At 48.1% G+C, this 274,701-nt stretch overlaps 19 protein-coding genes, 1 long non-coding RNA gene, 7 other non-coding genes and 1 pseudogene across 60 annotated transcripts; 8 read left to right on the top strand and 20 right to left on the bottom strand.

Moving 5' to 3' along the window:
* Positions 1-3,736: 3,736 nt before the first annotated feature.
* Positions 3,737-29,094, bottom strand: PRR12 (proline rich 12). The gene is given in 15 exon segments (XM_032485506.1): positions 3,737-4,719; positions 4,923-5,018; positions 5,127-5,273; positions 6,486-6,583; positions 6,687-6,812; positions 11,007-11,482; positions 11,737-11,870; positions 12,112-12,228; positions 18,941-19,335; positions 21,237-21,903; positions 22,355-23,818; positions 23,820-25,672; positions 25,757-25,918; positions 26,896-27,008; positions 28,526-29,094. Coding segments are annotated over 15 exon segments (6,081 nt in total). The 5' UTR covers positions 28,612-29,094; the 3' UTR covers positions 3,737-4,572.
* Positions 29,095-29,241: 147 nt separating this feature from the next.
* PRRG2 (proline rich and Gla domain 2) lies at positions 29,242-35,434 on the bottom strand. Of its 6 annotated transcripts, none has more exons than XM_032485518.1 (8): positions 35,366-35,434; positions 34,571-34,649; positions 33,817-33,911; positions 33,450-33,622; positions 33,233-33,272; positions 31,165-31,300; positions 30,173-30,319; positions 29,242-29,879 (listed from the first exon to the last, which is right to left on the bottom strand). In XM_032485518.1, the coding sequence occupies exons 3-8, from the start codon at positions 33,899-33,901 to the stop codon at positions 29,861-29,863; spliced, it is 600 nt and encodes a 199-aa protein (XP_032341409.1). In that variant the 5' UTR covers positions 33,902-33,911; positions 34,571-34,649; positions 35,366-35,434; the 3' UTR covers positions 29,242-29,860. The 6 variants fall into 6 exon arrangements, with proteins under 6 accessions (XP_032341409.1, XP_032341406.1, XP_032341408.1 ...); XM_032485515.1 differs by having other exon boundaries at positions 33,450-33,625; XM_032485517.1 differs by having other exon boundaries at positions 33,817-33,951; positions 35,366-35,433.
* NOSIP (nitric oxide synthase interacting protein) lies at positions 35,406-47,181 on the top strand. Of its 2 annotated transcripts, none has more exons than XM_032485510.1 (9): positions 35,406-35,543; positions 42,998-43,068; positions 43,670-43,775; positions 44,180-44,261; positions 45,245-45,404; positions 45,490-45,611; positions 45,766-45,953; positions 46,085-46,193; positions 46,374-47,181. In XM_032485510.1, the coding sequence occupies exons 2-9, from the start codon at positions 42,999-43,001 to the stop codon at positions 46,443-46,445; spliced, it is 909 nt and encodes a 302-aa protein (XP_032341401.1). In that variant the 5' UTR covers positions 35,406-35,543; position 42,998; the 3' UTR covers positions 46,446-47,181. The 2 variants fall into 2 exon arrangements, with proteins under 2 accessions (XP_032341401.1, XP_032341402.1); XM_032485511.1 differs by having other exon boundaries at positions 45,493-45,611.
* A 3,075-nt stretch (positions 47,182-50,256) lies between these two features.
* Positions 50,257-56,072, bottom strand: LOC116665655. Its single transcript, XR_004322258.1, has 2 exons — positions 55,466-56,072; positions 50,257-51,674 (listed from the first exon to the last, which is right to left on the bottom strand). It is a non-coding gene; the product is annotated as an uncharacterized LOC116665655 (long non-coding RNA).
* On the bottom strand, positions 51,971-52,077 carry LOC116666181. Its single transcript, XR_004323025.1, has one exon. It is a non-coding gene; the product is annotated as a U6 spliceosomal RNA (small nuclear RNA).
* A 2,276-nt stretch (positions 56,073-58,348) lies between the features above and the next one.
* RCN3 (reticulocalbin 3) lies at positions 58,349-67,332 on the bottom strand. Its single transcript, XM_006173794.3, is given in 8 exon segments — positions 58,349-58,882; positions 59,129-59,328; positions 60,840-60,900; positions 63,181-63,353; positions 64,466-64,668; positions 66,517-66,601; positions 66,604-66,763; positions 67,176-67,332. Coding segments are annotated over 8 exon segments (1,137 nt in total). The 5' UTR covers positions 67,323-67,332; the 3' UTR covers positions 58,349-58,774.
* A 396-nt stretch (positions 67,333-67,728) lies between these two features.
* FCGRT (Fc fragment of IgG receptor and transporter) lies at positions 67,729-75,442 on the bottom strand. 3 transcript variants are annotated; one of them, XM_014560948.2, is made up of 7 exons: positions 75,081-75,442; positions 74,688-74,774; positions 74,125-74,379; positions 73,727-74,002; positions 69,239-69,508; positions 68,449-68,562; positions 67,729-68,211 (listed from the first exon to the last, which is right to left on the bottom strand). In XM_014560948.2, exons 2-7 carry the CDS (start codon positions 74,758-74,760, stop codon positions 68,132-68,134), a joined length of 1,068 nt encoding a protein of 355 aa, XP_014416434.1. In that variant the 5' UTR covers positions 74,761-74,774; positions 75,081-75,442; the 3' UTR covers positions 67,729-68,131. The 3 variants fall into 3 exon arrangements, with proteins under 3 accessions (XP_014416434.1, XP_006173857.2, XP_032341410.1); XM_006173795.3 differs by having other exon boundaries at positions 75,161-75,438; XM_032485519.1 differs by lacking the exon at positions 75,081-75,442 and having other exon boundaries at positions 74,688-74,975.
* A 7,932-nt stretch (positions 75,443-83,374) lies between these two features.
* LOC116665947 lies at positions 83,375-84,273 on the bottom strand (annotated as a pseudogene).
* Positions 84,274-85,281: 1,008 nt separating this feature from the next.
* RPS11 (ribosomal protein S11) lies at positions 85,282-87,745 on the bottom strand. The gene is made up of 5 exons (XM_006173796.2): positions 87,474-87,745; positions 86,607-86,738; positions 86,339-86,414; positions 85,914-86,043; positions 85,282-85,461 (listed from the first exon to the last, which is right to left on the bottom strand). Exons 1-5 carry the CDS (start codon positions 87,486-87,488, stop codon positions 85,338-85,340), a joined length of 477 nt encoding a protein of 158 aa, XP_006173858.1. The 5' UTR covers positions 87,489-87,745; the 3' UTR covers positions 85,282-85,337.
* On the bottom strand, positions 86,155-86,245 carry LOC116666128. Its single transcript, XR_004322977.1, has one exon. It is a non-coding gene; the product is annotated as a small nucleolar RNA SNORD35 (small nucleolar RNA).
* A 3,624-nt stretch (positions 87,746-91,369) lies between the features above and the next one.
* RPL13A (ribosomal protein L13a) lies at positions 91,370-95,690 on the bottom strand. 2 transcript variants are annotated; one of them, XM_006173797.3, is made up of 8 exons: positions 95,605-95,690; positions 93,805-93,877; positions 93,382-93,447; positions 93,103-93,204; positions 92,824-92,909; positions 92,587-92,646; positions 92,153-92,275; positions 91,370-91,961 (listed from the first exon to the last, which is right to left on the bottom strand). In XM_006173797.3, the coding sequence occupies exons 1-8, from the start codon at positions 95,617-95,619 to the stop codon at positions 91,875-91,877; spliced, it is 612 nt and encodes a 203-aa protein (XP_006173859.1). In that variant the 5' UTR covers positions 95,620-95,690; the 3' UTR covers positions 91,370-91,874. The 2 variants fall into 2 exon arrangements, with proteins under 2 accessions (XP_006173859.1, XP_032341424.1); XM_032485533.1 differs by lacking the exon at positions 95,605-95,690 and adding an exon at positions 95,478-95,502.
* Positions 92,421-92,508, bottom strand: LOC116666127. Its single transcript, XR_004322976.1, has one exon. It is a non-coding gene; the product is annotated as a small nucleolar RNA SNORD35 (small nucleolar RNA).
* Positions 92,715-92,785, bottom strand: LOC116666196. Its single transcript, XR_004323037.1, has one exon. It is a non-coding gene; the product is annotated as a small nucleolar RNA SNORD34 (small nucleolar RNA).
* LOC116666194 lies at positions 92,980-93,064 on the bottom strand. Its single transcript, XR_004323035.1, has one exon. It is a non-coding gene; the product is annotated as a small nucleolar RNA Z195/SNORD33/SNORD32 family (small nucleolar RNA).
* LOC116666195 lies at positions 93,678-93,761 on the bottom strand. Its single transcript, XR_004323036.1, has one exon. It is a non-coding gene; the product is annotated as a small nucleolar RNA Z195/SNORD33/SNORD32 family (small nucleolar RNA).
* Positions 95,691-96,635: 945 nt separating the features above from the next.
* FLT3LG (fms related receptor tyrosine kinase 3 ligand) lies at positions 96,636-105,443 on the bottom strand. Of its 9 annotated transcripts, none has more exons than XM_032485527.1 (8): positions 105,316-105,439; positions 104,928-104,994; positions 104,104-104,214; positions 103,816-103,869; positions 103,454-103,597; positions 102,834-102,918; positions 98,884-99,071; positions 96,636-96,865 (listed from the first exon to the last, which is right to left on the bottom strand). In XM_032485527.1, the coding sequence occupies exons 2-8, from the start codon at positions 104,958-104,960 to the stop codon at positions 96,653-96,655; spliced, it is 828 nt and encodes a 275-aa protein (XP_032341418.1). In that variant the 5' UTR covers positions 104,961-104,994; positions 105,316-105,439; the 3' UTR covers positions 96,636-96,652. The 9 variants fall into 9 exon arrangements, with proteins under 9 accessions (XP_032341418.1, XP_032341414.1, XP_032341420.1 ...); XM_032485523.1 differs by having other exon boundaries at positions 102,834-102,972; XM_032485529.1 differs by having other exon boundaries at positions 98,884-99,068; positions 105,316-105,437.
* Positions 105,444-112,409: 6,966 nt separating this feature from the next.
* Positions 112,410-124,777, bottom strand: ALDH16A1 (aldehyde dehydrogenase 16 family member A1). The gene is made up of 17 exons (XM_006173800.3): positions 124,560-124,777; positions 120,971-121,073; positions 120,415-120,541; positions 119,679-119,857; positions 119,515-119,592; positions 119,163-119,344; positions 118,925-119,077; positions 118,292-118,477; positions 118,045-118,140; positions 117,700-117,836; positions 117,424-117,529; positions 117,207-117,337; positions 116,675-116,842; positions 116,180-116,381; positions 114,019-114,204; positions 113,553-113,675; positions 112,410-113,001 (listed from the first exon to the last, which is right to left on the bottom strand). Exons 1-17 carry the CDS (start codon positions 124,647-124,649, stop codon positions 112,840-112,842), a joined length of 2,409 nt encoding a protein of 802 aa, XP_006173862.2. The 5' UTR covers positions 124,650-124,777; the 3' UTR covers positions 112,410-112,839.
* A 64-nt stretch (positions 124,778-124,841) lies between these two features.
* Positions 124,842-129,736, top strand: PIH1D1 (PIH1 domain containing 1). The gene is given in 11 exon segments (XM_032485522.1): positions 124,842-125,140; positions 125,586-125,692; positions 126,227-126,293; positions 126,678-126,857; positions 127,959-128,020; positions 128,115-128,196; positions 128,531-128,607; positions 128,609-128,661; positions 128,899-128,974; positions 129,342-129,485; positions 129,620-129,736. Coding segments are annotated over 11 exon segments (1,047 nt in total). The 5' UTR covers positions 124,842-124,983; the 3' UTR covers positions 129,662-129,736.
* Positions 129,737-132,354: 2,618 nt separating this feature from the next.
* Positions 132,355-143,094, top strand: SLC17A7 (solute carrier family 17 member 7). The gene is made up of 12 exons (XM_032485542.1): positions 132,355-132,642; positions 136,777-137,029; positions 138,008-138,126; positions 138,416-138,530; positions 138,609-138,696; positions 138,948-139,034; positions 139,126-139,268; positions 139,903-140,052; positions 140,232-140,364; positions 141,030-141,140; positions 141,309-141,436; positions 141,686-143,094. The coding sequence occupies exons 1-12, from the start codon at positions 132,581-132,583 to the stop codon at positions 141,977-141,979; spliced, it is 1,683 nt and encodes a 560-aa protein (XP_032341433.1). The 5' UTR covers positions 132,355-132,580; the 3' UTR covers positions 141,980-143,094.
* On the top strand, positions 140,322-149,391 carry PTH2 (parathyroid hormone 2). Of its 2 annotated transcripts, none has more exons than XM_032485552.1 (3): positions 140,322-140,364; positions 148,108-148,241; positions 148,724-149,391. In XM_032485552.1, exons 2-3 carry the CDS (start codon positions 148,111-148,113, stop codon positions 148,896-148,898), a joined length of 306 nt encoding a protein of 101 aa, XP_032341443.1. In that variant the 5' UTR covers positions 140,322-140,364; positions 148,108-148,110; the 3' UTR covers positions 148,899-149,391. The 2 variants fall into 2 exon arrangements, with proteins under 2 accessions (XP_032341443.1, XP_032341442.1); XM_032485551.1 differs by lacking the exon at positions 140,322-140,364 and adding an exon at positions 147,900-148,003.
* On the bottom strand, positions 143,268-152,823 carry GFY (golgi associated olfactory signaling regulator). Of its 2 annotated transcripts, none has more exons than XM_006173802.3 (4): positions 152,729-152,823; positions 144,508-145,702; positions 144,060-144,233; positions 143,268-143,625 (listed from the first exon to the last, which is right to left on the bottom strand). In XM_006173802.3, exons 2-4 carry the CDS (start codon positions 145,685-145,687, stop codon positions 143,426-143,428), a joined length of 1,554 nt encoding a protein of 517 aa, XP_006173864.2. In that variant the 5' UTR covers positions 145,688-145,702; positions 152,729-152,823; the 3' UTR covers positions 143,268-143,425. The 2 variants fall into 2 exon arrangements, with proteins under 2 accessions (XP_006173864.2, XP_032341432.1); XM_032485541.1 differs by lacking the exon at positions 152,729-152,823 and adding an exon at positions 146,660-146,911.
* KASH5 (KASH domain containing 5) lies at positions 149,391-174,286 on the bottom strand. Of its 8 annotated transcripts, none has more exons than XM_032485540.1 (21): positions 174,093-174,286; positions 173,348-173,435; positions 171,946-172,083; positions 168,817-168,921; positions 168,163-168,349; positions 167,636-167,700; positions 166,355-166,421; positions 165,924-166,085; positions 165,564-165,681; positions 165,182-165,232; positions 160,533-160,610; positions 160,214-160,270; positions 159,911-159,970; positions 159,177-159,241; positions 158,927-159,014; positions 158,498-158,620; positions 156,379-156,437; positions 154,514-154,559; positions 152,946-153,010; positions 152,729-152,860; positions 149,391-149,864 (listed from the first exon to the last, which is right to left on the bottom strand). In XM_032485540.1, exons 3-21 carry the CDS (start codon positions 171,986-171,988, stop codon positions 149,825-149,827), a joined length of 1,611 nt encoding a protein of 536 aa, XP_032341431.1. In that variant the 5' UTR covers positions 171,989-172,083; positions 173,348-173,435; positions 174,093-174,286; the 3' UTR covers positions 149,391-149,824. The 8 variants fall into 8 exon arrangements, with proteins under 8 accessions (XP_032341431.1, XP_032341427.1, XP_032341429.1 ...); XM_032485536.1 differs by having other exon boundaries at positions 149,391-149,931; XM_032485538.1 differs by lacking the exon at positions 149,391-149,864 and adding an exon at positions 151,668-152,626.
* Positions 174,287-176,963: 2,677 nt separating this feature from the next.
* Positions 176,964-182,299, bottom strand: DKKL1 (dickkopf like acrosomal protein 1). Of its 3 annotated transcripts, none has more exons than XM_006173804.3 (5): positions 182,195-182,299; positions 180,390-180,564; positions 179,781-179,921; positions 179,565-179,657; positions 176,964-177,368 (listed from the first exon to the last, which is right to left on the bottom strand). In XM_006173804.3, exons 2-5 carry the CDS (start codon positions 180,543-180,545, stop codon positions 177,054-177,056), a joined length of 705 nt encoding a protein of 234 aa, XP_006173866.1. In that variant the 5' UTR covers positions 180,546-180,564; positions 182,195-182,299; the 3' UTR covers positions 176,964-177,053. The 3 variants fall into 3 exon arrangements, with proteins under 3 accessions (XP_006173866.1, XP_032341441.1, XP_014416536.1); XM_032485550.1 differs by lacking the exon at positions 182,195-182,299 and adding an exon at positions 180,885-181,042 and having other exon boundaries at positions 179,781-179,867; XM_014561050.2 differs by lacking the exon at positions 182,195-182,299 and adding an exon at positions 180,885-181,042.
* On the top strand, positions 182,300-197,320 carry TEAD2 (TEA domain transcription factor 2). Of its 5 annotated transcripts, none has more exons than XM_032485543.1 (13): positions 182,300-182,399; positions 184,067-184,304; positions 184,672-184,736; positions 185,190-185,252; positions 186,355-186,366; positions 186,593-186,700; positions 186,797-186,855; positions 189,461-189,525; positions 190,695-190,843; positions 192,985-193,158; positions 194,857-195,021; positions 195,846-195,998; positions 196,541-197,320. In XM_032485543.1, the coding sequence occupies exons 2-13, from the start codon at positions 184,073-184,075 to the stop codon at positions 196,652-196,654; spliced, it is 1,359 nt and encodes a 452-aa protein (XP_032341434.1). In that variant the 5' UTR covers positions 182,300-182,399; positions 184,067-184,072; the 3' UTR covers positions 196,655-197,320. The 5 variants fall into 5 exon arrangements, with proteins under 5 accessions (XP_032341434.1, XP_032341439.1, XP_032341438.1 ...); XM_032485548.1 differs by having other exon boundaries at positions 194,857-194,982; XM_032485544.1 differs by having other exon boundaries at positions 182,383-182,443.
* Positions 197,308-203,031, bottom strand: CD37 (CD37 molecule). Its single transcript, XM_032485549.1, has 9 exons — positions 202,494-203,031; positions 202,187-202,261; positions 202,002-202,074; positions 200,973-201,097; positions 200,772-200,846; positions 200,092-200,196; positions 199,173-199,409; positions 198,669-198,752; positions 197,308-197,693 (listed from the first exon to the last, which is right to left on the bottom strand). Exons 1-9 carry the CDS (start codon positions 202,554-202,556, stop codon positions 197,616-197,618), a joined length of 915 nt encoding a protein of 304 aa, XP_032341440.1. The 5' UTR covers positions 202,557-203,031; the 3' UTR covers positions 197,308-197,615.
* Positions 203,032-227,690: 24,659 nt separating this feature from the next.
* SLC6A16 (solute carrier family 6 member 16) lies at positions 227,691-249,838 on the top strand. Its single transcript, XM_032485555.1, has 11 exons — positions 227,691-227,791; positions 228,394-228,884; positions 229,318-229,475; positions 229,661-230,179; positions 230,414-230,524; positions 230,691-230,932; positions 245,888-246,074; positions 246,415-246,616; positions 246,748-246,907; positions 248,705-248,867; positions 249,087-249,838. The coding sequence occupies exons 1-11, from the start codon at positions 227,787-227,789 to the stop codon at positions 249,339-249,341; spliced, it is 2,493 nt and encodes an 830-aa protein (XP_032341446.1). The 5' UTR covers positions 227,691-227,786; the 3' UTR covers positions 249,342-249,838.
* An 8,178-nt stretch (positions 249,839-258,016) lies between these two features.
* On the top strand, positions 258,017-258,123 carry LOC116666166. The gene has a single exon (XR_004323011.1). It is a non-coding gene; the product is annotated as a U6 spliceosomal RNA (small nuclear RNA).
* A 9,885-nt stretch (positions 258,124-268,008) lies between these two features.
* On the top strand, positions 268,009-273,498 carry LOC106729886 (orphan sodium- and chloride-dependent neurotransmitter transporter NTT5-like). 2 transcript variants are annotated; one of them, XM_032485554.1, is made up of 6 exons: positions 268,009-268,365; positions 270,424-270,610; positions 271,008-271,209; positions 271,329-271,488; positions 272,619-272,781; positions 272,999-273,498. In XM_032485554.1, the coding sequence occupies exons 2-6, from the start codon at positions 270,440-270,442 to the stop codon at positions 273,242-273,244; spliced, it is 942 nt and encodes a 313-aa protein (XP_032341445.1). In that variant the 5' UTR covers positions 268,009-268,365; positions 270,424-270,439; the 3' UTR covers positions 273,245-273,498. The 2 variants fall into 2 exon arrangements, with proteins under 2 accessions (XP_032341445.1, XP_032341444.1); XM_032485553.1 differs by lacking the exon at positions 268,009-268,365 and adding an exon at positions 268,372-269,092.
* The last annotated feature ends 1,203 nt before the right edge of the window (positions 273,499-274,701 follow it).

Here is a 274,701-nt window from a genome sequence, read left to right on the forward strand (position 1 = left end):
TACTCCTATGTAGCTTAGTGGATACCCTCACAGGCAAACAGATCACACTCTCATTGCAGAAAGGTCTGTCAGACATTGGTATTCCAGGAGGTTTTGGGATCCTGGAGGCAGGAAGCAACTGCTACAAATCCTGTCCACCTGCCTATTGCCTCTAATGTATATTGAGAAAGGCCTTTTAGCTGCAGAAGGGACAGATGGGCCAAATGGTGTATAAGCAGCAGGTTGGCAAGTTCTCAGTTCTTGAAAGTTCCCTGTTGGGCTGGCCTCTAACCCCTGAATCCAATTTGAGGCCAGTATGGACATACACCCTGCAAACCTCTCTCCTGGGAGGGGCTGAGTGTGGGTCACCTTAAGGCCACTGCAGATAAGATGACAACACACTTCAGTTTGGGAACCCAGGACCCTCAATTCCATACTTTATTTGCTCACCTGGAAGACTGGGGCCAGAACTGGTAACCACCACTCACCATGTCCCAGGCCAACAGGCCTTTTTTTTCTTCTTTTGATGGAGGTACTGGGTATTGAACTCAAGACCTCATGCATGCTAAGCACACGCTCTACCACTGAGCTACACCCTCCCAAACCCTGTGACAGGCCATTTTTGAACTCCAACACCTACTCAACACACCAGGTCAGAAATCTCAACTGAGATATCCCCATGCCCTGGAACTTCGGCCTTCACCTGACACCTGTCACCAGCCAATGATCTGCTCCCCCCACCACTACATCTGCTAAGTCTCAACGAATCTCTGGAACCCATCCCAAAATGCTCCCTTCACACCCACCCTGGAACCCTCTTCCCAGTTCTACAGTAGATTATGGCCCTGGGTGGCCTCTGGCAGCAGACTGCCTGGGTTCAAACCCAGTTCTACCCACTCCCAGTCAAGTGCCTTCAGGCAAGTGATGCTTACTCTTCTCATCTGTAAAGTGGGGGTGACCACAGAGCTACTTCCCAGGGCCAGCTGCCCTCACCGACCTGTTTCCCCCTCTGGGTCTCCCAGGATACACTATACCCCAATCCATAATTTCTGGCCTCCTCCGGGCCATTACCAGGCTTTAGGAGTCATTCTGCCAATGGAGAATGAGAGCAGTGCCTGGGACATACTAAGAGCTCAGTAGCAATGACCGAGGCCCTACTGTTCTGCCCCAGAACCATGAATGTCGCTCTGTATTCCAGATGAGAACAATGATTAGCTAAATATCCCTTTCCGGGTTTCATTATCACAGAATCCTTGGCCTGGGTTCAACCTTCCGCTCTGGGAATAAGCATGGCTCAGATGTATTGTGCTGCAGTGTTCACCCTCCCTCCCCGCAGAACCTCTGCTCAAGGGGGCCCTCCCCGGTGGGATAGGGGGATGTTTCTGTCAGTTCCCAGACAAGATCTGACACCCTCACCGAAGCCCTAGCCAGGGGTGAGCTCTCTACAGGAACCAGGGGGGTCCTGGGCCAAGTTCCCCCTGGGGTCTCCCCGTCAACATGCACTAACAGAACGTCTGAGTCTTTCCTGCATCGTTTGATGGGGCTAAGTTTGTGGCTGGAAAATCCCGTTTCTCAGAAAACCAAGATGCACTCTTAGAAGGTGACCAAAGCTACCGCCTGCCCCTAAAAAAGGCACACGGACAAACCCACATGACAACTGGTAGACCATTTTTGGAAGGTTCCCAGCCACCACCATTGCAAAGCTCATCAGACAACAGTGAAGAGGCCGCGATGGCCTAGTTGGCATCTGCCTAGGTATGTGTGCCTGTGAGTCTCTGGTTCCTGCCCTCCGCTGAGCTTGGCAAACCTTGTCAATAATTCTAAGTCTCTCGGGGTTTTAATGTCCCTCTCTTTATCCGTGTTTGTCGTCCTCTGTCTCTCGTCCCTTCTTGCCATCTCTTGACCCTCCACCAGGTCTCTCAGGGTCTCCTGCTATGTAACAGGTGCCAAGGGCTGAAGAGTGCTTCAAATTATTCTCCTACATCTTGACAAAAGCCCATTGTACAGATGACAAAGCTGAGGACAGAGGCTACTATCCAACTATCCACTATCTGGGTAGTGCTGGGGCTGGGACTCCAATTGGGCAGTTGAATACCAAAGGCCAGCTGCAAGGTTATTCTGTCCCCAGAGGGATGATACTACCCCCATGGGCCACCTTCTGAACACTCCATTCACTTTCAATCCTGGAGCTCTAACCTGGGACAATACTGGAAACTTTGGCCCCAATTTGACATCCTTGTCCAGAACCTTGCCTGTGCCATTCCCTCTCCACAGGCTGCACTGAGGTGCCACAAGCCACAGTTCAAGGACACTAATGACCCATCCTCAACTCCATGATTCTACAAAGCAAATGGTCTATCATTTACTCTACTGTGGTCCTCAAATGCTACTGTCAGTTCTTTGTTCTAGAAAACCAGGGCTCTAGAATCAATAACACTGGTGATGGTCTAGGCAATATCTGAGGTTCTAGAACAGGGGGTTCTTCTTCAGTTTTGCCTATAAGAATCTAGAATGTTCATCTTTAATATCATGTTGATTCTTTATTCACTGACCAGTCATCCTCAGTGCCAACTCCAGAGTTCCAGAATACCAGTGGGCTACTCTGGAGAATGTACCCAGCCTCTAGAATGACAATGGCTTACTCGCTACCTTATAAGCTAGGTTCTAGTAGATTGCCAGTTGACCTCCAATTTTCAACACGCTTGTTCTAGAACACTGTTCCTCCAACTTGAACGTGTATTAGAATCCTCCCAGGATATTAAAAAGTGGGTTCTGACTCAGCATATCTGAGAAACAGCCAAAGAGTCTACAAGCTCTTGGGGGACCCCAAGAAGGTATGAGAATACAGGAATCCACCCTCAACTCTGCAGGCCAACGTCTAAAAGGCCAGTCCACTTGTGACCTTATACATGGTTTCAGGTTCAAGAACAGAGACCAACCTTCAAGCTTACTTCAGGGAGCCCAGAGAAAGCTGGTCAACTCTGACAACTGTCACTGCCTGCCCTCGTTTAAAAAATACATCCAGGGGTGGGGGTACAGCCCAGTGGTAGAGCACATGCTTAGCATGCACGAGGACCTCGGTTCAATACCCAGTACTTCCTCTAAGAATAAATAAATAAGTAAACCTAATCACCTCCTGCCACCAAAAACAAAAACCAAACAAAATCCAAAAATTTTTATACTTTTCCCTTCATAGAGTAGAGCTTGATCTCCCTCTCCCTGGGTGTGCTGGGCATAAAGACCCTTGTCTAATGAGCAATGTGGCAGAAGCAACAGCGCAGTGTCCGAGATCGTGTGGCTTCCTCTTTGCTCTCTCCTTTCAATCATTCACTCTGGGGAAAGCCAGCTGCCAAGTCTTGAAGACACTCAAGCCACCCTACGGCAAAGTCCACATGGCAAGGAACAGAGGTTCCAGCCAACAGCCACACAAGTGAGCCACCTTAGAAGTAGCTTCTGTAACTCCGGTCAAACTCATGGCGACTGCACCCTCACAAGAGAGCCTTGAGCCTATACCATCCCACTAACCTGCTCCCAAACTCCTGGATGGTCAGAAACCCTATGATGATAAATGTTTAAGTCACTGAGTTGTGGGGTGGGTGGGCTAATCGTTACACAGCAAGACCTAAAAGATATAATGATCCCAGACCAACCACCTCCCAGGGCTCCAGAAAAGCCACCTTCTCGTTCTAGACCCTTTGTCTATGCCATCCCCTGAGCCCCCCGCACGCCGCAAGACAGAGGCACTCCAGCCAGCCAGTAAAGTGTTTGCCATTGGGTTTTCGTTTGGCTGGTTGTGTGTACACAGTGTATACAAGTTGAGTTGTACAGAAGCCCAAGAGAGAGCAAGAGACAAGGGGAGGGGGGAGATGGGAGCAGAGGGGTTAGGAGGGGAGAGAAGAGACTGATAAAAAATAGAACCACATCCAGATGACAATGGGGTGAGGGTAGGGGTGGGGAGGGTGGGGGGGCAGACACAGACAAATCGCAGTAGAAAAGGAGTGGGAGGAGCAAAGGGAGGGGACCCTCCCCCCCCGACCTCCCCAGCCCCCCGCCCCAGGTATGTACAATAAATAAGATTAAAAATAATTAACAAGATGCATTTTCCCCCTCCCACCCGACACCAAATGCCCTGGGGAGGGAATGGCCTTTAGCAAAGATCTTGGCCTGTAAGGGGGGCTTGGGGGGGGAGGGGGTCCCCCAGCTCTCTGAAGCCGCCCCGCCCCCCTCAACCATACATAGACTTTTCCTATACATTATGTACAAGGTGGAGGGGGCTGGGGCTATGGCCGTGGAGGGGGGATTGGGGCAAGGGGGAAGGGAAACCGTTACTAAATAGACATTTATACATATATATAAATAATTTCTCTGTACACCGGACAGTGGGAGGAGGGGGGAGGGAGTGGAGAGAGCTTGGGAGAGGGGGGAGTCGAACTCTGAACCCTGCCCTGTTGGGGCAGCATGGACACACCCTGACCAATGACCCCCCCCCACCTTCCCCGGCACCAGGGCCCAGGGGTTAGCTCCTGAGGGCACAGTTCTGTCCCAATTCTCGGTTCGTGGAGGAGGTGGCCCCACCCCCAGGCTGGGCTGGGGTCACCCGCAGCGGCTGTGGGCCTGTGCTTGGGCCAGCAGGTCGCTGAAGGAGTCGAAGAGCTGTTCCAGCCACGGCTGGTTCCGCATGCACTGCTGGACCACCTCCTCCTGGCCCAGGTCCTCAGCGCCGCCCTCGATGGCCAAGGTCTGCAGGGGGTGGAACATGGAGCTGGGGTGGGAGGGGGCTGGGGTCCTAGGGATCAGTGTCCCATGGGGAGGCAGGTAGGGAGCTGGACTCCTGGGTCTGAGGGAAGAAGGGCATGTGAGGTGGGGGCGGGGGGAGGGAACCCCCAAGTCCAGGGAGGAGCCTGAATCCCAGGGTGACACATGCGCACTGCGGGTGGGCTCACCTGGTCCCGGCAGCGCAGGAAAGTGTGGTACTTATAGTGGTGGAGTGAGTGGTAGAGCGTGTAGTATCCCGACTTGTCCAGCTCAACCTTAAACTCCTGGGCAGGTAGAGTGCAGAAGCCTCAGCTCCCCCTGTGCCCAGTGCTAGGCAGCCCCGCTCCCTGCTCTCCCCACGCCGCCCACTGCTTCCGGGGCCCCGGGCCCACCTGGGCTCGGACCACGCTCCTCTTGAGCTTGCTGAGCGTCTTGCGGTTGTATGGTTCCCCCGCTGGCCGCAGCCGCACGGCCCCCTCCTCGGGGGAGCCCTCCCCACTTTGCTCCACTTGCAGCTGGGGGAACGTGTGCAGGGCGTCCTGCGGGAATCCCATGGGGTCAGAGGGGACCTCCCTGGACCTACACACCCCAAAACCACCCCCCAGTTCTCAGATTTCAAGTGGTCAGATGCCTCGGTTTCCCCTAGGGAACTGCAGATCAGGAAAGACACTTGGGAGTCTTGGTGTCCTCCAAGGACAGCGAAAACCTAGGCATACCTGGTGACCCTTAAAATGTGCTTTGTGGCCAGATCCAAGCTTCTCAGAGACACCTAACATCCCAGGATTCAGAGCTCACATCCTACTCAAAATTCTAAGAGCCTGAAATCCAGAATCCCTTGTGCCAGGCTAACCGATCCCAGAAGTATAAAACCAGACTAATAGTCCATCCATTCCATGATTCTCAGACCTGTTCCTCATATTCCACAATGGAATTCTTAACCCTAACATAACATCCGATCCAGACTTCTCAGAGCCAGACTAACAGTCAATTCCACGATACTCACAGTCATCCTAAGATCCCACCCAGAGTTCCAGAGCCACATTAACATTTTACCCCATGTCTTCATAGTCAGATTAACATCTCTCCAAGAATTTTCAGAGCTAGCCTAAAATCCATCCCAGAATTCTCAGACCTAGACTAACATCCATCAAGAACCCGCAGGGCCAGACTAATGTTCCATCCCAAAATTCTGAGCCATCCTAACATTTTAATCCCCCAATTCTCAGCACCACACTAACATCCTCATCAGAATTCTCAGAGCCAGATTAATGTTCTTTCCCAGGATTCTTGGAGTCACCCTAATATTCCACCCCAAAAGGGAAATTATGTAGATGACTTCATATTGGAGCCTGAGATTTGAAGAGCCTGAATTACATGGACAGAGAACCGCTCAACGCTGTGCCCCAGAATGAGGTCTAGGTATAGGCCCTAGTCTACCCTTTGCCCCCAGGCTTGCACTCCATAACCATGCTTTGCCCGGCCTTCCCAGCTCCCCTCCCAGACCTTCATGTCAACCTGGCCACACTATCCCCATTCCCCTCCACCTGGGCCTGCAGGGCTGCTGGGAACCCAGAGATCCCCTCTCGACAGCCCAGTCCTCCACTACTGTCTTGGCCAAGCCTGGCTCTTCCAACGATCACCCACTCCAGGACCTGATGCTCTGGGGACCAGTGCAGTGGTTGACATGCATGTGTCTCCTCTGTGCCTGACCTCGGGGCCCCAGACACCTCCCTTTCCGGCCCCTCAAGCACCTGTAGGGCTGGGCTCAGCGACAGCCGCTTCAGGACTTTCTTCTTGTGCTCATTCAGGAGACCGTCAATCTTCCGCATGGGTGGGAGGTACAGCTCATCTGAAAGACAGGGAGGGGCGTCAAAAGCGCTGCTGCCCCACAAGGCACAAGGGCAGAGGAGGGGTTGGGGGCTTGGGGTCTGGGCCCCTGGGCCTCTGCTCACCATGTGTGTCCTCCAGAGCCTGGATCATATCCGGGTCGAGTGCTGTGCTCACCAACATCTCCACGTAGCTCCGGTACATCTCCCGCATCGCCCGAGTCTTCAACAGACGCCCAGGCACTGCCCGTTCTGGGAAAAAAGTAAAATGAGACATGGACCTATTATTCCAACTTCCTCTGAGGCCGCCTGTATGACAGACAGTGTTCTAAGCCCCAGAGACCTGAAGAGAAATCCGTGCTCTCAGGGAGGTCCAAGTCCGCTGGAGAACACTATTCAACACCAGTACAATACACTGTATTGGTGAATCACAGCTCAGCCTGACAAGACTTGGATGGCTGTTAAAGGTCACCCGGGAACTGAGCCTTGAGTGAACAGAAAGAGGACTCCAGGCTGGCGAACTTTGTGTTCACTAGTTCCGTGCAGCTTCAATAAAGTCTAAAGAAGCAGCAGAAGTTGATTTGCAAACCAGTGAATCAAGTCCGAGAGATCAGATCACGAAAGGCAAGACTGAGGGAGGAGACTGGAGCTGAGACCACACAAGTCAGTGCAGCCCACACCCCCCACCCCAGGCTACGTGGGGCCTCCAAGAAGAGGTGGAAAGGGCAGAGGCTTTTTCTGGCAGGTACTAGGGAGCCACAGGAGAGCCATGAGCTAGGGACAGGCGAGGGTAAGTGGAGAAAGACCACTCTGAGGCCGTATCAGGATGGACTGGAGGGGTGAGACCAGAGGCCGGGGCCAAAGGGCCAGGGCTGTGGTAAAGAGCAGAAGGGACAGGGAGGTCAGAGAGGGAGGGGCAGGGCTGGGGACTTTCCTGCCATGGAGGTGAGGGGTGCGCCTGGAGGCTCTGGCCTGGTGGCCGGGTAGCCAGGGGGGCTGTGCCTGAGCCAGAGAAATTAGGACAGCTCAGTGGGAGCTGGAAGGTGGCTGGGGGAAGAAACAAATCTGAGGCTCATGGAAGTTGTAGGAGATTGCCAAGTAAGAGGCACAGAATGAGCAGCAACAAGGCCAAGCGAGGGACTTGAGGTTCACCCAACAGAAAGCCAAGAAGGAGCATCGTCAGGGGAAAAAGAAACAGGAGGGCTATGTGTGAGAAAACCCCAAAATATCCCTGAGGAAGAAGCATGAGAAATGTCCACTTGATTTATCCACGTGGATGGACCTTGCTGACAGCCATTTCAAGAGGCCAGAGTGACCACTTGGCAGCGGGAGTCAGACCCCATCAAGCCTTGGCCTGAACCCTCCCAGGCCTCTTGTTTTGCTCGTGATAAAATCCTTCCAGTGGGGCCACAAAGCCCCAGGCCCCTGGTCACTCCAAGATCTGGTCCCGTTCCTTCTCTGCCCTCACTTCCTCCAGCTACTGGCCTCTTTCCCGATCCTCAGACACGCCCAGCCCAGAATGTTCTCTCCCCTAGTCACACCACCCAGACCTTGTTGCATTCAGATCTCTGCTCCAGGATCACTTCCAGAAGCCCTACTCAACTCCCTGCTCCCCTGAAAACATCACCCAGTATTCTGCCTGGCTCCTCTTTACTGGATTTATTTTTCTCTACTGCCTTTAATCCCACCCGGCCTTACACTGCTGATTTTTCATATTGTTCCATATCCTATTACATAAGATATTTATCTGATTGACTCCCCCACTTAGACTGTAAGCTCCCATGAGGATACATGTTTTTGTCTATTCTGTTCACTGCTGGGACCCCAGTTTCCACACAGAGTAGGTGCTCAATTAACACCTGAAGAAAGAGGCTGAGGAAACTGGACGAGAGTGAGCTAAGAGGGAAAGGAGCCATCACTGCAGCCTCTTTCTAGAACTTTCACTGTGAATCCAAGAAAGTAGAGAGCATCCACTTCCAGACATAGGGGTTCATGAGTCTTGGACCAGCAAAAGGGTTGGTTCTGAGGCCTCTTGGTCTGGGCAGAACCTTCAGGGCACCCAGACAAGAGTCAGGCTCTTCTTACCCTGGAAAGGGCCCTGGTCAAATGGGGAGAAGGGAGAAAGACCCGGACCCAGAGAAAGATACTGACCCTTGGCAGGGGAACTGCTTCCCTGAGGGTAGAGTTCAGTTTCCCCCCATTTCCCAGCCTCAGAAAATTCAGGGCTGTCCACCTATGTTCAGAATAGCATTAGCCAAAAAGTGGAAACCACCCAAATGTCCATCAATTAGGGCATGGATAAACACAGCAAGGTAGATCCAAGCAATGGGATAGTATTCAGCCATAAAAAGGAAGGAAGTACTACAAACAACTACGAATAATAATAAGAAATAAGCTACAAGGATATACACTGTATAGCACAGGGAACACAGCCAATATTTTATAGTAACTTTAACTGGAATACAATCAATAAAAATACTGAATCACTATGCTATACACCTGAAATTACTGTAATATTGTAAATCAATTATACTTTAATTAAGGAGAAAAAAAGGGGGAGGGTAGAGCTCAGTGGTAGAGCACAGGCTTAGCATGCATGCACGAGGTCAAGGGTTCGATCCCCAGTACCACCTTTAAATTAATAATAATAATAAAAATAAATAAACCTTATTACCCCCCCCAAAAAGGAATGAAGTACTGATATATGCTACAACATGGATGAACCTCAAAAACATTATGTTAAGTGAAGATGCCAGTCCCAAAGGACTGCATGTTATACAATATCCCTTATATGAAATGTCCAGAATAGGCAAATCTATAGAAATACATTTACTGGTTGTTTAGGAATAGGGGAGGGGAGGAAGGAGAGTGATGGCCAAAGGAAGTAGGGTTTCTTTCTGGGGTGATGAAAATGTCTAAAATTAATTGCCAGTTGGATGCACAACTCTGTGACTATATTAAAAGCCAAAGAATGATGGGTTTTAAACAGGTGAGCTACATTGTATGTGAATTAAATGTATAATTTGTTCCAGAAGAGAAGAAAATTGAGGGTCAGAGGCAAGGAAAAAAAGACCTGCAAATCTGGGCCTTTGGTCAAACTTCTCCTTTGCTGTACCTTCCTCTGTCTCAGTTTTAACTGCTTCCATTTGGCCTGACTGAGCACTGACTGCCCAGTTAAAAGACTACACTTCCCAGGCCCCCTTGCAGCTAAGTGTGTCTGTGTGACTAGTTCTGACCAATGGGATATGAGAAGAATGTCGGCCACTCCCAGATCTGGCACTTAATAGGAAGGTCAGCCATATCCCTACCCTGGGGTCCCTTCCTACTGGCAAGACTGCGGCTGTGGGGCTCCTGGACTGCCTCTGACCACGCGGTGAAGGACAGCATGTTGCGGGGCAGCAGAGCAACCAGAGGAAAGGAAACTGGGACCTTGGACAACCTTGAGAAGAGCCTTTTCTACTCCACAAACCTCCCAACTTCAACAGGGCTTTGATGGAAAGAGAACTCCATCTCTGTCATTTGACTAGCTGTATGCTTAGTCTCTGCTGAAACGGCTACTCTTGCACTACACCTGAAAGAGTCTGTGGCCTTGAGCAAGTCCTATCACCTCCCAGAGCCTCCGTTTTCTCATCTTTAAAATGAACGTAATTCCACAGCACCTACCTCACGGGTTTACGTAAAGATAAAATGAGCCAACATGTAAAACACTTAAAACAATGCCTGGCACCTAATAAGTGATCAATGAAAGTTGGCTGTCACATTTACTTTACATACATGTACATGTATTTTTTTTCTTGTGATTGCCATCATAAATAAACCAGACATCATTTTAAGCAATGGAGCTCACATCTGGTGCCCATTACAGGCAAGTTCCCTCCTACATGCTTTATTGTGAATACCCATTTTGCTTTATTATTAATCATTCTACAGGTGAGGTTACTGAGGTACAAAGAGGTGATGCTCCTTCCCTGGAGTCACCAGTGAGTCACAGGAAACACTACCATCTCTGGGCCTCCAGGATAGATGCTGGTCCCTCATCTTCTGCAGCCCTCAGAACCTGCCTGACCAAACAGTACAGCGTTGGAGAACAGAGCCTGGGGCTCCGCTAACTCAGGTGGGACGCCACATTCCAGCTGTGCTGCGCTCTCTTGGTGTCTCAGGCTCCTCACCTGTATTTGAGTATCTCAGATTTGAATAGTATTAGTATCCACTTCCTAAGATTACTGTGAAAAAGCAAGTAAGTTAATGTACAGAAAGAACTTACAAGACAGGTTGTCATACACTAGGTGCCACAGTACTGTTAGCTATTGCTACTGTTTTTAATTTACATATTATTACCGTGACTGTTTGCTCATGTTACCTGGAGCCCTCTGGACAGCCCTCACCCATTATCTCCCTTTCTGAAGGCCAAGGAGCTTCCTCCCATCAGCCATACGATGGCCTTACCGTCCTCGCTGGGTGCCCCTGGGGATGATTCCGAGTCCGAGGAGCTGCCTGGTGGGCCCCCGCCTGTCGTGTTGCCTGCCGCCTCTTTCAGCCACTTCTTCCTCTTCTTGGGGGGCGGCTCGGCCTTCACCTTGGTGGGCCGGGACTTGGGCAGGCGGGAGGTGGCGGGCTGGCCCGCGGCGAGGCTCCGATCGGGCCGAATCTGCCGGCTGCCAGTGCCCCGCTCGCCCCGCAGGGGCCGTTCCCCACGCGTTGCCCGCTCTTTCTCCTTCTCTTTCTGCTTCTCAACAGGCCGTGGAGGGGATGGCTTCTCAGGGGCAGGGGGCTCAGGCACAGCCGTCTCCGGCGTCTGCTCTGGGGGCTTCTCAGTTGTCGTCTTGTCGGGCGTCTCGGGCTTAGGAGGTGGTGCCGGGGCCTTGGGGGGAGGTGCAGAGCTGCCCCCAGCGGAGGTGGGGCCCTTGGCCTGCCCAGATCGTCTGGAAGGGGACATGGAAGGGACTGCAGTCAACAGCCCCTGAAGCCCAAATTCTCCTCCTGGGGTACCCCCACCCCTACCACCTAGCCCACAGCTCCAAGCCCAGAACCAGCTTCCCTCTTGTTGAGTTGGTCTCTATTCTCCTCTCTTTGGGTCTCTGTGCCCCAACCCCACCCTGACTCTTTCCCTCTTGCACATTCCATCCCCACCCCTGTTAGCCCTGTCCACCACCTTGCCGCCTGGCCCCTGCAGTACCTGACAGGCACTGGGGGCCGGTGCCAGGGTTTCCGAGCACAGACCCTCACATAATCCTTCTTGTTGACGTTCTCCAAGAACTTGACATAAAGGCGCTGGTACCGGTTTTTCGCGTCCCCGAAATACCCCAAATACTATGGAAAGAAAGAAGCATGTGAGGACTCCTTTATCCGTCCCAGCCAGGCAGCCCAACACCCTGTTCCCACCCTGCCCTGGGCCACCACAGCAGCTACACGGGGCCTGCTGGGAGGTGGAGACCCCCTACCTGACATATCTCAGACCCAGGGGGAATCAGAGCCATGTGGGAGGGGGATCCTGGCTTCCACACTCCCCCCACCTTCCCCGGAGTGCCTCGAGTCCAGGCTGCAGGCTTACATTACTGGTGGCACAAAACTGCCGCTGCCCATCCTTGATCTCCGGAGTGAATTTCTGCAGCAGTGCCTTCTGGACTCGCCAGATGGGTGGGGGCTCACGCCCAGTCTGCAATGCCAGCTGAGGAGGGGCACAGCAAGGCGGGCAGGGTCAATCCCCAGTCCTGCCCTCCCGCCCCCAATTCCTGGCCCTCTGTCCTCCCTCCACACCCCCTTAGAGAAAAGGCATCGTAGTCAACAAGCATCAACGAACATCCAGCTGACAGATATCTTCTGGCCTCCTGATGCTCTCAGCTCTGGGGATCCAGCTTCCGCCTTGCTATGGCTTCCCCAATACAGAGCTTCCTCGACTCACCATGGGGTTCCACCCCAGTAAATCCATCGTAAGTTGAAAACATCGCAAGTCGAAAATGCACTGAATACACCTCATCTACCGAATATCAGAGCTCAGCCCAGCCTACCTTAAACATGCTCAGAACATGTACATGTGCCTACAGCTAGGCAAAGCCATCTAACACAAAGCCCATTTTATAATAGTGTGGAGTAACTCATGCAGCTTATTGAATACTGTACTGTAAATGAAAAACAGAATGGTTGCCTGGAATAGAAGGGTTGTAAGTGGATCAGCTGTCTACCCTTGTGATTGACGGCCTGGCTGACCAGGAGCTGGTGGCCTGCTGCTGCTCGCTGCCCCTGCCTGGCATCATGAGACAGAATTGTAGTGCGTGTCATTTGCCCAGGAAAAGATCAAAATTTAAAATTCAAAGCATGGTTTCTGAACGGAATGCATATTACTTTCACACCAGTCACAAAGCTGAAAGATCCTAACTTGAACCATCGGGGACTGTCTACACTCTCAATCAGGCCACTCGTTCTTGGGCTACAAGGTTTTAGGTACTAGAGCTTTACAGTGGTATGGTATAAGCCATCCACATTACTCAAAGACATGACAAAACCTAAGCACCTACCATCTTTTGGATACGGTATTGGGCCCCGGTGGTGAATGAGATGAACAAAGCCTTTTGGGGGTCTTCATTATAGAGGTAACAAGGCAGACAAGCAAATAAACAAAACAGCTGGCGGCTTGTGCTAAGAATAGACAGGTGACAGGTTACCGGAGACCACTGATTTCATCAGCCTGTCTATAGCATGGTAGTACACAATGACAGAAACTGCTTCCACATCTCCACTTCCCCCAGCACACTCAGACCCCCACCCTAAGGCTTGTGTGCCCCAGCTGGGCACTGGGAACCAAAGGATGTCAGACCCAGCACCTGATGTTGGGGAGTGAGGGGAGCAGCAGGGGAGCCAGACAGGCAGGAAAAAATAACAGCACAAGTAATAAATGTGCTAATGGCAGCTGCCCCAGAAGCCTAGAAGGAGGACTTTGAACTCAGTGTGAATCCAAGAATGCTTCCTCGAAGAAGTGACACTGAAATGAGTCCTGGAAGGACCATGCCTTCCATGAGGGGGCTGGGTGATGACCAGGGACTGCCAAATAAAGTAGGTGACAACTGTGACTCTAGAAGAAAACTAACAGATGCAGGTAAGTAAAGAATAAGAAATACAGTAAGAAACGTGCACTGGACTTTGTGATAACCCAGAGATGAATTAGGGGCAAGTCCTTGCATCCAAAGAAACCATAGTCAAGTGAGAAACAGGATTCAGATGATGAGTACTCCAGTTGATTAATTATGGCTGCCTTGAATGCTAAGCTTAGCAGGAGTGAGTGCTGGGATCAATTGGTGATGTCTGCCACCGGCAACAGCTGCAGCACTGGTGCCTGAGTGCCAGGTACTCGCTATCCATTATTGGTTTTTGGTCAAATGCTTTTACATACATGATTTTCTATATCCTTCAGATCAGCCAAGGGAACAAAAAGGAGGAGTTACAATAACCTGATGAAAAAGAGGTCCAGCAGGATTCTGGGCTTAAGTCTCATCATACAAGAATGAGGCAGGATGAGCGGGGTGGGAAGAGCTCAGTAGTAGAACGCATGCTTAGTGTTCAATCCCCAGTACATGCATTTAAAAAAAAAAAGAAAAAAAAAGAAGAGTGAGGCAAGATGAGACAGGAATATGGGCATCCCAACCACGTGCTTTCCTCCAGGATACCATGGTTCTCAGCCCTCCCTCCTGGCTCCTCAGCCCATTTCAAAACCTTTTCAAAGATTCAGTTCATTTACACCCTGCTCTGCTCTAAAACCTTCCAGGGCCCCCAGTGCAGATTCCACAGCCTGGCACAGAGCATTTGCCTCAGTTTCCTTTCTTTCCCGCACCCCTGCCCAGCAGGCAATCCAGACCCTCAAAGCTCAGCAGACAAACCCCAGACTTTCTGACCTCAGGTTTCTGCCTACACAAGGCCCCCCACCAGGGATGCCTTTTCCCCTCTCAACGTGGATATAGTGTTCCCTGTTCCAGTTCTCAGGATTTTTTAAAAATTACATCAGAGCACACTCCCATCCCCCAAGCCAGGGGGGAGCACTCCCTCCTGTCTCTTCCCACTTCCGATCTTCCTTCTCTAAGGAGCTGGCTGGTTCTCTAGTTGGACTTAGGGCCCTTGGTTCACCACATCCCGACTGGACTTGGCTTCTTCCCCAAAACCACTCTTCCTCCCAGGATCCCCACCACCCCCTAGTCATCGGGCCCAACCCCTTGGCATCATCATCCTTGCCTGCTCCCCAGCTAGGATCAGCTACTCCCAAAGCCACGTCCTTCCTGCTTCTCCTCATACCAATCATATCACTGGCCACACCCACATCCCCTTACTAGGAGATTGCCCTGCCTTTACCTCTGCTAAATAGAAGCCACAGCTGATTGGAGGAGACCTGACAAGAGGCAGCCAATCAACAGGCATATCACAAACCCCATTTTGACTCCAAATGCTATGCTGGACCAATCAGATTCTCTTCTGGGAATCTGAACTGTGAGAAGCTGAGACAAGAGCAGGAAGTAGCAAGATGTAAGTGAGCTAGAAGCACCCAGCCTGGTGTTAAGGAGAAAGCTGCAGGGTTCATTAACAGGAGAGTCAGCATCACAGAAGTAAGGCAGTGGACAGACTGTCACAGGACGGCACACCTCCCCAGCCACCTCCCTGCTGGTTGGGGCCCTGGCAGCAGCCAGGCAACCCAGAGCAGATTCTCAAACAGGCACCCATTGATCTCACCCCAGGATCATCTGAACCCTGCCCACCTTCCCAGCCTCAGCACTCACTGTCCAGCCCCCTGACCCCTTGCACATCACAAACATAAAGCATGCCTCACCACAGAGGGTTTGCACAGATTCTTCTCGCTGCCTAGGCTGCCCTCCCCACACTTTTCTCCATCCAACAAGCTCTTACATGCTCACAGTTACATGCCCACAGTTTACACCCTGCTAAATCTTCACCATCTCCAGGAACTGGGAGTTAACATTATCACTCCCATTTTACAGGTGAGGAAGCAGAGATGAGGGTGCTGATCCCACAGCTGTCCAATTTAGTAGCCCCTCCCCACATGTGGCTCTTGAGTACTCGAAATGCAGCTCACTTAAATCAATACGTTCCATGAGTACAAAGTAAACAGTGGATTTCAAAGACTCAGTAATCAGGAAAGAACATAAAACATCTCATTAAGGGAGGAGGGTAATGCTCAGTGGTAAAGCGTGTGCTTTGCATGCATGAGGTCCTGGGTTCACGCCCTACTATCTCCGTTAAAAATAATAATAAATGAATGAATGAATAAACCTAATTACTTCTCTCCCCTCAAAAAAAAAAAATCTCATTAGCTTTTTCCACACTGACCATATGGTGAAATGATATTTAGACATGCTGGGTTAAAGAAAATACAGCCCTGTGTTTATGTGTGTATATATCTCACAAAACTTTTAATTTTTAAAAAACATGGGTACGACAAAATTTAAAATAACATGTATGGCTCATATGACATTTCTATGGGACTGCCATTGTTCTAGGGCAAACTATGACCCGTGGCCCATTTTTATAGATCTATGAGCTAAGAATGAATGATTTTTACATTTTTTTTTTCAATAATGGAGGTACCGGGGATTGAACTCAGGACTTCATGCATGCTAAGCATGAGTTCTACCACTGAGCTATTCTCCTTTCTGGTTTCTCCATTAGAAGATTGTGAGAAAGAAAAACAAACAAAAACCAAGAATCCACGGCAGAGACCCTACGTAGCTTGCAAAGCCTACAATATTTACCGTCTGGCCCTTTACAAAAAATGTTTGCCAAGCTCTGCACTAGAGATTTGCCCAAGATCACTGAGATCAACAACAGAGGCCAAGTTTATAGGGCATCTTCTGTGTGCCACCCACAGTCAGGGCACTGGACAAGCCAGAATGCCTGAGTTCTCACATTGTGTGAAGCAGGTACCAATACAACCAGCCCCATTTTCCAGATGAGGAAACTGAGGCTCAGGAAGGGTCAACATCAGTCCAGCTGGGAAGTGGCAGAGATTCAAGCCAGTCAGGTTAACACCAAAGCTGGGCTCTTAATAACACCGCCACCAGCCTGCTCTGACTCCAGGCACATGAACAGGTCCTCATCTGCGTGAATGGCTCAATCCTGGGGCTGTGAGTCCTCAGTTATAACACATACTCGTGTTGTATTTTAAGCATCTGAGTCCTCGCCTGGCCCCCTCCCCTGCCCCATGCCAGCTGGGCGATGGTATCAGATGGCCCTGGCTCCAATCCCGGCTTGGCACCCGCCAGCCAAATGATTCTCTCTCTGAACGTGAACTTCCTCATCTGTAAACTGGGGACAGTCATGGTCTCCACCCCAGTAGCCCTGTTCACTTGGCCCGATGCTGCAATCAGTGTTTGACAGAACAGACACAGAGAACAGCTGACTCTGGTGCTGAGAGAGTGGCTCCCAGTGCCAGTAGAACTAGGTGCGGGTCCAAAACTTATGAAAGTCTGGGAAGCCTACTTTAGTGCTCTGAGCCTCAGTTTCCTTCCCTGTAAAATGGGAATAGTAATCCCTATAAAGAAAGGCGATTACAACTATAAATCTTACAGACAGATGGTGATGATGGTTGCACAACAATGTGAATATACTCAATGCCACTGAATGGTGCCCTTAGAGATGGTTAAAATGATCAACTTCGTGGCATGCATTAGTTACCATGATTAAAGAATAAAAAAGATTACGCTGAATTCTGACTGTGATGTACCCCTGATCCTATCCCGAGTGTTGGTAGCTGTTCCGATCACCGTGTTCATTTGACATCTTTCCTGCCTGTCCCAGGCTGATGGCCAAATACAAGTCTTAAGGTTAAAATGAGAGGATGTATACACGGCACCAGAGGAGTGAGAACATCGTGAGGGAAGCAGGAGGGCTGGCCAGGGAAGGACATCAAGACTCAAGGCATTGGGATTGTTCCGGTCGCTGGCTGAGTAGTGGGGGATGTGAGTATTCACCCCAGCATTTTGCTTTATAATTTTGATGGTTTTGGGGTTTTGATACATACAAACGAAACTTTACAAGAGATACATATCAAAAACCACGTTAAGAAGATGATAAAAGTGTGGGTAAAAAGATATGGTCTGGGATGGGGGGGCAAGGGGAGGGGCAGAATATGCCAGAGCGGAGGGGAAGTGGGACCAATCAGGAGTTTGATGCTGGTTAAAGTTGGGTGATGGATACAACACAGTCCTGGTATCCTACTTTTCCCACAAAAAAACATGAGAAAATAAGAGGAAAAAGCATATTCGGTTCATCTCAACAAACATACTTCACAAGGTAAGGTCATGATAGTCATTATCCTTACAATTAATTAATTTCACAATTTTTTCTATAATTTAGAAGGAAAAACACCCAAGATAAAATTAAATGTGTTAACATACATCCAGGACCAAACATGGTTCCTGCCCCAGAGTCAATACCCAGTCTGGCAGTTACTAACATAAAGAAGGGCCTTAGCCTTAGATGTCACCATCAGGTGACAATGGCTTGCTGACCTACTCTATCTTATGCCCTGTAAGAAGCACTATGCAGGCATCTGATGTCACCTACTCTTGTCAAGCTCTTTTATTAACCCTCTAATCCAATTCTACCTGTCCAATGAACAAAGTACAGCAAAGGTCAGTATACCTTTTCTATAACAGGGCGGACAAGAAATATTTTTCGCTTTGTGGGTCACCTAAGCTCTGCTGAAACCACCCCACTCTGCTATTGTACAGGGAAAGTAGCCACAGAGGATATGCAAATAAATGGGAAGGGCTATGTGCCAATAAAACTTTATTTATAAAAACAGGCAGCAGGATGGATAGGGAGGGGGCGGGGGAGGAATACTCCCCCTGCGTGGAGAGTAACTGCAAGTAGTGAATGGTCTGGTGTAGGTAAGGTGTTTAAGATACAGTCTGACATAAAAGTGTTTCCAAACCACAGGCTATTACATTTACAGGTTACGTGTGTGCATTTTCAGTAAGTATGTCATGTCAATGCCTCCCGTTTCCATCTATAAGGACAAGTCGCCTTTAAAGCATCCCTTAGTTGGTGTTAGAATCTTCGTAAGATCAAGCCCTGATCTTAGTACAACCCTAGCACGCAGAGCAGAGTGCATACAATAAATCTCAACCACCATCATATCTTATGTATAGGTAACACACATACACACCCAGATAACGTCCCAGAGGCCGGTGAGTCCACGCTGGTTCAGCGGGTCACCTCAATCAGCCCCATCAGACTGTCAACTCAGAAGGCCCAGAGGGCCTCTCAGCCAGGACTGTACCTGCAGCCCCCAGCACTGGCCCTGTCACCTAACAGGCGCTAAGTAAACACTCCAGTGGCCATAGCATTGGGCCCTGTCGTCCGATCCGACAAGGACTCACCTTGAGGGAAGGGATGTCCTCAGCGCGGATGACGAACTCGTCGCGCTCCCGGAAGATGCCCTCCCCGCCGCTCTCGCCGGCCTCCTCGTCCGTCTCCCCGCACACGGCCGCGGTCTCCTGCTTCTTGGCCAGGTGCAGGGGCCGGGCGTCTGGGGGCTCGGGGTCCTCGGGGGACGGGGCGGCGGGCTCCTCAGGTTGGGGGGCGGCGGCGGGCGGGAGCGGCGGAGCGGGCGGCGAGGGCAGGGCCGGCGGGGTCGGCGCGGGTGGCGGGGGCGGTGGAGGCGGTGAGATCGGTGCTGGGGCCACCAGCGGGGGTGGCGAGGGCAGGGCTGGCGGCTGTGGCGTCGGGGCTGGGGGCGGTGAGGGCGGGGGCTTCTCCTCCAGTAGCGGGGGCTCTGGGGGCGAGAGGGGCGTCAGGGCTGGATGCCTGGACTCCGAGGCCCCCTGGACCCCACCCCTAAGGCTAGGCTTCAGAGCTTCAACCTGCTGCCCATCAATGTCCCACAAGTCCCCACTCACATCTGCTGTCAGTGAAAGGCCTCCCTGCCCATTCCCCCTGGGTCCCAACACAGCCCTCTTCTGGCCCTGCACCCCAACATACCTCCTGATCAAACTAAGGTCTTTACCTGGCACCCATCTCTCCCACCTTTTATTCCTCTTCTGTTGCCCTTCCTTCTCCTTCAAAGCTCCTGCCTGCCCCTGCTCACCTGTCCCCTCCCTGACCTTCAGTTCCCACCCCCTGTTCCCAGACACCTCCAAGAAAGCCTACAGCCGTTTAACTTCTCTCTCCAATGTCCTAGTGAGCCTTCCTATTCAGACATGCTGCTCTGTTCCTCCCCATCTTTCCCCAGCCTCCCAAAAACCCTTTGTACCTTAGGGTAGTTCTGTCTTCCAATACCACTGTTCAGTGTCCCCACCACAATGGCCAGGAGGCCTCTGCAGTCCCATCAATGCCCCCTCCCATCTCTAGCTCCCTCCTGCCCCCCAGCCTAGTCTCTATGATGCTCCTGGCCCTGCCCCAACATGCCTCCTAGCTCCCAAATACCATTCACCACCTGAGCACCATTTCTCTTGTCCCTGAATGTCCCCCCACCCGTGCTAACAGCCCCTCTGCCCCTTACTGCCTCTCGGCTCCCCAAGAGCCCTTCAGCCACACCAAGGTCCCTCCCTGAGACCCCTTCCCAGCTCCAGTGGTTATTTTGAGCCCCTGAAACCGTCTCCCATCTATAACGCCTATTTGCCTCCTATAATGTCTCTGTTGCCTGAAAGCCCCAGTGTAGCTCTTACCTCCCATTCCTTAACATTCCTTCCACTTTTTAAATCTCTCCCTCTATGACTCCAAGTTCTCTTTTCCTGATAAGAGATCTCCTCCTCCTCCATCCAAGCCCTCCCATGTCCCCAGCCTTCTCTCCATTTTCAACATTGTCAGTGCCCTCTCCTTCCTGGTAACTTCCCATGAAATTCTGTAACACCTCCCGTCTCCTAACATTGCTTCTGCTCCATCCCTGTGTCCTTAGCTGAGTCTCCCTGACCCTTTGTTCCAAGGTGCTCTCTCACCCCAATGCTCTCTCCCATTACAGCAGATCCTGGCAGTCTGCTTAGAACCCTCGAGGGTTTCTCATCTCTTCCCTTATCATCCCTTCAGCCTCTTACTCCATTTCCCGCTTTCTACAACCTCCCAGACCTCTCCACTCCTTAAGACTCCTCTCAGCCCCCAAACCTCCTCATCAACGGCTCCAAATGCCCTTCTCCAAACCCTGACTCTTTCATCCCCCCAATGCCTCTTCCCCCTCCCATCACAGCCCCTTAAATTTTGTCCAAATCTCTCGCAGGACAGAACACCACCCAGACCTGGCTGTACCCCAGCCCTTCCCTATGAACCCTCACAAGATCTGACTAGTCAATGTTAACATTTCTCTTTAAACACCCCTCCCCACATCTCTCTGCCCCTGAAACCCTCTTCTGCCCTTTGTCACACATCTCTAACTCCTAGAGGCCTTCTCAGGTCCCATATCCACCACCAGTTTTAAAAGCTCTCCCAGAACTCTGTCACCTGCCCTGTCCCCCAGTGTTCTCCAATGCCCACCTTAGGGTCCCTGCTATTCCACTTAGCACCTGTGGGCAGATTAGAAAAAGATGCCTCTTTCTCAAAACGTGCTCTCAAGTAGGAAGCTAGCCTCATAAATATGCAAATCTCCATCATCTGCAATGTGACCAGTGCCAAACCTACACAATCAGACCTGGTGACGCGAAGGACAGGGAACCCCTGAGCCCACACCACCTTCTCAGAGCTCACCAGGGGTGCCGTTGCTGCTGGCACTGGGGAGCCCCGGGAGAGGGGGTGGCCCTGGGACTGCAGCCTCGGTGGCCAAGGGGGGCCCATCCGGGGTAGAGGTGTCCTTAGGCCCGGCCAGGGGCGGGTCATCGAGGGCAGAGATGGCTGAGGAGATGCTCTCTTGCAGGTCTCGGTTCTTGGCAACAGAGTCTTCCTCATCCGAGGAGAAGGAGGGCAGCGTCTCGAGGTTCCGTTTCAGCTCCTCATCCAGCCGCTTGCAGGGTGAAGGGCAGCCGAGCCCCAGCCCCTCACTCTCGGCAGCCTCCAGTGCGCCTCCCAGCCCAAAGGCACTGGCAGGCGGCGGGTGTGGCACGGCGGGGGCAGTTGGGGGCTGGGGCTGCAGGCCTCGGGCCGGCACAGAGGGCGGCACACTCTTGGGGGGGCTGAGTGGGGGTGTCAGGCCGGCCTGGTAGAGCGGCGGGTGGCGCTTGCCTGACTTGAGAAAGTCCAGGAAGGAGGCCATGAAGCCGGATTTCATCTCAGGCTGCTTCTCCTCCACCTCCTTGATCTTGGCCTCGATCTTCTCCCGAGTGAGGCTAGAGTCCAGGCTGTTGTGATCAGCTCCTGATATGGCATCGCCTGATGAGGCTCCCAGACCCTCGCCGGCCTTGGGCACAGACAGCTTGATCTAGGTATGGGGGCGGTGGGGAGTCAGGGCCCACGTGTCCGGGGCCCCAAGTCCCCTCCTCCCTTAGGCCCAGGAGTCTGGGGCCCCAGCCCTCACCCGACTTAAGAGCCCTAAGTTCTAATTCTCAGCCTATAGAACCTGAGAATTCAAGCCCACAGACCCCTTGACTCTGATTCCAGAATAACAGGACTGGGGTCTCCTTCTCATTAGTCACTGACCCGCCTCCCTCAAGACCCAGGAACCTAGGACCCCCGACTCATAGTCCTGTAGGATCTATAACTTAAGAACACAAGCTCTAACCCCCGACCTACCTCTAGACCCAAAACTTTCAATTCTCAGATCTCCCTAACAGTGGAACCCTAGGGGTTTTAAGAATATAAACCCCCATCATGCCCCCTAAAGCTCAAATGTGGCCCCAACACTCAGGCATCTGGAACCCAGTCCCCCTCACCTTCAGTGGCTTCAGGGGCTCCAGCCGAGTACCCCCTGCCTCTTCAGCCTTCCTGCCCCGGCCTCGGCCCCGGCCCCGGGGTTTCTTGGCCCCGTCTGTAGGTGTGGAGGCCGAGGCCAGCCCAGCGGTGGTGGGGACCTCCAGAGGGCGAATCCGGGGTCTACCCCGGGGCCGGGGTGGCCCATCCCGCTTGGCCTTGGTGGGCTTGCGGCCACGGCGCCGGGGTCCATCAGGGCCTGGGTTGGGAGGACAGAAGTCGATGTCGCCCAAGGGTGAGAGTGCTGGGCGGGAGCGGCAGCTGGACACCAGGTCGGGCAGGCGCCGGGGGTTGAGGCGGATGTCGGCAGGCACATCAGCCTTGTCCTCGTCCGCCTCGAACTCGTACTCCTGGGCATACAGCTTCTTGGGTGTCTGGAAGGGAGGGTCCCGGCGCCGCAGCAGGTGGAAGGAGGACGTCTTGAGCAGCTTCTTTGGCTTGGTAGAGCAGAAGATGGGTGAGGTCAGGCCTCCCTTGGGCTCTGAGGCAGGTGGTGGCGGTGGTGGAGGGGGCGGTGGGGGCGGTGGGGCCGCCTGGTGTGGCCCACTCTGGATCAGGCCCAGAGGCTCGGCATTGACCGTGGAGGGCAGCTCAGGCGGCTTGTTGGGGTCCAGGCCCAGGCCGGGGGTCTCGGGACCGGCTCCAGACGCCCGACTAGGGCAGTAGGGCCCATAGGGATCATAGGCAGGCGGTCCTGGGGGTGGCCCGGTCCCCGCCTTGGGGTCACCCTCGTCCTCAGGGGGCCCAGCCTTGCCATAGTCGTCTGTAGGCCCTCCGCCAAACATCTCCTCCATGGTGGGAAAGAAGCTGCGCTCCTCATCTTGGAGCAAAGAGTCAGGAAAGCAGATGGAGGTGAGTGGCACAAAACGGGGGGCCTTGGTGCCTTGTGGGCTAGGGCTGCGGTAGGCGCCTGAGGGATCCTTGCCCTCGTTGTTTGGTGGGCCCACACCAGTGTCACCAGGCCCAGGGGGCAGTGGCTCCAGGGCCCCAAGTAATTCCTGCATGGCACCGGGTGGCTCCAGGCTCTCCTCGGGTCGCAGGCGGGGGCTAGGGGCACCTGGCTCCAGGCCATGGCTGCGGAGGTGGGCCTCAAGCTGGAGGGGCATGGGTGGTGGAGGTGGAGGGGGCGGCGGTGGGGGCTGGGGTGCCCCATCACGGGTGGCCGGCTCAAGGAGATGGACACCAACTTTGGGAGCACTGGAAGAGGGGCTGGGAGCGTGGCTGAGGACCGAGGGGAGCAGCTGGGGGGGTGGGGGAGGCAGCACCAGTGGTAGATCAGGGCCCCCGGCCTCCAGGAGGAGGCTGTGGGGGGTAGGCTGGGCAGACTGGGCCGAGGGAGGTGGGGGTGGGGGGCTCTTTTGGAGGAAGGCCCCCAGCTCCTTGGCACCTGCCCCATAGTGGACCACAGAGGTGGCCAGCCCCTCAGGGGGTCTCGCCACCCCGTTCTGGCCCTTTCTTCTTCTCCTTCAGCCTCCCCAGGCCCAGCTCCAGGGCTGCCGTGGCACCCTCGTCAAGGCTGGCGCTGGTTCGGATGACACTCTGCAGATGGTACCTCTGGGGGTCTTCCTTGGCCAGCTCGTAGGGCGTGCCTGGGGGACCCCCAGCCCCGCCACTCCCCCCAAGTCCCTTGGAGGCATCCGCTGCCCCATCTTCGCCCACCAGGCCATCTGCCCCTGAGGTCCTCGGGGGGCTGGGTGCCTGCAGGAGGTGCTGAATGAGGAATTCTTCATCCTCAGTGCGCTCAGCAGGAGGCCCACCAGGGCCAGCCAGCAGCTCAGAGCCGTCCCCCTTGCCCTTGTAGCCACCTGCTCCAGCTGCGTAGCTGCCAGCTCCTGGGGGGGCCAGGAACGGGGCCGAGGCCAGGACGGAGCTCAGGTATTTGCCAGGGGCTCCTGGAGAGCCAACTCCAGGTGGGCGGCCGGTGGCAGGCGGCGACTGCAGCGGGCGGATGATGTGAGAGGGGCTGGCCTCTCCGCCGCCCCCCAGGGAGCTGGGCCCCCAACCACCTCCATGGCCCGAGAGTGCTGGCGAATGGCCAGTACTGTAGCTGAGTGAGGGGCTGGCTGTGGGTAGCCCCTGGGAGTGGGCGGCTGGTCCTGGATACGGCTCACCCTGAACCCCATAGAGCTGCCCCTGCAGCTGGTCTGGGGAATAGCTCTGACATGTGGCTAGGCCAGGAGGCGGGGGGCCATTGGGGGGCTGTTGGGGCCCCCCTGAGTAGCTAGGGCCCTTGCTCAAGTCCTGTGCTTGACCTCCTCCAAAGCTCTGCCCATAGGCCTGGGGCCCTAGAAGCCCTTGGGGCTGACCAGGGGAATAAGCCTGGCCCCCAGCCCCAGCAGCCCCAGAGGCCTTCCCAGGGGCATAGGCAGCTGCAGGCCCACCTAGGCTCTGGCATTTGGGCGTGGCAGTCGAACGGGGTTGTGGGGGCCTATTGGCACCACCTGCAGCTGCCCCATAACCACCTTTGCCTGTCTTATAACCAGGTGACTGAATGATGGGGCGGTAACCTCCACCACCACCCCCTGCCCCACCTCCTCCTGCTGCCTCGGGGCCTGCAGCCCTGCCCGAAGCCCCGGCCGTGGCTCCACTGGGCCCAGCCTTGCTAGGCTCGCCAGCGCCTGGGGAGGGCTCCCCACCACCCAGGGGGCTGCAGGCCAGGTTGGCCCGGTGGCCCATGGAAGGGTAGCTGCCTCCGCAGCTCAGGTAGTGCTGGAGGGCATGGGCTGGTGGCGGGGGTGGAGGGGGCTGGGCACTGGCTGGCCGCTGGTAGTGCTTGATGACGGTGTCCTGGCGGGGCAGGGCCCGCTCGGGTGGCGGTGGGCCCGGGGCAGCACCCGAGAAGTTGTAGAGCTGTGGAGAGGATTGCTCGGCGGCGGCGGCAGCAGCGGAAGAGGAAGCCAGCAGGTTGAACTGAGTTGGGAGGTGGCGGGGAGGTGGGGGTGGGTCTGGGGGGCCAGGGCGGTAAGGGGGAGTTTGGGCTGGGCCAAGACCAGCGGGCCCCAGGACACCACCCCCTGCCAGGCGCTCAAAGCCTAGTGAGGAGGGCACCGTGGGTGCCTGCGAGGGCTTCAGGTGCAGTACGTCATGAGGGGACAGAAGCCCATTAGCTGGGGGACTAAATGGGGGGTCCTGGAGGCTGAGAGATGAGGGCACTGGGAAGGGGCGGCTGCCAAAGGAAGCCGGGTGCTGATAGGCCGACAGGGCAGAGGAGGATGGAAAGGTGCTGGAACCCGGCAGGGCGCCTGAGATGAAGAGCTCCGTGGGGCCTGGCGTGTGCATGGCTGGGGATGAGGGAGGAGACCATAGGTCAGAGCTGACCACAAGCCAGCCCCACCCAGGCCCACCTGGGCTGGCGATGGGCTTACCTGTTTGCCAGGAAGGACTGCGGAACTGGGAGAGGAGAGAGGAGGCAGAGGGGCCAGGCTGGGGGCCCCGGGACTCCAGGGCCGAGATGAGGTTCATGACGGAGGCGTCGGGCCCTGCTGAGCCTGCGTGGTGGAGGCCAGTGTCGAAGAGTCCAGAGAGGCCTGGCAAGGGTCAGGGGGGTAGAGTCAGCTAGGTGGGGGATAGGGCAGGGTTAAAAGGGAAAAAGAGCAGGCCAAAGGCACGCTGGGTCAGGAAAACAGGTTGGAGGGAAGGGTCAGGTTCAGAGAGGAAAAAGTGGGCAGAGATAAGTTAGGGAGAGAGTAGGCAGGATGAGGTTTGATACAATCATAAGAGTAAGGAGTCCAGGAGGGGAAAGGTAGACAAAGTAATAGAAAAATCCAGCAGTAAAAAATGTGGGAGCAAAATGGCAGAGAGTCCTTTTGGTCCATGAGAGGTCAAAGGATTCAGGCAGTTCCAGAAAGGGGAAGGCTTGGGGTGACTGGAGCCACTGGGAGAACCAGAAAACAAGTCAAAAGGGGGTGAGTCAAAGAGAGAGAATGCAGATTAAAAAAAAAATGGAGAGGAATAAAGGGAAGGACCCAACCTAGAGGATCAAGGATCAAATTGGACACCACAGTCTCGTAGTAGATCCATCTAGGAAGGAAGGCAGCAGGATCAAAGGAAGGGAGCCAATAGGAAGCGTTAGAAGCAGGGCCACAGCGGAAGAATAAGGTAGTGTGCAAATCTAAGGGAAAGGGGGAGGGTCGAAGAATCGGAGCCAATCAGGAAGAAAGGGAATCAGGAAGAAAAGAATTCAGAGAACCAAGGAACCAAGAGGATGGGCAAACCCAAAGGGCAGGGATTGGGGTGGGCTGGAGAGCGGAAAAGCCTGGAAGAGAAGGTGGGATCTGAGGGCTGAGAGGACGCGACCAATTGGAGCGAAAGAGGCGGGGCCAGAAACAGGGGCGGACGAATCCAGCGTGAAATTAAGCAGCCCCAGAAAAACCAATCAGAGGAGAAGTAGCAAGGGGCGGGCCAGGACGCAGAGCACAGCCAACTAGGAAGGGATGGAACTTTAAGCAGCCAATCAGCTGCTTCGGAGGGAGGGCCAGCCCGGGGGGCGGGACGGGGGCCGTACCTGCCGGGTGGTGGTTGGTGGCATAGCTTTGCAGTGGGTGGGGGGCCGCGTAGGCCTGGCGGTGTAAGATGTCCGTCTCGGGGTGCGAGGTCCTGGAGCTGCCATAGACCAAGCTGGGGGGAAGGGGGAGATGTTAGGATATCCTCTGAAGCTAGCCCTCAGAGAAGGGAACTAGCAAATCCCCGGGGGAGTTGGGGGGAATCTTCCAGCTGACTGGACTGGGGGTTATCCTAAGGAACTTTGGGCCCTAAAGGAAAGAAGACAAGGGAACCGGAGTGCCCACCTAAAGAGCCATAAAAATGGTCTCCACTCGAGCCCCAGGAAATAGAGCCCAGATAGCCTCACGTTTACAAACACAGGCATGCACAAGGAGACAAACAGGGTCAAGAGTCAGAGAAAGAGCCTTGAGTTGAAAATGTGAACCTCCTTCCACAGCTCCTACCCAGCAGGTGACACAAGGCCCTGGGGCCAACCCTTGAGGGACGCCCCCTCTTCTTCAGACATGTGGGAGCACATAGGCCCTGAACCTCATGGGATGGTGCATACCGAGGCGGGAGCAGGAGGCAGATTGTTACCCAAACGGCAGGGTTGGGGGGCGGGGAGGGTACAGGACTCGGGGAAAGTACCAGGTACAAGTGCGGACTTGAACACCTTCCATCCCCCTGGGTTGAAATGCATGGGCCCATGCAAAGCTAGGTATGTGTGCAAACCAGTATCCAACTCACTCGTGGGGAAAGAAAGATACAGAGCGAGGAGTCCCACATGGAAAATACTAACACACGTGGGGTCATGCCTAGCCATGCTGGGAAACCAGGTGTGTGGGGGGAGGGGGAGGGGGCAGGTGAAGAGTGAGGGCGTGACACAAATAAACAGCAGGAAAGGGGCAGATTCGCAGGTGAACAGCCTGCCAGGTACGCACACACTGGGCCCAGGCTCACACACACACAGCCACACACCCGGGAAACATCCGAATCTTCCTATGCAACGGCCCAAATCCATGGCCCAGACTCAGGAGGTCAAACACTTCATTCCTCGCCATTAACTAGAATTCTGTCTTTGGGGGTGGGGGAGTTCAAGGGGGCGTGTCCCAGATGCCAGGCCCCCCCCTTACACACACAGAACCCCAGTTTAGGAAGGGGGCGGGGCCCTGTGCCCACTCTACGCGCGGAATTTCGTGGGGGGGCCCGAGCAGCGCGGTCTCGCGCAGTCCCGGAACAATAGGACCTGGGGGGGCGCGCCCCCCAGGTCTGCGTTCTAATTCTCTTTTCCTTCCCACCTTTGCAAGAGCAGAGCCCGGGGCGCGGGGGGAGGGGTCAGCAAGCCGGGAATCCAAGGATGGGGGGAAATCCAGGCCTTGCTTCGCCAGTCCCTCCCACCTTCCCAAGGCCTTCCCGTCTGAAATTGTTTTGCACCCCCATTTTCCCGCTGCATCTCTCTCTTTGCATGCCGTAGCTGGCTTTGGCGGAGTTTGCAATTTGCAAACTGGGGCGGCGGCGTTGTTGCAAACCGGGGAAGGCCGCTCCCTTGCAAGCCGGAGGGGAGTTTGCGATGCACGCGTCGCCGGGCGGGCCTGGCCCGGCTGGGCCCCCACCCCTTGGCCCCTTCCTCCAGGCCACCCTCGGCTCCTTACCTAGCTTTCGCTGACCTCTCGTAACTCCATCCCGCCCCGGCGCCGAGCGGGTCCCCGAAGCCGGCGCTGGGGTAGTTCCTGTCCATGAATTGGCCGCGGTGGAAATTGGGGGGAGGGGGAGGGAGGGAGGGAGGGAGGGGGCGCGCGCGCGCTCTCCTCCGCCGCCGCTCCCTCCGCTGTTGCTTTTTTTTTCCCCTTCTCTCTCTCTCTCTCTTTTTCTTTGCTGCCGCCGAAGGCCCGGGAAGGCCCCGGGCGGGGGAGGGAGGGGACAGGGGCGGAGGGGCGGGCAAGGGAGGGGGTGCAGCCGCCGAGCCAAGGAGGGGGGAAGGGGGGTTCCCCCTGGAGGGAAAGAGGGGGGAGGAGGGACCCCGCTGTCTCCGCCTTTGCCCTGGTGCTTGCAAGAGAGAAGGGGGGGCGCGCGCTCAGGAGGGGGCGTCCCGGGCGGCCCCCGGGTGGGTGCGGGCGCTGGGTGCTCGCTCTCTCGCCGCCGCCGCCGCCGCCTCCTCCTCCTCTGCGCTCACGGTGCAGCCATCTTTGCACAAGGCGGCTGGGGGAGGGGGGAGGGGAAGGGGGGCGGGCGGCGGGGTGTCTGGCTGCGCTCCGCTTCCTCCCACAATCCCGTGCAAATGCAAAAAAAAAAAAAGAGGCAGACACTGAGCGCTAGCAGAGCCTGGGGGTGTAGGGCGCAGCATTTGTACAGAAAGCCAGGTCTGCCGTGCGCAGACGCGCCCGAGAGCGCGGTTCAGTTTATTTGATTGGGTTTTTTTTTTGCATCATCTCACTTTTTGGGGTCTTTTTCCAACGGGTTTTTATTTAGGGAAAGAGCTCAACCCAAGTCCCCCAGGTGCAGTGCGAGCCTGCGCCCAACCGAACACGCTTGCAAATGTACCCCACCCTTTCCCTGGATTGCAAAGTGCCCCTGTGCACTCCCGGGGAGCGCACGAAGACGCGCGTGTGCACAGGCAGGGTCATGCGTGTGAGTGGCCCGTGACACTGAGAGCGATGGCTGTCACACCTGCTCACACTTAAGTCTGCACAACCAGCCTGCGCACCAGGGTCCGAGTTTCCAAGCACGCCTACCCCGGGGCGGGGCTGGCTGGTAGCCCCACCGTCAGATGGGGGGGCCTGCGAGGGACGCGGGAACACGTTACCCGGGAACTTGCGTGTACGCGTACGCGGCGGAAACACGTGTGCTAGAGTAGGCCTCTAGCCGGACGACCCCTACTCCCATCACCCCTTAAGCTCGGCTCTGGACTTTTAAGACGCCTGGGGGTTTCCGGAATCCGGTGCGAATCTGGGGCACAGTTCGGAGAACCCCGGCTCCGAAGCAGCTCTTCAGCAGGTCCTCCTGAGGCTGGAAGGGGAGGGGCACAGTGGGGAGTGAAAGACCCGGCTGTTTTTCCCCCCTCAACCAAGACCACTCCGACCCGCCCTGGGCATCCCAGCCAATCCCGGACCCTCTGGGTAGAAGACCCACCCTCCTATAATGCTCCACACACACAGGACACTGAGCCACGCCCCCGCTCTCCAAGCCTCGCCCCGGATAATAAACTTAAAATTCCAAGTCCCGCCCCTAAGCCCACGCCCCTCCTCCGGCCGTGCCCTCCTCTTTGCGCCCCGCCCTCCGGCCGAAGCCCAGCCCCATACCTGGTGTAGGGGGGCGGAGGTGCGTCGTGCACCCCAGAGGCCGCCAGGGCCTGCTCGTAGGTGGGGAGACCTGGGGGTAGGGGTGGAGGTAGGGGCGTCGGCAGGCCCGGCGAGCTCAGGGGACTCAGTGGGCTGATTAGCTCGGCCCTAGGGACAGAAGATGCACTGTTAAAAAGGGAAACCTACAGGATAGTGAGACTTAGGAGGAGGAAGGATTTAGGGAGGCGGAGACTCTGAGAGTGGTAGACACAGGTGGAAGGGAGATGGCCCCGGAAAAAGAGGGTCACCTTCAACCTGACTCCACACAGGAACAGGCAGATGCACAGGGACAGGCAGCCACAGAAATCAACTTCTGAGACAGATTCCTGCACAGACACATGTGCTCCAGATACAGGCAGAGCAATGTTGAAAGAGAGTCCCGCAGAGAGGCAGGCAGACACACAAGAAACAGACACAACACGGAGATACACTTAGTTACAAATTTCCCAGATCCACTCTGATCATCAGCTCTTCCTCAAAAGACCTCCGTTACTTCCAAGACTGATGTTCCAGCCCTCTCTTAGACCCTGCCACTCATGTAGACTCACCTAGACAACTCAGGCACACACAAACACGGCTCCACCTTGTCACCACGGAAACTGACATACCACAGACACCCACAGACACCCACAGACCACAGGTTGTAGCTTCACCAGATACAATATCCAGAATGATAATCACACATAAACTTGGTCCTGTAAAGACAGCAGGTAGCCAATATTGATTGAGTTTCTACCCCGTGCCAGGTACTGAAGATATAGCCTGACAGATGCCACAGATGCCGTAAGTAGACTATCTCATGGATTCCTTCTCCACTGATCCTATCTCCTCTGATCTTTGAGCCACACCCATCTGCCCCCATCCTTGGCCCATCTCCTTAGGTCCATTTTTCCTCCCACCTCTACTCATCCTGCTCTCTAGCACCCAGCCCTTCTTCCCCAAAGCCCTCTTACTCTTGAGGACAGGGCTGCTGGCCCCGGCCCCGCCGGTAATGCAGATACCAAAAGGCTCCCAGACCAGCCAGGACAATCAGTAGGATGCCTGATGTCAGCCCCACAGCCAGGCCTGCTACGTCCACTCGTCCACGCCCTGTAGGGGGGAGGGGGGCGCAAATTCAGGGGCTGCCACCCATCCCAACATCCAGATACCTTCTGCCCCCCAGCCCCTGGCCACCTTCAGGGAAAAGAACTGCCTAAGATGGAAGGCAGAGCTGGGGTTACTTCCTAGCTGTGTGACCTCAGGCAACTCACCTCACTCACTTCTATGAGCCTCCATTTCCTGTTCTGTAAAATGGGAAAAATATCCCCTTCCTGACAGGTTGCAAAAATGCAATGAATTAAATGCAGAAAGGGCTTGGGATAACATCATCAGGGACTAGAAAATACGGCAGCTGAATCACTGTGAGGACAAAGGCCCCTCCTAAGATTGCTGTTGACACATTTAGGGTAGGGAGCTCAGGTAGCCAACTCTCCAGGCCCCCACACTGAGCACTGCTTTCCTTTTCTTTTCTTTTTTTAATGGAGGTATTGGGGATCAAACCAAGTACCTCGTGCATGCCCAGCATGCACTTTACCAACTGAGCTATACCCCAACCCCCTTAGCATTGCTAAATTTAGTGAATAATAATGAGGATACCCTATTTAATGTGAATGTGAACTTTAGATACATAATTAATAAGTTTTTAGTATAAGTAATGTCCCATGGAATAGATGAAATCTACTTCTACTAAAGAATTATTCCTTTGCATTTGAAATTCAAATTTAACTGGAGGGGTAGGGGGAAGTCTTGTATTTCAACTGGCAACACTGACCCCACTGGAATGCAGTCCCTTTTACTAACCAGACCACTGAGAGGCAAGGCCTCCACTCTGAAAAAGGAGCAGAATCTAGAGGAAGGCTTGGGCATTTACCAGAAGGCTAGGAAAAAATTCATTGATCAAGGGAGGAATTTATGGATGTCCCCTCAATAACAGATTGCTGGTGTCTAGAACTCATGTGGACCCTTGGCTAAGGTGCAGCACCCTTAGCAATCCAAGACTTCATGACTGAGGAAGTTGGTGGGGGGCAGGGGTGTCCAGGGAGGACCCTGGCTTCATGAGGCCTTGCTAGGGGAAACTTCCTTTAGCACAGGGTGGGGGGGTGCTTTCCTCAAACAGCAAACCCCAGGCTTTTAGCCCTTTTAGCAAAAAGCTGCACTAAGAAGCCGAACCCTCCCAATCCGGACATGTTTCAGGTGGATTCAAGGAGCCACCAAGCCTTGATAGGCCTGTAGCAAAGCAGTTACCTCCCCTAGCAACCAATGTGAGGACTCCAGCCCAGACTTAGGGCCTGTTGCTAAGGTGCATCCACCCCTAGCAACCAGGCCACAAGGGGGTGGGATGTCTGGTGCCTGAAGGGGGCTCCTCCTGTGGGCAAGAGGCCTTGGGTCCTGAGCCTGGCTAGGTGTGGTTGCTAGGGAAAAGGCCTCCTTAGCAACCAGGCCAGGGCTGGAATAGGGTTGTGGGGGAGGGGGAGCCAACCAGGTAGTGAGAGCAGGCTTCGTTGGTCCAGCCTGGCCAGGCTCTGTTGCTAAGGAGCAGCCCCCCCTTAGCAACAAGGCTGCAGCCAAGATGGGGCCTCAGAACTCAGAGGAGGGGTTGGGGGTGGGCTGATTGAGCAGGTGAGGAGAGACAGGCTTCCATGACTGGCCTGGCCCAGCCCTGTTGCTAGGGAGCAATCCCCCTAGCAACCAAGCTGTAGAAGGTACTGGGGCTCTGGACTCCAAAGGGCAGCTCAGGTGGGCCAGGGTCTCTCCTTCCAACTGTATTTCCCTCTTCCTGGGGACATGGGACCTCCTCCGAATAAGACTGTCGTGGGTTCCTCTAGCCTCAAAGGAGGGGGCTTCTCTGACAACCACCTCCAGGAACTCAGGGAGCATGGAATTAGAAGGGGCAAGTTTGGAGTGGAGGATAGGATGTTGGCTTAGCCTCCGCAGGAAGAAGCTGCCTTAGCTGTACAGAACAAGAGGGCTCCCCCAACTCACCTCCTTTGCCATTGTAGATGTAGTTCTCCCAAAAGCGCTCCTTGAACGGGTAGGAATAGAGAAGGCGGGAAAGGCAGTGTGTCAACTGGGAGCTTCCACACCCCCCCCCAAACCAGCCCACCCTGATCTCCGAGGCATGAGGTCAGAGGGAGTTGTGGGACAGGAACCCCCAGTTCCTGGATAAGACAGAGGGACTCGGGGGACCCCAGACCCTCACCGTCTGAGTATTGTCCTCAAAGTACTCCCGAGCCTCTTCCCAGGAACACTTCTCCTCCTGACACTCCCTTTCCAGGTTCCCTGGAGTGAACAGCTCCAGGTCCCAGTGATTGGCTCGTGGAATCCGGCGAAGGCTGCCTAGGAAGCTCTGAGCTTCTGGAGAGTCCAGGAAGACTTCTGGACCCAAAGGACATAAGGGACAGAAAAATGGAAGGTTCCTAGGACTGGGGACATGGAGGAGCCTGAATTTAAGGGAACAGAGGACTATGGGGTCCTGGGGAAGGAGGAAACTAGAATCAGGGTTTTTCCTGGGCCAGAGGAAGGTGGATGTCAGTGCCTGGACTCCAGCTGTTCCCTTAAACACTCACCTTGGTCTTGCTCCACACTGGCTGAGGTGTCCAGGCAGGTGGTCAATCCCAGGTATAGCAGCAGCACAGAGGGGTGGCCCCTCATATTCTGTACACTAGGAACCAGGTGTGGTTAGATGATCAGCGCCTCAGCTCCTGGAAAATGAGGCAAGGTCTCCCTGACCAGATTCTGTGGTCCATGAATTATAATAGCAGACACTTACAATAGCCTGTATTCTGGGCCAGACATTGTTCAAGTTCATTTATCTCTATCAACTCAGTTTTACTTTTACAGCGGTGCTGGGTTCACCTCATTAGATAGATGAGGAAACTGAGGCACAGAGAGGTAAAAGAACTTGCCCAAGTTCGTACAGTTTGCAAGATTCAGAGGCAGAATTTCAGCAAAAGCAGTGGGCCTCCAGAGACTAGAGCCAGGAGCTTAGCTTTTTCTCCTGCTGTGTCTGCAGCACCTAGCACGGGTTTAGGCACATGGTAGGTGCTCATAAACGTGTCCATTGACCGGGATTCCTTCCTTCCTGGTAATTTCCATGTATACTGGCCTCTCTCTGTGCACATTGCCACATCCACCCAGAGATCAAAGATTACAGGACAGGTAAGAGCAGAGCCCTATCTTCTTGGGTCCAGAAGGAGGAGGAGGGGACAAAGGTCCTGGACTCCTGGGTTTGGGAACCCCAATTTCTGGGTCCCAGAAGAGTGGGGAGCCAGGTCGCCAGGGTCCCCAAGCCAGGCTCTGCCTCCAGGGACATTCACTTACCTGCCCAGATTTGTGAACACTGTCCCCTTCTCCTTAATCTGGGCCTCCTCTGCCAGCTGCGGCCAGCTGTGAAGGGGGGCTAGAGGAGAGGGGAGGGGAGAAGGAGGAGGGATGCCTTACTCCCAGTAGTCGCCAGATCCCGGTTTCTGGCCAGAGGGGCGGGGTTTGCGATTACCTGCCCTGGGCGGGACTCAGGTAAGGGACAAAGTATTTAAAGGGACCTTATGATTAAGGGCCCAAGATCCAGAATCCCATAGGGTGGCCAGGGTCTCCGACACCGTGGGCACTTAGGGAATTTGTTATGTCCCTTCTCCCCTCCTATCCCATTGCCCCCTAGAGAGCTCGCCAGGCCGAGCTAGGAAAATAAACATTTTGGTCCCCAGATATCTAGATATGTCGAAATTGGCGGGAAATTTATGCCTTGGCCCCTGGGGATAGGTGAGTTACGGCGTAGTAAATTCCTGTTTCCTGAGGTAATTTGAACGCCTTTGACTTCCGACTTCTCAACTGCTCCATTTATAAAGTAGGGACAGAGGAGTTGTCCCTTCTCTATTGTCTCTTATTTTGCAGCAGAAAAGTCGAAAAACAGGCTCCCCAATCTCTGGGGGAAGTGGTTAGCTCTTAAACACGGGCTTGGAGAGACGCAAAACCCGGGTACAAGGAAGAAATCGCCCGCCCAGGAAAACGCCTAGTATATACTAAGCGCGCCCCCTAGTCACACCAGTTTCACCGACCGGAACCTTCGAATTGCCACCTACGTTTCCGGAGGGAGGAAGAGAAGAAGGGAGTACTTACCAAGCCAGAAGAGATACCTCGGCAACTAGGGGCAGACCTACTTCCGTCTAGGGGTATATATACTTCCGATCTCTTCCACCAAGCGGAAGTGAGCGGAGCGGAGAGAGAAAACAGCGCTCCTTTCCGGTGTAGGGGCACAGTTGAAGCAGCAACCGAGGAAAGAGGTGTCTTTTGTGAGGTGAGTTCCAGGCGGTGGAAGGATAGTGTTACTGCGATCCCCTTCCCGCGGGCTAGAGTCTTGGGGTCTTGAGGGATACTGGGACAAGATTTTGAATTTCCAACTTCCTGGCAGTCATTAACAGGGCACTCTAGGCTCCCCAAGTCTGAAGCTGAACTACAGGTCCCAGAAATCCCTGGAGGGAGCCAAACCTTCATCCAGCAGTTCTCGGGAGAGCTGTAGTTTCAGTGCAGACAGATGGGCCGGTGGTACCAGGGGACGGAGGGAACTGGGATTCCTGGGAGTCTAAGGAGTGAGAGTTGAGGAAGGAGCACCCCTTTCCTGGCTTCAGTTTCCCACACTGTGAAGGGGAGGGCGGAGAAGGATTGTGTGGTCCCCTGCTGCCACCTCTTTGCACCTTTTTGACAGCCCCTTCCCCCTCGGAGTTGCTGTAGGGTTTAACGTTTTCCTCTATGGAGCTTTGGAGTCAGGCAGTCCTGGGTTCGCATCCTGATGGTGCTGCTGTTCGGTGTGAACCTGGGTCTTCAAGTGTCCTTAAAGCAATTTCAGCTTAATATTTTGCCATGAAAATGTTCAAATTTATATAAAAGCGAGAGAATAATGTAAGAATATCGCCCAAAGTTACCAGTTATTAATATTTTTGCCATATTTGAGTATCTTTTTTTAATTAAATACATGAAGCAAATCTTATCCATCGTGACATTTCATCCGTGCATACTTCACGATACATGTGTAAAAAGCAGGGATATTTTCTTACATGACCACAATACCATGATCACACTGTACAAAAGCAACCATAATATTAGACTATTATCTGTTACTTGGTCAGTAATCAAATTCTGTACCTCAAAAAAATGCCTTTTAAAAACTTTAATTTGATTGAGTTTCATCAGATTGGGTTTCATCAGGATCCATTCAAATCATTATGTCCCCTAAGTTGCTCTTTTTCTCTCTCTCTTTTTTTTTAATTTGAATAGTTGGTTTACAATGTTGTGTTAATTTCTGGAGTACAGCATAGTGATTCAGTTATACGAACATATATACCTTTTCATATTCTTTTTCATTATAGGCTCTTACAAAGTATTGAATAGATATAGCTCCCTGTGCTATTCAGTGGGACCTTGCTGTTTATCTATTTTATATATAGTAGTATCTGCAAATCCGGAACTACCAGTTCACCCTTCCACCCCCTCTTAAGTTGCTCTTAATTTAGAACAGTTTACCCTCCACCCTACCCTGGGTTTTTTTGTTTTGTTTTGTTCTGTTTTGTTTTGTTTTGTTTTTAGTGCAATTGATTTATTGAAGAAGCTAGGTCAGTTATTCTGCTATCATTCCACCATCCATCTAAATTTATCATTTCACTTTCCTGTAATCACCTTTCACTTATTCCTTCACACCAGGGGTCAGCAGGCTAAACCCAAAGCCTGCTGGCCTCCATAAGCTTTATTGGAATATAATCCACATAACATGTAGTTCACCCATTTAAAGTGTACAATTCAGTGGGTTTTAGTATATCCACAGAATTGTGCAGCCATCACCGCTGTCAGTTTTAGAACATTTTCTTCACTCCGCAAAGAAATCCAGTACCCATTGGCTGTCATTCCCCAGTCTCCCTTCCCCCTTCCCCCTAAACCCCGACCTCCGCCACACCCTAGGCAACCACTAATCTACTTTTTAGCTCTATGGATTAACCTAATCTGGACATTTCACATAAAAGGAATTGTTTTTCTGTCTGGTTTCACTTAGCATAATGTTTTCAAGGTTCATCCATTTTGTAGCATGTATTAGTACTTTTTAAAATTTTTTATTGAAGCGTAGTTGATTTACAGTGTTAGTTTCAGGTGTACAGCAAAGTGATTCAGTTATACAGAAACATACAGTTTTTTCTTTTCAGATTCTTTTCCATTATATGCTATTATAAGATTGAATGTAGTTCCTGGTGCCATATAGTAGATTCAGTACTTCTTTTTAAGGCCGAAGAATATGAGATATACGTATTTTGTTTATCCATTCATCAGTCAGTGGACATTTGTGTTCTTTCCACTTTGGGGCTTGCTTGCACTTGTGTACAAGTTTGTGTGTGGGCATGTCTTCATTTCTATTGGAAGTGGAATTGCTCAAATGGTAACTCTGTGTTCAACCTTTTGAGGAATTGCCAGACTTTTCCAAAGTGGGATTTTCCATTCCCGTCCTCTGTGTGAGGGTTCTAGTTTCTCCACACTTGTTATGATCTGACTTTTTTATTATAGTCCTCCAGGGGGTGTGAACTGGGATCTCACTGTGGTTTTGATTGCATTTCCCTCATGATGAATGATGTGGAAGTTTTTTTCATGGGCTTATTGGCCGTTTATATATCCTCTTTGGAGAGCTGTCTATTTTAATCCTTTTTTTTTTTTTAATGGAGGCACTGGGGAACCCGGGACCTCATGCATGCTAAGCACCCGCTCTGCCACTCAGCTATACCCACCCCATCCCACCCTCTATGTCCATTTTTAAACTGGGTTGTCTTTTTATTATTGGGTTGTAGGTTTCTTGAATATTCTAGATACAATTCCTTTGTCCAATGATTTGCAGCCACCACCTGTTTTTGTGCAGCCTGCAAACTAAGAATGGTTTTAACATTTTTAAATAATGGGAAAAAATCAAAAGAAGAATAATATTTTGTGGCCTGTGACACCTATATGTGATTCAGCTATCAGTGTCCATAAATAAAGTTTTATCTGAACACAGCCACACCCATTCCTTTACATACTGTCCGTGGCTGCTTGGTCGTACAAGGGCAGAGTTGAGTAGTTGTAACAGGGGCCATGTGGCCCACAAAGTTGAAAATCTTTACTACCTGGCCCATTCCAGTGGATCCTTGCTCTTCACCTCTGGCTTCCTAGAATCAGAAAATGAAATCTAAAGACTTGATTAAATTAAGATTCAGCCTTTTTTTTTGGCATAGCTACTTAAGAGCTGCTAGCTTCATGTTGCCTTTTGCCTGGCTGTCTCACTTTTAGGGATGGTGAGATTGATCGGGGGCTTCAGGTGGTGTTTTATTTTTTCCCTTCCAGTTTTATTGAGATATAATTGACAGACAGCACTGCATACAGTTTTTCTTTTTGGGGGGGGTAGGTTTTGTTTGTTTGTTTGTTTGTTTTAATGGAGGTACTGGGGATTGAACCCAGGACTTCCGTGCATGCTAAGCACGCATTCTACCACTGAGCTATACCCTCCCTCTCAGCCATTATTAATAGAACATCTCAGACACTCGCTTTTGCTCCTAGGGAGCTCCCTCTTCCCCGATTTCAATGCGTCCTATTTCTGTCTGTGATTTCCTTGAGTGTAATTGGCCCTTTGGGTTCCTTTAACACAGAGGCCTCTGCCCCCCTGAGAGGGCCTTGTGATACACACACCCTTCTATGGAGGGGGCTGGTAGCATCCTTTAGTTCTCAGAGGGCTCTCTGACCCCGCCAGGAGGTTCAGGATTCAAACCAACTGTAGAAAAAGGCAGGAGATAATCAGCTGACCACCAGCTGGATAGTAGAGGATGTTGAGGAACTATTAACATGTTAATGGTATTGTGGGCAGGTTTTTTTAAACAAAGCAGCCACTAGTCCCCAGAGGCTGGGGAGCACTTTGATATGTGGCTAGTGCCACCAAGGGGCTGTCTTTTTTAATGATTTTATTTTAATTAATTTAAATTCAAGCACCAGTACTTGCTTTGGTTACTGGAAAACCTTTAAGTGTGTTTAGAAGACGTGGGGTACAGCTCAGTGGTAGAGCGTGTGCTTAGCATGCACAAGGTGCTGGGTCGAATTCCCAGTACCTCCAGTAAATAAATAAACAAATAAATAAACAAACCTAATTACCCTCCCCCCCAAAAACAAACTGCTTTTTAAAAACAATACCAATATTACCCCTGGAAAAAGATAAACTTAAAAAAAAAGTACATTTGGAACAAGCAGGGCATGTGAACATACCATTGTGCTTGTAAATGTCATAAAACCTAAATACAGGACAAGTTTCTCCAGTGAAAATTTCGTGTCCGAATTGAGATGTGTTGAAAGAGGCGCTGGATTTTGAAAGCTCCGTAGGGGAACAGGCCTGGGTTAGCCTGCCTTCTCGAATGGTGACCTTCCCAGAGGAGATAGCTGTCACATGGTTATGGGGGCAGCTCCAGAGCCTGGCTGCTGGGGTTCAGATCCAGCTCTGCCATTTCCCCCAGCTGGGGGATTCCATGGGCCTGTTTTGTCCTCTCTGAAATGGGGATGATGACAAATAGTAGCTGATGTGACTTTGGATGGGTCCTCTCTGAAATATGAGTGATGGCAGAGCGTAGTAGTTGGGTTTTCTGTTTAGGAATCAGCCTTACCAAGGAGGCTATAGTGCTGTGGTGTGAAAACTCAGCTTTCTGAGAAAACCTGCCAACCCCTGCCCTCCCAAAAACCGTGGCCAGCGGTTCTCCAACTTTTTGCTCTCAGGATCTTAAAAATCTTTGAGGACTTCAAAAGAGTTTGTGGAGAGTTTTCTTTGTCAAGATTTACCTTGTCACAAAAATGAAATGAAATGAAATTGAATAGAATGGAATGAAAATGAAATAAAATAAAATAAAATAAATAAAATAAAAAAGATTTGCCATGTCAGAAATGAAAACCAAAAAGAAAAAAGAAATGAAAACAGACAGTAAAATGTTTTTATTGAGATAGAATTCACATACTACAAAACTCACCCACTTAAAGCCAACAATTCAGCGGGTTCTCATATAATACGATCTCATATAATTTTGCATCCATCACCACTTTCTGACTTCAGGACATTTTCATCACTGTGGAAGGAAACCCAAGACCCCTTAGAAACCACTCCCCATCTTCCCTTCTCCCAGCCCATGGCAGCCACCAATCTGCTTTCTGTCCTTATGGATCTGCCTGTTCTGGACCTTTTATATAAATGGAATCAACAAGATTCCTTTCATTCCTGGCTTCTTTCACTCTGTGTAATAGAACAGCCATTTTTAAAACCCAAGGATGCACAAGCACAAGTCACACAGCCTCTGGAAAACTCTGCTGTCTGCTTGTGAGAGACTAACAGGAACAAAGGCAAATGCGTTTTAATGTTATGGCAATAGTTTTGTGGGCTCCCTGAAAATATCTTAGGGGCCCCCCTGGGTCCCTGGTCCTTCCTTTGAGAACCACTGTTTTTAGCAAACGACTTCACCTCCATGACTCAGTTTGCTCCTCTGTGAAGTGGAGATGGTGAGGGGGCAGACTTCAGAGGGAGGCTGAGGTCCACAGTTGATGAGATGGGAGCTCAGAGAGTTGGCATGGGGTCAGGGCTCAAGCAGCGTCCTTTGGGATCATTCCCACACCCGCCCGGAGAGGTAAAGAAATGCTACCCCTACAGCGGCTCCCCTCCCTCTCAGAGGGAAGATGTCCTGGTCCATGAAGCCAAAGAGCTTGGCCACAGGACAAGCAGCCCAGTGCCAAATACCAGCGCAGAGGGTCAAGGCAGTTGACAACTAAGAATAGAGTGGGGAATTTGTCCCTTAGGAGGTGAACCCGACCTTCATGAGCGGCAGTTGGGGGGGCTGGGGCGGAAGCCAGGGGGCCGAGGCGGAGGAGCTGGTGGCAGGTGAGTGAGGGAGGGGCAGCAGGTGCTGGACACTTGCTTCAAAGCTTGGGGGTGAGGGGAAGTCAGAGGAGGGGCCGTGGGCGGAATTGGGGTGTTTCACCAAGGTTAGCTTCTGCCAGCAGCGCAGTGGCCGCTGCTGGGGTGATGGAAACGTTCCAGAACTCGTTGGGGATGGTAGTTACAAGGGTGTATACGTTTGTCAGAAACACGGTCAAACTGCATCCTTAAGGTCTGTGCATCTGTTCTATGTAAATAAACCTGCAAAACAAAGATTGGCTTCTGGGAGGAAGACGCCAGTAGAGGGAGAGCAAGGTTCGTAGCTCAGAGAGTGTTGCATGTGAAAGGCAAGTTTCTGAAAGCATCCAGAAGGGGGAAATAAAGATGAAGTTGCTTTTTACTTTTTGGGAGCTCTTGGTTGTGTCCCCCTCCCCTGCCTTCTGCATCCTCCTTGCATCCAGAGAGCTGGAGAGAATATTTCCTGAAGGTTCCATATGCCAGGCTGTGAGCATGACCTCATTTAGTCCACACAGCAATCCGATCACGCCAGCTAGACCCCATGGTTTTCCCCACTTCTTATCAAAAGGCTCAGAGAGGAAATCACCAGTCCAGAGTCACAGCGAGTAGGGGGCCAGCCCTGGACTCCAGCCCAGGCAGAAGGTTTTACTGTTTAATTCTGCCCATGCTGATCCAGACACCCCACTCCTTGTTTCATTGATTTATTCTTTTCTATTCCCTCATCAGTCCCCTCCCCTCCGTGGGCACCCATTCTTAGATGCATCGTATTGTGCATGTATAGATTGTTTTATTTGTTACTTTTTCTGCCTAGCATTATGTTTTTAAGACTCACCCCCGATGCTTTGGACACACCTAGTCAGTTGCATCTCACCTCTGGGTAGTTAGTCTCTATGGTGGGCAGTCACTAATCATTTTGCCTGGGCAGGATATTCAGTCGCCTTGGACTCCTCTCCGGTGTAAATAACATGACTGTGAAACACCCTTATACAGGCTCCCTAGTGGGTGTCTGTGAGAATGTCTTCAGGACATTCAGGAGCGCCTGCACTAACTTGGCTGAAGTGCCACCAGCCCATGTTCCCCAAGCATCACCTGAGGGTTCCTCTGACCAACCCCCACTGTGGTCTTATCCTGATTTCCAGGTTTCGTCCTCCAGCCTGATGACAGATGTAAATGATATCTCACTGTAGTTTTCCCAGGAGGAGAGTTTGAGGCATGTCTCCATCCACTTGGTAGTCTGAGCTGCTTCTGTAAATCTAATCTCTTCATGTCCTCTGCTTTTTCTTTTGGGGTTAGCTGGGTTTTTCTTGCTGATTTGCCAAGGTCCTAAATACAGTCACTTCTGCTATAACACTTGTTTTGAAAACTGGGAATTAATTCCAGTCCAATTGATAATCAGTTATGGAGCATTTAAGCATAACGGAAATTGCACCTAAGTTAACCCAGATGCACTCAGTTGAAATGAACATACAGGCACACGGAGCACACTCAGACCAGCCAAACCTCTACTGGGCGTTCCAGTTCCCCACGTGTGTTACCAGCCCCACCCATCCAATCTGGTGCTAGAACTTCCCATCAGATTCCAATTAACCCTCTTTCCACCACCTCACAGTAACTCACAACAAGCAAACTTCAGGTTTTCTTCCGGGTCAAGTGCTTTTTTTTTTTTTTTGGACAATGTAGGCACTTCTTAACCACTTAACATGTGTAAAACTGTCTTCCCCTGCCCCACACCCAACTTTCCCATCAGATCAGATCTGGGGGCCATAAAAGTCCAGTCCTCCCTGCATGGCCACCACAGCCCTGCCACTGTCCCTTCCTTCCCCCAGGATGACGCGACATGGCAAGAACTGCACGGCAGGGGCCGTCTACACCTACCACGAGAAAAAGAAGGACACAGGTACTGGGCTTGAGACAGGATGAGGCAAATAGATCTCAAAGTCATCGTGTCACTTGCACCTCTGTTTGTACTTTCCATGTGTGTCTTTCCCCCGACTAATGGTCCTGACCGTGTAATTAACAGTTCACGTGACTGATGGTCATGACCGTGTAAGTAACAGCCACATGAGCCAGCAGCCCTCAGCCTGCCCTGTGGTGGTTGTTCAGTGCCTTCGTGTTTGAACTCATCTAAGCCTCCTCGTACCCACCGAGGAAGGAATCACTATTGTTGGGGCCCTATTCCAGAGGGAGAAACCTAGGCCCGGAGAGGTATAGGCACTTGAGTTTGGTTACAGAGCCAGAAGGTCCAAGGGGAGTCAGCCATGCACCTCTCCCCCGAGCTGCCTCGTTGACAGGGCCTGTCTGTCCCGTACCTTCTGGGGATGAACACCTTCGTGTAGCTTGTGCAGCCACCACCCCCAACACAGACACACAGCCCAATCTCTCGACCACCTGTTCTCTCGAATTCCTGCACCTCTGAGTCCTCTCTGTGCGTCGCTCCCCGGGTTTGGAGTGGGGTACGTCTCCCATCTCTCCATCCCTCTGCCTGTCTCTGTCCCCAGCGGCCTCAGGCTATGGGACCCAGAACATTCGACTGAGCCGGGATGCCGTCAAGGACTTTGACTGCTGCTGCCTGTCTCTGCAGCCCTGCCATGACCCTGTTGTCACGTGAGCTGGGAACATGGGAGGGTGGGTCAGGGTGCCGAGGACAGTGGAACTGTGTGGAGAGGGCTGTATGCGTGGGTCTGCACAGCCGGGGCACCCTGGGCAAGCCACCTACCCTCACGGAGCCTCAGTGTTCTCTGAGACAGGGTCATTATCCTAGTTTGCTTAAGGGTGTGGGAAAGAATACATTCACAATAGAGGGTAGGGCCGGCCGGTAACAACAGCTCACGTGTGGAGTGCTCTCCATTACCTGCCTCTTCTGGTCCCATAAAGGCTTCAGAGAGATAATGGGTAGAAGGTACTTAGTCCATTGACCAAACATGTGTTTGATACCTGGTCTGTTTTATAGAGATGGTGGTGCGAGTGGAATGTGGTTCCCGGTTTCTCATCCCCTCCTCTCTCTGCAGCCCAGATGGCTACCTATACGAGCGCGAGGCGATCCTGGAGTACATCTTGCACCAGAAGAAGGAGATCGCTCGGCAGATGAAGGTGGTGGAGATGGAGATGGAGAAGGGGGTGTGGGCACGAGCAGGCAGTTTTCACTCTGGGCCTCTCCTCTGTCTGAGTCCCTTCCCCCCAGGCCTTTCCCTGCTCTGTTCTCTCTGCCCACTGCACCATCCCCACCCATGTCTCCTGATTCAGTCCCTCTTACGCTCCAGATTTCAGCCCAGGTCTTGCCTCCTCTGACCTCTCGCTAGTCCAGGGCCCCGAGGGCCTGCCTCTGTCACCTCTTCTTTGGCACTTGTCACATGTGACTCCATATGGTTGTCTGCACATGCCCACTTCCCCCACTAGACAGCAGGCCCCTGGGGCAGGAAGGGGGGCTCTCACCCTCCCATGTTCCCAGCTCACATGACAACAGGGTCATGGCAGTGCATACATCATACAATAAATAAATTATAGATATACTGTATAATTAATGTAATATGGCCCACAGGTAACATTTCTTGAGCACTTACTATGTGCCTGGCCAGGTGCTAAGTGTTTTAAAAAGTCATCCTATGTGATCCAGGGAGCCTCCAGCATAGGTCGCCATTATTAGTCCATTTTACAGATGAAGAAACAGAGGCCAGGAGCGGTCACAGTGCTTATGGAGGATACAGAGCTAATCAGGGACAAAGGGCAGGGAATGAGCCCTGGTGGTCTGTCTCCAGCCATGTAGTTGACCAGTGTGCCACCAAGGAACAAAGAAGCCATCGAGTCCTGAACTCCCAAAGGGGAAATGGCCTAAGTGTCTTACAGTTGGTATAAGGCAACAGGGGCCCAGCATGGATCACTGTACAGCTGATTAAAGATTATCACCCAGGCAGTCACCAGCCTCCACCAAACAGCCTCTGCTGGGAGCTTCCCCCCGGGTAGGCCCGATTTACTGGCCTTTAAAATTAAAGAACCACCCCAGCCCCTACCTGGGGTGCCTCAAACTCATGACCCATGGGAGGATGCGTTGCTCACTTCTCCCTGGCTGCCTGCAGGCTTACGAGAAGCAGCGGGGCGCCCGGCGTGAGGAGAAGAAAGAGCTGCAGCGGGCGGCAGCGCAGGACCAGGTGAGGGGCTTCCTGGAGAAGGAAGCAGCCATCGTGAGCCGGCCCCTCAACCCCTTCACGCCCAAGGCCGCCTCGGGGAACGACTCAGGTAAGGGGGAAGCAGGCAGACTTCAGGGGGGCTGCCCCCGCGGTGTGCTTCCCTGGGTGCTGTGTCCGAACGCCTCTTCCCCCAGCAGATGATGGCCAACCTGGGCCCAGCGCAGGCCCCGCAGGCAAGGACAAGGACAAAGCGCTGCCCAGCTTCTGGATCCCGTCGCTGACCCCTGAGGCCAAGGCCACGAAGCTGGAGAAGCCGGTGAGCCCCCCACCCCAGGGAGCGCCCGTGAGCCCACTTTGCCAGAAAGAGTCAGGTTCCCAAGGGCCCCCCCTCTCCTCCCTCACAGGGACCCTGTCCTCCCTCCACCTGGCTCTAGCCCTGCTTGCTGATCCCGCCCCCTCTCGCTTCCCAGTCCCGCATCGTGACCTGCCCCATGTCCGGGAAGCCGCTGCGCATGTCGGACCTGACGCCTGTGCGCTTCACGCCGCTGGACAGCTCGGTGGACCGCGTGGGGCTCATCACGCGCAGCGAGCGCTACGTCTGCGCCGTGACCCGCGACAGCCTGAGCAACGCCACTCCTTGCGCCGTGCTGCGGCCCTCGTGAGTCACCTGGGGGGGTCGGCTTGGGGACCTGTGGGACAGGGCAGGACCTGAGGTATGGCTCTTCCTCTTCGGGCCGTGGCCTCTGATCCCTGTGCCCTCTGTTCCCTGTGCCCTCGTCCTCACCTCAGTGGGGCCGTGGTCACCCTCGAGTGCGTGGAGAAGCTGATTCGCAAGGACATGGTGGACCCTGTGAATGGGGAGAAGCTCACAGACCGCGACATCATCGTACTGCAGCGGGTGAGCGACGCCCCTCCTCCTGGTTCCCTTACCTTCGGTACCGGCCCTCCCTACCCCGGACCCCGCCCTCCTCTCAGAAGACCCGCCCAGGCCACGCCCCTTCACCACAAACCCCGCCCCCCAGCTAGGGTGTCCCGCAGCCGTGCGCCGCCTCCACCTCCGCCTCTTCTCCCTGTCTAGGGCGGGACGGGCTTCGCAGGCTCCGGAGTGAAGCTGCAGGCCGAGAAGTCCAGGCCGGTGATGCAGGCCTGAGTGTGCCCGAAACCAAATAAACGGGCTTGGATGCAACCGGCTATGTGGCACCTTCATTTATCGCCCCGGAGCCCAGGGACAGCGGGCGAGGAGGCCGGGCCACGCGAGCAGCACCCCAGCGTGACTGCAGTTTGAAAGCGTGGGCTAAGAGTATTTGATGTGGTCTCACGTCAAAAGTCAAATCTGAATCGAATGCAAATGCACAGCCTTAAATGGGTTGAGTGGCCAGAAGTCGGAGTCTGCCCCGCGACCTCTTGAGGGCGCCACCTGAACAGGCTAAATACAGATCCGCTCACATCCATTTGAAGCCCGTGAGAGGTCTGGGAATGAGTCTCCCAGAGCAAAGTGTGATAAGAAACCCAAAGGAAATGAAGTGCAGTGAGCAAGAGGGAGCAGCGGCACCTAGTCTAGAGAAGGGGATCGAGAACACCCCTTCCCCCAACACTTGACTGCTGGGGGGTGAAAAGGAAGAGGAAACCGCAAGTGCAAAGGCCCGGAGGCCGCAGAGTACTTGGTGGGGCGGGGGGGGGTGTTGAAGAGTGGGAGGAGGTCAGAGTCCCTGGGCCTGGTGGACCTGCCTGGAGCTCAGATTTGACTCAGAAGCAGGGGCAGCCCTTAAAGCTCTGTTTTTAGCAACCATTGAATCACAAAAGCAGACCCTGTACAGTGTGGAAAATTAGAGTGTACAGTCAAACAAAGATTAAAAAAATAAAGACTTTAAGTCCTGCCTCCCTGAGCAGGTCTTGTCCTTCCCGGTCTCTCTGCAGGTACACATGTGAATGTTTTCAACCAAAGTGAGATTTCCATGCACATACTGCACTGTTCAGTGAACAGTCTCTACTTTTTCATTTTGGTAAAACGTCATCTGATCTAATGCCCAGGTGAGAGTCACAGGGCCAGGACATGTCCTTGACTGCAGGGCAAACCCCTGTCTGGTGCAGGACTGTGTGGTGCATTGACTGCAGGGAAAGGTTTTAGCAGGAGCATGGGTGGCATTATCCTTACACCCCAGAGAGCCCCCCCCCAAACCCAGCATTTGCTCTCTCAGACACTTCTAGAACCTTCCCTTGGTCCCTAAGAGCCTTCACACCCCACTCTTGGGCTCCCAGTCCCAGGAAACTGACTCAGGTGCTGCTGATATTAAAGGAACCCTTGCCATCTGGGCCTCTCAATGTACAGTCTTCTTGAGTCCCAGTGAGAATCTTGAGAGAAGGATGCTGACACCCATTTCACAGAACAGCTCACTGAGGCTGTGAAGACAACTTGCCCAAAGTCACTGCTCAAGGCCGTAGCTGTATCCGGGTTCATCCAGGTACCCCCCACCCCAGATTCAGTCCTGCCCTTCCCCACATCCTTTGTATCCTTCCTCCCCTAGATTTGCCGCACTGCCCACCTCCACACCAACCTTAGCAAGCTCCCACCCCGTCCCTTTATACCCAGAACGATTCAGATCACCCCTCCTTCCCTAAAGACCCTTAATCTTGGTCCTCTTCTCCCAAGATCCCTCAACCACCCCAAGTCCTTCCAGCCCCTCCACGCAAGGACTCCGATCCTGTTCGTATGTGATAGAGACCACCCCCCACCCCAGATAAAGACTTCGAGGATTTCTAGTCTTGCACCTGTATTTCCACAAGGAGCCAAAACCCCACTCTTAAATTCACAGGCCCCCTGAGACACTCTTTACGGGGAGGGGTGGGGTGGGGGTCGGTCCTTGTGCTCAGAGAGAAGTTTCCTTTAAGATTTCAAAGGTAATGAGAGGAAGCAAAAGTCATACCACAGCTGAAGCTGCACCAGAAGGGAGGGACCGGAAGTGGAAACATATCTTGTCTTTTCTCCACAGAGGTTCCCTAGATACTGGTCTAAAGTTTAAAGCAAGAAATGGACGTGGTGGAGTTTGTCCTGGGTGGGGTGTGCCCACTGGTGGCTTCAGCCTCAATGGACCCACAATTGCAAATTAAGGCAGTTGAAATTATTTGTTGAGATTTTTAAGTGAGGAGACTTATTCTGGAAAGGGGAAACTACACACAGGGAGCAAATCCTTGGTTGTCAGGGAAGGGGGAGGAATTGACTACGAGGGGTGTAACGAGAATTTGGGGAGGGGCAATGGATTGATTCTGTACCTTGACTGTGGTGGGGCTGGGGAGAGGGAATTGGGGAGTGACTAAAGTACTGATTTGCTGTTGGGGTGATGAAAAAGTACTGTATTAGTGGTGATGGATGTACAACCTTGTACATTTAACTAAAAATCACTGGATTATACACTTTAAAGAGCTAACTTTTTAGTAGGTAATTTATAACTCAATTTTTAAAAAATCAAAGATCTGACATTACAGACCCCCGTCTTGGAAGCCTTGAAGATTTCGTCTGCTGATCTGGAGGAGGGGGGTCACCAATAGAAGAACTAAAAGCAGAAACAGTTCAGAAGTTCTTTATGATAAGTGTTGGCGAGGATGTGGAGACACTGGAACTTTTTTACTACACTGGGGAACATGGAAACCGGGGAAGCAATTTGGTTATATCTAGTAATACTAAAGCTATGCCGGCCCCATGTCCGAGCAATCTCACTTCAACATCCACAACCAACAGACAAGCAAACAGGCTCAAACAACAACAACAACAACAACAACAACAACAACAACAACAACAACAACTCTATTTGTAATGGCCCCTCACTGGGAAATGACCCAAAGGTTTATTAACAGCAAGATGGATGACCTGTGGACCATTCCCAGTAGAATACTATACAGCAGTGAAGAGGAAGGACTGCTCTGCCCATCATGTCTGAATGCACACAGTGTGTTTCTACTTCTCTAAATAAATAGGCAAACTATGCTCTTCAAAATCAGGATAGTGGTTATCCTTGTGGAGGTGATGTCTGGGTCCTCTTAGGGACTGATACTGTTCTCTTTCTTGATCTGAGTGCTAGTTACAGATGCATGCATGCTGTCTGAAAATTCATTTCACTGAACACTTGAGTTGTACACTTTTCTACACCTCTGTTATATTCCCATTAAAATGACCTTAAACTCACAACCATAACAAAGAGATGTCCTTGGCAATTTGGCAATGTCTACCAAATTCATAAATTCCACTTCTAGGAATTTATCTGTAGTTAAACTCATGGAAAACTACAGAAATTACAGATATGCTGGCACCTTCTGTGCAACACCGATTGTAAAAGAAAAGACCAGAAACAACCTAAATGTCGATCAGTAGAGAATTGGTTAAATCATCTATTCAGGAGCGTATTACTCAGCTATAAGAAAGAAAAGAGAGAGGGAGGGAAGGAAAAAAAAGGAAATGAAGATTTTCTTTATGGACTAAAAATCGTTTTCAAAATGTATTATTACCATAATAAAAATATTAATAATTAAAAAATTAAAATTGGAGAATTCTGGCTCAAACGTATTATGAGATACAAAACATATAACAGAAGAATCTGAAAAAAAAGTATGTACATGTATAACTGAATCGCTTTGCTTACACCTGAAACTAACATTGTAAATCAACTACATGTCAATAAAAAATAAAATGAAAAAAAGAGAAACAAAGGTAAAAATATCATCTGCTATCATGTCCATTAAAAAGAAAAATAAGTTGTACATATTTGGTTAAATCTGTGTGAATTCTCCCTGATAAAAATCCTGGATGCCTGTGAAGAGCCGACCTTGGTGGAAGGAAGACTTTGTTTTTTAGTATATAACATCATACATATTTAGAATTTTGTATCCTAGGAGTATATTGCCATAAATTTAAAATAAACAAAATGAGCAAAATATTTTTTTAAAAGTCTGGGGAGAGACACTAAGAGTGAGCAACGGCTCGGCAAATTTTTATTATAAATTTTTCTCTACAAATAATTTGTTGCTGTGTGTATTATTTTGATTAAAAGATTTTCAAACACGGCGGCCCTCCAAGTGAGCTACAAACGTGTCCTACTCCTTCCTAAACCAGTTCTCCCCCTCAGCCACTAGGGGGCAGTATGTTACAATGAAAACTTCGCGTCCCACGTGGATTAAAATGCCAACCCTCCCACAGATAACAATTATGAACTCTGAATAAAACAGATAACCATTACCTAAAGGCACTGGAAAGTGCACAAAAGCAGGCAGAACCTGCAGGGGAATCGACACTCAGAAAAAAAGGAAAGCAGTGGTGAGTTTCTCCTTTGGACCACTTTCAGCCTAGGAGCGGATTCTAGTTCATGACCCAAGGGGCAGCTAAAACACCAGGGGAAAAACCACTGTCTTCCTAGCTTAAAGCACCACAGCAACAGGAAAGGGAAACATAAATTCTGGAAAAGAGATCCGGCGGGGGAGGGGGTGTCTCCAAATATTTTATATAAACTCTGCTCAGATACCCAGCTGACCCTGTATCACATCTGCATGAGATACACTCCAGGAAGCCCAGCTAAACCTAAAAAAAAAGTGAACTAAAAATTTGAGCTACAAGTTTCACAAGAGAGACAAAATTTGCAGAGATTACAGTTTGAGTTCAACCATGGTAATAAGTTGCTTAGGAAAAAATAATACACTTCAGAGAAACATAAGACTCCAGATTTTCTGCAATGTGTCCAGGATACCACCTGAAATTACTCAAAATAGAAACAAATAGGAAAATATGACCCATTCTCAAGAGAAAAGGCAATAAGTTAACTGAAACCAACCCTGAAGTGACCCATATGTTAGAAATAAGAAGTTTTAAAAATAGCTATTGTAACCTCACTCAAGAGCCTAAGAGTATGCTTATAACAAATAAAAAGACAAAAACTTTAGTGGAGAAACAAAACAATAATAAAGAATAGAATAGAAATTATAGTACTAATACATAAACTTAGCAAGTTCACAGGATACAAGGTTGATATAGAAAAATAATTGTATTTTATATTCTAGAAGCAAGAAGTTGAAACAAAAAAATGTTAAAGTAGTTATAATTTTCCCCCTCTACTTATTATTTTTAAGAGCAATCTTGTGTCTTCTAAGGGTTCACAAACCCATTGTTCCCCAGGCTTTTCAGGAGTTGGGTCATTTTCTGATGATAGTGATGCTGCTTTAATCCAACTGTGATGAATCCATGGCTTCACCCCAGCTGGCTTGACAAGATGAGTGCATGGTTCTGTCCACGTTGCAATCAGCTGATGTTCAGTTCCTTGTTCTCTCCAGGTTTTTAAGAAGGACTTGGTCTCCAGGTCAGAAAGGATATAAGGCTACTTCAGTTGAATAGGCAGACCTGTTGGAGGCAAACTCAAAACAGAAATTACTGTGGTGTGCAAATTTTTAACATCATTGGCAATTGCAGTTTAATTTAAGCCTGCTTCTGGGGAACCACTCTAATCTGTAGCAGGGCAACTTGCAATTTATCCGAAGTTAGTCTCTTGACATATTTTAGCAGTGCTCCTTTTTTTTTTTCTTTTTGAGGGGAGAGGGAGTTAATCAGGTTTCATTTTTTTTTTTTGGAGGAGGTACTGGGGATTGAACCCAGGACCTCATGCATCCTAAACCCCCTCCTCCTTTTTTTTTTTTTTTTTTGTAATGCAACGCTTCCCAAATTTGCGTGCCATCCTTGCACAGAGGCCGCGCTCATCTTCTCTGTATCATTCCAATTTTACCATATGTGCTGCTGACACGAACACAGCAATTCTTCTTTTTAACATATGATTTATTTTCTTGTTTTTTCCTGTTGACCATGATTGATTGTGGTCTCCAGGTTGAGGATCATTTTCAATTAACTTGCAGTGCTTTAGATCTCTGTTTGGTTTTACTGGAGACAAAAACAGACCCACTGTCACTTTGAAGAGTGTTAGGCAGTCTAAATCGGGGAATAATTTCCTGAAGGAGTGCTTTCACCACTTAGGAGACCTTTTTCTGTCGGGGTGGGATATGCCTCCACCCATCCTGAGAAAGTGTCCAGGAACGCTAGCAGGTATCTGAAATTTCCTGTACCTTGAGGCATTTGAGTAAAGTTTATTTGTCATTGTCAATTTTCCCCCAGGGCTCCTGTGGGGAAATTTGAATAGGGCACCAGGATGTTCCTCTCTTTCTACCACAGGCAAGGATCTCATTGTTTTGTCTCTTATTTATATATTTTTAAATTTATTTATTGTCTCATTGCTTTGTCTTTTATTGTTTTCCTTATGTTTTAACCTGGGGCAATCTTTTTCCCTTCCTCCGTACCAGATGCCAGAAAAGTGGCGTTTCATTTTCATCTTCTTTTTTTTAATACCATTTTTAAATGTATGTATTTATTTTACAATATCATATTTTTAAATTGAAGTATAGTTGATGTACAATACTGTATGTTACAGGTATACGATATAGTGATTCACAAAATTTTTAAAGATTATATTCCATTTGTATTTATTATAAAATATTGGCTCTATTCCCCATGTTGGACAGCACATCCTTGTAGCTTATTTTATGCCTGACAGTTTGTACCTCTTAATCCTCCCCCTCCATCTTGCCCCTCCCTCTTCCCCACTGGTAACCACCAGTTCCTTCTCTACTTCTGTGAGTCTGTTTCTTTTCTGTTATATTCACTAGTTTGTTATGTATGTTTTAGATTCCACATGTAAGTGATATCTTACAGTATTTGTCTTTCTCTGACTTCTTTCTCTTAGCATAACGCCCTCCAAGTCCATCCAAGCTGTACACCACAAACTAATACAACATTTTAAATCAACTGTACTTCAATAAAAAGCAAGCAACCAACCAACCCATTTAAAATATGGGCAGAAGAACTGCACAGACATTTTTCCAAAAGAGGAAATGCAGACGGCCGACAGGAACATGAAAAGTTGCTCAACATCACTAATATCAGGGAAATGCAAATCAGAATCACAATGAGACTCCATTTCACACCTGTCAGAATGGCCACCATCAAAAAGAACACAAATAACAAATGTTGGAAAGGATGTGAAGGAAACCCTTGTACACTGTTGGTGGGGATGTAAATTGGTGCAGCCACCATGGAAAACAATATGGAGGTTTCTCAAAAACCTAAAAATAGAACCACCATATGGCCCAGCAGTTCCACTCCTAGGCGTATATCTGAAAAAAACAGAAACATTAATTCGAAAAGATACGTACATCCCACTATTAACAGCAACATTATTTATAATCACCAAATATGGGAGCATCCTAAGTGCACATCAATAGATGAATGGATAAAGATGCATCTTCTTTCTTTTTTTGATAATTTTTTAAAAATAGAGGTACTAGGGATTGAACCCCGGACCTCGTGGGTGATAAGTGTGGGCTCTACCACTTGAGCTATATCCTCACCCTGCGTGTCCTTTTTCTTCTGTGATTATTCCCTGCTGTTGAACACTTTAAAAGCAACATCTACCAGTGGAGAAGGGTTTATTCCAAATGTGCCATCTATTTTGCAACTGTCTCCTGATACCTGAGTCGCTTTGCCCACCCAAAAGGTCAAATTTACCATACTAGTGTTTTCAGGGGCCTCGGGATCTGCATCAGTATGACGTCTGTAGGCCTGATCAATGCTTTCCAAAAATTCAGAAGTGCTTTTCAAAATTCTTCATGTTTTTGCTGAACTTCTTGGATTTTGCTCAAATGCTTTTGCTCTGGGTCCCCTTTCCAAAGCCCTGCCCAGATGCACTTCCGGAAGTGCTCTCAGAAGGGTGTTCCTCCCTCACTGGGGTCCCAGTTTTGTTCAGCTGTGGGCACAGCCCAAGCGGGCTTCAGGCGTCCCACTTGGGTCCGTGAGATGGAGCTGGTACCCATCTTCCCTGGCCTTCTCAGGGATCTCACATGATCGGGTATCTAGACGATCGTCCTGGTAACGAGGGTTGCCAATTAAACAAGCCTGAGGCGGAGAAAAAGACTATGCAGACATAGAAAACCAGCGGGCGGCCGTGTGCATTTAGGCCCCCTACTGGATAACCAGATAAGAACAGAAAGGAAATTGTTCTGCCCGAGGACTGGGTCTTGGATGGTGGTACCTGACCAGGTCCCTGTGCCCTGGGAAGTAACACAGGATTTTCTCATTGATCCCTATAAGGAGGCGGAGCTAGTCCGACCACAGTGTCAGGAGTCCCAGTATCTGGAACCAGGAAGAGAGGCGATGGACGGGGTGTAGATACGAGCATAACGCCTGCAGCAGCTGGGACGGCCAGCTCGATCTGAAGTCGGAGCAACCTATCCTCACCCTCGTTCCCCTTCTCTTCTTCCTGTATGACAGATTTTACCTTGGGTTTCTAGTACCGTAAGGTGACGACTACCTGACTTTCTCCCACCTGATGTAATCGCACAAATGCCTTTCTGTCTTGGCATCAACCAACTGGGCTGAACTCTGGGGTGGGGCTTTTGGTGATTTTTAGTGAAATCTTTCTTTCTCTCCTGGGACTATCCCTTCCTCCCTTTGACCTCAGTTTATAAATGGAGAAATGATACCAAAACAAAATGAAATGAAAAACCCAAAGAACACACAGAAACCCTTAAAGAAACCCTCACATTTGGTCTCCGGATTTTACATGTCAGAAGAATCATCAACTCAACCCTCACGCAATGTGAATCCTTGGAGCACTGTTGGATCCAAACCAGCAATCCAGGAGACCAAAAACGACATAATTAATACAGCAAGAGTGACAGTACGTGGTGCACGGGGTCCCAAGATAACCCTGCCTAAACCCCTTGTGGTGATCCCAGCAGGTACTTAGGCCACACATTGTTACAATAAAATATCTTCCTCTCAGTCATGGGTTCAGAGCTATAATCAGATTGCTTATCCAAAATGCGCCTCAGAGGACTTTCTTTTAAGAATAGTCGAAACATTCTCCAATCTTTAAAGATAGAAATACAAGACAAAACACAAAGGCCGCACAAAGATGCCAACATCCAAAGAAACAAATGAACCGGTTCACAAATTAGGTCCAGCAATCATTTCCTCTCTCCAACGGATACCCCACTCAAATACAAAACAAATTGGCTGATTTTGGAGGGGAAAAAAGCCCCAAATGGAGGAAAAAAGAGTTTCTGGCTGTACACACCGGAGCAACTTACCCTACTATAGGGAGCTGCTTAACTCCCAGACATCAGTTTCTTGCTTCAACTGCCAAGCGCTGGGGCAGCCAGTGCTGCTTTGGGGAAATCTGAAGGGAAGATCCTCAGAACAAGTGGTCCTGGCAGCTGCTAGGGCCTTACCCAAAAATTCCCCAACAGGGGCCAGCTGGCCGTGAGCCCCAAGCCTCTGGGCTGGCTTTGCAAAATTCATTACCAAGTCCAAGTTCATACTGCTTGTAGCCCAACAGGCCAATAAATCGAGAGATGAGGTGTTGGGGCAAGACATAGCAACTTTATTCAGAAAGCCAGCAGACCAAGAAGACGGTGGACTAGTGCCCTCAAGTAACCACCTTCCCCAAGTTAAAGTCGAAGCTTCTTTTATACTAAAAAGGGAGGTGGGGAAAGTCCTGGTTCCGGCCAGAGTCCAGAGGGGTTGTGTTAATTTCGTCCTTCCTGCAGCCATTCACAGGTGAGCCTGGTCAGGATGATTCCTGTGAGCTAAACAAAGGTGTTTTAGCTTAACACTCATTACCTGGGAGGCAGGGTTCCCAGAGATGGGCCATTATGTATAATTTAAACTTACAGGCAACATCCCTTGAATGATAAACTTGTAATGAAATACACTAGGTTCTTGCCTATGACAAAATGAGAGGAAAGTAGAGAATTCCATTATATAACCCAGCTTTCCTTACTGTTAACATTTTGTATTAGTGTGATACGTTGTTATCATTGGTGAATCAATACGATATTCTTACTAGCTACAGTGCACCCATGTATTTGAGTTCACTCTTGGTGTGGTACATTCTATGTATTTTGACAAATACATAATGACATCTATCCACTAGTACAGTATCAGACAGAATAGTTTCACTGTGCTAAAGACCAGGGGAGTTTTTTTTTTTAATTCAAGTGTAGCTGATTTACAATGTTAGTTTCACGTGTACAGCAAAGTGATTCAGTTATACATACACATATATATATATATATATTTTCTTTCTAGATTGTTTTCCATGATATGTTATTACAAGAAATTGATTATAGTTCCTTGTGCTGTACAGGAAGTCCTTGTTGTTCATCTATTTTTATATATAGTAGTGTGTATCTGCAAATCCCATCCCCCTAATTTATCCCTCTTTGGTAACCATAGTTTGTGTTCTATGTCTGTGAGTCTATATTTGGTTTGGAAATAATAAGATTTATATCATTTTTAAAGATTCCACATGTAAGTGATATCATATGATATTTGTCTTTGTCTGACTTACTTCAGTTAATCTGATCATCTCTAGGTCCATCCGTGTTGCTGCAAATGGTATTATTTCATTCTTTTTTATGGCTCAGTAATATTCCATTATGTGTATATCTATGTGTATATCTATATCTATATCTATCTATATCTGTATCTATATCTACATCTACGTCTATATCTATATCTATACCACATCTTCTTTATCAGGGGGACTTTTGGAAAGCAAACTTTGAATGGAAATCTATAAAAGGGCACACATGATGCATGGACAGCTGGATGAATTTTTATGGACTGAACACCCCTGGGGAAGCAGTACCCAGATCAAGCTTAGCTCCCTAGACACCCCCTTGGACCCACCCAGGGGAAGCACTATCTTGGCTTCTAATCTCTAGGTTACCTTTGTCTGTGCTTGAAATTCCTATACATGGAATCACGTGGTGCATGCTCATTTGCATCTGGTTTCTTTTGCTTGATACAAGGTTTGTGAGATTCCTCCCTGCCGCCAGGAGCCTTGAGATCAATCTTGCCCATTGCTCTGCATCCTCCCTGCGGGTGAAGTCTCCACAATGCATTTACCTGCCCTCCCGTGGCTGAGCACATGGGTTGTTTCCAGTTTGGGGCTATCATAAATAAAGCAACCACGAACCTTATGTTGGTGATCTGATTCTTACATTTCTGTTCAGGGAGCTACCAGGAGTGGAACTGCCAGGACAGAACCATAAGGCATGTCCAACCCTCAAGGTGAATTTAACAAGTGGGTGTCATGGGGCTGCAGAAGGCATACGTGAGGTGTTGCTCTCTCGCCTGAATGCCTGTACTGTCCTGCTGGACTTTGGCCCCTGCGCCGACTCAGCAGCAGGGACTGCCGTGTAACCCAAGGCAACTGGCATCAGGTGGGTGGGGAGGGTACAGCTCAGTGCTGGAGTGAGTGCTCAGCATGCACGAGGTCCTGGGTTCAATCCTTTTTTAAAAAATTAAATAAATAAATAAACCTAATTACCTCTCCCCAAAAAACAAAACAAAAAACTAAGTCAGCTGGCATCCATCTTCTCTCAGGACCCTCCAGGGGCTCCCTGGCTCAGAGAATAAATCCGTCCCCATCTCTCTGGTCTCTGACCCCCTCTTTGAGTTTTTGCCTTTAGCTTGTCCCACCAAAAGATACCAGCATGACCTATCCACAGGTCCTGTATGACCTGATCCTAGTTCACTCTCTGCTTCACCTCTCATCCTCTCCCCCTTGCTCACTCCATCCTAGATACACTGGCCTCCTTGCTGATCCTCACACACACCATGTCCACTCCTGCCTCAAGGCCTTTGCACTTGCTGTTTCCTCTGCTTGGACCACTCCCCGTGGCGTACTTCCTCACTGTGTTTTCCTTTCCTGGCCACTCTATTAACAGGGCGTTGCCATCACTTGCTATCCAGATGGCAGAGCTGTCTGGCTGGCTTGTTTACTGGGTCCAGGCTCCTGGTTTTAATTTTTGTCTCTAGGAATGACCTCAAACCCTGCCAACCCCAGAGCACCCTCATCAAATGCCTTGTCTCCTCCCCACCTAACCCCCAGCGTGTTTGTCTCCCAATCACAGCTCCCAATTCCTCCCCTAGGCCCCTGTCACCCCCTCAGAGAGACACACACATGAGGCCCAGCACTAGATTTTATTGCCTCCTTGGCAGAGAGAAGGCATCCTTTGGGCAAGTGCTGGGGGCCCGGCCAGTTCGAGGCACCCGGGGGAGTGTTTCTCATCTGCGTAGTGTGAGGCTCAGATTTGGAGCTGGGGGGTTAGTGGAGGCTGAGCTTGATGTGGGGGGCCTTGGTCTGAGCTGGGAGACTCTGCCAGTGAGAGATGAGTGGTCCTTCACCCTTCAGGTCTGTGAGACCCTTGGTGGGGCTGCGGTGGCCCAGGGAGAGAAGTTGACCCAGTGGGTCCAAGAGATCCCAGGGTCAGGGGGATGCCGGGGGCTGTGTCCACATCCTGCAGAGCTGGACCGGAGAAGGCCTGGCCCCGGGACCCCTCCATGGGTTAGCCCATGGGGCTACGAGGCTGCAGTGGGCGTGCTGGGGCTCAGAGCTCATCGTGGTGACGTGTCAGGTCCTCGCCGTAGTTGGTGGCCTGGCTGCCCACGAACATGTTCCAATTGCCCAAGATCTCGGCCTTGCTCAGACGCCCATCCTGGAGGGGGAATCAGAAGTCAGCAGGGATGACAAGGGGCCCTGCCTGCGAGACCCCTCTGAACCTAAGTATGGTTCTCAGGTTTCCGTCCCCTTCTCTCCAGATCTCCATTCCTCCTTTTCTCCCTCCCCACCTCGATCTCTCTGTCCCTCTTTCTTCTCCAGCCAAACAGGGACCCCCAAAGCTCCAGACCCAGGACTTGGTCATTTCTGCACACCCAGCTGGCATCATCCCCCATCCGCACACCTTGTCCGTGTCGCTCTCGTGCAGCAAGTGGTTGGCCTCTACCAGTGGCTGGTCCTGGGCGGGGGGCAGCACCCAGTGGCCGACCTCACTCCCATCCAGCCGCCCGTCCTTGTTCAGATCACGGAAGTCCCGGAACTGCTCCCGCTCCGTCTGCACCCAGGCCGGCTCCTCCTCCCCAGGCTCGGCTGAGTACAGATCCGCTGGGGTCGGGGGCACAACATTGTGACATCAGGGACTCACACTTCTTGACCCTGGGACCTCTGGCCACTCACTTCACTTTTGTTTGCCTTGGTTTCCTCTTTTGTTTAAATGGGATTAACAGCGAAACCCGACTTAAAGGTGATCATTAAGCTGCATGTGAAATTGACTTCATTGACTGATCGATCATTGGCTTGATTGAATCATCTATCAATCTGAATGATGCATACGTGGAAGTAGCATGTGCATCCTGTGATGCAGGGCCCGACACACAGTAGGCACTCACATGAAGGAGGAATGAGTGAAGACTTTTCTGGCCAGGTAACAGGAGGTCCTCTAAAACTATACTTTGAACAGCTCACCACACTCAGAACCCCTTTGAAAAACTCTTCTTTGCCCCAGGAGCCCATCAATGGATTTGGAAGACATTACAACCTGACAAGTCCTTTTATACCAGACACAAAGCCAGTATGATTAGGACAGAATTGCCCTCCTCTCCTTAGGGGACAGGCCACGGAGCTGTCACAAGGGTATCATCAAAGATAGAGTCTCTACCCAGCACTGGTACCCAATTACCCTTCAAGTTTCTTTTTTTTTTTTTTTAATGGTCCTAAGTCACCATTTCTTTTCTTTTTCCTTGTTAATAGAGGTACTGGGGATTGAATCCAGGATCTCGTGTGTGTTAAGCATAGGCTCTACCACTAAGCTCTACCCTCCCCTGGAAGTTCTTTCTTACCAAAGAAAGAGAGAGAGAGGGAGACTGAGATTTCTATCTTCCTCAAAGATATAAAAAAATAAATTATGCTTAAATAAAATACCTGCAGGTTTGTCCCACAAAAGCATTCTCTAGAAAAATGTTTTCAAACTTTAAAAACATCCATGCTTAATAGCCTTCCCTTCAACCAAATTCTTTGCCCTCTGAGGGCAGGGCCCAGAGGCAGGACCAAGGGGAAATTGGGGGGTGTTGTGAGGGTTCCCCAACATCCCGAATCACAGGAGATGCATGCAGCATTTACTGTGTAAATGCAGGTCCAAGACAAGTTTACTGACTTCCTACCCGGACCAAACACAGACCCTGAGCCCTGACTTTGTAGAAACGCCAGACCCTCCCAGGAAGGGACAGGTGTGTGATATTCCCTGCTGTATCCTCAACCCCTAACATACAGGAGATGCTCAAGAAGTGTTTCCTGGCCCTGGAACACAGTAGGTGCTTGATAAATGCTTTTTCGATCTGGCACGCAGAAGGGACTCAGTAAATGTCTCCCAGGCCTGGCAGTCACTAGGTGTTTGATAAAGATTTGCTGGGCCCAGCAAATACTCATGCTCAGTAAATGTCTCCCTGGCCAGGCAGGCAGGGGATGCTCAGTGAATGTTTGGTAGACGCATGGACCCCTGCAGCGCCCCTGCCCCAACTTCAGAGGGCCTTTGCTCTAAGGGTTGATATATTTATCGGCTGCCACTCATGCTCGGGAGAGGACAGGCATCCTTGGGGAGGGAATCAGGTCCCACTCACCAATGTATTCCTCCACTTGCACGTAGCCATCTTTGTTCTTGTCCAGATCCTCCAGGGTTTCCTGGGGAGAAAGCGGTATTGGCTCCCGAGGGGGCTGGACCCTGGCGTCAGGCTGTGAGGTTCTCTCTGGGAATCTGGTTCTGGGGTGGCCACGGGCCAGACAGCGGAGAAGTCCCTACAGGGCGTAACTCTCCCTGGGGGTGCATGGACGATCTGGGGACTTCCTGGGGTATCATAAAGATGTGGGCCCTGCCTGCACTTAGTTGGTGGGAGCCAGGGAACCCAAGTGTCCCATGGGTTCACACAAAGAGCCATCCTGCCTCCCTAACATCTTTACCGGGAACATTCTCTAAGCTGGGGGAGGGTATAGCTCAGTGGTAGAGTGCATGCTCAGCATGCATGAGGTCCTGGGTTCAATCCCCAGTACCATTAGGAAAAAAATTCTTGGAGAGAAGATAACTGTTTCCTGAGGTCCTTTTTCAATCCTTACATCTGCCACTAAAATAAATAGTAAATAAACCTAATTATCCCCCCAAAATAAAATAAAATAAAATAAAATAATAAATAACAGGAATTTTGATATATAAGTACTGTAGAGTTACCAGATTTAGCAAATAACACAGGACATTCAATTACACTTGAATTTATAACAACAAATAATGTAAATGACAAATGATTCTTTAGTGTAAGTTACCCCACATGATATTTGGAATTAGCATATCCCATGCAATATTTAGGATTAATGTAAGTATGTCCCAAATATTATGTGGGACATACTTATACTACAGGATGCTGAGTTACATTTGAATTTCAGATAAATATCCCCACAAATATTGTGTGGGACATATATTAAAGAATCGTTTGTTATTATTTGTTATTCATACTGCTGCTACTACTACTACTACTAAGTTATTATTTATCTGTTGTTCATCTGAAAGTCAAATGTTACTGGGCTTCCTGTATCATATCTGTAAACCATTTTAAAACGTTGGAACTTGACTTTGCTGGAGTGTCAGGTGCCTGTATCGTCTTACAGTGAGTGATTTTGAAGGTAAAGGTGGGGAACACAATATGAAAACATACGCATATGCATGACTGGGACACTGCTGTGCACTAGAAATTGACACATTGGCATTGACTGTATTTCAATTAAAAAAAAATTAAAAGTGGGGAACAGAAGGTGTTTGCTCAAGAAGAAGAAAAAAAACACAAGAGAAGAAGTATTGAGTATGTGTCAAAATGGTCCACCAAGAACATCATACTGATACGGAAAACAGAGTTGCCTGCCCTCCAAGGGTTTTTTTGTTGTCGTTGTTAATGGAGGAACTAGGGATTGAACCCAGGACCTCATGCATGCTAAGCACACACTCTACCAGTGAGCTATATCCTCCCTCCGCCTGGTATTTATTGTAAGTAACTTCCCTTAAGTTTCCTCCTTATAGTACAGTTAGGGCTAACATTCATGTTTTGAAATCCTATGTGTGGGGAGCTTATGCTCACAATTCACTGACAGCTGAGCTTAGGTCAGGGCTTGACAAACTTTTTCTGTAAAGTGTCGGATAGTAAATATCTCAGATGTGGTGTTGTACACTTTCTGTCAAAGGGACTCGACTGTGCAGTTCTAGGGTATGTAAACAAGTAGGTGTGGCTGTGTTACAACAGAACTTCACCGGCAAAACCGAGCTGTGGGCTGGATTTGGCAGCAGGTGACAGTTTGCTGATCCCTGGTTTAGACCATGGTTTCCAATCCTGGGTTCAAATCCAGACTATGCTACTTCTTGCCCGCATGACCTCACCTCTCTGTGCTGAGGTGTCCTTATATGTAAATGAAGATGACAACCCACCCCCATCGGGTTGCCATGACAATTAAATAGAGATGATACGGGTAAAGGTGTTAGAAGAGTGCCTGGCACACAGGAAGGGCTTAACTACTCTAGAAATTAAAGTCTAATAAAAAGAAGAAGAAGAAGTTAGGGGCCAGCAGGAATGGCCTCAGAGTGGACACTCCATGCCTGGGATTGGGATTTTCCTGGGGTTCAGCCAGGATGGGGGCTCCCTAAGGCACTTTTGGGGGATGTGGTTTTCTGAAGGCAGAGTGGGTGCCTGGAACCCAAAGTAGAAAGGGGGAGGCCAGACCAGGAGATATAAGACACTGGGGATCTGGGAGGTGGGAATGGGAGGTGTTGCCCACCCCACCACTGATCTGGGGCCCCTGGGGAAAGTGTGGGAGGACCAGATGCCTGGATCCCCCAAGGTAAGCACTGGTGGGGCTAGTCCTGGTATCAGAAGCATGGGTCCGGGGAGGGAGGTGGGAAGGAGGGTTCCTCTGGCCCCTACTCACAGCGATCACGATGTCCCGCATGTGAGGGAACTCCTCAGGGTGCAAGAAGGCCGTCAGTTCTTCCCGAGTGGCCACTGAGTCCCCATCCTGGTCAGCCACTCGGAAACGCCGCTCGTCCCGAGCCAGCATCTTCTTGTAGGTTTCTGCATCCTCCACATCGTGAAATTCTTCACCTAGGGAAGGAGGGATCTTGGTGAGACGTGCTTTAAGACAAAGGGATCATATATATATGCATGCCTGGACATTATGCTGTACACCAGAAATTGACACATTGTACCTCACCATACTTCAGTTAAAAAAAAAAAAAGACAAAGGGATCTGACTCTAGTCAGGGCAGGGAGACCTCCGCTGAATTAGTAATAAATAATAGTAGCTACCTTGTAGTGAATGCTTATTTTGTGCTAAGCTCCTTATCTACAAAAAATCATTTGATTCTCACAAAAATCAGGTAAAGTGGGTTATTCTATTTATTCTCACTCTGTGAAGGAGAAAACTGACTCTCAGAGAGAGGAAATAACTTGCCCAAGGTCATGCAGCCAGGAATGATGGACTTTGAGTTGACACTGACCCACGGGGCCCTGAAGTCAGGCTCTGATGCAGTATACTGACTCAGGTTGCTGGACAGAGAGGAGAGGAAGGGCATTTTCAACAAAGGGAACAGTGTGTGCTGAGTGTAGAGTTTTAAAAAGCATGGGGAATTCAGGGAAATTGCAGATCTATTTAACTGCGGCAGAAAATGAAGAAAAAGGAAGCCAGCCGGGCTGAGGAGCTGAGACTTCTTCCTGGGGACCCTGGGGAGCCATGGGGGTTTATGAGCAAGGGGAAGTCAGAGTGGCTCTGAGTGTGGAAAGATCCCTCTGGGAATATGTGAGGGACAGGCTGGAAGCTGGGATGAGGGTCCAGGAGGGAGAGAACAAGCGATATGGGGGCCGAGGGCTGGGGCGGTGGGAATCCAGAAGGGGAAGGGAATCCAGATTCAGAGGTGGAGTAAAGGGCTTTGGGGTTCTCAGGAAGAGAGGTCAGCAGTCAAGGGTCAGGCTATTAGGGCTTGGGAGGTAGAAGTCCCTGGTCAAGATCTGAAGTTCCCCAGTGGGGATGTCAGAATGAGAAGCCAGAGATCAGGAATTGGGGGCTTCAAGTCCTAGAAGTGGGTAGACCCTGGGCAAGCGATGGAGGTCAAAGGTCAGGAATCTGGTTAACCAGCTTAAGGTTCTCAGGATGAGGGTATCAAAAAGGTCCGGGCCATGGTGTGTGTGGGGAGCAGAGTTCGGGTCTCGCCTCGTACCAGGCTCGTAGTGACCGTAGGTGGCGTTACGCAGCTCCTCCCAACCCACACGCCCGTCGCGGTCGGTGTCGTATGTGTTCCAGGCCGCGCTCACTGAGTCCCTTATGTGCCGCTGCTGCGTGTGCGCGATCCACGCGCGGAGCTCGGTCAGCGACACCCAGCCGTCCCCATCCCCGGCGCGGTCCATGCGGTCCACGATGCGCCTGCGAGCCGGGGCGGGACACCCATCAGTCTGGGGCTCCGCCCACCCTGGTTCCTGCCTTCTTCCAGGCACTCGAGACACCCCCCCCCACACACACACAGGGCTGAAAACACTGTCTACGAATCACGGGCAAACTGGGTGGAGGTGCCTGTCTATCCTGGGACCACGTCCACCTCAGGGCTCCGCCTCCTCAAACCCAGCTCTGCTCCCAGAGGCGACAGTGTCCTTTCTGAGACCCTGCGGGCCTACGTCTGGCTCTTGCGGTCCACGACATGCCCGCTTGGGGTAAGGACCTATGACAATCCAGAGTCCACCCTCCACTTTGGCCTCACCCCTCAACCCTGCACGTGCTCCATCTCTGGCTTGAACGAGTTGGGGCGGGGGCAGGGGGCGGAGAGTCGCATCTCGCCCCTCGCCTGCAGATCCTCTGCTCCAAGACTCACTCTGAACTCCGACTGCCAAGGCCACATATTCCCTGGACCTCTCGCTGTCTCGGGCCCCGCCCCTTTCCACTGGCTGTCAGTTTTCAGACCCTTCGCTCTGGCCCGCCCCCTCCCTGGCTGCGCGTGTCAATTTCTGGCCTCTATTTATGCAGCCCCGCGGTACTCTGAGACTCACCCTTTCCCCCTAGTTTTTCCCAGCAGTTATCAGGCTTTGCCCTACGACCACCAGCCGCAACCCTGCGGGCTCGGTCTCCACCCATTCCTCCTCGCGCACCAGCCTGATTCTGTGCACCTCCGCGTAGCAGGTCAATCTCATGCCCCTTCTCTTGGGCCACACCTGTCGCTCGGCTCCCAGGTCCTTTCCCTCTCCCCTGTCAACGCCCCGCCGCTGCTCTGTGTCCTCGCCCAACTCTAACAGAGCCCTCCTTCCTGTCACTGTCCCAAAGCCCCCCGCGACCCAGTCCCCCAGGTCGAATCCGAGACGGCCTTTGCCCAGGTCGCTCACCCCTCCTTCCTGTGCTAGGCTGTCTCTGCTCTGATCTGTCGGGATCCAGCCACCCTGAGGTTCCAGCTGTGATTAAGAGCTTGGGCTCTAGAGCCAGTTATTTAGGTTCAAAGTCTGCCACCTCTTCTTACTGGCTGTGTGGCTGTGGGCAAGTCACTTAACCTCTCTGTGCCTCAAACTCCCTTTCTGTAAAATGGGAATAAGTAATAGAACCTACCCCACAGCATAGATGTGAAGATTAAATGAGTTAAGCCTCGTAAAGCACTTAGAACAGTGCCAGGCATTGTAATAAATGCTATTACAAATGTGTGACCATATCACTGCCTTTCCTCCCCCATTCCTCCTTCATCCAACCCCATTTGTGCACAATATCCTAGTCAGCAGATCTGACCACCACCGCTATCTCCACTCTGAATCTGGCCACCCTAGTCTCTTGTCTCCCACCTGGACAATTGCTGCCACTTCCTCACCGGGCTCCCTGCTTCTTGCTCCCTATATTCTGTTCCCTGCATGGCAACCAGAGGGATTTTTAAAACCCAAGTCAACTTACATCCTCCTTCTGCTCAGAGCCATCCTGTGGCTCTCATCTCACTCAGAGAAAAGCTTAAATCTTCACCGTGGCCCGAAAGGCCGTGCACAATCTGACCCCTTGGTTCCTTCTCTGCTGTCACCTCCTACCCTATCCCTGAGCTCACTGGGTTCCAGCCACACAAGGGCCTCACTGTTCCTTAAACATATCAGGACTACTCCTACCTCAGGGCTTTGCACTGTACCCCTCTGCTTGGAGTGCTATGCTCCTATATACTCACGTGGCTCAGATATTACCTTCTCACTGAGGCCTCCCCGATCTCCTTTAAAATTACAACCTTGACTCCTCCTCCCTCCTCCATCTCTCTCCTACCCCAGACGGGCTTGGCTTTCCTCTGGGCTGAGTTGGTCGAATTCCTTGGCCACTTCTCGTCCCAGAAAAGCCTCGTGGTCATATTGAAGTTCCCGTGAGCGTCATCATGAGGGGCCTCGCTCAGGGGGGCCGCCTGGTGCACCCTCCCCTGGCCATGAGGGCCGGCGTCAGGAGACGGCTTCCCCTCGGCTCCGCGCCTAAGCAGCAACAGCAGCAGTAGAAGTGACGGTCGCCACATCATCAGTCCCTGAGGAGTGGCGGAGGCTAGGAGTCAGGGGTCACAGAAAACAGGACAGAGACGGGACAGGATGATGGGGTGGGGGAAACACAGTACAGGATACAGAGTTGAGAGCTGGCTGCAAAGTCTGGGGCTCAAGAAGGGAGGGGATGCGGAAAAGTGAGGCGGGGTTCTCAGAGGTAAAACCAGCTGTAGGGATAGAATCTTCTGAGGAAGCCCTAGAGGGGTACCAGAGCCACAAGTGGGTAGGTTCCAGCGGGAGACGTGGCACACTTCCCGCGCATAATTCAAGGCGGAGTCGTGGCTAAAGAGAAATCATGCAGGCTCCCGGGCGTCGCTTTCAGCCTGGACCCCAATCCTCCACCCAAGCGGACCCGAACCATCCCCCCTGGACAGGCCACGCACCCCCGCCTCCCTTTACCCCGTTAGGCAGCTTCACTTCGCTATGTTCCACTCTGCGTTCTGCAAAAAGATGCCCAATTTGGCGGCTCTCCAGCCAGGCCCCGCAGCGTAGAGGCCCCGCCTCCTGCAGCGTAGAGGCCCCGCCCTCCGACCAATGAGCGCTCATGAGGGCCCCATAGGGCGGGGCTGACGAGAGCTGGGAAGGCCTTGGGCGCCCCTCGCCACGTCCACAAAGGAAAACGCGGCCCACGAGGCTCAGCCCCGCCCCTCCCCTGAGGAGGCCTTCCCTGAGCAGGCGGGTTGGGCAACGCGGGAGATACGCAGCCGCGCGAACTACAACTCCCGGCAGGCATCGGGATGCCCTTCCTAACTACCTCCAGTTTGTTCTAGCTCCAAAGCCTCACGGGAGATGTATTTTTCTCTCTTTCCCTTTGTCCGCCTGTTTTAAGAAGGGAACCAAGAGGCCAGAAGAGGCATTTGTTTTCCTCAAGAACAGTTCTTTTCCCCTCCACCAGGGAGTCAGGTCAGACTCCAGCCAAGAATTCGTCAAAATGCCTGGCACAGTGTAAACATTCAGTGAATATTTGTGAAATTTATTAATTAAAAATACATGACTTGGTATATAAAATTGGCAGATTCCACCATGGCAACAAGTTAGCCTGAGGAGAGATTTGAAGCCCAAGGCTTGCACCATTTATTCCCCCTGCATTTCCCTAAAAAGGTAAACTATGAAAACACAATGATTCGGGCCCAAACCCATGTTATACGTGGAGGTGGAAAAAAGCCATACATATCAGGAGGGGAAACTGAGGCAGACCACAGGAGAAATCCAGAGGGAGCACATCGGGTCCTTCTGGAGGCTCAGAAATACCAGGATTCCTGGAGGTCTCACAGCATGAAAAGGACCTGACTACATTAGCTGGTAGCAGCCAGGATGGGGGACGATCAGGCAGTTGCTGGGAACGCATTTATATCCTAAGATTCAGCATCTTTGGAAAGGCCAGGAGTGGGCAGGAGGGCCCCTATATCGTCCCCACGGAAAGCGATCCAAGGGGCTGAGGAAAGAGGAAGAGAGGAGATAATCAGAATCTCTGAAATCCTCTGGGTCTCTGCCCTACTCTGTGGGTTTCTGTCCCGCTCTGAGTCTGTTTCTCCCCTCCAGTTTTCTGTCCCAACCTCTCTCTGAGTCTCTAGCCCTCTCTGTCTAGATTCTCTGTTCCCTCAGGAATGTGTCTCCGTCTCTTTGGGGGGTCTCCCTCCCTCTGAGGCAGTTCCCTCTTCCCGTCCCACACCTGGCAGTCCCTTTCTCCTCCTCCACAGCAGAGCTCCTCCTGCAGCCACTGTCATGAGCAGTAGGAAGCCGATGAAGATTCCAATCACTGGTACCGAGGACTTGGCTGGTGATTCTGCAGCCAGAGAATGTTGGGAGATGTTTAATGGACCCTCCATTGCATCTGAGTCAGGACAGGGGACTGAGGGTTCTCAGTCCCTCCCAAACTCCCAGATCTCAGCACCAAGTTTCAGGCACGGGGTGTGGGTAAAGGAAAGGCCACTGAGATGATGCTCTCAGTCAAGAAAGCCCCCAGCTTGGATGTAAGAACCAGCCACAGCAAGGCGGGGGGGGGGGGGGCGCGTCTCAGTCACTCTGATCAAGGGACCTGTAGCAGCAGGGTGAGTCGTGTTCCAACTTGAAGAGGAGGGGCGGGCACAGAGCGGTAGAAAGTCAGACTCATAGAGGACTGGCAGCAGCAGACAACGGAGGGTCAGACTCCACGAATACTAGCAGCAGCAGGACGGAAGGTGGTCAGACTTAAGGAGGACTTCCCATAGTGGTTAACGGGTGGCCAGACTCAATGAGGTCAGCAGCAGAAGGACGGAAGGCAGTCAGACTTGGGGAGGCCCAGCAACACAGGACAAAAGGCTGTCAGGCTTTGGAAGAACTGGCAGTGGTGGGGCACAAAGCAGTCAGGCTCAAGGAGAACTGGCAGCAGTGGGGTGGAAGGTGGTCAAACTCAGGAAGCTGCAGGAGAGGGAGAAAAGGCAACCAGAAGTAGGGAGTATCTTCTCCCAGCGGGACCTCACCCAGCTCCACAGTGAGGGGCTGGGCCAGCCCCACGTGCTGCACCCAGCAGCGGTACTGGTGCTCGTCACCGCTTTTGACTGTTAGTGATGACCAGGCGTAGAAGGAGCCATCGCCGTTGGGGACAACGTCGCCCTCACCAGAGCCAGCTGCCAGCCCATTCCGTAGGAATCGCAGTTGCAGCTCCGGTGGGTAGAAGGAGAAGGCACTGCAGGTGAGCACGGAAAAGCCCGGGTTGCCTGGTCGGGCCTTCAGGCGCATGGAGGGTGGCTCTGCAACAAACAGGCAGACAGGCCTGAGCCCCAGGCCCACGAACTCCCAGGGCCAGAGATACAGCAGTGAACAAGACAGACAGAAGTCCCTGTCCTCATGGAGCTTATGTTCTAATGAGGGAAGAGAAACAAGTATTAGTGTACATATGAATGTAAGGGAAACAGACTAAGAAAGTGCAGTGAGGGAGAATAAGACAGATCCTACAGTCATTCAAAAGATAGCAAGAGGATATGAAAAATGTCATGCCAGCACATTTGAAATTTAAATGAACTGGACAAATTCCTGAGAAACACAACCTTCCAAAACTGATGGAAGAAGAAATGTTAAATGTTAAAAATGTCTTATAACTATTTAAAAATTTTAATCCCTAATCTAAAGCTTTTCAACAAATAAAATTCCAGGTCCAGATGACATCACTGGTGAACTCTTCAAAACAACTAAGGAAGAAACTCTTACACAAATTCTTCTATGGAACAAAAAAGAGGAAACCATTCACAGCATATTTTACAAGCCAGTGTACCTTAATAACAAAATCTCACAAGGACATAAAAAGAAAGGGAATTTTAGACCACTATCTCTCATGAAAATAGACTCAAAATTCTCTAAAAATATGAGAAGATAGAATCAAGCAACTTATATAAAGGATAACACATTATGATCAAGTGAAGCTTATTCTAGGAATTCTAGATTGGTTTAACATTTGAAAATCAGCTAATATAACTCACCATGTTAGACTAAAAGGGAAAAAGCAAATGGTCATTTGATAAAATTCAGCACCATTCAAAAGAAAACAAAGGGGGAGGGTATAGCTCAGTGGTAGACTGCCTGCTTAGCATGCACCAGCTCCGGGGTTCAATCCCCAGTACCTCTGTTAATAAATAAATAAGTAAGTAAACCTAATTACCTCCCCCCACAAAAAACAAACAAACAAAAAATAAAAAACAAAGCCCAAAAGACTCTCAGAAAACTAGGAGTTGGAGGAAACTTCCTTAATTTGACAATGGGCATTAGCAAGGAACCTATAATTAACATAACATTTAATAGTAAAAAACTAAATGCTTTCCCTGTGAGTCTGAGACTATAAGATGTTCATTCTCACCACTCGGTTCAACACTGGGGATCCTAGCCAGTGCAATAAGATAAGAAAAAGAAATGAGGTATTAAAACTAGAAAAGAAAATAAATAAAACATGTCAAATATGACATAATCCAGAAGAATCTAGGAAGAAGTACCAGGAATAAGTGAATTCAGCAAAGTTTTTAAATATAAGAAAATATATAAAAATCAATAGTATTTTTTACAAATCAATAGTATTTCTATAAACTAGCTACAAACCATTAGAAAATGAAGTTTTTATTTATTTGTTTTGTTTTGGGGGGAGGGATGTACTTAGGTTTATTTATTTACTTACTTTTTTTTAGAGGAGGTACTGGGGATTGAACCCAGGACCTTGTGTATGCTAAGCATGTGCTCTACCACTTTGAGCTATACCCTCCCCTGAAAATGAAATTTTTAGAATTACCGTTTACAGAAGCATCAAAAAATGCCTAATACTTAGGGGAAAAAGTGTAACTAATGAGGTGTAAGACCTCTACACTGAAAACTACAAAGTGTTACTGAGAGAAATTAAAGGACTTCTAAACAAGTAGAGGGATATACTGTATTCATGGGTTAGAAGAGTTAATGTTAAGATGTCAGTTCTCCCCACATTGATCTATAGATACAATTCAATCACTATCAAAATCCCAACAGAATTTTTTTTTTGGCAGAAATAGACAAGCATGAATGTATCTAGAGATGCAAATGACACAGAATAACCAAGGCAATAAAGCTGAAGAACTTAATTGCTAGATGTCAAAACGTTCTCTAAAGCTACACTGATCAAAGGAGTTAGGTATTCATTCAATTTTAGTCCAGTTGAAGCAGATCCATACCTAATTGAGGAAAAAGTTTTCACTGCAGTTCACTGGGGGAAAGGGGATGGTGCTCTTGCAACAAATGATGCTGGGTCAACTGGATATCCATGAGGGACAAATACACCTTGATCCTTACCTCATAACACTACACACAATTAACTGGTCATGGATCATATTGCTAAATATGAAAGTGATTTACCAATCAAGCATCTAAAAGACGACATAGGAGAAAACCTTCATACTTTTGGGAGAGGAAAGATCTTAAAGAGAACACACAAAAGAGCTATAGAATAAATGATTGGTAAATTGATCTTCACTAAAATTAAGAACTTTTGTTCATCAAAAGGTTTCATTAAGAGAGTGAAAAGACAAGCTGCAGACTGGGAGAAGCTATTTCCAATAGAACCAACTGACATGCAAATACCCAGAATATACTAAGAATTCTAACAAGAAAAAAAAAAAGACAAAAGTTCCAATTTAAAAATGGGCAAAAGACTCAAACAGCCACTCCAATAGGGAAGACACTCAACTTGCTGATAATGTGGAAGAGTACTCAGTATTGCTAGTCATCTAATCCTTTATCTGATCTTCATGTGTCATCAGATAGATCAAAAGTGAAATCACAATAAGACATCACTACATACCCAATAGAATGGTTAAAACTAAAGACAGACAATATCAAATTCTGGCAAGCCTGTGGAGCAACTGGAATTCTCATATGCGCTGGTGGAAACATAAAATTGGTTCAATCACTTTGAGAAAATGTTTAGCACTACCTCCTAGAATTAATCCTATGCCTACACTACGATGTGACAACTCCACCCACGGGTATTTAGTCAAAATAAATGAAAATATATATTCATCAAAAGATGTGTACAAGAATGTTCATAGAAGCTTTATTCTTAATAGCTCCAATTGGAAATAAACCATTTATTGACAAACTGTGATGTGAAACATGCAACAGAATACTACTCAGCGATAAAAACAAGTGAACTACAGATACACCCAACATCAGAGATGAGTCTCAAGACACACTCTTGAGTGAAAAAAGCCAGACATGAATGAGCATATGCTCATAGTCATATGAAGTTCAAAATTAGGCAACACTATCATGATAGAAATCAGCGAGGGGACACAAGGAAGTCTCCGGGGTGCTGCCAGTGTTCTAGGTCTTGATCTGGAGGGCAGGTTCATGGGCATATATAAAAATTAATCAAGCTGTGTACTTTAGGTAAGTAAATTACACTTCAAGAAAAGAGAAAAAAAAGAAAGATGCTATAATGAATGAATGGACAAAACAATGGCATGAGAGACAATAATGGGGGTCAGATGGGGGCACAGCCAGGGTGGTCAGTGAGGGCCCTGCTGAAGAACTGACATCCAAGGTCAAATCTCAAGCACGAGAATAACCCAGTCATGGCAGGATCCCAAGGAAGAGAATCAAAAGCAGAGGGAACAGCAGGTGCAAAGGCCCTGAAGAAGGAAAGACCCTGACATATTGGAGGAAAGGGAGAAGGCCACTGTAGTTGAGAGCATTGTGAAATTCCAGTGGCTGCAAGCAGATAGACCATGTGGAGCTAGCAGGCCTTGGATTAGAGTTTGGATTTTAGTCTAAGACTACTGGGAATCTATTGGATGGTTTTAAGCAGCACTGGGAAGGGAGCTCAAGTTTTTTAAACATTCTTCTGACTGCTGGGTAGAGGATGGTCTGTAATGAGGGCTGAGATGGAAGCAGGAATTGCAATGTGGGGGACGCTGAGGACAAAAGAGCGCTAACTGCAGCCCTTGAATTCCCCAGACACGCATGTAATTATAGCTCAGAGTGACCTGTGCTGCCTGTAACAGAGGTTACACGAGGCACTGTGGGCACCCAAAAGCAGCAAGTCTTATGGGCCAGAGTGGAACCTGACACCAGTGGCATCTGGCACCAGGGAAACTGGCAAAGGCGAAGAAATGTGAAGGCTGATGTGAGCGGAAGGAACTCTGGGTGATTCTGTCCAGCTGAGTAAAGCCAATGGAGAAATGGGAGGCTGAGGAGAGGGACAGAGGCCACGCCACGTGGGGCCTCAGTGCTAGGCTGAGGGGCTTTGGCTGTGTCCAGATGGCTCTGGGAGCCACAGGAGGGCTGTGTGCATGAGAGGAACAGGGGCAGCTTAGGCTGGAGAAAGACCCTCTGGGACATGATTGTGGAAGAGGGGGGCAGATGAGGGAAGAGAGGCTGGGGAAGAGGATGAGGACTCAGGCAGAGTGGTGGGGATGGAGAGGTCCCTGGCGATCAGGACTTTTAAGGGGGTTGCTCACCCTTCCACTCCAGATTGCCACGGCCCCTCTCCAGATGCCCCAGCAGCCGGTGGGGGCAGGAGTAGAGCAGGAAGGTCTTCTCCTTGTTGACCGCCTCAGGGTGCTTCATCCACTTGATACCGACGGTCCGGGCCTCAGGCCAGTCCCCATCCCAGATGCCCAGCTTGGGGTCGAACTCCATGAACTCCTCACCGTTCAGGGCATACTTGGCCATGGGCACTGAGACGTTGTCAGGGCCTAACTCGCAGCCCAGCAGGCCCTGCAGGGTGTAGGAATCTGGGGTGCCCACACACAGGTGAGCAGGGCCCAGGAGTCAGGGCTCTAGTCCCCTCCTCTTTGAGACCCAGGATCCAGGTCCCCAGCCCCTCCTCCCTCAGACCCATTAGTCCCACTCTCACCTCTGTCCCCGAAGACTTTGAGAGCTTCGAGGAAGAGTTTCTCCTTGTCCCTCAGATCGGTCGTCTCTTTCTCCCAGTACCAGGACACCTGGCTTTCCCAGACCCAAGCCCCATACGGCTCAGCCTGGGCCCGCAGGTTATTGTAGCTCAGGTACTGCTGTGGGCCCAGCCAGCCTGATACCCAGAAGGCAGGCGTCCCCGAGGCCGGGTTGGACACGGCGGTGAAGTGGTACAGAAGAGAGCGATGGCTCTCCGCTGGAGAGACAGAGGTGAAGAGAGCAGATGGTCGCCCCATCTGGGAGAGAGAAAAGACTCCATCCCAGATAGAGAGACCAGACTCGGAGAGGGGGGACAGCCCCCGAGAGAGGGACAGAGACCCAGACAGAAAGGGACAGGTGCTTCCCAGAAACACCGCCAGAGGGAGGAGATAGAAACCAAGTGAAAGGCGGCAAAGGAGGAAGTGCCCGGAGCTAGCGGAACCTCGGATTTAGCTTCCTTTGCTCTTTTCCCAGCGGGCGGCACCTCCCTGCTGCCCAGCAGCCCCAGCCCCGGAGCCCCCTCACCTGCACGCAGCGTTCCAGGCAAGAGGAGAAGCAGGAGAGCGAGCCCCCAGGGCTGAGACCGGGGGACCCGCATCCTCAGCGGGAGACCTGGGGCGGGAGGGGGCGCGTGATTCCTCAGGACCCCCGCCCCGCCCCTGCCCCACTCCCCCAGGTCCGGTCCTGCTAGGCCACCACGAAGGCTCGGCGGCTGCGCTCGATCGAGGAAAATGACAACAATGTCCTCCTCGTCCATGAACTTTCACCCAGTAAGTCGCTCCGGGTTGGTTAATTAGTTACAGAGCCTGGATAGGCTGGGATTCCTTTCTCCGAGTTCGGCCCCGCCTCCTCCTCCGCCCTCAGACCCGCGAGTCCAGGGAGCACCCCCCCTCCTCCCTCAGACCCTAAAGTCCAGACCCTCGCGCCCTCCTCCCGGAGCCTCGGGAGTCCGGCGCCCGGCTCTCTGCTCCGTCGGTCTGGGACCCAGCTCTACTCACTGCAGCCACGATTCCTTCCCTCCTGCTGCCCCGGCTGGCTCCCGTGACTGGAGACCCCAGTTCCTCTCTCACATCCTGTCCGGAGACGGCTGGCTCCTTGACTCCAGGAACATCCAACCCCGCCCCCCAGCTGCAGGGCACACCCCAGGCCGTGGACCCAGCCTGAGTGTTGGTCTCTGACTCTCTCTGGAAATTTTCTTTCTTTTTTTTTTAAAATCTTTTTCTCTGTTGCTCCCTGATTTTTTTTTTTTTTTTTGAGGGTGTCAGCCACTCAGCGAATTCGTGACAAAGTTGAGAAGCAACAATGTCGAAGTCCCAAATTTGGAGATCAGTGTGGGTCCCCTTTTATCTCATTGTCCCCCCCAACCCCCCACCCCAGCCTTCACTAGCTCCTGCTATAATAGAATTCTCCAGATACTTCCTCCTTCCAACCCCTCCCCCAAGTGTCCCCTTAAAGTGCTACTGCAGGACTTTCATATCTTCTAATATGACCTCAGTAACACACAGTCCCAGTATTCTATTATCATGCTTGGGGTCCCCACCAGTCATCCACCCCTAGCCTACACTCCTGCTATAATGCTTCTATTCATCTGTTTTATTGTGGTAAAATGCACACAACAAAGGAGCTCTTATTTGTGACATTCAGTGCATTCACCTGTGTTATGCAATCATCACCATGTACAAGTAGTAGAGCAGCCTCTGTGGCCTGCGACCCCTCCAGCCCCTGGCAACCACTAATTTACTTTCTGTTTCTATGGACTTACCTATTCTGGACATTTCAGGGAAATAGAATCCTAACAATATTGTGGCATTTTGTGTCTGGCTTCTTTCACTGAGAGTACTGGTTTCAAGATTTATCCACATGATAGCGTGTTTCAGAACTTCATTGGATTTTGGTTTCTGTTTGTTTGTTTGAATGGAGGTGCTGGGGATTGAACCCAGGACCTCGTGCATGCTAAGTGGGCTCTACCACTGAGCTCTACTCCCCCAACCCCCGGCCCAGAACTTCATTCCTTTTTATGGGTGAATAATATTCTATCCTATGGATCTACCACATTTGGTTTATCCATTCATCAGTTGGTGGGCATTTGCGTGTTTTCCACTTTTTGGCTATTGTGAATAATGCTGCTGTGGACATTTGTGTGCAAGGCTTTTGTTTTCCTTTTTGTTTTTTTGAATAGCTGTATTCAGTTCTTTTGGGTATATACCCAGGAGTGGACTTGCTAGATCATATGATGTATTAGTCAGGGTTCTCTGGAGAAACAGAATCAACAGGATGTATATATAGAGAGAGAAAGAGACATTATAAGGAGTTGGCTCATGTGATTGTGGAGACTTGGCTTGTACAAAAATCTGATAGGGGGACAGCTGGCTGGCTGCAGACTCCGGAAAGAGTTTCAGTTCAAGTCTAAAGGCAGGCAGTCTGTCTTGCAATAACCCATAATGAAAAAGAATACATATATATATATGTATTATATACATATATATGTATATAATACATATATATATGTATTATATACATATATATGTATATAACTGTATATTCAGTTATATATATATATATATATATATATATATATATATATATATATATAACTGAATCAGTATGCTGTACACCAGAAATTAACACAGCATTGTAAATCAACTCTACTTCAATTAAAAAAAATAATAGGGGTAGGATATAGCTCAGTGGTACAGAGAGTGCTTAGCATGCTCGAGGTCCTGGGTTCAAACTCCATTACCTCTGTTAAAATAAATAAATAAACAAACCTAATTACTGCCTCCCCAACGTTTTAATTAAATAAATAAAATAAGTAAAGGCAAGCAGTCTGGAGAACCAAGAAGAGCTCATCTTGTAGCTGAAGTCCAAAGGCAGTCTGCTGACAGAATTGCTGGCAGAATTCCCCTTGGCTTGGGGGAGGTCAGTTTTTCGCCTTCAACTGATTGGACGAGGCCCACCCACATTATGGCGGGCAGATCTGCTTTACTCAGAATTCACTGATTTCAGTGTCAATCTCATCCCCAAACATCCTCACAGAAACATCCCAGAGTAATGTTTGATCAAACATCTGGGCACTGTGACTCAGCCAAGCTGACACCTGAATGTAACTATTACAGGCAGTAAATCTATATTCAACTTACTGAGGGACCTCTATTCATTTTCATTCCTCTCCCTGGATCCTGCGAGAACATCCACCAAGATCCACTCTGAGGGTATGCATCTAATGATGCTGAAGGATCCTGCTTTTATGTCCCATGAGTGCTAAAATATCTTGGGGAAACTACCAAGCCCAGCTGTCCCCTCTACGTCCCTTGGGATCCGGCTATGTTTCTGGAGCCCCATTCCGGCAGCCATTGGGCTCTCATTTTTATTTATTTATTTATTTATTTATTTATTTATTTATTTATTTATTTATTTATTTATTTATTTATCTATTGGTCGGGGGAGGTAATTAGGTTTATTTATTTATTCTTAGAGGAGTTACTAGGGATTGAACCCAGGACCTCATGTATGATAAGCATGCGCTCTACCAGCTGAGCTGTACCCTCCCCCAAGCTCTCATTTTAAAGGCCCTCATGACCCAACTGTGATGTTGCTTGGACCCTGACAAAAGTGGCCAATGTCCACAACAATGCCTCCCAGGACTCTGCTATACTTTTCCTTGGGTCCCACTTCTGTCCCACATGAAGATACCCCAGAATTCATTTAGATGCTCTCTGAGCCCTAATATAATGTTCCTATAGTCCCACTTTGAGGCTTGTTGGCCCATTAAGATGGCCTTAGGTTCCAACAGCCACGCCAGCATCCTCTCCACTGCATCTGGGGTCCCATCGCACCCCTCACAGCTCTGCTCTAATAACTTTAATGCCAGTGCCCCTGGAGTCCCACAGGAGCATCACCAGAGGCCCCTACCATGTCCCTGGGTCTCTGATAATCTCAGGCTTCCACGCCCAAGCACCTTTGGTCCCTGATAGTACCCTGAGACCCAGTGATAAGGTCTTCAGGAGCCTACACTAACGTCTCCTGGAAACGGCCACCCCATCCCTGGAGTCCTGCTAAATCAGTCCTGCCTCATAGAACCACTGCCAGGACCACTCCGGGATTGTGACCAAGTGCCCTCAGCCCCAGGCCCTGCTCCCCGCTGCTGAGCCTGCGCTAATCCTTCTGTTTCCATCGTAAAGCCGAGCAAGCAGGGCTCCCCAGGTCCACTCCTGCGTTCTCTCTATTACTGTCCCTCACTGGGTCCTGCCCTATCCAGAATTTCCCCACGAAAGATAGATAGACAGACAGACACAGAGGGATAGGTAGGTAGGCTGGCAGATAGATAGGTAGATAGATAGATAGATAGATAGATAGATAGATAGATAGATAGATAGATAGATAGATAGATAGATAGATACATACATACATACATACATACATACATACATACATACATACATAGGAAGAAAAATAGGCAGATAGCTAGGTAGTCATGCAGACAGACAGACAAATAGATGGATGATAGAAAAGTAGAGATAGACAGAAAAAACAGAAAGACAGTTACACAGATGGACAAATAGGTAGGTAGGTAGATAGGTAGACAGACAGACAGACAGACAATTAGATAAAAACAATTAGACAGACTCCTTAGGACCTCCTATAACATCCCTACCAGGCAAGAAACCTTCAGCATTTCCCAGGAACTTGCTATCAGGCCCCCCACCATCCAGCTAGATTGCTGCTCCCTCCTCCTGAAATTCCACTAAAAGAGGGCCTGAGGTCCTGCTCCATGGCTCTGTGTATCCCCTTTTGATACCCTGGCTTCTACTCTAATGGTTAAAACACTCCTCTAGGATTATTCTCTACTGCCTAGGACCCTAAAACAATGCCCCTAGAGCCCTGATGACAAATCTATGGGTTCCTGCTGCCATGCTCCCAGGATCCAAGGGCACTGGCCCTTGGAGCCTTCCCAGTGGTGCCAGGTCCATCTGTAATGCTCACATCTGGCTCAACTCTCCCTCAGCTCCTGCTTTACCTGTGCCTGGGTATCTCCTCTAGGTGTCCTCTGTCCTGCTATAATGTCCCATTGGCTGTCACTTCAACACTGCTCAGGCCCCTAATCTATGGTCCTGCCAAAAAGTCCTTTGGCTCCTGATAACATGTCTCCAGAACCCTGCAATACTCCCCCTGAACGCTTAGAAGGCCCCCTGGATCCTGCTAAAATGGGTCCAGTCTTCCCTCATATGGCCTTGAGAGTCACCAAAATGACCTTGGGGCATCCTCTCAAAACCCTCTGGGCCCTGACAGGACCGTATTAGAAAGTCTCCAGGACACTAATGAATTCATCTACAAGATAGAAACAGACTCACAGACATAGTAAACAATCTTATGGATACCAGGGGAAAGGGGGTGGGAAGGGATTAAATTTGGGAGTTTGAGATTTGCAAATGTTAACCACTATATATAAGAATAGATTAAAAAAACAAATTTCTTTGGTATAGCACAGGGAACTATATTCAATATCTTGTAATAACCTTTAGTGAAAAAAATATGGAAATGAATATATATATGTATATTCAGGACGGGGACATTGTGCTGTACACCAGAAACTGTCACATTGTAACTGACTGTACTTCAGTAAAAAAAAAAAAGAAAAAAGAAAAAAAAAAGCCTCTAGCTTTATCGTGAGGTCTTTTTTTTTGTAGGGGAGAGGTAATTAGCTATTTTTTTTCCTTACTATTTATTTATTTTGATGGAGGTACTGGGGATTGAACCCAGGACCTTATGCATGCTAGGTATGCACTCTACCCACCCCAACACCATGAAGTCTTTAGAGTCCTGCTGAAACATACCAAGGGTTATTCTGTGGCCCCTAGAGCCATCAAAATGTCCTAGGGAGCTCTGGGAAAATTCCCACTGGCTTTTACCCATGTGTCATGCGTCAGCAGCCGTCCACAATGGACCTAGATCCTTGTGTTAGTGTCTTATGGCTTCTGTAACCAATCACCCAAACTTTGTGGCTTAAAACAACACAAATTCAGTATCTTACGGTTCTGGAGTTCAGACATCTAAATCGGGTCCACAGAGCTGTATTCCTCCTGGAGGCTCCAGGGGAGAATCCATTTCCTGGACTTTTCCAGCTGCTTGGGGCCCCCTACGTTCCGTGGCTTGTGGCCCCTTCCTCCATCTTTGAAGCCAGCATCTTCTCTGCCCTCTGACCTCTCTGTCCATCCTTATAACTCTCTCTGAGTCTGATCCTCCTGCTTTCCTCTTGTAAGGAATCCTTGTGATTACACTGGTCCCACCTGGATAATCCAAGATCCTGTCCCTTTCTCAAGATCCCAAATTTAATCACATCTCAAGTCACATCGTCACCAGATTTGGAAGACGAAGGCATAGACATCTTTGAGGGACCACTCTCCAGCCTACCACGGTCATAAAGGATGCCCTCTCTTGCCCCATTCTGAGCTCCTGTCCCTCCTGTTAGAATGGCCTCAGGGTTTAGCATGAGGCCTCTCAGAGGTCAGCCTGAACATTCCCGGTAATATCCTTCCTTCTTGCTACAAAAGAAAAAAGCCCTCAAAGTCCCTTAATGCCCGCTGGGAATCCTTGCTAAGTGTCCTGGGGTTCTGCTACATCTTCATGGACAATTTACAGCAACTGCAGGCTGTCTCCTATCTTATCCCCAAGGTCCTGTGCTCTAAGGGTCCCTGCTTTTGCCTTCGGGATCCCCTGGGGTCCTACTATCTTGTCCCCAGCAGCCCATCATAAAGCAATAGAAAACCCCAGCAGGACGGTAACTAATCTGCAGGGCCCAATGCCAAATGAAAATGTGGGGCCCCTTGTTCCAATTTTAATTCAAGCAACTTAATTTAATTCCATTTTCATTCAATGGAGCATTAAACCAAGTGCAGGTCCCTTCCAAACAACTGCTCCGGCTGCCTGGAAAACCCTCGCCTGAAGCTGCTTCGGTCCCTGGGGACCGAGGACTACAAATGGCCCCAGGCAGCTCTGCGTTGTCTCCCTGAAGGGCCATCTTCACATCCGCCTCTCCTCTCTGTCCCTGCACTGTAGTGCCCCCTTAGTGCCCCCTACTGACCCCAGAAGGCAATTACACCTGGGTTCAAAACCAAAGCCTAAAAACAAAACAAAAACTCCACAAATCCTGCCTCTTCCAGGTGGGCTTCTCTGAGTCTCCATTTCTTTATCTGAGAAATGGGTAATAATTGTACCTACCTCAGTGGCACAGGGCACATAGCAGGGCATGGGAGTAACCTGTTCCCCTTAATGCACCCCCTCCACGAAGCTGTTGAGGTCCCCAGCATCACACTAAATCGTAAACTCTCAGACACCAGCTCCTGGATCTGTCTTGCTCACTCCTGTCTCCTCAGGGGCTAGCACAAGAAAGCCTTTGCAGAATGAATGAAGCCAATAATGAATGACACTGGACTGGTTTGCTATGCACCTAAAACTTTTCTCGAATGGTCTTAGGGTCCTGCAATTATGTTCTAGCAAAATCTTTTTAGTTGTTTGTTTGCTTTGGGAGAGAGGTAATTAGGTTTACTTATTTATTTTTATTGGAAGTACTTACTGCGCATTGAACCCAGGACCTTGTGCATGCTAAGCACGCGCTCTCCCACTGAGCTCTACCCTCCTCCCCTGTTCTAGCAGAGTCTATACCTACCCTGAAACAATCCGTGGGTCTCTGTTGTAATGTATCATAGAGCTGGCACTTATTATGTTAGACCCCAGGATTTTCCCCTGATGGGCTCAGGGTAGCGCTAAAATACGGCAGCAGGGCTGCTCCAATACACGAAGCTGCTCCAGTCCCATTTCTCCAGACTACTCACAGACCTCAGGGCCAGTTCAATGAATGCAGGTGCCAGCTACGCACATAACACCCCTGGGCTGGCTATATCATCACCTGAATATTGCAACCGCCAACGGGACCTGTTACAAGACCCTGAGGTCCCACCATAATCCATCACTCCTAGGTCCTGTTATAACAGAATACCACAGGGGGCTTCAACAATGCTCACCAGTCTGGCTATAATAGGACATTCCTGTGGCCTGCTATGAGCCATGCAAGGCCATGATTCATTATGATACAACCAATAACTGCCCATTAATAGGTCTGAAACCCGCTGTCATTGTAAACCCAGGACCTATGAAACTGCTAGTTTCCCTGAGAAATTGCATAGCCACTTAGTGGCATGCAATGGAATATTCCAGAAACATGATAAAATATTCTCAAGGTCCTGTGACAAACTACCAGGATTTGCTAGAGTAGAACTAGGATTCCACAACCATGTAACACCTCTGGGGCCACCTGCCAAAGACCCTGTCCTTGGGTCTGCTGGACCTTTCTCTGACAATAGGCTCAAGACTGCAGCATAATCACTTCCCTAACAAGTGTCACTTACAAGGACTAGTTCTACCTCAATAACACGTGTGAGAATATCTCATTCTCCCAATGCGGTGGGGGGCAAGATTTTACAGATTAGGAGACTGAAGCTCTGTGGCTGGGAAGGGGGCTCACGTCCAAGGTCACACAGCTAATGAGCAGCAGGGACAGGAATTCGGGACAGAGCCTGCAGTCTCAGGGCTTACACGGGAGGTTTCTGTGCAAGTTCACTGCTTCCAGTTACTCCAGGCCTTGATACCCAGGGTTCAAGCCCGCCCCATGAGAATGTGGGGACTGAACTTTAGATGAATTTGTTCACTCAACTAAACACTTGTAGAGCACTTACAGCTGGCCTCAGACCCTGGAGATGCAGACACCCCTGCCTTCTTGGAGCTTGTATTCCAGGGGTTAACTGGTAAATCCATCAATATGCAATATACAGGATTTTCACCAGAAATACACGAATATACCATGAACAGGTCTGTTGTAAGACAATAAGGTAGGGAAGGGCGACTGCCAAGGGTGGGAAGTTTTGCCAAGTGGAAACAGGTCGTGAGGATGAGACTAAGGAATGAGGGGAGGGAGGCAGGTGGAAACCTGGGATTAGAGCTTCCCAGTAGAGGGCACAGCCAGTGCGAAGGCTCAGAGAGGGGAGCTAGTCTTGCGGGTGCAGGGACTGAGGGACAGTGGCAGGAGAGCCATGTAGGCAGAGGGGAAGGTCTGAGGCTGGGATCTGGGCTCAGCAATTGTGTCTCTAGCTGTCCCTGGGCTCTGCAATTGTGTCTCTAGCTGTCCCTGGGCTCTGAGGGCAGGGACAGTCTTCATCTCACTCATCAGACCAGAGAACTGGTACAGTCTGGGGGGCTTTCTCCTTGGTTCTTGCAAACTGACCCACCAGGCTTGTCAGGTGTCCCCTGATGCACAGCAGGCGCAGGCTGCACCTGACACTAGGCAGCCTGACAATGGGGTGCCAAGGAGACGCCCAGCAACACACCGCTGGGAGGAAACAGGGGAGCTGGGCTGTTGTTGTTGTAAACACGGTGGCCCCACCCCAAACGGAAACACCTGCGGGTGGGGGCTCTTGGAGCGGCCTTGGGCCTCGGATCCCTCTCTGTGTCTGTTCCCCCTCCTCTCCCTAGCTCTGTCTTCTGTCCTCCATCTCTGTCCCCACCTCCCTGCTCTCTCTGGGTCCCGGTCCCCCTGCTGGGGGTCTCTACCCCTCCAACACCGGGTGGGGCGAGCTCACAGGCTGAAGCTCGGGGCGGTGCCCCCTTCTGACCTGTCCCTGCCCCTTCCTGCCCTCTTTGATGCGGCCCCACTTCCTCTGGCAGGAACCCCCGCCCTCACCGGGTAAAAAGAAGCCGCTGCGGTGGTCCAGAGGCAGCGTCCCTGGAAGCAGCGGCAGCAGCAGCGGCTCCTCTCTCCTCACGGCCCTGTCTCCCAACCCTTGTACCAGTGCTGTGCCTCAGTCCCTGGTACAGGCATGGGGGGCAGGGACCTGGGGACACCAGCAGCACAAGGCCCCAGGGGTGAAGTCAGCGGGGCGACTCCCGCACCTGCCTTCTATCTCTGTGCCTCCACTCCAGCTCTGGGGCGGTGGCTTGGGTGAGTGTCTTAAATCCCAGTCCTTGTCTCCCTCTCCTTGTTTTTCAGTCTGCACCTGCCACCCTCCTGCTCATCAACGCTGTGCTCGTCTCCTAACTCTGCCTGGCACTCCACTTCCATCTGTACCTGCTCCTAGCTGTGGTCTCCATCCCTGTTCAGCGTCCAGCTGAGCGCTGTCCTGAATCTCTCCCTCTCTCTGTATCTGACACTCAAGGTCTCTCTGCTCCTGACAGAACGCATTTCTGCTGTGACCTATAATCAAGCTCTCCCCACATCCCCTGACTCTCAAGGTCGCTGTGTCTGGCCATTAGAAGTCTCTTTCTACAATTTGCAGGACTCTGTCCCATTTCTCCCCACCTCCAATTTCTCTCCACCCCTGAGGCCCCCCACCTGCTCTGTCCCACCTCCAGGGACTTCCTACCCATTTCTGACTGGTGTGCGACCCCACAGAGCTGGGTTCTGGGATGGTCTCACTGTGACCTGCCCTCAAGGCCCATTTTCTGATACTGGAGCTCAGCCACTCACTGGGAGCCCAGGCAGAGATCCTGCCCCTTAGATGAGGTTGTTCATCTGCGAATGGGCCTGGTGCCCACTCAGGAGGAAGCGGTGGTGGGGTTTGCAGGAGGGAAGGTGGGTGCCGTGCCCGACTCCTTCCTTGCTGGGGAAGACAGTCCCAGGTTGAGGTCAAGACTCATGGTTCAGAAACCGGCAGTTATGAGCTCAAGCCCACCCTCCCCCAACCCTCCTGTGGCGGCTACTTCTTCCTCCTCCTCCCCATGGAGGCCAGAAAGGGCCTAGAGCCTAAAGAACCCAGGAACCTCCACCCTCCCTCACTTCCTCCCCAGAGACTTGCGGGGGGGGGGGAGCTCGACACCAGGTAAAGGTTGAGGCCTTATTTACTCTGACACTGAAAGGTGACAGGGACTAAAAGGCCCAGAGATGAACAGCATCTCAACGCAAGGTTTTGTTTACACCCAGAAATGAGAGAGCAGGAGGCAGGATTTGGTCCCTACTCCCATCCTTGGGCCCCAAAAGATGAAGGAGAACCCCATCTTTCATACCAACCCCACTTAATTCCCAGGGACATCCCCACCCTATGGTAATGAGCCAGATACCCAGAGCCTGGCCTGTAACTGGGAAAATAACTTTATTTTGTTTGGTGCAGTGGGCAGAGGAGTCCAGTCTCAGAACTTCTGGAATTGTTTCTTGGTGCCTGCAGCCTTGGTGACCTTGAGCACGTTGAAGCGCACAGTCTTGCTCAGGGGCCGGCACTCGCCCACTGTGACAATGTCGCCGATCTGGACGTCCCTGCAGAGTGGGCCATGACTGTGTCACTGGAGGTGGGGGTGGCTCTGCCCCAAGCAGGCCCTGTCTCCAGGTGGAAGCCTCTCAACTTTGGCTCCACCAAAATCCACCCAAGCTCCTATTTCCAGTTCCCTCTACCCCCTAGTTGTTATTTACTGAGCACAAACTGTGTAAGGCACCAAGCTCAAAGCTCTGCAGAGAACGCTCCAATCCTTCCAAAAACAGAAAATCTCTATGTATTGTCTCCTTTTTGCAGAAAACTGGAGGCTCTCACAGATGGTTATGGTGGCTTGCTTACAGGAAACCTGCCCCTACCTCCACACGGCAGCCAGGGCGGGTCCCCCTTTTAATACCCAGGTCAGGTCTCATGACCTCCAGGCTCTTGTGTGGACCACCTGCTCCCCTCTGTCTGGGAGGGTGGCTGACCTGGGCTCCCGGGGAGTGGCCGTGCTCACCTGAAGCAGGGGGAAAGGTGCACAGACATGTTCTTGTGGCGCTTCTCGAAACGGTTGTATTTTCGGATGTAGTGAAGGTAGTCTCGGCGGATGACGATGGTCCGCTGCATCTTCATCTTGGTCACCACACCTGGGGGGATGGGGCAGATGCTGGGTCAGGCCCCGTGGGAAAGCGAGCCATGAGCAGGGCAGGGCATGCTGGGAATCAGGGACCCACTGAGCAGGGCTCCTAGAAGCCCTGCTTCTGGCATCATCTGTACCAAGCAACTTTCTCAGCAATGCCCGTGGTGGGCATCTGAAGACCATCGTGAAAACAGTAGACATCATCTGCCAGTGCCCCCAGTAACCAGGAGTCTGAGTGTCCCCAGCCCCTCCTCCCTCAGATCCAAGAATCTGAACCCAAGCCCCCAAAGGTCCTCACTCACCAGACAGGATCCGCCCTCGAATGGAGACATTACCAGTAAAAGGGCACTTCTTGTCAATGTAGGTACCCTCAATGGCCTGAAAGGATAAAGATCAGTGAGCCTTGCACAGTAGTTCCTTAAAAAGAACAGGGGGCGTGGCATCCGAGAGACAAACTACAGTTCCCAGCAGCCACGGGAGGAACCACTCGGACTGTAGGTAGGGCAACTCGATTTGGGCACACGTGCAGGGACACAGGAGTCTCATTCTTTCTCCTGAGGGTCCCCATACCTCCTTGGGTGTCTTGAAACCCAGACCAATGTTCTTGTAGTATCGCGGTAGCTTCTCTTTGCCGGTTTCTCCAAGCAGGACCCTCTTCTTATTTTGAAAGATGGTCGGCTGCTTTTGGTAGGCACGCTCGGTCTACGGGAATGAAAAGGATGCTGGTAACCCTGGAGTAGGGACCAGCCTGGCCTGAGAGCTTCGTAAAACCCCGCCAGATCCCATCCTCTCCGGCATTTACTCCGCAAACGCTGGCCTCCAAGGCCGAGTGGCCCAGACGAGCGTCTTATTCTCCAATACACTCATCCAAATTTACCTCTAATTTAGACTCAACTCTGAACCCAGGGTTTCTTAAGCATTTACGGGCTAAAACACCTTCCACCGCCTGCAAAATTCACCCCTGAAAACCCAAAGATACAGAATCATCCCTCTAACATCCTGGACACCTTTCAGTAAGAATTATTCTCCAAGACACAAAAGACACCCACCCAGGATTCACTTATCTAATACTGGCGACCTCAGAGCTAAATACCAAGAGGACGGACTCCCTGGAATAGCCCTCAGGACTCAGTTCTCCCAGGATTTACCCTATGGCCTAAAGCCTCCAGAAGAATACTCTGTAAACCATGAGTTTAAAATAATTCCAATTCCTTAAAAACTTGAGCTTTAATTACATCCCAAGTGCGGAGCCCCCAAGATTTAGAAAGCCCTAATCTAAATTAACGTAAAGACACGCGCCCTCTGCTTGAATTAATCCCCGAGAAATCAAGGACGCCCAGAATTAACCCCGAAACTGGAGGGAGTCCCGCTCTCCAGGACGCGCCCCTGAAGACTGGAGCGGGCCCCACAGAGTCAGCATCAGCCCCAAACCCGAACCTGAATGTCCGCCATCTTCCCGGCTGCCTGAGAAAAAGAAAGTCGCGGTTGCGTCCGGGTTTCCTTATCGACTGCACAGGGGCGACAGGGGAAGTGACGAAATAGGGGGCGGGACAACGCGGTTTGGGGCGGTACTCTGATTGACGGGCGGCCCTACCCAAGCACGGGATTGGGAGACTGCACGGACACTGCGCCCGGAGGCGAAGGGAAGAGGGGCGGGGAAGCGGCGGGCACTGTCTCGCGAGAGTCTTAGGACCTCGTTGCGGGCGGGCTCGCTAGGCACGTTAGGAGGGAGTGACCAGCCTTGAGCCTGTGTTATCGCGAGAGTCATCGGCAGTCGGTCATGTTTCTGCGGGGAGTGGGATCACGTGGGGCTTGGGACCGCGTGGCTGTGCTCGCGAGGGTTCAAACGCGTTGTGGCCGCGGCCATCTTTTTGCGGGGCGGGAGACTGGAAAATCTTAGCGGCTTTCATGCGGTGTAGCTCCGCCATCTTTGTGAGGGGCGGACGCTGCCCGTGAGTTTTCTATAGTTTAATGAAAGTTTTTTTCTTCTGTGACCCATTTCCTCCCCAGACAATGGTTTAGTGTGGCTGGGGGGCGGGGGGGCGAAGTAGGGGAAAGGCCTTCTGCTGATTGTAACAGCGCGGTCCAACAGTATTTTCGCCTATGATGGAAATGTTCTGTATCTGCGCTATCCAACACGGCTGTCACTGGAGTTTGAAGTGTGGTGCGTGCGACTGAGGACCTGAATTTTTAACGTTAATTTAAATTTATTAGATTTAAATTTAAATAGCCTCATGGGGCTAGTATGTACTGCGCTGGTCAGTGCTGCAGGCTTCTAAGTGCATACTAATTTGGTGTTTTACAAATTCTAGGAAAGCAGAATCTAGCAGGGTAACTGCCATGTGCCCAGCATTATTTTTCCCATTTTGCAGATGAGGAAATTGAAGCATAGTTACTTCAGGTTTCGCAGAAAATGAGAGGCAGAGATGAGAATTTAACCTGGGCAGTCTGGGTCCAGAGTTCTTAATCACCTACCTTTAAAGAAGAAACCCTTGAGTCCTTTTTACAGTCACTTCACACTTATTGAGCACCTATTGTGTACCCGGCCCCGTGCTGGGCAGTGGTGGCAACAATCCGGTGTCTCACACTAACACTGACAGCTGTCCACATCCTAACGTACTTGGACCTTGATGTGAGATTTCAAACTCTAGACCTTGGCACAGAAAGGTGTCTTATGCCTCTTTCCTTACTTAAGTACAAAAAGTACATGGCAAAAGATGAGTCTTTCTCCTACTCTTCTTCTCCAAACACCCACACCCGATTTCCTTCTCCAGAAGCAATTGCTGTCATCCTGTTAATCAGCTTGTGATGTGTCTTCCAAACTATTCTACCTTCCATTGAATTTGTATGTGGACAGAGCAAAGTGCAGAACTAGAGGCAAAGCATGACCCATTCATTCCGCAAATGTTTATTGACAATCTAAAGGATGACTGCATTGTTTTGAAAACTTATTCTGTGCTATAATTGTGGTTGTACCTTTTTAGGACAGCTGCACTGTCCAATAACACAGCCATTAGTTACATGTACTTGTATAAATTGTAATTGAAATGGAAAAAAACTTAAAATTCAATTTTCCAGTCATTCTGTTCATATTTCAAATGTTCAGTAACCACAAGGCTAATGGCTTGCATATTGAACAGTGAAGATTTAGAATATTTGTATCAATGCAAAAAGTGCTCTTATGAACAGAAGGCTGGGTGCATATATGTATGTAATATATACGGTGTTTTAAGTTATAGTAACTTCAGAAATATAAATGCTACAAACTTTCAAAAATCATTTGGATGTTTAATTATTTAAATTTCTTTTACACTTGATAGCTTTGTGAACTTTGAATCATACATTTTAAATTGTTTCAGTCCCTCTGGGGGTAGCTTTAAGGGCGAGGGACTTTTCATCTTTGAAGGTTTTAGAACATATTATTTAGAACTCCCAGTGACCTTGTAGCAACTATATATATATTTTTTTTTTGAAGAAAAAAGTTCTGGAGTTTTTGTATGACTTGGAAAGGATTTATGATATTTAGCTTAAAAAAAGTAGGACCTAAAGTTACTGTCTACAATGTGTGCTAAATTATGTACAAAAGTAAACTTAGAAAAAAGCCTAGAAGGAAATGCATCACGTTGCCCTGGTGGTTTATATCTCCAGGTGGTGAGATTAGGTATGATTTCCTGTCTGGTTTGCTTAAATGCTCAGTATTTTGCAAATTGCTCAGAGTAGCTGGTGAGATTATAAGGGAAAAGCAAAGAAATCCTTCTTCACTCTAAAGGGGTGAGGGCCATTTGGAGATGTTTAGGTCCTTGGCTTCAAAACATTTTAATTTTTGATTGAAGTATAGCTGATTTACCGTGTTGTGTTCTAACCATTTTTGATTACACCCCTACACTGTAGGAAGTGCATTCTGCTCTGAGACCTAACACACACCTCTCCGCCCTCTTCTCCCCGCCTTGCCTTCTCCTTTTCTAACGTTTAAGTCTTTTAACTCACCCTTCCTTCCTATAGATTCCCCCCCCCCTTTTCATTTCTATTCAATTTCATTGTTTTAAGGCTGGTCACAACCCACATTGATTCTTTTGAATTGCAGTGAAGAGCCTTGGTGTCCAATAAAACTTCAAACCAACTGTGGTTATTCTGGGTTTGATGGGGAATAGTTCTCTGCCTGACAGATTTCACATACTGTTTCACAGCAGAAATGCAAACGCTGACCTGGATATCCTCACCCTCCCCAATGAGCCTGGAAATGCCTACGAAAATGACATTCCCTTTCTATGTATTCCACACTCGAACCTTCTGAGAGTTAATGGTGGGTGTTTTAAGTGGGAAGTTTTACATTTTTAAGCCAAATTAATTTTTGGAAGGATCATGGCTTTGGTGGGGTTATGCTTTTGTTAAAGTTAAGATTTTAACTGTTTAGTTGCTTGTTTTCAAAAGCTGGTGAGCAGGAGCCCCAGGAAGGGTACGGATACGTATAGGATACCTCCCATTTGTAACATGGTTCTCAGAGAAAACCTAAGGTGGTGTCTCAGATATTTTAGGGATTAACATCTGCCCTGTGAACTGCAGTAAAATGTGTATTACACTCAGCTAGCCAAGTATTCCCCATTAGTCCCAAGGGCAGCATGAGTCTTCCCAGCACAGGTCTGGGGAAAATAAAGATGGTCATTCTTGCTCATCATCAGGGATCTCAGACTTGATGGATGACTGAAAGGCTGGGCACTGGCTAAGTGCTCCCTAATAATTCGTTTCAGGGACTCACCCCAGCAGATGACACACCTTGACACTTCTTTTGAGGGGGAGGTAATTGGGTTTCTCAGAGGACATACTGGGGACTGAACCCAGGACCTTGTGCATGCAAAGCATGTGCTCCTACCACTTAACTATACCCTCCCCCCAGACCTAAAACGTAGTTTTATTATTAGAAGGCATTAAGAACTTTAAAATCCCATTTGCTCTAATGCCTAGTTACCACTTGCAAAATACTTCTACTACAGTAAGCACAAGACTGCCCACCACAGCACAAGACTGGAAGAGCCCACATCCCACAGTGAGGGACAGCAATTCCCTACTTTGCAGCTGAATTAGTGAGACAACTTTCGGTAATCTGGGCAACACTATGCACTACAGGCCATGCTGAGAAATACCAAATCCCGTAGGCAGGCATCTCAAAGTACTTCCTTGGCACGCAAATCTACCAAGGTCAACTCTTCCATGAGGGCAGGTTCTAATCCATCTGTGGAAAAAAGCACAGCCAGTTTTATTCTTTAAGCCCCCTTCCTTATCTTGCCAAGGGCCTGGCTCCCCTGGGAGCCACACACACTGCAAAGACGCCAAACTCCTTTAAAAATAATTTATTAGCGTTGAATCACAAAACACAGGGAAGACACAAGGGCGATGCCTGTGACCCCCTGGCTGCACTTCCCTTCCACAAACACCTCTGTAGACTCCGGACTCCTGCTGCCCAAGCGTTCGCTCACGTCCTAACAGCTGCAGAGTATAGTAACCAGCCCTGTGGGAGGTTTAAGCAGACGTAGGGGTCCCTTCCAGTTAGTCTTCCAGCTCCCCGTTACCAGTCCTGATGCTGCACTGGTTGTTCCAACTGTCACAAATGAGTTGGTCACAGGCAAACTATGCCTACAGCCCTTAGAGCTCTGTAAAGTCTGAAACGGCCTTTCCTAAACAGCACTAAGGTCCGTCCCCTTGGTGTCCCCAGCCTTCTAAGCCCTGGGCTGCCTGTGGCACCTGGATGGCAGCCCCTGGGGGTCCCCACATCCTATGGCGGCGATGGAGGAAGGGCAGGCCAGGCCAAGCGTGAAGAATAAACAGTCAATTTTATTGGGCTCAGACTAGGAGTCCATGGGTCTTGAGGACCTCTGTGAATTTGTCGATTTTCTTCTCTATATTCTTTTCAGCCTGCTTCCGTAGCCTCTGTGGAGTTAAGAGGAAAGATGGTGAGTGGCTTCCCCCTGGGACCACCCTCATCCCGCTCCCAACCCTACACTGGGCCTTAAGCAGAGCCCTCCAAGAACATAATGAAGACCACCCCATCTGTGAAGTTATTAGCTGCCCGGCCCTGCCCAGGAACGTCATGCCCCTCCAGCACCTGCCACCGCCCTCACCATGAGCTGCTTCTTCTTCCGGTAATGGATCTTGGCCTTCTCTTTCCTCTTCTCCTCCAGGGTGGCTGTTACTGCCTGGTACTTCCAGCCAACCTCATGAGCCAGACGCCCTAGGTAGGCAAACTGGGGGAAGAAGGGACAACTTAAGCTGTAAGGAAATAAGCCTGGGTGACCATAGCTGACAACCTGTCCCACAGGATCCCATGTTTAGTCATCAAACTTCTCAGCAAGCTCAAGACAGAGCTACCCCTGAAAGGGCTCCCTGCCACCCCTGGCATCAGCTGAGCCATTGGCACTTTCGGCACTGCCCACAGTGGCATCCGCAGACCATCGTGAGAAAAAAGCCATCATCTGCCAGTCTCCAAGCTCTCCAGTGTACCCCCCCCCCAGGAAGCCTGTGGCCAAGTCCCATCACTCAGGAACCTGGAACTCACCTTCCGTGTGGGCTTCAGACGCACAACCTTAAGGGCGGCAGGAACCACCATCCGCTTTTTCTGTTAGGGAAGGAGAGGGGCTTAGAGGCCTGGAGTGAAGGACTAGACGGGAGAAGGCTGGCTGGGGAAGGCGTCTCAGCCAGTGCTGTTTTCACGAGGCTCAAACAATGTAGGTAATTGCAGAACATCACGGACGCCTGATGCATGGACGCTGCTGAGGAGCCTGGTCTAGCTCACCTTGTCATAGGGTGGCGGGATCCCATCAAACACCTTGAGGCGGTCCAGTGCAGCCTGGCCTCGCTTGGTCTTGTGGGGCAGCATGCCTGTGGGCAGAGGACAGCGGGCTGGCTCAGGGGCTGTGCAAGGACCCCGCTGCCCCAGGCAGGCAGCCAGGCAGCCTCAGATGGTAGTGCATGTGGAGTCATCTCATGGTTGGGAAACTCGAACACGAGTGGGAGAAGTCCTCATCACCGGCCACCCACCTGTCACCACTCGCGGCCCTTGGGTCCCACTCACCTCGCACTGTCCGCCAAAAGATGCGGCTGGGGGCTCGGAAGTGGTAGGGGCCGCGGGAGGGGTTGGTGTTCATGCGCTTGCGGAGGAAGGCCAGGTACTTCACTGCAAGAGTGGAGAGGGTGTGAGGCCTCAAAGGGACCCAGCAGGATACTAACTCCTTCCAAGCCATACAACCATTAATTCCAAGGGCCTGTTCGGGAACTCAGACCAGCACCTTCCACCCCGGGAGAACTGAGTACAGCGCAGGCCCACCCTCTCCAGCCCTTGTCCGCAACTTACACTTGTTTCTGTAGAAATTGCCAGAAATGTTGATGCCCTCACAACGGACAACCACCACCTTCCGGCCTAGAGAGAATGGAAAATGAGGCAATCATGAGGGGGCAAAGGTTACGAAGCCACTTGCCATCTTACTGCTTAAGACCCAGGAAAGAAACTGGCCACAATGCATAAAGGCAAGGGAACCTCCTGCTCCAGGTCACAGGGCAGTACTGGGCAGAGCTGGACTCATGCTTAATTTATTCAACAACAGAAAATGTTTTGAGCCCAGAGCCTGCAACCTGGGAGGGGTGTGCTGGCAGGTCTCAGAGCGGTGCATGGGGTTGATCTCACAGTCGTGAGACTCAAACGAAAGATGGTGATTTTTGCTCATCACTGACCCCGGATCTCACATCTTGGGGAGCTGAGGGCAGAGGGCTGACTTACCCAGAAGCACCTGCTTGGCCACAATGGCTGCCAAGCGGCCCAGAAGATGGCCTCGGCCATCGAGCACCAGTACCTGGTAGAGACAGAATGAGAGGGCTCAGAGGCACTCAGAGCTTTCTGACTCCCCACCTCAAGCAATCATCCCTTCCTGCTTGTTTCACCTACCTCCCAGCGTGCCTGCTAACCAGACACCAGACCCAAGAACTAGGACCTAAAGCTATTTTACAGATGAGGTGGAGAAAGCAAACTGACTTGACTCGGGATTTCAGGGAGGAGCACAAGATACCAAACAGCCCCTCCCTCACATCTTGGCTGCATTAAGGGAAGGAATGTCTATGCCCAGATTATGTTTGTGGGTTAGAGAAGGTAAAAGGACCTGAACCGAGACTAGTACTCTGCCCACTGATCATCCAGGCAGAACAACTCATGACCTGTGTCAAGTTGTAAAGTCTTGACAAACTCTAATTCGGTCTTGGTTTCAAAAGTAGTTTCTAGCATGAATTTCTATCTTTTGGGGGGGGGGGGGATTAGGTTTTTTTTAATGGAGGTACTGGCGATTGAACCCAAGACCTCAAGCGTGAGCTATACTCTCCCCGCAGCACGAATTCCAAAGCAAAGAAAACCGAGGTTCAGAGCAGGTGAAGATCAGCTGGGTGATCAAAAGCCCAGGCTAGCTCTGCTACTCACTACTTCTGCACCCCCGGGGGAACTGCTCATGTGAACACTCAGTCTCTTGTCAAGAGTGAAAATCCCAACTCTTACTGGGTGCTTGTTATACACAGTGTGACTGCTGGAAGGCAGTGTAGAAGGCTACAGAATCTAAAGCCAGGCTTCCTGACGTGATTTTTGTCAAAACCCTCCAAGTCTCCATGCTTCAACTTCCTCACTTGGAAGATGATTACCCACCTCAGAAACACTGTAATAAATTAACTGAACTACACAAAATATAACGCTAAGCACCGTAAACGCAAGGACACACGTTTGGAGAAATCTACAACTTGCCTGGATTCAAACCTGATTTTCCTTCCTGAACCAGACTCATCACGTGCACACCTCTTGTAGACCATCCCCTCCTATTTTGTCATACAAGGAACCTGGGCACTCAGCTAAGCTGCTGCTGCTGCCTTGAGGGCCCCCTGGTGATTGAGGACAAAAGATGTCCCAGGACCGCGTAACATTTCATCAGTCCTTTGCTTCTAACGCCAGCAGGCCTTTAAAAACTCTATCAACCCCGCGTCCTCCGCCCCGGCAAAAAGAGTAATTCGTTCCTGAACGCCCTGTAGGCAGCAGCTCTTTCGACCTATTGCAAATATTTCATACCTAAATACCCAGAGGTGCAAAGGAACCCTGATGCGCATTCCCACGAGGCTTAAACAACTTGCGCCTGGGCCAGGGCGGAAGTACCCTCCATCTTGGCCAACCCTAAGCTCCTCATTTTCCCGCGGCCACGCAGCCGCCTTCCGCGTGCTTCCCCATCGCTGAGGACACACGGGTCAAATTCGGCCAAGGCCTGGCCAAAGTTAAGATAAATAAGGCCAAATTTTGAAGTAACTCTTCTTGTGCTGTAAGCCCCAACCGCTGCCCCTCGGAGGAAGAATAATGCCGCATTTTAGGCAGCCCAGGGCCGAAAGGCCGTCCCGACACCTTATATTACCATTTCGGATTCCTCTTACCCCCAGAGCTTTCCATTTTGCTCAGTTATCCATCCACAACACTCAGACGGGAGAAAAGAGGTCCAACCCCGGTCCGGCCTGGACCCCACCCGGCCCCACGCCGCCCCGGACCGCGCGGAGCCTGTACCTGCCCCTCCGCCATCTTCGGCAACCGCCGGGGAAAGAAGGAACCGTACCCGCAGGGTTTCTTATCCCTTGAAACAGGGGCGGAGGAAGTGACGCAACACGGCCGCCTTCCGTCTTTTCATTGGCCAGAGTGTCTTGCGCGTGCGCAGAATGGCCCCAATGGAAGGCGGGTCGTCTCCTGATTGTCCAATCAGTATCGTTCCCATGGGACCTAGGCGGCCATGGCTGTGCGGGGCGAGATCACGTGGGGGTAGTAGGTGGCTCTGCGGAGACGGAGCTGTTCGGTCTTGGTCGCTGTATTTCGGAGAAGCTCGTAAACCTCACGCGAGCTGCCCGCTGTATTTGCAGGGGGGCTGGGGCGGAAAGGCTGGAGAAGCGGTTGTTACTCTCTAAAACGATATTAGGCTGCGGGGCATGTGGTGACCCGCAGTGGGCAACTGGGCTCGCCCTTCATTGCTCAGCCTAGGCTTAGAGAGTTGGATTCGGGTGCCTGTTCGGTTTCCTTGTAACCTGGCTAAATCCCAAGCCGCGTCTGGGCCTCAGTAGCCGCACCTGTAAAACAGGTGGAGATAATCTTCCCTATGAGGTCTAATGTATGAAGGAATGACTTCCAGATGCCTGAGTGTTCCCCAAAGGAGCATCTCACTTTCTGGATTCTAGGCCTTTGCTTTGGTCGTGCCCCTAGCCTGGAATGCCCTCCCCTCCACTCCCACCTTCTAAAATCTGGCTTTCCAGATAGCTCAGGCTGGCTCGGGTACCTCCTCTGGGCTCCCACAGTGTCTATGCTACCTCAGTTAGAGCGTGTCATCTTGTTTTGGGGCTCTCTCGGGTCCGTGGCTTCTCCCCCAAGGACCAGGAACCCTGAGAGGCCTGGGCTGGTTCTGATAACAAGTCTGGATCCCAGCATTGCTCTGTACTGGCCCTGGGCCCCAGAAGGCCTCAGAAAACAGATACTGAATGAAACATTGCATTAACTGAAAAACCAAGACCCAAAGTCAAAGTACCCCATTTACAGACAGGACTGACCAGAGCTGGTAGAAAAGGATGATTTATATACAATTTCTTGGGGACAAGGGCTTTGTACAGAGTGGGGAGGGTTGGGCCAGGGCCAGTGCTGGGTGCTGGCGTTGCCTCCATCCTGGGGAGACAGTGACAGAGGCAGTGCAGCCAAAGAAGGGTCCAGGCTCTAGCTGACTTCCTCCAAGTTCCGGCTCTGTGTCCTCTGACAGGTGACTCCTCTTTCTGGGTCTCAGTGTCCTTCTCTGTAAAATGGCGTAATAGATGACTCACTGGGCTGTTTGAGAATCCGTGGACAGAGGAGAGGAAAGCACCAAGCTCAGGGCTCAGCACAGACTCAATGCTAAAAACAACTCTACAGTGAGTGCTCACTGTGTGTTTGGGCATCGCTGTCCAAGAGAACTCTGTGATGACGGAAACATTTTTTAGACCTGAGATCTCCAATACAGCCAAGATACCAGCCCATGTGAATACTGGGCACTCTAATGTGGCCAACAAAACTAAGGAGTTGAGTTTTTAATTTTACCTAATTTAAACTTAAAAAGTGTGGTTAGTGGGAGAGTGGGAAAAATAGGGTGTGGATGGGGAAAAGGGAAGGGGAGACAACTTCTCAATGTATCACGGAAAAAGAAAACTAGTGAAAATTACTGCCCCAAACAAATGCGGCGATGAAAAATCATCCAATTGTGAAAACTGATCCCTGATCCCGTAACTGGAAAACTTCTGTATGTTTCAAACAACTTGAGTACATGAATTTCCTTATGTAACTGTAAACTGCATGAAATACAAATACAGAGCAAGTCTTTCTGATAAAAATTTAGCATCTGAATTGAGATGTTTTGTGTAGCATACACACCGGATTCTCAAGACTTGGTATGAAAAAAAGAATGTAAAGTATCTCAATAATTTGTTAAGGTATGGATTATATGTTGAGATGACAACATTTTGGATATACAGGGTGAAATAAAATATATTATTTAAAGTAACCTGTTTATTTTTATTTAACAAAGATGTGGCTACTAGAAATTTTAAAATCCCATTTGTGGCTTGGGTCCTATTTCTGTTGGACAGTGTTGCTCTAATGGCTTTGCATGGTCACTTGACTTAACTTTGACAATGCTATGGTAGAAGGACTATTATTAAAGTCTTTTGTACAGATAAGGAAATGGAGGCAGAAGAGTGAAAGGTACAGATGCTGGAACCAGAAGGCCCAGAGTCAAATCTTGGCTCTGTCACTCATGGGCTGTGTGACTTTTGGCAAATGATTGACCTTGCTGGTCCTTGGTTTCAGCCTCTGTGAAATGGGGATAATGATGGCAACAGCTTCTCAGTTCAGTGAGTTAATTTGTAGAAAATTCTAGCACAAGGCTGAGGCACTGAGGCACTCTCTGTATTAGCGATTACTGCCAAATGTTTCTTGTTAGATCCCTCTGGGTTGGTCAGGAACCCACTGGTGACTCCTCTCCTTCCTCCATTCAGGCCCACCTGCCTCCTGCCCCAACACCTCTTTCCAGGTTCGCCTCCCAGGGCTTGCGGCTGCCCTGGGCAGGATGTCCCAGCTCCCTGGCTTTGCATTGGAGGCCTAGATATTCCTGTGCCATTTTTCAGTCTCCACCCCCATCCACCCCAGCCTGGGTAAAGTTGCTAGAACACCCTGAGCTTTTACACATGTGGAGGGCTTTGCAAAGGTGGTCCCCTCTGCCTGCTCCAGGAGGCCACTGTCTCCTGGTTTGCAGACGCCTGTATCCAGATACCTCCCCCGGAGGCCCTCATGCCCATAGGTCCCCGCTGAGCTCGCGGTCTTCTCCTAATCTCCCTCCTTCCCACCACGTTCCCCAGATCTGGGGTCCTCTGTGCCCGGTCCCCTCGTCCCCTCCCCATCCACCAAGCCTGTCAGTCTCCAGCCCCACCCCTCCTCTCCATCCCCATGGCCCTTGTCCCCGCCCTTGTCCTCTCTCCCTAGATCCTCATTCCAGTCTCTCTCTTCCAATCTGTCCCCCTCCATGGTGCAGGAGGGGTCTTCTTGCATTGGGAAGTGACCCAACCCTTCCCTGCTAACAGCCCTCCTGCGGGCACCCACCCCCACACCAAGTCCAGGGTCCTCAGTTTGGACAAGGATTCTCCTAGACGAGTTAGTGCTCCACCAGCTAGCTGCAGGGACAGCACCTCCTGGGGATCAGAGGCGCAGGGCATCTTGGCTCCCAGCCGCCTCCAAACACCCCTCCAGTCCTCCCCACCCCCTCTGCCCAGTCAGCTGGCTCACCCGCTGCTCCCCAGGGTAGGGTGTCCTCTGTCTCCTTCGCCGGTGCAGGCACCAGGCAGAGGCCAGCAGTAGAAGGGCCACCGGCAGCAGCAACAGCAAGAGGAGCAGAAGAGAGGCCTGAGGAGCCGGCAGGGATGTGGCCCCCAGGGCTCCGGGACTCCTTGGGGGCAGCAGGGTGGAGGAGTCTGCTGGGAGAGAGGAGGCTGGGTGACTGAGAAGATCCAGGCCAGGGAAAGGAAAAAGAGGCCTGCCTGGTGCCGGCTGTGTGACCTGGGGGTGGGGGTGGGGGTGGGGGGTGGGGCTGCTGGCCTCTCTGTGCCTCAGTCTCCTCATTTGTAAAATGGGGATAATTATCATACTGACTTCATAAGTTTGTCAGAAAAGTTAAATGAGTGAATATACAGAACGTGCTTAGAACAGTGTCTGGCACACAGTAACACTGCATTTTATTTTCTGATGGGACAAATATGTTTCAAGTGCTTCTGTATCAATTTGTTTCTTCCTTTTCTTCCCCCAGTAGTCTCTGAGTTCCACCAAGGCGACAGGAGCCGGATTGCCAAGACCTACTACTTAGTGCTCACTAAATATTATAGTATTTTTTAAAAATTTATTTTTTAATCTTTTTTTTTTGTTTGTTATTGGAGGTACCGGGGTTTGAACCCAGGACATCATGCGTGCTAAGCTTGAGCTCTACTACTGAGATATACCCCTACCCCCAATAGTTTAATTTACATAAATTAAGTATCTGAGTGAATGAATGGACAGATAATAAAACATGTGAAATGATGATGGCTCACAAAGCCCCACTCCACCTGGCTGCTTTTGTTCCCTGTGGACCCTCACCCCCCACCTTCTTCCCCTCGCTTACCTGGTCTCAGCCCCTAGGCCTCTTCATGATTCCTTACACAGGTAGGCAGGTTTCTGCCTCAGGGCCTTTGCACTGGCTATTCTCTTATTCCCAATTTATAGTGACTTTCCAGCCAACCACCTCAGACTATGATTCATTCACCCTGTTTTATTTCATTATTATTTTTAATCTGGGGGGGAGGAGGTAATTAGGTTTACTTATTTTATTTATTCACTTCTTAGTTGGCATACTGGGGATTGAACCCAGGACCTTGTGCATGCTAAGCAGTGCTATACCCTCCCTGCCCCAACACCCTGTTTTAATTTGCCTGCACAGGGCTTGTTATCCTCAGATACTTTCCTGTTTAATGATCTGTTTACATGTTTATTGTCTGTCTCCTTGATTAGCAGGTCAGCCCCACCACGTACACAGACTCGGTCTTATTCTGTGCCGTGTCTCCAATGCCAGGCACCATGAAGATGGTTAATTAGTCTTGACTGAATGAATGAATGGTGATAAATATAAATACAAATGACAAAGCTAAATGTTAATGACTAAATGATTGGAAAATTTAGGGAGAAATGGAGAAAAATATAATTAGAATAGGAGGTTTTTAACTATTCCTCTCAGAACTTGACAGAGCTGGTAGACAAATATAACAAGGTCAGAGAGACTCTAAATAATACCACGATTGATAGGTGAATAGAATAAGGTTGACAGCATAAGGTAAAGTTGATACACACAGCTTCAACTCTGATCCCACCAAAAACAAACAAACAAAATCTATTCTTTTCCTAAGACCATGTTCAGGTAAAAAACTGATCATCTACTTGGCCACAAAGAAAACCTTAGTTAACTGACAAAGTTGTTTTCACAGGGCAGAGTCTCTCCTTTTATTCCAATTAAGTTACTTCATTTGGAAACTTCAGTGCTGAGCATTCAACATGGCGGCCACTTGCCTCACATGGCAACTCAGCATGTGACCTGTGGCTGGTCTTGAGATGTGCTGTCCTCTGTGTAAAATACACACCAGATTCTTAAAGACTTAGTAGGGAGAAAAGGATGTGAAATACCTCATTAAGTAATTTTTTAAAAATATTGACTATGTGTTGAAATGGTACTATTGGGGGTTAAAATATATTGGATTAAAAAAAGGTATGGAGTTAGTAAAATTTGTGATTTAAATAACTATTTTAAAAAAGGTAAAATTAAATTCAATAACATCATTATAGAATACAGATTCCTGGTTACAGGGGTTTGGGATGGGAGTTTTAGGAGGGAGATAAAGTTCCATGAACTCACACATGGTTCTATGAAGCTACATGTGTGATAAAATTACATAGACACACATACACACTCTTTTAGGCATTGAATTGTGCCCCTCAAAATTTATATGATGAAATCCCAACCCCCCGTACCTTGGAATGTGACCTCTTTTGGAGTCGGGTCTTCAAAGAGATAATCAGGTTAAAATGAGGTCATTAATGGTGGGCCCTAATCCAATATGACTGGTGTCCTTTTAAGAAGGGGAAATCTAGACACAGAGACATGCATAGAGGGGGTGCCCTGTGAACGTGAAAATGGCCATCTATAAGCCAAGGAGAGAGGCCTGGAACAGAGCCTTCCCTCATAGTCCTCAGAAGGAGCCAGTCCTGCTGACACCTGAAAATTAGTAAACTTCTGCTGTTGATCCAGCAGTCCCACTCCTGGGCATATATCTGGAGGGAACTCTAATTCGAAAAGATATATATACTCCCATGTTCATAGAAGCACTATTTATAATAGCCAAGACATGGAAACAACCTAAGTGTCCATTGACAGATGACGGGATAAAGAAGCTATGGGGTGTGTGTGTGTGTGTGTGTGTGTGTGTGTGTATACACACACATATACATAGTGGAATACTACTAAGCCATAAAAAGAAAAATAATGCCATTTGCTGCAACATGGGTGGAACTGGAGATCATCATTCTATGTGAGGTAAGACAGAAAGAAAGAAAAATACCATATGATATCACTTGTTTGTGGAATCTAAAAAAAGACACAAATGAACTTATTACAAAACAGAAACAGACTCACAGACGTAGAAAATGAACTTGTGGTTACCAGGGTGGGGTACCAGGGTAGAAGGGGGTGGGAAGGGATAAATTGGGAGTTTGAGATTTGCAGATACTAACTACTATATATAAAATAGATAAACAACAAGTTTATACTGTATAGCATGGGGAACTATATTCAATATCTTATAGTAACCTATAATGAAAAAGAATATGAAAATGAATATATGTATGTATATACATTATGCTGTACACCAGAAATTGACACATTGTAAAGTGACTATACTTCAATTAAAAAAACAAAAAAACCAAAAAAACCTTCTGTTTAAATAGCCAGGTTTCTTTGTTACAGCAGCCCTAGCAAACTAACACAAACACACATGCTCACATATATAACTGGTAAACTGAATGAACTCTGTGGATTGTACTCATGTCAGTTTCCTGGTTTTGACATTGCACTATAATTAATGTTACCAAGAAAAATGTAACACTGGGATGAAGGGTGTCTAGGACCTCCCTGTACCTTTCTTTGCCCTTTCCTATGAATCCAATGTAAAAAAGTTTTAAAAATAAAACAACCAGGGGAGTGGGTATAGCTCAGTGGTAAAGCACATGCTTAGCATGCACGAGGTCCTGGGCTCAATCCCCAGTGCCTCCATTAAAAATAATGCTAATAATAAAAAAATAAAACAACCAATAATATGCTAAAAATAACAAATATTAAACATCCTGAAAAAAAGTTAATTTACCTTTTTCTTTTTAACTTTTTTTAACATGTCTACAAGAACATTTGCACTCAAATATATGGCTCTCTTTCTATTTCTATGGACTAGAAGTGCCTCAGAGAAACAGGCAGGGATGGTTGTTTCCTTCTCAGAGATGGGTAAACTGAGGCCCAGAGGGGAATGAACTTGGGAAAACATGCCCAAAGTCACACAGCTCATGAGAGCAGGGGGTAGTCTGGGGTGCCCTGGCAGAAGGGGTGAGGGGCTGTGAGGGGGGAAGGGAGGTGGGGCGGTGCGCTGGGGGCTGCTGGGAGCCTTTACCTGGCTGACACTGCAGCTCCAGGCACCTGGAGAAATTCCGGCGGGTGATCCAGGGCTTCAAGGCCACCAGCTGCTGGGAAGTGTCCTGCAGGAGGTGGGAGATGTTGGCCTGGACGAAGCGAAGACAGCTGGGGAGGGGCTGGGGGCAGGGGAGGGAGACGTCACCACCGCAGCACACCCGGCATCACTTCAGGTCAAGGGTGACGCCTGGGTCTCAGAGAGAGTTTGGACCCTTGCTCCCCCTGGTTGCTGGGGGAAGCATCCTTAGCAACTCCCAGGACAGGACCCAGTCAGACCTGGACCCAGAGGGAGTTTAGATCACCTCCTTCTGGTTGTTAGAGGAGAGAACTCCTTAGCAAGACCCTTCCACTGGGCCTCAGAAATAAACTCAGAATTGGTGCATTGGGCCCAGACACCTCGCCATCCTCCTGCACTTAGAGAAGTGTTACTTCCCAGCATCGGGGGCGGGGGGGCGGCCCACTGGGACTGGGGTTCCTGCTCCACCTCCTTGGGGTTGCTCCAGTCAAAAGAAATCTCCAATAACGCCTAGCAGACCTCTGCTTCCAATCCCTAGGAAAACATCACACTCCCCGCACTTGTCTCCCAAGTTCAGGGCTGACCTGGAAGGCACATGAGGTGACAAAGTATATCTCGGTGTTGACAGCCTCCAGTAGGTCTTGCAGCTGGGACCCAGCCACCGTCTTGAGCCGTCCCATCCAGCGCTGGGCCAGGACGAGGCGCCAGAAGGCCCCACAGAGCTCGTCCTGTGGAAAGACAGCCCTGGCGCTGGGTCCCGTGGGTGGAGGAGGCTGGGGGCTTGGACAGGTGGGGCTAGGAGAAAGAGAGGTTTGCGGGCAGGGACTCCAGGGTCCCAGGGGAGGAGGGGGCCCGGTAGGCACACTAGCCCTGTCCCCTAAGGGGTGGTGAATCTAGAATCTCTCCTTCCCACCTCCATCCCAGGCCCCTCCCTTCTGTGACTCACGTCTTGCAGGTTGGTGGCCACAGTGACTGGGTAATCGTGAAGCAAGTAGTCAGACTGCGGGAGAAAATGGGGTCAGCCTAGCTGCAAACAGGAGGAAATAGAACTCCTGGGACCCAGAGAGAGGGGGACAGGGACTCAGAGATGGGGGGTGGGGGTACCTAGAGAAAGGGATGGGGGGCGGATACTCAGAGAGAGGGGGACAAGGAGACACAGAGACAGAGCCCTAGACAAGGGGAACTCAGACCCAGAGGCAGAACCTGGGCTCAGAATGGGAGCGGGGAAACTCACAAGCTTGCGGATGGTGCTGTTGAAGGTGGAGGAGATGGGGCTGTGGCGAAAGGAGCAGTCCTGGGTCCTGGAGAGGCTAGGGCTGAGCAGCAGCAGCAGCAGCAGGGAGGTCTGCGGGCGGGCGCGGGGCGGGGGCGGCCCTCTGTTGGCTCCACACACGATCCCCTCTCTCGGTGAGGGTCCCCCCTCCAGCCCCCTCTTCCTTCTTTCCTCATTCTCCTTTCCCCCCCCGCTCATTCCATCGCGCCCACTTCGCGGCCCCTCCTCCGTTTGGCCCCCGTGTCTCTGACAATCTTTCCCTGAATCTCTCTCTGCCCCGGTCGGGTCTTGAGCAGTTTTCACCCGCCTCTGCTCCACCTGTCTCGCTCCCCATCGTCCCAACTTGGCCATCTCTCTCGGTTTCCACCCGGGACTTTCTCACCTCTGCCCAGCCTTCTGCTGTCCATGCTCATCTCTCCTGTTTCTCCCTCCTGGGTCCTATCAGCTCCTCCGTTTGTACCCACCTCGCTGTTTCTTCCCCTGACCCCTATCCATCTCCTCCCTCTCTCCCCATCCATCTCCCTTACCTTTGTCCATCCCCTCCACCCCGTCACCCCATCCCTGTCCATCTCCTCTCACATCTGTCCACTCCAACTCTGTCCAGCACCTCCAACCCTGTCACCCCACTTCTGTTCATCTCCCCCACCCCTGTCCACTCCACCCCTGTCTACCTCCCCCAGCCCTGTCCCCTTCACCCCTGCCCGCCCCATCTCTGTCCATCTCCCCCATCTCTGTCCATCTCCCCTCTCTGCCTTTCCCCCACCTTATCCCTCAGGGATACGCACAGTTGGGTTCCAGGCTGGCGCCAGCACTATCATTTCTGCCGGGGGCCCCTCATGCCTGTGGCCGGATCTTGGAAGGGACAGAAGAGCGAGTCTCGGACCTCCACACCCCAGCCCCTTCCTCCTCGCCCGCCCCTTCACCTCCCCGCCCCTCCCTGGGTCCTTTGATGTGGCTAAGTTTCCGCCTCCTACTCTGTAGGGCTTCCTGCGTGAGCCACAGTTACGGTGAAAACTCCTCATCTCCCCTTCTAAGAACTCCGACGTCCGGTGCCCAGAATCCTCCCCAGGCCAGAGACCCAGGGACCCGACCCCCACCCCTCTCCATTCAGCTCCAGGAGGGGGACCTTGGCTCCGCCCTTCGGGGACCCAGAGCCCATGTCTCCTCACGCACCAGGCTTGCCCCAGCTGGGTGTGGAAGGGGTCGCGCCGGGTGACAGACGGAGATCGAAAGTGAAAGGAAATTTTGGGGGGAAATAGGGAGCTGGGGTGGATCTGGCTGGTGCAAGGGGCGCCACCTGGTGGTGACAGGTGGCAGCTGACGCCGTGGAGAGCGCCTCAGCGGAACTTGGGCTCAAAAGGGCTGTGGTTGGGTTGACCCCCGCGGTGGGACACAGAGAATCGGGAGCTAGGGCTCCAATGCGTATCTGTCTCCATCTAGAACCAGCGCACACAGGGCAAGAAGGAGGTCACCCTGAGTCCTTACTCTTTGCCTTGAAATCCCGCCCCCCCTACCCGTTACCTTCCACATTAAGATTAGTGGTAGTTTCATACTTTCCGGTGCTCAGCTTGTGACTTTCTGCCTCTCACTGCCCACTGACAGTCCAGTTTGTCAGCAAATTTGTCGGCCGACCATCAAAATGTATCCAGAATCTGGCCATGTCCCATCCTCCCCCACTGCCATCACCAAGGGCTGCTGCCACCACCATCTCCCACCTAAGTACCTCTGTTCCCCACTCACATCCCCAGCCTCCTGCCTCAGCTCTCACTCACTAGACTGTTCTCCATATGCAGCCCGAGGAAGCCTGTGAAGACCTAAGTGTGTCAGATGCCAGGGGAGGGTTTGGAGCAGAGGAGGGATGTGATTCATTTAACACAGGATTACATCCCTCCTCTGCTCCAAACCCTTCTCTGGCACCTGCCACACAAATCCAAGTCTTCACTGTGGCCTACACAGACCCACAGGATCTGGTCCTGTCCCCTGTCTGCCCTCACCTCCCACCTCTCTCCAATCCAGCCATGCTGGCCTTCTCAATGTGTCAGAGGCAGGCACACTCCTGCCCCAGGGCCTTTGCACTGGCCGCTCTCTCAGCCTGGAATGCCCTTCCCCCAGATACCTACGTGGCTCAATCCCTATCTCATTCAGGTCTTTGCCCAAGTACATGAGGTGAAGCCTTCCTCGACCACCCTTTTTCAAATTGCATCCCCTCCCAACACTCCGACTCATGTCTGTTTCGCTGTCTCCCTTATCACTTATCACCTTCTGACATATCATTGCAGTTGACTGATCTTTATTGTAGGTTGTCCCCATTAGGACATCAGCACCAGGAAGGCTGCGGTGTTTGTGTACCCTGCTGGATTTCTGGCATCTACAGCTGTATCTGGCTCACAGCAAGTGTTCAATCCTGTGTTAAATGAATGAACAATGGGAGCCCGGCCTTCTTCCTTCAGCGTTCTTGTTGTACGTTGGGGAATGCATCTGGTCTCTGGCTCTGTTTCCTGGGAGACAACCTCAAAATCCTTGGAATTTCCAGATAATTGATAGGAGTGTCTTTGGTATTCATGGGGGGCCCCCTGACCACACCTGAATTTATGCTAATGAGGTGACTCAGGATGGGGACTGGTCAGGACCTGAAAGACCAGTCAGGGGATTAGAGGGGTGGGGCTTTTTTTTTTTTTTTTTAATTGAAGTACAGTCAGTTACAATGTGTTAATTTCTGGTGTACGGCACAATGTCCCAGTCATGCATATAGATAAATTCCTTTTCATATTCTTTAGAGGCATGGGGCTTTGAGGCACAAGACCGCTCACCTCCAACCTCCTGGGAAGGGAAGGAAGGCTAGGGATTGAGTTCAATCTCTGTCTCCATCTTCAAGTGGCTTTTTCCTCTTCTCACTGTGTCCTCTGTTTATCTCTTGTAAGGAAACTTGAATTTTTATTTATTCATTCATTCTATTTATTTTATTAAAAATTTTAAAATGGAAGGATAGTTGGTTAACAATGTTGTGTTAGTTTCTGGTGTTCGTTTTCTATGTGAGTCTGTTTTCGTTTTGTAAATAAGCTCATTTCCCTCTCTCTCTTTTTTTAGATTCTACATATAACTGATATCATATGGTACTTTTCTTTCTCTTTCTGGCTTACTTCACTTAGGATGACAACTTCCAGGTCCATTCATGCTGCTGCAGATGGCACTATTTTATTCTCTTTTATGGCTAGGTAGTATTCCACTGTGTATTTATACCATAACTTCTTTTTTTGTTTGTTTTTATTTCCATTGCTCTAGGAGACAGATTAAAAAAAAATATGGCTGCGATTTATGTCAGAGCGTTCTGCCTATGTTTTCCTCTAGGAGTTTTATAGTATCTGGTCTTACATTTAGGTCTTTAATCCATCTTGAGTTTATATTTGTATATGGTGTTGGAGAATGTTCTAATTTCATTCTTTTACATGTAGCTGTCCAGTTTTCCCAGCACCACTTATTAAAGAGACTGTCTTTTCTCCACTGTATATTCTTGCCTCCTTTGTTGTAGACTAATGTTGTGGATTTATTTCTGGACTTTCTATCCTATTCCATTGATATATGTGTCTGTTTTTTGTGTCAGTACCATACTGTTTTGATTATTATAGCTTTGTAGTATAGTCTGAAGCCAGGGAGCATGATTCCTTCAGCTCCATTCTTTTGGCTTTGGGGTCTTTTGTGCTTTCGTACAAATTAAAAATGTTTTTGCTCCAGTTTTATGAAAAATATCGTTGGCAATTTGATAGGGGATTGCATTGAATCTGTATATTGCCTTGGGTAGTATGGCCATTTTAACAATATTGAGCCTTCCAATCCAAGAACACAGTACGTTTTTCCATCTGTCTGTGTCATCTTCAATTTCTTCCATCAGCGTCTTACAGCTTTTGGAGTACAGGTCCTTTGCCTCTTTAGATAGGTTTACCCTAGGTATTTTATTCTTTTTGATGTGATGGTAAATGTGATTGTTTCCTTAATTTCTTTTCCTGCTATTTTGTTGTATAGAAATGCAACTGATTTCTCTATATTAATTCTTATATCCTGCAAGTTTACCAAATTCATTAATGAGCCCTAGTAGTTTTCTGGTAGCCTCTCTAGGATTTTACTTCTTCTTTTCCAATTTGGATTCCTTTTAGTTTTCTTCTGATTGCTGTGGCTAGGACTTCCAAAATGAGGTTGAATAAAAGTAGTGAGAGTAGACATCCTTGTCTTGTCCCTGATCTTAGAGGAAATGCTTTCAGCTTTTCACCACTGAGAATGTTAGCTGAGGGTTTGTCATATATGGCCTTTATTATGTTGAGGTACGTTCCATCTATGCCCACTTTCTGGAGAGTTTTGATCATAAATGGATGTTGAACTTTATCAAAAGCTTTTTCTGCATCTATTGAGATGATCAAAGGTTTTTATTGTTCAATTTGTTCATGTGGTATAACTTCTTTATCCAACCACCTGCCAATGGACATTTAGATTGTTTCTAGGTCTTGGCTATTGTAAATCATGCTGCTGTGAACACTGGGGTGGGGCATTAGAGTTTTCTCCAGATACAGGCCCAAAAATGAGATTGCTGGATCAGTATGGTAGGCTTATTTCTAGTTTTTATTTAAGGAATCTCCATACTGTTTTCCATAGAGGCTGCAGCAAACTACATTCCCAGCAACAGTGTAGGAGGGCTCCCTTTTCTCCTCATCCTCTCCAGCATTTATCGCTCGTGGACTTTTTAATAGTGGCCATTCTGATTAGTGTAAGGTGATACCTCACTGTAGTTTTGATTTGCATTTCTCTCATAATTAGCGATATTGAGCATATTTCACATGCCTATCAGCCATTTGTTATATCTTCATTGGAGAAATGTTTGTTTAGGTCTTCTGCTCACTTTTGGATTGGGTTTACGTTTTTGTTACTGAGTTGTATGAGCTGTTTTTATACTCTGGAAATTAAGCCCTTGTCAGTTGCATCCTTTGGAAATATTTTCTCCCATTCCATAGGTTGTCTTTTCATTTTGTTTACAGAGGAAACTTGTATTTAGACATAGTGTCACTTGGATAACCCAGGATATCTTATCTCGAGATCCTTAACTTAATTAAATCTGTTAAGACTTTTTCCAAATAAGGTCACCTTCATATGTTTTGTGGGTGAGGATGTGGACATATCTTTTGGGGGCCACCACTGAAACCACTGGTTCCCCCAAAGCTGTTGCTCACCTCTGGACCTTTGCACATGTTGCTTCCTTTACCAGGGATGCTCTCCCCCAAAACACTTTTCTAACCTAATTAGATCCTCATCATCCTTCAAGACTGGACACAACTGCTAACCATCAGGGAAATGCAAATTAGAATGACAATGAGATATTGCCTCACATCTGTTAGGATGGCTATTATCAGAAAGGCAGAAATAAATGTTGGAGAGAGTGTGGAGAAAAGGGAACACTTATGCACTGTTGGTGGGAATATAAATTGGAACAGCTGCTATGGAAAAAGTTGTGCAGTTTCCTTAAAAAATAACAAATAGAACTACTTTGTGATCCAGCAATCCCACTTCTGAGTATTTATCCAAAGGAAATGAAATCAGGGTCTTAAAGAGTTATCTGCACTAGTTGTTCACTGGAGCAGTCAGTATTCACAATAGCCAAGATATGGGTACAACCTAAGTGTCCCTTGACAACTAGATAAAGAAGACATAGTCTATATACACAATGGAATATTAGTCAGCCAGGAAAAGAATGAAATTCTGCCATTTGCAACAACACAGATAAACCCAAGGGACATTATGGTAAGTGAAATTAGCCAAAGACAGAAACTGTATCATCTCACACATGTGAGAGAACCAGAGAGTAAAATGGTCATTGCCAGCAGCTGGAGGGCAGGGGAACTGGAGAGATGTTGGTCAAAAAATACAAATTTTAGGTATAAGATGAATAAGTTCTCCTCCTGTACTGTTGGTGGGAATGTCAATTGGTGTAGCCATTATGGAGTTTCCTTAAAAAACTAAAAATAGAGTTATCCTATGACCCAGCAATCCCACTCCTGGGCATATATCCGAAGAAAACTCTAATTTGAAAAGACACATGCCCCTCAATGTTCACAGCAGACCTGTTTACAATAACCAAGGCATGGAAGCAACCTCAGTGTCCATTGACAGATGACTGGATAAAGATGTGGTATACATACACAAGGGAATACTCCTCAGCCATAGAAGAAAAATGAAGGTTATTTGCAGCAACATGGATGGACCTAGAGATGATCATATTGAGTGAAGTAAGTCAGACAAAGACAAATATCATATGATATCACTTATGTGTGGAATCTTTAAAAAGTGATACAAATTCTATTTATAAACCAAGTCAGACTCATGGACATAGAAAACAAACTATGGTTACCAAAGGAGAAAGGATGGGGAGGGGTAAATTAGGGGCTGGGGATTAATCGACACACGTTACTATATATAAAAATAAGTAACAAGGACCTACTGTAGTAGCACAGGGAACTATATTCAGTTTCTTGTAATAACTTATAATGGAAAAGAATCTGAAAAGAAAAAATATATATGTCTACATATAACTGAATCATTTTGCCATACACCTGAAACTAACATTGTAAATCAACTACACTTCAATAAAAATTTTTTAAAAAATGAGTAAGTTCTGAGAATCTAATGTACAGCATGGTGACTCTAGTTAACAATACCTTATTGTATACCTGGAAGTGGTTGAGAGGAGATCTTAAGTGTTCTCACCATCAATGAAAAAGGTAAATATGTGAGGGGACGGATGTGATAATTAACTTGATTGCTATGATCATTTCACATTGCATATGCATATGAAATCACTGTGTTGCACACCTTAGAAAATCAAATTGTAGAACTGAAATGCATACAATTTTTGCCAATCATACCTCCATAAAGCTGGGGGAAAATTCAGTGAAGATGACACCTTCTTTGGGAAGATTCCTGCCACCTCTCTTGCTCTCACCTCACACACAGACACACACACATTCAAGTTCAGAAGGGTGTCTTTGGGCCCCCAGACCACCCTGAGCTGCTTCTACTGTTACACAATTCTACATGTCACCTGCAGTTATGTCTGTGTGTCTTTCAACCAGATCTGAGCCTACCCCTCTTCTGCTCACAGACCTTCTATGGCTCCCTAGTGCCCTTGAGACAAATTCCCAGCCCCTGCCAATACATTGGTTTTTAGCTCAGTGAGACTCATTTCAGACTTCTGACCTCCAGAACTGTAAGACAACACATCTGCATTGATTTATTTAAGCCACTAATTTTGTGGTACTTGTTACAGCACTGACTGGAAAGAATACACCTCTCTCCTCAGCACCTAGTAATAGCTCACTCACAGCAGACACTCAATGGATTTTTATTGACCAACTGGATGGCTGCCTTGACTAGGAGCTCCTTCCCTTTGGCCAGAGATGATTGGACCAGAAGTGGACACCTCCCAGGCTGGCCAATGAGATTTCCCCTCCTGCAGATGTGGCGCTGAGTGTTCTCTGTGGTCTGGGGGTAGACAGACCTATTGCAGTTGGCTTTGGCTGCTTAAAGCAACAAGACTAATAGGAAAGGAGCCCATGGAATCTGGGAGGAAGTTATTAAACCACAGAGAGGAACTAGAACCTTCCAGGGACTTCCCTCTAACTCTTCATTCCTGTGTCTTTCCTGTCCAAAGGTCTAGAGATCCTGAGAGAAGTGATCTACTCTGCCCAGCTTTAGTCAAATACTAAAGGAGGCTGCCATTCTCATTTTCCCTGGGACAAAAAAATCAACCTCTGATTAACAGCATGTTTTGTGTACACATCACAGTCTACCCAATGAGGCTGGAACTATTAGCCCCAATTTACAGATAAGGAAACTGAGGCTCAGAGCCGTTAAGAAGCTTTCCTAAAGGCACATGGCTAGAAGGATTTGAATGAAGCAGACAGGTAGATATGAGACCCAAGAGATCATGTGGCCCACAGAGACAAGACTTGCCATGGCTCCTGTCTGCATTTGGGTTTCCAGGACCTGGGGCACCCAGCTGCGTGTCTTGCCCTGTCTTCTGTGCCTCTGTAGCCTTCCAGAAAATTCCCTTTTATCCTAAGCTAGCATGAGGGGTTTCCATGCATCAAAGAATTTTCAAACAGTGGTATGCTGGAGTGGTTTGGAGGAGCTGACTGTTAAAAACCCAGGAACAGTCAGCCTGTTCAATTAGCTGGAGTGTGAAACTGACATAGCGGGAGTGTTTACACCATGGACATTGGTCCAAGTTACTTACCAAGGCTTTTATTTTATTCCAGAGAGCTACTGTATTTTATTTTACACCTGCATAACCTGGATTCTGAGGCAATGTATAGGTAGAGGAAGCCAGGGAGCAGGAGCTGCCAGATAGAAAAGACCAGAAGAGACAAGAGTCCCTGTGGCCCTTTCCAAAGCTTCTCAGTATCCCCTTTATCTGTTCCACAAACACTCTTGTCCGGGAGCCAGCCCACAGGGCTGCTCAATCTCAGAACCGAAGATGGGCTTCAGCAGATCAGAAGTTGCTATTTCCTACCCCGCTCCCCTCAGAAGTACAGCCAAGATTGGTCAGAGTTTATTGGAGGGCATGGGAACCACAATAAGAGGAAAGTTCCAGACATCTGGCGTCGGTTGGGAGTGATCTCTCCTCCGTCCAAGATGGAGTGGAAGGCACTTGAGCAATCAGTCCCCCATGGGCAGCCACAGGGCTTTGGTCCGTGCTGCCCGCAGCCCCAGCTCTGGGCCTGCCCCCTCGGCCTCCTGATCCCAGGCCCGCGGGCAGCCTCTGTTCACCCACACCGGCTTGAGGTTTCCTGCTGAGGCCCACTCCACAAACTGGGATCCCTGGCGTGGAGACACGGGATCATTATTTCCACTGGCTTGGTTGCTAAGCAGCTGTTTCCTTGGCAACAAGGACTATCACTGAGGAGGGGCCTAAAGGCTTGACCTAGGCTCTGTGGCTAGAATGCTCAGCTCCTAGCAAGTAAACCTTCCAGATACTGAAGGAAACAAGGTTGACCTTTGTGGCTATGGAATTTCCTCCCTGTTAACGGCCCACATTCAAAGGAATGGGGCCTAAGGTTCTTGCTGACAAGTTCCCATCTGTTACCATCAGGCGGTTTAAGAGGGTGGACTGTGGGCTTCTGACTCTGTTGCTGCGGTGTGGTCCTTAGCAATTGGTTGTCCAATGTTAGGTCTTTGGGCTGGGCAGGATCTCTTGCCCTTGTTGCTAAGGAGATCCTCTTCCTTAACAACTGGGGTCTAAAGGGGCAGGACCCAGAACCTGGTTGCTAAGGAGTAGCAACAGGGTTCTAAGGGAGTGCAGCTATGTTCCCAGGAAAGGAAGAGCTTGTTGGTGACGGTGAAGACACTGAAGATGGCAAAACAAAACGTACCTGTGCAGATCCAAAATACCACAGGGCCTGGATGTCCTGGTGCAAGGCCAGGCAGCGGGTCAGGTGGTCCCGATCCCCTGTCACCACATTCACCAGGCCTGCTGGCAACAAGGTGACCATGTCCTAGGGGATGGAAGGTGGGGATTATCCAGAGTTGGGAAGAGGAGAGTCAGAGACCCCTAGGGCACTGGGAGCAGGGTAAGGAGTGAGCATCATGGGATTGGCCATGGGGGTCCCAGAAGGAAGGGGATGGGGTCATGACTGGTGAAGGCTCACAGTCTGGAGAGAATGGTCATTGGGTCTATGAGTAGCGAAGGCTTGGCTGCTGGGATGGGGTTTACCATGGTTACCAAGGGGATGGGGTGAGAGCTGAGCTCTTGCAGGCCTTTGGGCACCTTTCATCCATCTGCTGCCCGAAGGGCTGTTGGGAGCAGCAGCAGACAGGCAGGAAGGCAGGGGACTGTACCTGGCAGACCTCCAAAGCAGGGATGGGACAGGCCCCGCTGGGCACCAAGACCACAGTGTTGCCATGAGCCAGGGCGGGGGCCAGCAGAGACACCAAGGCCAGCAGGGGCCACTTGTCCGGGCACACAATAGCCAGCACGCCCAGTGGCTCCCGAAGCTGGAGCACAGGGCCTCTCAGCTCTGCTACCTGCAGGGACGGGGGGAGGTCAAGGACGGGGCAGAGAAGCCTGACTGCCCTCTTCTCACCTCCTCTATCACCTGCCCTTTTTCTCCTCTCATCCCCAACTTCGCTTCTCCATAGCAACTCCAATAATGACAACATAACCAGCTGATGGTTCAGGGCACAGACTCCAGAGCCAGATGCTGGGTTCAAGTCCCCGCTCTACCATGGACTGGGTGACCTTGGGTGAGTTACTTAACCTCTCTGGGCCTCAGCTTCCCAACTTTAAAATAAGAACAATAATAGTGTCTACCTCAGAGATTTGCTGTTAGGATAGAATGAGTTCATATGTGTAGCGGTCTCAGAACCTGGCCTATAGGTTTGTAGGCATGTGTGTTTTGAAGCTTAATTGACTATAACTGACAGTCAGTAAACTGCCCACACTTAAAAGGGTATAGTCTCAGCCATTTTCATATATATACATATATACGCCTGTGAAGTCAATCACCACGATCAAGATAATGAACTCCACCCCCCATTTCCTTGTGCTCTTTGATAATCCTTCCTTCCTGTCTCTGCTTGATCCCTCTGTGCTCAGACAACCACTGATCTGCTTTCTCTCTATAAACCACTGTGCATTTTCTACAGTTTTCTAGATACATTTTCTAGACTCGTATAGTCTGTACTCTTTTATCTGGCTTCTTCCATGCAGCATAACCATTGCGAAATTCATCTATGCTGTAGCTCGTTCACTCTTGATTGCTGAGGAGGAGCCCACTGGAGGCATGTACCACAACTTATTTATTAACCTACTGAGGGACATTTGGATTGCTTTTTTTGCTGCTATGAATAATTTTGCTATAAACATTTGTGCATAAGTCTTTGTGTGGATACGTGCATTCATTTCTTTTTGGCTAAAAACCTAGAAGTTAAATTTACTTAGATAAATACCTAGGAATTAGTATGGATCATATACTAAGAGCATATTTAAGGGGAGAGGGTACAGCTCAAGCGGTAGAGTGCATGCTTAGCATGCACGAGGTCCTGTGTTCAATCCCCAGTACCTCCTTTAAAAATAAATAAATAAACTTAATTACCTCCTCCTGCCAAAAAATAAATAAATAAAAGAAAATACAATAAATTTTTTTTAAAAAGAGCGTTTTTAACTTAAGAAACTGCCAAAATGTTTTCCCAAGTGGTTGTCCCCTGACGTTTCCCCCAGCAGAGTGTCAGAGTTCCAGTTCCTCTACATCCTTGGTGACACTTGCTATGGTCAGTCTTTTGAATTTCCGCCATTCTAATAGGTGCCTAATGATATCTCAAGGTGGTTTGGACTTGCACTTCTCCAATGACTAATGACGTTGAGCATCTTTTCAAGTGCTTACTGGCCATCCATAGGCAAACATTTTTTTGAGCCCTCAGGCATTAAGAGCTCAGCCCATTTAGTTTTCAACTCCCAAGGTCAATACCATCATATAATTGCACATCATTTATGGAGGAGACCCAGGACAAATGACTAGCTGTCTTCCCATTATCTTTCTATATCGCTCTCCCTGAGTGCACCTGTGCTGTCACCTGAGTCACTGAATCCTCAGGCTCTCTTCACTGGACCTACCATATTTCATACCAACCTCGGAAGGATGTGTAGTTGCGTGTTATAAATGTAAGTGAAACAAAAATCACACCAAGCAATACCCTGTGCAATGCACTCTATATTTTCTGTCCTATTCTCTATCATTAAAAAAACAAACAAAAAACCCCCACCACAACAGGGCTATGACCCACTAAGTTGATTTTATGGCCCAGGAATGGGTCCCTAACAATAATCTGAAACACTACTCTATGAGGCGGGCTGGATGCTCATTATATAGAGGAGGAAATCGAGGTGCCGAGAGGTGAGACCACTTGGGCCTGGACCCCCACCCCCAAGTCATTCCATAGCCCTTGCTCTGACCCCCTCCAGACTGCCCGCTCTGTCTGCCAGCCCACAGACCCTTCTCACCTGCAGGGTACGGCCCTGGGCCTGGACGCGGGCCCCCCACACCCGAAGCCGCCTCGCGCTCAGCTCCACCTCTGCCTTGGCGACCTTGAGCTCCACTCCATGCCTCTCCAGCCTCGCTGCCAGGGTAGACCCTCGGCGTTCCAGCGCGGCTGCCAGGGCGCACAGCAGGGCTGCTCGGGCCCCTGGCGACTGGCCTACCCAGCTGCGGGCAGACAGTGCACAGTTGTGGTTGGCTTCTTCACCCTGATTCTTCCCAGGTATCTCACCTCTGCCCACAGCCCCTACCCTGCGTGTCCAGACCCCATGACCCATCTGCCCCGGGAGGAGAGTGAGGGGCCCTACCCACATCCTATCAGCCCTGGGAGCTCAGACTCCACAGCCCACCAGCTCTCAGGGTCCAGACCCCGCATTCCATTGGCCCAGCCCTGGGGTTTCAGATTCCCCTCTCTGATACCCCATGATCCCTGGGCTAGCTCATACGACCCACACACTTACCTAGGGGAAGCCTGGTGAGCAGCCTCGACGGCACCTCGGATATCCTTGGCTCCGCCCTCAGCCACGTAGCCGTGAAGATTGCCCTGCGAATCCCAGATGGGCCTGGAGCTCCGGGCCCCAGGCGCCTGGAAGCGGCCCCCGACAAAAAGCCCATAGGGGGGTGCCGGGCTGGAGTAGGGTGAGGTGTGAGGGTGGGTCCTGGGCAGGGACTGCTCAGACCCCAGGCCACACCTCATTGGATGGACCCCTCCAATTCCCATGGGCCTCCGCGGGACCCAAACGCCTGGCCCCGTGACTCTCTGGGGGAGGATGTACTTTCATTTAGCAGAGCTGAGGCTCTCATCAGGCCTGGCGGGTTGGGGTGAGGCCATAAGACCCATAGTGCAATTCTCAGCGGGACTCAGGGACCCCTGGTTGGCTCTGAAAAGCCTCCCTCCAGTCCACGGGGTGGGGGGCGGAGCCTGCCACCACTTGCCCTCTTCCCCTCCACACACCAGGGATTCTGGGAGTCGTAGTCCCCAGAGCAGCTCACCTAGGCCCTGTTTCAGGCCCAGCTGGTAGGGTTGAAGGGACCACGAGGCCAAAGGTGTCGTAGTTCAGACTCTCAGAAAGGTAGGGCAGCCGGGCAGGGGTCCCTGAGGGCTGCAGGTACTCATACAGACCCTGTGGGAGGGACGGGGGCAAGAGGACATGAGACGTCCACACCGTGGCTGACGGTGTGGTGATGGGTGGGGAGAAGGTGCACTCACATCTGGGCCCCCGTGCCAAGAAGACCCACTCTCCTTGCAGCCACCTGTGGGCACTGCTGCGTCTCTGAGGCCGTGGGCATTGATCCAGACTGTGCCCACTCGGAGCCTGTGGGGAGAGGACATCAGAGAGAAAAACAGAAACTGGAGGAAGGGAGAGGTGATTCAGAGAGGCTGGGGTGGGGTGTAAGGAGAGACCCAGAGAGATGGGGAGACATCAAGAAAGAAGATGGGACTGTCCTGGCAGGCTGCCCCGTGTGCCAGTGGGTGTCAACTGACCCGTACGCCAGCGCCAGTGCCTGCCCCAGTCTCTCGCTCCATACACTGGCACTGCCTCCTCGGGGTGTCCCGTTGGCCAATGCCAGTGCCTCCTTGGCTGTGCGGAATGGGGAGGCCACAACCAGAGGCCACGGCACCTGGAGGGGGTGACAAGGGAGCTCAGGTGGCCTGGCCAGCTCCTCCTCCGACACCCCACCCAGTGTAGGTTCAGCCTACAGCAGTCGGCAACCCCCAGACCCAGTCCAAATGGTTCCCCCAGGGGCCTCTGTAGGTTTGGTGCTGCTGCCCACGTCTGGCTGAGGATGGGAGGATGGAATAGGGTCTCTAGGACTCTGAGGGGCTCACCTCTGCCTGGGTACAAGGGGAGGCTGGAAGCAGGTCAGAGACCAAGGTTGGGGGAAAGAATGGGCTGTCTGAAGGCACACTGCCAGCCTGGAAGACCTGGGGAGAAAGAGAAATAGACCTCCAAGTCCACACCAGTCCTCTCCACTTCAAGGACCCACGAGTCCTGGCCCCCTAGCCCTTCAGACCCAGGAGTCAGATCTTGAGGTCCCTCCTCCCCGGCACCTCAGAGTCTGTGCCCCAGGCTCACCTGTGCACCCTGGCTCTGGGCCTCACGCACATAGCGCTGTGCCAGGTCATGTGCGGCAGCCCCCCGGGCCCCCATGTCCACGGCCCCGTCTAGCCCTCGGCCACCCCGAAGCCGTCCCATCCTCTCTTGGAGCCGCCTCATCGTCTCATCCCACACAGACTCTTGGATAAGGAGCCTGAGGCCCCCCTGTGAGGAAAAGGTGGGAGTCAGGGAGGGCAAATAGTGGGAGACATACAGATACAGATCAGAGGAGGGTCAAGGAGAAGTGGCCGAGGACACTGGAGATGCTCTGAGGCCCCAAACCCCAGGCAGGATGTGGATTTACAGAAAGGTGGTGGCGGAGAGTGGAGAGAGAGGTGGGGAAACTAGGATGTGGATGCTCAGAAAAGTGAAGGGATTCCTAATGAACAAGAGACACAGAGCGCCTGACTAGGCAAGGCCAGGAGAGCGGGGAACGTGGAGATTCCGAAACTTGAGGGGATGAGGAGTCCTGCATACGCAGTGGTGTGAAGATAAGAGTCTGGAAACACAAAAAACTGAAAATTTAAATGAACAAAGACGGGGGCCCCCAGGTCTGGAGACAGACATGCACGGCCCCCAGGAAGTGAGGGGAGACGGGTGCAAGGCTCTCACCCGGCTGCGGTCAGACCAGGCTGCATCCACGACGCCCTCCACGGCTGAGTCCACGTCCGCCGCCTCCGTCAGCAGCAGCAGCGACTCAGCCCCCAGCGCCAGGCCCAGCTCAGGACCCTTGCCCGCCAGGGTCCGCTGTAGGGCACGTCCTTCCTATGGGATCCATGCAGGGTTCAGTTCGGGGAGGAGCCTCTGGCCCTCCAGCTGTGTCCCTGCCCCTTTCCACCCCTGAAGATACCTCCACGGCTCCACAGAAGGCCACCTTCTGAACTCCAGGCTGGGAGGCTAGGACAGGCCACAGGGGGGCAGGGCCACTGATCACATTGAGGATTCCTGGGAAGGAGCCTAGCTCCCCTGCCAACTGGGCCAGGAGGAGGGATGTCGGGGAGGCTGGGGGCACGAGGACCACCACAGTGCAGCCTGGGGAAGGCAGGCAGCTCAATGATCCTGGAGTCTAGAACCCTAGGCCCCTCCTCCCTCAGACCCAGGGGTCAGGCCCCCAGCCCATTCCTCCCTCAGACCCAGGGGTCAGGCCCCCAGCCCATTCCTCCCTCAGACCCAGCAGTCCCAGCCCTCAGCCGATCGTTTACCGACAGCCAGGGCAGGGCAAATCCTCCACATCATCTCAAGGAAGGAGAATGTGGGTGGCAAGATGAGACCAATCACTCCTGCAAGAACATGAAATGAGCCAGGGGCAGGTACCGCTGGATGCTGAGGAAGGAGGGGGCTGGGGGCTGGGACTCCTGCTTCTCACCTATGGGCTCCCAGCCTGCCAGCGCCTCCTCTTGGGCATATGCCTGGACTGCATGGTATTGGAGCAGCTGCTGGGCCAGCGGGACATCTCTGTCTCGAACTTCTCGAACAGCCCGTCCAGTAACCAGGGACTCCAGGGTCCATAGCAGCCGTTGGTGCTTCTGGATCATCTTTGCCAGCCTATGGGGCAAGCATCAGGGATGGTCATTTCCCACTGCCCCTTGGCCTGAGAGTCCTGGAACACACCCCGTATACCTGAACTACAATCCCCTTTAGCACATGGGGGCATCTCCACTATTTACCAGGGGTGGAGGGCACCAAGGATTTATGGGAAATGTAATCTGGGAAACACTCAAAACTTGAGGGTGCTGTGTCAAGATCTTAGCCACCTGTAACCTTCAAAGGTGATAGAAAATTAAAGTTTAGCCTCTAATCTCAATTGTACTCTGGGAGAGTCTCAAGAATGTGCTGGAAAACAGTTCAGGGGACTCCACCAGCCCCAGTGAGCTGCTAAGAAATGGAGCCTGATGAGCCCCAGGGATATTCTTGGAAACAGACTTCGTCATTACTAGTCCCAGCAAACAGTGGGAAATGGATGTTTTAGCTGCTAAAGGCTCCAAGACACGCTGGGAATATGAGCCTTAGCTGCCAATGAATTCAGTGGGCTATTGGGAAATAAGAGTCTTTTTTCTCAAATCCTTCTCCACCTCCTGGGGTCCACAATTCAAATGCATCACCTGGTCAGATGTTGGGCCCGAATGGCTCCAGGGAGCAAGCTCCAGTTCTCCAATGAGGTCCTGGCAGCCTCCACAGCTGCGACCACATCCTCGGTCTGTGCCTGGAGGCAACTGGCCAAGTTCTCTCCTAGGGAAATGAATGCAGGGGCGGGGTGGCACCCAAATTGGAGGTGGGGGAAGCCCACGTCAGAACTGGAGGGGGCTGAGATTTCTGGGGCCCAGGAGCAGCCCAAAGCAGTAAAGCAGGTCTTTACCTCAACTCTGGGTCCCAGTTTCCTCATCTGACAAATGGGGATAAATCTATAGGTCTTTGCTCTGACTGCCTCCCACAGGCAAGGGAGGGATTTTAGTAGATAGTGACTTCAAAAAGTGTCCACAGGGACTCGGAGCCGTAAAGAGGATGACTGTTATTAAGAGGAGCCAGAAATCTCAGCCTCCTTCCCCCACCAGTTGCTCCCTGCCCCCCAGGCCCTGAGCAAACAGAGGTGTGGGTGGTGGTTATGGTTGGGGCCACAGACACCTCTCCCTTCCATATGACTGAGGGGGCACCTCATACCTGTGATGGGATCCTGGCAAGACACTGAACTCCTGTGTTCCAGCTTTAACCACTTTCCATTAACATAGTGACCCAAGTGCCGGTCCTGGGTGTCCAGCCAGGCCTGGGGAAGGCAGAGACAGCTTGGAAAGGAGTCTGGGAGGCAGCTGGGGGAGTCCAACCCCTACCCAGAGTCCTCTGGGAGGGGGACACCGGCTCCCTTTGACCCACCAGCCAATTATTTTCCTGAGTTATGCGATATTCCATTGTCTGGACAGACCACATTTTGTTTATCCATTCATCTGTTGATGAGCATTTGGGTTGTCTTTGCCTTTTTGCTGTTGTGAATAGTGCTGTACAAACATTTGTGCACAAGTCTTTGAATACCCATCTTTACTTCTTGGGTTGTACATCTCAAAGTGGAGCTACTGGGTCATACAGCAACTCTCTGAGTAACTTACACGGGGAACCACCAAACTGTTACCCACCACAGTGCACCATTTTACATTCCCACGCAACCTCTGAGGGATGTCCTGTTGACTTTTACATATGGAGAATGTGAACAAAGGATTAATAAGACCTTTTCTTCCCCATGGAGGAATGACCTTCTTGAATAGAAATGACTTTCTATTTCCCTGGAAACTTGATACAATTCAGCCATGTTTCTAGACAACACTGACCCCCAACTGGTCCACTGGACTGGGAAAACTAGGAATATACCATACATATCCAGTGGAAAGCCAGAGCTCTGGGGCTTCCTGGAGAGCTCTGCATTCTTGCGATGGGTGCATCCCTTGCCAGGACCCTGGAAGAGATGCCCATGAGATTGTATCATGCGGCATCCGGTTCTCTTTGGGAGGTGGGGCTTTTAAGCCAGGCACCTCCTGCACCTACCTGTGTGATGGTGTTCCCTCCCATCTGGGCTGTCATCACTCGGGGGAGTGGTGTGACCCCTGCTGAAGACCCAGGCTTGATGCTGCCCTACCAGGTGTGGTTTATTTGGCTGTGATTTGTCTAATGGAGCCCAAGGCAATGAGGGCCTAGTGCCAAGTCCCTGGAGCGGGGTTTGAATCCTGGCTTCAGTATTTCTTTGTTGTTCAACCTTAGATAGGCTCTTATAATACCACGGCCTCGGCTGACCTATCTGGAAGATGGGGATAACCACAGTCCCTCCATATCTCACAGGGCTGTGGTGAGGATTAAATGGCTCAATACACATCATATGCTCAGAGCAGCACTTACTTAAGACTTTCTACTAATTTTATTCCCTTTCACCCTCTACATCTGCTTCCTGTTTCTCTCTCTCCCTGGTCCTGTCTTCCCTAAATCCTTACTAAATCTAAGACACACATCCCACTTTTTCCTTCTGTAAACTGTTTTCTCTTAGCATCCCTGATGCCAGTCTCCTGATTTCTCTCTATCCTACCAATGGCACCTTCTCATTCTTTCTTTAAAGACAATTTTAAGTAAAGTAAAAATTCAGCAAGAAGTTCCAAATTAAAAGACCCTCCCCAACCCCTACAGGAGGACACGTTTTTTAAATACTGGGGGATATATGGATATGAGCTGGGCATTAGATGGTATTAAAGAATGAGGATTAACATTGTTAATATGAAAATGGCATGGCAGTTATGTTCCAAAATGAATCCTTATCTGTTAGCAATGAAGATTCAAATATTTATGGGAAAATAAACACTCCAGAAAAAAAAAGAAGATACAACATTGGACTCAATGTTGATGACTGTTGAAACTGAGTGATAGGTAAGTGGAAGTTCATCATTTAAGTACTCTGTGGACTTGCAAAATTGTCCCCCAAAAGAAAAACAAAACCCCAAAAGAATGTTCCACAGGGTCCTGGCAGGCCACGTTAGTGTGAGAAGAGGGCTTGGAACTGGGAGACTGGGAACTCACGACTTGTCTAAAAAGACAGCTATTGGATCCAGATGATTTTTGTCAGGGAATGTGAGCCAGAGGTTGCCAAATATTGGGATTTTATTTTCAACAGATGCTAGAATCCAGGATGTTTACATAGACTTAATTGTCTGCTAATGCACATTAAAAAAAATAAAGTTCAGGCCAAAGAAAATTTGTTTGTTGGTTGAGTCTGACCCACAGATTGCAAGGTTGAGCTTCGAGAGAGGTGGAGGGGGGGTCTGTGGGCTCTAGAATCCTAGGGCTCAGGTTCAAATGTCAGTTTTACATTTTTTAAGCTGTGTTGACCATGGGCAAATTACTTACCTCTTTAACCTCTGGGTGCTATGGCTAAAGTAATGACAATAATCCCGTAAGACAGCTGTTTTGGGGATTAAATGAGATCATGCTGAGCACAGAGACTGGTACATAGAAATCGCCCAATAAATCTCAGCTATTATCACATTATTGCTATTTCAGGATAGTCCATCTCTAATCAGCCTCCAAGTGTGGGAATTCTCTGTACTCCATCCCAGATCTTCTTATCTGAGTCTTCACTACATTTCTAGATAATCTCATAATCCCCAGCATTCAATTATCTTTCTACACTGGGGACAGGTAGGTCCTGGTCTCCAGACTTGAGGAGCCGACAAAAGTAGTATTTGACTCCTGCACATGGCCCAAGGCTGTCCCCTGGTCCCTCTCATTCTTACCACGTGATAACCAAGCCCATGGGCTTTCCCATCCTTTCTGTGACTATACTTCTGAGTTCACCATGGTGGGGAGGGTGTGTAAGGAAAGGGACAGAGCCAGACCAGAGGCACTGTCCTTGCCCTCATAATGCCCCAAGCCCTGATCCTCCTGCATCTCTGCCTCCTCCCCTCCTCCCCAACACAGCCCACACTAGGCTCTGGTCTCTTCTTCCACCTGGACCACTTTTCTAACCTCCTCCTTTCTCCCTCCAGGGAAGCCCAAACTTTTCACATCTGGGTGTTAGAAGACCCGATGATATCACGACGGCCCCATGGGGGAATTCTGAGGGGGCTGAATAATTATACAAAATTCTACTTATATACAGGAATCCCAAGAGCGTTCTAGGGGACCGAGGGATCACGGGAGCCCCACGAGGTTATTCTGAGTAGCTGAAGGCAGTTACATAAAGTTCTGATGTATTCTGCGGTTGAGAGGTCTTGAGACTATAGGTACCCCACAAATATTGGGGTGACCCTGAGGAATCACGGAGGCTCCATTGAGGTCTCCGTATGATGAAGGAAGCCCCCCCAGGAATTCCGGGGGACCCCGGGAGCCAAAGGATGGTCTGAGGAATCACGGGAAGTCTGCGCGGGTTCCTGGAAGATCACGGGGGCTCCACAGGAATTCTGGGGGTTCACGGGAGGTCCTGAAGAATCAAAGGACCCACTCGGGGGTTTCTGAAGAATTGGAGAAGCACCACCGGGAGTTTTGGACCGTGGAACACGACAGCTACCAGGACTCACGAGAACAGACTAAAGGGCTGAGCAACCATAAGGGCTCAAGAGGACGTCCTCCAGGGGTGGGTCCTAAGGAGTGGCGGGAATCACGGGAGCTGAGAGGGGCGGAGTTGCTGAGCTGTCGCGGTGGATCACGGGAGTCCGCGCGCAAAACGCGGCCCGGAGAGCTAGGGAGGGGGATGGGCAGCGCCGGCCAGGCAGGCCCTCACCAGTGCGCATGCGTGGCTCTCCGGCACGGGTCCGTACTCCAGCGTGGTGAAGATCTCGCGGGCGCGGGGCTCCGCTCGCGTCGCAGCCATTACGCTCCCGGGGAGCTTTCCACGAGCTGCGGGGCGCTCTGCCCAAGGAAACCTTGAGGTCCAAAGGGCGGCACCGCCCCCTCCAGCCCAAAAGGCGGGGCTACGGGAGATTAGAGCGTAACCCCGCCTTAGGTCCCAGTGACCCCGCCTATAGGTCCGTGGGGGTAGTTTGGAGCATGCGCAGTCCTCAAAGCGGGGGAGTGGGGGAGGAGTAGGGAGCTGAAATGTGGGTGCCTTGCAAGTAGGATGGCTCCAGATCTAGAAGAGTGGCCTTTTGGTCTCTTCCCGCCACCCTATTCATATTGGAGGCCGAAAGTGCAGCTTTTCGTCCACAATGCAGTTACTAGAGAATCGAATCTACCTCGGGGACGAAGCGATTGTTCAGAGATTAGAAGGGAGTCGTTTAGGATGGACACTGAAATTAAGGTTTTTAAAGTGTGCCAGCCTTAACTGCCCAGTAACCTGGCCAGATGAGGCTGTCTGGAAGGAGCGTAAGTATGGCTTTAATCGACACAGGAAGTATGGCATTTAGAGACTCTCAGGATTTAGTTTTGATTGGTTGAGTTGAGAGGCGTGGCTTCAGACAGACTAGATTGGTCTGTGATTGGTAACGGAATGCTGTTGGCAGGTTTGAGGAACGAGCGTTGGGTTAGTAGGAAGTGTGGCCTACTCAAGTTCCTGGTTACGCAGAGACCGGAAGAGTGGCTGTCATTTACACGTTTGGCACAGCGGACTTAAGAGAGCGTTTAGAGATACTGGCTCCCAAGAGGTTTGACGACAGTATCTGGTCTGAGTGAAATTGTAGTCTCAGGACAGATTCTTAGATTTTCTTACAGAATAGTGGGTGTCGGGAGCCGGTTGAGGGCCAGGGAGCCGACTTAAGAGTTCGGATTCCGCCGATGGTTCCCCAGCATCGGGGTTACTGAGGACGCCTAGGTTTCTTCCCCAGGGCCATGGCCGACTCAAAGCTGCTGGTGACGGAGATAAACGAGGAGGAGACAATGGGCGCTGAGACGGCGCGTTTGGAGGAGCTGCTGCTGCAGGTGCAGACTGAACGGACTCCTGGGTCCCTGGGGATTCCGGAGGTTGTGGGGGCGGGGGGAGGAAGAGAAAGGCAGAGAGAGGGAGAAAGAGAGGGAGAGAGCGCTCGCCTCTCTCCCTCAGAAATGGGACTACGGCTCCCAGAATGCATTAGGTAGGCAACAGGGCCTACGGGAATTGTAGTTGTTTAACTTCAAGTTTGCTAGGCACTGGAAGAAATCGGGGTGAGATCGAGCTTGTTGTTTGTTTTGGAGGGTTTTTGAGGGGAGGGAGGTAATTAGGTTTATTTCATTATTTTTAGAGGCGATACTGGGGAATGAACCCATGTCATTGTTCATGCTAAGCACGCACTCTGCCACTTGAGCTATACCCTCCGCCCGGCCCCGGTCTTATTCTTTGGGTTCCTCAAAGGAAGAAAAGGACATAGTAGGAGCTGTGCCCTCCATAGCTCATATACATAAAAATTGTTCACTCAACAAATGAAGGGGTTCTGATAGTACAAACGCCAAGCCTGGAAGTTGTTTTTCTTAACACAGGCCTCCAAGGAGCTCCAGCAAGCCCAGACAAGCAGACCAGAATCTACACAGATACAACCTCAGCCTGGTGAGAAAGGCAGAAACCCAAAGAGAGGGATAGAAGCCCAGAGAGGTGGACACAGACTGGGGGCAGGGGACATAGGGAGAGGAGGGACGAAGGAGACACAGTAATGGGGTACAGAGGCATTGGGGTGCTGGGAGTGAATGGAGACTGAGAGAGAGCAGGGAAGGGGACAAGATCCAGACAGGAGGGGGAGGACAGCATTGACTAGGGGGACAGAGACTCAAAGATAGAGTCAGAAATCTCAGGGGTGGGGTGGGGAACAGACCCAGAAAGTGGAGAACTGATGCTTAAAGTAGGGGACAGATCAAAGGAAGGATGGAGACTGAGGAAGGATGGATGGACACAGAGACCCATGCAGATGGTCAAGGAGAAACCCATTCCCACCAGGTTTCTGCATAAAGACCCACTCACTTGAAGGGAAGGTTTTCATCAACATCTGTCACTCTCCCTCCATCCCTCCTCCGGCTGACTTGACTGAGGATGAGCTGCTTCAAATGCTGGAGGAGGACCAAGCTGGGTTTCGCATCCCCATGAGTCTGGGAGAGCCGCATGCTGAATTGGATGCAAGTCAGTGCCTTCAGAGGACCCAGGAATCTGGCCTCCTTTCTTCCCTGGGATCCAAGAATCCAGGGCCCGGGACCCTCCTCCCTCAGGATCTAGAAACCCAGCCCCCTGGTCTGATCCTTTCCCTCATCGTGTATTCCTAGCCTCCTGGGCATCCAGCACCCACACTGGATAGTCCTGATTTGCCCACCTAGCCAGGCTGGCACCTCTCCCTGCCCCACCCCAGGGGGAGGGAGGGCTGGGCAGGTGTGCTACTTAACTGATCTTCTGGTCCTAGTCCCGGCCAGCTCTCACTCTCATCTGTTTGCCCCTCCACCCTTTTCCCTTGTCTCTATCTCTCTGCCTTGTCTCACCTCTTTCTCTGTTGAGTTTGTCTCTTTATCCTTGTTTTTTCTGTGCTCATATGTCCCCTGAAGCCTCCTGGAATGAAGTCTGGGCCAGTGCCCTGGGGAGAAGGGACTTATCAAACCCAGAACCTGCCCTTGAGAAACTCTCAGTCTTGAGTGACGGTGAAGGAGCCCCTCCTTCGATTTCAATATGGTGTGATTCTGTGCTGCGGGAGGGGTCCCACTGAGGGATCAGGGAAGGCTTCCTGGCGGAAGAACATCAGATAAAAGATTTGAAGGAACCAGAGGAGTTTGTCAGGCCAAGACAGAGAAGAGGGTTCTAAGCAAAGAGGACGAAGGGATCCAGAGATGGGAGAGAATGATTAAATTGGATTGGTCAGTAATCGAGAGTGATTGGAAGAAATTTAAAGGGATGAGGTCGCTGGAGAAGTGAGCTTCTCTACAGGTGGGAGACCACATGGGGTCCAGCACCAGGCTGAAGGCCTCAGCCCTCCGCCTGTGGGCGTTAGGGAGCCTTGGGAGGACTGTGAACCGAGGAGAGGCAGGGTCAGCTCTGGGACTCAGCGGGGAAGAGACTGGAGGTGGAGAGGAAGCTGGTGTGAGTCCATACTGGCAAGTTCGTGTCTTGACTTCGTAATTGTCTCTGGGTCTTTCTGGGTCTCTGGCTGCTGGCCTTGATTGTGGTTTCCTTGTCTGTGCCTGGGCGGTGGGGGTCCCACGGAGGGCTGGGGGTCTCACCCCCTTTCTTTCCCCGCAGAAGGCCAGGGTTGTACTGCCTACGACGTAGCTGTCAACAGCGACTTCTACCGGAGGATGCAGGTTGGGGGCGGAGCTGCGGGTGAGGCCTGGGACGGGGCCTCTCCCTCCACTCGGTAGCCCTCCTGCATCTTTTCTCTCTCTCTCTCTCTCCTAGAACAGCGATTTCTTGCGAGAGCTCGTGATCACCATCGCCAGAGAGGGCCTTGAGGACAAGTACAGCCTGCAGCTGAATCCAGGTGAGGGGCGGGGCCTGGGCCACGGGGGAGGAGCCCAGAGCAGCTTAGGGCAGCCTTTGGGAGAAGTGGGGCCAGTGTGGGCAGGGAGTTTTATTAGCCCATGGACCATGGACTTCTGGGAGAGGGCTATGTGAGCTTAGAGTAGAGAGAGAGGGATGAGGCTGGGGATTCCAGATAAGCGGCGGGGTCTGGAAAGCCTAGGAGGGCGGGGCTAAGGCAGGCGGGCTCCCTCAAGTCAAGCTTGAGGGTGTGGTCAGATCCCAGGCATCCTTGGCAGAGGCCAGAGCTTCTCCCCTGAGGTTCTCACAGCGCAAGACCCCCTTCTTTCCCTCAGAGTGGCGCATGCTGAAGAACAGGCCTTTCCTGGGCTCCATCTCCCAGCAAAATATCCGCTCCCAGCAGCATCCTCGGAATCCAGGAGCTGGGAAACCTGTACACGCCAGAGTCCCTGAGACATGAGGAAGGGTGGGCCTTCGATGGGTTCCCTCTCTCCTGTCTCCCCAAAATTCTTTGGAATCTCACCTTCAATCCTTCCTTCCCGTGGAGGGCAGTGTCCTGGGGCTCTGGGAACCCAGAGGGAGGAGAAACAGAACTCCCCCTGGAAAGGTGTCCTGTGGCCGTAGGGCTGGGAGGGAGGAAGAGGGAACAGCCTTGGCAAAACCCTGGTGGCTCTCCTCAATTCAGAGCCTTGTTCCTCCCCAGCCCTGAGAAGCCTCATCTGAACCTTTGGCTGGAAGCCCCTGACCTCCTTTTGGCTGAAATCGACCTTCCCAAACTGGTGAGTGCACCCTTGGACCAGAGCAGGAGAATGAAGTTGGAGAGGGTTGGGGTCTCGGAGAGGGAGTGATGTGGGCTTGTTGCCAGACCTGTGTGAACTGGTTGGCGTTGCCCTCTAAGCACGGCTGCCTCCTCTGTCCCAGGGGGTCTTCAGGCCCACTTCCGGTGCTGTCTTGAGGATGCGCAGGGCATCGTAAGTGCTCAGTTGTGGAGACCTGTAATTACTGTGTCCTGCCTTTTTCATGAGGGATTAAACTTTTTAAATATGGTTTCTGGACACACGAGGGTTCTCTCTCCAGTCCGTGTACTTAACATCCTGTTGCTGGGGAGGGAAAGGTGGGCTGATTCGAATTTCACTGCATCCCTAGGATGGAGCTCTGGGGCTGTCGCTAGAGATGGGGGAGAATCGCCTGGTGATGGGGGGCCCCCAGCAGCTGTACTATCTGGATGCCTACATCCCCCTGCGGATCAACTGTGATGAGAGCAGGGCAGCCTTCCATAGGAAGAGAAAGGTACCTGAGAGGCCGGCGGGGGGGTGCAGGGAAGCAGGGACACTAGAGGGGCCTGGGCTCCTGGGACTGAGGGAAGAGGGGCTGGGGCTGGACTCCTGGGATCTGAATCCTCTTTCTCCTTTCTCTCTCCTCAGCAACTGATGGTGGCGATGCCCCTTCTGTTGGCGCCTTCTTGACCAGGTGGCTTCTATGTGGAGAGGAGAGGCTGTTGGCTTCTCTAAAATAAAAATAAAGATTTTGCATTTGTTCTGTGTCTGGCTAGGAGTACATGGGGAGTGGGAGGGAAAAGGGACATTGGACTGGAGTCCTGGAGTCCCTTAGGGGTCACTGCTCTATCTCAGCCCTCATCCTCTCCCTGGGATCGTCTCCCTGGCCTCCTGGCCTCCAGTCTCTCCCCTTATTAGTCTCCCACGAGGCCCCAGAGCTGACCTTGCCCCTCTCCTGTTTACGGCCCCTAGGAAAAGACTCCATAGGATCTGGTCCCCCTCGTGCCCCATTTTGTCTTCTTCCCACTGAGTCTAGTCAAACTGAACAGTGTCCTGACCACACCCATTTTTTGGCACCTCTTCTTAGTTTTGGCTGTTCCCTCTACTTAGCATCTTCTTCTCCACTACATCTACCCGGGTCTACTCCAGGACAACTAGCTGTTTGCCCTCACAGGGGACGTTTCCCGACTCCCACACTCAGTCATCCCTTTTAGTGAGCTTTCCCTAGAAAGCTTTTCAAACTTCAATCTTCCTCTGACCGTTCCTGGCTGAGTTAGAATCCTCCTCTTGTAGTCCCCAACACCTAGTGTTACTCTTTTTAGAGCTATGTCCACTATGGTGCGACAATGCCTGACACCTAGTAGGAATTCAAATAATTCGTTGAATTAATGAATGGTTGCCAACATCGTCTTCTTTCATAGTGAGTCCTAGGAAGAGAGGTAAAGGCAGGAGCCTCAGTAGTAGACGTTGGAAGAACAGCGAGGAGGTAGTGTGGCCGGGATGGAGTGAATTGGGTGGGGAAAGGGGGAGAAGAGGGCGAGATGAAAAGGTTTGGGGATGATGACACTGGGTAAGGTCTGTAGGGCCTCTGCGGAAGCGAACTTGGGCGCCGTGTCCACCAGAGGGCGCAACGCAGCTTCAGCCCGTTGCCTCAGAGAACTACAACTCCCAGCTGCCCTCAGAGTACGCGGCCCTTCCGAAGCAAACGCTGAAGTCCAGCGGCCTCTGGGACTTGTAGTTTGAATGGAAACCCTCCGTGGGAGGCTTAAGCACTCATTCCTGGGTCCGGAAAGAGTGGGGCTGGGTCTTTTCTCTCTTCTTCGGTTTCCATGGTGATGGTTCCAGCGAAGGCCCGAGATTTGGCAGCGGCAGGGGCCCCTTCCCACTCCCTCCTCTTCACCATCTGCTCCACCTTCACACCTGGCGCAGAGCCGGGACCGCCGCCTCCGCACCCAGACCCGGAATTCTGCCGCCACAGGGTGGCGCCTGTGGACGGCTCCGCGGACTACTCCTCCCTCAGACCTTGGAGTCCCGGCCCCCGGCTCCCTCCTCCCTCAGACCCAGGAGTCCCAGCCCCCAGCCTCTCCTCCCTGGGAATCCGAGGTTTTCTCAAGCAGAGACAAAATTGTGACACCCAGAGATCCAGCAAAACGAAGCTAGAGGCGAAAAGCTGCAGCGGGCAGTGGCTGGCTGTTCCCCTCTTCCGTGGCGCCCACCCGCCGCGCCGGTTGCTCCCTCCCACTCCCTCGTGGACCTGTGCCACATCATGAAAATTTCATCCCCAGTACATTTTTGGCCCGACGCAGGGAGGCAATGAGGAAAGGAGCACCCTCCTGGGGCCTGGTTCTGGAGGAACTCAGCGTCGGGGAGAGGGGCTGGCGGAGAAAGGAGCAGGGCGAGACCTGCCAGCCTCCTGGGGACGGAGAGAGTCGAGGTTCAACCCTAGAGGGCAGGGCTGGAATTCAGGGGCGGGGTAAGAACTCAGAGGGCGGGGACAGATCTCAGAGGGGCAGGACAGATCCCAGGGGGAAGGGACTCAGTGGGTCGGGACAGAACTCAGACTGGCAGATTCCAGGTGCCGATTCCACGGGGTGGGAGCAAAAATCAGAGCATGGACAGATCCCAGGGGAGGGGACAGAACTCAGGGAGTGGAGAAATATCAAAGGGGGAGGGGATACAACTTCAAGGGTTGGGGACAGAACTTAAAGGACGGGGATATAACTCAGGGTAAGGAGGGAATAATGGCCAGCAACTGGGGGTGAGTATAACACTAGGGGATGGAACTCATGAGGAAAGAAATCAGAAATGAAGGAACTAGATGGGAGGATGCGCTTAGAGGGGAAATAGAACTGGAGAGACATGGAAACAGGTGGATGGGAGTCAAAGGCGAAGAAACTGGATGGGAAGAACTAGAAGGGACAATGGGCAGATCGAAATGGGGGTTGGAATCAAGGAGGGAAGGAATTCACTGAATGAGAAAAGAACCATCTGAGTGAGAGAGTTGGAACTGAGGATGAGGCAGGTTAAGGATGGAGTGCGGTGGGCAGGATGTGGAACTGGAGGGCACAGTAATTAGGAGGGATAGGACTGGGAGGATGAAACTCAGAGGAAGATGGAACTGTAGGGGAAGGAAATGCGGGGACGAAATTGGAACTAAATTTGAGGGGAGCAAATTTCAGATGGGAAAAGCAACTTGGGAAGAGAGAAAATCTGGGATAGAAGGAGCTGTGGGGGATGGATGAGGAGGGAGTAACTCCGGGAAGGGACAGCATTGGGGCCGAAGTAACCCAGACAAGTGAGTTCTGAACCCAGAGGTGTGGTCTTGGAGTCGAAGGGCGGGGCAAGAACCTGGATGGAGGTGGGCCGGGCTAGAACACAAGGGGCGGGGTCTAGAAGGGATGGGCGGGGCCTCTCCCTGCCCCATCCCGCTCCCAACGCTGAGTCCAGTGACAGCCCCCAGACACCCCGCATTCGCAGCCTCCTTCCCCCCGAGCGGAGCTGCGGGGCCCGCCGGGCCGGGGCAGACCCCGGGAACCCGGACGCGGCCGCCCGGGCCCGCGGGCGGGGGGATCGGCGGGGTGGAGGGGACTGGTAGCAGAGGCAGCCGCCATGGAGTTCCGCCAAGAGGAGTTTCGGAAGCTAGCGGGTCGCGCCCTCGGGAAGCTGCACCGGTGAGCGTGGTGGGGGTCCTGGGCGGGGAAGAGTGCGAGGGTCCGAGGAGGATGCTCATTCCCACCTAGGCGCAGACGGACAGCTGGACAGGCGATACCGATGTGTGGGGGACCACTCATCTGTCCAGTTTCCTCCCTCGGTTTCCGACGGCGCCGCTCTCTCTGGTCCAGTCTCATCCAGCATTTCTCTGCGCCCCACCACACCCCAGGCTCTGCTTTTTTCTCTGGGACTATATATCCCCCTCCTTTCAGGTCTCTGACTCCCTCCTCCACTTCTGGGTCTCCATTCATTTGTCTTCTCTCTGCCCCCTTTCTCTGCATCTCTGTCCCCTCTGTCTAGGTCTTTATTTCCTTTTATCTCGGAGTCTGCCCCTCCTCAATCTTCTACCTCCCCTCTCCAGGGTCTTTGACCCTCTCCTTTTGGGTCTCTGACCCTCTCTGTGTTTTATTCCCCCACCCCAGGGTCTCTCCATCTCTGTGTGCTTGTCAGTTTCTGTCTCTCAGAGAGTTTAATCTGATACTAAATCGGATTGGGGCCCTTTGGTCCTTGTCCTTGAGGAGAGTTAAGCCTGGGAGGAAGAAGCCAGGGTAACCTGGGTCTCTGGTGGAGAAGGGAGTTGTAGGCCAAATATTAGGATCCTGGGGGTAGGACAGACTTCCCAAAGGATATAGGCTAGAGTTCAGAGGGACTTCCTCCCTGCCAAGGAGATGACTCCAGTGACCTGTATGACCCTCAGGAAAGTCTGGACACCTCTCCCAAGTCTCTCACCCCCAACCCCAGCCCTGGCTCCAAGTCAGAGAAATTACTCAGCTGCGGAGAAACCTAAAAATATCTGACCACAGTGCAGGGAGGAGATGGCCTCATCGGCACCATGCCCCTGCCACTGTTCCCTCAGACCCTTGGGTCCCCTTGGCCCACAGCTCTGACCCAATCTAATTGACCCTGGTTCATCTCACTAGACCATGCAAGTCGTTTTCCAGGTCTAATACTAGTTCTACTTGCTGCAGATCACCTCCTAGCTCCAAAGTCATCCCACCCTCTCATAATCTGAGAGACTGGAACAAGGCTGGACAGAACGGAGGGGGCCGGAAGTTGGCGCAGTGATAGAGAGGGGGTGGGGGAGCTGAGATAACCTCACCCCTTCTTTTCCCCATCTTCCAGCCCCTCCCCACCCTTTTTCTCACCTCCTTTCACGAGTTTCTCAAAATACATCAGTGTGAAGTCAGGAGAGGGAGAGAGACGTGTTGATGGAGGGGGCTGGAGGGGGTGCGGCGGCAGGAGGGATGTGTTTCTCGGGCCCTCTCCCTCTGTCTCCACTTCCCAGCTTCTCAGCTGTGTCTGGGTTCCTCTCAGTCTGTCTCTGCCTTACCCTCACCTCTCTGAGCTGCCTCCTGGGCCCGTAGAGACCCCAGAATTCAGGGCTCCCACCAAGACAGTCACCAAGGAATTTGAGCCCAGAGAGCGTTTGCTTCTGAATCCTGGGGTTCATTTGATGGTTGGTCACAGGGGAGAATGTCCTGTGTTGGACACAACACCGTGATTCCTTTTAATCCTTTAGATGAAGCTGGGGAAACTAGGCACAGTTGGTAAAAGAGGGAGAAATCAATGGATGGATGAGTATATATGGCGTTGTTTGGACCCAGGTCAGTCTCCCTCCCAAGTCGGTGATGGAGGCTGCAGATTTCCTCGAGATGTGTGATGCTGGAGTGGGTGGAGAACTCCCTCAGACCAGGAAACAGACAGTAACCCAGGGCGACTTGGGACAAGGACATGTGGGGGTTAGGGGATACTGGAGAGACAGGAGCCAAAATGCCTCCTTACTGAAAGCCAGGCCTTGGGTGGGGCGATGCTGAGGCTCAGGAAATGATTAGGCCCCATCACTATTCTTGTGTGTGACCTTGGACATGCTACTTCCGCTTCCTGAGCCTCAGTTTCCTTAGTTGTACAATGGGAACATAAGAGAGAACCAAAGGGACATAAGGGGACAGAGACCTTGGGAGTGGGGGACAGGGAAGTGGACTGAGAATCTGAGAGAAGCAGAGGAGAGACCCAGAGAGAGGGAGGTTGAGACGCAGTATTCCTTTTGGTTACCTGCCACCTAAGCACTGCTTTTCCTCATCGCCAAGTCCCTAGATCTGAGTTCCAGGCATCCAAAGAGGGAATCCCCATTCAGATTCTCCCCTCTCTGATCTTGTCCTCTGTGAAGCATTGGGGCTGCCTTCATTTCTGCATTCCTGGTTCTCTTCTTCTGAAATGATAATATCCCGTTGAAGTTCCCACTTTGTAACTTCACATTCTACTCTTGTCCCCATTTTATAGATGCGGGATACTGAGACAGCCCCCTTCAGTTTAGAAAGCCTTGATCTGAGACCTGACATGTCCTAATATTAACACTGAATTTTAACAATTAAATTTCAGGGGCTGCAATCATGTCTTGAGTTTCAGGGTAGGAAAGCATCTTAGAGCAACCTGGGTGTGAGAGTCTAATCTCATTGGCTGACATGTTCTGATGGGAGGGGGCAGAACCTACCACCCTGCACTGTTCATTCTGCGGGCTTCCATTCCCCTCTCTCTGCCTCCTTGTCCCGGGCCCTCCCCCAGGGTCTCATTCCTCGTGTCCCTAGGTTCTGTCCACTCTTCCCAATCTCTTTCTCCCCTCCCCCAGCCACGCCGTTTCTTAACCCCTCCCCCACTTCCTTAAGTTCTAGGATGGGGAGGATGGCTGTGTTCTCATCTCTTCCACCCGCCTCCTCCCAGACCGTCTGGCTGTTCTTTCCTCCCCCGTCCCAGTCTCCCTCGCCTCCATCTGTTCTAGCCCCTTCCTGGGATCCAGCCCGATTCCCTGGCTGCCTACCCGCCTCAGAGTGGGGCTGCACCTCACAAATCACGTCCTCAGCCTGTCTCTCCTCAGTCTCCTAGTCTCCATCTTTCCCTCAGCACTCTGGCTCTCTGCCTCTGTGTTTTGTTTCCCTGGTTTCTGTCCCCCTTGTCTTTGGGTCCTTCTCTGGGTTTTTGTCTCTTTCCTTTTCAGAGTCCCTGTTCTGTCCCGCCCCCTTCTCTTGGGGTCTCTGCCCCTGTCTTATTCTCTTTCTGTCTGGATGTTTATCTCTCCCTCTCTAAATATTTGTCCCTTTATCCCTGGATCTCTCTCCTTCCTTCTGTGTCTGTCCCTCTTTCTCTTGGCCTCTGCCCCACCTCCCCCATCCCATCTCTGTCACCAGCCTCTGGGATCTTTCCACACCTGTATCAGGGTACCTCTTTCTCCCTGCAGCCTCTTTCTGGACTTGAGGTGGCCTTCCAAGTACTCTATCCGTCATCACAGACTCAATCCTGGATCCAGAACAGGCGGGGGCGAGAGCCATGCTGGGGACTGAGCCAATCCCCCTACCAGGGCCATCTGTCCCTTGCCAGGGCACCACCCGTCGCTCCCCCTCCCTACCTCCTAGGCTGACAGCCTGAACTCAAGATTCCCCAGGGATATCCGGCTAGGCTGCTAGATTCCAGTGCCCTGGATGTCTCCCCACCCCTGATTCCCTGGGAATGGGCTTCCAGTGGCTGAATGGAATCAGCTGGATGTCAGCCCCACACCTGGGGCCCAGAAGCAGCAAAGGGCATGCCACAGGGGGCAGGGGAGGAGAGGGGTCGGTATATATAGCAGTCGTGGCTGAGAAGCATCTGTTCTTTTGACACCTTTGCTGAAGCATCTCCTTAGCGCCTTTTGCTTCCTCAAATAGACTCACATCTGGAAGAGGGGGCTGGAGAGAGTCTCTGGGCCTTGAGGTGGGGGCTGGTGGAACAGGGTTTTGGATTGCAAAGAGTAGCGTGGGTCTAAAACAACTGAGTCAAGAGGTGACTTCTTGGGGGAAGAAGGGAACTGAGGAGTTCCATATCTGAGTCTGAGGGAGGAAGGGGCTGAGGGTGTGCATCCTTGGTCTGAGGGCGATTGAGACAGGAAGTCCAGATTCCTGGATCCTGGGGGGAGAAGAGAGTTAGGGGCCTGACTCCTGGGGAAAGAGGGAGTGCGAGCGTGGAATCCAGTCCTGAAAAGTGGGAGATTTTTGCCCTGGACTCCTGTGTCAGGGGGAGGGGGCAGGGGGCCTGGAAATCCGCGGCTGACTCTTACTGCCTCGTAGTCTCCTGGAGAAGCGGCAAGAAGATGCAGAGACACTGGAGCTGAGTGCTGATGGGCGCCCAGTGACGACGCAGACCCGGGACCCGCCGGTCGTGGATTGCACCTGTTTTGGTCTCCCTCGCCGCTACATTATCGCCATCATGAGCGGTCTGGGCTTCTGCATCAGCTTTGGCATCCGCTGCAACCTGGGCGTGGCCATCGTCTCCATGGTCAACAACAGCACGACCCACCACGGAGGCCACGTGGTGGTGCAGGTAGCCCAGGGCGGGAGCTACCTGAGGCTGTAGATAAACCTGCCTTCGCCCTCTGATGACGTCACATTAGCCCACGCGAGGCCTAGGCCACGCCCCCTCCGCACCGCAGTCTGAGTAGACCCGCCCATTTGTGCTGCCCCCTCAACTCTATATCACCGCAGGGCTTGCCCTTTCCTAAGCCCCGTCCAGATCTAAATGAAGCCCCGCCCCTATTTATTTCAAGCCTCTGATTTCAAATGGGGGCGGAGAGGAAGAAGGGGAGGAGGGGAGGTCGGCTCAGCATTATCTTCCCTTTGTGTTGCCCCTGCTCCATCTGGGGCCTCACAGCAACGTTGCTTCACCTGCATCACACACCTGTTCCAGTGTCGTGTCTTAATCCCAGGCTCATCTCAGGCTCCACCGTCAATATTGATTCTGGCTTTTCTGAAATTCCTCCACTGATTAAATCCCTCCCCTATCTGCTCTAGCCATTGTCTAAAGCCCTGTCTCATCTCAGACTTTCTTCTTATCTAATTTAAGTATAGGTCATGCCCCCATTCCCAGCCTCAGAAAAAAATCCTGATTTGGATTGTGTCCTATCCGCCCCTTGTTCCCTTCCAATCAGGCCCAACCCTTTGGCTACTTCTTCTCCCTACCTAGACCCCATACAGGTCACTCCGCAAACGGTTTGGAAATTGGTTAGAAGTGGAAAAAGAATCTCCACTCTCGTGTATGGGCCCCTAGACATTCAGGAAGGGACACTGAGGCAGGAAGCGCTAGGCTTCTAGGCAGCAATAGGCCGCGTTGCCAAGGTAGTGCGGCCCTAGCAACATGGAGGAAGTGAATTGTGGTGGATGGCTTGAGGTTTGATTGGCAGGTGTTTTGACTGCGAGAGGGAATCTTTGTTGCTGATTGGCCAAGAGACTGTCTGTGGGTGCTGATTGGTGGAGAAGCAGAACCTGGCAGAGCGGCTGGTTTGATGCGCCTTTTGGTCCACAGAAAGCTCAATTCAACTGGGATCCAGAGACTGTTGGCCTCATACACGGCTCCTTTTTCTGGGGCTACATTGTTACCCAGATTCCTGGAGGATTTATCTGCCAAAAATTCGCAGCCAACAGGTACGGAGTGGGGTCTCAAAGTGGGCAAAAACTGCAGCGTTGTGGTGGGAGTTAGAGGGTGTGGTCTTGCTTTGGGGACTGACTCCGGGAAAATGGGAGGATCCTGGGTTTGGCGGCGGGGCCTTAGGGAAAGGCGAGGTTTGCGATTGTGGAAGTTGGGAGTCACAGAGGAGGTGGGGCGTGGGGTTCTGGGGGTGCAGGGCCTGGTCTGCTGTGGGAGGAAAGAGCAGAATCCTAGGCTTGGCAGGATACTTGGACTCTTTTCTCGAACATGGACTCTTCCTATCAGGGTTTTCGGCTTTGCTATTGTGGCTACCTCCACTCTAAACATGCTGATTCCTTCGGCTGCCCGCGTCCACTACGGTTGTGTCATCTTCGTGAGGATCCTGCAGGGGTTGGTAGAGGTAAAGCCCTGCCCACTATGACCCCGCTGCCGTTACAGCACCACCTCTTCTCGTTGACTTTGATTTTCTCCTCCCTAGGGTGTCACGTACCCCGCCTGCCACGGGATCTGGAGCAAATGGGCCCCGCCCTTAGAGCGGAGTCGCCTGGCGACAACAGCCTTTTGCGGTGAGAGGAAGGGGCTGGATCCAGACCTGTGGGTCTGAGGATGGAAGGGCCTGGAGTTCCGACTCTTAGGTCTGAGGGAGGTGGGGGATTGGGGCTTGGACTCCATGGTCTGAGAGTGGAGGGGACTGGTGACCCAGACCGACGTGTCTGAGGGAGGAGGGGCTGTGTCCCAGAAAGGCCAGGGCTGGGGATCCGCACTACTGCATCTGAGGGAAATGGGATTCTTCTCCATCCCGCATCCTCCCCTTTAGGTTCCTATGCTGGGGCGGTGGTTGCGATGCCTCTCGCCGGGGTCCTGGTGCAGTACTCAGGATGGAGCTCTGTGTTCTACGTCTACGGTGAGGGGCCCGGACGCCTGGGTCCGGGTGGCGCTGGGGCAGAGCGAGGCCGGTCGTCACCTCGCTTCCATCCCCCTCCTGACCCCCTCAGGCAGCTTCGGGATCTTCTGGTACCTGTTCTGGCTGCTCGTCTCCTACGAGTCCCCGGCGCTGCACCCCAGCATTTCGGAGGAGGAGCGCAAGTACATCGAGGACGCCATCGGCGAGAGCGCCAAACTCATGAACCCAGTCACGGTCCGGGCCCAAGCCTGCAGGGCGGGGGCGCGGTGGGGCGAGGAGGGATTCCTAGGCACGGAGGCAGGAGAAAAAGGGGCTTCAAACCCGCACTGCATGTAGATCTTGGTGGGTTTCTGTGGACTCTTATTAGAGGAGATGTGATGGGAACGCAAGGTGGGTGGCGTGAGACGGCAGGAGGCGGGGTTAAAAGCCCCAGGAGGACGGGATTGGTAGGCTAGGTCGCGAGCTGGGCGTAACCACTGATGGGCGTGGTTAAACCTGCAGAAGCGGATTAGGATGCAGGGTTTTGCTTAGACTTTGGGGTGGGTGAGGGTAGAATTAGGGGGCGTAATTGTATGGAAAGAGACTCTTGGGTCCACAGTTATGGGTCTCTGAAGGTGTTCGTGGGGTCCAGACATCTGCGAACCTGAGGGCTACTGTAGAGTCGGGACCTGCATCCCTGGTGTCACTGTGAGGCTAGGATGCTAATGTTCCCTCAGGGATTTGGTCAGGCTGACGACCCTGCATCTCTGGAGGTTTTAGTGAGGTCGGAAACCTGGGTCTCTGGGACTACAGTGGGATCCCTCAAGGGACACGGGGAGCACCCAGCCCCGGTCTCTGTTTTAACTGCCCCTCCTCTCGCCCACCACAGAAGTTTAATACACCCTGGCGGCGCTTCTTCACGTCCATGCCAGTCTATGCCATCATTGTGGCCAACTTCTGCCGCAGTTGGACATTCTACCTGCTCCTTATCTCCCAGCCCGCCTACTTCGAAGAAGTGTTCGGCTTCGAGATCAGCAAGGTTGGGCCCAGAGGGAAGGGGAGGGCCGGGGGCGCTGCGGGGGGTGAGGTGAAAGGAGAGGGGCCTGGATCCCAAGGGGTTGGCACGAGGTTCAGGGAGGAGCCAATAGTGCCTGAACAGGGTGGAGATGCTGGGCGGGCTGCCCCTGAGCTCTCCTCCTTGTACGCCCGCTGGCGCAGGTGGGCCTGGTATCAGCGTTGCCCCACCTGGTCATGACCATCATCGTGCCCATCGGCGGCCAGATCGCCGACTTCCTGAGGAGCCGCCGTATCATGTCCACCACCAACGTGCGCAAGTTGATGAACTGTGGGGGTGAGTGGGGCGGGGCCTGGACCTGGTCTGGGATGTCCTGGAAGGAGAAGAGCGCGATGGGGAGGATCTAGGGGGTGGGACCATGGGAGAGTGGGGGCGGAGTCAGGGGCGTGTCCAGGGGCCTGTCCGAAAAAGCGGACCCCGGTTGAGACCCGCCTGGCTGGAACAGAATCTCAGGTGGCAGACTTGGAGGCCAAGGCGTAGAAGGGCAAGACAGGTGTGACTGCAGGTGGAGCAAAGGAGAGACCATGTTGGGTCTGGAAGGGCGGGGCCTATACTAGGCTGGCCAGAGTAGGATGGTAACCGGGTGATGAAAAGGAGAACCTGGAGAGACAAAGGTCTGACTGTAAGGAATGGGGACAGAGAGGAAAGGTGTGAAGATGCACAGGTGGAGCCTGGACCCTGTGTCTTCAGGGTGTGGCCTAATCAGTGGGTAGAGCCATGGAGGACACAAATGGGGTTGTTGGAGCCTGTGCGCCCAGTCAAGGGCCAGGCATTGAGGAGGTAAGGGCTTGGTTAGGGCAGGCGCGGGTGGAATAGGGGACAAAGCTAGAGACAGGCCTGGAAGTGGCCAGAAGGGGGCGAATAGGGGCTAGCTGGGGCTGGAACAGGTCTGGAGAGGTGGTCTGGGGCGGCCCGTGCTCAGATGAGGCGTCCCTCCATAGGCTTTGGCATGGAAGCCACGCTGCTGCTAGTGGTCGGCTACTCGCACTCCAAAGGGGTGGCCATCTCCTTCCTGGTCCTCGCAGTGGGCTTCAGCGGCTTCGCCATCTCTGGTGAGAACCGCGGATCCGCAGCTTGGGGGACTCTGGTCTGCTCTGTGGGGAACTTCCTGGTTCAGGAAGGGAACCTCCCAGCCTCGCGAAAGGTGGATCAGAAAGAGCGGCGGGGAAGCGGGAGGTTAGTTAGAATCAGGCGTGACGCGTCCTGGCTCGATTCGCCAGGGTTCAACGTGAATCACCTGGACATCGCCCCGCGCTATGCCAGCATCCTCATGGGCATCTCCAACGGCGTGGGCACGTTGTCGGGGATGGTGTGCCCCATCATCGTGGGTGCAATGACTAAGCACAAGGTCCGTGCGCCCGCCCTGACCCACTTGCCCTCCAAATTTGTGTCTGGTACCCTCCTGACATGCATCACCCTCTCTGGGCTCCCTCCCTGCCCTCTCTGGGTCTCTTTAAGCCTCTTTCTGTATCTCAGTCTTCCTTTCTCTGGTCTTTCCTACCCTGTACCTCTACCCCAACCCCCTTCCTCCTCAGGTCCTCTCTCTACCTCCTGTTTCTCTGTCCTCTGACTTTACCTCCCCAATGTCCCCCCACAGACTCGGGAGGAGTGGCAGTATGTGTTCCTCATTGCCTCCCTGGTGCACTACGGGGGTGTCATCTTCTACGGGGTCTTCGCTTCCGGAGAGAAGCAGCCGTGGGCGGAGCCTGAGGAGATGAGCGAAGAGAAATGTGGCTTTGTTGGCCATGACCAGCTGGCTGGCAGTGATGAAAGCGAAATGGAGGATGAGGCTGAGCCCCCCGGGGCACCCCCTGCTCCCCCTCCCTCCTATGGAGCCACACACAGCACAGTTCAACCCCCAAGACCCCCACCCCCTGTCCGGGGCTACTGACCATGTGCCTCCCACTGGATGGCAGTTTCCAGGTCCTCCATTCCACACATCTCTGGCCTGAGTTTACAGTATCAAGGAACCCCAGTCCTCTGCGTCCTGCCTCAGGCCTAAGAAGCACTCTCCCTTGTTCCTAGTGCTGTCAAACCCTCTTTCCTTCCCATTTGCCTCTCAGGGGTAGTGAAGCTGCAGACTGGCAGTTTCAAGGATACCCAAATTTCCCTAAAGGTACCCTTCTCCACTTGTTCTGCCTCAGTGGTTTCAAGTCTCTCCTTTCAGGGCTTTATTTGAATGGACAGTTCAATCTCTTAATCTCTCTTGTGGTTTTGGGCACCTCCCCATTTCTTTGAACCCCAGGGATTTGGGCTAATCCCTGAGATTACTCAGCCTGCCTCTTCTTTCAGAAAAATTCAAGGTTTTCCTCTAGAAGTTTCAAATCCCTCCCAACCCTATTCTGCACTTCCCAGGTTGGCTTAACTAATCACCCATCCCTGCCATTTAGGGATTGATTCTCACCAGCGTTTCTGAGGGGAAATGGCAGTTTCAAGCACCCTCCCACCCAACTTTTCACCCCTCTCTCCACCAGCAGATTCTGCTGAAGCACCAAATTCCCCAAAACCTTCTCCCTAGCTTAGCACAATGCCTAGGGAAACAACCAAAATGATGGTTTTAACAATATGCCTCTCTACGCCCCCATGCACTTTTTCTGACATGGTTTTCAGGTCTAAATAGCGGCTGCACAAGTCCACCTACTCTTAAGCTTTGAAGCCACCACCATTGAACTTCCCCATGGTGGTTTCAAGATGCTCCTTCTTCCCCCTGAATCTTAGCACTTTATTCTCCTGGGTGGTTTCAAACTACCCTCATTTTCTCAGTGGCCATTTGTTGTCCCTCAGGGGCTGAATGACTCCAAATCTGGGATCCCTTCCCTCTCAGACTCCCCTATTTCGGCTTAGAATTTGGGGAACATATATAGAAGTCACAGAATCCCAGGAAAGGGACTGGGGCTGGGGAAGGGGGTGTTTTACCCCGGGCAGGGTTGTGTCTTTGTGTGTCTTGTCTCTGTGACTGTAAATCCTGCCCTGCCCCTCTCCCAATAAAATGCTTTGTTGTACACACCCAGTCGTCACTGGCAGTGGGAGTCACAGGAGTCCAAGCCCCAACCCCCTCCCGCCTCAGACCCAGGAGTCCAGGCCTCTAGCCTCCTCCTCCCTCGTACCTGGTATCCTAGGACCCCAGCCACCCTCCTCCCTCAGGACTCAGGCCAGAGGAGTTGTCTAGCTGTGGGAATACGTGATTTATTGTGCCTCAGACTGTGTTCTCTGGTCACATCTAAAACATCTCTGATGGACCCTCTATCCTAGAGGACCACTATGTAGCAAAGCGGGCCAGGAGGACAGAACCTCTGAATCTTTCCTCTGTTTGGGGCTGGCCAAGGTCTGGCCAGGCTCACACGAAGTTGTTGGGAAGCGTGGCGGGGGAGAGAGGCTCCAGGAGCTGGGGGCGGACCCCGCGAGGCGGCGGGGGCAGCTTGGGCGGCAGCGGAGGAGTGGGCGGCGGCTGCTTGGTGGCGATGTGTGAAGGAACCCAGGCGTCCGGTGCATAAAAGTAGAGATCATAGGGGTCCTTCGGGGCGTCCAAATGCATAACTGTTGGGAGCAAAGGAGCAGGTCACCCCAAGGCTGATAGGGGGCCCATCCCCTCTACTGCACCGCTGGCCAATGTGGAGAATGGGGAAAGGATGCTGACCATCCATTGGAGCTGAGTTTTCAAATGAAAGAGCCTCTGATTAGACTAAGGGGCGGGGCCTGCTGCGCTTCATGAGGGGCGGGGGCGGGGCTTGTAGGGACCCGTGGCCCGGAGTCTGCTGCAACTCTCTCCTGGGCTGGAGGGCAGAACTGGATGTGTTTGCCTGAAGTTTTAGAGAATTGGAGGGCAGGACCTGACCGTGGAGGGGTTAGGGCTTCTATCGACCTTGGGTGGGGACCTGTACTTTTAGGTGGGCGCCCTAAAGTGCCAGGCGAAACCAGGTTAAAGAAACGCGCAGGCTTTTAAGGAGCAGGACGCTGCAAGGGTGACTCACCCGGTTCATCTCCATCGTTCGGAAGCCGGTGGTGTGCGAAGGGCCGGTGTCGAGCCGCCCGGCGGTAGAGACACCACAGCAGCAGGAAAATGCTGATAAGTAGCCCTGTCCCGGCGAAGAATAGGCAGAGGGCTCCGCCTGCCGCGCCCCGGGGACGCCCCACCAGGGTCACGCCTGAAGGAAGGAGGTCCAGGAACTGAGGAATTTAAATTCCTAACCCCCTCCTCCCTCAGACCCAGGAATCCAGATCCTACCTTCCTCCCTCCGATCTAGGAGTCCTGGCCCCCAGCTTCTCCTTCGTCAGACCCCACAGTACCAGCCCTCAGCCTCCTCCCCTCTCAGACCCTAGAGAGGGGCCTTCAATGCCCCCCTCATCCTTTCCACCTAGAAGTCTGGCTCTCAGGACCCTCCTCCCTCGGACCCAGGAGTCTGGGTCCTAGCCCCTCACCGGTCTCCTCCACTCGTTCCACCACGATGATAGTGTTGACTCTCTCACCTCGGCTGCGCCGCTGGGGGGCCCGCGGAGTGGCAGGGGCCGGCTGAGTGGGGGGCCCTGGAGGAGCAGGGGGCCCCGCAATCCGGGCTGAGGGAGAAAGGCCGTCAGGCCCTTTAGGACTAAAGTTCTGGGGGGCCTTCAGCTCAACTGTCCCAGGAGAATCTGAGGTGGGCAATTTGAGGGGGTCGATCTGGGTGACTGCAAGTGTTTCTGGGCTGGGTTTCAAGGGCAGCTCATTTAGGGCAGTAACTTCTTCCCTGAAGGGAGCGGGTGTTTCTGGATGAGGATTAGTGGAGACCTCAGGGTCAGAGGTCTTGAGGATCTCTGTTGCATCTTGGTAGGGGGTTGTGGGAAATTCAGTTGGGGGAATTTCAGTGGGATTGGTGTTGTGGCTTACATGGGATTCTGGGTGCGGGATTTTGGTAGGGTCAGGTTGAGGGGTCTGAAGGAATTCAGAGTTTGCGGTCTCAGTGGTGTTAGGATCATAGGTTTCTGGAGATTTGGGTTCAAGAGTTTTGGTGGAGTCAGGATTTGGGGTCCCAGGGGCTTCTGTAGGTGAGATTTCAGTGGAGTTAAGTTTGGGAAAATCTGGGGATTCTTGGTGTGGAGTGTGAGTAGGTTCAGGGTTTGGGGTCTCAGGAAATGCTGGGTGTGAAGTTTTGGAGGAATTAGGTTCAGAGGTCTCAAGGGATTCTATGTGTAGAATTTCAGTTGGGTCAGGTTTGGGGGTCTCAGAAAGTTCTGGATGTGTCATTTTGGAGGGGTTAATTTGGAGGGTTTCAAGGGATTCTGATATTGAGGTGTTGAGTGAGTTAGGTTTGGGGGTCTCAGGAGACTCTGGGTGTGGGGTTTCTGGGAGGTCAGTTTTGGGGGTCTCAGGGAGGTCAAGATGGGAGGGCTCAGGGGAAACCGCATGAGGTGTCTTGGAGGGCTCAAGATAAGCAGTGCCAGGGGATTCTGGGTTAGGCTCATCAAGAGTGGAATTTTCAGAAGCATGAGGGGAGGGCTGAGAGGGGTGGCCCATCCCTGGGAAGTCGGAGCCCGCAGGAAGTGAGGCCGAAGCGGCAGCTCTGGAACCCAGCTGGGCGAAGAGGAAGACGAGAAGAAAGAGGATCGGGCTGAAGGATTTCATAGCTCTGGAAGGCACCTATAGCAGCAGAGGAGCGGGAAGGAAGGGGTTAAAACCCGAAGCAGCCCGGGAGCAACAGCCGTCTCCTGAGGCCACGCCCACGCCAGAGGCCACGCCCACTGGTCCTTGGGTAGCGTCCAGGCCTAGCTAGGCGCCAGGGAAAGGATGAGAAGCAACTCCCTAAAGGCTGTGGGGCGGCAGCCGCTGTAGCTAAGGGAGACTGAGGCGCGGGGCTTCTTGGGAGTCGTAATTTCCTTACCTGTTTCCAGGATGGGGTCTCGGGAAAATTGGGAAATAATGACACCTTTCCAAGCCCCCAGACCTCCTTGACTTCGACTTCGAAGGATTTAGACCTCTGAGGGGACACAGGATCCCTTTCTCTCCTAGGACCCTGAGGACACCTTGACTCAACAGTTGTTTATATTAGAGGCTCAGAAGGAACGTCTGGGGGCTGGGGCCTGAACGCCTGGATCTGAGGGAGGAGGGGTACTGAATGCCTGGAACTGGGGGAGGAGGGAGACTCCTGGGTTATGGTCAAGAGGGCTTCTTGGGGTTCAGACTCCTGGTTCCCAGAGGGTGGAGAGCACTGTGGGTCTCAATTCCTAATTCTTTAGAAAAGAGAGGCCTGAAGGTTCAGATGCCTAGAATTTTGAAGGAGTAAAGCTTGGGGGACTGGATTACAGGGGAGAAGGAAATGAATGTCTTGAACTCCTGAGTCCTGAGTTAGAAGGAGATTGGGAACTCTGAGTCTTGTGTCCTCCAGAGATAGGGGTGTAGAGGTCTAGATTCCTCAGTTTTCAGGAGGAGAGAGCTGTGGGGCAGGACTCGGGTCTCTGTTTATTGAGGATGGAGCTGGAATCCCAAGGTCTCAGGAGCTGGTCTAGGGCAGAGACATCTAGGTCTGTGGTCAGGTGGGGGTGGGGCCAGCAGACACCCAAATGGGATAGAGTCACTTGGGGTCCTGGGGTCTCTTACCTGCTCCAATGGGGTCCAAGATAAAAACAGGTGAGCAGAGCTGGGTACAGAGATCGGCAAATGCTGTAGAATGGCTCTGGGAGGGGAAGCAGGGGGTGGGATCCCAGGGGCCCAGGTGATGCACCTGACCCCTCCCTGGGGATCCAGGGAGCCTAGCGACAGGCTTGGGATTTTAAAGGAACAGCAATAAAGGACAATATCTGGAGTGGGGAAGGGACTTAGGGGCTGGATCATCAGTGGAGGGATGACCCAACCAAGCTATCTTCCCTGAGAAACCAGGTGACCCAGCTCTGCCCTCTCCTACACCCAAATCCAGGAATCCAGGTCTCTGGTAACCTCCCACTTCTAGACCCAGAAGTCAGGACCCATAGACTTTCCCCTCGATCCAGAAATCCGGGCCCTGTTCTCCTCCTCTCTGGGGAACTAGGAGTCCAGGTTCCCACATCCTGTCAACCAGAGACCCAGACTCCCCGACCTTTGCCTAACAGTCCATTGTATAGAGAGCACCCTCTTAAGAGCCAGTGTTAGGAGCCTGAGAAGGGCTTGAACACATCCTTAGGGTAGTCAGGATCATTGTCTGTCTCTTCGCCCTCTTGGAGGCATGACTAAGACTTTCCTGATTTTACTTGTCACTATACCTGCCTCCACACCTCCTACCACACGTACATTGTGCCTTCTCTTGCCGCGCTCTCCAATCCCCTCACTCTTTCTGCTTCTCTCCCTGCCTGGATTTATCTCTGGACAACTCTGTCCAGGATGGCTGTGCTTCTAGCTCCTTCTGTCATTTTGAGAAAGCGCTTTTCCTCATCCTCCATCTCTAGCTTGCTCTCGTGGTCCCTTTCCCTCTCTTTTCTCTCTTCTTTTCTCTTCCTTTCTTCCTCTGTTGCTCTGTTTCTCCTCTCTTTCCTTTTCTCTGTCATTCTGTCTTTGTCCTTCCCTCTCATGGTTACTTCTCTTTGTGTCTCTGCTTCTCCCCATCAGTCCCTCCTCTGTTGCTTCCCCTGTCTCTGTTCTGTGTCTCTGGCTTCTGCTCTGATGGTCCTTCCGCTGATTTCTATTTTTATCCCTCTGACACCCCCCCCTGTGTCCACTTCTCTGTCTGTCTGTCTCTCCCCCTCCCGATTCTCCTCAGGTCTCAGCTCCTGGTCCCAATTAGTGGGTGGCCGCCAAGGCGGTCGCGGGGCCCCCACCCCCGGCTTCTCATTACCGCTGGCGGCTCCTAATGAGCTGGGGTGGGTGCTGACCCGGCGCCCCTGGCCCCCTGGTCTGCGTCATTGTCCGCTGCGGGGGCTGTGGAGGCGATATAAGGGGGCTGCCAGCCTCGGTGCTTGAGCCCACTGCGCGGTAGGGGACCCATCAAACGGGCTGCGGAGGGTGGTTGGGTGGTGGGGTCCGGGGTTCTGGGCCAGGATACGGGCCTCAGTGAGCTCTTCCCTGTCTCTCCACAGGTGATGGAGACCCGCCAGGTACCCAGGAGCCCCCGGGTGCGGCTGTTGCTGCTGCTGCTGCTGCTGCTGCTGCTTGTGCCCTGGGGCCACCGCACTGCCTCAGGAGTCGCCCTGCCGCCCGCGGGGGTCTTCAGGTACTGGCGACGTCCAGGTCTCCCAGGATGGTTGGGGACTCAAAGAGATGGAAAGAGACCCAAAGAGAGTGGGGAACAGAGACTCAGAAAGGGGGACAGAGACCCAGAGAGAGGACAGAGATGGGAGGTGGACAGGGAATATGCAAGAGTAAGAGATACAGAGAGATTCTGAGAAAGGCTTTGGAGAGACTTGAAAGGAGTCAAAGCAGGAACGGATTTGTTCCTTGAGCAACGTTTATTGGGTCTATAGGGCCAGGCATGAGCTGGGCCCTGGGGCCAGACAAGGGTGTCAGCCTGGGTCTCTGTACTCAGAAAGCTCTGAACCTGGTGACCGCAGACACCCACACAGAGAAAGAGAGAAACAAGGAGACAGAGACCGAGCCACTAGAACAGGTCTTCCAGTTGGACCGCAGGGAGGACAGGCGGGGCGGCGGACGGGGGGCCCGGACAGGCGGTAATCGCTCCTCTCCCTCTCCCGGCAGACTCCGCACCCTGCGCCGGGCTTGCATGGATCCGACCGCCCCGCAGTCGCGGCGGAGCCTGGCGCTGGCGGACGATGCGGCTTTTCGGGAGCGCGCGCGGCTGCTGGCCGCCCTTGAGCGCCGCCACTGGCTGAACTCTTACATGCACAAGCTGCTGGTGCTGGACGCTCGCTGAGCGCTCTGCCCGCCCCACCTTAATAAAGACCCTGCTGTGCGTCTGGACTGCGCCTCCTGTGTGTGTGCGTGAGGGCGCGCGCGCGTGTGTTGGGTGGGGGGAGAGGGGTGTTTCTGTTTAGGGGCGGGCCCTGCATCCGTTACGCTGGTGTCTAGCCCCTCAGTTCCCGCTGTTTTCTCATCTTTCCCTCCACTCATATTCTCTGTCTCCCTATCTCCCTCTGCTCTGCACCACCGGTACCCTCGGCCCAGCTCTTTCCTTTCCTCTCACTCTGTGCCTCTGTCCCTCTCCCCCAGCGTACCTGTTCCTACCCCACCCCGGCGTCTCTGTCCTCTCTGGGATTCTATCTCCTTCTTCTCTTGTTCTCTGTAAACTCTCAGGTCTCTGTTCCCCTCTGAGTCACTGCTCCCTTCTCTGGGTCTCTGTTGCTCTCTGGGTACCTGTCCTCTCTGAGTCTCTACACTTACCTTTCAACCTCCTGGTTTCCCGGCCCTCTGGGGATCTCTGTCTCCTCTCTCTACTCTTTTCTCCTCAAAACTCTTGCTTCCATTTTTAATCACTTTCTTTTTTCTCTGCCTGACTACTTAGTATCTTCCTTTTCTTTATTCCTCTAGGTCTCGGTCTCTTTCTCCCAGCTCTCATTTTCTCTGAATTTTGCTTTTTCTACTCTCATTTCCTGACTTCTCTCTGGGCACAGTGGAAATACCGGGGGGCTCTGGAGATGCATCTGCCACTCAAGACCAGGCTTCCCTAAATCTAGCTGTGTGATATTGGCTTCTAATCTTCGAGCCTCCTTTTCCTCATTTGAGAAATAACCAGATACACTATGAGACTTAAGTACAGAGCCTGTCACGAAGCAAAATGCACTATTAGAAAAAGGTTTCCGCCTCTCTCGTAGCAGCCTCCAGCAGTTTCTTCAGGGTTTTCTAACGGCGCCGTTCCCGGGAGACCAACGGGGCGCCAGGTCTGGGCGGGAGGAGAGGCGAGAGGGGCAAGCATCAGGCGGAAGGACCGGGCGGAGACAGCGAAACACCTGGGCCACCCGTGAAGGAAGCGAGGAAGCACCCAATCAGAATCTACCTCTCTCGAAGCTCTGCCAGCCCTTCAGCCCCGCCTCTCAGTGGCGACCATGGCAACCCACTCCCAGCCGGACGCTGAGGGTTCTGAACTGCGTTCCCAGGGCGCAGCTCGTGCGGACCACGCTCTGGTTGGTCTAGAGAAGAGGCTGGGCGCGTCGGTGTAGGGAAAGGGGGCGGGGTTGAGGCCTGGTGATTGGCAAGCTCTCCCATAATTTGCATTTCCAAGAGGCGGACCGCGTCCTAATTGGCCCTTAGGCTGTGGAGTGGGGCCTGTTTCCCTGTTACTCAGATACACCGAACAATGAGTAACTGTACTCCTCACGACCAACTAGAGTTGGACAAATTTTACAAATAAACAAGACTGAAAGTCAGGAGTAATGTCCCCAAGTTAGTTAGCGCTAGTAAAGGACAGAGGATAATTGGAACCCAAATCTGTGCAACTTTAGAAGAGCAGACCATTCGACGACTCTCATGGAGAAATAGAACTAAAATGTTATGAGCAGTTACTATATGCCGGGCACCCTCCCAAATACTATTGTATTGGCTCTTTCAACCCTGAGGGGAGTCTCATCCTGTTTGCTGAACGGCCTGTGCTTTCTGTACTTCCTCCCTAGATCTCTTGCCTAGCATTTGAGGCTTTTCACAAAATGATGCCCAGAACCCCTTCCCTTCTCACTCTACTCCCCTCCTCAGAAAACTTCAGCAATCACCAGTTTCCACCACCATCACAGCTAATAACACCCAGACCCCCATCTCCAGACTGAGAGCACAAGGCTCAGTACTCCAGCCACTTCTTGGAACCCTGACACTCACTCCATCTCACATGAGTTCAGAGTGTTCCCTAAAACCCACTCCTTCTCATGGGTTCCCCATGTTGGGAATGGCTCCACTGTCTACCAGTCACCGAGTCAGATGCAGGTGCTGTCCTTTCCCCTTCCTTCTTCTACCTCCTTCATAGCCTGTCAGTCCCTGGCTCTGCCTTCCTGCTCTGCCCACTTCTGCCTTTCTCTTCTTTCCATCCATGCACCCAAACCAAATCAGGCCTCATGCTCTCCCATCTGGACCACAGCCCCAGCTTTCTCCTCACCTCCTGCCTCCAGCCTCATTCCATTATCCATCCCCTATACAGGTTCAGAAGGTCTCTTTCGCACCCAGAGGTGATTTTACCCCTTCCCTGCTCACAGTCCTTTCCTAAGCACTTGGCAGTAGAGTTCAAGCTGGTGTTCAAAACTCTTAATGGGCTCTTGCCTACCCCTCTATCTTATTTCTCACGACTCCAAAGCCTCAAGTCCTTCCCTGGCTTCATTTTTTTTAAAATCCCAGCAACATGGTGCTCGTGCTCCCCATGGCTCTCTACATGCAGAGGCTCTTTTCCCTAACCTGGTTTTCACGTATACCTCTGTCTGTGACATCCTTCCCTGCCTCTACTCACTAAACCTTACTCATATTTCAAGACTAAATGCAGATGTCACTTATTTGGGAAGAAATCTAACGTCCCAGGCTGGTGCTTTTTCCGAGCTCCCACAGAGCTGGCAGCTACCTCTATGACTGTCTTTAAACAGGTGCAACTCTGTCCCTCTCTTGCTCAAAGCTCTCCCAAGGAAGTCTCTGCAGTGTTGAAACTCTTGTATATTTTAACCTGGGTTTTGGTTTCATGGGTGTTTACATGTGCAATAATTTATCCAGCTGATACTTAAGATTTGTCCATTTATCACTGTATGTAAGTTACACCTCAATAACAAAGTAAATAACCAAAAACAAGTAATAAAACCTCCCCAAATTTCCACCATCCTTGGGAGAAAAATCAGTGCTCCTTGGCTTGGCATTGGAGGGTCTATTTTTCTGCAGATTTATCTTCTAAGGTCTAGCTGTGGCAAATAGATGATCACTAAATTTGCTGGGTGAACAAATGGCACACCACTGGTCCCTTTCCACACACACTGGTGTGTGTCTGGCCCTCATCTCTTTCCCTCTTTCTGCTGGGAGAGATGCTCAGTCTCTCAGCTGCCCTTGCAGCTAGTGGTGATTGTGTCAAACAGTTCTGGCCAACAAGACACAAACACAGGTCTGCTGCTGGCTCTGAGAAGGCTAGTGCTTGTCTTTATACTAAGGAGGGGACGTGTCCCCTTCTCCCTGAAGATATGACATATGAAGCTACAATACCTGTCATCTCCTGAGCACGAGGGAAGGGGCAACAGAATTACAGCACAGCTGTCCTCCTCCAGACTTGTTTTGTGAGGCAAATATAAACCCTGGTGCTTAATCCATTATTGGGTGAGTTTTGCTATTGTTAAGAAATGCAGTTGTCAACATCAAAAAACCAAGAGACTTCTCATGAAAACCCAATACAGGGGTGTGGATCCTGGAGCACGATCTGGGGTCCCCATGGTGGGGTAATCCCAAGTCACAGTGTCACAACCATGGGAATAACAGTAAAGAAAAAAAAAAACCCAAGGAATTCATTGAACTAGATGCTGCTCTGAGGTAATGGGGAGCATGGCTCACACTGGAGGGGGCTGGAGGTAGCAGAGCTGGAGGTGGGGCCAGGTAGGGGGTGGGGACTGGCCCAGCAGCAGGATGGAGAGCAGCAGCAGCAGCAGCAGCAGCCCCAGGACTGGCACAGGGATCAGTGGGTGCCTGGAGACCCTTCTGGGAGGCAGAACAGTGCTTGGGGGAGCCCAGGAGAGCCCATGGTGTCCCAGCACTGGGCAACGTCCTGATGTCTGACCACCACCCTCCTTCTGGAGATACCTTGGGGTGAACCTGAGCTGCTGGGGGTGCAGGGGCTGCAGGCAGAGCTGGCTCCAGACCGGCCTCCTGTCTGGGACCAGCTCCTTCACCACTGGCACCAGGGCTTGCTGCAGATCTGGCTCTGAAGGGCAGCTGATGGGGAGAAAGGAAGGCAGGATGATCGTGCTGGACTTCTTCTCTGCCCCAAGTCCCCTCCCAGGTCCTTGGGTCCCGTTACCTCGCAGGAGGGCTTCCTGGAATGTCTCCAGGTTGTGAGTCTCCCAGAGGGATGGGGAGATCCATCTGAAAGGACAAAGGAGACAAACCTGAGACTCTGGATCCTGGACTGGAAGAGGTGCTCAGCCCACTGGACAGAAATAACCACATGGAAGAGTGTGGAACACAGTGACTCAGTGTGTGAGCTTCACCAAGACACACCGCTGCATTGCGGTCCCAGCTCTTCCAGCTTCCTGCTGTGTGTCCCTTGGCAGGTCACCTGACCTCTCCAGGCCCCATCTGCCCCATCTGCCAGACAGAGGTGATGACAGCACCTACTTCACAGGGCTGAAGTGGAGAATGAATGAATGAATGCAGGCAAAAATAAAAAAACCAGGAGATGGGCTCAGAACTGTGCCTAGCAAACAGTGAGTCCTCAATAACTATGTGAGCTACTCTATATTATTATTGCCATTTTCTGCCTGATTATGGAAGTATCCAAGCCTCCTGAGGGCAGAGACCCCATCTTCTTCAGGTGCCCAGCCCTGGGCTGGGCCTAGTTCCGCGTGGACACTCCTTGGGTCCACTTTCCTGCCCTGCACCAGGTCCAGCAGACACTTTAAGATTAAAGCTCCAAATATTCCTCCAGGGGCCAGGCCCAACTCACTTCACCACCTCATCCCCCGTGTCTTTCTGAAAGGGCTCCCCTCTGTAGGTCTCAGGCTTTCCCACCACGCCTTTGCTCTGTGGATGACGACGACGATGGGAGTAACAGCACAATAATAAATAAAGAGCTCCAGGAACCGCAGTCCCAGTCACTGTCTTTACCACTGTTACCTACTGCAAGTCTGCTCTGTGCCAGGCCCTTTACCATGTGATCCTTAACCCTCATCCCCACCCATGCTGAGAGCTGGGTAAAGATCATCGTTACACCAGCCCTGAGGAAACTGAAGTGGGGCCCCCGTCTCCATGGAAGGGAGCACGGCGTGGCCATCTTGGATGGTTTGGACCCCGACGGGTCCCAGGTGCCTGGAATGGAGGCTGGCGCACCTTTGGGTTCTCACTTCCCTATCTGTGGACTGCGGGCTTCTGACTTCACCAAATTTCCTTCCTTCCCTCTTCCCTTGCCTGAGAATCGGAATTGTCACCTGCCGCTTTGAGGAGCAAAGGAGCCAAGGTGTGTGGTGCTGGGCGGGCAGCTGTGACAGGTGCGGCGCCCCAAGGGAGTTCCGGGGTTGGCCAGGGCGGATCTGGCCCTTCTCGTGTGTGGGCGCATATGCGTGAGCATGTTCGCAATCCGGGGGTGTGGCCTCATCTGCGAGGCCTGTGGAGTAGCGGCTGCAGCCCTGCATCGTGCTTGCTTGGGGAGGGGGGGTCCCCGGGGAACATTCTGGCCACCCACTGGCCTGCAGCCTCCCTCTACAGCACTGTCTGCTCTCATTAGCTACAGCGAGGGCTTTGTTATTTCTTGGCCAAACGATTTTTCTGTCTGCTTGGGTGGAGTGGGGGTGTGGGCAGGGGCTGGGGAGGAGCTGTGACTACAGCAGCCTCACTGGAGGGCCTGGAGTGGATGGTGCTGGGAAAGCTTACCCTGACCCAGATCTCCACCTCCTCCTCTTCATCTCTTCTGGGCAACCTGGGGCGACAAGAAAGTCACTGCAAGCATCTGTCTCCCCTGCCAGGCTCCCATTCGCCCCTCTAAAGCAGGGGTCTTATCTCAGAGGGGCACTATGGATGGACCTGGAGGCTGTTTGGGAGCAAACTCTTGCCTGTTGGTCAGTGCCTGTATTTTTCAGGGGAATTTTCACCAAATTCTCCAAAGAGTCTGTGACCCCTAAAGGGTCAGGGGACTCTTCACCTCACTGGCTTTCTCAGCTGCTACTTTAGCAGCTGAGCCTCCAGTGGGAGCTAAGGCTTCTGGTTCTCACTGCCCCAAACATCGGAGACTCAGACCTCTCCGAGACCCCAGGGCACAAGTACACCTCACCCCCTGCACCGTCTTCCTGCCTGGTGGGTGGGCCACTTTCAGTGAGTCTGTCTTACTGGGTTTTCTCTGAGGACTGAAACTCCAGCTCAGACTTCCTGACTCCAGAATACAACTGTGAGCCCCACCCCTTCCCAAATAATTCCTCTTAGAAGTGCAAGCCCCAGCCTCTGAGCCTCCTATGGCCTCTTTGGGGTCTCAGACCTCAAGCTGCTCAGCTTCAACATCACTTGGAGACCCAGACATTCACATCTGCCACCACCTTCACCGGGGACCAGGGATCCAGCCCTCCAGCTTTGGCCACCGGCTTTAGATCCAGCACCCTCAGGATACAGTTGTTTCCTCAACTCTCAACCAACAAGGCATCCAGGCTTGTAGGCCCCTGGTTTCTGCCCGAGTCAGACACGCAGCTATCTGATCCCCTGAGACTTCTACTCCAGGACCCGGGAGGCTTGTCCCCCAGCCCCTCTCAAGGTCTAAGCCCTCACCCCTGGTCACCTCTAGGGACCACAAGATTCACTACTTCCCTCACTCTCAGCTTCGCAATCTGTGGATCATTCTGCCCTTGCCCTCCTTCCCCCACCGGAAACTCAGATGTCCAGCCCCCACACTAGTCCCAGTCCCCGCTGCAGTTCAGCCCCGTCTTCCTTCCATTCCCTGGTGACGCAGGAGGAGGTCACAGCTCCAGGCCCCAATCCCGCCCAATCTCAGCTTTCCCAGACAAGTCCAATTAGAGGCCGTGTTAGGCAGCCTCATTAGTTTCTGAAGCCAGGAGCCTGAAAGAGGGAAGCGGGGGAGAAGGAGGCACCACAGGAAGGCCGAGGCCCCAAGGAGGAGGGTGGGCCCAGACATCTAGCACTTTCTCTATCCTCAGAGGCTGCACATGAGCCTCATAACAGTTGTGTAACAATCCCAGGGCAGGGCTCACACCACCCCGTCACAAAGTAACCGAGCTGGATATGAATCCAGGCTGTCTGATTTCAGAGCCCCTGATGGAATCCCAGCTGTCTGGGTACTCTTCTGGGGCTCAGTCTGGGTCTCCATCTCAGGCCTCCCTGCAGGCCTTGGGAGAAGTGTGTTTAGTGACAGTGACTGAGCTGTCCCATCTGCCTGACACTTGTCTTCTTCTTGTCTCAGTGTCTCCTATATGAATACTGCTCCTGCAGGACCCTATGCAGCGCCTATCCCCAAAGCTTTTCCCATTCCCCAGGTAGGGTTAGATGCTGGAAGTCCTCCTGGAAACATCTGGGTCAGGGTCTGTCTCCTCCCAAGACCAGAAGTTACTGAGGGCATGGCTAGATCTGACTCATCCTGGTTCAAAGGCCCAGGGTCGCCTCAGCGTCAATGAATGAGTAAATGAGTGACTGATGCAAGATTCCCTAGGGCTCTTCCAGGCCTTGTCCTCTATCCGTTGGAGAATCTGGCATCACTCTGAGGCAGAGGGATGGCTCAGGAGGACCAATCTTCTTACCACATTGATCGCTCTTTCCTTCCTTCAGGAGGGTGTGCTGGCTCTCCCTGCAAATTTCTCTGCGGGAAAGAAAAGCTTAGGTCTCCTAGGCTGCAGCACCTGCAGGGATTCACCACCTGCTTCTAAAACTTGCCCTTCTCTTGGGCCCCTCTTTGAGGGTGGCTCTGTCTTCCCCCCAGGAGCAGAAGCCAGGAACCGGACAGTTATTCTGGACCCCACCAAGCCCCTTTCTCCTTCAGGACCCAGGAGTCCAGGTCCCCCTAAACCTCTCACGTCCCACAAGCCCCTCACACTCATCTGGGCCCCAAAGAGGCTCCAGCGCTTCCCTTCCAACCCTCTTCTCCTCCCAGGTTCCCAGTCTTGAGAGGGCCCCACCAGCTGCTCTCCCACAGGACCCATGTCTCTCTCCGTTTTCTCTGGAGACATCCATCCTTGCCTGTGGCTTCAACCACCAACTCAACACTGTTTTCTAAATATATCCCTGAGCTCCAGCCTTGTGCACCCACTGCCCCTGGGCCAGTCCCTCCTATCTCTCAGGGGTGCTCACATCATGGGGTTGCTAGGTTAGTTCAGCGTCTTTTTCTCCCTTCCCAGGACCCAGTGCCCCCAGCAGCTCTGTCTCTGCCCATCCCTTTTCCTCCATCCCGAGGCCCTGGCCTGGCTCAGCCTTCATCCTCTCCCTCTGGACCTCTGCCCCAGCCTCCTCCCTGGCCTCCCAGCCTCCAGATGGTCCCCATGTGGCCCCAGAGGAATCCTTCTACATCCAGAGTTGACCTGTCCCTCCCTACTCACAGCCCTCCTGTGGCTTGATGGAGAAAAGCAGTCTCTCAGCTTCATTGACAGGGACTTCCTTTCATGATCTGGGTGGCTGGCCTCATCTCTCACTAGTCCCCAGCTGCCCTCTACTCACCAAAGATGATATGTGGTTTCAGGCTCCCATATCCTTGCATATACTGTTCCCACTGCCTGGAAAGCCTCTCCTTCCTCACACTATTTAACTTCTCTCTTTTTCTTCAAAATAAACTCAAGTGTCAGTTTCCCTGTGATACCTCCTTCCAGCTCCTACCTGACATGGGTACTCCCTTCTCTGGGCTCCCAAAGGGCCTGCCCCCTCCTCTAGCACATCCATCACCCTGCTCTAGGACGGCCTGTTTGCACCATCTCTCTACAAGGCCTTGAACACTAAGGGGCCCAGGCCCTGAGTGACTCTGCTCTGTGTCCCCAGGACCCAGCGCAGGCGGCACCTGGAGGCTGGAGTCAGTCTTCCCCTCCACGAAGCATCTGAGAGCTTGCAAACAGCAGAAGCTCACTTTTATTTCCACTCCCCCTGAGGGATGTGGCTGTGTCCCCCACAAGCTGTGTGAGCTCTTGGAGCTTCAGTTTCCATGAGGAACAGGATGAGGGGCGAGGATGTCTACCTTGCAGAGACAGTGGGAGGGTCAGTGAAGAATCCAACAGGAGTGCTGGTGTTGAAGAGAAACAGACGCTTCTCTCAACCCAGGGAAAAGTGAACAGAGAAAAAAGTTTCTCCTTTAAGGATGGTGAATGGCTTTGAAGTAGTATTTTCAAGACAATACAGCGTTGTTTACAGACCTGTTAGCAATATTTTCTTTTAAAAAAGAATTCTGGCACTAACAGATTAAAATCTCTTTTTTCTGCTGTGAATACTGAAGATGAGTTGTCTCAGTTATTTCCAATAATGTTTGAAACATTGTTCAAGTAATTATGGAAGTCATAAAACAATGACTATTGTTGAGTTTAAGATTTCATAGTGGGCTTGCTAAGCTTTTCTTAGAGGTATTTGTATTTGAAAGGTAAACGCTTAATGTACCTTCACGGCGTGAGGAAGAACAACTCACTTATTCCCTTCCTGCTGTAGTACCATTTTAAATCAGGTAGTTTGTGGGTTTGCTTTGTTCACTTTTGTCTACCACACCAGCTGGCCAGTCCCTAGAGGGCAGAGGTGGTGTCCTGTCTGACTTGGGGCTCCATGGCCAACACCCAGTAGGCCCTCAGTCAACATACGCCTATGGGATGGGGAACAGAGAAGGCACATGGACTCTCAGGCCCCTCTCCCAGCCCCTGGACCCCATGGTCTTGGAGCCCCTCCTGTGCTCACCTGCCTCCCAGTTGGGGCTTCAGGTGGAAACTCAGCCTCCTCATCGGTCTCATGGACGACCTCCTCCCACTGCCACATGCCACACAGAGGGTTGGAGAGATCTGTAGCTGCCACTTCTTGTTTCTGGGAGAAAAGAAGTTGTTTCTGAGGCCAGGAAGAATCAGATTAAGGCAGAAGACAAGTCAGAGGTGGGATGGAAATGGGCTGAGGTGTGGAGATGGGAGGTGGGAGTGAGCTGGTGTGAGGCTGGGTTAGGGAGTCAATGGGGGCAATACCTGGGAAGGGTTTGGTGCCTGGACCAAGGAATGGGTTTCAGATGAGGTTAAGGACTGAGATAGTCCTGGGGGAACTGGGGTGGGGTGAGAGTCAGGGTTGGGTCAGAGTTGTGGCTGCTGGTGGGTTGGGGTATTTTGGGGGTGTCAGGCCCACCTGCCAAATGGCCTGGATCTCCACACCCAGCGATGGTGGCAGCAGCCCGGTCCAGTCCACTCTTCTCACCTGAGCCACTTCAGGCAGCCTGGCCACACAGTCAGGGGGGGAAGGCTGTCTCTGTGCCTGCCCACCACCTGTCAGTCAGCCTATGCTGGGGTTGCTACCCAGTCCACCTTGTGTCTGGAGGCTGGGGGTTCCTGTCCTTGGGCTCCCCTCTGGCCTCCTCCACCCTCAACATTCCACTCACTCATCCAGCCCCTTGTGGGTCTGACTCAGCTGCTCCTCCAGGTGTGAGATTTCCAGCTTCAGCTCCTGCAGAGGAAGGAATGAGGGACCCCTGGCTCTCTGTTTTCCTTCATCCCCCACCCCTGGTCTCCTCTTCCAAGGTCAGTTCCACTCCTCTGACTTCTTTGGGCTCTTCCAAACACATATTGCCAAGGGAGAAGGGGAAGAAAGCAGTGACAGAAACTCAGGAAGCCAGAGAGCCAAAGAGCAACAGGAACCTTGAAGGTAACTTACCAGCCAGGGAAACTAGAAAAAGGAAGCCAGAGATGGAAACACAACGAACAAGGAGAGACACAGAGAGGCAAGAGAACACATGGGGAGTAAGAGACTCTAAAGACAAGGGACAGAGAGAGGAACTGCCCCAGAAGACAGACAGACTAGACCCAGAGAGAGGCAGAGAGAAGAACCTAAACAAGCCAGGCAGAGACACAGAAATATGAGGGGAAAAAAGGAAACATAAGGAAGACACAGAGAATGAAAGTAGATGGAAGATGGAAATAGAGTGAGAGAAAGAGAGGAAGGAATAGAGAAAAAGTGAAAAGGCAGAGAGACAGGAGAGACACACAGTCAAACGGTAGAGATGGTAGAAACAAGATGTGGAGACTCAGAAAAAGATAGACAGAGACAGAAAGAGGCAGCAAATCCCAGAGATGGCAAAAGAGCAGTGGGGAGAGTGGGGCCAGGCCGGTGGGTTACCTGGGTTGCGGTTTTGTACTCCTCCAGGGTCTTGGCCAGACTCTCCATGTGCCGAGTGCGCTGGGAAAGCCCAAAGCTGACTGAGACTCGGCTCAATCCACCCAAGACACTGAGGTCAGTGGTAGGGGGTGAGCAGGGTGTGCTTGGGGGAAGAGCTAGGGCCTGAGGGAGAGCACCAGTTTCCCGGGAAACCCAACTCCTCCAGGCTGCTTATCCAAGGATTAGAGCCAGGCAGGACTTCCCTTTCCAGATTCAGGGCAGGAGACACATAGAAGGCAAAAGTTAATCCCCGAGACCCCTCACCTCGGAGAGGATGGTGTCTCGTTGGCAAATGAGGCGTTCACACTCGTAGAGCTGCCGCTGCCGGAGGAAGGAGCCCGTCCATCTGTCTGGCCTGTCCTCCCCTCCCATCTCACTCTCCCGCCCCCTCCTCTACCTCCCTCCATGTCTCTGGACATCAGCTACATTGAGGGGATTTCAGCAGAGCTGCCCACTGGCCCTGGGAATCTGACGGCTTGATGAAAGTCCCTGACCTCACCAGGTCACAGGGGCTGAAACTGGTGAGGTAAAAATGGCCTCAGGGGTGATGGGAAGTTGTAAAGGCACTAGGGAGGGGTAGCACCTTCAAGACATCCTTCTCTATGGCCAGCTCCTCACTCCTCTTCTTCACTCCATCCCGCTCTGCCAGTAGCTTCCCGTTCTGGAAGAAGGGACCCCGGTCATGTTCACTTCAGCAAATGGCCATGAGATATATATATATATATCATACACACACACATACATACACAAAATAATACAAATATCTTTTATATAATGATCACTCATAGCTGACCATTTGCTGAACACCTGATGTGCATCGGGCCTCATGCTCAGCACTTTATATGTTTTAGCCCATTTAATCCCTCCAACCATCCTATGGGATCTCAGCTTTGATTTGCAGATGGAGCGGGTCCTCCATCTGCAAAAATGGAGATAAGATGTGAGGATTAAATGAGCTAATAATTATTGCTAACATTTACTGAGCACCTTGCCAGTGTTAACTCATTTCTTATGCCCTGTTTTAAAGATAAAAGACAACTGAGGCACAGAAAGGTTGAGTAACTTGTCCCAGGTCACACAGGTGGGAAGGAATTCATGCAAATACACGTTAACATACGTTAATGACCACAAAGCATTTAGAACAGTACCTGGCATAAACCAAATGTCCAGTAAAGGTTACATTAAACATATTTCTAAAACTTTGTATTATGAATTTTAAACCACCAAAAGTAAAAATAACAGTATGAGGAACCCCCTTTACCCATCATCACCCAGCTTCAATAAATATATACATTTTCCCTGTTTGTTTCTTCTCTGTCAGGTTTTTTTGTTTGGTTTTGTTTAACCAGATTATTTCAAAGCAAACCCCAGGCATCATATAATTTCACCTGTTACTACTCCAGCATTTATATGCCCTACTAGAGAACTTTTTCTTTAGCAAAACCACAATGCCATTATCAAGCTTAACAAAATTAATAGTAATTCCTCAGGATCACTGCACACCGAGTGCTCTTTCTTGGTTTTCATTGTCTCACAAGTGTCTTTTCACATAAAGATACAAACAAGGTCCACCATGGCTTTTGGTTGAAATGTCTCATTTCTTTCCATCCGACAGTGATCCCCTACCTTCCCAATCCTAGCACTTTTTTGGGCACTTCATTTGTGGCAGAAACCAGGTTATTTGTCCTGTAGAATTGGTGCATTTGGATTTGGTTTACTGTGCTCTCATTTCCTGTGTAGGATGTTAACCATGTTCCTCTTGCCTTATTATTTCCTATAACTTGTGGATAGATCTAGGGCCTTGTCCAGACTCTTGTTCAATTTTTTGGCAAGAGTTCATAGGTGCTGCTATACGCATCACACCGTGCGTTCAGGAAGAATGTAAATTCTGGCTGTCCCAACTATGAATGTTTACACTGTCATCCCCAATTTTACAGAGGAAATTGTGCAGTGGAGGGGCTAAGAAACTTAGCCAAGGTCATACGGAGAGTAAGTGGACTCAAACCCAAACCTGATTCCAAATCCTGCACTTTTAACTCCCAATCTCTCCTCTGAAGCAGACTCAGCCCTGAATGAGAACAGGGAACCAGCTTTGTCCTTCGCCTCAAGTTGCTCATCACTAGAGGTGGAGACTGACACAGAAGCAAATATTAACAAGGTTGAAGAAGGTTCTGAAGAGGCCTAGGGCCTGGGTCCTGTGGGAGCCCAGGTGAGGGGCTTTGCAAGAAGGCAGTACTGGGGCTGAGTCCTCAGAGCTGAGGAGAGTTATCTGGGAAAACAAGGGGCCAGGAGAGGGCAGCCCAAGCCAGCCACAGAATGCGGCCCTGAAAATAAAATGGACCAAATTCCAGTCTAGAGTTTCCAGGCACCAAAAACCTAGTGAGTTGCCCTGAGTTTCAAAGTGAGGCGGTCACTGGGGGAAAGCATTTCGGAGCACGGAGGCAGTCTGACTCCCCTTTGCCACACCCCTCCTCCCAGTGCCCCTGGGGATACCAAGGCCAGCTCCTCCCTCTCTACAGCCAGGCTCAGCTCCAAGTCCTCCATCACCTGCCCTCCCTCCCTCTCAGTCTCAGCGGGCCTGGGCTGCCAGGTGAAGGGCGGAGGAAGGACGGGCCAGGAATGCTGTGTCAACATCTGTCCACCTGGTTGGGATTTGCAGGCTGGATCCTGGGCCTCTTGGCAGGGAATCTGGTTACTCAGCCACTCCTGCCTTCTTCTGCAGTAACCTGAGCCCTGCTCTGTAGGTTCTTGTAGGAAAGCTGAGTGTCTGAGTGTCCCTTACTCCTGCATTATTCTACTGTAACTTGAGAACTCAATCTATAGATGCTCTGTAGGCAGCTGCCGGGGAGGGGGAGGGAACCAAGAATAGCTTGTTTATCGAGCGCCTATGATGTCCCAGGCGCTGCTCAAGGCACTTGCCCTGGCAGCAGGCCCTCTGGACCAGGAGGAGGCAGAGACCGCTGGCTGCCATTCACCCTGCTTATTCCTTCTCCTGCTTTCATTGGGGGCTCACTCTCCATGTGGACAGAGGGGTCCCAGCCCCAGCCCTGGAGGTGAAATCAAGATGGAAATCTAGGCGGATTCAGGACACCAGGCTGGTTAGCTAATCCAACAGCCATTCTCACCCTGCCCTCACTCATTTGTCTCCCACTCTGCAGGCTGAGGAAGGTCAGATATTCTCCCAGCTTCCCTTGTCATGTGATCCAGTTTGTCCAGTGAGATGTAGGAGAGGTCTGCTGGTGTGGGGGTGAAATAGGGGTGCTCCTGGAAAAGTTTTTCCTTCTTATGAAAAGAGAGAGCATAAGAGGAGCATTCACCCCTCTTTGTCCTGGTTTGAGGGAGAACATGAAGTTTGGAACTGTTGCAGCCATCTATGATTCTGAGGCCACAGGCAAACAAGTCAAAAAGCTGCCAACCTAGCCCAGAATCTTCAAAATCTCTTGTTAAGTAAACGAGTGTCCTTCAGACTGAAGCTGCCATTTCTTCAGCATTTTCTTCCTTGGAGCTGAAAGTATTCCAGCCACTGCTGTGTTACCCATGCCAGGGAGTCGTTTGGCTATAATCATTTGATGTCACTTTCGCCAATGAGATATGAGGGAGGTTCTGCCATGGGGCTTCAGGGCAAGTTTCTCCTTGTTCTTAAAAAGAGATGTTCTGGAAGAAATAGTCACATCCTGTCTGCATCCCATGCCTCACACCATGACAGCCAACCGGCAGTGAAGATTTCCTTTGCCCCAAGAGAGGGAATTTTCATGGAAGAGCCAGAGCACAATGTGGAGTATTTTTTGGTTTAAATGTAAAAGCCATAATACAGATGTAGGACAAAGAGATTTGGGGGGATAAGGCAGAATGAGTATTATTGCCTGGACTGGGCAGTGATCCTTAGGGCTGGGGGAGGGGTTTAGGAGAATCGAAAAAGAGAACAATAGGATGAAAATGGGCCCTGAGCCAGCCCCAAGCTGTGAGGGGTGGAGAGGATGGATGCAGTTGAATCACAGAATCCCTGGGACGTCTGGGAATCTGAGACAGGTGTTTCCCAACTCACTCTCAGAACTAGCAAGGTGTGTGAATTATAGAATAGAGATGGCTCTGTAAGGAGATGAGGCACAGAGGGCCCCGTGAGGGTGACAAAGAATTATAGGAAAGCAGCTAAAACTCTTCTGTGCCCCTGGAAGGGTGTGGAGGACCCCCAGCAGCATTGGTGGGTTGTGGGGTCCAGATAAGAGCCACCACCACTGCAGATGCAGTGAGGAGAGTACGTCAGAGACCAGAAGGCAATGTCAGCCTCCCAGTGGATGCTAGTGTGCAGTGGTGACTAAGGCTGAGGCCCAGATGGAACAACAAACATCAATCTTGTGACCAGTAGGGAGAATAGACATTGACTGAGGAGCACTGAGATGCTGCGAGGGTCTGCAGCAACTTAGATGCCACCTTGTGTACGTGGAGGGGTAGTAGGGGGGTCAGTGATGAGTTTCATCATCAATTGATCAGTTTCAGTTTCCACCTAAAAGGACTAGGTGGGCCCAGAATTAACTAAGATGATGTTTTCTGTCTCAGATGGAATACGGCTTGAATTAGACATGAGGTTGGACTGGGCCAGTTCATGTTATGTGCTAAGCTCTGGACTAAAATCACCCATTTAATTCCCACAACAATCCTATTGAACAGATACCCTTCTGCGCTGTTCTTAGAGAATAAAACTAAGGCTCAGGAAGGAGAAGTCACATGCCTAAAGATTGTCTGTTTTGTAAGTGGCAGAGATGGGATTTGAACTCAGGACTGACTTTAGGGCCTGTGTTCTTTCCGCTATTAATAATACTAATATATGAACAACATTAGCTAACTTTTAGTGAGCTCTTACCATGTGTCCTGCCTTGTTCTTAGGACTTTACAAGCATCCTCTATTTAAATATCATACAATCCAACCAGGGAGATTCCATTATGATGCCCATTTTCACAGGTGGGGACACCAAGGCACAGAGAAGGGATGGAATGGCCCATGCTTATGGAGACAGCCTCAGCATAACCAGGCAGTCCGCCCCATGCCCCACATTCTTACCAACTGTGGCAGTTCTCACATGTAACGATGTGACCTTCAGGGACATTCATACATTATTGGGATTCTAGGGTCTCCCTCACCAAACTGAAGGGTGTTTGGGGCAGCAGGGGGTAGGGTGGGAAGATCCTGAGGACTGGGGAAGGGGTGGGGATGGGTGCTGGGTCTCAGCTCACCTCCTCGTGCAGAGTCTCCATCTCAGCCACCAGATGCTGCTGCTCCTTTTCCTGACCAACCCGAGAGAGAGAACAAAGGCTTCTTTTCAGAACTCCTGGCCCCCATATTGCCCTTTTCCCACCCTTAGGAACACAACTCAGGCCTGGACCATTGAGGAACAGGGCTGAGGAATAGGTCTGGGGACCCCTGATGGCTCCCCTTTGTCACAAGAGGGATGGCAAGTAGATCTGGACCCAAAGTCTGGGGTCAGCGGGACCTGGACTGAGGGAGGAAGCCTGGGTGGCCTCTGCCCTCTCGCACTCCACACTCAGGCTCTGTTGCTCAGACTCTGAGAAAGTGGGAGGAAAGAATGCACCTTCATGCCCCTTGCCCCAAACCCACCGTCCGCCGGGCCTGGGCCAGAAGGTTGCGATTCTGTTCCTCCAGGCTCTTGGCCAGAGTCTTCAGATCCTCCAACTCCTCATCCACAGCCTTGGCAAACTGCAGAGCCTGCTGGGTGCTGAGTTGGGGCAGGGCAGGTGGGTCACATGAGAGAGAGGAAGACAGAGACCACAGTGATAGATCCACTCAGAGAGATGGGAGCAACAAAGAAATCCCAGAGACTCAGAGAAAAGGAAGGAAGGAGACTGAGTAGTGGGGCAGAGACCCAGTTTCTGTCTAATAGACTGAGTGGGAGCAAGCCTGGGGCTGCGGGCAGGTGGGACATGGGGGTGAGGGAGGGCGGGCTGGGGCCAGGCGCACCTGCGGAGCTGCTTGCGCAGGGCCAAAATCTCCTCCCGGAGGCGTGCAGACCCCTCCTCGGCCGTCTCCACACTGCGCTGCAATTTGGCGTTCTCCCCCACCAGGCGGCGGTTGCTGAGCTCCAAGTCCTCCAGACTGCTCAGCAGGTCAGCTGTGGTGGGCCTGAGGGCAGGGAAGGTCCAGGGTCACTGCCCACAGCCCTGGCCTCCTTTCCCCAGGTCAGGGTAGGTGTTGGTGAAGGGAAGATGCGGCTTTTGGAGAGAAAGAGAAACAGGAGGGAGGCTACCCTGTTCTTCCTGTGCTCTTGGCACAGCCCCTGTCCCTCACCCACTTTCCCGAGGGACCCGAAGCCCTAGGCCAAGCCCCGGGCCCCAGGCAGGCAGGAAGTCACAGGGCAAGGAGAGGGCAGGAAGGGGCCTGAGGATAGGTACAACTCAGGTCTGGGGTCTTCGCCTCCGAAGCTCTCCAGGTTGGCTGGATCCTCAGCTTCTGGGCATCCTGGAGGGAGACATAGAGGGTGGTGGGCTCCCAGGTGACCTTTGATGTTGGGGTACTCCAGGACTATGGCCTTGGTCCTCCTTTAGCCTCCACCTTCACATTAACTCTGGGTGATTCCACCTGCTCCTGGGGCTGCAATTACATCCACCATCCAGAAAGGACTCCTGCTCATGGGTAACTTGAACTCAGGCTGGATCTCCTCATGGCCCCAACCACCCCACATTCATCATGCCCTACAGTGGGCAGCCCCTCAACTACCCTAAACCTGTTTCTCCTCTCAGTACCCCAACTCACCCACCCAGACACTGGGCTGTCCTGACTCCCTCACTCCTTGCCTTCTTCCCCGGACAGCCTCCTCTCGGTCTTCTAGCCTCCAGCCTCTCCCTCCTGTCCTTCCCCGCACTTGGCTGCAGAAGGGTCTTTCCTTGTTTGGAGCTGACCTGCCTCTCCCCTGCTCACAGCCCTCTCTTGGCCCCCAAGCCCGGTTGGAGGAGGTTGAAGAGAATGCCAAGAAGGCTGTATTTTTTTGGCTTTTGTTTTGTTTTTGTAAGAGTGGAGAAACACAACATCAACACTTTTTTATGGAGCACCTCCTATGTGTGAAGGCTTTGGGGTAGAATGGTGAGCAAACCAACTAACCAAACAGCGTGGCAGGTAACTAGTCAGATAATCAGATTTCTGCAGGAAAGGAATGCAGGTCTGGGCTGAGTGAGCCGAAGAGTAAGGGCCCTTAGCCTGCAGCATCCCAGAGCTTCCCCACCAGGGCTTCCCCACCAGGTGTGCAGGATGAGGAAAGGCCTGGTAGACAGTTTAGGTTGAGAAAACAGCCTGAGCCAAGGCTGGAGATGAGGCAGGTGAGCAGGCAAGGCCAGAGGGACTGCAAATGCAGGGACCAAAGTGCAGGGAGGGGCCGGCTTGAGGACCATGATGGTGATGGTGGGAGGGGCCTTGTAGGCCTCTGTAATGGGGTTGGTATTTGGAGAAGGAGCTGGAAACAACCTGTGAGGAAGAAGAACCAAACTCAAAGCTCAGGGAAGGTAGGGACACAGTCATGGAGTAAAAACCAAAGCCTAGAAAGCCAAACTCCACAGCTCCACGTTAGAGCAAATGCCTCTGGTGTCCCACCCTATCCTTTGCTCTGCCCCCAGGTGGGAAGTCCCCCCCACTGTCTGACTCTGAGCCTGTGTGCTTCATTCTATATATAGCAATCTCACCAGATGGCTGTTGCTGGGAGGTCAGGGCTCCCTCGAAGGCGGTCTCCTCTTCCAGCTCTAATCCCCTGTATCAAAGGGATGAAGCTTCGAGCCCCCTGCAGCCACCACCCTCGTCCTGACCAGCCACGGGCAGAGGGGTTGGGGGTGGCGGAAGGAGGGGCCAGATCAGGTGAGAGCAAGCACCGTGGGGAGGAAGGTGAGGCCAGATGGCAAGTGCCTGGGGCCAGATGGAAAAACAGGAGGGGCGAGGACTGGGTTTGGAGGAGGGATGGGGAGGGGCCCTGCTCTCCTCCTTCCAGCCCCTTTTATTTCTGCCCCACAGACTTCCTCTGCCTCCCCATCGTAGGTACTTTACCCTCAGACCCTCTGCCCCTCCCCCAACCCATCTCTTTACTTTTCTTTCCTCATCAGCCTCTTTCCAGCCACAGCAGGTCCCTGTGCCCATAGGGTGCTGGCTGTAGTAAGCAGAAATGAGGTTAGATCTTAGGAAGGGTTTCCTGGGGGAGGGTGGAGGTGCAGGGACTCACCCATCCAGCTGACAGGCAGCGATCCAGTCTCGCATGATGACCAGGAAGGTGTCCAAGTCCACGGTGGCCTGAGGGCCTTCCCCATTGGGGTCCAGGCTGCAGGCTAGTGTTTGGAGGCGCGCATCCTGGGGGCCCCGTCCCGTTACAGCCTCCAGGTAGGCTAGTACATGGGTCACAGCCACGGTGCCTAGGGATAGAGCATGCTATGAGGGAGACGGGCAGGTGAGGGGTGGGGGATGGGGATGGCTTTGAAGTGGGACCACTGGCTGGGCTAGTGGCACCCCTGCACCACGGCCAGCCGGCTGAGACTCCTTGGACAATACCTTTCCCTTCTTCTCAACTATTTCACATAGAAATGGGGCCCAGGCATCCCTACCTCAGAGGGTGGACGGGAATACCAGCTGTGCCCTACCAGGCTCACCGTGGCTGACCTTCTTCCCTCTTCAGGCTCCAAAGCCCCACCTTCCTCTGTCAGTGTCCCCCAAGTTTTCCTCCCCACACTGTCCTTGTCCTGAAAGGCCTCCATCCCCTTAGCTACTTCCTTCCGGAAGCTTCCCACACTCACCCACTTTCAACCTAGCCCATTGCTCTCTCTGTGGCTCCCGAGATCCCAGCCCCCAGGCTCCATCTCTTTTTATTCCTTGTCTCTCTGACCTGTCCTTTGGGGATCACAAGCTTCAAATGTGGAGTTGAGTATTTGCTCCTCTAAGCTGAGCAGAGTCCCCAGGCTCCCCTCTTCCGGCTTGTCCCAGAGGTACACTGAGGAGACAAGAGAGCCAGCCCACCCGTGAGGAAGGAGGATGAATAGAAGTGAACTAGTCCTGGGATCCTGCGGAGGGAGTAGGAAGCTTTGGGTGGGGGCACGCAATGTGAGAGTCTTTGAATTACCTCCCCCCCTCACCCCCTGACCTGGGGATGTGAGCCCTATCTTTCAGGCCAGGAAGTGCCCCCTGCTGTCTAATCCTTTGTGTCCAAACCACTCAGGAGCCCAGATAGCAAGTACAGCCTTTCCTCCTCTCTTCCCATGCTTCCCAAGCTCGGCTCAGAGGGGGCCAGGGGCGGAGGAGGGCAAAGAAGAGAGGATTCTGGGAGAAGCCGAGGATGAAGCGGGGCCCAGGAGCCAGGAACAATCCAATAATGCGCGGGCAGCGTGGATCGATCTTGCCTGCAACATCTCCGGTCTCCTAGCCCTCCTCGGGGGGCTGGGTCTCTCCTCACATCCTCAAGGCTGGCGTCATCCGAGCCCCGGCTAGGGGCTTGAGACAAAGGGGGATGGGGCGATCCAGCCAGGGTGGGTGGTGAGGGAGCAGTTAGAAGCCCAGTTGCATGACTGTGGGCAAGTCTGTTCTCCATTTGTAGCCTCAGTTTCCCCACGAGTAAAATGGGGAAGTGATCCCTTTCCTCAGCGATGGGTTAGGTCTGTGTTTGTGAAGAGCTCTCTCACTCCACACACACACAATGTGAATATCCTGGGGTCTGTTTGTCCACTGCTGTATCCATTGTGCCCACACATAACAGGCACTCAATAAATGCTCCAATATACAGGAGGAGCCTACATTTCCCTACCCCAGGAGCCACTGGGCCAGTCAAGCCTCTTTTCTAGGGCTGTAAGTAATCTTTGAGGCTCCCTGCCCTGCTCTTGGATAGGTGGGTGTAGCATTGGCCCAAGCACAGGGTCTGGCAGACCCAGGGGACAACCCGGGCAAGGAACTCAGCCTCTCTGAGCCTCAGTTTCTTCCTCTGGAAAATGGGGAGGGAGGGGTGTTTTCCCTCCTAGAGTTGAAATGAGATAAAAATCTAGAAAAGCCCAGCAGAGGGCCTGGCATGTGGTAGAAGCTCAATAATAAAATTGAACATTTATTCAGCATTGAATAGGTGCCAGGCGTCTTTTCAGCATCTTGTATGAACCATGGTGGCTGGTATTATTAGCCCCACTTTACAGATGAGGATACTCAGGCACAGAGAAGTTAGGAACTTGCCCAAGGTCACATATTCAACATACAAGTGCCCTTTCTCATTCCTCTAACTCTTCAAGGATTCTTTACAGTGAGCTAAAATTCGGCCACCTCGGGTTTGAATCCATGCTCTTAGGGAAGGGGAGCAGGAACCTACAGCTGGGGGAGACACTCCCCTCACCAAGCATCCCGTGTTATGGAGGAGGGGGGCCCAGCGACGTCTGTCTGGCTCCAGATGTCACGGGCTCTGAGGATCTGCATGTATCTACAGTGCAGATGTGACACTGCCTCCCAGGGCCCCTCAGGAAGATGTCACTCTGTCTCTCTCCGTTCTCTTTCTTTCATTTCCTTCCTCAGTGTCTCTATCTCTCTGTGTGTCTCTGTCCTGTCCCTTCTCTAGTTTTCTCTCTGGCTCTTTCTGTCTTCCTCCCCATCTCTCTGTCCCCTGAGTCCCGCCTCTCTGTCTCCACGTCTGTGGCTTTTCTTCCCTGTCTCTGCTTCTCTATGCTTCTTTTCCCGTGTCTCTGCAACTCTCTGCTCCCCGAGCCTTCTCTCTCCTTCTGCTGTCTCTCTGTCTCTTTTCACCCGCTGCCTTCCTCGGTCTCCATCTCTCTCGGGTGTGTCCCTCCCTTCCTTTCGTGAGCCTCCCAAAGCTGGCTCAGCCCTTGCCCATGGGTTCCTCGGTGGCCGCGCGCCCTCTGCTGGTGCAGATGAAGTTTAGATGCTGGTCACTCGGTCCCACTGCCCTGACTTCCCAAACCTGGGTGTTGGCCTCCTACCTTCCTATCTGGAGAGACTTCTGAGGCCAGAGTCCAGGTCTGCAGTCTTGAGAAAAGATGCAGGCTCTGCTGCTGGACGCTAGGAGGCTCTAAGAAAAGGGCCCTGCCTCTCCTCTAGGCTGGGATCCTCCTCCCCATCAGATTGGGCTCTCTCACTTAACAGGTGAGCTTCAGAAAGGACAACCCAGCGTCTTCCTCCTGAAGCTGTTTTTGCACCCATTTTGTCTGCATCCATCCAATCACTCAGGGACTTAGTGATTAGGTTCCTATTACATGCCAGGCATTATTCTAGGACAGCGTAACCAACAGGGCAGACACTGGCCACAGTTGTTCTTGAGACCTGAACAGTATTGAGTGTGAATTGAGATGCTCTGTGAGGGTAAAGCACACACCAGGTTTTGAAGACTTAGTATGAAAAAAAGAGAAGAACTCCAATATATTTATACTGTTTTGGATATATTGGGTTAAATAAGATCTATGATTGCCATTCATTTGTCTGTTTCTTTTTTCTTTTAATGTGGCTACTAACAGAATTTACAATTATGTCTATGGTTTGCACGTTGGCCAGTGCTGCTCTAGGGACAGGGAATAGCAGAGTGAATAAAACCGAGCCTGTCCTGTGGAGCTCATGTTCTAGTGAGGGAGACGGAGTCTAAAGAGGCAGACAGTACATGTTAGTGCTATGAAGAAAAGTAAAGTGGGAAAGGGGAGAGAGGGCGACAGGGCAGCTGCTTGATAGAAAGCAGAGATCTGAGTGAAGTGAGGGGTGATGCTGCCAGTCCCTGGAGAAGGGCACTCCAGGCAGGGGACACGGCGCACACAGAGGCTTCTACTCTCTCCCAGTCAAATGAGATCAGGTGTCCAGGCAGGTGGGCACACAGCAGGAACTTAATCAAATGATCGATACCTCGCTCCCACCCTGCATCAAAGTGGAGGCTCTGCCACCCCTAGCCACCTCTCCTAAGTCCCCGAGTCACAGCCTGGTGCCTCATATGCCCTCTGCTCCCTCCTTATCCTCCCGCTGGACAAACAGGGAACCAGCCACTTACTTTTTGTAGCCGGACCACCCGCCTGGGCCTCTGGCAGGTCCATGGGCCACCCCTGCTGCTCTGCAGCTGCTGACGAAACTAACAGCCTCTCTCCATCACTGGGAGGGACTGAAAAAGGACTGGCTGCTCCAAGAGCTCCTGGAAGGACAGACAGGGAAATGGCCTCTGCAGACCAGCCACTGCGCTGCCCCACCTGTGCCCCAGGCCACTCTGGGTTCTCAGAACCTGTTTGCCCACCCCTGCCTGGACCAGAGCAGCTCCCGCTCAGACCTGTTTTATGGATTGGAGGTGGGGGCTGGGAAAATGGGGGCCCAAGGAGTAGGCGGAAGAGATCAAAGTAGGGCTGGTGGGTGGGGGTCACTGCCTCCTGCCATCCCTCCTATTTATGAAGTTCCCCAGCCCTGTCCCTCCTACGCTGTCCCCTCCTCTCCTTCCCTAAGGCCTGGATCAGGCTTCAGCCTCTCCCCCTGGGCCCTCGTCCCAGCCTCCTCTTCAGCCTCCTGGCGTCAGTCTATCCTCACAGGGCCTCAGAGCTGACCTGCCCCCCTTGCTCAGTGTTGTTCCATGGCTCCCCAGCACCCTGGGCAAAAAGCCTTGACCTTGGACTTGATATCTAAGGGTCTGCACGGCCTGGGTCCACCTGCCTCCCCCACTCCAAATCCCACTTGCTGCTTCAGCCACTCTAAACTACATGCTTTTCCCCAAACTGGGCTGGCTGTTTCCACCTCCCGGTCTCTGGCTGGGACACCCTCCTCCCCAGCCCTTCGTGTCTTAGCTCACATATCCCCTCTTCTGGAAAACATTTCTGAACGAGATGCTGTTTCTGGGGTCCCAAACCGCCCTTAGCTACTGACATTCTCGCTACGTCCATCTGTATTTGGAGCTGTTAGCCTCCCTGGCGAGCCTCCCCTATCTCTCTCCTGCTCCCAGCCCTCCCATGGCTACCTAGTGCCCTCAGGACTAAGTCTCAGCCCCTCAGGCTGGTGTGGAACAGAGTGGTCCTTTTAACTCCTGGCTTCTTTTTTGTCACTTTTCGCTCCGCTGGCTGACCTCCAGGTCCCTCACTCTCATCACAGCTTATGGGGATTCAGCATCTGCCCATGGTCCTTCCCAGCCCAGGTCACACTGCAGGCCCCCTCGTCCCCCGTCAACACAGCAGTTAGGGACTCCCTCCCCTGTGCCCTGACAATGCCCTGTCCTGCCTTTGTTACAATCAGCTTGACCACACGACTTTTGGGCTCAACTCCAGGACACCTTCCAGAGTGAAAAGGGCACTCTTAAAAATGACAACAGACAACAGTGATCTTCAGGCTGAACGGGGCACACTGGGGCAAATGTTCAACATAGGGTTGCCTGGGGCCTGTCTGTCCTCACCCCATCCACTCAGCCCCTCTTTACTCACCAAGGACTCCCCACACCCTGCTCTCTGTGGCTCCAGTTGTGGAATATACTCTTCTTGTCAGCTTTTAGAAGGTTCTAGAAAAAGGGGTCTTTAAAGAGAGACTCTTCCAGGGTGTGGACAAGGATGGAGGATGCAGAATGAGGCTGAGTGGGGAAGGGTGTCTGTGAGCGAGGGTGCTGACAGGCACTGGGAGCCTCTGACAAGGTTTGAGGGATAAACTCTTGGTAAGGGACCGAGGGAGGCCCTGGTGGACCTTGGGGGTCTTTGGGAGATTCTAGCAGGAGGAGGAGTCAGGCAGGAATTCTGGGGACTTTAAGGGGGTCTCTGACTGGATTTCTGGGGAGTCTCTTGGTTTCTGAGGGGGCATCTCTGACAGGATTTTGGAGAATCTGACAGGAGTTTTGGTGGGTTTGACAAGATTTCTGAGGCTCTTTGGCAGAACTTTTGGGGGCCTCTGACAGGATCTGGGTAGGGAGTGAAACGGGATTTCAGAGAGGGAGGCTCTGAGGGAGAAGTCTGATAGGACTCCTGAAAGATTCTGACCAGATTTCAGGGGTCACCTATTAAGATTTCCTGGGGGTTCCTTTCAGTATTTCTGAGGAGATTTGGTTAGGATTTCAAAAAGATTTCAAGACTTGGAAGGCCCTGACACTGGGGACTCTCTTCTATGATAAAAATCTGCCAGGATTTCGGGAGGGGCTCTGACACGGCTACTCCAGGGAACCTCGCCACGGCCAACGCGCACCTGCGGTCACGTCCCAGGCTCTGGACACAGCTGAGGGCCACGAAGGAAAAACGGCAGTTGCGTTGTGAGGAGATTAGCGTGCGCTCTTCCCGCCAGAAAACGCAAAGAGCGCGGAGCGGTACCGAGGGGTCGCGCAGCGTCTAAACCACCTGGGATCCACGCCCGACGCAGGCGCACTCAGGGGCAAGGCGCGCTCTGGGCTAGTCGGTTACGGGAAACAGCGAGGCCGCGCATGCGTAGGGCTGCCCCGGCGCGCGCCCAGCCTGGTGGAGCGGGCGCATGCGTATTGTTCTAGCGGAAGACTGAAGAGGTTACAACTAGGAGGGCACGGCGGGACGGCTGCGTCTTCTTTGCCTTCTCAAGCTTCTGTGAAATGGGCCCAAGCAAGGGAGAGTTGGACTAAGGGACCTCTTGTCTATCCCCCACTTCTTATCAGCCACAAAGACGTGCCCTTTTTGCCCTCTGTTCCGTGCCAGGCTGCCGGTCACCGTCACAATGATGTCCTGCCCTGTCCTGCCCTGTCCTGCCTTGCCACTCCCGTACCTATTTCTAGTCATCATGTATTAACAGGTCTCCTAAGGATTCTTTCCAAAACCGTTTTATTCATCCTTTTTAGGAGAGACTGGAGGAAAAATAACCTCAGATTTCCAACTAGAGAGAGGAAGAGAATTACATCCCAAATTGACTCCAAAGGAGAGGCATTTGGGATAAAAGATGTCCCACCCACTCAGCCTCTTTGCTAGCCCCGACACAGAAAAAGAATCCTTTTGCATTTTCTGGTACATCCCACCAGCATTCATTTAGCTATTACTTCCTCAGAGAGGCCCTCTCCTGATGCACTGTCTCTCTCTGTGCTTACGGTTTTTAGTGGTCATCGTGACAGTCTCACCACATGACATATTCTATATTTGTGTACTGTCTGTCACCCCTCACTGGAATGTGAGTTCTTAGCAGTAAGAGGCTATTTGAGAACTAGAACGTGTCTGGCCCAATATGGGAGCTCAAAAATTTTTTTTGAATGAATGAAGAGACAGAATCCATTCCTCTTAACTACTGGGCAGTGTAGAGTGATAATAAGGCTGTAGTCAGACTTCCTTGAGTTTGAATTTTGGCTCTGTCACTTCCTACCTATAACCTTGGCACAATGGCTTACCCTCCCTGAGCCTCAGTTTTCCTCCCAGAAATGGAGATAACAATTGCTTCTAAGGTTACCTTGAGGACTTAAGGTGGTAATCCTTGATAATTGATAGTTATTATTTTGGCTATTAGATGGTGGTTTATTATAAGACCTGGGGAAGAACCTGTTCGGCAGGTGATGTGGTGAGTGGTGAAGTGTGAGATATGGAATCAGACAAATCTAGTGCCATTGCTGTGTGACTCTGGCAAGTGATTTCACCTCTCTGAAGCTCAGCTTCTTTTCTAAAATGGAAACAAATTATATCCACCTCATGGGGTCTTATGAGAGTTCAATAAGAATGTTTGCCAAGTGTTTTCTTAGTACAGGCTGGTAAGTGGTGGATCCCGCTAGCTTGACTAGTATACTTTCATTTTATTTTTTCAGTATTTCTTGTTTCTTCTCCTTCTTCTCCTTCTCCTTCTTCAGATCTAGGTAGTTCTGTAAAATGTGAAACAATTTTTTAAATTAAAAAAATTAAAACAATTTTATAATACAGCTGTAATGTACATAGAGTGCTAAATCTCAAATTACAGCTCAATTAAATTTTGATAGAGTAATAAATTAATGGAACCACTCATATAAGAAAACAGTGTTGCCTGCAGCCCAGAAATCTTCTTCACACCTCCTCCTCCTCGTTACCCTTCAGAGGTGACAACTTTTGATTATGACTTCACTTCCTCAACTTTATGAGATTCATTATGTAACAGTAGGTCATTCATTTCACTACTATGTAATGTACCATTGTATGTATATGTCACAATTGAACCATTTTACTCTTTAAGAAAATTTTCTGTTATTGAAGTATAGTTGATTTACAATGTTGTGTTAGTTTTTGGTGTACAGCATAGTGATTCAGATATATATATATATATATATACACACACACACACTGCTATATAGTAGGCCCTCATTATTTATTGATTTTATATCTAATAGTTTGTATCTGCTGATTCCATACTCCTAATCTATCCCTCTCCCACCGTTTCCCCTTTGGTAACCATATGTTTTTTATGTCTGTGAGTCTGTTTCTGTTTTATAAGTTCATTTGTATCATTTTAGATTCTACATGTAAGTGATATCATATGGTATTTGTCTTTGTCCTTCTGACTTCATTTAGTATGATAATCTCTAGGACCATCCATGTTGCTGCAGATGCATTGGGTTTTTCTTTTTTATGGCTGAGTAGTATTTCAATCCCAGGGGACTTGATTCTGCCAATAACCTGAGTGATCTTGGAAGCAGTCTTCCCAGAGCCTCCAGGTAAGAACCCTGCTGGCCTTGTGAGACCTGCTCAGAGTACCAGCCAAGCCATCCTGGATTTCTGACCTGTAGATCAGTGGAGAGAATACATTTGCATTGTTTTAAGTTGCTATGTTTGTGGTTATTTGTTGTGCAATAGGCACTAATGTTGCAGTAATGAGAAACAAATGCAGAGGCAGAGTGGACGGGCAGGACCGGAGTGGAAGGGTTGGAAGTGGGAGGGCAGACAGAGCTGGAGGTGACACAGCTGGGGACTGAGGGTTTGGATGGAGCTGGAGGTGACAGAGTTGTTCAGTCAGAAGACAGACAGCATTTGAATGAGAAAACTGAGCCTGGAGACCTAGAATTTCAGCCAGATGGCACGCTCCAGGCTAGGGTTAGGGGGACTCTCTATGGCTTGAGGCTTGGGGACAAATCCCAAAAGGAGACAGTGCTGCCAGATGTAAGAAAATGTTTAATTTCCATATGGTGATAGGGGTAGGGTCTAGCGGGGGATGCATGCAGGTACTCCCCACTCCCCTCCCCTATAGCTGCTGGGAGGGCCTGAGGATATACAGGAAGTGGGTCTTGCGGGCAGGCAGCTTGGCATGAGAGGAACTCTGGGTCCCCTCTTCAAGGCCGTCCTTGCTAGTCCCCTCTCGGAGCCCATCCCGGATGGCCTGCAGGCGGTGTCGCTTCTCACTGAGCCAGTGGCTGCTCTCCTGGGCATCCTGGTGGGACCTCCGCCGTGGCAGCTTCATGATCCAAAAGGCCACTCGGCGGGGATGGAGTTCTGGGTGGGAGTTGTCCATCACCTTTGGGATGGGCACCTGGGCTTCCTTCTCCTCTATCTTGGGTACCTGGCAAAGAGGGACAAAGAGACTTTTTCAAACTCCAAATGACAGACTCAGGATGTACAGACTCCCCTGGCATATTCAAGCCACTTTTCCACCTATGAGATGGTTTGGGAATGAAATCTCACTTTGCAGTATATAAAGCACTTGGGTTTATAAGCGCTTGAGAATTAAAAATACTCTGAGGTTTATAGATTATGCTGGGATTGAAAACACATTTTGGAGGTTTTGAAAGCACTTTAGGATTAAGCATCCTCTGAGGTTTAGAAAGCAGTTTGAAATGTACAAAGCATTTTGGGATTAAAAGCTCTTGGCTTAATAAAGAATCAGGACCACAATTGCAACGTGGGATATCCCTGATTGAGTCCTGGATCAAAAATCAAATCAGCTCTTATGAACAGCTTTGGGTCCAGCAGGGACATTTGAATGTTGATTGAATGTTTATTCGGTCCTTGCTACTCAAAGTGAAGGCTGCAGACCAGCAAGAGTATCATTTGGGAGTTTGTTAGACATGCAAATGAGCGGGCCCCACCCCATCCAGACCCACTGAATCAGAGTTTGCATTTCAGTAAACTGAGGATTGGGAAGCCCTATAGGAGATAGTTATGGGTAGAATTGTGTTTCCCCTGCCCTCCAATTCATATGTTGACATCCTAATCCCCAGTAACTCAGAATATGATCTCATTTGGAAATAAGGTCATTGTAGTTTTCGTTAAGATGACATCATTAGACTGGGTCCTAATCCAATATGACTGATGTCCTTATTATGCAAAAGGGAAATTTGGACATAGACAGGCACAGAGGGAGAACCCCATTCTAGGATGAAGGCAGAGATGGGGATGATGCATCTCCATGCCAAGGAACGCCAAAGATTATCAGCAAACCACCAGAAGCTAGGGGAGAGCCATGGAACAGATTCTCCACCACAGCCCTCAGAAGACACCAGCCCTGGTGACATCTTGATCTTGGGGACATCTAGCCTCCAGAACTGCGAGACAATCCATTTTGTTGTTTAAGCCCCACATCCCCATCTGTGGTACTTTCTTATGGCAGCCCTAGCAAATTAATACAAAGAAAATAGTTTGCTATCAATGGTAAATTTCTTGGGTGTAAAAATGGCACTGTAGTCATGCAGAACATTGCATTATTCTTAGAAGGTGTCTGCTGAAGGATTTAGCGGTGAAGGGTCATGATGTCAATAATTTACTGTCGTATGGTTCAAAAAGAAAAAAGTAAAAATAAAGTCAGTCCGGTAAAATGTTAACAAGTGGTGAATCCAGGCTAGTGGTTCTCAACCAAAGTCTGAGACATTTTTGGTTGTCACAACTGGTCGGGGTGGGGTGCTACTTCCGGCTAGTGGGTAGAGGCAGTGATGCTGCTAAACATCCTATAGTTCACAGGACCACCCCCACAGCAAAAATCACCCAGCCCCAAATGCCAGTGGTGCTGATGTTGACGAGCCCTGCTCAGTGGAAAAGGGGATACAGATTAATTGTACTGTTATTTTCAACTTTTCTGTAGATTTGAAACTTTGAAAATAAAACACTGGGAGTGTGTGCAGGAGAACTATGTGGGTTTGCCAAGCACTTGGGAGTTCTTAAAACTTTTTAGGATCAAAAAATAAGCACTTTGAGTAGGGGAGGGTATAGCTCAGTGGTCGAGCACATGCTTAGCATGCATGAGGTCCTGGGTTCAGTCCCCAGTACCTCCATTATAAAAAAACAACCTAAGTACCCCCCCCAAATAAAATAAAAAATGAACATTTTCTTACTGGAATCACTCTTAGAGGTTTACAAAGGTAAGATACTCAAAGCATTTGGGGTTTAGAAAACACTTAGGAATCACCTCTTGAAGTTTACAAAGGAAAGATTTACCAAGCACTTTGGGACAGATTGAAAAACATTTGGAGGTTTGCTGAGTTCTTTGAGATAAAAACACACTTTGAGGTTTGCAAGAGTGAATCTTACCAAGCACTTGGAATTAAAAGCACTGTTTGGTTTACAAAACCCCCTGGGGTTTACTAAGCAAGTGAGGATGTACTCATTTCTGAGAGTTGGTCAGTCTGTTTTGACAGATGACAAAACTGAGGCCCAGAGAGAGGAAGTCCAGCACAGAGGGAATGGGAGAGTCAAGTCATCTTTACCTTGTAAACTACAGAAAACGTTTGGGCTTGGACACTTTGTGCGGGGGGCATGACCTAACCTTCCAGTCACCCTCCAAGCTCCCCTTTTCTGGCTGGATGGATGCCACCACCTTCTCTGAGATCAGCACCTCTCCTGTCTTGTTGTCAGTCACCTGTGAGGACAGGAGGAGAGAGTGAGGACAACATTGCTTTCCTCCATTACCTTCCTCCTGACAGATACTGCAGCATGAGGGATCATGGGGGAGACTCCGGGAGGAACTTCCTGGCACAGGCACCTTGTCTATCTGGAGGTGGCTGGAGAGAGTATTGCTCCCCAGCTGACGCTCCTGTTTCTCTTCTTGGTGGTAGTTCCTGGGGAGGCCCTGGACATCAACAGGGGCAGAGAAGAAGCTATCCATACCCCGCAGCAGGTCATCCTGGGGTGGGAAGACCAATCGGTGAGCTACTCGACTTCCTGACTCCCCAGGGCATATGCAGCCTTGTCAGGATGCCCTTCCCTCTCCGTCCTCTGACCCTTAGGGCCTAACCAGGTCACCCCCTGCCCCCATCTGTCCTGTCTCTATGTCCCACTAGTTTCCTATTCCTGTCCCTCACCAGTCTTCTGTCTCTGTCCCCATCCCCCTCTCCTCCTGTCTCTCTCCACTTCTCATCTCTGTTCCACCTCCTTCTCTGCTTGTCTCCATCCTTCTCTTCCTATCTCTCCATCTCCCTGTTGCACTCACTCTGTCCTTTGACTCCCTCTCTTCCTGTCTGTCCTTCTGCCTGGCTGCATGCAACCCGTCTCCTACTCTGTCTCCCTGAACCCCCTCTACCCTTTGGTTACCATCTACCCCGTTCCTCTTCTTTGTAAGTCTTCTGCCCCCCAAACCCGTGCCGTCACTCACTTTCAGGAAAAGCCGGGTGAAACCTTGGAGTAGACTCTGGAGGCCTAGAAAACCCGAGGAACTCTCCTGGGCGTCACCACCGCGGATCGAGGCTGCAGTACAGGGGGGCACCGAAGCAGAGGGGAGCAGCAGCAGCAGGACCAGCGGGTGCCACATTGCGGGGCTGGCTGGGAGGCTGTAGCAAGATCAAGGGTGAGAGCCCCCGCCCCCTAAGTGCCCACATCCCCATCCTAGACCACGACCCCTTCCTACCCACAGAAACTCCTCACACACCCCCACCATTCCCCTTCCCTTTCTCCTCTAACTCCCTCCATCATGTTAGGCCCCGCCCCTCCTCCCAGGCTCGGCTCTTCTGGGCTCGGTCTCATACATGGATCTTATTCCTCTCCTTCGCCCACATTCATATTCAGATCTCATTCCTCTTCACCTTCTCCCACGACCCGCCCCTTATTTTGGGCCCCGCTTTTATGCTAGACCACAGCCCGGTCACCGTACTCTCAGACTCCGGCCGTCCACGGACTGTTAAATCCAAACAGTTCTGGTCTCGAGCACAGGAGGGATACCTGGAGCGTTGAAAGAGCTCGCGAGCCCTACACTCGCCCCTACTGTCTGACCACGCCCCCATCTGCTGACCTCACCCACGAGCCGGGCCGTCTATTGGATAGTCAGGCCCTTAAGGGAAGAGCCACGCTCCTTAAACCAGAGCCTGGCGTTCATTTCAAGTTCACACCCTCATCGTCAGGCCACGCCCCTGTCGGTTGACCTCGGCCCTGGAGACCCAGGTTGCCCATATTCTCTAATCATGACCATTGTGCCCGAGCCTCGCTCCAATAGCAGGTGGTCCCGCCCCTCACTTAGAGCCACGCCCCCGCACCTAGGCCACGCCTCTGTGCCCCAGCTCTTTCCCCCAGTGCCCTCAGTTCCATTCCTAGGCTCCTTCTGGTCTTGAAATACCCGAATCCGAACTGCCTTTCTGATTTGCTCATTGTTAAGTTTTGTATCTATCTATCAGAGTTTCTCCCTGTCGCTTCTCGTTTTCCCTGGGTTTTGAAAAGATTAATGTGCTCAACAGAAGACAACGTAAGGACGCTGAACCCCGAGTCCTCTTTGGTTCCACTGGAAAGCTCTGCCCTCTCAGGAAACCTTAAATCGAGTCCCATGGAACCCAGATTCCGGGCTCTCTTCTTCCTCAGGACCCCAGCCCCTCTAGTCCCGTGAGTTTGAACATTCAACTCATCTTTAAGAAACCCCTCATCTTTAAGGGACATCTTTTAAGGGACCCTCATCTCTCTCCTGAGGCACCCAGACTCTCTCCTGGTCCTGGGACAGCCGCCACCTCTAGTCCAATAGTGTGAGTGGATGCGGGAGTCTCCACCTATATTTCCAATATTGGAAAATTGGGAATTTTCAATAAACTCCCAGTCGTCTTGCCCACAACCCTTAACCCTGATGAGGTCACAAGGAAACCAATCAATGAAAAGAAATCAATGGAAATCTGTCAAAAACCCATCCTGACCAATACCTCAACCCTAAAAAATATACTTGAGGCTGAACAGGAAGGATTCTTTTGTGTTCCTAGCAATCTCTTCCACATCTCCAACACATGAACTACACCAGAGGGTAGCCAGGAGTCCAGGCCCCTAGACCCTTCCTCCTCCAGACTCAGGAACTATGGCCCCCAGTCTCCTCCTCCCTCAGATGTAGGTTTCCTGGCCCCTATCAATCCTCCCTGAGACCCAAGAGTCCAGAACCCCAATTCCCCTCCTCTCTCCGGGATCCAAGCATCAGAATCCCGAAGTTCTTACCAGGGCCCAGTTAGACTTCACCTCTCTTTTAGCAAAGCAAAAATCCTCCCCTAAGCTGTCACCGTCGGATCCCTATTCCCGCTGTCCGGCGCCCGGACCCGCCCCCCCCTCCAGTCCCTCCCACTTTTCCCAAACAAAGCTCCCGGGCAACTTTCTCCCTCGCTGCGCCCCGCCCGCCCGCGGCTCCCCAGCCCCAGGCCGGGAGGTAGGAAGGCGCCGGCGGGAGTCGGGGATCCTGCTTTGGGTTGTGTGAGTTGGGGTGGGAAGTTATGCGTTATGAGTTGAGGTGTTTGTTGGGACTATCTCTGAATTGCTGGCCGCCTTCTTTTTGGCGGGGGGAGGGGGGCAGAGGGGCCGACTTTGCAGCTCGTGACCGAGTCTAAGTGTGGAGTTGGAACTTTCGCCAGTTAGGGTGTGTGTTGATGGGTCTGAGTTAGCTAGTGTGCTCCTGGGAGTGGCGTGAGGTCTGGGGGCTCTGGTGGGTGTGGGTGTGGGTGTGGGGGGTCTGAGTGTCTGTGGAGGTGTCGGTTTCGAGTGAGAACGAGCCCCATGCTTGTTTCTGACCGAATTGATTTGTGTGTGTCAGTTGTGTGCGCCGGGTCCCCCTTAGGAGAAAGGAGGCCTCCTGGGTGGCCAAAGATGGGCTACGGTGCTTTCTAGATCTTCAGTCTAGTCTCTTCGGAGGTTTGAGGCCTGGGGCGCGAAATTAGTGGGGACCTTTCTGACCGGCTCCTCCGTCCCTTTGTCTGGCCACATGGGGGAGAGCTGGGCTGGGATTTTGGTCTACGGGGGTCTTGAACGCCGCACCGCCACTGGGCTCGGCCTGGAGTCTTTGTCTTCGCCGGGGCTCCGGGGTCCGAGGGAGGAGGGGGATGGGAGCCGGGACTCTGGGGTCCTGGGAAAGCTGTGGAAGACGGGGAGCCCCCAGGGAGGCGGGATCTGACTGTATTGGAAAAAGTTTTCCCCTGTTCCCGGCCTCCGGAAAGTCACTGGGAACTTGAGTTGGATCCAAGCCCATGGCCGGGGAGTGGGGGGAGGAGAGGGGCGGGCCCGGGGGCTGAAGGGGAGGCGCCCTCGCCTGCCAGCCCCTCCCCTGATGGGGGTTGTGGGAAACTGGGGGAGGGGACGCCTGGGCCCTTTGTTCTGGCTCTCCCGAAGGCAGGGCGCCCCTGCCTCTGAGTCTGTGGTTCTGTGGGTCTTTCCTGGACTTGGCTTGAGTTTCTGCCCTGAGCCTCTGTCCCTCTCTCTCTGGGTGTCTGTCCCCTTCTCTCTGGATCTCTGGTCCCCCTCACTCTGGGTGTAGATCCCCCAACACTCCGTCTGTGTTCCCCTCTCTTTGAGACACTGTCCCCCCCACCCCGAGTCTCTATCACCCTCTCCCTGGATCTCCCCTCAGCCTTACAAGGGCCTGTGCCCCTCCTTTTCTAGCAGCTGCTACTCACATCCCAGCACCTGTTCTTGGGGTGGGACTGAGATGATCTCACCCACACCTCCCTCCCTGCAGCTAGGCCCTGACTCCTGTCTTCTTTAAACCAGTAATCCATACCCAAAGTTGCAGCCTTCCTGGGCCCTGGGCTTTATTCTGGGGTCTCCAAGACTTCATTACAACCCAGGCTTCCCTGAAAACACAGAGGAGAACACTCTCACTGGAAGCTTCCCCAGAAATCCAGCCTTTTTCTCCTCCAGGACCTAGGAGTCCTGGCCCCCAGTCTCCTGTTTCCCTTAGACCCAGGACTTCAGCCCCCTCCTTTCTCAGATTCAGGGATCCAGGTTCCCCCAGCGTCCTCCCTCGGACCCAGAAGTCTGGATTCCCAGCCCTCCCCACCCTCTGGGTGGGTCAGGGGAACCTTGCTGAACTCTGTGTTCCTACAGGCCCAGATGGGGGAACCCCGAGCTGGGGCCCCCCTGGACGATGGCAGCGGCTGGACAGGAAGTGAGGAAGGAAGTGAGGAGGGAACTGGCGGCAGTGAGGGGGCTGGGGGAGACGGGGGCCCAGACGCAGAGGGTGTCTGGAGTCCAGACATTGAGCAAAGTTTCCAGGAGGCCCTGGCCATCTACCCACCCTGCGGCCGGCGGAAAATCATCCTGTCTGATGAAGGCAAGATGTATGGTGAGTCCATCCCTCTTTTTTGACTTGGCCCCAATGGTTAATAAAAATATTAAGCAAAATCTGTGGCACTCTAAACACCATTCACGTAAAAGCACATTGTATTCTCACAAGGACTCAAGTAGAGCTAAAATCACCATTTACACAGAAGAGGCACCAAGAACCAGCAAGGCTAAGTGACTTGCCTGAGGCCACACAGAGCTAGTGTGTGGCAAAACGAGGATTTGAACCCAGGCAGCCTGGCTCCAAAGTCTGTAGTCCTAACTCCTGGCTGTGGACCTCTAGGAACTGTTGGTTCTCCTTCCCTGATGTACTCTCTGTTGGGAAGTTTTCTTGAAGGTCTAACTCTGCTCCGTCTTTGATTCTTCAGGTCGGAATGAGCTGATTGCCCGCTACATCAAGCTGAGAACGGGGAAGACCCGGACTCGCAAACAGGTCTCAGGACTGACTTGTGGGCGTCTGTCTGGGGTGGGCTTGTATTCTCGGGGCTGTCCTATGGTAAGGTTCAAGTTTGAGGAGGAACTTGTTTAGGTGCATTTGTCTCTCCTCTTGGCACCTCTGTTGATGTGCTCTAACTGTGCCTATTTTGGTGTTAGCTGTTGCATTAGAACCAGAGGGTAAGACAGACCGAATGAGTGAAAGAATGTAGGATGGGGATGGGGAATAAGACCTGGATTTGCTGAGTCTGGGGAAGATTAGTAGTGTTAGTGAGAAAAGAAGTTATGGCACCTCTGTGTTCTAATGCTCCGAGACAGCTGGCCCTGTCTGTGTGTTTGTCATCTTTCATGTTTTGGCAGCTCTCTGGGGCGCCTGGAGGGAGGGAAGGGGTAGGGGACTCAAGGGGTGAGTGGCTGTGGCCTGAATCTGCTTCCCTGTCACTCCCTTCAGGTCTCTAGTCATATCCAGGTTTTGGCCCGAAGGAAATCGAGGGAAATCCAGTCCAAGCTCAAGGTAGGGACCGTGGCAGACACCCTGAGAGGGAGGCAGAGACCCTCAGAGAGGGGGACAGGGACCCAGAGAGAGAGGGACAGAGACCTGGATAGAGAGGACAGAGACTCAGAGAGAGAGGGCAGCAGAGATCCAGAGAAAGGGGGACAGAGAGACTCAGGGTAGGGACAGAGATCCAGAGATGGGGACAGCGAGTCACACAGAGAGGCAGACAGAGTTGGGGAGCAGAGACCCAAGGTGGGGGTTGCAAGTGGCCTTGCAAGGGTGGAGGATAGGGACCCCAGGTAGGAAGAGTTTCATAGAGCGAGGTGGATGGAGATTCAGCTTAGGACAGGCGAGAAGGATGGGGCATTGGGCCTCTTCTCTGGCTACTGCTGTCTTCGCCCTCCCTCTCCTCTCCTCTCCCCTTCCTGATGTCCTCATTGCCTTTTCCCTCTTGTGCTTCTTTGTCTCCTGGCTCATCTTCCCACTTCCCAGTCTGCACGGGGCCCGCCTACACTTTCTGTGCCCAGGAATCTTCATTTCCTTTTGGAGATTTTCATATCCCTTTTCTTTCTTTTTTTTTTTTTCTCATCGTCTGGATTTCCTCTTCCCTCTTGGCCTGAGACTCTCATTTTCTGCTCCTCTGAGGGTGGGGTCTTTTTTGCCTCGTTCTCACCACTTGGGGACCACCACTTCATGTCCTTTTTGTACCCGGAAGCCTCCCCTTCCTTTTTCTTTAAGGCTGAAAACCTTCACTTCCGGTCTTTGGTCTTTTCTGGACCTCGCCGTTCCCCTTCTGTCCTGTCTGGGCTGGGAAACACTCCTTGTCTCTTCCCTCTGAGTCTAAAAGTCTCATTTCCTGTTGCCTGTATATTCGGAAACCTTCACTTCCTGCTCTTTCTGGACCTAGAAACTCTCGTCACTGTCTTTTATTCTGGACATGGGAACCCCTCTAGGCCTGGTCTTCTCTACTTTCTGTTCCGTATTCATCCCTTGCTCAGCTCAGGGTGGCTGGGCTGTAGGGGTTGGGAGGGTAGGAAGGTTGGGGGTGGGAAGTCCAGGCCTCATTTCCTAAGTCATGTTTTCTTTCCTCCTTTGGCACCCTCCCCCTCCCCGTGGGCAGGCCCTGAATGTGGTAAGTCCTCCTGCCCATCCTCCCACCTGCTCCCCTACCCAGAAATTCCTAAGGAGGCCAGGAGGGGCAGAGGGCTGAAGCAAGAGGGATTTGGACCCTCCCCCAACCCTTTGCCTTGACTCCCCAACTCTGTATCTCCCCAGGCTCGCCCTGCCCTGTCATTGTCCTACCTTTCCTGTGTTGGCTGGGACGCCCCATTAACATGGACCTCCAACTTTTCCTTCAGGACCAGGTTTCGAAGGACAAGGCTTTCCAGACAATGGCCACCATGTCCTCGGCCCAGCTCATCTCAGCACCTTCCCTGCAGGCCAAACTGGGTCCCGCTGGCCCTCAGGTGGTCTGAGTGGGGGATTGTGGGGCTCAGGGCTAGAGGGGTGGGGTTGCAGTTTCAACAGGAAATTGACATCCACCTTCTTTGTCTCTTCTTCAGGCCCCAGAGCTTTTCCAGTTTTGGTCAGGGGGCTCTGGGTCCCCCTGGAATGTTCCAGAGTAAGTACTTCCTATTCTGACTCAGCACCTGCTCCCTCTCCCCAACACTCCTCCCTACCCTCCACCTTTCTCACCCCACCTTTCAGTTCCCAACTCCCTTGTGAACACAGATTCTGGAACCACACTATCTAGATTTGACTTCCAGGGAGGAGGCTGGGGCATTGGTCTGCGGAAGAGGACTAGGTCTGAGCTGGGAAAGTGAGGAAGGAATGCGGTAGAGAGAGGCAGGAGGAGGAGGGATGGGCTGGGGCCTGATGGGATGAGAAGGAGGGAGGAGGCGAGGACAGTGCTTGGGGTCTGGCTGGTGACTAGGGTGATGAGACCATCCAGAGATGGGCAACCTAGGGGAGGAGCCAGTTTGGGGAGGAAATGAGCTCAGCGTGGGATTTGATGAATGTGAGGGGCTGTTGGACATCTATGGGGATAGTAGCCTCCTATTGGGAGTGTCTGGGCCCCACAAGCTCATGGGAAAGGCGGATGTAAGTCCAAAGTGTTGGAAACCTCTGGAGGTCCAGAGGGATGAAGGGAGCCCCCGAGGCTCATAGGAAGGCTCATTCTCATCCCATCAAGGTGGTTCTTGGGCCTGAGGTGGAGCAGGGCTCCTTATCTTCTCTCAAGAGTCAGAAGGAAGAAAATTGGCGCCTTTTCAGCTCTGAGAGAGCACTGAGGGTGACAGGATATGTTTCTAGCCTAGAATAGAAACAGGCCCCAGAAGCTCATGGGAAATGGAGTTTTCAGTCCAGAGAGGTGACAGTGGATCCAGGCTAAGTGGGCGTTGGCAGGACAGTGTGGCCTCAGGATGGTGAGGCACGAATATTGAGGGTATTGCCAGACAAAGAGTAAAGTGACAGGCTGTGGGATCCAGCCTGGTAGAGACGAAAGTTCACTGGGGGGGGGTGCTGCTGGACGGGGACACAGGAAGGGGTCAGAACAAGTCCCTGGGGGCCAAAGGAGCCACAGGTTTACAGGGGAAAGGGTTGAGCTGGAAGGAGGGGTGGCTCAGCAAGAATTGCACTGGGCATTAAGGTCCTACCTTTCATGGAATGGATAGTCAAATGGGGGCGTCGAATGTTAATGAAATCATCACCAGTGTAAGCACAAAACTGAAGTGTGTCCTGGGGTGTGAAGAATCTGGGGTGAGGAAGAGCATTCTGGGCATTTCTCTGCGGAGGTAACACTGAAGGATGAGTAGGACTTAGCCAGGTTTATAATGGGGTTGGGAAGCGTTTAAGCAGAGAAAATAGCACGTGCCAAGGCCCTGGGGTGCAAAAATTTGGTGAGTTCCAGAAACCTGAGAGAGGTATTAAGCCATTGGCCAGTCAGTCAGATGTTTATTGAGCACCTATTAAGTGCCTGGTACTCTGCTTGGACAAGTTAGACAGAATTCCTGCCTTCATGGAGCTTACATACTTGGAGAGGGGAGGAGACAGACAATAAACATGTAAATAAATAAGAATTAATAAAAGAAGAATAAATGTGGGAAATAAAGCAGGGTATATATGCTCTATTTAGACAGGGGCATGAAAGGCCTTTCTGAATAGGAGGCATTTGAGCAGTGGCCCTAATGGGTAAGTGGGGAGGGTACTGGAGTCTGGATTTCAGAATTGGGATGGCAAGTATTAGGTTAAGGCCAATGGGAGTCGAAGTCTGAAGGTCTGTGGAGTTTGTGTCTTTCTGATCCTGATCTTTTGACACTTGACCTCTTCTTGACCTCTGACCTCCAGTCCTAACTCCCTGACCTCTAACATCTCAGTCTCCTCACCACCATCTCCTGGGCTGCCTGTAGGTTATTGGCTTCTAGAACCTTGTTGTCAGATTCTTAAGTCACTAGCCACATGTAGTTATTGAAATTTAAATTAATCGAAATTAAGTAAAAATTCAGTTCCTCAGGCATTCTAGCTACATTCATATTTAGCAGTCACATGTATTGGACAGCACAGATAGAGAACATTTCCATCACTGAAGAAAGCTCTGCTGGACAGCTCAGCACTGCTTTATATTCTTTAAAAAAAAAATTATTCCTAAGTATTTTATTTCTTAATGGAGGTACTGGGGATTGAACTCAGGACCTCGTGTATGTTAAGCACACACTCTACCCCTGAGAGCTATACCCTGCCTGCACTGCTTTATATTTTGTTGTGCTACTTTCCCAGCCTGAATTTTGGCGTGGTGTCCTGCTGGTCATGTTTCTCCCCACCCTCCCGAGCCTCCTGCCTCCTCTTTCTCCAAGTTTTCTAGTTTTAGTGTTTTCTTCTCAACTCTGGGGGCCCCATTTGTCTTCTCTTTCTGCCATATTGTGAGAGGTACCAAAATCTCATCAAGACCACAGGCTTTGTGGTTTGGACTGACTTGGGTTTGAGCCCAGGCTCTCCCGCGCCCAGCTCTGTGATTTTGAGTGGGTCAGTTGACCTCTGTGTGCCTCAGTGTCCTACGCAAAATGAGAGGAGCAGAAATCACCTGACCTCATAGGCTGTGAGGCTTCAATGAGATCTTGTACACAGCATGCTAGCACACGGTCTGGCTTGCTCTGGCCCTTCAGTCAATGTTAACTGGTAGGATTATCATCTTTTCTTCTTGCTGACCCCCAGCTTCCTTTCTCCCTCAGCGTGAAGCCATTCTCACAGGCACCGTTCTCCTTGTCACTGACTCCTCCATCTACTGACCTCCCAGGTAAGAGCCTGTTCTTCACCCTCGTTTCCGTTTCTTCTCAGCCCCAGATGCCTTTCCTTCAACCTTCCATTAATCGGGAAATACATTCTTACTGGGGTCCAGCTCTGGAGCAGGGCCTGTGAGGGTATAGAAGGATGAAATGCAGAATTTGTAGTGGTTAAGAGCATGGCCTCTGTAGCCAGATATCCTGAGTTGGTGTTCTGTCACTTGGCTAACCTAAAGGACATTGGGGAGATATATTCAATAAGATTCTTTCAGCTGTAAATGACAGAAACCCAAATCAAGCTGAATAATCCCCCTAAGAAAGAAGTTTATTGGTTCAGGTAACTGATATTTCAGGATTTATGGCTTCAGGCATGGCTGGATCCAGGGGCTCAAATGGTAGCATCAGGACTTGCATGGTTCTGCTTTCCTCTGTGGTCACTTCATTCCCAGGCAGGCTCTGCCCACCTGGTAGCAAAGATGGCTTCCAGAAGTCCATGCTGATGTGGTCCTAAGAACTCACATTGGTGAAAAGGAACTCTCAGGTTCCACAGGCTCATCAATTGGGCATGCCTTTGGCTGCAAGTAACAGAATACCCAAATTAATAGTGACTTAAATAGTAAAGGCTTTAATGATTCCACATAACAGAAAGTCTTCAGGTTGTGGGGGAGGGTGCAGCTCAGCCACAGAGTGTGTGCTTAGCATGCACGAGGTCCTGGGTTCAATCCCCAGTACCTCCATTAAAAACAAACAAACTAATTACTTCCCCTCACCAAAAATAAAAGTCTGGAAGTGGGCTGCTCCTGTGCTGGCTCAGCAGCTCCGCACTACTAGGACTGGCATCTCTATAGGTCTCTTGGCCTCTATCTTATTATCCCAAGATGGCTGTGTGGCTCCAGGTATCGTATCCCAAGCAGGACTTGGCCAGAGCCAAAAGCTTTCTCCTCCCAAAGTTCTGTCTTTTTTATTCAGGAAGAAACTCCTTCCCAGAAGCCCCCCAGCAGATTTCCCCTAACGTCTCATTGGCCAGGACTGTGTCACATGGCCACCTCTAGCTGCAAGGGAGGCTGGGAAAGTGAGTATTTAGCTTTTTCAGCTTCTAAGTGGAGGCAGGCAAGAGAGAATGGTGCTTGATATATTCAGTAAACGTTAGCAATTTTTATTGTTTGTTTTTTTCTTTCTCTAGGGTACGAGCCCCCCCAAGCCCTCTCACCCCCTGCTTTGCCCCCACCTGCTCCATCACCCCCAGCCTGGCAGGCTCGGGCTCTGGGCACTGCTCGGCTGCAGCTGGTGGAGTTCTCGGCCTTTGTGGAACCACCGGATGCAGCTGATTCTGTGAGTGCAATTTTGGGATAGTCAGTGGAAGGTTTTGGAACATCGAGGGTTATTGGAAGGGAAAGCATAAAGCAGTGGTTCTCAAATTTTAGCATGTATTAGAATAATATGGAGGGATTGTTAAAACACAGGTTGCTAGGCCTCAGCCCCGGAATTTCTGATTCAGTAGATCTGGTGTAGGATCTGAGAATTTGCATTTCTGACAAGCTCCCGGGTGATGTTGATGATGCTAGTCCAGGGACCACACTGAGTAGAATAGAAGAACTGGAATATTGTGGGGTCATGGGTTGGGAAGGCCAGAGAAATCCCCTGAGGACACCATTCATTCATTCAATAAACATTTTTGAGTGCATACTGTGTGCCAGGCTTTGTGGTGGATAGTGGGAACCTGGAAAAGAAAATATGTTTCTAGGTGCAGGCTTTTCTAGCCTAGGATGGAGACAGATGCCCTATTAGGCAGGGTGGGCTGACTGTTAGGAGAAATTACCCCCAACTCTCAGGGACTGAAAACCATATAAGTTTCTCACTCATTAACATTTCAATGTGGGTGTTAGTGGGAACCTTCCACATAGTGATTTGGGAAATCCAGGCTTCCATTTTATGGCTCAGCCATTTTCTAGGTCTTCAGAAGATGGTGCTGGATGCTCTGCATCTGGCTGGCAGATGGTAGAAGGGAGAGAGTCAAGAATTGTTCAGGTTTTATGAGTCTGGTTTGGAAGCAGAAACTATTGGGTCTGCTCACATCCCATTAGACAGAACTTAGTCATGTGGTCATACCTAACTGCAAAGGAGCCTGGGAAATGTAGTTTAGCTGTGTGAAAAGGAACTAGGGTTTCTGAGCACAGCAGTCTCTGCCACAGCCACATAAACCCCAATTGCTGTATATTGTGGTCCGGGTAAAACCTAAGTCAGAGTAGGTTAAAACCCTCCAATCTCACTTGGAACAAAAATTCAAGTCTGTTCAGTTGCCTATAAGGCTCTGCACGATCTGACCCTCGTTTCTGTTCTGCTCTTACCCACTGCCCTGTCACCGTTGTTTACTCGGCTCTGGCCACCCTGGCCTCCGTGCGCTTTCTCATACATGCCAGGCCCGCTCCTGGTTCAGGGCCTTTGCATCTGTTGTCCCTGTCTCTTGATGCGCTTTCCCAAGATATCCCTATTTTCTCCCTCTGTTCATTCAGGCCTTTGCTTATCTTCTTAGATTGGCTTTCCCAAACCACCTTATGGAAAAATGCCAGCTGCTATACTCTTGACTCCCTTACTATGCTTTCTTAGGATTTTTTTTTCTCTCTCTCTTTTTAAAAAAATTTTATTTTGAGGATTTTTTTTTTTCATAGCGTGTATCTCTCTCTGAAATTTCATGGGATGATTTTTAAAATTTTCTGTCTCTGACAGTAGACTGTGAGCTCCAAGTCAGGGACTTTGCCTTGTAGTCCTGGGATCTGGAATAGTGCCTGCACACAGTAGGTCTCTCCATAGATGTTTGTTGAATAATGTGTATGTGCTGGGATAGGGGAGGCTTCCAGGAAGAGGCAGATTTGGATGGACTCGGGCCTGGAAAGAGGGAGCGAGGATTTATGTTGGAAGAGAAGAAGGGGAATATTTTTAGGGTGTGGACAAGAAGTAATAAGAATGGGAACAGATGGGAAGTCCTGATGTGGGCTGTATGGATCCATCCATTCATCCACACATCCATCCATTCACAGAACATTCATGTTCAATACAGGGCTAGGTTGAGGGAGGGTGGGCTTTGTCCTAGGGGCACTGGGGAGCCATGGGAGGATTACGAGCAGGGGAGGGCTAGGGTCAGCTCTGGAGCCAGATGAGTGATGAACTGGAGAGGAGAGAGTGGAGGCTGGGAGGCCAGGGAGAAGGCTAGAGTGAGGGAGGGAGAGGAGAGGGCTGTGGGGATGGAAAGCAAGGGATAGTGTAGAGAATTGGGCAGTAGGGACAAGGCTTAGGGACTGAGGTACTGTGGGCATGAAGAGGCAGAAGAGAGTGAGGACAGTGCCTGGGAGTTGGGCCCAGTGGAACAGCTAGCAGAAGCTGTGGTGATGGTGACAGGGGTGTGGGTTGGTGGGCAGTGATGGCTGGGGGTCCAGCCCATTTCCCACTCCTCATCCATGGCTATCCCTCCTCAGTACCAGAGGCACCTGTTTGTACACATCAGCCAGCACTGTCCTAGCCCTGGAGCGCCCCCTCTAGAGAGTGTGGATGTCCGGCAGATCTATGACAAATTCCCTGAGAAAAAAGGCGGTCTGCGGGAGCTGTATGATCGTGGGCCCCCTCACGCCTTCTTCCTGGTCAAGTTCTGGGTGAGTTCCGCCACCAAAACCAAGAGTGCTCGTAAATCACGTGGCTTTGTAGCTCAGGCCCCTGACTCTAAGGGAGACAGTCAGTCTCAGGACCTACCAGGTCAGCCTGGGCCTTATCAGTCCTCATTGCTCAGAGTGTTAGCCCCCTTAGTAACAAGGAGCTCCAAGGAGTTTTGTTTGCCCACAGGGTGGGATGGATGGGACCAGCGGAGGCGTAGGGACCTCCAACCTCCCCAGAACCCACTAGATTTTGTGACAGCCAGTCATGGGACTGATATGGCCCTGGGGATTGGCTTGTGACATTTTACACTTGCCCGTGCCCCACCTGGGTGCACCAAGCCTTGTCACTAAGGAATGGCCCCTTCCCCTTAGCGGATGAGTCCTGGAGTGTTTGTTTGGTCTCTAAAGAGAGGACAAGGCTTTGCTGGGTTCCACCAGACCCTGTTGCTAAGAATGTCTGGCCCTGAAGCGATGGAAGGGGCTGGGGAATGGCTTTGTAAAGTCCTGTAGCTAGTTACCATTTACTGAGCACTTACTATATATAGGCCCTCTGCTAGGTATGTAATTGTGAATAAGAGGGTCCATCTTGGGTCTTTCTTAGACTTACTTGGTTTGGTGTCCAGTACAGTGACTGATGCTGATGCTATAGGGGTTCAATAAATGTTGTGAAGGTATAGCGGGTGTTAGCTCTTGTGGTAACCAGGGCTGTTGAGGGATCTACATAGTCTCTGAAAAGGAAAGCCCATAGCTCCTGTGGTTATAAAGTATTCTGGTACATGGAGTGGAGCCCTGCACTGGCTCTGGGGATGTGCTGCAGAGCTTTTAGGCCTTAACAAACTTAAGGCTTAAGAAAGGGCTTAAGAAAGGCCTCACAAGGTCCCAGGTCTGGAGAGCAACCCTTCAGAAGCCCAGTTTCTGAAGGGATATAGGAGAGTGGCTGAGAAGGCCTTCGGTTTTGTCTGGCTTCACAAGGACCTGTTCCCAGGGTGATGGATGGAGTCAGTCCTCTGAGGAGACTAAACCACCCTGGAAAGTGACCTGGCCTAGTTAGCAACTAAAGTTAGAAAGAGGAAGAGAGATGCCTCCCAGGAAGGTGGCCAAGGGGCTCTGCCAAGGGTGCGATGGGGTCTGGGCTTCATTAGGCCCCTCTTGGCCTACTTGACTGTCTGCCCCCTTGGCTGTTGGGGTCATGGAGGGGGTCTGACCTCTGAAAATCGGCTGAAAGGGCCTGGCAGAGTTTTCTAGAGAGGAGTCAGGCTTCCCTAGGCCTCTCCAGGCTCCGTAGCTAGGGAGTAGCCACTGTCTTAGCAACCAGGGTCACGAAGGGGTCTGAGGGAGAGCCTCTGGCTGCTAGGGAAAAGCTGCCCTTGGAAGGGGCTGAACTCCTGAGTTGGGAGCTTCAGGAGAAAAAGTTGAATTCCGTGGCTTCTTTGGTCGTGGTGATGGTGATGGTGGAGGGTTACTGGGAAGAGAGTGTCAGGACCATTTTAAGGACCCCAACTTCTCTAATATGTATGGAAGGAAGGGTGAGTCTTCTCCAGAAGCTGGCCCATGGAGAGGTAGAGACTTTGTTGAGAAATAGAGGAGGGCAATGGGAGACACCAGGTCATGCAGCAGAGTTAGTTCCCACTTTGGAAGAGTCCCCACCGTGTATAAGGGACGTCCCCTCCAGCTTACCTGTGCCTTCCCATCCCCCAGGCGGACCTGAACTGGGGCCCGAGTGGCGAGGAGGTGGGGGCCAGCGGCAGCAGCAGCGGTGGCTTCTACGGCGTGAGCAGCCAGTACGAGAGCCTGGAGCACATGACCCTCACCTGTTCTTCCAAGGTCTGCTCCTTTGGCAAGCAGGTGGTGGAGAAGGTGGAGGTGAGGCTGGAGGGGTGGAGCTCTGGGCGAGTGAGCGCCCAGCCACCTGCCACTTCGGGGATGCAGACTAAATGGACCAGGAGCCACGATGGCTCAGGCAGTTGGGGAGCTGCATGGTGGGATGGGGGGGTATCTTGGCCTCTTTAATACATGGGCTTAGAGCTAATTCAGAGTTCCAAAGTCACCTGTAGGGGTCACTGTGAGGGTTTAAAGATACTATGTGGAACAGATATTTACAGTTACTAAGATTCAAAAGTTTCTTGTTTTTTAAAAAAATTATTCATTGTTTGTTTGTTTATATTTTTGGGGGAGAGGGAGGTAATTAGGTTTGTTTGTTTGTTTGTTTGTTTGTTTATTTATTAATGGAGGTGCTGGGGATTGAACCCAGGACCTGTGCACACTAAGCACATGCTATACCACTGAGCTAAACCCTCTCCTGCAAAAGGTTCTTATTGATGTGGGGGAGTCCTTGGGGCAAGGAGGTTCAGGGGCAGGGGTCACTGACGACTTGAGGGGTCTCGTCTCATGGAAGGGTCTTTGGAGGGTTTAAGAGTATCTGAGGGCCTGGAGGTCAGAGGAGTTGAGATCTTTGAGGGTTCAGAGCACAGCTGTGAGAGGCTGGAGGGTTCCCTGGTTGCAAGCTCAATGATCCTGAGTTGGGTAACTGAGGGTTCAGGGTCCCATTTCTGGTCACTGTAGATGGGGCAATGGAGGGAAGATGGCAGTGGGGAGTGGGTATGGCATCTGAGAGGCATGGAGTGCCTCAGTTCTTGAGGTAACTCCACTGTCCTCCCCACTCCTTGCCCCCCCTGCCCCCGATTCAGACGGAGCGTGCCCAGCTGGAGGACGGGAGGTTCGTGTACCGCCTACTGCGCTCACCCATGTGCGAGTACCTGGTGAATTTCTTGCACAAGCTGCGGCAGCTGCCTGAACGCTATATGATGAACAGCGTCCTGGAGAATTTCACCATCCTCCAGGTGATGCACTGGGGCTGGGCCTGAGCAGGGCCCTGATGTGGAGACAAGTGCCCACAACAGACCCTCAGCCCGGGGACCCTTCACCTGGGGAACTGACACAGTGTGGACCTCACACTTGACCCTTAGCTTAGCGGACACCTTTGCCCAGGGAACTGATATGGTGGGGATTCCACAGCATTCTCTTATTAGGGGATTCCTTCTATACTCGGGAAACTGACCTGGAGGACACCCCACAGTGGATCTTCAGCTTAGGGGACCTCCTTCACAGGGAACCTAACCTTAGCCTAGGGGACATGATATGGTAGGATCCCTTTTAAGTTGGGGAGTGTGATATGGTGGGACCCCCTTGATACACCATTTGATGTGAGGCCCCTCACTGCTGACCCTCAGACTTGGAACCTGGCATCTTGGGCATCCCCTCTACCTGGGGGAATGTGACAAGGTGGGGACCCATTTCCTGGGTATCCCATGACACCTCAGGGAGGGCAGAGTGTTCCCTGCCCTCCCTTCCAAGCATAAACCCTTTCTGGCCTCCTTGGCAGGTGGTGACAAACAGAGACACCCAGGAACTGCTGCTCTGCACCGCCTATGTCTTTGAGGTCTCCACCAGTGAGCGGGGGGCCCAGCATCACATTTACCGCCTGGTCAGGGACTGAAGGGGGACCCCAAAAATGGTTCATCCCTGGAATACCCTCCTCCTAGGAAGGACCTCCAGCTTTCCTCATGCTTCTTACTTGGGGAGGGGGCTGCTCCCTGTTAGGACCTTAAAAGTTGGGTGGTGAGTTGAATGGGCTGGGACGAGAGGAAAGGATGGATCCTGATATTGGGACCTCACAGGGATGTCTGGAAGGACAGATCACTCCAGAGCTTTACACACTGGGGACAGGAGTGAGACAACCCCTGGGACAGCACTGGTTTCTGTCTCTAACAGGTGCCCTCCTCCTACTCTGTTCTGGATGTTTCAGAGGGCCCTTGTTACACATTGGCTTGTCCCTCTCCGGTTTTCAGCACCCACCCCCTCTCCTTAGCATCCCCACCCCCTGACCCTGATATCGAATATTGAAGGTTAACATTTTCTGTTCAAGAGCTGAGCCAGGTGGGCCCTGGAAATATTTTTCTTTTTTAATATAACAGGAGATATTTATAAGTGGGTGTTAGGGTTTGTAACTTTTTCTCAGCTGGGCAAGCAGTGGGGTGAGGCTTTTTAATCTCATGCCCTTTCTTCTAAGTGAGCCATGGGGCTAGACTGTTGCCTCCCTCTTCCCTCACCCCAAAGTGTGTTGGTTTGTGTTTTGACAGAGGATAAAGCTATTTTACCAAAACGCAGGGGATTTATTTGGAGTTTGGGTGAAAAACAATCTTGTGGGAGGTGGTAGGCCGACAGATGAGAAAAGGAAATGAGGTATTAGGGGGCAGGAAGCTGGTGGCCGGAAACCCCAGGTCCCGCGGGAGAGGTGACAGTGGGGCAGGCAGATGCCTGGGACCCCCAAGGGAATGGGGAGGCAGGGCTCAATGGGTGGGGCGAACTAGGGATTAAACAAATATTTACATGCAGCAGGGAACTAAAAGCCCAGGGCACTTGAGGAGGTCGGGGTGGGGCTTCGGGAGGGGCGGGGCCTAGCGGTACCGAGCGAGCCGGTCGTAGATGTGGTCCAGGTTTCTGCACAGGAATATGGAGAGCGCCATGAAGCTGAGCTACAGAGAAAGGAGACGTGGTCAGAGAGGTCGCGGGTTTGCCGAGGAGAGCAGAGGGGTGGGGTAATGGGGGGTCCCAAGGGAGGAAATTTAGGGGCCTAGGAGGTGGGGCCAGGGGAAGAAAATAAGGCCCAGCGAATTGGGCGGGGCTGCGTTATGGGAGGTGTGGAGAAAGGAGTAGATAAAAGGTGGGCGGGGCTCGAGAGAGACTTGACCCTGGTTGTGAAAAACCGGGTCAGGGACCAGAGTTTGGGGGAAGTTAAGAGCGGTGGATCGGGTTGGGTAAGGGAACCTAGCTGCGTCTATCTCAAGTCTAGAGTCTTAAGTGAGATTTGGAGCAAGCCCAGGGTCCTTTATTCCGGAGGCTCATTTGTCTCCCCCTCCGTCTCGGCCTCTAATTCCACCTCGGCCTCCACCTCTTTGCCCGAGCTCCCGGTCTCAAGTTGTTCCTCGTGTTGATCCCAAAGCGGCCAGGGCCCCAGAGCCATGGGCAGCTTGCCCTGCGGGGCCTTGTCCCCCCAGTTGGGGCAGGCATCAGCCATACCCCAGCCACCCCACACATTGCCGCTACGCCCGCTGCTGCTCAGCACACCATAGTGCCCGCCGCCGCCATCAGTGCTCGGCCCGGGCCCGGTCCTCGAACAGTAGGCATCCGGGACCTGCGGCTGGGGTTCCCGGTGGAGCATGCTGCGCGGTAGTAGCAGGGTCAGCCCTGCCACACTCACCTGCGAGGAAAGGGGAGGGATATCGCGGCCAACAGCAGGAGGCTGATATGCCAAGGAGGGCCAATGGGAGCCTGGGAGGAAGGGCGGGAACGCCTGCTCCCTGCGTGCAACCAATCAGGGCTCACAGAGGCTAGGTCTCCTTCCTCGTCCAGGCCCTATCAGGCATGTGCCTTTCTCAGATAATGTTTGGACGCGCGACCTGGGGCAGGGTCATCTAGGCCAATCGTGATTGGGGGCGGGACCAGATCACCTCAAGGAGACCCACGCCAAGACAGATGCCCACTATGGAGATGAGGTTGTTGTGCAACCACTTCTGGAGGCTCCACTCGCAGCCCTGGGGATGTACGGAGAGGTTATTAGGTAGGCTTCTTTTTGGGATTTGCCATCAAGCCTGGGCTCGCTGTTTTCAAGCCCAGCCTTAACCCCTCTTTCAGGCACCGCCCTCACTTCGCTAGTTATCGGGGTTCTCTAATTTCTCCGTTTCACCCCGTCCAAGCCTTCCCCTCCCCAGGCATCAGCGTTCCAGATCCTGTCCTTCTGGCTAGGCCTTTTCTTTAGGCCCCGCCCTTCCAAAAGACCCTGCCCCTGGTACGGGCTCTACCCCTGTAGTATGGCTCTTTCTTGTAGCCCCACCCTACCGGCATACCCTTCCTACGTCCTGCGGGTTAGTTTACGGGGGACCACGCCCCTCCCGGCAGCACTATGCCACCCACAGTCCTCTCCCCTTTCTTGTGGTTCTTGTTCCAAATCCTACCTCTCGGTAGATGTAGCTGTTTGCAGGGACCACGCAAATGTCTGCATTGTGTCGAGGCGGGGCCGGTGATCCGAGCCGGCTGAACTGGGGGAAGGAGATCATATCGAAGATTGCGGAGTCGTTGGTCGCTGATGAATTATAGCAGGAGCAGGGCACGTGGGGCACTTCCGACTCGTTTCTCTTCAGGCTGGGGATATGGAACCAGTCCTGAGGAGAGTTCCAGCCGCAGCAGCGCAGCTGGGAGAGAAGGAGTCAGAGGAACAGCGACTAGAGGGATGCAAGATGATTTAGGGGATCAGGGGACTGGGTGATGGGTATGAGGTCATACTGGGGAGCAGAGGACTAAGTGGCGGGTTCAGGGTGGGGTCTGTGGGCTGCGCTGGGGTCAAGACGGCCAGGGAATATTAGGGGAACATGAGGTTTGTAGAGACGAGTCGCGGCAGGGTGGGGAAGGGCTTAGGTTGGGTGATCATGCTGTGGACTGAAGATTGGGTAGGCAGTGCAATTCAGCCTCAGGTAGGGGAAAAGTGGATGGGAGGGCGGGGCCGTGTGAGTGACCAGGGAATGGAGTCTCACTTAGGCCAGGTTCCTTGGGAACCAGTCACTACTGGGCAGGGAGTAGGGGTCACGCAGGGGCCTTCCTTGGGGCTAAGGGTGGAGTCTTATCAAGGCAGAGGGTGGAGCCACCAGGGTCTGGGAGCTGGGGGACTGCGTCACATTGGGGCCAGTTGTGTTATCATCTGGGGGTCGGCCACGACAGGCCTGGCAGGAGGTGGTGTAGGTGGGTAGGGTTATATTAGGGTCCTATGCCTAGGGGCCCGGGTCATGCTGGGGTGGAGTCTCCTCGAGGCAGAGGGCAGAGCTGCGTCAGAATCCCAGAGCTGGAAGAGAAAACCCGGTGGGTGGGGGCCTCACGCACCTGGAACTGCACGTAGTCCCAGCTCTCCTCTGCCGCAGTCTCCTCCGGGTGGGCGCGGTAGTTTTGGATCGTCTTCTGCACGACGTCCTTCACTTTCCGCTCCAGCTGAGAGGCCGAGAGTGAGGGTGGACCCTGATGCATCTCCCAACCGCCATCTGCTCCAACCCACGCTAGCCACCCCGTGCTTGTCTCAGTCTCAGGTGGTCCGTAAGCATCTTCGTGTCGGCCTGGGTTTTTCACCGGATGGGAAAGACTGTCTCTGTCCCTCAAAATGTCTCTCTTTGCCCGTTTCTACCGTCTGTCTTTTGGTTTCTCTGCTATCTCCCGCGATCTCTCGTTATCCAAGTTATTTCTCTCTTTATCCGAGCCTTCAGTTTCTCCCGAGTGTTTTCCCTTTTTTCCTGTTTTCCTTTAGATCTCTGTCTCTCTTGGTATGTCTGTCTTCCTCTGTCCTTGTCGGGGAGTCTTTCTCTGACTCTCCCTGTCTCTGTCTTCCTCTCTGCCAGTCTCTGTATCTCTCTGTCTCTTTTCTGTCTTGTCTTCTGTCTTCTCTGTCTCTGTTTTGTCTCTTTGTCCATACCATTCCCCTGTCTGCCTTTGTTTCCATCTTTCCACCTCCCACACCCCAACGCCCACCCAGTAGATGTGGGAGGGGGAGGGGGAGAAGGCGGCAAGCTCACCTGGACCCACTGAGTGGAGATGAGGATTCCCAGGGTAATCTGCGTGGCAAACAGGAGCAGCAGTGTCCCAAAATACTGGGGGTGGGGGACAGAGTGGAGAGGTCAGATTGAACCCCTCCCCAGGATGAAGGGGCTGTCAGGGCTCTCTCTGAGGATGGGATGTGAGTGGTCCTAGGGATGGAGAGGGGACGGGGCACTCACCAGGCCCAGGAGGCAGCGGAACTCCTTCAGGGCCCCCACACAGCCCAGGAGGGCCAGGCCCATGGTGAGGATTCCTGAAATGGCCAGGGCCTTGGACCAGATCTGCAAGGGCATGAAGGACAATCCTGGGGGAGGTGAGAGGCAGTGACGTTGGGCTCCATGTCCACAGCTTCAGGCAGCCCCATTCCCCAGATATGCACCACCCAAGTCAGGGACCAGTAGCCTGGGGAGCCTCTTTCTGGGCTCCCGGCATCCTTTTCTCTGGGTCTCTGTTCCTGTCCCACCTTGAATCTCTGTTCCTCTCCTTCTGGGATTCTCTCCACCTCTCTCCTCCTCACTGGCCCTCTCTCTCTTTAGGCTTCTGTTCCCTTCTTCCTGAATCTCTGTCCCTCTTTCTTCCTGTTCTCTGTCTCTCCCTCTTGCTCTTAGTCTCTCTTTCCTCCTTCAGCTCTTCCTCAACCCCGATAGTTTCAGTCCCATCATTTAAGTGATTGAATCAGTCTCCTAAACCTCCCTGAGGCTGAGGGGATACTGATACCTATTTCCTAGGATTGTTTTGAGGGATGCATGGGAGGCATGCGTTCAGTCTGATCCTCTCCACCAGGCAAACACTGATTAAATCTGAGCTATCAGGATTTTGACTATTCCCCAGTTACTGTTTCCCCAGAGTTATTATTAGTGTTACACCTGCTCTTCTACCTCCTTGCTGTGTGACATCCAGTAAATGACTTCCCTTCTCTGAACCTCAAGAGAGGGGAGGTTTATGGAAGGCTCTGATGCGTATCTGCACAATATCTGACACATAGGAAGTGCCTGAGAAATCGCCATTATAATTGGTGTGCAGAGGAAGAAGCTGGGGCTCAGAGAACTGTGGCAGTAGCAAGCGGTGAAGTGGAGCCTGGGACCAGACCAGGGAGCTGGGCACCATGGGACTGACTGGGACAAGGGAGGCCCCAGGAGGCCCCATGGGGGGAGGCCCGGTTCCTGCTGCTCCAGGAAGGCCCTCCCAGACTGCCCCGGCCCCCTTACCCACAAAGGACACAAAGCTGGTCTTGTCGATGAGTATCCAGATGCCGAAGCAGAAAATCAGGCTGCCTAGGACCTAGGGAGAGGAGATGAGGATGTGGCTGCTGGGCAAAGCAGGGGGTATAAGGTCGGGTGTCGGCAGCAGGGGCTGGGGCCTGGGCTGGGGAGCCAGCCAGGAGGCAACTCACGAAGAAAAAGAGGTTGAAAACGAAGAGGAGGTACTTGATGAGGCTGAGGCAGCCGTCCTGGGCCGACATCTTCTCCTAGAGGGGTGAGACAGTGGGAGGGACAAGACTGAAGAGGTGTTGCCAGTAGGGGACACAGGCTGAAAGACAGAGGCCGTGAGAGAAAGAGGACGAGAGAAAGGAAGAACTCAGAGAAAGAGGAAGTTTCAGGGTGGAGCCCCACCCCCTCCCTCCACACATGAGATGACTTTCTTCTCAGTCTCCATCCCCGTGTCCCTCACCGGCCCCACTGGGATGCGCACACCAGTACCTGACGGGCCTTGGAATCTGTGGGCACCAAGGACACACCAGGCAGGCCATCCCGAGTCTCCATGGCTCAGAACAGGGGACACACTGGGGATTGTGATCTACTTGCACTCATCTACTCTGGGCACCAGGACCCCAGGCTGGCCCTGGACAGCAGCCGACCTCACAGGCACTCTGACCTCACCGCTTGCTAAGCTCTGCCATCTCTGCGTCCTCTCTGTCCCCACTGCCCAGTCCTCCCAGTCTCTTGTCCTCCCACTCTAGGTCTCTGTTCTTTTCTCTCTGTATCTTTGTCCTTCTCTTTTCCTCTAGGTCTCTGTCCCCCACCTTCCCCAGGTCTATCCTCTCCCCCTCTGGATTTCTGGCCCCTTCTCTCTGCATGCCTGTCCTCCTTTCTCTGTTTATCTACCCATCCCCACACCCCCACTTCCCGTCATTGTCCCTCTCTCGGAGTCTGTGTCCTGTTCTGGCAACAAGTGCAGATCAAGGTGATCCTGTGCACTGGGGCAGGGGCTGGGCACCTGGGGGAAGTGAAAGTGCTGCTGGCCCCAAGCGGGAAGGTCCCCAGCAGCCCCGAGGGGTGACTCGGATGTGCCAAAACACCCGGAGCGGAAGCTGAGCTGTAGGCAGTTCTTCCTGCTTCTGCAGTGGGGCCCCAGGAGGAGGCGGCTTCTCAATAGTCATGATTGAGCCCAGGACCTTGGCCGTTATATCTGGCTTTGCAGTACCTGGTCGTCTCTAGGCATGAGCTGTGCTCCCAGTGGCCTCTGAGGTCTCCCCTGATGCCCCTGCAGGCTCCTCACTTTTGTCAGGTCCCAAATTCCTCCCAGATTTCGGGCATTGTGGATGTTCCTACCATCCTGACATCCACCCAGGCCCTGGAAAACCAGACCCTCTTAGAGACCCTCTCTCTCTTCTGAGAGATCTCATCCACTTTTTATTTTTCCATAAAGGCTCCAAATGTAATTTATTTTCTTATTAATGTCATCAAAAATCAATTCATATTAATAGTATTCTGATTTTTGCCTCTGGGCTTTCTTCTCCCCCCAGATTTATTGAGGAATAACTGACACATATAATGGTATATATTTAAAGTTTACAGAATGATGACTTTATATCTATCTAGGAATGATTATCAAGCTCAAGATTAACACATTCATCATAATTAACACATTCATCATCCCTCATAATAAACTTTGTGTGTGTTTGTGTGTGTGTGGTGAGAATACTTAAGTTCTACTCTAAGCAACTTTCCAGTATACAATACTGTATTATTAACTATAGTCACCATGCTGGACATTAGATCCTCAGGTTAGAGCTTCTTTTTCTTATAAATTTATATGCTTTGACCTATGTCTCCCCATTTTCCCTACTCCCCAGCCCCTGGCATTCACCATTCTACTCTCTGTTTCTAAGAAATTGGCCTCTAAAGATTATATATCTATCTATCTCACATTTTCTTTTTTATTTTAATGGAGGTACTGGGGATTGAACCCTACCACTGAGCTATACACCTCCCGCAATCTCACATTTTCTTGATCCATTTGTCTGTTGAAGGACATTTAGATTGCTTCCACACCTTGGCTATTGTGAATAATGCTGCAATGAACATGGGTGTACAGATATCTCTTCAAGATACTGATTTCATCTCCTTTGGATATATACCCAGGAGTGAGATTGTGGGAGCATATAGCAAATATGGTTCTATTTAAAATTTTTTGAGGAACTGCCACACTGTTTTTCATAGGGGCTGTACCAATTTACATTCACACAACAGTGTACAATGGTTCCCTTTCCTCCACATCCTCGCCAATAATTGAGATCTCTAGTCTGTCTTTTTTGATAATAGCCATCCTAAACAGGTATGAGGTGATACCTCATGGTTTTGATTTGCATTTCTGTCATGATTAGTGATGCTGAGCACCTTTTCATATATCTGTTGGCCATCTGTATGTCTTCTTTGGGAAAATGTCCATTCAGGTTCTTTGCCTGTTTTCAAACTGGATTATTTGCTTTTTTGCTGTTGAGTTATACGAGTTCTTTATGTAACTTGACTATTAACTCTTTATCAGATGTATGATTTGCAAATATTTTCTCCCATTCTCCATTGAAAAGGTTGCCTTTTCAATGTATTGTTTTCTCTGCCATGCAGAAGCTCTTTTGTTTGATGCAATCCTACTTGTTTATTTTGGCTTTTGTTTCCTGTGCTTTTGATGTCTTATCCAATAAACTATTACCAAGACTAACTTGACAAAACTTAAGGAGCTGTTTCCCTGTGTTTTCTTTTAGAAGTTTTACAGTTTCAGGTATTACATTTAAGTCCTTAATACTTTTTGAGTTAATTTTTCTGAGTGGTATACAATAGTGGTTCAATTTCATTCTTTTGCATGTGGATATATGCTTTTCCCATTGTGTGTTCTTGACATCCTTGTCAAAAATTAGTTGACTGTACATGCATGAGTATATTTCTGGGCTCTCTGTTCTATTTCACTTGTCTATGTGCCTGTTTTTATGCCAGTACCACATTGCTTTGATCACTGTAACTGTAATATAGTTTGAAACCAGGGAGTATCATGTCTCCAACTTCATTTTCTTTCTCAAGATTGCTTTGGCTATTCAGGGTCTTTTGTAGTTCCATACAAATTTTAGGATAGTTTTTTTTGTCTATTTCTGTGAAAAATACAATTAGAATTTTGATAGGGATTGCATTGAATTTGTAGATTGTTTTGGGTAGTACGGATGTTTTCACAATACTAATTCTTCCAATTCAAGAACATAGGATATCTTTCTATTCATTTGTGTCTTCTTCAGTTTCTTTCCTCAGTGTCTTATAGTTTTCAGGGGACAGGTCTTTTACTTCCTTGGTTAAATTTATTCCTAAGGGTTTTACTGTTCTTGATACAATTATAAGTGGAATTGTTTTCTTAACTTTTTAGATAGTTTGTTGTTAGTATATAGAAATGAAACTGATTTTTGTATGTAGATTTTATATCTTGCAATTTTACTAAATTCATGTGTTAGTCTAACAGGTTCTTGGTGGATTGTTAGGGTTTTCTATATAAGGTCATGTCTATGAACAGACAATTTTTTTACTTTTTGATTTGGGTAAGTTTTGTCTCTTTTTCTTGCCTAATTGCTGTAGCTAGGAATGTCAGTACTATGTTTAATAGAAGTGGCAAGAGTGAGCATTTTTGTATTGTTCCTGATCTTCAAGTAAAGGCTTTTAACTTGTCACCACTGAGAATTATGTTAGCTTGTCATATAGGGCCTTTATTATGTTGAGGTACATTTCTTCCATACCTAATTTGTTGAGAGTTTTTATCATGAAAGAGTGTTGAATTCTGTCCATTTTTTTCTGCCTCTAATGAAATGATCATATGATTTTTATTCTTTATTCTGTTAACGTGGTATATCATATGTGCTGATTGCTGTATGTTGAACCATGCTTGCACCCCAGGGATAAACCCCACTTGATTATGGTGCGTGATCCTTTTGATGTGTTGCTGAATTCAATTTGCTAGTATTTTGTTGAGGATTTTTGCATCTATGTTCATACAGGATTTTGGCCTATAATTTTCTTTTCTAGCAGTGTCCTTGTTTGGCTTTGGTATCAGGGTAATGCTGGCCTAATAAAATGAGTTTGGAAGTGTTCTTTCCTCTTCAGTTGTTGGGAAGAGTTTGAGAATGATTGGTATTAATTCTTCTTTAAATGTTTGGTGGAATTCACCCATAAAGTTGTCTGGTCCTCGGCTTTTCTTTGTTGGGAGATTTTTCATTACTGACTCAGTCTCCTTGCTCATTATAGGCCTGTTCAGATTTACTTCATGATTCACTCTTGGTAAGTTGTATGTTTCTGGTAACTTATTCATTTCTTCTAAATTACCTAATTTGTTGGTGTATAATTGTTCATATTAGTTTCTTATGATCCTTTGTACTTCTGTAGTATCAGTTGTTATGTCTTCTCTTTCATTTATAATTTTATTAATTGAGCCATTTTTCTTTCTTAGTCTAGCTAAAGGTTTTTCAGTTTTGATTATCTTTTCAAAAAAAGCCAACTCTTAGTTTCATTCATCTTTATTTTTTTTCTAGTCTCTATTTCATTTATTTCTGCTCTAATCATTATTATTTCTTTTCTTCTGCTACCTGTGGACTTACTCCTTTTTCTAGTTCTTTGAGGTGTAAGGTCCAAACACAGACAACAACAAAATATAAGCAAACTGAATTCTATTTTTCATTTTTATTTTTTTCTCCTCTGACTGGATGATATCAAAGGTTCTGTCTTCAAGTTCACAGATTCTTTATTCCTTAGTGGACCAAATCCTGGATGATGTCCTCATTCCCTTTCTCCCTCTTTCCCATAAAGCCCAGCAGTCCCTAAGCCAATTCCTCTTCCTCCTGGTTTGCTATCCTGTCACCTCCTCTCTGTAGTCACGGCTCAAACTGACTCAGAACTTTTGTTCTCCTACCTGGACCCAGACCTCAGGCTCTTCCCTGGCGTTAGTCTCTTCCATGCAGTCCATTTCCTACGTGGTCCTAGAGGGGTCTTTTTGAAACCCACACCTAGGTTACAGAGTCCTATGTTCAAATCTCAGTTAGGACACTGACCCACCACCCCTTGCCCCTCAGTTTCCACTTCTAAACCATCATGAAGTTCTCTGTGCCCTACTAATAAAATACATTTTGAATCCATCTACTTGTCTTGAACTCCAAGTTCTAATCCAGGCTCTTAGTATTTTTCACACAAATAACTGTAATTGCCTCTGAACTGACTGCAGTAGGTTGAATGGTGAATCCCTCCCCACAAAAAAAGATATGCCCATATCTAGAATCTGTGACCCTATTTGGAAAAAGAGTTTATTTTTTTGTAGATGTAATTAAGTTAAGGATATTGAGAAGAGATCAAACTTGATTATTTGGATGGGCCCTAAATCTAATGACAAGTATCCTATATTATAAAAGACACACAGAAAAGACACAGGGAGAAGAGGAGGATGCCAGGTGAAGAGAGAGGCAGAGATTGGAATTATTCAGCCACAAGCTAGAGAACTGCAGGGGCCATCATAAGCTGGAAGAGGCAAATATCTGATTCTCCCCTAGGGCCTCTAGAGGGAGTACAGCCTTGCTAACACCTTGACTTTGGACTTCTGGCCTCCAGAATTGTGTGAGAATAAATTTCTGTTGTTTTAACCTACCAGATTGTGATAATTTGTTCTTGCAGTCACAGGAAATGAATACACCAATCTTCCCCTTTCCATCCACTATTTTCTTCCTCAGAGATGAGTACATGGGTAACTGGAGGGCCAAGGAAAGGTGGTAGATGATCACCAATTTGGTTTCTTCTTTCTTAGGCACATAGGAAGACTACATTTCCCAAGTCTCCTTGCAATGAAGTTGAGGCCATGTGACTGGTCTTGGGCCAGTGGAGCGGGTGCAGAGTGATGTAGGCCACTTCTAGACTTGGCCATAAAATATCCTGTGCAATTTTTACTTTGTCTCTCTTCTTTCACTCATTGGCTGCCTAGAAGCTGAGAATTTATTGGAACACTGAAAGATAGGAGAGTCAAGAGATAAAGGAGATTAGGTCGCTGGTTTCTCTTTGGAGGAGAGCCTTTTGGACTTTATGTAAGTAAGAACTTACTACATTAAGCTACCTAATATTTTATTAGTAAATGAAGATTGTTAGTATTAGTATTAATAAATAGGGTTGTTAGTTAAAGCAACTAGCTTTAATAATCCTGACTGCTACAGATAAAATACCCGTCACTACATTTTAGCCAGCATCAAAATTTGGATCTGTGATAAACTCCAGAGCTTTCAAATTTTCTTTTTGTAGTTTTGAGTGAATAATGTTATTTTAAAATCTTTTTTATTGTGAAGGATGACACACATAATAATGTTCACAAAACACAATGTACAGCTCAATGAATTATCACAAAGTAAATACCCATGTAATCAAGATCAACATCATTATCAACCCAGAAAACATTTATTCCCTTGCAAATCACTACCCACTTCCTCTTGACTTAAAACACTACATTTTGGTTTGGACTGTTTTTCATGATATAAATGGAATCATACAGTATTTATTCTTTTGTGTTCGCCTTAATTTTGTTCAACATTGTGTGTATGAAATTCATCAATGGAATAAGTAGCAATAGTTCTTACACTCTCACCACTCTATTGTATTTTGTTGCCTGAATATACTACAATTTATTTATCCATTCAACTGTTGAGGGACATTTTGGTTGTTTACAGTTTTTGAATATTACAGATAACACCAGAACAAACATTTAAAAAAAGGGATAAAAGTATTTGTAATAATATATTTTATTTAATCCAGCATATCCAAAATATTAGCATGTAATCAATATAAGACCTATTAATTAGAACTTTTACATTCTTCTTTTTGTAATAAGTCTTTGAAATCTAGTGTTTATTTCATACATACGACATACGACAATTTGGATTCCCTATATTTTGAATGCTCAGAAGCCACATGTGGTGAGTGGCTACCATATTGGACAACCCAACCCTAAGGGAAATCAGTCCACCTGCATGCTGTGTTTCACCTTTTCTTGCCTCCTGAGGATATCCCTCCAATGATTTGTCCCCTCTTTCCTTTGAATCATCAAATTCTCCCTCTCTACCAACTCTTTCCTACTAGCATACAGTCATGCTATTATTTTTTCCATCTTAAAAACTCCTTTATTGACCATACATCCTTCTACATCCCCATTCTATTTCTTCCTCTGTTTGATAACAAAATGCATTAAAAATGTGTCTATGCTCATTGCTTCTACTTCATCTATTCTATGTCTCCCTTGATTCTACCCCTGTAAGGCTTTCAGTCTGACTCGTCCATCAAAACCACTTTTGTCAAAGTCACCAATGATATACCACATGGTCAATTCTTGGTCCCCATCTTACTTGACCTCTCTACATCACTGGTTGTGGTCTCCACACAGGCAGTATCAGTGTCAGTTGGGAATTGGTTAGCTGTCAGTTAGACGGGGACTGTTACTCTCAGTCCTCATCCCAGACCTACTGTGGTGGGTTGAATGTTGTCCCCCAAAAGATATGTCCTTATCCTTGTGGGGAGGGTATAGCTCAAGTGGTAGAGTGCATGCTTAGCATGCATGAGGTCCTGGGTTCAATCCCCAGTACTCCTCTAACAATAGATAAATAAATAAACCTAATTACCTCCCCCAACCGAAAAAAAGTATGTCCTTATCCTAACCTCTGGAAGCTGTGAATGTGACATTTTTTGGAAAAAGGGTTTTTTCAACATGAGATTATCTTGGATTATCTGAGTGGGCCCTAAATCAGAGGACAAGTCTTCTTAGAAGAGACACCCAGAGGAGAGATGGTCCTAGAGGAGAAGGCCAGGTGAAGACAGAGGCAAAGATTGGAGTTATGCAGATATAAGTCAAGGAATGCCTGGAGTCACCAGAAGCTACCCTTAGCCCACACATCCTATTGTTTGCCCAGAAGCCAAAAGAATCTTCCTGCTAAAATATGAGTCACTTCTTGACTCAGAACCCTCTCATGGCTTTTTATCTCACTCAGAAAAATCCCCAACTTCCTACCATGACCTATAAGATCCTTCATACAATACTCTGGCCCCTGCCATTTCTCTTATCCCATCTACTACTACCTCTCCCCTCAATCACTGGGATCCAGCCATGCTGACTTTGCTGTTTCAAGAACCTGTCAAGTACACTCCTGCCTCCAGGCCTCTGTCACTGCTGTTCTCTCTGCCTGGAATGCTTTTCCCCATGCTGTTCCTAGTTCCTTTCCTCAGCTCCTTCAAGACTCTGCCAAAGGTCACACTCAGAGAGGGCTTTCTTGATTACTCTGTCTATGGCTCTCTGCCTTGTCTCCTCATAACATTTTGTTTTGCTTTCTTAATGGCATTCCCACTCTTGGAAATTCATATTTGTTTTTGTGCTTCCTGCTTTTTGCAACTGGAATGTAAAATCTTTTCCATAACAGTGTCCTGAGGGTCTAGGGCAGTGTAGGGCACATCATTCAATAAATATTTTTTGACAGATATTTTTTCCTCGTGTCTTGAATTCACAGATTTTCCTGCCCCAGGGCCTTTGCATAGCCCTGGGACCTGAGATGCTCGTATTTCATTTTCCACCTAGTAAGTTATCCTTCAAGTCTCACCTTTGGTGTTCCTTCCTGAGAGAACTGCTCTCTCTAAATTAAATTAGTTCTCTGTGTTAAAGGATTGAATAATTTCCTCAGCCTCTGATGCATTCTTACAGCACCTAGATATTTTCCTTTAAATCTTTGTTCAACAATAATGATCTAAGCCTGTGGTTTTCAGAGTGTGGCCTAGGGACTTCTGGGGGTTCCTGAGACACTTTCAGTGGCTCATGAGGTGAAAATTATTTTCATAATACTATTATGATGTTATTTGCCTTTCCACTCTCATTTTCTCTTGAGTATACAGGGATGTTTTCCAAAAAGCACATGAGGTATTTTGACAAACCCTGTGCAGAAGCAGATATGAGGATCCAGCTGTCTTCTATTAAGCCAGGCATTAAAGAGACCTGCAAAAATGTAAAACACTCTTCTCACTAAATTATTTTTGGTGTGGATTATTAATTTATAGTTATTAAGATGTTATTTATGCTAACACAATTTTTTAAAATGACAATATGTATTTTAGAAATTTCTAGTTTTTAAAAATTTATAATTTTTTTTTAGTGGAGGTATGGGGGATTGAACCCAAGACCTTGTGCATGCTAAGCATGTGTTCTATCACTGATCCATACTCTCAGCTCCCTCTCAGTTTTAATATTGATAGATATAACTCACATATTCACAATCCACATAAATATAACCCACATAAATTATTTGAGTCCTACATTTTTAAGAGTATGAAAGCAGTCCTTGATCTAAGTCTGGCCATGTTGTTCAAAAAAAAAAAAAAAAAAAAAAAAGCAGTCCTGAGACAAAAATTTGAGACTCACTGACCTAAGTAAATCCTTAGGTTTTTGATTCTTGTCTGCAGCCCAGAAAATTCCTGAATTCTCTGAAGGCAAGGTCCCTGTCAGTCTTGTTGGACACACATTTAAGGTTTGGCTAGTAGTATAGGAGCCCTAAGTAAGTGTCAAAGGTTTGAAGGCAAGAAGGAATGAATGGGAACAACAAGCCTCCTTCCTCATCCTCACCTCCACATTACTCGTGGGACTGGAAGCAAAATGCATCCTCCAGACCAGGGAAGAGCCTTACCTTGGGTAAGAGCGTGGACCGAGCAGCACGAGAGGATGGAGAAGAAAGGAGGTCCCGTCCTTGGCCTAAATGGAAACCTGAGGGAAAAAGCGGCATAAACGCAGACGGAGCGCGTGCGTGGGCCTGCGCGTGCACGTGTACGGAAGGGGGATGTTAGAGAGGGCGGCGCAGTGGAATCGTTCATCCAGTCAGTAGGGGGCGCTCGAGGGGAGCGGCGGCGCTGGCGCAGGGCAAGTCGGGAAAGGCGGCACCTGCGGCAGAGCGAGGAGCATCGCGCGGTGAGGTCAGCCTAGGCTTGAAAAGGCCTGAGGTGGTCTCTAGGCTTCTCAGTTGAGCCTTCTTCACCCACATTTTCTCCAGACTGACCAGACTGAAGAGCCCAGCCCTCCAGGCTAGGGTGAGGGAGACTTGGCCCCCACGGGGTCCCCGAAACGTTCCTAGAGCTGGGGTGTGTGAGGTTGAGCGTACCCTCCTGGGGTCACTGGACCCTGCCAAGGGATAACAGGCCACCGGACCGGAGCCTCCCAGACACCCCGGGCTCTGGAGCTGAGGGATCAAATAGGCTTGAGAAGTCCCTCTTTTTTTTTCCATCCTAAAGCCCAGGAAGCTTTGTCAGCCCCTTTGCTCACCAAATCTGATTTTGAGCCAATCCCAAGGCCCGACCTTCACGGGACGCGGCCGTAGGCCCCTGCCCAGTTGGGGAAGCCCATTGGTTCCAGCTCCCAGGTGGCAGAAATTGGCTGCAGCCTCATCAGGGGCCTGTTAGGGACAGTTATTTTCTGCTCATTGAGGAACCTGGGCACTGGCTCCCTCCTTTGAGTTTTGGAGTTTATGGTTCCAGGGAAGGCGGTAAACTGAGAGGAACGGGCATTTCTGGGAGACCCCGAGCACTCCCTGGGAGGCATGGGCCTAGGAGAGCAGTTGCCGGGGAGGATGCTGTCGGGTCTCACATGTTGGGCCGTTATCAGGGCTTCTCCAGCCTGGGAGGAAGGGTTTACCAGGGAACCAAGGGGCTTTATAAGCGTCACAAGTGGCCAGTTTGCCGAATCCGTTTGCCCAAACCCAATTCTCTTTACTAAAAGAGTCAAATTGACCAATTTACCATAAAACTTGTTTTAAGGAATACACTTTTTGAATGTTTTCAGAGAAGGTGGATATATTTTTCACGAAAACAATTTTTCTTTTTTTTTAGAGGAACACTGGGTCAGGGTTAACATGAATTATGAGACTCAGAATTACTCCTTGTTGTTTTGAGTTTTGTCTCATTTCAGCTGCTGGCAAAACATCTAGTAGTAGTGAAGATTTGCGTTTCTTAGGAAGGCTGCCGATTAGGTGAATGTCTCCAGCTTCCTCAGCTTGGTTAACTTTAGAACGAATTGAATTAAGGTTTTGGGTTTATTGCAAAACCCAAACGAAAGAGTTCACTATGGATACACTTTAGAGTTTATCTTATTTGATTTTGTGTTGATAATGTGAGGCTCTCCGTTACTTTTTTTTTTTAATCTTTAGTTTTGTGACAGCATTTTCTTTTGGCATTTCTCCTGTCTCTGGCCATTTCTTCTTTTCTTTCTTTACATTTTATTTTTAACATTCTAAATCATGAGATATGCATCCACAAAAGTGCAGACAATGTATAAACAGTTTTAAGTGAAATAATTATAAAGCTTATATCTGCTTAACTGCCACCCAGCTTAAATAGAATATTACCATGACTCTAGAAGATCTTCACTAATTATTTCACAATCAAGTACCCCCTCTTCCCTTTTAGAGGTAACTTCTAATCTCACTTTTGTGATAATCATTTCCTTGATTTTCTTTATACGTTTACCATGTATATATGTATCTCTTAACTATTAGTTTAATTTTGCTTCTGTTTTGAACTTAGAAATGTGGACTCGTTCTGTCTGGAATACTTTATGTTGTGCTTCTTATGCTCAACATTGTGAAATTAATTTATATTGTTGATTGTAGCTGTAGTTCCTTTATTTTCTTTACATATGCATAGTATTCTTTTGTTTGAATATTCTCTGATTTATTCATTTTATTGTTGATGGGCATTTGTATTTTTCAACTGTATGACCATTAGGAATGATGTTGCTGAGGACATTTCTTGGGAGAGGTAGAAGAATGTAATTGGTTAAGACCTGTTTCTGAAACCAGACTGTGTTCAATCCTGACTCTACCCCCCATTTGCGGTGTAACCTTGAGAAAATTGTGTAACTTCTTTGTGTTTCAGTTTTTTCACTTTTGTAAAATGGAGACAATAATAGTACCTACCTCATAGAGTTGTTTGTGAAGAGTAATGCAATTAAAAAAATGTAAAGCATTTAGGACAGTGCCTGACATAAAGCAAGCACAATGTGTTAGTTATCATGGTTGTTGTTACTACTGTATTCGTTGCACAAGTGAAAGAGTTTCTCTAGGGAATATACCTAGTATTGGGAGTTGTTCGGCCACAGGGTATATGTATAGTCAATTTTACTACTAATGCTAAGTTGTTCTCCAAACTAGTTATAACAATTCACACTAACATTAATTGGCGATGAGACTTCTGGTTGCTCTACATCTCATCAACACCTGGTATTATTAGACTGTTCCCATTTTTTCCCAATCTGGTCACTGTGCAGTGATATTTCATATTATTTTAATTGCCTTGCACTGATTAGTGCCTCTCAAGCCTCTTGCCCATTTTGCAATTGGTCTTTCTTCCTAACTTGCAGGTGTTCTTTGTATCTTTTGAATATTAGTCATTTATTGTTTTGTAGGTTGCAAGATATCCTCTCCCACTTTACAGTTTTTCTTTCTTTTCTCCTTTTGGGGTCTTTTGATGAAAAAGAGTTTTTAATTTTAGTGTAGTAAAATGTATCAAACTGAAATTTTATGCTCATTGTTATTGTGTCTTTTACAAGAAATCTTTTCCTATACCAAAGTGTTGTTCTTCAAGGGGAACCATGTACATCAGCAGTAATTTTGTCCCCTGAAGTAGTGTAAGACAGCGATTCTCTGTTCTTTTATATTTTCTAGAATTTTATAGTATTGTTTTCACATTTTTTTTTTTTACCATCTGAGATTGATTTTTGAATGTTATTTGAGGTAGAGTGTCAATTTCTTTTTTTTGCTGCGTGGATACCCAGTTATCCAAGCACAATTTATTGAGAAGTTCACCCTCTACTCACAGGTCTGCTAAGGCATAGCTGTCCTATGTTAAGATTTCATAATGCATGTCTAGTTTTAGCCTCTCGATTGTGTTCTATTATTCTATTTGTTTGTCCCTGTCTCAATTCACACTGTCTTACTACAAATTTATATTAAGGCTTAATACTTGTGAGAGCTTGTCTTCTTACTTTGTTTTAAATCAGGAGTATCTTAGCCATTTTTGGGCTTTTCAGTTTTTGCATAAATTTTGGCATCAAAGTTGAGGTGGTCTTACAGAATAAGTTGGGGAGTGTTCCTCTTTCTGTTTTCTAGAAGAGCATGTTTAATACTGTAATTATTTTTTTCTTGAAGGTTGGTAGAATTTACCATTAACGACATCTGGTATTAGAAAGGTTTGCATGTATGTGTGTGTGAGTGTGTGCATGAACTCCTATGTGTGTTTGAAAGATTTTTGATTACAGTTTCAAGTTTTTTAATGGTTATAGGACTTCTTGGGTTCTCTATTCTTTCCTGAGGTAGTTCTTTGGTTAATTTTTAAAAGATACTTGAGTATTTCAACTCTTTTTTGAATTTATTGGTGCAGTGATGTTAATGTTCATCATTATTACTTATTTAATATCTGTCACATCTGTAGTAATGTCCCCCTTTTTAATTCCTAGTGGTTATTTGTGCTTTCCCTCCTTTTTCTTCATAAAGCTCGTTACAAGATTGTCAGTTCTATAAGTTCTTTCAAAGAACTTTTGGGCTTTGTTGATGATCTTGTGTGTTTGTTTTCTGTTTCCTTAATTTTTAGCTATTATGAATAAAGCTGCTATGACCATTCTTGTAAAAGTCTTTTTGTGCCACATATTTTAATTTTTCTTAGATAAATCCATAGGAGTGGAATTACTGGGTCTAGCAGTTTAATAAGAAACTAAGATTCAAAAAGCCCATTTTCGTAGGAAACTGCTAGACCTTTTTCAAATGGTTGTACCATTTACACTCCTGCCAGTGTTCCAGGTGCACCACACCTTTGCCAGCATTTGGTATTAATCTTAATTTTATCAGTTTTGGTAAGTAAGCAGACTAGTATTTTTTTTATCATTATATTGTTCTCCCTCTTTTAGTTATAGTTTTAGACTCTATTCATTTAGTGGTCACCTTAATTTTTAAAAATTTTTGTTTGTTTATTGTTGGTGGAGGTTCTGGGGATTGAACCCAGGACCTCTTGCATGCCAATCGCACACTCTACCACTGAGCTACACTCTCCCCCTAGTGGTCACCTTAGAACTTGAAAAATACACAATTTATTGACATTACAGTATGTTTCCCTTTCTCCCAGAAGATACAAAGAACTTAGAATATTTGAATTCTGTTTACTTTCTTCCCAATTTACATTTAATTATTTTGATGCTTTTTATTTTTACTTTTTAATCTGCCGGGATATCATCATTTTGTTTCATAGAGTCATTTTTTTAAATTTAGATTTTTTTTACATATTTACTATGTATATATTTTTTGCTCTTTATTCCTCTTGGTTCTCAAATCATCCACCTGGGATTACTTTCCTGCTGCTTGAAACACATTTTAGAATTTCCATTAATGAAGATCTGTTCGTTATTGATTTTCAAAATTTTTGTCTGTTGTAAACCATCTTTATTTTGCCCTCATTAACACTTTTTTTTTTTTTTTTTTTTAGGATTTAAGATACTAGATTGGCAGGCTTTTTTTCTTTCAACATGTTGATCATATCCTACCATTGCCTTGTGGCTTCCATTTTTGCTATTGAGAAATCACCTTTATGTCTGTCCTTTGCAGATAACCTGTATTATTCTTATAATTGCTTTCAAGTGTTTTATAATGATGTGTCTGTATATAGAGTTCCTTTTGTCTCCAGTGGACTTTGTTGGGTCTTTTTTTTTTTTTTTTAGATCTGAAATTGGTGTGTTTTACTAGTTCTGGAAAATCTTTTTAACCTTTTTAGACATTGTTTCTGTACTATTTTCTGTTCCTTCCTTCTGGAACTCCAATTAAATATTTGTCAGACTTCTGAAATTTTTCTTTAATTTCTGTATTTTATTTTTATGTTTTCCATATTATTATCTCTCTATGTTATGTTCTTGGTTATTTTTCTCTGAGCTATCTATTTCAGTTCACAAATACTATCTACAGCAGAACTGAATCCACTATTTAACCCTTCCAGGAAATTTTAATTTTAATTATTGTGTTCATTTCTTTTTAAACCTGTAAAATCACTTTTTATAGAGTCCTGTTCTCTGTTGTTATTTTCAAACTTTTCCTTTATTTCTTAAAAAATAGAAACCAGTTATTTTATTGACTTTGTCTAATGATTCTGGAATTTTATGTCTTTGCTAATTTGATTCTGCCATCTGTTGTTTCTGTCAGTTCCTTTTTTACTTATGTGCTATGCTTCTTGTTCTTGACAGATTATTTGTAGGAATAATTTAAGGCCTTAAAATGAAGGTGTCTTACTCCAGGAAGGATTTCAGTTTGTTTCAAAATGTTTTCTCATGATTAGACTGGAGTTAAGGGTACTGGAAAAAATACCACAGAGGTGAAGTGCCCTTCTCATCTCATCTCATCAAGTTAGAAGGCGTATGAAGTCCACATGACATCACTGGTAGTCTTAACCTTGATCACTTCATTATGGCAGTATTTGCCAGGTTTCTCTACTGTATGCTTCCAAGGAAGTTTCCCTCTTCTGTATGTCTCAAGTTTTTAAGCTTTACAGTATAATGATTACAACTGATGTTTAATGCAACTCTATTTGCTGGGTGATAGGAAGGGACTGGAAACAGGAAGTTCAGTTATATGCCTATGGCTGTTGCTGTTGTTCAAGTGAGAGATTACAATTGCCTGAACTTACAGTGGCAGTGGCAGTGGCAGTGAAAAGAACATGTTAAGGCATTTCTGGGAAATTGGTTCGCTTATGGTAGCCTTAAAAGAAACAGGATAAGTTAAAACCATAAAGAGGTACTACTTCACACTTGTGAGAATGACTACAGTAAAAAAGTCGGATAATTAACAAGTTTTGTTGAGGATATGGAGTAATCAGAATCCTCATATTCTGCTTCTGGGGATGTAAAATGGTACAGACACTTTGGAAAACAATTTGGCAGTTCCTTAAAAATTTGTTATTTGACACAGCAGTTCCACTCCTAGGCATGTACCCAAGAGAAATGAAAACATATATACACATAAAAACTTACACACAGGTGTTCAAAACAGCATTATTCAGTATAGCCAAATGGTAGAAACCACCCAAATGTCCACCAGTTGATGAATGGCACCAGTTGATGATAAGCAAAATGTGGTATAATGGAATATCATTTGGCCATAAAAGGAGTGAAGCACTGATACATGCTACAGTATAGATGAACCTTAGAAACATGCTAAGTGAAAGAAGCCAGTCACCAAAGACCATATATTATATGATTGTATTTATATGGAATGTCCAGAATGGGCAAATCTGTAGAGACAGAAAGTAGATTAGTTGTTGCTTAGGGTTGGGTGGTGGGGAGTCGTGGTGGTGGAAGGAATGGGCCATGATACATAAATGGTACAGAGTTTCATTTTGGGGTGATAAAAATGTTCTCAAATTGATTGTGGTGATGGTTGCACAACTCTGTGCTAAAAGCCACTGAATTACTTTGAAATAGGTAAGTTGTATGATAGTTGAACAATATCTCAATAAAGTTATTAGAAAAAATCAGGGAACACATAGTAGGGAGCTACATTAGCTCAAACCACACCTGTTCAACTTGAAGTGCTGGTGGGAAATCCAGGTGCAGACGTCATGCAGCTCAGAAGTAAATTTTGGGCTAGATACATGGTACCATAAATTATTAGCATAAAGGATTCACTTGACGGAAAGCAAGAGACCCTATTCATTTAGTTCAATTTACTAAACATGGTAGCTCAAGGGAAGGCTTCACGCAAGGCACTTTTAATGTTTAATAGCACTGAGTTTTCAGAGGTTAACACAGTTGAGGACTGAGCCCCTTCTTCTGTTGTTTAAGACAATACTATGTCATTGATACTAGCTGATATCCTTCCTAAATTTCAGTTTTAATTATCTTCACTTCCTATAAAGAAATGCTTTACCGTAAGTGGCTATGGCAATGTCCTTTAAGTAATTTGCAGTGTATTTTGGGATAATAAAATTTGACAGTTAAGATTATATAAATTAAAATAAATATTTTTATTTACAATTACAATCTAAGTGGATTTAGAATTAGTTTATTTCCTCACTGAAGAGAATGGGGCAGTCCATAAAATCTAACTGGCCATACAGTTCATCACAGTTATTTTGCATTATTACCCTTTATCCTACACTTGTCACATCCCTCCCTGATCACTGAAACAAGAATTCTATACTAAGGATAATGACAGTTGAAAGGAAGAAAAAAAAATCAAATGATTCCACCAACTGTTTTAGTGATCATGTATCCCTTGTTTGGCACTAGTAAATGGTCAGTACCCAAAGAGGTACTTCACAAATTATAAAAGATGTAGAGTTCTCTTTACTCTTTTAATTCATCAAAATAATTTTTTACAGGGAATATCAAATAAGTAATTAACATGGTATAGCTTGTGAAGTAGTGAGTAAATCTTTAATATAGTTGACACAGGGTTTCACTTGGCAGGTCTAAGACATGACCTTAGAGCTATGAAATTCCAAGTGTGTACTTGAATACATAACTAAAAGAATAAGAATGGAATGACCAATAGTATGTACCATTTTAATCTTTATTAATAAAATAGATAACTGGGTTCAGACAGCTACTTTGTTCGTGCATCTAGTCTGAGCATATATTGAAAAAGTAATTCTTTATAAGAGAACTCGGATGAGAACTGTCAATATACTAGTTCTATCAAAAACTGAAGGTTAGAATCTAAAATTAGGTAAATGATACTTAAAAAGAGAACAAATTAAATATCAGAAACCATAGGACTCACTCTCAAAACTTAAGGATCTTCTTTAATAGTCTTCAGTGTAGCTCTTTTGCAATCATAAAAATTTCATCAAGATCAATCATATTGCACAACCCCCACAGGAACAAACTGAGGGAACTCATGGGTAATTTTCACCCCTTCACTGTAAAGTCCAAGATTATAAAGATGGCTGGTTATCATCTTTAAACTGGGCATAAGATGCACACGTGATTAAGTTCCTTTGACTTCTACTCTTCTAATTAATTCTGCGATTCCAGAGATTTCTTCATCAAGGGGCTCCATCAATTCAGTGGTTCCATTTTCCCCCTTCTCCATTCCCTCATTTCTTCTAGTGGGATCAGTCTTTTCCAGTCTCCCAACAAAGCAAATAGGCAGCATATTGGCATTGATGCGTGGCTTGAGCAGCTTCATCACATCCGTGATGATTGTGCTGTGAGCTGTAGCTGTTTTGAATGGGGTTTAAAAATATATTTATTGCTGCAAAGTTTAGAAGATACTTCCTAAATGATTGCTATTATTATTTTCTGTGCTTATCACCAGGTTGTTTATATCCCAGTTATTATTTTGCTTGATATTTTAGTTGACTCTGAGTTTGCTTTTTTGAACAATGCATGAGTGTTAAGATCCAAATTGTGTTTTTTTCCTTTTTATTAGACTTTGAATGAAGACAGATTAGTCATAGCTTGCTTCTTGCCTAAAAATGATGTGGCATTAAGTTTCTTTTTGTACCCTTATTGATGATCTGATACTTGCTGTAGAATGCTCTTCACAGATCTGAAGCTTGAAGGTTCACTAACTAGATTTGGCTACCTGATGGAGAGGAGAGGGGGCTGGCAGCATGACTAGACTTAACTCTTCATTTCTGTAGTGTTTCCTAATTTTTTCCTTTTAAAATTAAAGATATTGTACCAATGGCTGGGTTTCTCTATTTAATTTTTTTCTTACACTCTGAACATTTGTGGTTCAAAGTAATCCTGTCTCTTAATGCTGTGGTGGCACACAGTTTGCCTCTGAGAGAGACCCATTAATTAACCCTTCGACTTTCTCTTTGGAGTGGCTCACATGTCTGAACCCTTTGGGACACAGCTTCTGAAAGTCAGGAGTTCACTGCAGCAGAAGGACTTTGGAAAGGGACTGTTTTTCTCTTTCCAACAGGCTGCCTGGAAAATTATAACTTACTTCCTAAAACATTGAACCACTCCATCAGGAAGGATAGATTTGAATTAACTCCTTTGGATAAATATCCAGGAGCACAACTGTTGGATTGTATAAGAGTATATTTAGTTTTGTAAAAAAAAAACCTGTCAAATTGTCTTCCAAAGTGGCTGTACCATTTGCATTCTCACTAGCAATGAATGGGAGTTCCTGTTACTCTACATTCTTGCCAGCATTTGGTATTATTGGTATTCTGGATTGTGGCTATCCTAATAGGAATGTAGTGCTATCTCATTGTTTCTGATGGCATATGATGTGTAGAGCATCTTTTCACATGCTTATTGGCCACATATATATCTTCTCTTATGAGGTGACTCTTAAAGTCTTCGGCCCATTTTAAAATCAGATTGTTTTTTTACTGAGTTTTTTCCCCCCAAAAACTTAATGATTACTTATTGAGCTACTATGTTCTTGGCCATAGTCTAGACTCAGTGAGGTTTATTTTTTAATTTTTAAATTATGATTTTTATTGATGTATAGTCGATTTACAATATTACATTAGTTTCAGGTGTAGAGCATAGTGATTCAGTATTTTTACAGGTCATACTCCATTAAAAGTTATTACAAGATAATGTCTATAATTTCCTGTGCTATACAATATATCCTTGTTGCTTATCTATTTTATACATGATAGTTTGTATCTCTTAATCCCATATCCCCAACTTGCCCCTTCTCCCTTCCCTTTCCCCACTGATAACCACTTGTTTGTTTTCTATATCTGAGTCTGTTTCCACTTTGATATATACATTCATTTGTATTATTTTTTTAGATTCCATGTATAAGCGATACCATACAGTATTTGTCTTTCTTTGTCTGACTTATTTTACAAAGCATACTATTCTGTAGGTCTATCTATGTTGTTGCAGATGGCAATATTTAATTCTTTTTTATGGCTGAGTAATAATCTATAAAACTACTAGAAGAAAGCATAGGCAGAACATTCTTTGATATAAATCATAACAGTATTTTTTGGGTCTGTCTCCTAAGGCAAAAGAAATAAAAGCAAAAGCAAAAAATAAACAAATGGGACCTAATTAAACTTAAAATCTTTTGCACAACAAAGAAAACCATCGACAGAAAGAAAAGACAACCTACAGAATGGGGGAAAATACTTGCAAATGACTGACAAGGGGTTAATATTCAAAATATATAAATAGCTTATACAACTCAATATCAAAAACCAAACAACCCAGTCAAAAAATGGGCAGAATACCTGAATAGACATTTTTCCAAAGAAGACATACAGATAGCTAACAGGCATAGGAAAAGATGCTGAACATCACTAATTATTAGAGAAATGTAAGTCAGAATGATGAGGTATTACTACACCTGTCAGAATGGCTATCATCAAAAATTCTGCAAATAACAAATGTTGGACAGGATGTGGAGAAAAGGGAACCTTTCTTTGTACACTGTTGGTGGGCATGTAAATTGGGGAAGCTGCTATAAAAAACAGGATGGAGTTTCCTCAAAACAACTAAACATAGAACTACCATATTTTTCAGCAATTCCACTCCTGGGTATATATCTGGAAAAAAATGAATACACTAGTTCAAAAAGATACATGCACCCCAATGTTCATAGCAGCACTACTTACAATAGCCAAGATATGGAAGCAACTGAATTTTAAGAGTCTTTTAAAATATGTTTTTGGTAACAGTCCTTTATCAGATTCATCTTTTGTGAATATTTTCTCTCGGTCTGTGTTTTGTCTTCTAGTTCTCTTCTTCTCTTCACAAAATCTTTTGTAGAGCAGGGTTTTAATCTTAATGAAGTCCAACTTATCAGTTGTTTATTTCATAGATTGTACCTTTGGTAATGTATCTAAAAAGTCACTGTCATACCCAAGATCATCTAGATTTTCTCCTGTGTTATCTTCTAGGAGTTTTATACTTTGAAGTTTACATTTAAGTCTGTGATCTATTTTGAATTAGCTTTTGGAAGGGATGTAAAGTCTGTGTCTAGATTCTTTTTTTGCATGTGGATGTCCAGTTCCAGCATTACTTGTTGAAAAGGCCATCTTTGCTCCATTGTATTGCCTTTGTTTCCTTTTTAAAGATCAGTTGGCTATACTTATGTGGGTGTATTTTTATGCTCTCTATTCTGTACTAATGATGTATTTGTCTATTTTTTTACCAATACTGTATTTCTTGGGGTTTTTTTTGGGGGGGGATTAGGTTTGTTTGTTTGTTTACTTATTTTTAACAGTGGTACTGGGGGTTGAACCCAGGACCTTGCACATGCTAAGCATGCACTCTACCACTGAGCTATACCCTCCCCCCCATACTATATTTCTTGATTACTGTAGCTTTATAGTAGTTATTGAAGTCAGATTGTATCAGTACTCCATCTTTGTTCTTCTTTAGAATCAGCTTGTCACTCTCCACAAAATAATTTTCTGAGGTTGTGATTGGGATTGCATTGAATCAATAAGTCAAATTGAGAAGAACTGACATCTTAACTATATTGAGTCATCCTATCCATGAACATAGAATATCTCTCCGTTTATTTAATTCTTTGATTTTATTCATCAGAGTTTTCTAGTTTTCTTCATAGATTTTTTAACATATTTTATTAGATTTATACCTAAGTATTTCCCTTTTGGGGGTGCTAATGTAAGTGGTATGTTTTTAGCTTCAAATTTTACTTGTTCATTATTGGAAAGTTACTGATTTTGTATTTAGCCTTGTATCCTGCAACATTGCTATAATTGCTTATTAGTGCCAGGACATTTTTGTCAGTTCTTTCGAATTTTCTACATAGATGATCACATTATCTGCAAACAAAGACAGTTTCATTTGTGCCTTCCCAATCTGTATGTCATTTATTTCCTTTTCTTGTCTTAGCTTGCATTAGCTAGAACTTGAGTATGATGTTGAAAAAGAGTGATGAGAGGGGACATCTTCACCTTGTTCCTGCTTTTAGTGGGAAAGCTGCTTCTTTCTCACCATTAAGCATGATGTTATTTGTAGGTTTTTTTGTAGACATTCTTCATCAAGTTGAGGAAAGGCCTCTCTATTCCTTGTTTACTTAGTTTTTTTTAAAATCATGAATAGGTGTTCGATTTTGTTAAATGCTTTTTCCATGTTTGTTGATACAATCATGTGATTTTTTTCGTTTTGTAGCTTGTTGATGTGATGGATTACATTAATTGATTTTTGAATGGTGAACCAGCCTTTCATACTTGGGATAAATCCCTCTTGGTCATGGTATATAATTCTTTTTATATGTTGTTGGATTGTATTTGCTAATATTTTGTTGAGGATTTTTGTGTCTATGTTTATGAAACATATTGATCAGTAGTTTTATTTTCCTGTAATATCTTTATTTGGTTTTGGTATCTGGGTAATGCTAGAATTATTCCCTTTGCTTCTATCCTCTGAGAGATTGTAGAGAATTGGTACAATTTCTTCCTTAAATATTAGGTGGAATTTATTAGTGAACCCATCTGGGCCTGGAGCTTTCTGTTTTGGAAGGTTATTAATTATTTATTCAATTTCTTTAATAGAGACAGGCATATTCAGATTGTTTATTTTTAAATGAGTTTTGGAAGATCATGTCTTTCATGGAATTGGTCTATTTCATCTAGGTTATCAACTTTATGGGCATAAAGTTGTTCATAGTATTCCTTTATTATCCTTTTAATGTCCATTGGATTTGTGTAGATGCACCCTTTCATTTCTGCTATTAGTAATTTGTGTCCTCTTTCTTTTCTTCTTAGTTAGCCTGGCTAGAAGCTTATCAATTTTGTTGATCTTTTCAAAGAACCAGCTTTTGATTTTGTTGATTCACTATTGATATCTGTCTTCAACTTCTGCTCTAATCCTTATTTTTCTTCTGTTTACTTTGGATTTAATTTTAAATTCTTCTTCTAGTTTACTAAGGTGGAAGCTTAGATTATTGATTTTAGATCTTTCTTCTTTTTTAATATATGCACTCAATGCTATAAATTTCCCTTTAAGCATTGCTTTTGCTGCATCCCACAAATTTTGGTAAGTTGTTTTTTGTTTTCATTTAGTTCAAAATATTTTAAATTCCTCTTAAGATTTCTTTTTTGAGTTGTGTTATTTAGTTTGTTGTTTAATCTTCACAAATTTTGGGATTTTCCAGTTATCTTTCTGTTATGGAGTTCTAGTGTAATTTGATTGTGGACTGAGGCAGACGTTGTATGACTTCTTGTCTTTTAAATTTATTAAAGTGTTTTATGGCCCAGCATGCGGTCTGTTGTGGTGAATGATGCTGTTACTAGATGAAGTAATCTGTAATGCCAGTTATATCCAAGTGATTGGTGGTGGTGTTGAGTTCAACTGTATCCTTACTGATTTTCTACCTGCTGATTTTCAGTGTTCTCTTTGGATTTCTACTGAGATATCCTTAAGCTCAGGGGTTATTTTCTCAACCATGTTTGGTCTACTAATAGACCTATCAAAGGTATACTTCATTTCTGTTACAGTATTTTTGATCTCCATCAGTTCTTTTTGGTTCTGTCTTAGGACTTCAACGTCTCTGCTTACATTGTCCATCTGTTTTTACATGCTGTCTATTTAATCCATTAGAGCCCTTAGAATATTAATCATAATTGTTTTAAAGTCCTGTTCTGATGATTCCAACATCCCAATCATGTCTAGTTCTGATGCTTGCTGTCTCTTCAAATTGTGTTTTTTGCCTTTTGGTATACCTTTTAATTTTTTTTCTGGATAGCCTAAACATGATGTAATGGGTAAAAGGAACTGCTGTAAATAGGCCTTTAGTAATGTGGTAGTGAGGTGTAGGGAGAGGGGAAGTGTTCTTTAATCTTGTGACTAGATCTCAGTCTTTTAGTAAGCCTATGTTTCTGGACTGTGATCTTCACAAGTGTTCCTCAGTTTTTTTTTTCTTTTTCCCTCCTCTCCATAGGTGGGACAGGATGGCTAGAGTGGAGTGGAGTGGAGTGGAGTATTTCCTTACCCTAGGTCAGTTTGACTCTGATATTATCCCAACAGATTAGGTCTGGTTAACTAGTTTCTTCTGAGGGCAGGCCTTGTTAAGAACAGAGTGCTTTGGAGTGGTTCAAAATGGTTCTTTCCCCGCTCCCCCTACTGAAAGCACAAGGGGGATATTCTCTGAGAGCCCGGTCAGGCTCCTAGAGGTTAAACCCACAAAATTATGCCTGTTCTCAGATGACTGGGTCCTCTTGGAGTTTTAAACTCTCAGAGTTGTCCACACTGAGCCTCCAGCAGTTTGTTAGTTACAGTTCAGGTTTTCCTACCCTGGTACTGGTTCCTGGGTGATTTCCGCTCTGGAGTCCCTGCTCTGGTACTCAGTGAATCTTTGTATTGGTCTATCTGTCTTTCCAGTCTTGAGAGCAGTGATTTGCCCTGTGTCCTCACCTCCCCTAGGGATCCAAGAAGAGTTGTTGGTTTTTTAGCCTGTTCAGCCTTTTACTTGTTAGGATGGAGTGGCAAGTCCCTCCTTATAAGCTCCTTATGTGGGAACCAGAAACTGAAGTCCAGCCAGGATGTTTTTGAAGCTCTAGTATTAACTTCTTACTTTGACATAATTTCAGACTTGAAGTTGTAATTTCAGACTTAAAGTTCTTCCATTTTTCCTGTCTTCTTGACGTTGATATTTTTGGTGACTAGAGGCCAGTTCCTTTATGGGATGTCCCTTAATTTGGGTTTGTGATGTTTCCTCATGATTAGATTTTGGTTATACATGTTTGGTAGGATTACCAATAAAATGATGTGTTCTCAGTGCATCATATCAGGAGGCAGATGGTATCAATTGACTTTCATTACTTGGTTAAGGTAGTGTTCAACATTGTACAGGTATTATTTTTCTATTTTTCATGGGGGAGGGTATCTTGTGGGGAGGTACATTAATACTAAGCAATTATTTGTTCCTGTCAAACTTTCTTTTGTCAGCAACAATTGATGATTCTTGGTTGAGTCAGTTATTACTCTCATGGCAAATCATAATTTTCTAATTTCATCATTCCTTATATATTTATTAGTTAGCATTTTACTGTAAGGAAGAGATTTTCCTTTTTCTTATTTATGTCACTATGGATTTTTAGTTATTTTATTCTGTGAGTTCTCATCTGTTACTATTATTTTATTTATTTTGTCCCAGTTTTGGCTGATGGGGTATCCTTCAATCTGACTTCTGTGTCCAGTATCATCTTTTTATTTTTAATTTTTACTTATTGATACATGTTTTTCTTGATTATCAAAGTAACACTTTTTTTAGTTAGTTTACTAAGCTAATTTAAAATCAGAGAGAGAGAGAGAGAGATGTAAAAATACCTATTATCCTCTTATCTTCTATATATTAATGTATTTCCTTTCAGTCTTTTCTTTCATTTCATTTTTGAATGTAGCAGAGAGAGAACTAAAGATAGAAATTTATACCTGAGTTTTGTTTTTTTAACCTATCATTGAAGTATAGTCATTTCCTGAGCTACTGAGAAACTCTCTGGAAACAGTGTGTCTCACAAGTGATTTATTCCTGTGACCCAGTTGTGCCTGTGCTGCCTTGGCACCCATCTGCTGCCTCTGCTTTTGGGTGGCACGGTCCTTCTTCTGAACAAAAACTCCAGTTCTCTTTCTCTTCCCCTCTTCCACATCCTTTTTTTTTTCTTTTCTTTTTCAGCACAATCCTTGCCTATTCTATTGTAGAGCATTTGAGGAGCTAACAAAAGATCAGAGTGGCGGAAGCACAGAGAACAGAGAGGAGAGTGGCCCCAAATATGAGGTAGAGCACCGTCCTCTTCCTGGGGATAGAGCAGTGGGGAAGGGGGATTAGGCAATAACTAGATAAGCAGTCAATAGATAGCCACATCAGATGGTGAGAGATGCTATGAAAGAAGATAAAAGTGAGTAGGATGGGGAGAGTGGTGGGTAGGTAGCTGCTATTTTAGATAGGTTGGCTGGAAAGGCATCTCTGGTGAGGTGATATTTGAGCGGAGACCTGAGTGTTTTATAGCTAAGAAAGCTCAGAGAAGTAAAACAACTTTCCTAAGGCTGGTTTACAAGGAAGATTTAGTATTAAATTAATTTCTTTGATTTAAAAGCCCACTATAAATGGAACTTCCCTCTGTAGGAAGTATACCTCAAAGTTTTCAGAAATGCTGTGATGGTATTCGGAACTATTAGCTTGGCTATTTCTACCCTGTATCCCTTGCACTAAAGAGTTTCAAAGAAGTAAAACTTATTAAGAGATTTTTTTGTGCTTTGAAGTTCAGTGGCAGTAGGGACAGAAATTAAATTTTGCTTTAAGGAGGTGTTGAGGATTATTTTGGAGCTCAGTCATTTCTTGACTCTAGAATCTAAAATCTAGTTTTTGGTGTCCTTAAGGTCTACTCAGAAAGGCAAACCCTCCCTTGAAAAAATTGAAGCTGCTCCTGAGAATCTGCCTGGAATGAAGTTAGAGGCCCAGGCTTCAGAATCTTCACTTGCAAAAGCCTCATCTGCTGAGAGTTTCTCAGAAAGCCAAATTTTGGAAGACAAGGGCCCAGGAACCTGGTCTATGATAGCCTGGATTTCAGAGGCTCAGGCTTTGGAGGCCCGGGCTGCGAGGGCTCAGGCCTGGGAGACTCAGGCTTGCGAGGCTCAGATCAGGGCCAGCCAACCCAAGCAAACCTCACTGGACATGGGAGGTGCCCCAGTCATGAAACAGGAGCTCTTACCTGAGAATGTTCAGGTGCCACAGGAGGAAGAGAATGAGGTCCTCCTTACCCATCCACTCTGGTCCAACAAGGCTGAGTACATCCTGACCCAGGCGGGCTATGCCGTGAGGCCAGGCAATCTCTGGCGTTTTACCTTCCTGTGGCTTCACAGCGGAGGCTGTAAGTCTGGGTACCAGGAATCATAGATCCACAAGGGGCTAGCAGGATGGAGGCCTGTCTAGGCTTCAAACTCTAAGGTCTCTGGGATCTAGAGGCTGGAGACTTGGTACTCTGAGCAGGATAAGAGCCAGGTGCCTGAACATCAAGGATCATGAGAGGGGTAGAGGTGCAGAATATCTGAACATGAGGATGGTGGGGCTAGAAGCCTGGATCAGGGGTGGGGGTGAAAACTAGGTAGCTGGGTCTTCCAGGAATTGGGGACCAAAGGACTGGACATCTGGGACTGCGAGGGATGTGGAAACAGTTGATCCCTGATGCCTGTCGCCCTGAGGGAGGTCACTGGTGGGGAACATGTTTTCCTGGACCTGCGAAGAAGTCCAGGCACTAAAAAGCCAGATTGTTCTAAGAGCCCCTCCTTGAATCCCCTATACAGGCAGTTTTTTAGTCATCTACCTATTTTTGCTGTTCTTGCTTGGGATTCCTCTCCTCTTCCTGGAGATGGCAGCTGGTCAGAAGTTGCGTCAGGGTAACATTGGTGTATGGAAGGTCATCAGCCCCTGGATTGGGGGTGTAGGATATACCAGCTTCATGGTGAGGAGTCCTGGGCTGCCCAGGCCTACTGTTTACACCCCGTCCTTATCCCAACCCTTGTCCTGGAATGGGTCCCACTTCACTTCCATGGGTCAAGTCCCTTCAGTTCCTCAGTCCTTTGTCAAATCCCCTCCTCTTTCCTGTCCCCACACTTCCTCTCCAACCTTCTCCTCCCTGGCCCCCAGGTGTGCTTTATCACCAGCTTGTACTTGAATGTGATCAATGCCTGGACCCTCTTCTACTTGGGCCAGTCCTTCCAGTTTCCCCTTCCGTGGGAGAAATGTCCCTTAATGAAGAACTCCAGTGGCTTTGGTGAGGAGGAAGTGAAAGATGAGAAGTGGGGAAACAGAGAGGTGGAAGGGAATTTGGAAGAGGAGGAAGGAATGAGGAGCGATAAAGAAGGGGAGGAAGATAGCGGAAGGAAGAAGAAGTGGGAGGGGGAAGAAGGTGAGGGAAGTGGGGGAGGGGCTAAAGAAGAGGGGAGGGTCACCCTGTCTGGCAGGCATGTCCAGAGCCAGGTCCCCTCAGATCCTGAATGTGCACAGACAACGCCTTCCCTGTACTTCTGGTACCGGATGACTTTGATGGCCTCAGACAGAATTGAGGATGGGGGGCCACCAGTCTTCAGTCTGAGCCTGCCCTTATTCATGTCCTTGTGTGTTCTTGGTGCTTTCATGATTAATGGCCTCAAGTCCATCGGGAAGGTGAGCCATAATTTTTTGATTCCTTAACATTCTCAGATGCTTTGACCCTAACCTAACATTGTCACTCTTTGATCTCCTAATTTCTCACTCCCTCTGGCCTTTTACCCCCATAACCCCTGACCCCTGCTGAAAACTGTCTTCTAACTCTTCCTTATTTCTGTCTCAAAACTTTTGATCCCTTCTGACTGTTGGTTGACTCCCATTGGTACATGCCATGTCCCACTCTCAATTCAGGTAATATGTGTCTTGGTATCAGCTAGCTATCTCATCATCCTCTGTTTCCTTATCCGGAGTCTACTGCTGGAGGGGGCAGTAAATGGCCTTCAATATTTGGCAGTTGCCGAGGTAAGGTATATCTTCTCACTCCCCTATCAGGCCTTAGAGGACACCTCTTGTCTATTGTTAGGGCGTCCTTTCCTCATCAGCTCCCTCTGTGTCCCCTCATCCCCATTTCTGTTAAGGTTCTCCTCTCCTTTGACATCTCCTCTTATACTTCTCTTCTCCCTTTCAGATATCGAGTATGTACAACGTGAACGTGTGGTGCCGAGCAGGGAACCACGTCTTGTTTTCCTTGGGCCTCGGCTTTGGCGCCATTGTCTCCGTATCCTCACACATGCAACCATCCAACAACTGTCTCAGTGATGCCTTTGTTGTGGCTGTGATTAACCTGATCACCATGCTGCTTGTCACACCTTTTATCTTCTCTGTCCTGGGCTTCTGGGCCACAGTCATCACGCACCACTGCAGTGAGAAGTAAGGCCAGCTTCTTAGTTGAGGGTCCCAGCCCCAGGGAACTACAAAATCCAGAGAACCTAACCTTAAAGTAGCTACAAAGACCCACATTCACCCATCTCAACTTCAGGTGTTCTTGCATGCCTCTACTTTCCCCTATAGTGAAAAACAGAGACAGTAGAATCTCTGTCATGTTATCCTTCTCAGAGCCCTTTTCTAGCCCTAGAAATCTTTAAACTCAGAGATTGCCAACTGTCTACCTTCAAATACCACCACAGAGATATGCAAACATTCAGGGTTACTCTAGTCCCAGACAGCATCCAAGACTACAGCCATCTGGAGAACCTTCCACTTCCTGAATGCCCTCATTCTTTACTGCCCACTCCTAAATTTAGGGATCTCTGTCAATCTATCATACTTAAACCCCAAAAGGACTCTCAAAACTAGAGCCTTTGTTGTCTGCTCACCCCTGTTTTTTTAATTCTTTAGGTATTAATTTCAAAAAATCCATCAGACATTTAGAAAGTACTCCTTGTCTACCACAGAGACTTGGACAGGTGAATCAGACCACAGTCCTTGCCTTCACTGGGTTTTCAGTTTTGGAGAGAGGAGGGGAGGGGAATTATAGATGCTTAATCATACAATCATAAATGCATGAGAACCAGCAGCAGGAGTAATGGGGAGGACAGAAGACAGAGCCATTCATTCTGCCGGAGATACTCAGAGAATTACTCCCAGAGGAGGCAGACCTAAGCTGAACTTTTCCCCTGGTAATCCTAACCCATGCAGATAACCACTATTTTCTTCTAGAAGAAGGCTGGGCATATACATATGCACACATGCAAGAATTCTCTGATGTACAGATGTAGGAATGGAATTGCTGGGTAGGGTTGGCACACCTTCAGTCTTAACATATGTTGTCTGATTTTTAACATGGTTTATGATGGGTGACAATTCCATGTATGTCACTTTCTACATAACACTTGATTAAACTTGGTTGAACTTTAAAAATTTGGCCAGTCTGGTGGGAGTATAGTGGTATTTTAAATGTTTCTTAAAAACATTTAATTATGATGTATTATATACATACAGGAACATACATAAAACAAAATGTGCAGTTAAAGAGCTATAAAATAAACATCACCCATGGTAAGAACTAGGATGACCTTAGAAGCTCTCCATGTAGCTCTCATTACAACCTCTTTCCTCCCTAACCATTATCTTGACTTGTATAATTAGTTCTTTGTTTTTCTTTACATTTCATTATATGTATGCATATCTAAGCAATGTAGTTTAATTTGAACACTTATATAAAGCAGTGTAGTTTATTATGTCCATTTATGTAGTTTAATTTGTTCATTTACATATACATTCTTTTTGTATTCTTTTGTTTTTTACTTTTTTCATTCAACATATGTTTGAAAGATTCATCCGTATTGTTGTGTGTACCTCTAGTCTGCTTTTTAAGCTGTATAATGTTCCAGTATATGAACATACCACAATTTATTTATCCATTCCACTATTGGTGGACATCTGGAGTCTTTCCAGTTTTTGGCTATTAAAACAATGTTGCTCTAAACATTCTTATACATGTTCCTGGTGTACTATATATGTACACATTTTTCTAGGGTATATAAGTATTAATGAGATTGTTGGGGCATAGTTATCTATTACTGTGTGACAAATCACTCCAAAAGTTAAGTGGCCAAAAATAACAATGCTTTATTATTTCCTCATAGTTCTGTGGGTTGGCTGGAAAGTTCTGTTGGGCATGGATGGGTTAACTCCCATGTCTGCATTCAGCTGGGGCCAGCTGTAACTGCACTGCTCTGCTGTATATGGTGTTGGCTGAGCTCACTCTGCTTACAGTCAGTTGGCAGGTCAGCAAGGCCTGTTCTTTTCCAAGAGGCCTCACTGTGTGGCTAGCTTGGGCTTCCTCATTTGGCAGCTCACAGAGAATAAAGGTGGAATCAGCAAAATGTCTTGAAGCCTAATAAGCATGGGGATGCTCCCATTGTCATTGCTGTTACATTTCTTTGGTCAAAGGAAGTCACAAAGCCATCCCAGATTCAAGGAGTGGGAAAATAGACTTTACCTCTTGATGGGAGGAGCTGCAAAATACTATGACCATGTTTCTTCAATCTACCACATATCTTTAGCTTCACTAGATAATGTCAAATTACTTTCCACAGTACTGATAGGATTATAATGATCTCTCTTTGTCTCTCCATCTGCCTGCCTGCCTGCCTCTCACTCACACATACCCATTTGTTTAATCCTGATAGTAGAATACACAGAATACAGTTACAGAATTGCTTGCCTGTACTGTTGTAAAAGTATCCTAATCCCAGATTTCAGTATTTGTTGCAACTTTTTGTCTTTATTTTGAATTTTACATTCAAAATGCTGTGTTCAAAAATGACGTGGGCTAGGTTTTTTTTTTCCTTCATTCAGTATGGTTGTGTTATTCATGTGAAATATTGTTATGTTCATTTGTTTCTGTTTATATGACATTTCACTGTCCCTCTAAACTTTATTTTTTATTAAACATTAATATGGTTTCAAAAAAATAATGGTTTTAAAAGAGACAATTATACAAAAAAATACTCAGAAATATCACTCCCCCACCATCACTTCAACCTAATCTCCCACCCATCCCCTGTAGGAAACTCATTATTTTTTTGTTTTTTTCTTTCTGGTATTTGTAAAACTAAGTAGAGTTCTGTGTATTTTCTTATTTACCCTTCTTTCTTACACAGAAGATAGCATATTGTGTATATTCTTGTTTTTTATTTTTTAAAAATTTGACAAAATGTCCTGGGATCACTCTTCCACATTCATTCCTTTCTTAATAGTCTGCCTTAGGCCCAGTGGTATTACCTCCTGTCCTCTGTGTCTGCTATTCCTCTATTCTTCAGAGTTCTCATTGCCTCTCAGTAGGTAAGCCCTTGTTATAGTTAATAATTAGACACCATAAAAATGAAAACCATTTTGCCTTTGAAAGGTACAATTAAGATAATAAAGATGCTCAGCATGCATGAGGTCCTGGGTCCAATCTCCAGCACCTCCGTTTAAATAAATGAATAAATAAATCTGTAAAAATAAACAACAACAGAAAAAACAAAATGAAAAAATAGGAAGGAACAAAAAAAGATAATAAAAATATATATCACAAAATTGGAGAAATTCATATATTCTATACACAGTTGATCCTTGAACAACACAGGTTTGAACTATTTTTTTCAATAGTAAATACTACAGTATTACATGACCTGCAGTAGGCTGAATCCATGGATATGGAGCCAGATACAGAGGAACTGCAAATACAGGAGTCCAACTGTAAGTTATGTGTGGGTTTTCAACTGTGCAGAGGGCTGGCTCCTCTAACCCCCGTATTGTTAAAGGGTCAACTGTATGTGTATTCAGAATATGTAAAGGAATTTTTCAACTCAATGAGAAGACAACAAAAGTATGCACTAAACTTTTAAAGTCTGATTAAAGTTAGTATTTTACCACTTTGATATGTAAAATCTTATATAGGACCCCTTATCCTCCCCTCTTTGTGTTACAGTTACCATGTACTATATGTACCTACATTAAAAACCCCATCAAACAATGTTATAACTTTTTACTTTAAACTGACATAGTTGCTTTCAACTGACATGCATATGATGAAACTTAAAGAGTATCCTGTTACATTTACCTAAATACTTACCATTTTTGTTGCCCTTGCTTCATTTCTGAAGTTTGAATTTTCCCTCCAGTATTGTTTCCATCCCATCTGAAAAAATTTTTAGCATTTCTTTACATTACAGGTATGTTGGCAATGCATTTTTTCAGATTCCTTCATCTAAAAATGCCTTTATTTTACCCTCAGTTCTTGAAGGAATTATGGGTTGACAGTCCACATCTTTCGGCACTTAAAAAAGGTACTGTTTTCTTCTTGTCTCCATTTCTGATGAGAAACTTGTAGTCATTCAAATTGTTCCCCTATATGTAATGTGTCATTTTTCTCTGGCTGCTTTCAGATTTTTTTATGTTTAGTTTTCACTTGTTTGATTTTAATGTGCCTGGGTGTAGGCTTTTTGGATTTATCCTGTTTAAGATTCGCTGAGCTTCTTAAATCTAAAGCTTTATGACTTCGGCCAGATGCAGGAAATTTTTAGCTGTTATTTCTCCAAATATTTTTTTCTGCACTGCACTCTTTCAACTCATTCTGGACTCTGATGACACAGATCATAGGCCTTTTGCTATTGTCCACAGGTTTCTGAGGCTCTGTATATTTCCCCCACTGCGTTTCCTGTCTGTTTTTCATATTGGATGCTTCCTATTGATTTTTCTTCAAAGTCACTGACTCCTCTGTCATATTCATTCTGTTATTTAGCCAATCAAGTGAATTTGTTATATTTTCAGTCATAAAATTTTCCACTTAGTATTTTTCTTATACCTTTTGTCTGCTGATAGTCTGTCTTTCCATTTGTTTCAAGAGTATGTTTGCTCTGACTTCTCATAGTATGATTATAATAACTGCTTTTTTTCTTTTTTCTTTTGGCAGGTGGGGGGAGATAATGAGGTTTGTTTATTTGTTTATTAAATGGAAGACCTCTTGCATGCTAACCATGCGCTCTACCACTGAGTATACCCTCCCTATAACAGCTGCTTTGAAGCCTGACAGTTAAAACTTTTGTGTCATTTTCTGGTTGTTGTGTATTGATTATCTTTTTTCTTGTAGCATATGGAGATTTTCCTGGGGTCTTTATATATCAGGTAATTTTGTATTGTACTCTGGTTATTTTAAATATATGTGAGACATATTTTAAATATGAGAGAAATGAATATATATATATATATAAGAGAAATGAATTTTTATATTCTTTGGAAAATGTTGATTTTTTTTTTAGTTTTAGGAGGCAACTGCCCCAGTTAGATTTGGGTTATAAGTTTCTACCCATCTTCCCATCTTCTCTGGGCTGTGGGTCCAATGTCAATTCAGTTTTCAAAGTCTTTGGAATGGTGTTTAGGGTCAGATATAATCATAGGCTGCCCAGGATTTCATATAACACTTTATGGGATCCCTTTCTTGAGCTCCCTCTTGCCTGAAGTCTCCCAGATACTTTCCAGCTCTTAGAAGCCCCACTACCTGTCTTTCTGCCTGGAAAACTAGGGCTTTAGTTTCCCTGCTCTGCTACCCACTTTATCAACTGTGTCTGCCTCCAGTGTCTGCACACTGAAGAGAATAGAAAAAAAAAATAACAGAGATTTTCTTCCCTTATCCATGTACTTGGAACCACAGTTTATATGGTCAGAGGAGGGTTTAGAGGTATATGTACTTGTCCAGCCACCATTGCCGTAGCCACCATTGTTGCTGCAGGATTGTCTGACATGTGTGATAAACAGAAAAAAGAAAAATCAGGGGATTTTTCCCATTCTCTGTGAGATGTGAGGCCTCTTACCTATTCCTTAGACCAGAAATATAGGGCTTCTGTTAGAACATATACCTGATGCACAGTTCTGGGTTTCAAGCTCCTTTTGAGTCCAGACCAGGAGATACTATAGGGAAAAATTATTGTAAGCTCGCTGCTAATTTGGTGATACTTTGAATTCAATTTTCCTTCCCCAAGCTGCCTGCTACCACTTACTTTTCAGAGTCTTTCCATATATTCTGTGTAGGGCTTTCAGTTGCATTAAGTAGAGGCAGGGTGGAATGTGCATCTCAACTCTGTAGTTTCTGATGTGAATATATTAAAATATTCATCCTGCTTGGATTTGCTGAGCTTCATAAATTTGTAAATTCATATTCTTCACCAAATTTGAGAACTTAACTGTCATTCTTCCTTTAAATATTTTTTTTGCCTCATTCTCTCCCTCTCTTTTGGAACTCTAATTATATGTATGTGTGTTAAACTTTTTGTTATTGTCCCACAAGTCCCTGAGGCTCTGTTCATTATATTTTAAAATACGATTTTCTCTGTCTTCCATTTTCTTTAAGTTCACCATCTCACCTCTTACTCAGTCCATCCTAGTACTTATAACTGGAAGTTTGTACCTTTTGACTACCTTCACCCAATTCTTCCTCCCCCTACACCTGCCACTGGTAACCACAAATCTAATCTCTTTTTCTATGCATATGTTTGTTTTTGAAGTATAATTGACCTACAAAACTGTTAATTCCTGGTTCACAACACAGTGATTCTTTTTTCTCTACATTTCAAAATGATCACCATAAGTCTAGGTATCATCTGTCACCACACAAAGATACTACATAATTATTGGCTGTATTCTCCACACTGTACATTTCATGCTTGTGACTCATTTATTTTGTAACTGTAAGTTTGTACCTCTTAATCTCCCTCACCTATTTCTCTTCTTCCTCATCCCTTCCCCTCTAGCAGCCACCTGTTTGTTCTCTGTATCTATGAATCTGTATCTATGACTCTGTTTCTGTTTAGTCTTTTTTTTTTTTTTTTTTTGGATTTCATGTATAAGTGAACTCATACAGTATTTGTCTTTCTCTGTCTGGATTATTTCACTTAGCATAATACCTTCTAGGTCCATCCATGTTGCTGCAAATAGCAAGATTTCATTCTTTTTATGATATATATATAATATATATATATAATATATATATTATATATATAACATCTTTATCCATTCATCTCTTGATGGGCACTTAGGTTGATTCCATACCTTGGCTATTGTAAATAATGCTGCAATGAACATAGGGGTGCCTATATCTTTTCAAATTAGTGTTTTTGTTTTCTTTGGCTAAATACCCAAGAGTGGAATTGCTGGATCATATAGTAGTTCTATTTTTAGTTTATTGAGGAATCTCAGTACTGTTTTCCATAGTAGCTGCACCAATTTACATTCCCACCAACAATGTATAAAGGTTTACTTCTTTTCACATTCTTGTCTGTTATTTGTTGTCTTTTTGATAATAGCCATTCTGACGAGTGTGAGATGATATTACAGTTTTGATTTGCATTTCCCTAATGATTAGTGGTGTTGATCATCTTTTCATGTGCCTGTTGTCCATCTGTATGTCTTCTTTGGAAAAAATATCTATTCAGGTCCTCTGCCCATTAAAAAAAATTTTTTTAATGTCAAGATTTATGAGTTATCAGTATATTTTGGATACTAACCTCTTGTTGGATATATCATTTGCAAATATCTTCTCCCATTCAGTAGGTGGCCTTTTGTTTCACTGATAGTTTCCTTCAGTGTGCAAAAGCTTTTAAGTTTAATTAGGTCCCATTTGTTTATTTTTGCTTTTGTTTTCATTGCCTGAGAAGATATATCCAAAAATATATTAAGATTGATGGAGTGTACTGCCTGTTTTCTTCTAGATGTTTAATAGTTTCAAGTCTTCCATTTAAGTCTTTAATCTATTTTGAGTTTATTTTTATATATAATATGAGAAAGTAGTCCAGTTTGATTCTTTTGCATGTGATTATCCAGTTTTCCCAGTGGCATTTATTGAAAAGGCTATCTCTTCCCCATTGTATATTCTTGCCTCCTTTGTCATAGATTTGGAACATTGTGTATTCATTTCCATTTGTCTCCGGATGTTTTTATAAGATTTCCTCTTTAATTTTTTCAGTGACCCACTGGTTGTTGAATAGCGATTGTTTAACCTCCATGTGCTTGTGTTTTTTTGCAGTTTTTTCCCTTGTAGTTGATTTCTGGTCTCATAATATGGTCAGAAAATTTGATATGATTTCAGTCTTCTTAATTTACTGAGATTTGTTTTGTGGCCTAGCATGTGATCTATCCTGGAGAATGTTCCATGTACACTTGAAGAGAATATGTATTCTGCTTTTGGATGGAGTGTTCTCTATATGTCTGTTAAGCCCCTGGTCTAATGTGTTATTTAAGGTCAGGTTTCCTTATATTTTCTGGATAATTTGTCCATTGAGTAAGTAGGGTGTTACAGTCCCTGACTATTTTTTGTGTTAACTGTCAATTTCTCCCTGTATGTATGTTAATATTTGCTTTATGTATTTAGGTGCATTTATTTACAATTGTTATATCTTCTTCTTAGATTGATCTCTCATTATTATATAATGTCCTTCTTTGTCTCTTCTGCAGTCTTTTTTAAAAATTGATTTTGTCTGATCCAAGTGTTGCTACCCTGGTTTTCTTTTTGTTTCCATTTGCATAGAATACCTTTTTCCAACCCCTCACTTTCAATCTCTTTGTGTCTTTAGATTTGAAGTGAGTCTCTTGTAGGCAGCACATATATGGATCTTGTTTTTGTGTCCATTCAGCCACTCCGTGTCTTGATTGGAGCATTTAGTTCATTTACGTTTAAGGTAGTTATTGATAGGTAAGTACTTACTACCATTTTATTAATTGTTTTGGGGTTGTTTTGTAGTTATTTTTTGTTTCTTTTTCCTTTTGCTGTAGTGATTTGATGACTATCTTTTATGTTTAGATACCTTTCTCCTTTGTGTGTGTGTATCTATTATAGATTACTACTTTGTGATTATCATGAAGTTTATATATAGCTGTATATATATAGCAGGCTGACTACTCTGGGCATGCTGGTAGGCATGACTGGACCCTGGTCCAGGTGGTTGTTAGGCCCTACCTTGTGCAGAGGCTGTTGGCTGCTGGTGGGCGAGGCCAGGTCATGAGGCAGATGGCTATGGAGTCCTAGGAGTGCCCAGGGCTAGTGGTGGCTCATTGGTAGCAGGGGCCAGTTCCTGACATGGCTGGCTGCTGGGTCAGAGTGTCCCAGAGCTGGTGTTGGCATGCTGTTGGGGAGGCCCAGGATTCAGAGTGTGCTGTGGTGGTGCTGGCCCACTGGTGTTGGGCAGGGTCTTGACATGGTTGGCTGTGGGTCTTTAGTGGTCCCAGGGCTGGTATTGGCCTGCTGGTGGGTGGGCTGGGCCTCAGGGGTTCCCAGGGCTAGTGCTGGCCCACTGGTAGGGTCCTGGGATCTCTGGCTACAGGACCCTGGGGGCTCTTGAGTTGATGTCAGCCTGCTGGTTAGAGGGGCTGGGGTCCAGGGGGTCCTTGGGTTGGTGCTGGCCCATTGACATGTGGCCTTGGTCTTGCCACAGCTGACTGCAGGGATTTGGTGGTCCCAGGGCTGGTGTCTGCCACTGGTAGGTGGGGCTGGGTCCTGGGCCCTCTGGTTGGTAGGACTGGGTCCTCACCCTGCTAGCTGCTTGGCCTGAGGCATCCCAGGACTGGTGCCAACTTGCTGGTGGGTGGATCCAGGTCCTGGGACTAATAAGTTAGAGGGAGAATTCCAAAATGGAGCGTACCAACTTCAGTGTCCTTGTGGTGGAATGAACTCCCCAAAATGGCAGCTACCAGTGCCTGTGACCCCAGGGTGAGTCCCAATTACTTCCTTCCTCTCTGGGAGGCTCTCCAAAATCAGCAAATGGCTGACTCAGGCTCCTTTCAAATTACTGTTTCTGTCCTGGGCCCTGGAGTATATGAGATTTTGTGTGTACTCTCTAACAGTGGAGTCTATTTCCCATAGCTCTCTGGCTCTCCAAAAAGTAAGCCCCACTGGCCTTCAAAGACAAACTTTTCTGGGGGCTTGTTGTCCCAGTGCAGGACCCCTGGTCTAGGGAGCCCCATGTGGGGTTCAGACCCCTCACTCCTTTGGGAGTATAATTATCCTCTGGTTGTTGAGTCACCTCCCCTGGGGTATGGGTCTTCATTACACTGCATCTCTGCTCCTCCTACCTGTCCTGTTGTGTTTCGCTCTTTATGTCTTTGTCTTTTCTGCTAGTCTTCATGTTGTTCTCATCAGTAATTGCTTATAATTAGTTATAATTAGTTATAATTTTGATGTGCCTATTGGAGGAGGCGAGCTCAGGGTCTTCCTACTTCTCCCTCTTGACCACTTCCCTTGTGTAAGTTTTAGAAATAGCTTGTCAGTTTTTTACAGAAAAAGTTATGCTCTGCTGTCAGTTGAGATTGTATTGAATGCGTGGATCATTTTGGGAAGAATGAACAATTAACAATATTGTATCTTCTGATTTAGAAACATGGTATGTATCTCTTATTTATTTACATGTTCTTTCATCTCTCAGCAATATTTTGCAAGTTTTAGTATGTAACATGTCTTGTATATATTTTGCAAAGTTTATCCCTAATGATTCCATGTTTTATGTTCTTTTATAAATAATAGTCTGATAACCATAAGATTGTTTAGTATGTGAGTCTGTTTCTGTTTTGTAGATGAGTTCATTAGTGTCCTCTTTCTTCATTTTCTTTCTTTTTTTTTTTTTTTAGCTTCCACATATGAGTGGAATTGGTATTTTTCTTTCTCTTTCTGGCTTACTTCACTTAGAATGACGATCTCCAGATCCATCCATGTTGCTGCAAATGACATTATTTTTTACAGTTGAGTAATATTCCCTTGTATAAATATACCACAACTTCTTTTTCCAGTCATCTGTTGATGGACATTTAGGTTACTTCCATGTCTTGGCTATTGTATATAGTGCTGCTGTGAACATTGGAGTGCATGTATCTTTTTGAATTAGAGTTCTCTCTGGATATATGCGCAGGAGTGGGATTGCTGGATCATATGGTAACTACTTTTAGTTTTTTGAGGAATCTCCATAATGGCTGCACCAAACTACATTCCCACCAGCAGAGTAGGAGGGTTCCCTTTTCTCCACATCCACTCCAGCATTTATCGTTTGTGGACTCTTTAATGATGTAGGCCATTTATGTTTGTTGTAATTAGCAATAGAATTGTATTTAAGCCTGCTCTCTTGCTACTTCTTTTCTTTTTGTCCCATCTCTTCTTTGTTGCTTTATTTCTCATTTCCTAATTAGATTGCTTTTTAATTTTTTAAATTTTTTTCCTTTTTTTTTTAACATTTTTTATTGAGTTGTAGTCATTTTACAATGTTGTGTCAAATTCCAGTGTAGAGAACAATTTTTCAGTTATACATGAACATACATATATTCATTGTCAATTTTTTTTTTCGCTGTGAGCTACCACAAGATCTTGTATATATTTCCCTGTGCTATACAGTATAATCTTGTTTATCTATTCTGCATATGCCTGTCAGTATCTACCAATTTTGAACACTTTTTTAAAAGGATTTTTAGGACTCCATTTCTATCTCCATTTTTGACTTACTCACTATATCTCTGTTTTATGTGTTTAGTGGTTTTTCTAGAGCTTACAATATACATCTTTGATTCATCACAGTCTTCTTTCAAATAATCTCAAATAATTTCACACAAAATTTAAGAACATTACAACAATACACTTCTGTTCCCTCATTCTGTTCTTTGTATTGTTGTTGTCACATATTTTCTCCTCAGCACCTTATAAACATAATACATTGCTACTATTTTTGCTTTAAATAATCAATATATTTAACTTTTTAAGTGAGAAAAATCTGTCTTATATTTACCCAAATATTTCTCATTTCCACTACTGTTCATTCCCTTGTGTGGGTTCAGGTTTCATCTGGTATCATTTTCATTTAAGAAATTTCTTAACATTTTTTGATAATGCAGATCTGCCAGCAATGAGTTATCTCAATTTTTGTTTGTCTAGAAATCTTTATTTTACCTTTAGTTATGAACCATATATGAATATATGAAGTGCACTCAGAGTGAAAGAATATTTCAGTGTAAAATTCATTTGACTTTTTTTTCTTTCAGCATTTTAATGATGTGACTTTGCCATCTTGCTTTTATACTTTCTGTTGGCTCTCCTGCATTCATTCTTTTTTTTTAATTTAATTTTTTAAATTGAAGTATAGTCAGTTAATGTGTCAATTTCTGGTGCACAGCACGATGTCTCAGTCATCCTGCATTCATTCTTATCTTTGTTTCCCTATGATGTATCTTATTCTTTCTCATACTGCTTTTAAGATTTTCTCTTCTTCACTGTTTTTCAGGAACTTTATTATCATAGGTCATCTTTCAGTTTTCTTTCTTTTTATCCTGTTCAGAGTTCATTGAGACTCTTGGAACTGGGGATTTACAGTTTTTATCAAATTAGGAAAAATTTAGACCAATATTTTTCAAATACTCTCCCCTCTCTTTTCTTGGAACTCCAGTTGCATTTATTTTAGAAGGCTTGATGTTGTCTGGCAAGTCATTGGGTCTCTGTTACCTCTTTTTCAGTATTTTCTCTGTGTTTCCTTTTGTATAGATAGTTTTTATTGCTATTTCTTTGGGTTTATCGATCTTTCCTTCCGGCATGTCTTACCTGCTGTTAATCTCATCTGGGATTTTTTCATTTCAGATACTATATTTTTTATTTCTAAAAGTCCCCCTGGTTCTTTTTTAAATCTTCCATTTCTCTACTTGTTAGGTTTATGTTTTTCTTTAAGTACTTTACCATAGTTGTAATAGCTGTTTTAATATCCCTGATTGCTAATTCCATCATGTCGTTTACTGCTCTATTTAATTTACTGTTTTATTTACTGATTTTTCTATTGATTATGGGTCACATTTTCCTCCTTCATTTGTTTACGAATTTTTGTCTGGATGCTGGACTTTGTGAATTTTATGTTTTTGAGTGTCTGGCTTTTGTTGCCTTCCTTTAATGAGCATTAAGCTTTATTGTAGCAGGTAATGTTTCTCGCGGTTCAGTTTGATCCTTTTGAGGCTTGATTTTAAGCTTCATTAGGGTGGGTCTAGAGTAGTCTTTTCCCCAGGAGTACTTCAGCCCCATTGCGAAGTCACAGCCCTTCTGGACTGTCTACTGAATACCCTGTACAGAGCTTAGATGTTTTCTAGTGATTCTTTATATAGCCTTGTGGATTTTCATCCTGTATTTGTGGATCTTAATTCAGCAAAGACTTGAGAGACTGTATGTGAATTTCTGGAATTCTTTTTCTTCATAGCTACCTCTCCTCCAGAATTCTTCCTTGGAACTTCCAGCTTCTTTGGCCTCCCTTAACTCCATCTTCTTAACTCAGTGAGACTGCCATGCTTTACTTGTGATCTTTGCTCTGTAGACTGGAATGTGCCTTGAGGCAGAAAACCAGGCAGTTATATGCCATACCTCATCTGTTTCCCTTCTCTCAGGGTTCACAGTCCTAAACCGCCTGTTGTCTAATGTCTGAAAACAGCAGTTTCATAAATTTTGTCCAGTTGTCTAGTTGTTTACAGTGAGAGGGTAAGTTGTGCCGCTGTTACTTCATTGTGGCTGGAAGTAGAATTATCCATACTGAATTTTAAATCTCATTTATTTTATTTTTTATTTCAAGAGGTTCTGTTTCATTTTTTTAAATCTTCAGGGTCAATTATAGTTTCTTGTTCCCTGAAAATATATCCAAGCTTGTTTTTGATTACTTAAGCATAGTAAGCTTAGTTATATTATAATCTTTGATAATTCTAGTATTTAAAAGTAACTTTAGATCATTTTTACTGTGTTGTTTCTGATGGTTATTGTTCATGGTGTCTTGTCTTTTTGTGCTTTGTTGTCTCTCTGTTCTATTTCTTTATTTGACCATTATCTGTAGAAATTTTTTCTTTTTACTTTTTTTTGGTTGAGGGAGGTAATTAGGTTTGTTTGTTTGTTTTATTTATATTTAATGGAGGTACTGAGGCTTGACCCCAGGACCTTTTTCATGCTAAACACGCACTCTACCACTGAGCTATACCCTCCCCACCCCCCGGTGGAATTTTTTAAGGCCTAGGAGGAGAGTGTATCCATCCAGATACGACTTAAAAAACTTTTTTTGTCTATTATTGTTTCTTTTTAAGTTTGGGGGAAGGAGGTGATTAAGTTCATTTTTTCTTTTTAGAGGAGGCGCTGGGGATTGAACCTAGGGCCTTGTGCATGCTAAGCATGCACTCTACCACTTGAGCTATGCCTTCCCCCCAGATAGGACTTTTGTTTCTACTTGATGCATAGGGACATTAGAAAGAGACTACTTAAAACTCAGTCCTTAGCTTGAGCTTTTGAGACAACGGGGGTTCAAGTGTAAGCTGGCTTGTGGTCATGACATTTCAGGAATTTATCTGACCCCCATCCTCTTTTAATTTCCTAAAGATTACTTTAAATTGGAAACTTCAGGTACACTTTGCTGTATTCGACATAAATCTTCGGGGCAAAATTGCTTTGGACATCTCCTTTCCCTGCTGCTTTTGTTTGTACTTTGATTTTTGTCTTATAGTTCCTTATTATCTTGCCAACATTTTTATTTTTTAAGAAGATTATTAAAAACATCTTTAAGACTTTTAAGTTATTTCCAGTGAGAAGCTTGGTCCAAGTATTTAACTTGCCTATTACCAGAAGAACATATAATATTTTATTTTCTAAAATGTGATCACACTATAGTTATTTCTCTGCTACTTGCATTTTGCTGTTTTCAGCAAGTCTTGGCAAGACTTCCATTGCAGTTCTTAAAGAGCAACGAGCTGAATTTTTAAGAATTTATAGAAATTAGCCCAAGTGAAGAATGATGGCAGTGGTGGGGTTGGTCTTGGGCATGAGAAGACATGGCTGGCCCTAAAAGTGAAAGCAGTTAAGTCTGACCAGACTATAAAATGTGCAGAGAGTCATGGTGGGAAGATAAGTTTAGAGAGCTGGGCTCAGATCAAAAAGTGCAAGAAGCAGTTTCTCACAACATAGTACAACTCCACGGGACGATGATGCACGTGATACTCCAAGTAAGTGCTCCCTGACAGTCTGTCGTACAAAGCTTAGAGAGTTGACTTTTACCTACTAATCTAAGAAAGGAAGAGGTAGGGGGTGAATAAGAGACCCCATCACTAGAGCAGGGACCCCAGAGTCCCCAAGAAGACTATAGGACAGGCTTCTCCTGGGACCCCCCGCCTCCCTTGGTCATAAATTAGCCAGGCTCATACAAATTCATGACCTTGAAGGTGGATGGCTTCTAGGTTTCATCCCAGGCTCTAACTTACCCAGATCAGTAATGTGATGTCCTTTCTTACCTTGAAAATAAGGAAAAATGAAGTGATCTTCTAAAGAGCAAAATGGTTCTATGTGATTCAACTCCTTATCCCCAGGAATACTGAAACACTTTTGAAGCTGGTAACCCTGGGGATACTGCCTCCTGAGGCCCAGCCCCCTCCAAACCTGCAAGGTAACCCGACCTCCATCTTCACCTCCTGGTTCAACAGCCTTTCCCACTCCATCCAGAGGAAGATCCTCAGCCATGTGCCTGAGTGCAACTTGGAGAAGCAGTTTTTGAAGGTCAGTAAAAATAGGTGAGTGGGGCCTAGAGTTCCTCAAAGCCTTTTGTAAAACAGAAATTTCAGCTTTTGTTAGCACCAGAAAAAAATTCCAGAAGCACCAGGGTTAGCTGCGGTGCTGGTAATGCAAAGAACTACAGCTTGTAGAACTCTGTCCTGTGGATAATACTAGGTGGATTGGTTTTCCATGTTAGGGGGTCAGCTTGTAGATCTGATTTTCTCAGTGACTGAGGGCTTTTAGGGAATTTTCTGGGGAAGATAGAATGTATCTTTGTCTGTATTTTTGTTGTCGTTTTTAAGTTCAAGTTCACTTTAACTTCTGCCCTTTCTCCTCTTAACAGATTAGGGAGAGCACAAACTTTGTATTCCTGGCCTTCACTGAAGCCATGTCATTTATTCCTGGGTCTTCCTTCTGGTCCTTCATCTTCTTCCTGATGTCGTTGGCCCTGGGGCTGAGCACCATGATAGGGATCATGCAGGGCATCATTACTCCACTCCAGGACGTCTTTTCTTCTTTCAAGAAATATACAAAGTCTTTTACAGGTACTATCCCTAGTCCCATCAATGACCCTGATTCATTGAGACTCTTATCCAACCCTAGTCTATGACTTCTGTTTAGCCCTTGTCACCCAGCCAGACCTCTGACCTTGATCCAAATTCAATGTTTCCTCCAGTGGGTGTCTTTATGCTTATGTTCCTGTGTGGCCTCTTCTTCACTCGACCTTCAGGCATCTACTACATCATACTGCTGAATGACCACTGGACAGTCCTCCCCATAATCATCATCATCATATTTGAAAACTTGGCTGTGAGCTGGCCCAGTAATGCCAGGAGGTGATAGCTTGGGTCTATAGGGAAGGTTGATCCTTTTCTTGTTGCCTCTATTCTCACTAAACTAGAGTGACATAAGTAAGGACCCTTAACTTCAGCGTCTTCTGAGAAACCTTTTTATTCATTCATTCATTTAACATATTTATTGAGTGCTTAATATGTGCCGGGCACTGTTTTAGTCACTAGGGATACAGCGTTAAATAAAACAAGCACCCCATCCTTAGTGGTGGAGACAGACAGTAACCAAATGAACAAATAAAAATGTCATTTGGTGATAACTGACAGCAGAAAATCAAAAGGTAGGGTAAGATAATCAGGAGTGGGAGTGTGTATGAGGGCTAATTTAGATAGGACTGCAGTGAAGGCCTCTCTGATATGGTGACATTTGAGCAGACTACTGAATGAAATGAGGGGAGGGACCATGACAAGATTTTGAGAGACATTTCCCAGCAGAGAAAACAGTAAGTACCAAAGCAAGAGGAAGCATCATGCTTGGAGTTTTTGAGCAAAAAGGAAAGCAAAGAGGTTGGGACAGAATGTTTGGAGATGAAGCCAAAGAGGTAATGGGAAATCATATAGGGCCTCTTAAACCATGGTAGGATTTAGCTTTTTATGCAGAATGAGAGAGGAGGCACTTGGGAGGTTTTGAGTAGGGGAGTGACACTATCAAATTTAGTTTTTCAAAAGGTACCTGTGACTGGTGTGTGGTGAATAGACTGTGCGGAGTCAGGAGTGAAGCAAGGAGAGCAGTTGGGAGCTATTGTAATGTTCCAAATGGAAGATAATGATGGCTTGGGCTAGGACTGTAGAAGTGTAGGCTGAGAGATATGGTCTAATTCTGCAAGGAAGAGCTACCAGAGAAGAGGAAACAAGATAATCAGGGACATAATAGATATAACTGTGGAAGGAAGAGTGGGAAAATCCACATAAAATACAAGGAAGTCCCAAGCCTGACTTTTAAACAGGCTGGTGTCATCCAAGTGGTATAATTCAAGGGCAGAAGGTTCAGGTGGCAGGATTGTCTGGTGGTAGTGGTTCTTGGAGCCAGTTCACTCATTCATTAACTCACACAACACATGCTTCTTGAGACTTTCTTTGTGTCAGGAAAGCCTTGTATTGGGATACAATTAAATTAGAATAAGTTCCTCCTCTCAAAGAGCAGACTCCGAGGAGGAAGACATATAAGCAGACAATCCCAGTACAAGGTGGTGAGCCTATAGCACAGGTAGCAGGGACATCTGGTGGCATGCGAGAGTTGGCACAGGCATCCCAGATGAGAGATGGTTGACTACAGTCTGGGAAGATGAATAGTTAAAACAAAGAGGGAGAGAGAAGGGCATTCTAGGCCAAAGGACCCCCACTTATATATTTATTGAGATTGAGAACATTCAGTAGAGGCTGGATACATAGTCTGGAAGAAACTAAGGAAAGCTCCCTGAAGGTCGAGTGTTACCTTTTTGGGGGTCTGTGTTGTTCACTGTGGATACTTAGCACCTAGAAGAGTCCCTGGCACATCACTGACACTCTCATATTCATGGAATGAATGAAAGGGACTTGGCCTTGGCCTTTATCCTGAGAGCACCATGAAAGGTTTTTGAGCGGCAGAGGAATGTTTGAAAATTCTTGGGTTGGGATGAAAGACTGACTAGGAAGAAGGGAAAGAAGATGAGGCTTAAGCTGGCGCAGGGTTTGGAGGTGAAGTAGAATATTTGAAAGATGCTAAGGTTGGGCTGGCCTTGTCCTCCAAGACTGGGTAAGGCCCAGCTGGGCCTTCTACAGTCTCATGGCCCTTCCTTCCAGTTTCTTTGCAGACTTGGCTATCCTGTGGGGCCATCCCATCTACCCCATCATTCGTTGGCTGTGGTCCTATCTGTCTCCAATTATGCTGCTAATCCTGTTTGTGATTAGTTTGTTTCGACTGTCTCTGAAGACCAAGACCTATGTGGCCTGGGACTCAAGCAGTGTGAGCCTCCCTCCCCATACCCCAGACCTTTGTAGGGAGTGGGGGCCAGGTTTTCTATCCACTCTTGGTCTGAAGACTCTATCATCTCATTCTCTGATTCCCTGAATACTCTTAATCCTCTGCCCAGGTTCCCCTCCTTCCCCTTCCACCTTTCCCTTCCACAATCCTTCTTTTTCTGAGAACTTCAATGCTCTAAACCCCTTTCCCATCTCTCCACAGTCAAAAGAAGTGATTCGAGATTACCCATCATGGGGGCTGATCGGAATGTTTGCCCTTTTACTCGTTGTCATCCTCCCCATTCCCACGTATTTTATATATTGCCTCATCCATGGGATTCCTTCAACTCCACCAGCTGGGACAGACCTATCCCCCAAACCCCTACCCCTAAGTGTCCAACTAACACCCATTAAAGAGGTCCAAAAGGAGGAAATCCTACAAGGTGATGTTCAAATTGCTGATCAACCTGTCGTATGACTTCCTAACTTTATTAATTTGGACTGACGTCACATATCCCTCAAAACAGATCTAACAGGCAACTCTTAATACGAACTTGCAACTGTTGATGTCCCTGGACAAGGAACTGATTTTATTCCCAAGGGTACGGGCGTTATTTTGGGGGGAGCTCACGGGGCCTGCCTGGCTTTGCAATCCTCCTTATAGACCCCATCCTCCCTGGTTACCACTTTCATTGTGTTTTCCGCATCCTCTTCCTCAGTATATACACATGCCCATTATGTATGCCATTGGTGATGCCTATAGAACCTGCTTCTCAACCGGTCTACCCAGCTCATGGAATGAAGCTGGAGGAGTAATGCTGCTGGTCAATAAATCAGTCCACTGGGATTCCAAGCACTGGGTGTGAGCAGATTTTTTTTTTTCTATAAATGTCTCAGATGTTCAGTCTTCCTCTCAGGAGTCTTCCATTCTTTTGAGAGCCAGATGTCGAGCCATGAGTTCCAGCTCTCTCCTTGCCATGGCAAATTCAGATGCTAGAATTCTAGACTTGCTTTATCCAAGGATTGGCCTTGAGCCAGGAGAAACCCAGGAAATGGTGGCTTCAACAAAGATGGAAAGGATGTTAATGCACTTGCTGATGGGACATGGTAATCCTATCATTGGTCTAAAAATTATTTTTTAAAAGAGGTTCCAAGACTGTTAGTGGACTGTATATCTGTGAATCGACACACACCCAGCTTGGGGAGCTACCAAATTGTATTGCTGAGCCCATGAGGGTCCCATATCTGTTTGGTAAAGGACGTGGCAGGTTTTACCACAGGGCTAAATCAAATAAATTTGTCTAGTGGATGATAAACTGAGTAGGTCTCTCAGAACTTGTGGGAGGAGTGACTCCATAACTGAGCTGAAGCACTTCTCAAAAGGTGGGGTCCAGTCAGTGCACTGGGGATGGAGGCTGTGGGTGGAGGCTTTTGGGATTTCTGAAGATCCAGAGAATGTGTTTCCCTTAAACGTTCAGGAGACCTCAGGATTTCACTCTGCTTGAGGCCCAGAGAGAGGTTGCCCCTATGTAAGCTTCTGTGACAAAGGAAGAAAAAGCAGACACTCCCGACCAGTGGAGGGTGGGACTCTGGGGGTGGGTCCGGTGAATTGGAAAGAGCAGAGATCTCAGAAGTTTCTGGGCCTCTGGAGTTTCCAGTTCCTCAAGCTCAAAGATTGGAGGGCTGGAGGGGATGTGAACCCCCCTGTCATCACCCATTGGCTACTGTACCTTGTAGCCCCACCCTCTCACTCTCCTTCCTTCCTGCCGCCCCACCCCGCCCGAATCCCAACGATCCTCTGCTTCAAGACCTGTGCTATTGAGTCGGGTAAGGTGGGAATCAGAGAGAGGAGGTAGTCACCTTCTCATGTTCAAATAGTGAGTTTTCAACCTCTTTCTTTTTGGGAACCCAGGAGCTCAACCTCTTTTCTGCCTGCACCCCTCTCCTCCAGTTCCAGCTTTGGGAATGGAACTTGTCGGAGCCGGAGGGTTGAAAAGTAGGGTCTTACCGTATAAACCGATGGGAGTGGAATGAAGATGTTGGTGTGTCTCCGCCTCTTCTCAGACCACTTGTTGAACACCCTTTGGCACCTAACGGCAGCGTTGTTTGAACTTGGAATATCTTACATTGCTTTAGGGGTTACTGATTAGAAATAGGGAGACTGATTATGTTAGATGCTTATCTACATAGCTCTGGGGGTCCTTATTGTCTAAGTTGGGTTTAGTAGCACCGTTGTGCGTGATGAGCAGACTTTCTTTTGGCCTGCTGTTAGGACTCTCTGGCCACATTAGACAAAATGGAGCCCTGTTTCTTGGTAGGGTAATTTAGTCTTCACTTGTATTCCTCACAAGAGTTTATTCACTTGGTGGGATACCTAGTCTTCACTTTTATTCCTCACAAGAATGATGTGAGATAAAGGTATTGTCAGCCTCAATTTTTTTTGGGAGACCCAGAAGTAAGAAAGGTTCACACAGTCATGAGTAGAACCTGACAAAGGTTCTTATGGCTCTCTACCCTTTTATTTTGGAAAATTTCAAACATATATGAAAAAGTAATGTAATGAATTACTTTGCTTTCATCATGCATCTTCAGTAATGACCAGCTTGTGACCAATCTGGTTTCATTTCTCCTCCCCTCACCGCATGCCTCCCCATTATATTGAAGCAAATCCCAAATTTATCACTTCATCTGTAGATACAATAGTACATCTCTAAAAAATAAGTACCCTTTTAAAAAACCTGACAAAACTTTATCACACCTAAAACAAATAACAGTTATCCTTTAATATCATTAAGTAGCCAATCAGTATTCAAATTTTTCTGGTTGTCTTATTTTTTTTTCTGGTAGCTTTATGTTTTTTAAAAACTGCTTTATTGAGATATTATTCATATACAATACAACTAACCCACAGAAATGTACAATTCAATGGCTTTTAGTGTATTCACAGAGTTGTGCATCCATCACTCGTCAATTTTTGTGTGTCTCCATTATCCCAAAAGAAACCTCACACCTCTTAGCCATCACACCAACTGTCCCCGCCCACAACCTCAGCCTTAGACAACCACTAATGTACTTTTTGTTCTGTAGATTTGCCTATTGTGGACATTTCATATAAATGGGATCATGCAATATGTGTAGTTCTTTGACTGGTTTCTTTCAAGATTTATCATCCATGTGTAGCCTGTATCGGTACCTACTTTATTTCTTTTTATTGCTGAATAATAGTCCATTGTATGGATACACCACATTTTATTTATCCAATTATCAGCTGATGGGACATTTTGGGTTGTTTCCTCATTGAGGCTATTATGAATAATGCTGTTATGATCATTCATGTAAAAGGGGTTTTTTTTTGGTTGGACATGTTCTTATTTCTTTTGATATATACTTAAGAGTGAAATCTCTGGATCATATGCTAACTCTGTGTTTGACTATTTGAGAGACTATCTCAATTTTTTAAAAGTTTGAATCATTCTCCAAATAAAAATTATAGATTGCAATTCATTGCTATACCTCTTAAGAATCTTTTAATCTATGTCTCTCCCTCTTTTTTTTTTTTTGGAAGTATATTTATTAATAAAACTGGATTATTTGTTCTGTACAATTTCCAGCCATCTACTGATTACCTCCCTGAGGGGTTATTTAATATATTCTTCTGTCCCCTGTATTTCTAATAAATTGGTAGGTTAGGTTGAGAAGTTGATTGGTTTTAGGTTCAATACTCTGGCAAGAATACTTCATGAATGGTTTTATGTACTTTGATTAGGAGGACAAAAAAATGCCTGGATGTCTCTTTGTGATGTTAGCAACCATCGATGATCATTGTCTAGATTCACATATTCATTAGAAATTATAAAATGGTGGTATTCTAAGTTTATTATACCTTCTTTTTTTATTATCTGGAATAGTTGTAGGAAGAAAAACTTCTTCTCAAACATTCATTACCCTAGGATACAGTTTGTACTGGAAAGACAGAATAAATTTTGATTCTTTCCCTTATTTACCAGCTTAAAAAAATGAGTATGTTCCCTAATATCCTACAAATATGATAATTGAGATTTTTTACTTTTAATATCTCTGTGAACTCATTGATGTAACATATTTGATGTATTTTAGTCCATTGCAGTCATTTCTTACTGGTGCTCAAATCATCTCTGGCTCATGGGAATGTCTTCAAGTTGACTCCTCAGTCTTTTTGACAAGATCCCAGTATATTTAATAATTTCCTTGCTTTCTGGTATAACTGTATAGTCTAGGATTAACTTGTATATTTCATGCTCCAGATCTGAAATCAGCTATTTTCCCAAGAACACCTACTTCCTTTTAATGGAAAATTGTATTTAGAGATCCCAGTTTTGTGCGAGGTATGTTTATTGCTACTGCATTGGTCATTGTTTCTAGGCCTTTTCCATAGATACAGCTAAGAAATACCTTTTTTCCTAAGATAAACTACATCATGAATTCATATTCATTTTTTTTTCAATTCAAATTCAGGACTATAGGGTTTTTACTTTGCCTCTTGGATCTTAACATTCATATATTTTTCTCTCATGTGATTTGAGGCTCTTGATGGTTGCTTCTCAGCTAGAAGTTGGTGCCCACAAGCCCTTACCCGCATCATTTCCCAAATTGACCTCATTGTCTCTATCAGTTTTCCATCCCCAGACCTACTAATTCATGTGTGTTTCCACTTAGGGAGTAGGGCAGATGGACCCAGAGCCTAGGGAGGCAAATTGAGGCAAAATCTATTTTAGGACTCTTTGTGATAGAGTTTGAAGACATCTAAAATGGAAACACCCACATGTCCTCTCACTGTTTAAGGGGTCCACAGGCAGCAAGACTAATCCTAGACATACTTACCGATGGGAATGTTGTTGCAGTCCCTGTCTGGAGTGGCTTCTTGGCTTGGTGGGAAGAACATAGCATTTGGAGATAAATAAGTCTATATATGTTATATCAAACACTTAAGTAATTCTGTGACTCTCAGTGAGTTATTTTTTCTTCTTTGTCTTAGCTTTCTTATCTGTCAAATGAAGATGAAATAATCCCACAGATTTGTTGGGAAAATTAAATTGTTAAACATAAAGGGATTATTCCAAGATTAAAGAGCTGATGTAGATGATAGCATGCTGAGATTATATAATTTTCTCTAAGTCTGTACATTTATTCAGATTTTATACACAGATATTAAACATTACACACAGCTAATACACATTATTACAGTATTTACATATTTGTAAAGTACAAATATGAAAAGATTTTGCTTTCTGCAAGTATTATGTCCATCTTTATACTGTTGAGTGTATTAATAGTTCATTCCTTTTTAATGCTGACTAGGATTAAGCATCCATGGATGTACCACAGTTTATCTATTCACTAGTTGGAGGACATTTGGATTTTTCTAATTTGCGCAATCATGAATAAAGCATTTATAAACATTGACATTTAAGTTTTTGTAAACAAAATTTCTCGGAGAAATACTTAAGAGTGGTTTTGCTGGGTTATATGGAAAGTGTACGTTTAACTTTTTAAAGAAACTATCAGACTCTTTTCCAAACTTGCTATACCCGTTTGCATTCCATTTTTCCCAACTTTTTTGTATTGTGGTAAAGTACAGATAGCATAAAATTTACCATTTCAGCCATTTTTAAGTGTACAGTTCAGTGGTATTAAATACACTCATAATGTTGCACAATCATCACCATCCATCTCCATAACTCTTTTCATCTTGTAAAACTGAAACTTTTTGCCCGTCAAGCAATAACTCCCTATTACTCCCTCCCCCTTGCCCCTAACAGTCATCATTCTATTGTTGTCTGTCTCTGTGATTTTGATTATTCTAAGTACTTCATACATGTGGAGTCATAGAGTCTTTGTCTTTTTGTAACTGGCTTATCAATTAATATCCTCAAGGTTCATCCATGTTGTAGCATATGTTGGAATTTCCTTCCTTTTTAAGGCTGAATAATATCCCATTGTATGGATATATCACATTTTGTTTATCCATTTCTTTGTCAGTGAACACGTGGATTTCTTCCACATTCTAGCTATTGTGAATAATGCTGCTACAAACATGAGTGTACAAAAATCTTAAGATGTTCCTTTCAGTTACTTGGGCTGTATAGCCAGAAGTGGAATATTGGATCATATGGTAATTTTATTTTTAATTTTTTGAGGAACAGCCATATTGTTTTCCACACGGTAGCTATATCATTTTATTTTCCCACCAACAGTGCACAAGGGCTCCAATTTTTCCACATCCTTGCCAACACTTGTTGTTTTCTGTTTTTTTTTTTTTATAGTAGTCATCCTAATAGTATCTTAGATACTAAGGATACAGTGAAATAATATCTTACTGTAGTTTTGATTTGTATTTGACTAGTAATTAGTGATGTTGAACATCTTTTCCTGTGCTTACTGATCATTTCTATATCTTCTTTAGAAAAATGTTTCTTCAGGTCCTTTGTCCATTTCTGAATCAGGTTGTGGAATTTTCTATATATTCTGAGTATTAATTCCTTATCAGACATATGATTTTGCAAATATTTTCTCTTACTATTTGGGTTACTTTTTTACTTTTTTATGTGAGTTTGGTATTTTTAGCAGAATATTCTTTTGGTATTACAATTTTAATACACAAATTTAAAAATTTTTCATGGAGTCCAATTTGTCTCTCTAAATATTTTTTACCTGTGCCGTTGGTGTCATATCCAAGAAATTGCTACCAAATGCAGTGTCATTCAGATTTTGCCCTATATTTTCTTCTAATAGTTCTATGGTTTTAGGTCTTACATTTAGGACTTTGATCCATTTTGAATTAATTTTTGCATATGGTGTTAAGTAAAGGTCCAACTTCACTCTCTTTTTTTTTTTTAGGTTTATTTATTTATTTTTAATGGAGGTATTTTTAATTGAAACTGGGACCTCATCCATGCTAAGCATGCACTCTGCCACTGAGCTATACCCATCCCCACCCCCGGCCAACTTCCTTCTTTTGCATGTGAATATCATTTTCCTAGCACCATTTGTTGAAAATACTAGTCTTTCCCCATTGAATGATCTTGGCTCCTTTGTCAAAAATCATTTGACCATATATGCAAGGGTTTATTTCTGGATTCTCCATTCTGTTCCACTGGTTTATATATCTTTCTTTATGCCAGTGTCACACATTTTGATTACTGTAGCTTTGTAGTAAGTTTTGAAATCAGGAAGTTTGAGTCCTCCAGCCTTGTTCTTCTTTTTCAAGATTGTTTTGGCTACTAAGGGCCCCTTGAGATTCCATATGAACTTTAGGATGGGTTTTTCTATTTTTATTAAAAAAATTAGGATTTTGAAAGGGATTGCATTGAATCTGTAGATTGCTTTGGATAGTACTGACATCCTAACAATATTAAATCTTCCAATTCATAAACATGGGATGTGCTTTCATTTATTTATGTCTTCTTTTATTCCTGTAAGCAATATTTTATAGTTTTCATTGTACAAGTCTCTAACCTCTTGGTTAATTCCTAAGTATTTTATTCTTTTTGATGTTATTATAAAAGGAATTGTTTTTGTAATTTCCTTTTCTGATTGTTCATTGCTAGTATATGGAAATACAACTGATTTTTATTTATTGATTTCTTATCCTGCTACTTTGCTGAATTCATTTATTAGTTCTAACAGAATTTAACAGTTTTTGAGTAGAATCTTTAGTTTTCTATATATATTAGAATATTAGATTATATATAGATATCTATTATCATAGTTAATTTTGCTTCTTCCTTAAAGTTATGTGCCTTTTATTTCTTTTTCTTGCCTAATTGCTCTGGCTAGAACTTCAAGTACCATGTTGAATAGAAGTGGTGAAAGCAGACATCTTTGCCTTGTTCCTGATCTTAGAGGGAAAACTTTCAGTCTTTCACCATTAAGTATGGTGTTTGCTGTGGTTTTTATTATGTTGAGATAGTTTCTTTCTATTCCTAGTTTGTTGAATGTTTTTATAATGAAAGGATGTTGAATTTTGTTAAGTGTTTTTTGTGCATCTATTGAGATGATGATACAATTTTTATCTTTCATTCTGCTAATGTGGTATACTACATTGATCAGTTCTCATATGTTGAGTCATCCTTGTGTTCCAGGAATAAATACCACTTTGTCATGATGTATTATCCTTTTAACATGCTGCTGAATTCAGTTTGCTAGTGTTTTGTTGAGGTTTTTGCATCTATGTTCATAGTCTATAGTTTTCTTTTCTTATAGTGTCTTTGTCTGGCTTTGGTATCAGTGTAATGCTGGCCTCATAAAATGATTTAGGGGGTGTTTCCTCCTCTTCAGTTTTTGGGAAAAGTTTGAGGAGGATGGATATTAGTCTTTAAGTGTTTGGCATATTTCACCAGTGAAGCCATCAGGTCCAAGGCTTTTCTTCACTGGGAGATTTTTATTACTGATTCAATTTCCTTACTAATTATGTCAGGTTTTCTACTTCTTTGTGATTTAGTCTTGGTAGGTTTTGTGCTTCTAGGAATTTGTCCATTTCATCTAGGCTATCCAGTTTGTTTGTATATAACTTTTCATAGTACTCTTTTATAATCCTATATTTTCATAGAATAGGTAGTAATTCCTTACTCTTATTTCTGATTTTGGTAATTTGAGTTGTCTTTCTTTTTTTCTTAGTTCATCTGGCTAAAGATTTGTGAATTTTATTGATCTTTTCAAAGAACCAGTTTTTGGTTTCATTGATTTTCTCTATTCTTTTTCTGTTCTCTGTGTCATTTATCTCTGCTCTGATCTTTAGTGTTTCCTTCCTTCTGCTACCTTTGAGTTTAGTTTGTTCCTTAAGTGAAAGTGGTAAGGTTAGGTTGTTCATCTGAGACTTTTTTGTGTTTTTAATGTAAACATTTATAGCTACAAATGTCCCCCTTAGTACTACTTTTGCAGTATCCCATAACTTTTGGTATGTTGTGTTTTCATGTTCATTTGTTTCTAAGAATTTTGTAATTTCCCTTGTGATTTTTTCTTTGATCCATTCATTGTTTAAGAGTGTATTGTTTAATTTCCACAGTTTTATTAATTTTCCAGTTTTACTTCTGTTACTGATACCTAACTTCATCCTTTTGTGGTCAGAGAAGATACTTTTTTATGATATCTGCCTTTTAAAATCTATTGAAGCTTGTGCTCACTTCAGCAGCACATATACTAAAATTGGAATGATTCAGAGAGGATTAGCATGGCCTCTGTGCAAGGATGACATGCAAATTTGTGAAACATTCCATATTTTTGCCTAGTAAAAATAAATAAATAAATAAATAAAATCTATTGAAACTTAATTTGTGGCCTAACATATTCTCTATACTGGAAAATGTTTCATGTGCACTTGAGAAGAATGTGTATGCTATTGTTGTTAGGTAGAGTGTCGTGTATATATCTGTTAGACCTAGTTGGTTTATTATGTTAAGTTCTCTGTTTCCAGATGCATTTTTGTTGTTGTTGTTGTACCCATTACTGAGAGCAGGGTGTAGAAGTCTCTATTTGTTGTTGTAGGACTATTTCCCCTTTCAATTCTGTTCATTTTTGCTTCATGTACTTTGATGGTCTGTTATTAGGTGTGTAAATTCTTATAATTGTTTTCTTTTTTGCTCTATTGAACCTTTTGTTAATGTCCTCCTTTGTCTCTTTTAAACTTTTTCAACTTAAAGTCTATTTTGTCTAATATTAACATAGCCACCCCTGCTTTCTTTTGGCTACTATTTGCATGGAATATCTTTTTCTATCCTTTCACTTTCAGTCTATTTATATCTTTGGATTTAAAGTGAGTCTCTTCTCACAGACATAGAAAACAAACTTATGGTTACCAGGGGGAAAGGGGGAAGGAAGGGATAAACTGGGAGTTTGGGATTGGCTGATACAAACTACTATGTACAGAATAGATAAACAACAAGGTCCTACTATACAGGACAGGGAACTATATTCAATGGCTTGTAGTAACCTGTAATGAAATAGAATATATATATGTGTGTATATATATTTATATTCATATATATTCATATTATATATATATGAATATATATGTTTGTGTGTGTTTTTATATATAAACTAAATCATTATGCTGTACACCAGAAACTAATACAACATTGTAAATCAAAAAATGAAAAGAAAAGGGAAAAAATGAGTCTCTTGTAGACAGCATGTAGTTGGACCATGTGTTTCTATCTGACAGTATCTGTCTTTTGATTAGAGAATTTAATCCATTTACATTTAAAGTAATTACTGATAAGGAGAGATTTACTTCTCTCATTTTGCTATTTGCTTTCTATATGCCTTACAGCTTTTTTTTTTTTTTTTTTTGGCCCCTTTTTTCCCTGCATTACTGTCTCCTTTGGTGTTCAGTTGATTTTTTTGTAGTGAAATGTTTAACTTCCTCTCTCATTTCACTTTCTGTGTATTCTATAGCTATTTTTTAAAAATTATGGTTACCATGGGGATTACATATAACAACTATGGGGATTACATATAACCTAAAGTTATAACACTCTAATTTGAATTCATACCAAATTAACTTCAATAATATACAAAAGCTCTGCTCCTTTACAGCTTCATCACCACCCCTTTAGGTTTATGATGTCACAAAATTACATCTTTATACATTGTATGCTCCAAAACACAAACTAATACTTCTTTTCAATGCACTAGTCTCTTAAATTATGTAGAAAACCAAATATAGAGTTATGAACAAAAGTTACTGTAATACTAGCTTTTAGACTCAAAATTATTTTTTTTTCAGTGTATTGGTTTCTTGAATTAGTCTTTTTCATGTAGAAAATAAAAAGTAGAGTTACAAACTGTTGTTACAACTAGCTTTTATAATTGCCCATGTATTCATACCTTATCAACATCTTTATTTCTTCATATGACTCAATTTAATATTTAGTGTCCTTTCATTTCACCCTGCAGGGCCCCTTGAACATTTCTTAGAGGGCAGTTCCTCAAATGGCTATAGCAGTCTTGAGCAGAAGAGCAAAGCTGGAGATACCACACTTCCTAATTTCAAATTATATTACAAAGCTATCATAATCAAAACAGTATTGTACTGGTGTAAGACAAGTAGGCCAGTGGAACAGAATAGAGAGCCCAGATATAAACCCACACATATCCAGTCAACCAACCTTAAAGAGCCAAGAATATACAATGGGGAAAGGATACTCTGTTCAATATATTCTTTTGGGAAAATAGGATATTCACATGCAAAAGAAAGAAATTGGACCCTTATAGCACACCATACACACACACAAAAAACCCCTCAATATTGATAAAAGACTTAAATGTAATACCTGAAACAGTAAAACTCCCAGAAAAGAACATATGTAAAGGCTCCCTGACATTGGTCTTAGTAATGATTTGGGGGAAGGGGGATATGACACCAAGAGCACAGGAACAAAAGCAAAATTTAACAACTGTGACAACATCAAATTAAAAACTTTCTGTACAATCAAAAAATGAAAAGGCATTCTATGGAAAAAGGCATTCTGTGGGAGAAAATATTTGCAAACCATATATCTATAAGGTATTAATATCCAAAATATATAAAGAAGTCATACAACTCAATGGCAAAAAAATAATAACCCAATTAACAAGTGGGCAAAGGTCCTAAATAGATACTTTCTTCAAAGAAGACATAGAGATGGACAACAGCTGTATGAAAAGGGGCTCAACATCACTAATCGTCAGGGAAATGCAAGTCAAAACCACAATGAGATACTACCTCACTTCTGGTAAGGTGGCTTTTATCAAAAAGTCAAAAAATGTTGGCAAGGATGTGGAAAAAAGGAACACTTATATGCTGTTGATTGGAATGTAAATTGATACAGCCATTATGGAAAAGTGGATGGCAGTTCCTCAAAAAAATTGAAACTATAACTACTATATGATCCAGCAGTATCAATTCTGGATATATATCCAGAGGAAATGAAATCAGTATCTTGAAGAGATATCTGCAGTCTCATGTTCATAGCAGCATTATTTACAGCAGCCCAGATAATGGAAACAACCTAAGTGTCCATCAATGGATGACTGGGATAAAGAAAATGTGATACACACACACACACACACACACACACACACACACACACACACACACACACACACACACACACACTGAAATATTATTGGCCTTTAAAAATAAGGAAACACTGCCATTTATAACAACATGAATGAACCTCATAGACATTAACTAAGTGAAATGAGGCAGGCACAGAAAGATAACATACTATATGATCTCACTTAATATGTGGAATTTAAGAAAGTCTAACTCATACAGAGAGCAGAAGAGTGGTCACCAGGGACTGAGGGATGGGGGAAATGGGGAAACGTTTGTTGGTCAAAGAGAACAAACTTTCACTTATAAGCTGAGTCAGTTCTGGATGTACAGCATGGTGACTATAGTTAATGTGTTGTATACCTGAAGTTCACTAAAACAGTAGCTCTTTAAAAAAAAGTTATTTAGTTATTTATTATTTAATGGAGGTACTGGGGATTGAACCCAGGACCTCGTGCATACTAAGCATGCACTTTACCACTGAGCTATCCCGACCCCTCCAAAACAGTAGATCTTAAGTGTTCTTACCACACACACAAAACTTAATGGTGTTAAGTGAGAGATGTTAATTTCATTGTAGTAATCATTTCACTATGTATACATATATCAAAACATCACATTGTACACCTCAAATACATACAATTTTTACTTGTCAATCATACCTCATTAATGATAGAAAAATAATACAGTTTTTAAAAAATTATAAAGTCTTTGTGTAATAATTCCATCACCTGGGTCATCTCAGGTTTGACGTCTGTTGTCTTTTCCTTTGGGAAATGGTCAGATTTTCGTGTGTGTATGTGTGTGTGTGTGTTTAAGTGGTGAGTAATATTGGATTGCATCCTACGAATTTTGAATATTATGTTGTGAGACTCAGGATCCTGTTACTATCCTTTGGAGAATGTTGAGTTTTGTTTGCTTATTTGTTTAAGCAGACAATCAGCCTGGTTAGGTTCAGATGGCAGATTTTGTCATATCTCCTATGGGTGTTTGTTACAATGTTAGTTCAATTTTCAAAGCCTTTGCTATGCTATTTGGATTAGCATGTGCCACTCTGCGGTTAGTCCGTGACGTGGGCAGTTGTTTGTATCTTTGTTCAGTTTCCAAAGATTTGCTGTGCTTTGCATTTGTTCCATACTTGCCTAGTTCAAAGTGAGCCTCCGAGTTGTGAAGGGAAAATTGGTGTTTCCGCCACACATAGGAGCTCCTTTCCCTGGTCCTCTGGAAATAGGGGATATCTCCTGGAATTGTTTCTTTTAGTGCTTATTGTACAGTTCCATGATTTGGCTTATTCTTGGATCAGAGACAAAGGAGGAAAAATATGTGAAACTAATCCCTGCCATTATGTCATTATTCAAGTTAACTTGAAACCCCAGGCTGACCATTGCTGTTTACTTTTCAAAGTCCTCAGGTAGTTGCTTGTAATCTATCCAGAGATTTTGGCTGTAATTGGTGGGAGAGATTTGTTATATTTTGTTCACTGACTCCATCTTGGCCAGCAACAGAAGACTAGTAGCAGTCTTTTCATTCTTTTTTGCACTTTATTCTTTTATATCAGTTATAAAATCTTGCTAGCTTTCATGAAAAATTATGTTGAGATTTCAGTTAGAATTGCATTGAATCTATAAATTTGGGGGAGAAATTCCATTTTACATTATTGGGTATTTAGTATTTATATCCATGAGCATAGAGTATTTCTGCATTTATTTAGGTGTTTTTAAACATTGTTTAGATTTATTCTTTTTTTAACATTTTTTATTGATTTATAATCATTTTACAATATTGTGTCAAATTCCAGTGTTCAGCACAATTTTTCAGTCATTCATGGACATATACACACTCATTGTCACATTTTTTTCTCTGTGAGTTATCATGACATTTTGTGTATATTTCCCTGTGCTATACAGTGTAATTTTGTTTATCTATTCTACAATTTTGAAATCCCAGTCTATCCCTTCCCACCCTCCACCCTCCTGGCAACCACAAGTCTGTACTCTCTGTCTGTGAGTCTATTTCTGTCCTGTATTTACGCTTTGTTTTTGTTTGTTTTTGTTTTTGTTTTTTAGATTCCACATATGATAGATCACCATAGTGATCTCATATGGTATTATTCTTTCTCTTTCCGGCTTACTTCACTTAGAATGACATTCTCCAGGAGCATCCATGTTGCTGCAAATGGCATTATGTTGTCGGTTTTTATGGCTGAGTAGTATTCCATTGTATAAATATACCACATCTTCTTTATCCAGTCACCTGTTGATGGACATTTAGGCTGTTTCCATGTTTTGGCTATTGTAAATAGTGCTGCTATGAACATTGGGGTGCAGGTGTCATCCTGAAGTAGATTTCCTTCTGGATACAAGCCCAGGAGTGGGATTCCTGGGTCGTATGGTAAGTCTATTCCTAGTCTTTTGAGGAATCTCCACACTGTTTTCCATAGTGGCTGCACCAAACTGCATTCCCACCAGCAGTGTAGGAGGGTTCCCCTTTCCCCACAGCCTCTCCAGCATTTGTCATTTGTGGATTTTTGAATGACGGCCATTCTGACTGGTGTGAGGTGATACCTCATTGTAGTTTTGATTTGCATTTCTCTGATAATTAGTGATATTGAGCATTTTTTCATGTGCTTTTTGATCATTTGTATTTCTTCCTTGGAGAATTGCTTGTTTAGGTCTTCTGCCCATTTTTGGATTGGGTTGTTTATTTTTTTCTTATTGAGTCGTATGAGCTGCTTATATATTCTGGAGATCAAGCCTTTGTCGGTTTCACTTGCAAAAATTTTCTCCCATTCTGTAGGTTTTCTTCTTGTTTTACTTCTGGTTTCCTTTGCTGAGCAGAAGCTTGTAAGTTTCATTAGGTCCCATTTGTTTATTCTTGCTTTTATTTGTTTAGATTTATTCTTGATGCCATAAAGTTTTTGTTACTGTTGTAAGTGCCATCTTTCTTTTTTCGACCCACTTTCTGTTTATTATTACTGTATAGAAATCCAGAGTCTTTTCCCCGTTGTTTATTTTTAGACAAACTTTTATTGAAGTATCACATATTGAAGTATGCACAAATCATAATTATGGGTAAATATATTATCACAATGTGACCATGCTATCCTGGGTTCTGATTCCATAAATTTGTTTTGCCTTTTCTTATAAATGGAATTATATCGTATGTTCTCTTCTGGGCCTGGCTTCTTTCGTTCAAAACAATATGACTGTGATTCATCCAGGTTGTTGCACATACCAGTAATTCACTCTTTTTATTGTTGTCTGCTCATCATATGCTTTTCTGTCCTACGCTTGAAAGATATTTGGATTGTTTCCAGATTTGGACAATTACGAATAGTGCAGCTATTAGCATTCTTGAACGTAGTTTTTGGTGTACTTATCGACACATTTCTGTTAGATACTCACTTTGGAATGGGTGATGAAGTATGAAAATATTTAAAGTGTGTGAATATGTTCAACTAGTTCAACTAGAAGCAGCTGTACCAATCTGTGTTCCTACCAACAGTGTATGTGAGTTCCAGAAGTTTCCACATGTGCCATCATTTGGTTTAATCAGTCCTTTTCACGTTAGCTTGTCTAGTGAATATATGTGGTATCCTCCCAATATTTTATTGTGAAAAAATGCTTATGCATACAGAAATGTTCAAAGACTTATACTGTGACCATCCGTACACCCATCAATCTAGATTCTACAGTTAACACATTACTATACTTGATTTATCACATATGTATCTTATCTGTTTTTGCTGTGGTTTTAATTTACATTTTCTTGTTGACTAATGAAGTTGAGCATTGAGCACCTTTTCATACGTTTGTTGACCACTTGTATATTTTCTTTAGTAATATGCCTGTGTGAGCTTTCTCTTCCCTTTCCTCCACTTTTTAGATTTTCTGCCTTTTCTTATTTATTTGTCAGTATTTCTTTCTTATAAATTTGGGGGAGGGACAGGCCCTTTTTTGGTTATATACTTTGTTAGTTTCCTACTGTTGCTCTAACAATAACTACAAATTTAGTGGCTTAAAACATGAACTTATTATCTTACAGTTCTGCAGGGCAGAAATCTGAAATCAGTTTCATTGGGCTAAAAGCAAGTGGTTGGCAGGCCTGTGTTCTTTACGCAGGATATAGGGAAGAATCCATTTCCTAGCCTTTTCCACCTTCTAGGAGTCATCTGCATTCCTTGAATCATGGCCCCTTTCTCAACATTCAGAGCACATCACTCCAACTTCTGCTTCTGCCATCCCAATTTCTTCTCTAAATCTGAATCTCCTAACCCCCTCTTTCCCTCAAAAGGCCCCTTGTAATTACACTGGGCCCATCATAGATAATCCAAGTTAATCTCCCCTTTTCAAGATCCATAACCTAATCGCGTTGAAAGGTCACTTTTGCTATGAAAGGTAACATATTCATAGGTTCTAGGAATTAGAATGTGGATGTCTTGGAGGAGGGCGTTATTCTGTCCACGATCTGTGTTGCAGATGTCTTCCACAACTCTGTGGCTTGTCTGTTTACTCAATTAAGTGTAACTTTTGATTCAAAGAAGCTTCTCTTTTTAATTTAGTCCTGTATGTCAAACTTTTCCTTTATGATTGGTGCTTTTTGTACCCTATTTAAGAAATGTGTACCTACCCCCAAGTCATGCAGATATTAACCTAGGCTTTTCATCAAAAAATGTTATTTTAAAAATTTTTTGGGGGGTGAGGAGCTAATAAAAATATTATTGTTTTACCTTTTGTATTTAGAACTACAATCTGCTCTGAATAGATTTTTATTTAATGGATGAAGTTGGGGAGGCCAAGGTTCAATTATTTCTACATAGATAGAAATAGCTGCCCTAATAGCTAGTCATTTATTGAAAAGAATGTCCTTTCTCTCCAGCTTTGCGGTATCATCTTTGTTGTAACTCAGGTTTTGATATATGCGTGAGTATGTTTTTGAACTCTCCCAGTGGTATGCAAAGAATGTTCTGTGATTATGGAAATGTTCTATATCTGCCCTTCTGGTATGCTAGCCATATGTCTACTGAGCACTTGATATGTGGCTAGTATGTCTGAGGAGCTATATTGTTAATGTTATTTAATTTTAATTAAAATAGCCGTATGTGGCTAGTAGCTACCATATTGGTCAGTGCTGCATGTTGCTTCACTGATCTATTTGTGCCATAGATCCCTGTATCAATACCGTACTCTTTTAATTACTATAGCTTTAAAATTAGTCTTTGCATTTTGTTCTTCTCCACCAAGATTGTATTAACCAGTTAAGGCCTTTTGCTTTTCATGTACATTTTAGAATAAGTGTGTCAAGCTCCACAAAAATCCTGCTGTGATTTTAATAGAAATTGCATTGAATCTATAGATCAAATCAGGGAGCATTGACATTGTTATACTATTGAGACTTCCAATTCATGAACATATTACATTCCTTAATTTAGGGCTTCTTTATTTTCTCTCAGTAACATTTTAATAGTGTGTGTGTGTGTGTGTGTGTGTGTGTGTGTGTGTGTGTGTGTGTGTGTGTGTGTGTGTTAAAGGTCTTGCTCATCTTTTGTTAAAATCATTCCTCATAAAATTATTTTAACTTTTTTAGGGTATTATTGTAGATGGTATTGTTTTAAGTTATTATTTTCTAGAGGAAGGCATATTCTCGGTATCTTTTCCAGGGTGGAGACTCCATGTTCTTAGCCATGTAAGGATAACAGGATTGGGGAGGCCTCAGGTTCTTGCAGGATTAATCTCATCTTCCCTTAGCTCATATACCTAAACTCTACAGTTCTTGATGTCCTTAAGGTCAACAAGAAAGAAGGCCCCATCCCTGCAGAAGAAGGAACTAGAGTCCACCCAGGATGTTAACTGTTGATGAAAACATGGAGACCCAGGATGAGAAACCCCAGATATCTAGACCTTCGGATTCCACGTCCCTGATTGCTACTACCTCAGCTTCCCAATTCTTAAGGTCTGAGTTGTTGCCTACCGAGGAATTGACTGTGAAGAGTCAGAACTATGACACTCTGCCAACATACCTTTGGTCTGATGAAGAGAATGAAGAAACATTGGAGACCGTAGATAAAGATGAGCCAAAGGATGAAGCCCCCCACGACCAATCATCCCGGGCCAATAAAATTGAGTACCTTCTGGCCCAGGTGGACTTCTCTGTGGGGCTGAGCACTATCTGGCGCTTTCCTTATCTGTGTTTTCACAATGGAGGTGGTAAGCCTGGGGACCAGGAATCATGGACCCACAAGGGGGTGAGGAGCTAGAGTCTTGTCCTGGCTATTCTGGGGTCTCTGAGAAGGGACTGAGGATTTGGGAAACTGACTGAAGTGGGGGCCAGGTACCTGCACACCCAGAACCTTGGGAGGGTGGCAGCAGGATATCTGCGAATACTTCGGTTCATAGGAATGGTAGGATTGGAGACCTGGGTCAAGAGTAGGAGTGGAAACTAGGTCTACCTGGATCTTCCAGGAATTGAGGGATAGATACCTGGGACTGTGAGGGGTATGGAAACAGTCGAGTCCTGATGCCTGTGGCCCTGAGAGAGGTGGGGAATATGTTTTCCTGGACCTACAAAGAAGTCCAGGCCAGATGGTGCTCAGAGCCCTTCCCTGAATCCCCTACACAGGCAGTTTTTTAATCATCTACATCTTCATGCTGTTCTTGGTTGGGGTTCCTCTTCTATTCCTGGAGATGGCAGCTGGTCAAAGGATGCATCAGGGCAGCATTGGTGGATGGAAGGTCATCAGCCCCTGGATTGGAGGTTTAGGGTATACCAGCTTCATGGTGAGGAGCCCTGGGCTGCCCAGGCCTACCATTTACATGCCATCCCTTGTACTTCCATGGGTCAAGTCCCTTCAGTTCCCCAATCCTCAGGCCAAATTCCCTTCCTTCTTCTGGCCTACGTTTCTTTCCTTATCTCCAGAATTCTTCATGGTCCCTAGGTGTGCATCATCGTGGGCTTGTACTACAGTGTGCTCGTGGCCTGGAATCTCTTCTATTTGGTCCAGTCTTTCCAGTCTCCACTACCTTGGTCACTGTGTCCCTTAATGAAGAACTCCAGTGGTTTTGGTGAGAAGAGAGGGAAGAAAAGGGGAGTGGGAGGGCTGAGAAAAGGACAGGGGAATGAAGGAGGAAAAGGATCACTGGGAGAACAGGGATGAGCTGGAAGATGATGCAGTGGGACTGGGAGGAGCGGGTGGCTGTGGAGAAGGGGGAGGCGCACCTGGTCTTGCAGTTCCCTCCATGGCCAGTTCACCTCAGATCCTGAATGTGCGTGGACAACACCTACCACATACTTCTGGTACCGGAAGGTACTGAAGGCCACAGATGAAATCGAGATAGGTGGGATACCAGTCATGCATCTCAGTGTCTGTCTCTTTGTGACCTGGTTAATTATCTGCATCTCTACGAGGAAAGGGCCCAAGTCCACTGGAAAGGTAAGCCACCCTCTAATTTACTAATCTAATGGGCCTCCTTCTATCTGAGACTCCCTAACATTCTCCTAACTTGATGCCTGTAGGTCTCCAACTTCTCCTTCTAATCTGACCTCTGATTCCAAATAGCCTGTGATCCTACTCTACCAGCTTCTGCCTTTGCTGAACTCTATTTCTGAATCATACTTCCTACCAGATGCTGTATGTCTCAGTACTCCTTCCCTACATCATCCTTTTCTGTCTTCTTATCCGGAGTCTCATGCTGAAAGGCGCAAACTTTGGTCTCAAGAGTTTGTTGGCTGCCAAGGTGAGGCATCCCCCACCCTTTAATTCTCTTTTCCAAAGGTGGGTGTCAGGGACAGCAAGGTTGTTAGTCTGATAGAGGCCCTCCTACTTCCCGCTTTCACTCCCTTCTCATCCTCCATCTCCATCATGGTTTGCCTCTCCTCCCTTTATATCCCAATTTGCATGGTCCTTCTCCTCCTCAGGTGCCAGCCCTGTACTCTGTGGAAGTGTGGCGCCGAACAGGGAACCAGCTCTTTTTGTCCTTGGGCGCCGGCTTTGGCAGCTTCACAGCAGTCAGCTCGCACATCCCTCGGTCCAATAACTGTGTCATGGATGCCTTTGCTGTGTCATTTCTCAACTTGGTTGCCTCAATGACTACCACGGTGTTTGTATTTGCTGTAATGGGTCACTTGGCCATAAAGAACAACGAAAAATGTTACTTGACGTGAGCCCAATCATTCATATGGAGATCATCACAGAGACCACTCTTAGAAACAGCCCACAGAACTCAGGGATGATGGCTGTCAGTATGAGGCCCTCAAACTGGGGCATCCTAAAGCTTAGAAACACCTGAATCTCACCAACTCTGTCTCTTTCAGAGGTGCCTTTCCAGTCTAGGAAAGCCCCAAAGTTGGTGGTTTTCAAAGGTGTATTCACCCCATTCTTAACCTGGGGTTACCATGAAAAAATTAGAGGATATGTTCAAGTGAACCATTAGACCAAAAAAAAAAAAAAAAAAAAAAGGCCCACTGCACCAGGATGTCCATAGCCTACTCCCCTTTTTCTTCTCCTATAACATTCATTCCAAAAATGCTCATTAGACATTTATAAAACATCTCCTATCTACCAACCCATGTGTTGAACTCTGGAAACATAGCCAATGGTGAATTAGACCACCATCCCTGACCTCAAGAAAATCATAGTCTTTTAAGGAAGTAAAAACTAAACAGATAATCACAAATAGATCAGGACTGGTAGTCGGGATGATGAGACACAGAGGAGGGAGTTACTAACTTTCTGGGGCAGTCAGAGAAGGCAGTCCAGAGCTGTGTTTGTCTCCTCACAAATAATCACTGTTAGTATTCTTTCAAATATTTCAATTTGTAGACCTATATATAAAAACGTACCATTTAAAAAATTAGATCATACCATATTACTTCTCTGCAGTTTGTTGACTTGCTTTTATGAAAATAAATTTCCATGGCAGTAAACAGAGTTCAGTAAGGATTTGTAGGAATTTGCCAAATGGAGAATGGTGAGAGGGTATGATTGAGGTAAACTGAGTAGGGGTAGAGTGGGGTTGTTTTGGGCAGAGGGAACCTCATGTACCAAAGACACTGAGAAAATAGTGTGGCAAGTTGAAGAAGGTTTAATAGTTGAGTATGGCTGAAGTATATAGAAGGTTTAAGAGAGCTATGAGTAAAGAAGTTGGAGAGGCTAGCGGGTCAAGAAAGCTGAGAAACCATCATGTTATCCTGAGATTGTCTAGTAGGAGGTAGGAGTCCTAAAGCTGTCACTGATAACTATAGAAAAGACCCCCTCCAGGAATCTACTTAAGTCAGAAATTCTCTGGCTCCCCACAGACATCTTTGTGATTATGAAAACAGGTGTCAGGCAGTGTACGCCAGGATTCTGGAGACCTAGGTTTCAGGGAAGGCTCTACTTTAATCAGATCAAAAACTCTAGGCTAGTGATTTCCCTTCTCATCTAGAGGATAAGGGAGGAGGCTACTGTGAAGGGCCAGATGGTTTTATATGGTTCTACCTCTGTCCCCAGGAATGCTAAGACAGTGATGGATCTGATAGCTGCGAATTTGCTGCCTCCTGAGGCCCAGCCCCCAGATAGTCTGCATCATGATCCGAGCTCCATCTATTCCAAGTGGCTCAACAACCTCCCTGGACAAGTCAAAGAAAGGATCCTACCCCATTTGACCGATTGTGACTTATCTGAGCAATTGAGTGAGGTAAGTAAGGGTTGGGGATGGGGCCCTAGAGGTCCCCTCAAAACCCCCAGTGCACCAGAAACTTCTCTCCTTAGGTGTCTGCAGAATTGAGAAAGGCAATTCTCAGGAGTATCTTGGACAGCCAAGACCAAGGTTCACAGTATCCTTTAGTGGTAAGGTAGTTGTAGCCTCTGTAGCACCAGGCACCAGAGTTCATATAAGCTTTTTCAGCCCAACCCCAAAGAGCTGCTAGACCAGCGGCTATTTTAGGAGGAAGTCCTCATGCCTCAAGGCCAGATGAGTATAATTACATCCATTAACAGTGCTACAGGTAGTTTCCTAGGGGAGGGGATGGGAATGGAGCCAGGGATCGACAGCCTGAGCTCAGAACCCTCGCCGTTCTTCCCTCCACTCGCAGGTTATGGTGGGCCCAGGTGTGGCTATTGTGGCAATCAGTAATATCATCTCTGTGTTTTCTGGATCCACCTTCTGGGCCATCATTACCTTCGTGTTGCTGGTGACCCTGGGGCTGAGCACCGTAATAGGGATCATACAAGGCATCATTACCCCTCTCCAGAATACTTTCTCTTCCCTCAGGGAACATTCAGGGCTGCTCACAGGTACTCTGACCTATAACCCCACTCCCACCTATGGCCATTGTTTAGTTTAAGCCCTGTGGGACTCTTACACAGCCCAGCTTGAATTCTGACCTTTATTTAAATCTGATGTTTTCCTCCAGTGGGTGTCTGTGTGCCTATGTTCCTGAGCAGCCTCCTCTTCGTGAGGCCCTCGGGCAGCTACTATGTGAACCTGCTGGATGATTACTGGACATCTCTGCCCCTCTTCTTTGTTGTCATCTTGGAGACAGTGGCCATGGCCTGGATCTATGGGGCCAGGAGGTGATGTCCCAAGTCCAGGATCTCCTGCCGGGCACTCAGACAGCTAGGGTCCCTAGGGAGCATTGGCCCCTCCTGCTCTCACTGCCAGATCTCTTATTGCAGGGCTTATGGAGACCCCCCCAGGAGGGTAGGAAGGAGAAAAGCATGGGTTGGTTCCAGGAGAAAATAGTTGTAAAATGGAAAAGTGGTGAGCAGTCTCTACAAGTCCGAGGGGCTCCTAAGCTCTTCATTTAACCAGGGTAGTGTAGAAATCTGAAGTGTGTAATCTCTTGTTTCTCGAAGTGTGCTCTATGGACCAGAAGCATTGGCATCTTCTGGAAGCTTATCAAAAATACAGACCTTCAGGCTCCACGCTAGACCTTTGAATCTGTATCTGTATTTTAACAAGAACCCCAAGGGATTCTATGCATGCTGCCATTTGAGAAGCACCATGTAATCCAACGGTGGCAGCGTTTACAGGTGATAGTGGCTCTTGGCATCAGTTTGCTCATTCATACACCCAGTCACTCTCAAATATTTCATAGGACCTTCTATGTGCCAGACAGGCCTTGTGGTTAGTGCTTCAGATGCTAGGATAAATTAAATTTAGTTTCTGCTCTCAGAGTCCAAAGAGGGAGATATATCCTTGGGCAGGGTAGTAAGTCTATGACAGAAGCAGCCGAGGGTACTCTACACAGATTTTTATCTAAAGAAGACTGAAGAGTCAGGCAAGGAGAGGATGCATGAACAGAATCTAGAAAGATGAAGTGGAGTTTGTCAAGGGAGAGAAAGAGAGAAAGGTGTTCTAGGCGGAATTGCATATGTACTGGGATTAAGAAGGTGCACCAAAGAAAGCTGGGTATATAGGCTTGAAGAAGCCATGCTGAGGAAGGTGGCTTTTATCTTGAAGGGTGATAGGGGAGAGAAATGTTTTGTTTTGTTTTTTGTTTTGTTTTTTAAATCCTGGGGTTGGGACAGAAATCAGACTGAAAGAGGATGAATTAGTAGCAAGAAGATTGGTTGTGGAGGTGAACAGAAAGGTTTAAGAAATGTTAAGGGCCCTCGCCCAGGCTAAGTTTGGACTGACCCCCATACCAAGGCTGAGTAAGGCCTGAATGGGCCTCCCAAAGTCTTGTGGCCCTTCCTCTCAGGTTCCTTGCAGACCTGAGTATCATGTTGGGCCGACCCATCTCCCCCGTCTACCGTTGGCTGTGGTGTTTTCTGTCTCCATTTGTGCTGCTAGTCCTGTTTTTAAGTGCCCTGATTCACCTGTTTGTGAAGAAAATCACCTACTTGGCCTGGGATTCAAAAAGTGTGAGCCTCCCTCCCCAGACCCCAGAAACCCCTCGGGAGTGGGAATAAGACTTTTCAATCCACTCTTCCACCTACGACACAGACTTCTTATTCCCTGATTCCCTGGAGATTCAGTTATTTAAGTCTCTTGCTTTGGTTCATCTCCTACCCCCGCCCTCGTCAGCCTTCCACTTCAGAGAACCTGGACATTCTAAAACTTCCTCCCCTTCTTCCACAGTCAGATGAAGTGACCCGAACTTACCCATCATGGGCTAAAGTCCTGCTTATAGCCCTCATCATCCTTACCATCTTGCCTGTCCCTGCCTACTTCTTCTACACCTTCACTGAGGTGACGTCTGCCTCCATTACCCACAGGAGGGCCACAGTTATCCTCAAACCTGAAGCTAAAGAGGGCTTACCGAAGGCCCATCTACGGCTGCAGGTGAAGCAAAGCCTAAAGAAGGTGAATAAAATGGATAAATAACCAAGAAAAAACTTTCTGCCATGTGAGTAATTCCTCTTGGACATAAAGACTTGGTTCATCTGACACAGCATCACTTCTTTATCAAAGTGGAACTCCCTGGCTGGCAACTTGACGTTAGAATGGAAGTTTGTACCCCTTGACCAACATCCCTCCACTTCCCCCACTCCCTAGCCCCTGACAACCACCATTCTACTCTCTGTTCCTATGAGTTCAGCATTTTTAGATTTCACATATAAATGAGGTGATGGTGTTTATCTTTCTCTGACTTATTTCACTTAGAATAATGCCCTCAAGGTCCATGTATGTTGTTGAAAGTGGCAGAATTTCCTTCTCATGGCTGAATAATATTCCATGGTGTGTGTGTGTGTGTGTGTGTGTGTGTGTGTGTGTATAATTTTTTTTATCCATTCACTCATAGAGGGACACTTAGTTTGTTTCCATATTTTGGCTACTGTAAATAATGTTGCAATGAACATGAGAGTACAGATATCTCTTTGAGGTAGTAATTTCATTCCCTCCAATATATGTCCAGAAGTGGGACTGCTGGATCATAAGGTAACTTGTACATTATTCATTTTTGAACTGCCTGTTCATTTCGTATGCCCATTTGTCTATTGGGTTGTTGATCCTTTTATGCAATTTGTAAATTTCTTGATATGTTAGGGAAATTAAGCCCTTTGTTATTAATGTTGAAGCTTTTTACAAGTTTGATGCCTTTTAATTTGGTTAATTTTCTTTTTATTTTGCCCTACAGAGATTTTGTTTTTATATAGTTAAAAGAATAGTTAAACTGATCAAACTTAATAGATTCTTATTCTTATGTTATTCTTAGAAAGCCCTTCCCTGTGCCAAGATAAATGTGCTCATATTTATTCCCAGTGAATTATGTTTTCATTCTCTACATTGTGGTCTTTACCCATCTGAAGTATATTTTGTTGTAAGAAGCATAATTTTTCCCCAGGTGTTTTGCCAGTTGTCCCAACCCAATTACTGAATACTCCATATTCTGTTCACTGATTTGAAATGCCGCTTTATCACATCCTGATTTACATCAGCAGCCAGGTCCTCTTCTAGAGTTTGTATTCTACGCTGTCAAGCTGCTTGTGTAAATCTGCTCCAGAACCGCACTGTTTTAGATATCGAAGCTGTATACTATGTTTAATCTTTATAGCACAGTAGTTAAGAGTGTGAACCGTGAAACAGGTCTCCTGAGTTCTAGCTTAGCTCTCCCCTTACCTCAGTCCACAAAGTGTGTTAACCATTAAGCCACTATCCATACTAAATTTGCCGGGCAACCAATGACCTCACTCCACCCACCGCAAGGCTAAGTTGGCCTGGTAACTGGTGGCCGTAGGAATCCTCCTCAAATAATAAACTTAGAAGATGCTCCAAGGAGGCAGGGATGACGGAGTGAAAAGGAGCGGGAAAAACTGAGCTGTGCTTCACACCTAAGCGTG

This window comes from Camelus ferus, chromosome 9, assembly GCF_009834535.1.
Source record: "Camelus ferus isolate YT-003-E chromosome 9, BCGSAC_Cfer_1.0, whole genome shotgun sequence".
In the NCBI taxonomy this organism is placed as follows: domain Eukaryota; kingdom Metazoa; phylum Chordata; class Mammalia; order Artiodactyla; family Camelidae; genus Camelus; species Camelus ferus.

Excerpts from the sequence above, each read along its gene's own strand:
- PRRG2 (XM_032485515.1), bottom strand. The coding sequence starts at position 33,901 with ATGAGGGGCCACCCCTCTGTGCTGCTGCTATACCTGGGATTGACCACC. Across the intron at positions 33,273-33,449 it reads TTGAGGACAATACTCAGACG|GAGCGCTTTTGGGAGAACTA; the intron begins GTGAGGGTCTGG and ends TACCCGTTCAAG. Across the intron at positions 31,301-33,232 it reads CATCTACAATGGCAAAGGAG|GGCGTGGACGAGTGGACGTA; the intron begins GTGAGTTGGGGG and ends TCCCCCCTACAG.
- NOSIP (XM_032485510.1), top strand. The coding sequence starts at position 42,999 with ATGACGCGACATGGCAAGAACTGCACGGCAGGGGCCGTCTACACCTAC. Across the intron at positions 45,954-46,084 it reads TGCGCCGTGCTGCGGCCCTC|TGGGGCCGTGGTCACCCTCG; the intron begins GTGAGTCACCTG and ends TCCTCACCTCAG. Across the intron at positions 46,194-46,373 it reads ACATCATCGTACTGCAGCGG|GGCGGGACGGGCTTCGCAGG; the intron begins GTGAGCGACGCC and ends CTCCCTGTCTAG.
- FCGRT (XM_032485519.1), bottom strand. The coding sequence starts at position 74,919 with ATGGACGAGGAGGACATTGTTGTCATTTTCCTCGATCGAGCGCAGCCG. Across the intron at positions 74,380-74,687 it reads GCCTGGAACGCTGCGTGCAG|CGGAGAGCCATCGCTCTCTT; the intron begins GTGAGGGGGCTC and ends CTGTCTCTCCAG. Across the intron at positions 74,003-74,124 it reads CAAAGTCTTCGGGGACAGAG|ATTCCTACACCCTGCAGGGC; the intron begins GTGAGAGTGGGA and ends TGGGCACCCCAG.
- RPS11 (XM_006173796.2), bottom strand. Across the intron at positions 86,044-86,338 it reads TCGAGGGCGGATCCTGTCTG|GTGTGGTGACCAAGATGAAG; the intron begins GTGAGTGAGGAC and ends CCATCCCCCCAG. Across the intron at positions 85,462-85,913 it reads CACCTTTCCCCCTGCTTCAG|GGACGTCCAGATCGGCGACA; the intron begins GTGAGCACGGCC and ends CCCACTCTGCAG.
- RPL13A (XM_006173797.3), bottom strand. Across the intron at positions 92,910-93,102 it reads CTTTTGGCGGACAGTGCGAG|GCATGCTGCCCCACAAGACC; the intron begins GTGAGTGGGACC and ends CTCTGCCCACAG. Across the intron at positions 92,647-92,823 it reads TCCCGCCACCCTATGACAAG|AAAAAGCGGATGGTGGTTCC; the intron begins GTGAGCTAGACC and ends CTTCCCTAACAG.
- FLT3LG (XM_032485523.1), bottom strand. The coding sequence starts at position 104,960 with ATGATAGTGCTGGCGCCAGCCTGGAACCCAACT. Across the intron at positions 103,870-104,103 it reads ACAGCACCATCCGCAAGCTT|TCTGACTACTTGCTTCACGA; the intron begins GTGAGTTTCCCC and ends TTTCTCCCGCAG. Across the intron at positions 102,973-103,453 it reads TCACCTCATGTGCCTTCCAG|CCCCTCCCCAGCTGTCTTCG; the intron begins GTCAGCCCTGAA and ends CCCTGCCCCCAG.
- ALDH16A1 (XM_006173800.3), bottom strand. The coding sequence starts at position 124,649 with ATGGCTGCGACGCGAGCGGAGCCCCGCGCCCGCGAGATCTTCACCACG. Across the intron at positions 119,593-119,678 it reads GGCAGGCTGGGAGCCCATAG|GAGTGATTGGTCTCATCTTG; the intron begins GTGAGAAGCAGG and ends ATGTTCTTGCAG. Across the intron at positions 119,345-119,514 it reads TTGCCCTGCCCTGGCTGTCG|GCTGCACTGTGGTGGTCCTC; the intron begins GTAAACGATCGG and ends TGCCTTCCCCAG.
- SLC17A7 (XM_032485542.1), top strand. The coding sequence starts at position 132,581 with ATGGAGTTCCGCCAAGAGGAGTTTCGGAAGCTAGCGGGTCGCGCCCTC. Across the intron at positions 138,531-138,608 it reads TCCTGCAGGGGTTGGTAGAG|GGTGTCACGTACCCCGCCTG; the intron begins GTAAAGCCCTGC and ends TCTCCTCCCTAG. Across the intron at positions 140,365-141,029 it reads CAAGTTGATGAACTGTGGGG|GCTTTGGCATGGAAGCCACG; the intron begins GTGAGTGGGGCG and ends GTCCCTCCATAG.
- GFY (XM_032485541.1), bottom strand. The coding sequence starts at position 146,893 with ATGATCCAGCCCCTAAGTCCCTTCCCCACTCCAGATATTGTCCTTTAT. Across the intron at positions 145,703-146,659 it reads CTTGGACCCCATTGGAGCAG|GTGCCTTCCAGAGCTATGAA; the intron begins GTAAGAGACCCC and ends CTGCTGCTATAG. Across the intron at positions 143,626-144,059 it reads GAACGATGGAGATGAACCGG|TTATGCATTTGGACGCCCCG; the intron begins GTGAGTCACCCT and ends TGCTCCCAACAG.
- PTH2 (XM_032485552.1), top strand. The coding sequence starts at position 148,111 with ATGGAGACCCGCCAGGTACCCAGGAGCCCCCGGGTGCGGCTGTTGCTG. Across the intron at positions 148,242-148,723 it reads CCGCCCGCGGGGGTCTTCAG|ACTCCGCACCCTGCGCCGGG; the intron begins GTACTGGCGACG and ends CTCTCCCGGCAG.
- KASH5 (XM_014561012.2), bottom strand. The coding sequence starts at position 171,988 with ATGGACCTGCCAGAGGCCCAGGCGGGTGGTCCGGCTACAAAAA. Across the intron at positions 160,611-165,181 it reads TGGAGACTCTGCACGAGGAG|AACGGGAAGCTACTGGCAGA; the intron begins GTGAGCTGAGAC and ends CCCTTCTTCCAG. Across the intron at positions 158,621-158,926 it reads AGATCCAGGCCATTTGGCAG|AAACAAGAAGTGGCAGCTAC; the intron begins GTGGGCCTGACA and ends CTTTTCTCCCAG.
- DKKL1 (XM_006173804.3), bottom strand. The coding sequence starts at position 180,545 with ATGTGGCACCCGCTGGTCCTGCTGCTGCTGCTCCCCTCTGCTTCGGTG. Across the intron at positions 179,922-180,389 it reads TCACCCGGCTTTTCCTGAAA|GATGACCTGCTGCGGGGTAT; the intron begins GTGAGTGACGGC and ends TTCCCACCCCAG. Across the intron at positions 179,658-179,780 it reads GCCACCTCCAGATAGACAAG|GTGACTGACAACAAGACAGG; the intron begins GTGCCTGTGCCA and ends CTGTCCTCACAG.
- TEAD2 (XM_032485543.1), top strand. The coding sequence starts at position 184,073 with ATGGGGGAACCCCGAGCTGGGGCCCCCCTGGACGATGGCAGCGGCTGG. Across the intron at positions 186,701-186,796 it reads TGGGTCCCGCTGGCCCTCAG|GCCCCAGAGCTTTTCCAGTT; the intron begins GTGGTCTGAGTG and ends TCTCTTCTTCAG. Across the intron at positions 189,526-190,694 it reads TCCATCTACTGACCTCCCAG|GGTACGAGCCCCCCCAAGCC; the intron begins GTAAGAGCCTGT and ends TTCTTTCTCTAG.
- CD37 (XM_032485549.1), bottom strand. The coding sequence starts at position 202,556 with ATGGAGACTCGGGATGGCCTGCCTGGTGTGTCCTTGGTGCCCACAGAT. Across the intron at positions 199,410-200,091 it reads GGGACTACGTGCAGTTCCAG|CTGCGCTGCTGCGGCTGGAA; the intron begins GTGCGTGAGGCC and ends CTTCTCTCCCAG. Across the intron at positions 198,753-199,172 it reads ACAGCTACATCTACCGAGAG|GGCTGCGAGTGGAGCCTCCA; the intron begins GTAGGATTTGGA and ends GTACATCCCCAG.
- SLC6A16 (XM_032485555.1), top strand. Across the intron at positions 246,075-246,414 it reads TGGAGAAGCAGTTTTTGAAG|ATTAGGGAGAGCACAAACTT; the intron begins GTCAGTAAAAAT and ends TCCTCTTAACAG. Across the intron at positions 246,908-248,704 it reads TGGCCCAGTAATGCCAGGAG|TTTCTTTGCAGACTTGGCTA; the intron begins GTGATAGCTTGG and ends CCTTCCTTCCAG.
- LOC106729886 (XM_032485553.1), top strand. The coding sequence starts at position 268,977 with ATGGATGCCTTTGCTGTGTCATTTCTCAACTTGGTTGCCTCAATGACT. Across the intron at positions 270,611-271,007 it reads TATCTGAGCAATTGAGTGAG|GTTATGGTGGGCCCAGGTGT; the intron begins GTAAGTAAGGGT and ends CTCCACTCGCAG. Across the intron at positions 271,489-272,618 it reads TGGATCTATGGGGCCAGGAG|GTTCCTTGCAGACCTGAGTA; the intron begins GTGATGTCCCAA and ends CCTTCCTCTCAG.